This window comes from Corapipo altera, unplaced genomic scaffold (assembly GCF_003945725.1).
Source record: "Corapipo altera isolate COAL_440 unplaced genomic scaffold, ASM394572v1 2b, whole genome shotgun sequence".
NCBI lineage: Eukaryota > Metazoa > Chordata > Aves > Passeriformes > Pipridae > Corapipo > Corapipo altera.
The window spans coordinates 34,718,932-35,007,289 of NW_020884874.1; the positions used below are offsets into that span (position 1 = coordinate 34,718,932).

The following is a 288,358-nucleotide window of genomic DNA, read 5'->3' on the forward strand; positions in this document are numbered from 1 at the left end:
TAACCTAAGCTTTTGCACTGCATTATGCAAAATTACAGCTCCGATACTTCTGCTTTAGAAACACATCCACACTTGGGAAGCCATGAGAAAGGTTACTTTAGTTATTTCAATCTTATCCATGAATTTGTAACTTTCAATAGTGTGCTGACTTACAACAGTGTGGCACTATATATCAGATGCATGCTGCCTCAGAAAATTAATGCTGCATTCTGGCAACCATATGGGCAGCTGGCGAGCGGCCAGGAGACCAGCAGAGCGCGACACTACCTTCACACAAACCTTCCCTATGCAAGAGAGCTGTTTGCATGAACTGCACCAGCCAAGGAGCAGAAATAAAGGGATCCTGTACGTTGTTGTTGCTCATAACCATCAGATCCCCCAGGGACAGATGTATGCCACTGTGATTAATGACAGAAGCTGCACAGACAGCAGACAGACTCTTGCGGCAGGTAACCACATGGGCACCACACTTCTTGATGTCTCAGGGAATGGGGAGAATTGCAAAGGCCTCCTTGTATATCTATGTTTCTTCTTTATGGTTCTCTCTTCTTCTTGGTGCTCTCACCTCTGACAAAATTTAGCTTGCAAGCCCTACAGGGAAAGGCGTTTATCTTATTTGTTCTGTAAAATGCATATTTTACATTGAGTGCTGAACAAACAATCAGAATAATGGCTTATAGTAGCTTAGTTATCTTTAGCACCTCAAAAAAGAAAAGAGCACTGTTCAGTAAGGAAAGAAATAAAAAAAATATTATCACTAGCAAGAAAAGCAGTTTTTGTTTCCTGTTCTTTTGCTTTGCTTACCCTACTATTTTTTATCAAGTATGCAATCTTTTAAAGACTTAAATCTAACTCTTCCAACAGCTTCAGTTGGAGTACCCACAGGAATGACAGCCTGAATTGGAAACTCCTCAGTCACTACGTAAATGATAAAAATCTCGGAAAGAATATACAGGAAAATTTATTTTATTGGTTTCAAGTAACTTTATGCAATATCTTAAATGGAAGATGCCTTGATGATAGCTCAAACACACAATCCTGTTTATAATGTGTTTTATGCGTATAATGCTTTCCATTCATAAATATCTCTAAATTTTTTTTTTACAACTGTTCACAGGAATCATATCACTCTCCAGGCTCTACAGCAGCTGTTTTACTTCTCATTGCACTAGCCCTATGAAAAAAATAGGGATTGCAAGTGAAATAGCAGACATTTTCCACTGTAAACTAGCTGGTTCACTATAATTTCATGCTTTAATTGCCTGCACACTAGCTTTTCCAAGGAAATCAGAGCTCATGCGTTATCTCCCACAGTACAATCTCCATAAGCATACTGTCCTACTGGTTCACTTGGACAGCTAAATTCTTGTCTACAGTATAATTTTTCTTAAATCCTGATTCTGTACTAAAGTTGCTGTCATTTGACTGTTGATGGCAACAACTTGTTCAGCAGGTACAAGAGGACCTAATCAACAGTGTAGTTGCTGCTGGTATCTGACCATCAGTAGCATTTCCATTGGTCCTGCCACACAGAAATACATTATAGTCACTTGGTATTTCTGAGAAAAGATATCTAAACATTATTAGCCTACTTCAATTCTGCTCAGTTTGAGGGATCTGTTTGTATCCAGTCTGGAGTCTACCTATGGTTTAAAAATTCTGACTAGATGCAGCTAAATTAGAAATAAATAAATTTACAGCTGATTATATACACCATGTGGGTCCAGAACAGTGATAATTTTATTCCTAGTGCTCCTTGGCATTTGAAAACCCAGGCATGCCAGCAACGCTAAATGAACTACTTTCAGTAGCCAGTTTTCCCAGAGCAAGCACCTCTTTTCCCCAGGAAAACCAGTTTTATCTATGGAGCTTGTAACAGCAAAATGGTGTTACAATCTGTGCACACCCTTTACCTAAAAGCCTCCTTTCTAATCCTGAAGTAAACCATTCACTGTTTCTCACCCTGTGAATTGAAAGCTCCCATTTCACCAATGTCCAGACAGAGCCAAGCATCCAAATCAACACCACTCCACAAATGTCATCTGTGACAGGGCACACAGCTATCTGCCTGGGTTGTGGACTATCACATCACAGATTTTACATGGTTTTGGCAGGCACTGCAGAACATCCAAAGCTATCTGGTAACATATTTTCTAAATACGGAAAAAAAATCAGCATACTTCCCCCCATCTTTTAATGTAAAAGAGTTATGTTTGTTTCTTTCCTTTTATCTACACTTCTAAAAGGAATATAGTACAGGTTTAGTATGATGGTATTACAAGAACTTGAGGTTTTGTGTCCCCCACCTCCAAGTTCTTCAAAGCCTCTCAGAAGAGCTTTCAACACCTCTCAAAGTTTGGGATCCAAAAAATAGGATCCCTTCCATCCTTAGAACTGTAGAGCCTGAATATGGCACAGTTACATATGTAGGGCAAAAGTGTAACTGACCTTCAGCTGTAAAACCAGAACTGCTGGTAGGTAGTTATACAGGAGCAACACTGCTGGATAAAAACAATAATTTAATTGCTTAATGTAGACAAGGCCTCTGAGGAATCTCCTTCTTCCCATAAGCCAGTCAAATCAAAACTTCATCAGAAAAACCCACTCCTGTGAACTCCCTCTGCAAAGAGGAACTTCAAATATTTTGCCAGGTACGCTAAAAGGAAACAGTATTTACCCTCTTTAACCACCTGAAGAAACCAAAAAAGATACACACTTGGGCAACCGAGTTCAGATAGGATTGTCCAAGAACAAAGTTTCAGAGGATGCCCAACAAGTGCACACAAATACGACCGCTGAAGTATTGGGATGCATTATTTACTTCAGCGGCTTGAAAAACAAAGCCAAACCCCCAGAGCTAGACTGGATTCCAGCGTCTACACAATGGGCGATACCTCTTACAGCCAACTGACACGTTTTGTGAGAAACCACAGACAAAGTACGTATCCAAAATCCATTAAAACGTATAACTTTTAACGTATAACGTATAACGATGGTTTAACTTCAGGTTAATCTCGAACTGTGGACATTTGTGTCAATACAGCCTTTTCAGACAATTCCTTTCGCGCGGCGCTCCCAAAGCACTCCACAGACATGATCGAACGCGGCAGCCCCTGGGGCAGCAGCGGAGCGTCGCTCCTGTGGCTGTGCCGGGAGACACCGCGGCGACCTGGCGGGCTGGGGCCGCGGGGCGAGCGGCCGGCCTTGACCCAGGCCCCCCCCCGGGCGTGCACCCTGACCTCCGCCTGCGGGCAGGGAGGGCTGGGAAGCGGCGACATTCCCGCCCGCCCGCCTTAGCGCGGGGAGGCCACGGCGGGGCCGCGCCGGGATCCGCCCGCGGGGTCTTTGTTCCCGCGGCCGCAGCGGCCCTTTGTTGGTGCCAGCGCCCGGCCGCGGGCCCCGCGCGGCCGCAGCCGGGGCTCCCGCCGCCGCCGCCGCTCCCGAGGGGCCTCCTGCCGGCGTCCCGCATCCCGCTCCCCGCCGCACCAACACCGCCACGTGTCCCCGGCCTCCGTGCGGGGGCTCCTGCCGCACCTGGCCGCGCCCTGCCCCGGCCGCCCCCGGGCCCGGCCGCCTCCCCGCGCCGGCGGGAGCGGGGGAGCAGGACGGGAGGTCGGGACGGGAGGGCGGGACACCGGGGGCGCCCTCCGGAGTCGCGCGGCCGCCGCCGGCGGGAGGTGACGGCCAGCGGGAGCGCGCGCAGGCGCGCACACGCCCCGGGAGGGGGGGGGGAGGAGGAGGGCGGGCGGCCGGGCGGGGGCGCGCACGGCCGGTGTGTGAGGGAGGGAGCGAGCGCAGGGAGGGCGATACCCGGGGCGGAGAAAGGCGGCGGCAGCAGCGGCGGCTTCGCTCGGCTCAGGGCAGGCGAGCGACCACAGACACTGCCGAGCGGGGAGACACAGCGGCCGCTGCCGACTCGGGGCATCCTTCCTCCTCATCCCCGCCCCCTGCCCGCCCTTCCCCCTTCTCTTTCTCTCGTTCCTCGCTGTCCGCCGGGGCCGATCGCTGTCGGCGGCGCGATACCGGGGCGTTTCCGCGGCGCCCGTGCCGGCAGCTGCCGCGAGGAGAGCCGGCCCCTCCCGTGCCCGGCCAGGACCGAGGGATCCCCGCTCCGTCCGGGGCCCGGCGGAGAGGGCCCGGCCCCGGCCCCGGCTCGGCTCCCCGGCGGCGGCGGGCTCAGCGAGGATGTCGGGCGGCGGCGGTGGCGGCGGCAGCCGGGAGGAGGAGCGGCGCAAACTCGCCGACATCATCAACCACTGGAACGCGAACCGGCTGGACCTGTTCGAGATCAGCGACCCCACAGAGGTAAGCGACCCCGCCGGGCCCCCCCCCCCCCCCCGGCCGGCCCGGTGAGACACCGCGCCCGGGCCAGGCCGCGCCCCGCGGGCAGCCGGGCCCCCCCCGCCGCCCCTCGGGCACGGCCGGGGAAGGGGCTCCGCTCCTCGGCGGGGAGCGAGGGTCGGGCCCCTCGCCCTGCCCGGGTGAAGGCAGGTTGCAGAGGACGGGCAGAGGAAGGGAGCGCAGGGCCGGAGCCCTCCCCTCCTCCCGCAGGCACATGCCGGCCCGACCCTGCGGGACGGGCGGCTCCGGGGCAGGCGAGAAACCCGCCGGGAGCTGGAGGTGGCGAAAGGGGGCGGGCAAGGGCGAAAATACAGGAGCAGACCCCCTGCCCAGCCCGAAACCAGGTGCCTTCGTGGGCTTTTTTTTTGTGTCTGTCTGTGACTTTAACAGAGCCGGCTGGCGGCTGGTGGAGGAGGAGGACTGAGATTCCCGGCGCTGGGCGCTTTTTTTGTTGGCTGGCTTGTTTGTTTCTTTAAATATTCGGCTCCGTGCAGAAGGCGCCTCTTACAAAGCAACCTGCCGTAGTCCGGCGGCTCTCCGGGCCGCTGGTGCAATCCCCGGGGTGGCTTTCCCAGGGCGTGACGGACGGAGCGCTTTGGCTCTCCGAGCCTGCAGGCTGCCAGCCCGCCGCCTAAAGTAAATACCAGGAGCAGGTTCGTAGTCCCGAGTTCACATGTTGTACTGGAAAAACACAGCGGGTAATTTCTTCCTAATGAAATGGGTGTTTCTGATGGCTGAGAGAGGCTGAGTTTTGTTCTTTTTAAAAAAAAAAAAAAAAAAAGTAATAATCAAACCACACCCTCCCGCTGCCCCTTGTCATGTTCCCTTTGGCTGGTTTGTGCTGTGCGTCTGGTTTGAAAGCGGCGGGGGGGGAGGGCTGGGGAGGCAGGTTGCAGCCCTGTTTGTGTGTGACAGCGGGCTCCCTGCTCAGAGGGTGGAGGCTGATCATGTGAGTGTTCCCGGGGAAAAGGAGGAAATTCACACTTGCTCTTGGCCTGGCCCTGCTCCTGGTTGTTTATTAACAGGAGCCTTTGAGAAATCACGTTGGCTCGTTCTTGGGGCTTGCTCCTGTTTCTGCACCCAGGTGCTGACTGTTAGCAGAGCCACAAAAGGGTCTTGAAAGCAGTTTTAAAAATATTAACCCCAGTAGCTTGAACAGAATTACCTTGTGTGTTTTCAGTTCTGCTCGTTGCAGACTGTTTCTTGAACACCAAATGAGGGTTTCCTGTGATTATTTCCTACGTCTTGCAATATTTATCATAATTAGAGTTCCTTGTGTGCATTGCTTAGGTTTTATCAGCATCACTGTTGGCTGACAGTCGCTCCTTCAAAAAAGTGGGCTGAAGCTGGTGTGAAGGAACCTTCATGACTGTGTTTGAGAACATAGCACAACCTTTCTGGAACTGCAGGTTGACTGCTAACTGCCTGTGGCTTTTTATCCTATTCATGGGTTAGTCCATTCCCAGTACATTATAACTCCAGCCTGTTTTCTTTGTTTGTGGCAGATTGTGGTGCTGTAGTTTTGTTAGTAAGTAGTTTAACAAATCTTACAGTTTTTTAGGTCAGCTGTGCACGTTTTTCATAGTTAACTAGACTTTGCACAAAAATTATGAGCTTCGTTATAGTTATTCTGAAAAGAAAAAATAATTTTACTTGGATTTGCTCTACACTTCTGCAGTTAAGTCTCTGAACCTGTATAGGAGCCTACTTACCACTGTTGGTGGTGACATTTCACTTGAACTGTTGGCAGTAAAAAATTAAGTGCATGCATACTTCCTTGAATGCATGAACTTTTTAACTTGCTAGTTTTGAAAGTGTTTGATAAGACTGCAGGTGCATTTACATCAAACTGGCAGCAGGTAACAGTTTATAGGTAAAGTATATTTTCTTTCCATATAATTACGCTTACAAATGTTCACATTTATTTTCACCTTTTCCCTGAGCTGACCCATATTTGGCCATATTTTCAACCCAGATGATGGTGTGATTCACATGTGTACTATTTATCAGCTTGAATGAAAGCCCTTTTACTAGACTGCTTGAAAAGTGACAATCCTCTGTTGTTTTCCCTGTTTTTCCAGGCTCAGCTTTACCATAAGGCACATCTTGCTTATTGTAGGGACTGCAGCAAACGTGGCATCTGTGCAGATGCAGTAACCTGGATAGGATTTTTGGTTGTATGTGCCTGAGCTGGATCAAACTGAATAATTTTAAACTGTCCTGATATGGTTGTTGGCCTGCTGGGTTAACTTTGCAGCTGGCACGTGCCCATGCTGCAGACTGTCATCCAGGAGCTGCTGGCTGTGTTTATCAGTAGACTTGATGCCTTGTAGTGATTCTCCAGGAATTTCTTCAGTGAAAACAGTCTGATTTAAATGACTTGTAACTTTCCTATATATAGAGAGTAGGATTTTCCAGAGGTGGTAATCACTTCCTTAATAGCAGAGATTCAGGGAGATTTATGTTTTTTGTAAAGAAAAGGAAAAGTGAAATCTAATGTAAATTGACAGGAGTTCTGACTGCTTAAGCAGTGACAGTACATGTGCACATGCAGTACTTGCATGTGACCAACTGATGTTCTTTGGTATTAGTTTGAAAGGTGAGACACAGTTGCTCCAAATCCATTGTGTCCTCATCACTTCACTGCAGAGTGTAAAATGTGGCTTTGTTTTGAAGGTACAGTAGTATTTTGGAAGTAGTTTAAATGTATGGGGTTTTTTTCAGGAAAGTGGTTCATGAAATGAATCCATTTGAATTCCTGTTAATATTTTATTGGGTAGACTAGTCCTAAGGGATTAGAGATCTACTTGTTTACTTGAGTCTTTTGAGAGTTAGAAACAAATTATTTCCTAAGGTGTGTTGCCTATAAGACATTGGAAAGAAACTGCCTTGGATAGGACATATTGAGTTCTGTTACTGTTTCTTACCTTGTTTTGTGACATTAGCAGTTAACTAAGTCATTCAAGGCTGCTTTTCCTCGGCAAAACAGGAATTAAAACTTTGTTGCATGCTCAGAGTTGAGTGTTCCTCTGTATCCCTTGTGAGGAAGACTGAAGACTTCTTGGGAGTGAGGATTTCAAATCTTCATTTATACTTTCACTGAAGCCATTTGTGGACTCGTACTTGAGAGCAAAGTGGTAATTTTAACTTTGTTAAGTGCTTACTTTCTCTAACAGTTGTTGCTGTTCTGAGAAATCTGTTAATTTGCATTATTTTGATTCTGACAGGGTTTTTAAAATTATTTTTTATTCAGAAAGTAGCTGAGAGAAGCTCTGTGGCTTGAGAAGCTTATAAATGAACAAAACCAAAACTCTGTTTTTAAAGTTCTAGCAGCAGTTTAAACTCTAATATTGTCAGGAGTGCTGCAAGGTGCAGACCTTTGCTAAAGATGTCTGTAATACTGGTCATGATTTAAACTTGATTAAGCTTTACTGTGTCTATTTTAACTGGTGAGGCAGCTATTTAATTTGACAAGTCTGAAAAAAATACAGAAGTTTTTGGGTAAATGTGGGGTCAGTCATTATTTTATTTGTAGATAAATTAATGGTCATATTCAGAATGAAGCAGTATGTTAACCCTTTTCTTTAATTGTTTCCCCTTGCCTTTGTTCCAAGTATTACCAATTTTTTTGAATGCTTTGGATATTTGGCTTGTTTTTTCCCTTGGTTTGTTTTTTTTTTTTGTCGAGGATAGAAATGCAGTAAAATGACTTAGACCTTTTCCAGTAGGAGATAAATTGACCTTTTTATCTTGATTTAAGTCTTGAGAGATTATAGCACCCAAAGTTTTCAAACAGGATTAAGTTTGAATTAATGATTTTGTAACAACTGCATAGAGTTGTTCAGAAACTTGTAGAAAGGAAATGATTTGCATTTATACAGTTTAACATTTTTTTATTTTCTCCTTTAATAAAAGTGCTTACTTGAGTTAAGTGATTGATTATATAAAATAACTGCATATGGATGTTTCAGGGAAGAGCAAGGAATGAAAAAGTTCTGTAACTAGTGCATTTATCATTATTGGATAGAATACAATAGTAGTTCCCTGAAATTCCCCTGAAGGTATTTTAGGCTTGTTGGTTTAACATGCTATACCTGAACTATTTATAATTATTGTTAGTCTTGATGGCAAAATAAGGTTTCATCTTTAATGTGTGCTGTGATAACTGTATGTGAGAGGAGGAGGAGTGCTGTGTTTTTCCTAAACATGGTTTTTGGGTTAATGAATGTGAATTGCATTTAATTTTTTGGAGACAGACACTTTTTAGAACAAGTGTGGGTTTTTTTAGAACAGTTGCCCAAGAACTGGGGGATGGTTGTCAGAAACATTGATCCATTGTAGTTTTGTTTCCAGATGGAGAATGCTGTTCTAAACTGATCCAATATACCTATTTATTAGCAAAAGTAGAAAGGTCTATGTAAAAAGCTTAGAGAAATAACATGCCTTGCATTACCAATAACTCCTGGTAGAGTTTAAATTTTAAATGGCCATTAAAAAAAAGAAGGAGTTAGAAAGGTCTTTATGGCTATTTGATTTTTTTTTTGTCTGAAAAAGCTTGTGTAGGCTCAGCAACGAGGTGTTAGACATAACCCTTCAGAATGAGGGTGAAGTTTTTTTGTTTGGTTTGTTAGTTTTTTTGTTGTTGTTGGGGTTTTTTGTTATATTGACCTGTGTGTTCTGGTGTTACATATGTTTGGTCATGTCAACATGTTTTAAATATTTTTCTTTGGCTTTAAATACAAATAAGCAATCTATTCACAGAAAATGTTGTACAGTACAGTGGATGGCAGGATCTTTTAGGGTTGATGCAATTTTTGTCTTTTTGGGTTCAGATCTGATTCTGGTTCATTAAGTGTTACAGGGAAGACTGATATGACGTACACTTATAGACTTTTCATGGTAGTTATACAAGCTTGTTATTTAAATCTAGTTAAAGCAGTAAGAAATGAGAATTTTTAGGTTTTAACCCCCTGCAGATTCTTAATTTGCATGGTTGCTAACCCATAAGTGTTTAAGAATCTGTCTCTAAGACTTTTTTAAGAAGACTTGTGTTTTAAGATTGGGAATCTATTGTGTTACTGGTGATACTAGTAGTGGAAGTGCAAGTCTGGAGGTAAGAAAATGTCATCTTAATGGTAGAAATACTTGTGCCTTCTCCACGTGTTGGATTCTACAGCTTTCAGTAGTTTTAGCAAGTGCAACTCTTCATGTTGTATAGACCTCAAGAAGCTTGATAATATATCTGAAAATACTGTCATTTTAAGTTTGCTGAACCTATGATATGGAAAATAAATTCTCTTGGCAACGAATGTTTAATGTTTAGTCAGTCTGGAAAGGTGATTGGAATCCTGAGGACTGGTGCTTGTGCTTTTTAGTGAATAGAATATTTTTCAATAATTGTTACCAATAAAAAGACACAGTTCAAGAGATAAAAACACTGGAGCACTAGCTAGAGGTTTAGGCTTAAAAATTGCAGCTTACCAAGTATGTTGAGCTCTAGTTCTGCATTGAAATGGTTGGAGAAAAGAAGTCAGGGAGGCAGGTCTGCTCATTTGCATCAAAAGGACTATTTGCAGACCACTTTTCCTTTAGCTGAGTAAAAGTGAGTAGTTGGAGTTCACAAATGAAATCTAACTCCTCTCTAGATAGTAATAATTATGAGTTTGAATTAAGATGTTGATCACAGTCTACAGACAACATAATGTCATGAAAATAATTCTAGGGAGAAGTTTTATGCCATGCTTTTAATATTCCTTATGTAAGTTATTTCTTAAGTTAGTGGCTAATTAAGTCCATACAATTCAGACATATTGGCTTTAGGAATTCCCTCTGGATGTGAGAGTCTGTTTTCTGACTAAAATGCCATTGACAAGCATTGCTTTTCAGTTGAAAAAAAATCCCCCTAGTCCTCTGGACATGTTAGGGATTTGCTTTGTTTGTGCAATTGTGTTTTTTCTGCAGAACAATTTCTCTTTCAAAGAGGTTAAAACAATGTGAGTGGAACACACTTTTATGATTTTTGAGGAAAACCTAGCTTTATAGTTCATGAAATTTTGTCCTTGTCTCTAAACGTTTTTGTCATCTAAAGGGGGTAACAAAAACTAAAACTTAGCTGGAAGGTGTTAAAAGTTGAAATGAACTGTGTTTTGTGGTAAGGATGTGGATCATAAGAAACCGCTCTGAATTCATCTTTGTGTTAATATCTGTTTGAGCAGTTGCTTTGTTATAAATATAGCAATGCAAAATTCAGAATGTGCATAAAGAAAAACTTCTTGTTTTGACCAGTGGTTCTGATGAAGGTGGAATTTAAAATCACACTACGAAGTAATAAACTAAATGTTATGATAAACTTAAGAGAAGTCTAATTTAGCAGATATTCCATGTGATTGGTTGTCTTCAGTTATCAAATTCCAATTCTGCCTTTCATTACGGTCTAGTTTGGTTTTCTAGTAAGACTAAAAAAATCTGCTTTGACATGAAGTCCAATCTTTGTTGCTTATATTTTTTTAGCACTTGCTTAGTTTGCTCATATGTTCTTATTCTAAGTGGCTTTTATGTTTCCTTGTGTTAGGTATGTGTAACTCAGTAAAACTATTTTGTGTAATGCTTCAGGATTATGGTCATTGACTTCTGTTACAGGCATTAGCCTCAAGGTTATCAACAGATTGTTATTATAGGTTGTATTTAATTACATTTTCTAGGGCTGTTTTCTTCCCTTGTGTGCTCACCTGTTAGTTAGACCCTTTGCTCAGCTCCTCTTCAGACCATCTTTTACCATAGATATTCTTACCAAGGAGCCATTTCTCTGATTCTACCTTCATTCTTGTCTCCTGTGAAGATGCCCTCTGTCTACGTATTGCTTTCTTAATTTCTCTTCACACTGAGCAGAAGAGGGCTCTTTATTGCCCTGGTCTGTCTTGGACGATTTTGGTGTAGATTAAAGATATTTCCAAAAGTAATGAGTAGAGTCTGAATCCTGAAAGAATGGGAAAAAGTCATAGGACTAGAGTTGTCATCTAGAAGATCAGTGTTAGTTTTAAGTGCAAATGGAATACTAGGAAATGTAAATTAAACTCCAGTACATATTTGTAATCTGTCTTTGAATTTTATAACATAAATAGAAGAGACTGTTAGTATGAGTTTTTATGATTGTACTGATGAAACTGTGTACACTTCAGTAAGTTTGTTCATGTCGCCTCTTCCAGTGAAGAGCAGAAATCACACATCGTCAACCTTGGAAGTTTTAAGCTTTTATTAAATGGTTTTTGGTGTATCTTAAAAATAGTTATAAATGGTTTTCTAAATTTACTCATGTATTCCAAGAGTATAAAATACATTTGACTCACTGTAGTGATTCACTGTATATATCCCTGTAGCGATTCAAATGTAAGGACATTAGAAAACCTTCTAATTTGTGATGGAACTGGAAATTGAGTATCTGTTTGACTATGACTCCTAATACCAGACCAATTTTGGGTAAATATTTTGCAATAGGTTTTGTGCAATACAGTACTAGTTTCTATAGAATGGTGGCAAACTGAAACAATGGCTTCAGTGTGGGGTTTTTCGTTTTATTTGTTCACCAGTTTTATTGCTACTTTGATAACTTGTACTCTGTTGTAACTAGAACTCAGGAATGTGAAAGCTCTCACAACAACTCACTACCCAGTACTAGATTATAGGTCCTTGATGAACTGTTTTAAGGCTTCCCCTTGGTGAACTGTGTTCCAGGGCATGGCCTCAATATCTGATTTTACTGTGTAGTGAGAACACGTTTATAGTGTGAAAAAGTGAAAGAATGAGTTGTCTGGCAACAGTATTTACTTGGCCAACAAAGTATGTTGCCCACAGCAGTGTCTATCAACTAACGTTTCAGTGCCTAGATTTTTCAAGCACCCCATGATGTGTTTAGTAGAGCTTTCTCTTTGTTGGTGGAGTTGTCTTGTCAGTCCACACACCTGTATTTTCTTACAGGCAAGATACACAAGATACACAAAAGTGTTGCACTTTTACGTGTATATTGTATTGCTCACAAAACCCAATGGAAGATCAGAATTCCGCTTCTTAATGAAGATTAGTGGCTGTTGGATAACCTAGGGTTGGGCAAGAGTGCAAAGAACAAAGAAATCCTCCCCAGTGAGTAAAACAAGGCCTCCCAGAAGGTGCTCTACTTTGAGCAATACATCAGCTTGAAATTGAAAAGGACCCTTTAAACATTTTGTTGTTGTTTTCAATTTTAGTAAAAAACAGTTGTACCATGTTGTTAATTTAAAAAATATCAGGATAATGCTCTCTGTGATGTAGTGTCCTCCTGAACGAGAAAATGTCTACCTGGAAACAAACCAAATTGTACCAGGTTGTGTTTTAGAAAGCTTTGCGTTGATTAAATGGTCTTCATAATATCACTTGTTTTATGTTGAAATCTGGTTTGTATTCACCTTTCATGTATAGTTTGATAATATTTACTACATTCGGATCATATCCAAGCATTGCATATATCTTGTAGAATGCTGGGTGCATTATTAGGAAACATGTGAGTTGTTTCCACTTAAAGTGATAGTCTTACTGAACATGATTATTACTTGTTTTCAGTGTAGGCAGAATGGAGGTTTGAAGAGTTCTTTAACACTCATATGTATGTATTCTGGCTATTGAAAGACTGGGCTAATTTGTTTTCTTATCAGGAGAAGGAAAATACTCTCAGAATTGTGATGGAAAGACAGTGTTTACTAATGAAAACATTACTCAATCCTGCTGATTGGTTTTGATGGATTTGCCTATTAGTTCTAGTGTTTGCTGTATAGTGAAGAAACTCAAAAGTGAAATTACTTAAGATTACTGCGTTTTGCGATCTAATCCTTCAGCTTTGTTGAAGCCTTTTAAAATAATAAAAGGCCAAATAACTGTTTCCTTCTTTGAAAATCAGTGAAATGCTCTAACAAGGCCCTTCTTTGTTTTGTGTAAGAGATGTATTGTAATACTTTCGATAAAGTCTCCAGCAATACTGAAACTGTATCTAGTATTACATGAGAGTTTTAGTTGTTGCCATAGCACAGCAATGACTATTTCAATAAGTTGTTATGCCTGTAGCAAACTGAACTGTTTTCAGATAGATTGATATATCAAAAAAAAAAAAGAGAAAAATAAAGTAATTTTATGCACTGACTGCTGATGTATCCACTGAAACCATCTACCAGCATCTGAAGACCCAACCGTCCCAAAGTGATGAAATTATTACAATTCTGGGAAGTTATCAATACTTGAGCTGCATTTGAAGTCTCTCTCAGGTGTTGAAAACATTTAAGGGGAGAAAAAAAGGTCAAAGAAGAGAGGAATTGTCTCTCTCCTAGAGCCTTTACAGTAAAAAAATCTAGTTTTCTATCACCTTCTGATTTCTGACAGTCTTTATGTAGCTTTTGACTAAAGTTGACCTGTAAGGTAGGATCTGACATGACCTTACAGTATTTGAATTTGACAGTGGTCAAAATTCTAGCAGAGTTTTCTGAAGCAGTAATCATCAAAATCTCTTAACATTCTGATACTTGTTCAGTATCTTAAGTATTAGTAGTTCTGAAGGAGTTACTAATTCTTACTGTTGAAATTAAATTGTTTGTGGTTTACTACAGCTCCACTATACTTTTGTTTCATGCTTTGCTTTCTCACCTGCATTAAGATTAAGCTTGAACTGAGAAAATGAGTGCATCAGATTTGTGAGAGATTATCCAAATTCGAAGACTTTGCCTTCTCAAAGTAGTTATTCGTCTTGGGTGGTGTCAAGTGGCAGCACAATAGTTGGTACCATTGTACCAATGTGAGACAGTCATGTGCTGAAGCAAAAGTATTGTACAGCATTCTGATACTGGTGGTTTGTAAAAACCTAGTGAAACTCAGCACTTACCTCAACTGTCTGTCTTACCTTCAATGTTTCACATTTTTCTCCAGGTTTTTGAACATCCATGTGTGCATGGATGCTCATAAATATCTGTATATATCATTATAAATGCACTGATGTAGCTCTCAGTAAACCTACCTGTGTTTAAACCTTTTCTCCTACACTCCCTGTTCCCCCCCCCCCCAAAAAAAAATCTCACATCCACAACCTTAAAACAACATTTCAGTCTTCTACTTTAGGGGGAAAATGCCAATTATAGAAGTCTTCAAATACGTTCATCCTGCTACATTTGCTTCAGAAGGACCCTGGGAGCAGCTTTATGATTATCTGACTTTTTCAGAAGCTTCCTATGAGGTTATAGATCAGCCAGCCAGTCCTCTACACCTGCCATGTGGACTTTGGAGTTTGGAGTGCCTACTCTTGCAGTTGGACCTGTTCATAACCATTTAGTCCCTGTGCTGATGGTGGCTGTGGCAGTGGGGTTTTCTTCTAAGGCAGTGCTTTCTTGCTTGCTGTACTATTATAACTGTAGATACTTTTTCCTTATTTTTGAGGAGATTTCTTCTTCTGATCTGCTTTCAGCTTGTATCATCTCTTCTGGGTACCTGCTAGGTAGAGACTGAGTTTTTTGGATTAACCTTGCACTGCGTCCCTTAGCTGCTGAGAAGGAAATCTTACATAAAGAGGAAAAATTCCTTCCTTAACCACCTCAAAGGATGGTACTCAGCAGGTGGAGCTAAATTTATCCAAATCCTGAGGATGAACAATGTTTCTTTATGGTGCAAAATGTCCAGGACAATTTCTCTGATCCTTGATACACATGACTGTTTCCTAGTGTCAACTGTCTTCAATACCGTGGCATTAGCAGCAGTAGTAGAAGTCTGCAAGCAGGGTGAGATACTGTCATTTCTGATACCTTTATATTCTTAATTTATGAAGTGAAATGTTGAAGAGCACTGTTCTTTGGTGTGACTGATAGATGCCTAGGTAGTCTGAAGCCTTTTCCATCTCAGCATCTGTGAGAGGATGAATACTTTCACATGTATGCAGGTACTCTGTTGTCAGCCACTTCTTCACTTCACCTTTCAGCACTTCCAAAAGAAAGCAAGTAGGTAGTGTTGACCCTCTTTCTTGCATTGCTGCAGTCTGATTGCCATCGTGGGGTTCTGTCTTCTGCCACACAGAATTGTCGATCTTTGATTGTCTTCCAACTCTGTGGTATTGATGATAGTGACTTGTACAGCAACCACAAGTACTGAATGGTAGCAGTTAAATTTGTGTGTTGTTTTTTACTGTGGCTTTCAGAAACTTTGATCAGCCCTTCCTCTGCCTTATTCCCTACTCTCAATGCCCATCTGACTTAAATGACATTGAATGTTGACAACATTTTAATTGGTGCTTATTTTATTTCAGAAATTTCTTTCCATATTTACATTTGTAAAATCTTGGTCAGATGAAAAAAAGACAAGTTGAAGTTTTTCTAAAGCTTACCGCATGTGTTGGGAAAAGCTGCTTACTTGCTATACACAAGTGGATGTTCCTCTGTAATTACTGAGCTTTTCTGTTTATATATACCAGTACAAAATAATGTGGTAGTCTGAGTTTTTCCTTACATTGACTATCTATCTAAACCAGTTTAGTAGGTAGAACATTTATGATAATTTTTTTTATGTAATGAGCAATTTTGCGTCTCAATTCTTGAAAGCGGACAATTGTCAATCAACTATGTTTGGAACCGAGTTATATTACTTGATTTTTATTTGTTTATTTGTTTGTTTATAGTGCTTTTGCAGGTTATTAAACAAAATTGGGGGTTGGGACTAGATGATCTTTAAGGTCCCTTCCAGCACAAGCCATTCAGTGATTCTTAAGATGACATTATTTAGATCGTACTTAACTTGCACTTGTGTGTAGTTGTATCCTCTTTTTAAACTGTCTTGTGTTTGTATAAAAGATATCTAGAATTCTCACTTGTTTTAATGTCTCCAGGACAGAGGGATGGGAAAACAGTGACGTAGATACATGAAGTAATGTGTTTGAAAACCGCATTGTAAATTAAGTTACTACAGAGCCAGAAAGAGCTTTTAATACATGTATACAGTTTACTCTTTGCTGGGTCATGCTAATTTGAGATTTCACCTTATAAAATATGGTGAGGAGGAACTTAATCACACTTAGGATGTCATATACCAGCACCCTCACACCACCCCCGGTTTAAATCTTAAGGTGAGTTGTATGGGATAGCAGAGAATGTCCTTTTTCCATCTTTGGTAGCTGCATATGATGGGAAGTAGCTTTCGTATCTTCATAGAAAACTTGAATCATTTTCATCTTTGGTTTTATTTTTCTGTTTCAGAAATACTTATATATCAAAGGTACATCAGACTGCCTCATTTCAGTAAATAGGTAACTTAAGTTCCAAATTTAGAATCACAGAATATTAAGGGATTGGAAGGGACCTTTCAGATCACCTAGTTCCAACTCCCCTCTCCATGGGAGGGACACCACCTGCTAGACCAGGTTGCTCAAGGCCTTATCCAACCTGGCCTTGAACACTGCCAGGGTTGGGGCATCCACAACCTCCCTGGGCAACCTGTACCAATGTCTCAACACCATCACAGTAAAAAATTTCTTCCTAATATTTGACCTAAATTACCCCTCTTTCAATTTTTTACCCATTACTTCTTGTCCTGTCACTACAGTTCCTGATAAAGAGTCCCTCTCTAGCTTCTCTGTAGGTCCTCTTCAGATACTGGAAGGTTGCTATGAGGTCTCCATGCAACCTTCTCTTCTCCAAGCTGAATAGCCTCAACTTTCCCCAGTGATTTCCTTTCATCACTTTCTGGTATTCAGAGTGCTAGGAAGCTTGTAAGCTGTCAATTAAGACAAGTATATATGTTTTATTTACATTTTTGAAGTGAATACTGAGTACAAAGAAATTCAAAATCCCCAAGTGCTTTGCAATAATAATTAAAAAAAAAATAATTTTCTTAATGAGTTACTCTAAGTACCTAATCCTAAGGAAAGCTTGCTTCTCATTGTGGATAGTAATGAAAAATACACAGCACACATAATATGGTGTTAACTACGTGTATATGTAATGTGCATGTGTTTTTGTTTGTTTGGGGTTTGTTCTTTGTTTCATTTCTTTCTATATCTATACAAATAAAATACATTTGTAGGAATAAGCCTTGAAAAGTTTACTGTCCTCAGTAGCAGAGAAACAAAACATTAGCGTACATACTACACTGGGAGATACTGTTGGTTGTTAATTAAGAGGAAAAGAAGCTAGAGACTCCTTAGATTTTTAAATTCCTTCCCACTTCTGCGTACCATTGTCTTTGCTTCCTGACAGAATCTTCTCATGTTCCTGTGACACACTCCCGCACTAATGATAGACCTGTCTTTGGTGTCACTTTTCAGCTACGCTAATCCTGATGTGCTGCAAAGATTCTTTGGGTAACAGCAGCAGTTAAAGCCTGAATTGTTTCACCTCGAGTCAGAGTGTACTTGAAATCTTGCATGGTAGTATCACTTATGCTTTCACTAGCTATGTTTTAATATCTGAGTAAGCCAAACCAAGTTACTAAATGCTTTTGTAATCTGAGCTTGTTTAAACTCGAAATAGTCCTGTTAATCATCTGCATTAATGTTTGTATTGTAACTTGTCCTTGGTCTGTGTGCCACTGAAATGACGGCCCCTTGATAAGGATAAAATTAAGGGTGTTTGATAGAATTGTATTTCAGAGGAAGAAACTGCCTGAAAGTAAGCAACCAATTCATTTTTGTGGTAGTTTTTTTGCAAAGTAGGGACGATAAATCTAAGGTTGGAATTTTTTAAATGGAGTTAGCTAAACATACAAACCATGTCACTGGCTGCAAAAGTAACTACTGGGCAGAAGTGCAGAACTTCTTGAAAATAAGAAATCCTGCAGAGTACACTGGCAAACACATTCTTTTGGCAACTTCTGATTAACACAGCTATAGAGACCAGTTTTGTTAAACAGTACTACATATTAAACCAGTCATTTGTTGTCTTCTAAAAGATATCCTTAAAATAGAGCTGGTAGCACTTTTAAAAGCATAGCTCTTTGGTAACCAAATCTTACCATTTGAAGGTAAAATGAGCATGTTCATGAGTGGGTTCCTTAGAGCAAAGCTACTTTCCTGACAGGGGAAGTACTTGTGACTTTGTTATTCTACATGAAAAAAGAAGTATATATTGTCTGTATATCTGAGGCAGATTATAGAAAACTTCAATGCTGCAAGTTGCAGAATGAAATTTACTTTGATATATTGAAAGGCTTAAATTGTATTTTCAGAATAAAAAGCATTTTGATCATTCTTTTCATAAAGCTGAAATATATTCCAGAGAGTTTGAATATTAAGTAGTGAACAAATTTTAGTTAACCAGAAAAAAAAATTGCCTTGCTTTAATAAAAATACATCTGACCTAGGCTTGGTTATTGTCAAAATCTGCTCCTGGAGATGACTTTTTTCTTGAAAAAAGCATGAAAATTTTCATTGCTTTTCATAGCTGTGTAAATCTGACTGATAATGAAGAGTGGGTAGCCTGTGGCACAGGGAGGAGTTGCATGTATAAGGTCAGTAGTTCTTGATCACAGCTTAAAAATGAATGGATACTGGAATTGCCATTTCTGACTGATGTTGCAAATAAGTCCATCTTTCTTTATTAGTATGGGTCTGTTCAAACAGAACAGCATACAGAATGGGCGCCTATATCCTTGTAGAGAAAATTATACCTCTTTGTTGTTCAGTAGAACCTCTGAAAAATTTGGCTTTGGGGAAAAAGATGTTCTGTTTCTGTTTGTTTGTTTACTTTTAGCAATTTGAGACATATAGCTTGAAGTTTTAGGCTGAGGACCTTGTGGAGGTGATACCATTAATAATAAACTTCTTGAGAGGGAAGAGTGTTTTTGGTTGGTCAAGACATATGTATAGTGGTGTCACATGTGTCAGTTGCAAAGGCACAAATTTTATTTTTTTTTTTTTTTAACTGTGTGGCAGTTTGATTTCAAGACAAATGACTAAAAATGTGATTCCAGTCTTCTACAGTAAGTCAGACTAATTGATCAATTTACTTATTCCTAATTTCTGTTGTATGTAATTTTAAATAAAAAAAAATTTTCTGGACTGTAGCATTTGGGGGCTGAAACGTGTGGTCTCTTGGATATGTGTTTGAAAGGTACAAATCAAAAGTAAAAACAACTGTTCTTCTCTGTGTGATGTAAAAACCCACAAGAGCTCATTCTCCTAGTTCTTCAGTGCTCAGGTAGCTCACTTAGTATTAAGGAAAAGATTATTCAGTTATTGCATTAAATAATCTGAAAAGAAACTGATACAAATGGCACATGGGCAACTATCAAAGCATTCTATATTAAGAATTTCTAGACTTCTGATGACAAGGACCATGTTTTTACAGTTATGAAATGGAGAGACTCATCCGTGTGATTTTTTTGGACATACATATCTTTCAGATAGTTAGTGATTACCTGACAACTACTAAATATTAAGTTCCTCCTAAAAGGTGACAAAGCATTCACATGTTAAAAGTACTGTCAGTGATATGACTGACCCTGCTGTCTGTGGAGGACAAATCATCTTGACTGCTCTGGATATCCAGATTACAGTTTGGAAGCAACTCATTACTGACAGACGTAAGACCATGTAGGTTTTGCAATGAATTATTGTTAGTCAGGTATTCTCAGCGAGGGTGGATACTTACTTCAGAATTTTTGATCCATGATATTATTGACAATGATTAGAAAAAAAAAAAATCTTCATTTTCAGTGTGGTTGTTTTCTGGAACCAGTGTTGCAACAAATTCACATGATGGAGATCCTGGACCTGTACCATATAAACAGTATCTCCATTGTCATACAGCCATAACTACACAGTGACATGTGCAAAATAAGTCTCTGACATTTTTCTGTTGTTACATACAACTTATTAGCTACATATTGATGTCCTAGCTAAATAAAGATCAGAAGATAAGGTCTTTTAACTGCAAATTGAGGTTTAGGAAAGATTTATGTTGAACCGGGTGCCTAGAATTTAGAAACTGATGAGTCACAAGCTCATTTTTTTTTCTTTAGAATAAGACTGTTAATTTATTTTCTGTTTATTTATTTAAGTGCAGGAGGAAGGCTGATCCTCTAACTGTTTTAGCAGATTTGGGGCTTTTGATTTCCTCTTGTGGGTTTTTTTTGTTCATGAACAAACACTAAACAAAGAGGCTTCTCTTACTATCTTAAACTCATACACTGTTGGGGTCTCTTTGCCAGCTCCTGCCCCCCATGTTTACTTTTATGATGTGAACAACTAAGAAGCTTGAAACTTGGCTGTTAATGTAACTAGGCCAGCGTTTCTTCATTAACTGAGTTGAAGAATGGTTTGAATTGGAAGGGACCTTAAAGATCACCTAGTTCCAACCCCCCTGCCTTGGACAAGGACACCTCCCACTAGACCAGGTTGCTCAGAGTGCCATCCAACCTGGCCTTGGACTCCTTCAGGGATGGGGCATCCACAGTGTCTCTGGGCAGTCTATTGCAGTGCCTCACCACCCTCACAGTAAAGAATTTCTTCCTAATATCTCATCTAAACCTGCTCTCAGTTTAAAACCATTCCCCCTTGTCCTGTCACTACATGCCCTTGTAAAAAGTCCCTCTCCAGCTCTCTTTAGGTACTCTTTCTTTAACCTCCTTTGGGTACTGGAAGACTGCTATCAGTTCTCCCCGAAGCCTTCACTTCTCCAGCTGAACAACCCCAACTCTCTCAACCTGTAGTAGGAGAGGTGCTCCAGCCCTCTGATAATTGCTCTCTTGATCTCTCTCTTGTTTTGGTCTACCCCACTTTCATTCCTGCTTTCTGAGTTTGTTTTCTTCGCATGTTCTGTTACTTTGTGGTGTTCTCAAAATCAAGTTGTGTTGCTGTGGTTAGCATGTGATTATTATTATTAATAATATTTCCACCCACTCCTGCCCTCCTGTGTCCCACATACCCTGTAGCAACTAGAGGATAGCAACAAATTGGTATTGATGGTAGTGAATCATTCCCCTTTTTCCACTTAGATGCTTGTTTGGAACTTTAGAACTGAACTGTGTTCAAAAGTAGCATATACAGCCTGTGGAAATCTCACCAGTTAGAGGATATAGGGAGGGTGGATAATATTGAATTTTTTTTTTTTTTTGGAAGCCGCTTCTTCTGAGTATTTTCCTTAAATTTCTGTGTTTCTTTTCCATTTTCTACTCTTCCATTGCTTTTTCATTGTATAATCTTTCTTGAAGAATGAACATCTATGTTAAAAGAATTATCCTGAAAATTCCTGATAACTTATTATAAAATAACCTATGTTATAAAATACCAGAGCAAAATCCTAAGCTTATTTTAGAGCCACTATACAGTGGTTTACCTGATACTATTTGAAAAAATGTTTTCAGGCTTACAGTTCACAGTATCTGTATTAAAAGTGAAGTCATTTTACTGTCACTAACTACAAATGTGTTCTGCAAAATAAAGCTTTTCAGATGCCAGTGAGTAGTCAAGTAGTGGAACAGGTTGCACAGGGAGGTTGTGCAGTTTCTGTCCGTGGAGGTTTTTAAGGCCAGGCTGGATAAAGCTGCAAAACAGCCTGGTCTGACCTCAGAGATGACCTTTCTTTACCAGGAGGTTGGATTGGAAACTCATGAGGTTCTTTTTACCCTGAATTATCCTATGGGTGGATCCATGGTGTGTGTACCCATTCTAGTTCATTTCCATCTGGGATGGATTGCATTGCATTTATTAATGTCTCTTATGTGTAGTAGAACCACTAATATAGGCTTTACTGTCTGTAATCTCTACCAGTTGGACTTGTACCTAAAGAGAAATGTTATGGTGCTACTTAAACTATTTTATTTAGTATTTTTCATCCCTTCTTTTCTCATAGCCCTTCTCGAGACACGTCGGGACATCTCGGTATTGGAGCTCTTCTGTTGGTCTCAGTCTCTATTATGTGTGCTTGGAGATTAACTTGTCTAAACTGAGGATATCTGGCTGGTGTAATAATTGGTGTTTTCTATAGGAGAGCACTCTTGGAAAATCAATTAGCTTGTCCTCCATAGATATTTAAATAAATACTTTGGTTTGGAAGAGACTTCAGGAGGTTTCTAGTCCAACCTTCTGTTCAAAGCAAGGTCAGTCCTGAGGCTTTATCCATAAAGTCTTGAAAACCCCTAAGCACCAGTTACTACACAGCCTCTCTGGACACCTTCCTTACTGCTTGACTGTCCTAATGGTGAAAAAAGTTTTCTGTATATTCAGTTTAAAGGCTGCTTTTGTTTCAACTTATGTCCAATGTCTTTTGTCCTCCCACTGTGCCCTGTTGTGAAGATCACTGCAGCATCTTCTTGATGGCCTTTTGCAGATACTGTGAACTACTTTGTAGATCTCCCCAAAGCTGTCTCTTCTCCAGAGGGAACAAACCCGGTTCCTTCTCTCTCACCTCCTAAGACAGTTCTCCAGTCTCCTGATCATCTTGTAGCCCTCTGCCAAACTTCAGCTTATCTCTGTCCTTCCTGTATTGGCAGCCCAAAGCCAGACTGATGGGTAGAGCAGTGTAATTGTTTTACGTGATCTAAAGCCTGTATTCCTCCTGTTAATGCAACCAAGGATGATGTTGATGTTCTTTGCTGCCAGGGCTTGCATCTGAATCATCTTTAGCTTGCTGTCCACCAAGATCCCCAGGTCCTCTTTAGCAGAACTTCTCCCCAACCAGCCGTTCTTGAGCTTGTTTTGTTGCAAGATATTTTTCCTTTCAGGGTCAGGACTTTGCATTTGCCCTTGTTGAATTCCATTGAATTAAAAAGCTGCTCAAAACCCCAAACAAAAACCAAAGCAAAAAAACCCCACCAAACCTCACTTAGTAGAACTTCCTCTGGCAAAACATTTAGGCATGTACTTGAGTGCTTTCAATATTGAAATGCTTAGATTCTTCTTGAAATTGAGCACAGCATTCTTCTACCCCTGTGTCTTAGCCAACCTTTATGACTGAAAGTACCTTAATGTTTCAGGATTGCTTTGTGTCCTTTGATTTAGGCATACATTGACAAAACATAGTTTGCTTACGTGAGATTGCCCAGGGGAGAAAGGATGAGGTCCTAATGCTGCAGGACAAGAAGTGATTGTAAGTTGTGTAAATTGCACACAGTTTTGCTCCCATTTTGTGCTTCCTCCTTATCCAGATCCCGTGCTTGTATCAGTCACTTGCAGTGAATGAGTTGTGCTGGATTGTTTTTGTTGATACGTGTTTATTGGGAAGAATATTTGCTTTTACTCCTGATTACTGTTAGCTCTATAATACTCTATTTGTGCAGTACAGTCTGTTGACCAGTTAAATTATTCATATTGGGCCTCACATTCTTCTTGTTTCGAATTCTGCTATTGTGAGATGGGTCTCTGTGGGATGCCTAAAAAAAAAGGTATTACAAAACACGCATTGCTTGGGGCAAGTGGAGGCTACTAAACATATCTTGCATTTGTGTAGAAACAAAAAGGTTTATATACGAAACGTTAATTTCAACCACAGAAAGGTCTATTTTTCCCATGGTATCAGAACTTCAAAACATCTGGTATAGTTGGTTAGCAATGGAGATCATATCAATAGCATGGAAATATGGCTGTGTTGATAGTGCACCATTTATGATAGAAGAAATGCTGAAATGCTAGTTTGAAAGTTGACTATAATCTCATCTGGCTAAGGATGTTTAATATGACTATTTGTTACTTCAGTGGGGCATTTTTACAGTTAAAATTTAAATTACTACTTTGAAACTTGGGTAACATAATCTGTTAATTCCGCGAATGTTCTTAGGCCAGTATTAACATAGCAGGAATTCCAAACTGAAATAAACCAAGTAAGAAAAATCTCAGAAACTCGACATTATTTTTTTTATGTTGATATTAAATTTAAAGAAGCTATAAATGGCCTTTCTTGCATGTTATGTTCGAGTCTGTTTTGCTGTAAACTTGGTACCCATTCTTAAGTAGCTAAACTACCACTTTAGCTGATAATCCCCAGGTCCAGATGCTTGTTCTTGGATTTCCTTTGAAAAACACATGGTTAAAAATGTTTATTGTGCGCTCTGGAAAGTCGTTAGGTTGGGACTGGTTTGTCCCAGAAGTTCAGAGATCAGAATCTGGAGTTCCTCAAGAAAAACAACCTTCCAGAAGTCTCCTTTCATAAATAGAAGCTATTCAGCTAAGACAGCCACAGCAGTGAGTGGTGGGAAGAGATTGCCTATATTATGATAATATGAAGCCTTAATGTTGAGTGAAGGAACTCTTGAAAGAGCTGTTGAGTTGTATTCTGTAAGATCTGTAACCATCTGCTCTCTCAGTTCTAGGAATGGAGTTGCTGCCTAGGCTAAGCAATGTATAAAACCAGAAATGCACTGTTTATTTTTAAGAGCATTATTCCAGACCAGGGGTGGATAGGATGGGTGAGGAAGAAAGTAGTAATGTGAAGGATGCCTGTGTGATGATTAAGCATTCAGCTTTTCGGTTGTCTTTATGTTGTTCCTGTCTCCTCCCAGCCCCACACACCCAGTCTTGCAACTGGTGATCTGCCCTCTGAAACTTCCTCACTCTTCCTAAAGCAGCTGGTGGCAACCCTTTGTGAAACAAAGAGCAAGGCACTACAAAATGATGGGGAAGTATTAGTTTGGTTGCTGATCTGTTGGAGTACGTTTGTTCTGATGCTTATATAAGAAGTGAGCAAGTGACTCTGGCTACTTGAAATTTTGAGCACTTAATTGACTGAATCAATCCCGTACTTGTCTTTTAACCCCTCATCATGTCTAAAAGCCAGATCCTTATATTACCTTGTATTGCAACCAAATGATAATTCAAAATGCCTTATATAATTTTAAAGAAGTAATGATATATCAGTGTTTACGAGTCGGAAAAGAGCTGCCTTGCTACTGTTTGGAAGTAATAATTTTTCATAAAATGTGAGTAGTCTTGCACAGAACACTTAATCTAATTAGAGGCTCAATCCCAAAATATTTGGGAGGTTATGATCAGCAATTATAAAATAGTAACTCAGACTTTTTTTTTTATCTGGGGCTTATATTTCCCTACTCCGTTGTTTGAAAAATTAATGGTGATGTCTGACTGGATTCCTTCTGACAAAAAGTTGCTAGAATTGATCATTATGCCTGTACCACATGATACCTTTCTCTAGATTATTTGTGCTATTATGAAGAGAACTGCAAAGGAAATGAGGAGCTTCCTATGTAATCAACTGGTCAACTGCTGTTTCCCCTATCGGGAATAGTGTTGGCTGTTACTCACAGTTGCTGCATTTGCATTGTTGTCCTGAAAGTGGAATAAGGATCTCTGAAGTAGTAGGACGGAAAGGGAAAATACGCTGGCCATGACTGAAATACTGCAGTTACAGAGAGAGTGTGGCTTTTTATCCACATAGTTCAGCTTTCGAGTGCTTCTTTGTTTTAATGATTCTTTGGTGGCACAATGAAATTGTTACCTTGTGCAGATATAATTGAACTTTTTTAAACATGCGTAACCCACCCTTTCTCTGGTCTGACTTTCTTAATTGTGACTGCTTCTTCAAATCTTGTTTTCTTTTAATAAGTTTACTTACTTTCCTCCCCTGACTTGTTTTGTTGAAGTGGTGTTGCTGTGGTCTCTGCAGGACTTCAGAGACTTGAGGCTGTAAAACTGTCAGTATTTGTGTGTGGACAACATCTGAGAAAACATTTGATGTAGTGTTTTGTGGGTCTCTTTGCACCACTAAGTAATTCCTCCACCATTTGTGTCATTTCTGCTTTAGCTGAACCCTTGTCTTCTTGTGCCCAGAACATCAAAAATAATTCGGAGGCTAGTATTAGCAGCTGGTGGTTGTAGCTCTAATGTGCTCTGGACTCAATGGCTCCTGACCTTTTGGAGAAAAACGTTATTTACAACAGAAAATAACATCACCTTGGTATTTGATAACTTTAGTTATTTATTTTATTACTTTTAGTTGAAACAATAGAAAGCAGTGTTTATTTGTTGGAAGTGCTACTTGTTTGCTATGTCCTCCAGTACCAAAGCAAAAATATGACTTAAGTTCTCCTCAGTGAAATTATTTCAGTAGTTGAATTGCAGTCTGGTTTTATTTTAATAGCCTTTCTTAGGCCTTTTATACTTTCAAATACTGTATTACTTTCATAATGTTTTGTTTGCTCATCCCTAGGCAAATGAAATAGATGTTTAGACAGGGTGATGAAATTCCTGCATTCCCATAGATAACCAGCTTATTCCTACTAGAAGCTGTGTAAGCCAGCCTCTAACATACTGCGGGTTAGTTTGGGTTCTGGATCTGCATAGGTGTTCCTTGCTTCTGTAAACTATTGTTATTCGTTTTATTTTGGGTGCCAATAACTACACAAGGGAAAAGCGTGAGGGTGAGAGTTCATATTTATAGCTTAAGCTGGTAAAATGGCTTTCCAGCAGCAAGAGAGTGCTCCCTTCATCCCTTCTTCAATTGACCAGGTTTGTTGTTTTTTTTTTTTTTTTTTTTTTTTTTTTTAATCCCTCCTTTATGCTGGCATTGGGTTTTATGTGACTCCATGGTGAAGTTCTTAGGAAAGCTGGGGGACTGGGGTTAATTCTTCTTGGGCTTTTCTCTCTGAACTAGCTCATTAGAGTTGGCTTGTGTTGAAGCAGTTGAAGTGACACACGGCTGGAGTGGGGGTAGATAGGGAAAAGGAAGGCCTTTTCAAATGTAGCTGTTAGTAGCCATTGGATTAGTTTAATCTCATACTCTCCCGTGCTGCCACAAGGACACATGGAGTAACTTTTCTCCTGAGGTTATCTTCCAGTAATCAACAATTAGGGACTTTTTGGGGAATTGGTTTCTAGGTCTGTGTGAATAGTACATTCTGTGTTCTATTCTAATAATAATTATTAACGTGGAGGATACAAAAAGAAGAAAGTAGAGATTTTCTTGTTAGGTGAACCTGTTTAGAGAGCAGGACGTTTTAGCCAACGAACCTGCTTCCAGTCTGGCAAAATAGGCACTATTGTAGGTGGGAGCAAGTGTGGAATCCTATCGGAGAAAAAGAAGCTGGTGGGTAATTGGAAAGTAAAATGCCTCTCCACGAGAAGGGTGCCAGCTCAAATTCGGAGCATTGAAGTGTATTGTTATGTTAATAGCTACGTGGTATCCTCTCTTTCAAATCTGAAAGTAAACAGAGTAGCAAGGTAGTAAAAGCAGCAGCAAAGCAATGTTTTGGTTGTGCAGGTAATTTAGGAAGAAATATGTTTATATGCTTAGGACTGGTTTGAGCTTATGTGTGTTAGAATGGAGGAATTTGTGGTATGAGAATAGTCAAAAGGAAACGTCACAAAACAGGGAGTGCGAAACCACTATCAGCGTGAAGATACTGTATATGGTGTTACTGCAGAGAAAGACCCTTTTTAACTTGTCAGCAGTTGTTTTTAAATGCAGCTAACTGAAGCTGAATGTCATTCACCAGGCACAGCGCTTGATGAAATTGCTGCCAAAGATTATACAACAGGATTAAGTAGGATTTGCAAAGAGAAGGCTATCAACAGATAAATTTTACCAAACTATTAGAACTAATATAAAGATTTTTCCCAAGTTATTCTGGCCTTGGTAGTCCTGTGAACCAACATTAACATAACTAGTGGCATTAATAAGCTGCTTCATAGCTTTTAAGAATCAACCCGATTCCTTTAAATGTAAAAATAAACAGGTCATTAAAAACGAGAATTCCTGAAGGAGTTTTTGAGTGACTTAAAAACAAATAAAGAACACAACTCTTTGAGATGCTCTCCTGTTTGGAAGTTGTAATGTGGACCCTATATTTCTTTTAAATGTTCGAAAAGGTTGCAGTTAATGCTTCTAATGTCTAAAACGGTGTGGCGGTTTCATGTGTAAATTTGGCTACCTGTTTGGTTATATCTGTAGTGAGCAAATGTCCTGTTTTTCTGAATGTGTGGTAGAAGTAACTAGATGGATGTCTTAGCTCGCGTGTGTGTTCACTCTAGATGAAGCCACATATAAGCACTGTGGTTGTGTGTCTTTGACTATGACAGAGGTCTTCTTGTTAAATTCCATTCCACAGTGCAGATTTTCAGTTTGGTTTTTGTTTCAGAACTATTATTGTAGATGTTGATTATTCCATAGACTGAAGTGTGGTTGTTTTGTGCTTGAAAAGGAAAGGGGAAGGTATGTATTTCAGGTAGGGAGGAGAATAATAGTTCAAAACGAAGTCCTTCGCCCTACTTCCATAGAATTTGTTAGAGCAAAATTGCATTTAGGGATACATTTTGAAATTATATTATTACTTCAAACCTGCTAGACTAACCTAACTTACTTAGAAAAAAACTTTTTGAAATCCAGTAAAAAGTTGGATTTGGATCAGAATGTATGGATTTGGTCAATAATGTATTAATTTAATATTAATAGACTGAATTCCAGGACAGTTCAACAGTAATTGTGCAACTGAACGAATTTAAATGTTGCACATAAGTGTCTTTTGATGTAGTAAAATAGGTAAGGTTAATGAAACTGGCAACAGCCCAATCAATTCCTGTGTTATCACAGTGCTTTTTGGCAAGATCTTGACCTGCTGTAAAACTTTTAGCAGTGTCGATTTTGCAGTGAGCTCTTGCCAAGTGCTGTAAATAAAAGAACGCAAATTGAGAGGGGTTGTTGGTTTGGGGCCCCTTTCTTCCTGAATTTACATGCACAGTAATCCCTTGTCAGCCTGCCCATTTCTGCCACAGCATCCTCTTACATTTTGTTTGGTTGTATAATTCTTCATATCCATAGCTACCCTAAGGTCTCCCAGAAAAGAGTAAATACTTTGCTCCTTTTAAAATGTTTTTAAAGTGGGTCCACCCTGCCTCAGAGGATAGAGCAGACCATTTGGGAACTGGGTGTAGTCAAGAGTAGGTTTTGTGTTAATTTGAGGTCTAAGTACATTTTGGTCTTGTACTGGTTTTTGATTTTTCTTTTTTTTCCCCTCGTTGTTGTTGTTTAGCTTTGAGGTATTTCTTTTTTGTAAAGTCTTCAGGTTTTTTTCATGCAGGTTCCGGGCTGCAGCTTGTCTACTCCAGGAGAATCAGGTGCTTGTTTCCTGTTAGGCTTGTTAGCATTCCTACTGTAAACTCCTGACTAATTAGCCTGGTTGCCAAAGCTCCTGCATGCAGAGTATCAGATATCACTCGAGTTTTTCTAGTTCAGTCCGTGTAGCTGGGTGTCTTAACCCTGTATGGTGCAGAGTCCAGCTCATCCCACAGGAGTGAGAAATAATTGTAGCACAATCAAGTTTATAATTGGAGAGTAGAAGTTGGCTCAGTCTCTTCTGGCTGTGTCAGCATAAATATATGACATGACCCCTTGTTGCATTATGTAAAAATGACCCTGTTTTTTCTGGTTTCTTTTGGCACCCTGTTACATCCAGACTGAAGCCTGATACTGAAATAGCAAAATACTGAAAGCAAATGAAGATGAATACTTTTTCAAGTGAATGTCAGGTGGTTGAAGTGGAGTTGGTTTCTGAGCTGCTCTGTGTAGTCACTGGTGTCAGCCTATTACTGGGTACCAACTTGTCAAATTTGGGTTTTAATTGATCTCTTGATTCTTCGAGTGAACCTTCAGCCCATGTTGGGAATGTGAAGTTGTGGTCAGTAAGTGGTCAGAGATAAGGCATTGGATTTAGTTTGTACAATGTAGTGCATGTACTTCTGGACACTGGAGAATTCATGTGGGAGGGAAATGTTAGGAATAATTTTATTTATGCCACCTATAATAAAACTGCCATCAGCTTTGGGAAGACAGCCACAAGAAAATAGGCTTCACGAGTTTGTTTGCTGGTGAAAATGATTTTTTTGGTAATGCAGCTTTCTGCTGTAAGCAGATTTACAGTTGTTAGTTTTCACTCAAGAAGATACCTCTTTCAACTTTTAGTAGTTTCACATATTAATTTGAAAACTAGTGGTATCATTATTTTTTATGGATTTAAGATTATTTCTAAGAAGTTCCTCTATCAGAGTTTTATTATAGGGTAAAAAATACAATCGTTTTAAGTTGTAGAGAAATTATCATGTAACTCCAGAATCCAACTCCTGCAGGATTTCTGTTATAGAAATGCCCTTAAGATTACAGTATTCTAAACTTTCATTTTGTGGCTGTAAAAAAATTACTTTTTCTAAGTGCCATATGTTTTGGAATAAGTCTTTAAAATATTTGAGAGATTTGCCATTCCTGTAACAAGCTACAATTACCACTTGGCTCATCAGGACTGTCGGTCTCTGCTAGGCTGCTACATTTCTGCTGCCTTCTTTGGTCTGGCTCTTGTCTGACCTGTGCAAAGACTTCACAGCATACCAAGTTAACACAGCCTAAGACAAAAAAAAAAAAAGTGCCTGCTGGCTTACAGTGCTGGAGTCAGGTATGTGCTGATGCTAGTGCAGAAGTGGGAATAAAGGGTCTAGTTTGACAGATGGTTGTTTCATGGTTCCTTCAGGTTAATACAAGGTGCTAGCAGAAGGACAGTTTCCTCCAATTGACAGTTTCCTCCACACTGAATGAAGGGAGGGGAAATATCTTCTGAGTTAACCTGATTCACATGGCTGTACAGCTGCAGGATGCTGGTGCCTGGCATAAGAGAGGAGATGGGAATGAGTATGTCAGTATGAGGAAGTGCTTTCTGCAGCACTAGTTTCTCTTGCTTTAAAGGGACTGTGTGTCTACACTTTAAATGTTAAAATGCGTAAGAGCGTTTTGTGGCCTGATTGATGCCTGAAGATGCTTTAAATACAGGGATTGCAGCTCTGCAGGTTGGCGAGTAACAATGCCAATGAAAAGTCAGACTTTCAGTCTCTGAACTTTCATTCTCTCCCTTCAGTTTTCCTGTTGTATTTTGGTTTGAGGTGGATGTAGTAACCTGTTTCTTTTCCTCCAAATGGGACTGCTCAGAAGGAACAGTCTTTAACACAGTAAATAGTATGGAGAACTTTAATTTATTTCAGTGATTTTTTTAATACATATTCAAAAATTGCTATAGGGGATCATCTGTACTTCTAATTCTTCTCCTCTTCTGGAATTGCTCAGAAGCATTTGGCTCTTAGTTCCGCAACAGTGACAGGTTGTAGATTAATAGTAAAAAGGTAAGCAATACTTTATTGAGGCCCATTACTATTTGTTGTTCTTCCTCTTGCTTTTAAATATGTTGTGACTAATTCAAAGGAGGCTTTGTTTTGGTTTCAGCTGGCTCCTTACCTAGTTTCAAATATGATTGAACTCTGCCTGTACCTCTGTTTTGTTGTTGGAGACTTTCAGAGTATTTTGATATACCAAATGTGTGTCAATTACTTTTCCCTTGGGTTTTTGTCATGTCACCTCCTTCAAACAATTTTCCCAGTAATAACAACTTTGTTAACAAACATTTTTGGGGTATATTTTCTTTTGGAGTATTAGTTGTCAGTATCTACTGCCAGATCCTCAGTATTAGGGTCACTAATGATACCAACATCGCTGGAGTTTATAAAGGGTGGTGTGCTTTAACCTTGGGGCATGATTTAACCTCCTGTAGCTTTATTTGTTGTATTTTGAATTTAATCAGTCTAATGAATGATTACAAAGTTACGGAAGTGTAGGTAGTGCTTATTCTTTAAAACATTTTTGGTTTGATTTTTTTCAGTTAACTGCAGTAGGTTTTGCTTTGCACAAAGAACAAATCTATGTGGTCTCTGGTTGGTTGTGTAAATGATGCTGTCCGCTGCAGCTTAACAAAGCACACCCTGCAGGTGGCAGGCAGCAGCTGTGTGTTGCAAGTGCTGTGCAGATTTTGCTGATCACTCACTGTAGGTTTGAAAATTCGAGTTAGAAATGAATGGCTGTAATGCTTTTGAGGAATGCCCTTGGTGGATTTTTTTTTTTTTAATTTTTAATGGTAGCTGCTTCTGGAGTCATAAATCTTGTGTGAAGACACTTCATGTTGCTTGTATAACAATGTCTTTTGTAGAAGCTTATGAAAATTTCGGTGTGTTCAATGGCTGTACCATAGAGCCAGGTGGCTTTGGTAAAAGACTATTCTGAAAACAACTTTTTTGTTTTATTTTAAAGTTGGAAGGAAATGCTTTGCTTCATCTATCTGATGCAGATGGGTCTCTTGTGAAATTTCATTTTTTGTTCTATGAGGTATAAATCAGCAGGAAATATTCAGGATTACAGATTCAAGATTACATATGTTTCATCCCAAGAATTATTATATTTATCAGTCTTGCTCTTGAGAGCAGATAGGTGATGGGCAGAAGGGACAATGCATATAAAGTATACAGTAAAATATTTATATGTGATAATTTGACATTCACATGGGCATTCAAGCTGTATTTATGAAAGTTAATCCTTTTTTAGAGTATGTGTTAGTTCTAGACTTGAATTTTGGCCTTAGGTTTAAGATTTTGTATAGTATTTGCCATATACTGCAGCGGGTTTTGCATTGACTTTCCTTCATTACATTTATATTGTGAAAATGTTTGTAGTACCTTTTGGTTTTTGATCTGGAGGTTTTGTTTTGTATTGCAGTGAGGCTGGTTCCTAAGATGTAGTTTTCCTTAGGAGAATAAAGAGGGAGTTTCACTCAGTTACAATCTTTGTGTTGTGGGTTATTGGTAATTTTCTCTGACAGAAAGCTCAGCTGTTGGTCCTGCTTCTGCGAAGATTAGTGTCTGTAAATTGTTGTGGCAGAATGAGTCATTCTGTAGTGGAAAGTCTTTGTTGATCCAAGTGTCAAAGGTTTGAAAGGGGAAATAAAGCTGATGAAAATTATTTTTTTTTATAGGAGCTGTTTTTTCATCTGTATTGTTTTTCCTCTCTTCTTTTATAACCATTTAAGGTAGTCTATCTTTAATCATGAAGCTGCACTTTTTGAAGGTATCTGGAGAAGGGTAGCTTAGCAAGAATGCTGCTTTTCTTTGCGACATTAGAAAACAGGTTATAAAATATAAACAGTTACCAGGATTTTTTGAAAACTCTTTGGAATTCATTTTTAATAGGATTGCCTATCCTTTAGTTTCAAGTTGAGGATTCTTTTCTGGAAATGAATGTTAGAAACCTGACCATCATGTAATTTCAGTGTTTACTCCCTTGGTGATTTAAGTGGGTTTTAAAATCTTATAGGATTTTTTTTTTTTTGATATCCTTGTATTCATTATAATTCCACAGATTTGTTGCATACATGTGGCTTTTGGAGTGGCAAAGGAAGCAATTCCATTTTACTGTGTCGACTGACAACAGGTCAGATACAAAGGCATTATATGAATGTTTCAGAATATCCTGCAGTGATTATACTGTTGCTGTGCTGACCTGTTATATCAATTTTGTGACCTGAATTCATTTGAAAGCAACTGGTATGGGCTTTAGTTCTAATATTTGCGCTGTGGATTGGTTTTATTGTTATTTATATTCTATTAACAAAACTCCTGAGTAACAAGTACGTGTACCTGAATAGTAATTGCAGCTTAGTTAGAAGTTAGTTGTCTTTAGATTTTTGCCTGGAGAATTTGAATGTGGCAGGAAGAAAGATGTGACGTTCTTAATGCTGGGTTTTGGTATTTTCTAGATGCAGTCATGCGGAATGCGCTTGCAAGGCAACCAGTGTTATCAATGCAGCTATGAGAGATCAGAGATAGGCTCTTGGAGGGGGTACACTTGAGGATTTCTGAAAAGAAACTTGTATATTCCCTACTGCTCCAGAGACTGAATAGTTTACAGAATGGATACTGTGTAATATGCTTAAGTATTGAAGTATATAGTGCTTTGTGATTGATACAGGTGGGATAGCAATTTAAAAGCCTATGAGTAGTCTTTTCTTGGCTTGTGGGAATAGTAATCTTCATCTCATTCACTGCTGTGCCTTACATATTGTGATAATACTCTCCCATTATCTCCTCTGACATTTTAAAGGAGGTGTTTCCTTTCTCCTATGTGAGCAGGGCTATGGATTGTGGCTCCTGGATATTACTGCTTTGTTTGCAGAAGCTTCTCTGATTTTTCAGGAAGTCCAGGTTTCCCTGCTACAAATCCCATTGTGTCACATTGCAGGCTTTTTCCAAACTTCCTTTACAGCACAGTCTTTTTACCTCCTTCTACTTGTTTTTCATATTCTTTCTTGACTATGATATTCTTTTGCGTTAAGAGTGAGATGATTGGCAGAAAGAGAGGTTTGGAAAAGATTGTGTTTTATTGGGATTTTTAAATAACCAAAATATTGAACACTTTTGTCTTCCGTAATTATGAACAGTTTTTGTATGTGTATGTAACCAGTCTTCATAATTGGAGAGGGGAGCTTGAGTCGCTATTCTCTGCATCTTTTACTTATTTGCACTTCTCTATAACATAGCTTCACATGAACAACCTTGATTATTACTGATTACTGCTCTAAAGTGCTTGAGAGTAACAGGAGCTGGATTTAAAGATCAAACAATTGGTTTGAACCAATTGGTTTTGAAGCAGTTAATGCCCGCTGACTTTATGCAAAAACTGGTAACTAGGTATTTGAACTGCTTTTGTAAACTCTTTTTCTTTGTGCCTAATAAAAAAGGGTGCAGCTTACTTTTGTTTGTAAACCCAAGAAACAATGCTTAACTGGCAATTATTATATAAGTTGAAACCTTCTTTTTGATAGGATATACTTTGGAAACTACTGTAAGTTGTTTTCTTTTGATAGTGATTAAAATGAATAATTGGGCTTTGTATTTAAGGAAAATGGCCTTTAGGATTTTAAAGGCCTAAAAAACTGACTTTTGTTAGGTGCTCTTTAAAATACATTTTGCAGTCTAGATGATCAGAATTAAAATTTTGTGAAAATTAACTGTATTTGTGTAGCTGAAGACTGATCTATATCCTCACATAAGCAGCTATGAACTTGCACACCTAAAATACCTAATGTGTGGTCAGATGAGAGAGCTAAAATAGCTTATGATGCATTTAAACTCCTGAGAGCAATTTGAGTGTTCATACACTTCAGTAATTAGTCACTCTTGAAATCCAGAAAACATTTTAATTTCTTTTTGATAACTTATAAATGGCAGTTCTTATCTTTAGAGAAAGATGGTTTTAAGAGATTTGTAAATGTTTTGAGGATATTTCTTTGCTTACAAGAATGTGTTAGGCAATAATAGATACTTCTGTATCTATTTGGTTTAGGAGAATTGATTTTTATTATTTTGCCTCTTCTCTTGACACAAGTTCATGTTATCAACTACAGTGAACCTACCTAGTAGCACTCTTGACAAAGACATTCAGGAGTAAATGAATTTGAGGATCAAATATACCTCTGAAAAATAAACACTTTAATTCAGAATTAGAGTGGAGAGTGCTGTGGTGCCTACCTTGTTGTCTGGGTGTGAGTGGTGGCATTGGTTTCTGGTGGTTGGTGTTCATCTGCTAAGTACATGGTCAGAAAGTTAAATGTGGCTTGAACTGCAGCTATACAAACACACACACACGAGATGTCTAATAATAATAATGAAGACTAAAAGGTGTGGGTTTTTCTTGTTTTTGTAGTCTCCTACTTCCCTGATTTTTCTGAAATGTGAAACCAGTTACTTCCTTGTCACTAAACACTGTTATTTAAATACTGTGATATTCTAGCAGTGCCCAAAGGTACAGTTTGGAACGTAATGGAAATGAAACGTGAAACTAAAGAGAGTTTTATATGGGGAAGTGGTAGAACATTCTGATGCAGTTGTGCAGTCTTTTTTTTTTTTTTTTTTTTTTGTAATAGGAAACTTTGGGAAAAGTAGGGCGGGGGGGGAAGAAAAGCAGGACATGGGCTGTGGGGAAACAACTTGAGAAGCTACCATAGAAAAAGGTGTGGAGAAAGGGACAGTGGTCAATGCATTCAGTTGTTTTCATACCTAGATTGTCAAAACAATGGAACAAAACTCAAATGCTGATTCTTCAGAACACAGTACTTCTTTTAGAAAAGGAAAACAAAACTTCCTTTATACAAACATTGTATCTTGAGAATTTAAAATGCAGTTTTGTCTCCTCTGCCTTGTTAGTGTCCAGAAGAAGAAATAAGTTGTAACAGTAAAACATTGAAGAATAATAATAATTAAAACTCCTATGGTAGTTTAGGAAGCTTCTTGAATTGCTTTCTACATCTTCTTTAAAAGAATCTATGTTCCCTTGCTCTTCAATCTCTGCTGTGTTGTTAAAACAACTGTAGGATTAAAAGCATGCCTCATGGGCAGTGGAATGTGTTCTCAGCAAAATAATCTCCTCTCCTTAAAAAAATAAATTGGAAAAATCAAATGGAATCTTATCCTTCAGCACTACCTTGAGGTGATGGTGGAGAAAACCTTGTGTAAAGGGAAATAAATGTTATAAAATGGAATATGATTGTGCTTCATGATACTTTTGTAGAAACCAAATGTGTTGTTGTCTTTCACAGTAATCGAACATGTGGATCAAAACCTTAAGTTTGTTATAAAAATACGTTGGCTGTTGTGTGAAGCGTCGTGGTTAAGGAGCTTTAACAGAAGAGGCAACCCTCTAACTCAGTCTGAAAAAGTGTGTGGGATGTGGCTCAGAACGTTCCCTGCTAGAATGCTCTCTGTACTAGAGATCATGACATGCTTAGATTCATTTTTCTTGCAGGAACTACAATTTTCCAACCCAGTGGGAAATGCAGGATATCCTGCCCTGGGAAAGCCTGTCAAAGCTAAAGGGGCAAGTAGTAGCAAAGTACTTACTGGCAGCTGAGAATTAAGACGCTGTGCTGGAGGTACAGACCAAAAGCATGCCAGCTATCAAGGGAAGTGTGAAAGGAAGTTACTGTGGCTGAACATCGGGCAAAGATAGGTACTCGAAAGCTGAAGTAGTACCCATGTGAGGAAAATTGTCAGGATATAAAGTCTGACAAGTAAAACATAAAAGCATAAGATAGAACAAAAGAATTTGAGCAATGCTTTCAGCATTTGTGGAGAGTTTAGAGAACAAATGGATAACATGAAAAAAAGTTGCTAGAACCAGACGGTGTTCATCAATAACTATAGGAAGCGAAGATGAAGTAATTTTACTAAGTGGTATGTAATGATTCTGTTAGCTGGACACCTTCAGGTGGCTGGATGTAAGTGCAGTGTGAGACCAATATTAAAAAGGATGTTTACTTGGGATGTTGTCTGTGTGAGTAGAAGCCACATTAACTTGCAGAATTCACGGACACACGTGTAGAATTCATGGACATGTAGTAATTTTAATAGGTTGTGGAAAGGTGACTGAACTTTGAAAGGAAGTTGTGCCTCAGACCTTTTGGAACTCACTGGAGGAGTTAGCAAGAATACATGTAAGGAAGCTCCAATTTGTTATTGTAGGTAAGATTTCCAGAAGTCGTATAATAGCCTTGTGCTTGAGAGGGGTAATTCCCTGTATGGATGATTAGTTAATAATTAGATATAGATAATTAAAGGCAAGAAATGAAGTGGATAGGATGCTTTTCAGAGGTGAGTAGTAGCTATTACAAAAATGTTTAGGGTTGAATTGAGACCCACCTTTGTATAATTGCTGTTAAGTTCAGAGCGTATGTGGGGGTGGGAATTAGCTGAAGTGAGAAGTGTGGAAACTGTAACTCCTTGCAGGAAGGAACACTAGTTTGGGAGTACAATAGATAGTTCTGTGGGAACACACCAGTGCAGGCTCCAAAAGATTAATTCTGTAAGTTTTGAGGATAACAGAATGAAACACAATCAGCCATTGTCTAGGTCTGTGGTGCATTTGCACTGGACTCTACTGTATTGGTGTAGACTTGGGAGTATCCTGGGAAGAACAGTGCTTACTTCTGCATGTATCTAGGAGAAACAGGTCTTTGTCTTAGTATAGATTGTAACTCTTTGACTTTTTAATTTTTTTTTTAAATATTCTTTTCCTTTTCTTCTCATGAATGTTTTCTGAATGAGAGAGTAGCTCCAATAAATATTTTGGGTTCTTTGCTGTTCAAAGAAATGTTGTGATGTGTGTTGGGATCAAATGTAGTGCTGGAAAGGCCTGTGCTTAGCATGAAATCTGTCACTGTGCTGGACACCTGAGGATTTGTCCATTTCAAAGCCTTTGAAAGGCTTTACTTCCAACTACCTGAGGGTGTCCCACTAATGGAGTCATTACATTTCAAAGCTTTTGAAATTTATCTATTTAAAGGGGAAGACAGAAGCAATTATTATTAAATTGTAGAGTAAGCTTGGCAAAGTCAACTAGAGAGTTGAATATCCTTGATTCCCCTTGAGTGCAGGGCCCCATGAGTACTGGGATTTATGCAAGGGGCGAGAGTTGGCCAGGTGGTATTTGAATGTCTTAAATTTTTATAATATTTTTGGAACTAGTAAATAATAAAAGAACTCTGAACCTTATAATTGCTAGCCAGCACTCAGATTCTGTATTTTTATTTCTTTACAGGATCTGGAGTTTCATGGAGTAATGAGATTCTACTTTCAAGACAAAGCAGCTGGAAATTTTGCAACAAAATGTATCCGTGTCTCTAGTACTGCCACAACTCAAGATGTGATAGAAACTCTTGCAGAGAAGTTTCGACCAGACATGCGAATGTTGTCGTCTCCTAAATATTCGCTTTACGAAGTGCATGTCAGCGGCGGTTAGTATTTATTCATGGAGTCCTTCCTGCATCCTCACCACCGTCCTGTCTACCCCTAGCCAGAATATCTTTAGGTTTGCCCCCAGCTTCTGAACCACATAAGACTTGAGTGTTTTGTCCTTAAGTACGTTGCTACTAATTGTTTTTTGAAGGGGTGGTATTTAAAAACGTAATTATGCATATCAGGCCTGCAGTTTATGTAAATTTTGATTATGACCTATTAAATGCTGTGCATGACATCCTGTTTGTTTGTTGACATTTGTGAGAGAGTTGCTATTTTTAGGACTAGTATGTAAAGACTAAATTTATATTAAGGGACTAGGAATGTTAAATTGGAGCAGTTAAGAGTATATCCTCTGTTCTTTGAAGTTGTGGGCCTTTGATAGGTAGCCTTATAATGCATATTCTTTTACTGCTAAATTGAGGGAAGTTCAACTTAGTAGAAGTTAAAACTTAGTTTGAAGCTGCTGTGTTTCTTAAACAGATCCTTTAATGTTACCTGTGAAGAACTTGGATATCAAAATAGCTTTTGGTACTGCTACCATTTGTCTCCTTCGGGCTGGAAGGTGATAGTGTGTGTGGTGGAGACAGAAATAGGAGAAAACAGCTTTTATTTGTACTTTTTCCTTTTTGTACTTCAGAAGCTTACACAAATGATTGAATTACCTTAAATTCTCCATTTGAAAGACTGGAAATAATTTAAGATCCAGAAGGGAAATTTATTGGGATACATTTAAGTTTTAATGATCTATGGATGATGACTTGGTGTGAATTATATGGGATTAGGGAAAAGTTCCTGTGTCATCGCTGGTTTAAACAATGATTAGTATGTGGGTTTTTTCTGCTTTAGGTTTCTTTAAAAATCTGTTAACACTGTACCTGTAGTCAAAATGAAATGGTTTGCTTAGCAGAGCAAGTTCCTGATGTTTAAAACATGATTGAGGCATGAGAGGTGCCTCAATCAATAGGAGTGTTTCTTACTAAATAAAAGTAACTGCAAAGGCATCATTGTTTTGCTATGCCTAAGTACATTCTCAAAGGTAGATCAAATGGCAAAACCTGGTTAAGTTTTTAACCACTCTTTCAGATTTTTTCCATATACCTTAAATAGATGTAATACACTAAGCAAAATTTTGTTTTGTATATGTGCATAATGTGGTTTGTTTTTTTTTTTTGGGGTGGGGAGGTTTTTTGTTTGTTTTTAATTTTCTAATCTCATTTATTTTTTTGCAGTCTTTAGAATATTATTTCTCAGACCCCAATCAGACTGCAGTCTAATTTAAGTAAATTTAAAATAACGAAAATTAGTATTTGGAAGTCTCATGAAGTTCTAAAGTTTGAAACATTGTAACTCTAGATCTAACTTCTCTTCCTGAGTGATAATCCTTTTCCCAGACTTAGTGCTGACAAAGGAGTTATGCAAGACTACTTTATGGGGACTGTTAGCTTATGCACATAGACAGAATACACTTAGGCTGGTTGCTAGAAAGGGGACATGTATTTCTACCTTCCCAGGCTTTCTTTCTGTCCCTGTACTTAGCAAAATAACATCCACTGATGTGTACTGTGAAGTAAAGCTTTTGGGTTTTTAAGAGCTTAACTTATTTCTAAATATCTTTGCTCTTGAGATACCAAGTAACTGCTACTGCTTTTTGGTTTTTTTTGAAGAAGAAAGAAGATTAGATGTAGATGAGAAGCCTCTTGTTGTACAATTAAACTGGAACAAAGACGATCGAGAGGGAAGGTTTGTCCTCAAGAACGAAAACGATACACTTCCTCCAAAGGTGAGTCTTTACGGAGCATGCTAGTAGTAACAGCAGTTTTGAAATGTGTGGGGCTTGCTTATATAGCAAAACATAATTTCTACTTTTTAATTCCTGAAAACAACTGCTGCTGACAACCTTTAGTATGAGGAGTAAATATTTTTAAATACTTAAAATGCATCTTTGCAACACAGCATTTTTGTGATCTTTCAGATGGCTTGTGGTGCTGTGATCCATGTATTGGAGCATGTAATGCCCAGAGAACTTAGACACTTAAACTTTAAAATTTTCTCAAATAGGATATGATGCCTATCCTGCCTCTTGCGAAGCCTTTAAAGGGGGAGGCCAGAGGGAGTTAAATAACTGAAAATTGTTACCTCCCTAGGTAACAATCTGTTTCTTGAAAAAACTGATGGGAGACTGTTTCCTTTTGTGGAGGATTTTGTTGTTGTTGTTTGTAGGGAGGATTTTTGTTTGTTGGATTTTTTTTTTTCTCTTCCAAATGGAAAATGAAAGACCTGCCAACATCAGCCATACAAAAGTTTCCTTTGATATTAGTAATTTAAACAATAAATTAGATCAGACTTTGGCTTCTGAAGTCATGTAATTATATATATTTTAGGTAGCTTGAATGGTTATAGCTATGGAAAACATACTGTTCAGCGTGGGCTATCTTAAGGCGAGTTTTTCATCTTGGGCTGAGCACTAAATCTGTTGCTCTTGGAATTAGAGCTTGTTAATTTTAAAAGTGCTTTGGGTACTGAGCTTGTACTACATTTTTGGCTACAGGATACGTTCATGTTACAAGTGGGGAGTTAATGATGTCTTGCACGTACCAATGTTACTATTCCTATTCATTGAATTAAATGATCTTCAGTCTCCCTTCTCTGTGTTCTTCACTTCCTGATAGAAGCAGGAAAATTTACGTCTTCTTTCTCTCGTGCTCTTTAATGTACTCTGTCTACAAAAGGCAAATGAGCCTAGGATTACAGGTATCCTGTGTGTGCAAGGAGCAGGAATTAGAGAACACTGGAAAGACAACTCAGAAAAACGTACCATAGGGGAAAAGTCCTCTGTAATATTTTTCCTTCTGCAGTTTATTCTGATGTAACATTCCAACACAGGTGTCTTGAAAGCAGATTAAGCACAGTGTTGTTATGAAGTATTTTTACCGGGAGGCAGAAATATGTTTTACAACCTTCAGTGAGTCTTTTGAGGCCAAGTAGATAGCAGGCATTATTCAGGTAAAATTCTGCTGCTGCTTTACTTTCTTGAGTAGAATCAGTTCATACCTGCTTTGGAACACGATGTTGTATTTGCCTTCTCTATGTTATTCTCAAGAATATTAGTCCCATCACTGTGTAATGGAGTACTGTTGCCTGGGGTATTGTTTCTGTGTTTGTGATAATATGTCTTAATCAGATTCTTCTGGGAAGTTAAAACCAATACTAACTTTTCATTGGACTAAAATTGATGAAAGTTGTCTTAAACTCATTTATTTCAGAAAGCTCAGAGTAATGGCCCTGAAAAACAAGAAAAAGAGGGAGTAATTCAGAATTTCAAGCGAACTCTTTCAAAAAAGGAAAAAAAAGAGAAAAAGAGGCGTGAAAAAGAGGCATTGAGACAAGCATCAGATAAAGATGATAGACTTCTTCATGGGGATGATATGTAAGTGGTTTAAACTTATATTTCTAAAATTAAATTGTAGTTGTATTTAAGTGCATTAGCAAAAGAAAAAGCACAAGTTGCAAGCACATGCTAACTCAGCTTCCACATGCTTTGCAGTATTGTAAATCATAATAAGGTTGGGGTAAAATGTAAAGTTTCTTTAATGCCTTTCTCCCCGCCCCCATCTTTAAGAGGTAGAAGGCCTCTTCTTTCTTTGAAAACTAGCAACTATCAATATTTAAATTGGTTATTTATTTCAGGTGAACATGGGTGCCTGAACAGTGTTAACCCTAGCAAAAGTGAAATTCACATAGAAACCATCTTCCGATAACTGAGGCTCCTATGTGTATGCATCCTACTGGCCTTCTATCCTTTGTGAAGTAATGAGAATATATGTGTTTTAAGCTGTTAATGACAACTTTTAATTTTTATCTAAACTAACTTGGCAGTGAGAATTTTCGCCTTGCAGCTGAGGTTTACAAAGATATGCCTGAAACCAGCTTCACTCGCACAATATCCAATCCTGAGGTGGTTATGAAACGGCGGCGACAGCAAAAACTAGAGAAGAGAATGCAGGAATTTCGCAGTTCTGATGGCAGACCAGACTCAGGTACTTGGATTTCTTCTGGTTAAGTTATAAACAGTAAACTGTTTACCGAGAGAATATTCTGAAGGCCAGCAACCCCTGTAAATTTGACTTAACTTTTGCTTTCTCCAACATTTTTTGTACATGGCTGATTTATCAGTGGTGTAACTGAATGCAGGATTTGTAAAGGTAGGATTCCGCAGGAGTGTGTTTTGTGATGAATGCCGGTCAAAGCTTTCAGTCATGGGCAAATTGGTGGGAGAGAGTATACTCATTGATCTTGCTAGCAGTGCTGAACTGGGAAAGAAGGAAGGATGGACTTTGAGAAACAGAGGAGACCTTCTGAAATAATTGTCTTTTATTGTACTAACAACAAGTTGAATGACCTGAAAGTGAAAATGCAATCAGTAGCACAAATAAAGGGTGTAAAGGACTGATTGTTTGGGTCTGCACAAAGGATTCTGGTAGATCTTGTGAATAACAGTGATTAAGTATTTCACATTCATGGGGTGGGGATACAACAGCAGTGGTTGTATAAACATCATTAGAAAGGAACAAATTAAGTAGTGTTAGTACTGATAGAACCTCAAATGCTGTATTCTGTCCATGGAAGGGTAGTGAAGAAAGAGTTAGGGGTGTAGAAAACATCATCTGGGGGAAATCTTAAATGAGCTTTTTAAAGAGACAGGAGATTTTCGAAGGTCACAACAAACTTCCTGTCAAGATGGGAAAGGTCTGTTCTTCAACCATTGTCACCATTTCATTTTAACTTCAGGTAATACTAAGCATGGTGAAACACTGGGAAGAAGACTTGATTACATAAATTAGGAAAGTATCACTGGAGTTTTTTACCAGTGGCAGTGATAAATTTATTTTGAGGATGTTATGTAACTTTTCTTGTATTAGTGGATTGACAAAATGATTTCTGAAGGGGTTCGTTCTTACATTCTGTTAGAAATATAATGAATGACTGCATGTCTGTCTTTTTATTCTCTGGTAACATTGTTAATTCCATTTTGTTTCCAAGGTGGAACACTGAGAATTTATGCAGACAGTTTAAAACCAAATATACCATACAAGACAATTCTGCTGTCCACTACAGATACTGCAGACTTTGCAGTTATTGAAGCACTGGAAAAATATGGTCTGGAAAAAGAAAATCCCAAGGATTATTGTATTGCTCGTGTAAGTGAACGTACTAAGACACAGTCTTCTCATGTTTCATATCTGTTTGGGGTTTTTTTCCTTCAGTAGCTTCCAAATTAAATGGAATTACTCTGTTAGTTCAGTGACTAACTTTTTTTTTTTTTTTTTTTTTTTTTAAGTCTAACAGCCTCAGGAATTCTCAGGTGACCTTTCAGGTTTTTTTGGTTTTAAAACCTAAATCTTCCAATCTTACTAAATTATTCCTTGCTATATAGATAAATGTTAATGCTGAAAGTAACATATTTCTGCACTTGGCACTGCGGTTTTATACCACTAGGTGTGCTTATCATTCACACATGTATAAACTAATAGTTGGTCCTGTGGATACATAAAATTTGTACATAAAACTATTTCCCTGAACTAAGAGTGAGCATCCATTCAGTAGCAGAATTGCTGAGGCGAACTCCACTGTAAAAGGTGTATATTGTATGCTGTTGCCTTATAGCTTTCAGCAGCTTACCATCATTACAAATCAGAAAAGATTAAACGTTTAAGTGAAACTTATGCTTGTTTTCAGAATTTTAATTATTTTAGAAGTCCCAAATAGAATTGTTGTTTCTTAGAGATATGGCTTTAATCAAAAAGTCCCACGGGCAGTACTGATTAAAGGTTACAAATTTCTGACCATGTCATCTTCTCAAGGAGAACAGTGAGACTTGAAAACATTTGATCCTTGTTTGAGTCCAATCTTGATTACATTTTTGGCTATGACTTGTCTAATAAATGTGTATTTATTGCTCCTTAATATGATGAAAGAATGTGAAAAAAGTTTGTCTCTCATCATATTGTGCTCTCTTTCCCTGCCCCTCCTCCAGTGCTTAAAGTGCCGCTGGTAAGCAGTAAGAAAGCAGTAAGTGCTATTCTCTGCACTTTGTAGCTGCTCTAAAGGATGTGGATAGATGTTTGATCTAAAAGTTCCTTTCTGATTTGCTTTTTATGGTATCTTTGAGTAACTGTAGTGTCTGCTGTGCTTCCAGTCTGTAGTGGTATAATTAACTGGGAATTGACATGTTGCTCTAATATTAGGAATAAGGAAACTGTGATAGTAGTGATTTTATAGTTTTGTAGCAGTGAACTAATGTTAGTTTTCATTTTTTCAACTGTTTTATCTTCATTCTAGGCATAGTTTTAATGAAGTTCTGGACATTTTATCCTTGTCTTCACTATCCTGTAGTGAGGGTTCCAACTGTGAAAGTTCATTTTACTTACAGTAAAAGTTTACATAGGTTCTTATTTTAGAGGGAAATACTTTTGTAAGTAATAGATTCTTTTAATGACACAGTATATTAAAAATTGATTCTCAGTTTTGACTGCAGAGTATGTGTAGTTTTAATTATGACAATTATCTTCATACTGTGGGATCCATAAATGCAATTCATGATTCTCAGTCATTGATCTTATTAAACAGGTGGCTGAATTGACATTCCAGTTTTTCTGCTGGTTTGAAAGAATCACAGCAGAGACACTGTGACTGAATTTGGAAGATAGCTTTGCTTCAGTCTGTTTAGTTCAGAGTTAGAGGACATCATGATATATTACAAAATATTTGTGTATGAGGGAATTTATTGAACTGATTGCACGCTTACCCAGGAAACTATTGCAAGTTACTCTTGCTGTAGTGGTGGTGTTCCCTATTACCTCCTCTTACCTTCCGATCTTTTGTGGGGATGTTTAATATAGAAAATAGTCTGGAGAATGTTGTTTTAATCTTGGGATAGGTTAACAGTGTCTTAGCTGTGAAACAAAGTGATTTTTTTGGAAAGCTCTTCTGGAAAATATTTTGTCTTTTCTGAGCAATGCATCTTATTCACACAGTAAGTTTCAGTACTGACGTAAGTTGTGCACTTACATTTACATTTGGAATATGAATAGTCTTCACTGAGTAATAGCAGATTTTTTTTATTACTCTAAGTGTAGGAAACCTTTGTTTTGCTCACCATAAGTCATTGGAGTTGGTAAAATCTGCTTGGCCTTTCTCAGTGCTCTGCTGATAAAGTCTTGGGTTTTAATATGTTAATCCTTCCTTTATGAATACAGTATTTTAAATCTAACTTTTAAAATCTACTTTGTTTCCAAATATTTTATGAAGTTACTTTCCTTGCTTGAAACTTTAAAATACCCTTGCATTAGTTTGATGTGTCTTTTATCACTGTTCTCTCTTTTTGGAAACTCATGAATACACTGCTAAATTGGTCCAATGGCCATTGGTACTCCTTTTATATGGAAGTCTCATAGCTGTTCTTTACCCTTGGTAGGGCTTTTCCCCTTGTTCTTCTGGATGTTACAGTTTTCTGTGGAAGTCAAATCCTATACATGCTCCTATTCTTTACATATGTTGAGTTTAACTATGTATAGTGGAACATATAACTTCAATTTCTTACTGTTTGGGATTTTTAAATGTTTTGTTTTCTTTGAGTGGCAGATAAAGTGTCTTCAAAGAAGACTTTAACTGTTGACATTTACTTAACTATTAAGATGGATTTTAAGTTATAGGATAAGACCACTATAAGGTTGCATAAGTACCTGTAACAAAGTTCACTCACTCCTGAAGTTTCAGGAAAGATGAACATTGTAAGAATTTTTTGTAACACCATTGACAACTTCTGTTGTAAATGTCATTCTCCTGTCAGTTGCTTGCTTTCATATGCCAGTTTGCTGTGTATTGGGCTGTACCTCTGTCCCTGTTTCTGAAGTGCTTTTCCATGTCAGCAAGTAAACACGCATTTGTTCCAGTGTGTGTTTTACTTGTTTCAGTTTGCTTGGTTGGAGTTTCCCTGAGTAATACGGGGTTCACTGCACATCTCTGAAGATGTCAAATTAATTAGACAGTCTTCCAAGCTACCTGTGCATATTCACTTAGGGCATAAGACTTCAGGCGTGCAACAAACTAGTTAACTTATAAAAGTAGAGTCTGGATTAGATTTCTGGTTTAGCATGCACTTATTTTTTTTACTTGAGGGTAAGACATAAATAACTTTTTGTAATGTCAAGCAAAAAGATGCAGTTCATGGTGAGTAGGTTTTTTTTCTTTTTTTTTTTTTAAGAAATAGTCATTACAGACATAAGGCATTAAATATTTTAGCAAGATACATTGAGAGTTTTTTTGCGGGTTTTTTATGTTTTGCTTTGGGTTTTGTTTTTTTTCCACTAGGGGCATGTGCAGAGCCTGTGTTCCCAACTTGTAAGGAAAATTGAGGATTAATTATTTATAATAAGCAGATATATTCAAATATACTGTAGATATGAGGTTTTTACTTAAAAAACATTAAAATTACAGAAGAGCTTATTAAAGACCTATTATAGCATGGGATTTTCTTGTGTGAGACTTTTGCTAAGGACAGATCTGATAACTTGATCTGTATATATTGCTTAACCACAGTAAGTATTTGAGAATTATCTTCTCTTTTTTATTCCAACAAATGCTTTGGAAATTAAGTCTGAAGTTGCTATGATCTTCATTTACATTTCTTAGCTTGTATTTTCTGCATGTTTCACTACATTTTAAATTAATAGATGCAGAACTGAATGACTTTATGATAATTTATATATGCTCATGAATGCACTTACGACAAAGCAGTGTATTCTTCCTAATTCCCTCTTTCGCATTTGTTTCAGTTCATAGGTTGTCAGCTGACAACCTGCTTCCAAGAGATATGATCTTAAGCTGGTTTTACCCATCTGTATTTCCTGTGCAGTTGCAGAAGTCAGGGAAGTGTCTGTGCCTCATCTCAGCAGTCTATATGGATGCAAATTTATGAAAGGATATTTAAGTGCATCTGTTTTTAAAATTAAAGCAAATCTCTACCCGTGAGCCAAAACTCAGTCATAATATAGACTTATTCCTATGTTTTTCCGTTATTCTAAAATGTAGGAATTTCAGCTTTGTGGTGACAGCATTCACCTAAAACACAGATGTTTTCGGAAAAGGCATCGTAACAATCAGAAATGGCCTAGCCTTAATGAGCTCAGATGTGGTGTTTTGTATCTTTCTTCAGGTTAGGTCACGTGCTTTTTAAAGTGAGATATGTCTGCGTTTTCAGCTCTTCCTGAGAGAGGAGAGGAATGGTAACTGGCTGGGAGGATGAGGGGATCAGTGCTTTTGTGACCCCTCTTCTCTAGCTTGTCTAATTTACCATTGCTGCCCTGAAGCCCAACACCAAGAACAGATGCTTATCCAAGTTCCACTGCAGCAGTAATATCAGGTTAAATTAGTAGCACCTGTGCATTGATATCTTCTCTGTTCCTCTGATTTCACTGCATTTGGGTTTTCCTTGGTTTGCTCCTTAGTCCAGTATTGGTCAGCCCCTGGTACACATGCTGCAACATGTCTTTCTTGTTTTTTAACTAGTTACATTCTGGCTCAAGGGCTTTGGAATTTAAAAATTGTGGCTTGTTGAATAAGGCTTTAAATACAATGTTACCTTAATTAGCTAATCAAAATTATCCTGTAGGTATAATTGATTTTAAAATATGAGATGTGAAATAGAGCGGTTTAACAAGATAAGATTTGAATGTAGATGTGTTTCTGTTTCCCTCTGGTTTATACATTTTAATGTTTTCCTCCCTTTATAATATCTTATCTATTTGAAAATCTAATTAAAGATAATTTAATTAGTCCTATGTTTAACCAGGTTTTGCATAGAAAATGTTTTAGGGATTACATACTTTTGATCTTAAATGTACTTGTTTCCTGCTTGGAAGAAGATGAAAGGATGTTTGAGGTGGATCTGTGAGAACTTGGTTAACGCAGAAATGGGTGTGGAGAAGAGGCAACAAATGAGTGGAAAGCCTCTTGAGGGCTGCAGCGTGGTAGGGTGCTGTAGCCAATAGCTGCATCACTTCCGAAGGTGTTACCTTGGTCATAGTTCAGAGAGGGGAATAATTTAAAGCAGTTTGTTTAAAATAGAATTGTCTATGAATTTAAATAACATTGTTAGGATTACAAATGAGGGAGTAAAATACATTTTATTTTTTGATTCAGCTTTGAAAGATCTAACTTAGAAGGTACTCATGCACTGTAATACTTCCTGTCATTGTTATTTGTGCTTGATCGCTGTGGGGAGCAGTAATGCATGAAATCTCCTTCAGAGTCAGACTTCATGAATCAAGGTTTCCTCCTTCCTCTGCTTTGCAAGGGTATAGCTGTAAAAGGTCTGAATAGTCCATAGTTCTGTTCCAAAATTATATTTAGTTTTGTTTCTTCCTTAGAGCTAGACAGCATGAAGCACTTGCGTAAAATGCTCCAGTTGTACCCTTAGTCTCTGTGTAGACCAGGTAAATTTTGAGTAAGACAAGAAGTCAGGCAATATGACACTGTCTTTGCCAACTTGTGGTGTCATTTCTGAAGATACTTGTGTTGCACTAGCAGAATGGCATTAGCAAAATGCAGGGCTGATTCCAGTGTGTGAAATAATAAAGGAAACTTCAGTTTCATAACTGTCATCTCCACAGATTTTTATTTTTTTTTTACCTTGGCTGTTGAGTTATTGGAGTAATACTTTTTTACTAGAAGAAAGATCTTATCTGCCTTAAGTGTAACTTACTTTTCTTTGCTTTTTAAATATATCTGGTGTTCTGGGAAGTGTGATTTAGCTGTAGCAGGAGGCCAGAAAGGATAGTTAGAAAGAGTCTTGGAAAGCAAAATACATTTCAAGTTACTGAGTTCTTTGGCCTTCTCTCTCACATGCAAAAAAAAGTAATCAGAGGATATACCCCTGAATACTCCGTTCTAATTATCCACTAACAGCTATAAAAACTGACAATTCTTTTCTAGGTCATGCTGCCTCCTGGTGCTCAGCACTCTGACGATAAAGGTGCTAAAGAAAGTATTCTTGATGATGATGAGTGTCCACTGCAGATATTCAGGGAGTGGCCTAGTGATAAAGGTATGTCCAAAAAGCTTAAAGAGACTTCTGTGCTTTGGGTCCGTGCTGTGGACCCCCTGTAAAGTAAGAAATTCTAACATATATTTTAGTATGTTTTGCTTTTGGGCACCTTTAATGTTAGGGAGCATTAGAGTTATTTACTATTTGATTATGCACTGTTTGTAGTATTACGTCTTTAGGTAGGAGAAAGGTTTTACATTTTATCCTGAAGTTTCTACAAAGGTGTACTTATTTCTAAGTTAAAACTATTTTGAAGAAGTGTCAGGAATTTAGTAAGCTAAAAGTAATCCTGTGGAACACTTGAAAATTAATAGATATTGGTTGTGTGTTTGTTCACTGATAGTGTGACTCAAAGGATGTATAATACTGTGTTTTAGGACTACTAGTCTTTCAGTTGAAAAGGCGGCCTCCTGATTATGTCCCAAAGAAAACCAGGAAAATAACTGAAGGAAAGCCATTAAAGGGGAAGGAAAGAGTTGACGGGTCTGGCTATGGCTCTTGTCTTCCTCCTGAGAAACTACCATACCTGGTAGAATTAAGCCCAGGTAAGAATTCTGATTGTCTAACAGTCTAAATTACATTATTACATGGTCATTTGGATTTTCCAAAAGTAAGACTTTCATTGTAAGCACAAGGAAGTCTGTGGGCAGCGTAGGTGAATGCCACATGAGTTGTTCTTCTGATGCCAGACCCTGAATTGGAGCTGTCTAAAGGTAGAACTGAATATTTCTGTAATATCAAAATTTTAGCAGCAAATGTTTGGAGTGCAAGAAGAGGAGAAATTATTTCATAAGACTTTGTCTCTATTAGTATGATTGCAAGTATGAAGCTTTCAGTGTTTTGAAAACAAAATAAAAAAATCATTCAATCTTCAGCTTTCTTTGGATTTTGGGCTTTAAAACTTGATAATAAGTAAAATAGTTTAACATGTCATATTATGGGAAACCAGAAAAGCACTGCTCAAATCTGATTTGTTTTACATTCACAAGTACACTGTAGCATACCTGGAATTTGACAGTACTCTGCATGGAAAATAACATTTTTTTAACAGGACAAGAACATGAATTTTTAAATCAAACTTAAATGTTAAACATTTTTCAGTCTATATGGAACCTTCAAATCACTGGCAAGGCTGAGTTTTATTTTGGCTTTGTTACAACTCTCTGGACTGCGTTGTAATTTACAGTTAATTTTATGATTTAGGAACAGCCAGGAGAGATACAACATACACAATGTGCTCTTAATTGATATTGTCTTCGTGTTTAAAGATTTGGATATGGACTTTCATTTTTGATGTTCTAGTTATATGCAGCTCTTTTTCCTATTAGATGTCACTTGGGTACACTCAGATATTCGAGCAAATGTTACAGTTTGAAGTGTGGTTGTTTACCTTTTGAGAAGCAAGTTTGGAAATTGGTGCTAAAACCTTTGATCAGAACTGCAAACAAAAGGTTAAATTCATAGCCAAATAGTGTGGGATTTTTTGGGTTTTTTTGGTTTGGTTGGGTTTTTTAATCCAGATGAAATTAGCGGTGCACAGAATATATTAAATTTATTATTCTCTTCTATATGGTGAGGTTTGGTTTGCATATTAATATTTTGGATTCTTTTAATAGTACTTTTGATTTCTTGTACTCTGAACTCTTACTCTTCATGCAATGTAGTATTAAAATGTTGTGCTTGGGCAGTGGAGCAAGACATCCATTAACTGAGGGAGGAAAAACAGTCTGAAATGCCATAGGTGTCAGCGCTGTGTACTAAGCCTTCACACTTTGCCTCTGGGACTGACCTATTGTTCATGGTTTTCTTCTAACTGCTTGTTGTCCCTTTTCTAAACAATAAGAATTGTTTCATTCAGTAGCTTTGTAGTACTGATGTCTTTATGTTCTGCCCAGTTTCTGAGGTTGAAAGAGTTTAATGCACTTCATCCTTATAAAGTGAATAACTGTTGTCTGGCTACGGTTTCACCCTTTCCTGTCTTTTCTTTTCTTGCCCTCCTCCGCATGTTCTGCATGGTATCTGTCCTGCTGGTGCTGCCTTCACCTGGGTCCTCTGCATGTGTTTCTAACCCCAGGGAGAAGGAATCACTTTGCCTACTACAACTATCACGCTTACGAAGGTAACGCTGTATTTAATACTGTTCTCTCATTAGTCACTAAATACTTCGCTGGCTGTAAATCTTGTGTTTCTTTTTGACAAATGAAAGGCTATCTTGTTTATCTTTGGGTTTTTTTTTTTTCCAATGGACTCCTTTGGTGAAGTAGCTACCTGTCTTGTCAGCTACCATTTAATTGTTTGGTCTGTGAACAAACATCAAATTTATCATGAATGTGCTATCATCCAAAGAGTTCAACATTCTATCTACGATTAACAGCTAAGTTTCATAGGGTGGTTTAAAAGCAAGCAGTTTTATGGTAGAAATAAAAAGTTCTTTGATCCATCTGCCTGCAGAATTCATAGTTAAAAAGTGTACTGGGTAAATGGCATAGAACTTAACCATGCTTTCCACTGTTTGACTGCATTGATGCAGTGGATGTAATCTGTGATTTTTGTGTGAAATAGTTTGGACCACTGGTAAAGTGACCTTACTTTTTACTCTGTGCTGTTCCATAGCATCTTTTGGTATTTCTATTGCCTGGTTTGTGTTGTTGCCTAACGTAAGTAGTGTGTATCAAAGATTTAGCCATGTTAGACTGTAGAGTCCTGTTCAGTTTTATCTGTAGTATTTGAAATTGATAACCTAACCTACAAATCATTATGCATCCTTGATTCTCTGTAGAGTTTAGAGTAATGTGCTGATACATCCTGGTTTGGCCAAACAGACGAGAATACAAAGCAACTTTCTTCATTGTGAAATGTCTTACCAAAATACCTTTTCCTTTTCTTACTTTTTTTATTCCCGGTTTCCTCATTTTGTTTTCTAGACTGCTGTAAAAGTACTACATGTAGTAGCCCATGTTGCTCACCCTTTCTTTCATGGTTGTGGAGTACAATACTGGGGTTTAAAGAACTCTATTCAAGCCTATGCCTCCAGTGCTCAATTCTTTGAATTGAATCCAGACTTTCATTTCATTAACATCATTATTCCAGAGAGTAGAAGAGTTTTGTAGAGTGTGCTGAACTAAAAAGTGTGGATGGGCTCTGTAGGAACACTTGAACATTAAGTAGAAAGCTTGACATTTGATTGTGTCTCACTGGAAAAAAAAAAGACGGTTTCTTAAATCTTAGAGTGTGAAAAAGAGATCTTCGTATTCTAGAGTCCAGTGTGTCTCTTTGGAACAAAACACTTCAGGATATTTGTATTTATTATAGAAATAACTCCTGTAGAAATGTCCTCCTGTCAAAATGTTGACTGTTTATATTCTTGCAGAAGAACCTAGCAGACTCATGCTTTGTGCAGTTGTGCAATTGTACAAATTCAGTAAGTTTGCTACTGAAGTTTGTCCAGTTTTTCCACTTCTCCACAGCTGCTGATGTTGCTGGTTGTATGACTGTTTCATTGACTGAAGATTGGATTCTGGATGCTAGAAGATGCACTTCAGTAGCTTGTGGCTCTAAATGTGGCACTGAGCAATTGTCTCTGTACCCAAGTCATGAAATGAACCAATAAACTCAGATGAATCCGATAGTAATAGAAAAAGACTGGATAGACTGAAGTGAGATTCAGCAGCACTTTGAATAGCTGATACTGTCTATGTTATCTGTGAATATGGTTGCTGATGAGTTCAGGGATGTTATTAACTTCAGTTATTCAATCCTAATATTTAAAGGCTGAGGAAAATGACAAAACCACATTTTTTCAGGATGTGAGTCTCTGAGATCTTACAAGCCTGACATCAAAATTACAAAGCGTTAAAAAAAAAAAGGCAAAGCCGTAAGGCTTTTCTCTGTTCTTCATCACAAAAAGTGCAGCCTGGGCTGTAAAATACATAGCAATGGAAGATGCGGAGGACATGCAGGTATAACAACTCAGAAAGAAGAATTGCAGGAGGTTGGAAAGGTTTGAAAGTCTTGGCTTTCAGCCAACCTTCTTTCTGAGAACAGAACTGCAGTATATATGTAACACTTTAACAATTAGTGTGAAAGAATTTTGTTGTCTATTAGAAGAACAGTTTACGAAAAGGTTTTCCATTGGCTTTTTCTGCTGGAAGTGCACATCTTGTTGGAAATTTAATAGCAGAATTATCTCCTGAATTTCACATGGCGTTTCAAATCTGCCCAACCATCTCCTGAACTTATTAGGGTTTAAACTCTTAATACTGAGGAACTTGTGCAGGAAATATGCTTTTCAAATGTAGGTTTAACTAATTTAAACTCGGTAGGTGAAGTCCATTGTGTGACCATTTTTGTTCATCTTTGGACTTACTTGTTTTCTATGATCTGATCTTCATCATTTGGTTTGGTCTGGTTTTAAGTCTGTACTATTTCCTGGCATTGTTTCAGGCATTAGATTAGTGAAATCAGTTGAAATTATAATTTCCAGAGTAGTGTAGGGCTCACCTTTTAGTGGCGAAGTAACATGTTTAAAATATATATCCATGAAGGTCAGCCTTAGTTTTTTCTGTTATTTAAAAAATATACATTTGTGTTTTGAATCACTGAGTTGATGTGCTTACAGTGACTATTCACTTCACTACAGAGTTTTTTTGTAACACTACTATTTGAAGTATGAATGTTGACTCGTAAGTGCATAAACCAAGTCATGAAATCTATCATACTTAGCTAAGAACTGCCTTAGTGGACTGTCATGTTTTGGGGGTAGGGTCTTTGCCTTAGGTGTGGCAGAATCTGTGTCCTGCTGCAGTGAGTTGTGAGGGATACATTCCAAACAACATTTAGGCGAGCTTTCAGGGAATAAAACACTTTACACTGTAGTATAATGCAAGCTTCCTTCCCTTCTGCATCTCTCCCCTAGAACAAAAAGACCTTTCATCCTTTTATAGAATTTATAAGAATTATCTTCAAGATTAAGAGACCTTTTACTGTAGAAATTGGCTTTTACTGGGTGGAGTGTTACATGTGTGTTCTAAATAACTTTTGAGTAACTCCTTAAATCTTTATAATTTTTGTGGGAATTAAAAATAGCATTTGTACCTAGTGCTGTTCTAAAACAAGTTTTTTTCATGTTACAATGGATACTGCATCGAAACAAAAGAGTCTTAATATACCTCAGCAGAAACACTGTGATACTAAAATATATTTCATATGTGAAAGCACATTTTTTGTGATCTACATCTATATTGAGGATATACAGTGGTGTGATGTAAACGTTAGTAGAACTTGATACTGATTGATTAATCACAAGTGCTGAACTCGGGAACGAGATCAAGAAGTTCTCTTAAATAAACACTTGAAAACAATATTTTGTAATGTATCTTGCAGAAATATATAGGAATATTTTAAAGGTGGTGTTTTTTTCTTTTTAAGGTGTCAAAAATGAAAAAGTAGGGGGCTGTGGGAAGTATGTTTAGTATAGGGGTGAAATCACTAGTCTGTAAAGCCTATTCTCTAATCTGTATATAAAGAGCTTAGGAGAAAGTGCCATAAGAAATTAAGTACAAAAGCCCTAGATAACTAGCCCTTACTTTTATGCCATTGACTTTTTTGAAATTCCAGTATTTTTGCTTGTTGAATAAAGGTCCCTTCCACCCTTCTTTTGGGTACCAGATTTACCAAACTAGGATGTGGGTAGGAGGAGGAAATGCTTGATTTTTGGAATCATAAATAAGTGAAAGAAGCTACTTTAAGTTTTGGGGTGTAAGCTTTGAGGAGACATAATAAAAATTCATGGAATTTGGTATAAGCAACCAAATGTATTCAGTAACCTATTACATGTCTGCTTTTGGTGACATTGAAGATGCAACCATATAATTTCTGATTTAACATTGTTAAGTATTAAAAACTGCACACAATTCAAATTGCTGAAGTACAGTGATATTAAATGTATGCCTCTCTAGACTCAAATACAAGGTTTTAATAAAAGGCTTATCCCTGTACCTGAAAAATGTTTAGAAGAGGGAGTACTCTTATGATTAATACTTCTTTTGTGATGGGTGACATACTAATGTGATGGCAGTGATTCTGTGTTCAGTAACTGGATATTACTGTAGTATCAGCACTTCACTTTCGTATTTACAGTACCAGTCTATGGACTGTCTGTGCCTGGTGTCTTTATGGCCTAATAGCATCCCAGCAACCCCAGAGGAAGCTTACTGCTACCATTTTACAGTTAAATGACTTGCATTCTGATTTTAATAAACAGATCCTGGTAGTAAAGCTGGGATTCTGCTGCTGGATTTATGGAGGTTTTGTTTATATTGACTTTCATTTAAAGACTTGAAGATGACTAGTATCCTACCGCAGGCAGTGTCACTGTATGTGCCATGGCTTTAATAATATTCTCTAATGCTTTTTGGGGGATGACTTGAAGTCATTGTTCATATCCACAGGTAAGACATTTTTTGCCTTGCAGCCTCCCTTTTTTACATCTTTGCTTTGGAGAAGAGATTGGAGAGAAGTCAGAAGTGACAGTATTACTTCAATAGCTGATAGTATTTAAAGTTGTAGGATTTTCTGGGAAGCAGGGAGCATTTATACGTACGCCAAAACCCATTGTATTAGCCTGTGAAGGCACCAACTAAAATCATGTACACTTTATGTCCAGTGTATCTTGTGAAATTTTATTCTACTTGGACAGTATGTACTTCTGGGGGGAGTAGGAAGATGAACTTTATTGTTTACCTCATTTTCTGTGAGATGAAAATATAGGTCAATGGGACTACAAAGATAAGGCCAGAAGTGCTCAAGTCCTGTATATTAAGACTAAAGCTGTTGTAAGTAAACATTATGTAAGATTCTCTTTTAATATTGGTCTAGTTCAGTATCTGATGAATTGGAAAGAGTTTGTTATGTGGACCACTTGACAGTAGATATTGCTGATAATCTGTACTTCAGTAAGGTCAATAAATTCTATTATTATAGAGATCTGCAGGTAATTTATTTTCCTAATCTTTAAACCCATTCTGGTATACCCATATAAAACTTTAGAGTTTAACAAAAATTGTATTGTTCAAACTACTAGGACATAGAGAAGGTTTTTGAAAGTATGTTCAGAATAGTAGTTCTTGATCACTTTGTTCTTTGCATTTGTAGAAAACAGCTGCTCCAAGCAGGCTCTGTCTACCTTCAGTGTTCTTGCATTATGATGAACAACTAAGTTCCCAGCAAATCTTGAAAGGATGTCACTCAGTGTTTTTGTGAACGTTGCTATTCTAAATTAAATTGCAAAAATGTAGAAATATTGTGTGAATATTTGAACTTTAATAACTTGCAAATTAATATTTATTACTTGCTGTATAGATGGTTCTGACTCCAGAGATAAGCCAAAGCTCTATCGTCTACAATTAAGTGTCACTGAAGTTGGAACTGAAAAATTTGATGACAATTCCATTCAGGTATGGAAAAAAGCAGATGACAGTACTGATCTGACCTCTGGTGTGTTATGTGTAATTGTGGGAACTAGTAAAATATGCTATAAATACTCTTCAAAGCTAGAATGGTAAAATATTGCTGCAATTTCATATGAATTCATTATATTAGTCATATTAATGGTCATAACTATCTGAATTTATTTCCTTTCTTGTGTTAAGAGAAGGGTTTTATTATTTTAAGTAGGGTAAGTAAGGTCTTTATAATTTAAGGATTGTATTATTCAAAATGGGGGTTTCTGTTTTGTAACTGGGTCAAATGGTGCATATCAGTGTTATTGTAATTGCTTAATGGCTTTCAAGTCCTAGTCTCAATCCCTTTGAGGTAGAATTTCTTAAGTGTATAGAATAGGCATATTTATGTGAAACTCATGACAGGGAGTCTCTTATAGCACCCTAGGTCCATGTCAGTGCAGTTAATTGACTTGTAATTACTTGCATTGTGAGATTTCACATCAAAACAGCAAGTGGAAGAAAACAGTCTGAACAGTGTATGACCAAAAAAGTGAAAAACTTTTTAAGGGATTTCTGCTCCACATGTTAGTTAAATACGTGTTTTATTATTCTTCTTGCAATGAAAAATGAAGTGAAACTCACTGATGATAGTACCACTCATCTGTGTGAAAAATTCGTAAGCAAGCAAAGTTAAATTACTAGTCTGTAAATAGGGTAAGCTGCACCTCAGTCTCTTTATTTTAGTTTCTACTGCAGTATAATTTAATTTATTCTATGTTAATTAATTCTGTTCCCAGTTATTTGGTCCAGGAATTCAACCTCATCATTGTGACCTCACTAATATGGATGGAGTTGTTACTGTAACCCCAAGAAGCATTGATGCTGAAACCTATGTGGAAGGTCAGCGTATTTCAGAAACCACCATGCTGCAAAGTGGAATGAAGGTTCAGTTTGGGTCATCTCATGTATTTAAGTTTGTGGATCCTACTCAGGACCATATTATTTCCAAAAGACCTACTGATGCAAGTCTTATGGTCAAAGGCCCAAGACACAAAACTGGGTGAGTAAAATTGATTTTCTTCCCACTGAGGTGAGGAGGTGAGCCTTGGAAAAAAAACAGAGAATGAATGCATTATAAATGGCCTGTGACTAGAGTATGACTTAAAAGCAACTACTTAGAACTCATTTAAAGTGTTAAATATGTAATTTGAATACTTGAGCTCCACCTTGTGATTTTATTTAGGATTAGCAAGTGTCTTTTCATTATGGAGTATTCGAACAAGTTTTTCTCATGCTCACTCCTCTTTCTCATGTTAAATACTTTAATGTATTTCAAAATTCATCCAACCTTTGGGATAAGTAAAGAATTTGCTGAATGTTTTGAGAGAACCTGGTTTTTGTTTTTTTCTCAGATAACTTTTAAAATTCTACTAGAAGGAAATGAAGTAATCACGAAATGAAACTGTTAAGATAGGGAACTAAATGTCTCAATATAGCAACCTCTTTTTACAGTGTGATTACTTATGTTCTAGTTCCTGTGTCACAAGGACTAACAGTCCAGAAGTCCACCCTGTTGTTTTTCTGTATATTCATATTTTTGATATGTGCATAATAAAAATACTGATTGTAGATTTAGTGACTTGTAGGGGTTCAGGTGTTTTCTTCAATGGCTATGGAAATAATCAGAAGAAACAATCTTAAAATCATTTTGTATAGCGGGGGGAAAAAATAACATAGCTCCCATCTTCTCTGGGTCCAAATGAGGCTACTATTGCTGCTATAGACATTATTGTATGTGGTTTTGAAAAGAAACAGATTGACTTGGAGATGAGTGAGAGAAAAATATCTAGGAAAAGAAGCTTATCTACTGAGTTAATATAGGTGTTTGTTTTAACCATTATTATTTTTTCTCCACTTTATTTTCATGTGGAAGGATACTGTATGCTTGCTGTAGGACCTGTCTGCAGGAAGACCTCCAGCCATTTAGCTATGCTGTAATATTCCTCCTTAAATCCTGAGTTCATTCTGCATTTAGCCTGCAGATCAATAAATAAATGCTCTTGCAGGTTTACATAGTCAACTGCAAAGCACTGTGTTACTGCAGAGCTTTATCTGGACAGTAAAATCTATGGCAAAAGGCTATTGCAGCTTGAACAACTAAATACTTTTAAAAATCTTTAGAATAAACATAATAACATGCATTAGTATGATTTATGAATTATTTACATTATCTAGAATGTTGTACATTTAGTACTGAAGAACTGTTGCAAGTCTACTGTAGGGAATACAAGACCATGAACATATTTTATATGTATTTGTTTATGTGCATTTGTATTTTCTCACTTGATACTCTCAAGACACATGGTGTGACTCTTGGGGATGGTCCTGTGCAGGGCCAGGGGTTGGAATCAATGGTCCTTGTGGGTCCCTTTCAACTCAACATATTCTGTGATTTTGTGAAATTAGCTAAGAATCTGGTTTTCCAAATTAAATGATCTGTGTAAATATTTTTAGGTTCTATTAATATAAAGAATTGATACAGTATTAAAAAAAGTTAATATTAACTGGACTCATGGTTGAATTTTAATTTACTAATTTTAGCTACTCTGTTCCTTGTTTGTTAAGTGTTGAACAGTATAATTTCTAAAGTGTACTTTAAATGTTATCTTACTTTTAGAGCTGTACAGGAAACCACATTTGATCTGGAGGGAGATGTTCACAGTGGAACAGCACTACCAGCAAGCAAGGTATTCCATGATGACTAAATAATAAAATATGTAGGTTAAATCAAAATTACAACATCAGTAGTAACACACTTTGGGAAGTGTGGCCAATTCATCAGTCTCCCCAGCCGTTTTCTGTTGTGGATGGGCTCAGGTATCATGTGCATTATTTTTTTTTGTTTGAGACTTTTTTTCCACAAAACACTTTTGTTTAAATTTGTATTGGCATTTGACATGCATTCTCTGTCAAGAGTAGTAACATTTTTTAGAAAGGGAAATTCCTTGAGCCTGAAGTAGTTTCTCCCCAAACTGACACGTGCAGGTAGAGATTTGCATTAAAACTGATACATCATTACTTTTTGTGTGTAGCATATGGCTATTGTCATCTGTGATCGAGTAAATAAATGTTTTATATAAAATGTGAAAGGGTGTTAAATTTTACTTTAACTAGGCTTTTAAAATTTAATGGATGTGACATTAGGCTTCATTAGAGCTCCTGTACACCCATTGCCTAAACAAACTGTCTCTGCAGTCATAATTATAAACATTTTATGAGGTGGTAATCGTTTCTGCCTTGCTTTCTGCACTGTCTGTTATTAAATTTTGTGTCAGAATTGCGTTTTACAAGAGCACAGTAAAATGACACAATGGTTAATGCCTTACTTGGCTATGATCACATGCCTCAGATGAAATGAGTGTGAATTATTTCAGCAGTATGAAATGTACTAATCCTCCCAGAAATGCATTTCCTTTGATGTTTTATTACTACTATCATAAAATTGAAATACTTGTAAATATTTAGCAATATTAATGTGTCAGTGTAGGTATTAAAAATACTCTGATAGCTTTTGAATATCTTTGTCAGTCTTTTTTTTTTTTTTTGCCTTGCCACAGTCTTGATTCAGTTTCTCTAATTTCTTTGTAGCTTTGTGATAGTGCTTTCTTTTGTGTGTGTTCTTTACCTAACCAGAAATACCTACCAGAAATTTGTAAACTAATAAAATGCCTTAAAACTCAGAGTAAGAGTTTCTGATACGACTTCATATCCTTTTCACACTCATTAGAAAAATACTAGTGGACCTAGGGATTATTGGGAAAATTTATTTTATTTTCTAGTCATACTGTTTGAGAATGTATATGACATCTTGTTAACTCACTGATGAATCACTCATTTTCTAACAGTTGCTCTCTTCTAAGTTTGCTTTTCCATTTGGAAAATGGGTAACAGTAACTTTCATTAAAGTTCTTTGAGATATGGTGATGAAAAGTGGTTCTGTGATTGGCATGTCAGTACTGAAAAAAATATTTTGCTAAAACAATTGTTTTGAGATGCACTTTTTGGTAGGTTTTCTTATGTCAAAGCAAATTATTTAGTCTTAGAAACTTCTTATGAAGTGTTGAAACACTTCATATTTTACTGATGTCTTGTTTTCAACTCTATACTGAAAATAATTGCTATGTGTTTTGCTGCTAAAAGCAGCGTTTGTCCCCTTCCTGGTAGAGTTTGATGTAATTGGAAATTAAAAATTAAAAGCTTCCTATTTGGGATTTTGGGACACTGAAAGAAAATAAATTAAATGATACATAAAAAATAGTTTGAATTACCACTTCTTGTCTTGGAAAACTGTGTACTGTCCAGCAGATCAGAGTTTCCTTAAGATCAGGATAAATTATGTTATGGATCAGTAGTGTAAGCACTTGGAACTATTGCAGAATCAGGGTAGGGGAGCATGGACAGTTTTAAATCAGTAAATATGTTTAACTTTGTCTTTTACCTAAAGTTTTCATTACCAACTCATTCTTAGTTTGTATTGATAGCTTTGCAACTTTTAAAGACATTTGAAAGTTTCATTATAAGTTCTTACAGTGCATTAACAAAGAGCTGCTTCTCTCTGGCCATTGTGGTCTGTTGAATTGCAAGCAGTGCTTCATTGTGGTGGAAACACCTGCTGAGCTGCTGGTCGCTGTGCCATACCCCTCTCTTCTGTTCTCCCATCTCTTTTCAAGCCTCAAATTGACACTTCATTTTAGTAATGCCAAGCTAATCCAGTGTTTGCATGCTAAGCACCTGTCCTGCTGTTTTGAATTAGAGCACCAGCAGGCTTGATGGTGACAGGACATCATCAGCATCCAGCACAGCTGAACGAGGAATGGTGAAGCCGATGATTAGAATAGAACAGCAAGATTACCGCAGACAGGAAAGCAGGTAGGAGACATGTAACCCATTACTTCTCATAATGGAAAAAAATGGATAAGTTGTTCCAGTAGCTCAAGCATCATAATAGTAGGGGTGCGTTAAAGTATTTTAAACAGTCTGGTTTTTCCCATGGAGAATGAGGTTTTCTTTGAGATCTTGTTCCAAATAAACCTCAGAATTAACAAGCAAAGCAAAAAACTTCAAAATATTTAACAGAATACTGAAGCAAAGGATTACTTTATTTTTTTTTTTTATTTGCAGTTCTCTTTGTGAAGTCAGGCTGACAGTTGTCACATCATTGTTGATTTGTGGTTAGGCATGTCATATGAAATGTCTTCAGTAACAAAGGTACAATTATTTGAAATTTTCATTTGCCAGTGGCAAGAAGTTGTGATTTCCTCTGGAGAGTGAAATAACCAGGTCATTGCTATTTCTACTATAGTGTTGTCAGCAGGTGTGGACTCTGTCCTTTAAGATACTTAAAACCTGAGGGGACAGGGTAGTGAGCACCTCGCTCTAGTTGACCCCATTTTGAGCAGGGAATTTGGACCAAACGATCTCTAGAGTTCCTATCACACCTCAGTGAATCAGTGAATATGTGAACAGAATTTTTTTCAAATCTTTAGAAAAATACAGGATTGTATTGCTGTCTACATAAATCAGCTTTTAAATTTAGATGAACAGCTATGATAAATGGATGAAAGGTAAGGTAAGTGTGCTGCAGGGATAAAACGTGCAGTGATTCAAGTTGTAATGCTTGTAGTATGAAGCTTTTAGTACCCTTAGATGGATTTATTATTCACTAGACAGAAAACAGAGTTCAGAGATGTGAGTGGTAGAAAAAAATACAATCAAAAAAGAGCAGAAAATTGTGCTTCTGCCTGAACTTGAATGTTCAAGTGTTTTGTAGTAAAGAAAATCTTTTAAACACTTTCAGTGAAGTTGCAGTAGAATATAACTCTGCTCTACTCTGCAGTCTCTTGGTAGAGTATCTGGGCATTTTGAGATTCTTTTTCAGAACTGCTTTTATTAAGGTTACTGAAGATTTAACTCCTCCTTATTGAATTACTAGTATTTTTAACTGTAATTTTCCTCTTTCATAAAAGATGACCAAAACCTCTTTCCGAACTTTTTGTAGCCTTTCAGAAGTTCTTGAGACTGCTGCTGTTAGTATTTCTTGATCTGTATATGTGTGTGAAGATTATTAAATTTTTATGAAGAGGATTATCTTATGCTATAGTTCTTTATTTCAAAAACACAGAACCATCTGTGAGCTGCATTTTGGCTTTATTTTGTTGTATTTTTTAAAACTTTTTAAATTCTTTCTAAACAGAGTACTCATTGCTAGTCTTTACAGGTTTTTTCACCTTGGTTCCTTTGTGCATGAAGTATTTTTACAGAGGCACACCTAAATTTGTGATAAGTACAACCACAGAAATCTTTATCACCAGCGCTGGCATTGATACTTTATTTCTGTATATATCTTACATGTCTATAGTGTGTTGTGTGTAATCCCAGTGTTATTTATCTAAATTCAGCATTTCTATCATGTGCTCTTTCTCTGATGAATTCTCTGTGTTGAGGTTAACAAATTAGCAAAGTCAGAGTGTCAAATTAGGGCTTGGCAAATTAGGCAGTGTGTTGCTCAAGTACACTGAATTATTCCCTTTTGTGGGTGTATTTTGTGGATCTTTAATTAGGTTTCCTCTAGGATACTCTGGTCTCATTTTGTGAACTGTGAGGTAGTAATCATGAACTGCTATATTAGTTTGAAAAACAAAAAAAATCTTCGCTGAGCAGTTGCATGTTCTTGTTGCTGTACAACTAATCCACCCCATATTACACCATGTGTCTACTTTTTGTGTATTCATCACTACTGTTCAAAGGTGAATAATAAGACAAATAAGACTTTTTTTTTCCTACAACTTCACTGAATGGGTTGAAGACCAAAGATTAGAACTTGTCTGCCATGTTTTTTCATTTCTAGAAAGAAAAATAATTGAGAACTGAGACCGTAACTCCAGTTTACTTATTGGGTATAGTTGTTCTGATTGCAATGTGATTCTTGGAAATAAAATATAATGACTGTTTAGTTAAAGATTGCAGTCATACATACTCATTAGATAACTGATACAGTTAATATGGGCAAGCATATAATAAAAATCAGAAAAGATCATTTTTACCTTGGATACCTTTCAAGAGTTCTTAAAGATGTGATTGGTTGGAAATAAGAATAGTGATAGAAAAGTGGTGTTAACTAAATGCAGACACTCACCCAATTCCTAATTTTAACATGCTTTACAAAATTTATACATACCTAGTAGGCTGGCTAAAACAATCACACAAGGATATTTTCATTTTTATGCAGTTTAGCAGAGACAATCTAGGAGAATACAGAAATACCTAGAGAATGTACTAATGTTTTTAATGCAATTTTAAAGTGTAGTATTACCTGATACTGTACTAAGAGAGAAGGCAACCCCTAATCAATATTTTATGGCCCTCCCAGACATAACCTAACTAGACTTTCAGACTGGTTTAGCTCAAAGAATTTCATCACCATAGAGAGGCTTTATCTATAAAAGAATAGCACGTAGAGAATATGTACTTAAAATGTATCCAGTAACAAAGCAGGTTGGGCAGCTGCTATCATATCAGAAGCATAGAGAATTATTTTAACTTAGATTTCTAATTTGCAAAGCTTAATTGGCATTTCTTTTATGTATGCTTAGGCGAAGGCAGAAGATGGTACGGGGGGTTGGAACTAGATGATCTTCAAGGTCCCCTTCCAACACAAACTATTTTATGATTCTGTGATTAGTTGAAGGAAACTCCTATTTAAAGTAGTTAAATAATCGAGTTACTGCATCTGTTCCTAGATAACTAATTTACAGGTAAAACTAAATTAACATTTCTTAAAGAGTACTTCATATTAACTTGTCTCTGAAAGCCGATTTCCAAATTTCTGTAAGCAATCCTTAACTAATCATATCAGCTCTCATCACTCGACACGTTGTCTCCCATTGGCTGTGAATCCTGTTCCTTCATTTGTGCTGAAAGAGATCAATATAATTTTTTTCTAAATAAAATAAATCCTTCAGCTGCAATCTGTTACTGGTTTACTAGCCAGTTTGTTAAAATATTTCTATGCCTTTAATGACAGATTAGAAATTTCTCTGGAGTTGTCACTATAGTTCTACTTTATAATGCTGTGTATTAGTTAGTATTTTATAGAACTAATTAAGTTTTCATTGAAGATGATGCACTCTTAACAGTGTGGAGATAGTTAGAAATTAGTTCATTTTAGATTTATAGCAATAAAAAGAGATTAAATACTACAATTTACACACCAGATGAGTGCTTTTCATAAAGAGAGCATGTTGTCATGTTTGAAATGTAACTGAACTGGCAGAAATTTGTGTACATATTGCCCTGCTGTGACTGCTGTTCCTTAACTTTCAGCTCCTCAGAACTTGGATTTGCTTAATATAGGCATTATCTAGATGGCATAACTGAGTTCTCTCTGCTGATTTAAAGTTTTGCAAGTTTAAAAAAGAAAGGCAAGCAACCAAACAAAACTCCCACAAAACCCTAACTTTTTGGTTCAATATGCTAAAGTTTAATTTTAGATCTTTTAATATCAGCCTTCAAAGTTTTTTGGTTTTGTTTTTTTGTTTGATTTGGTTTGGTTTGGTTTGGTTTTACTACAGGAGATAGCTGAATAAAGGCTTTCAATGTCCTATCTCTGCTTTGTGGCATAACTAATAATACTCAGGAGAATGAGGTTTATATAATTATATTACATTAATTTCTTTATCAGAGTTGCTGGGGAAAGTATTTGAAAGCTACCTGTGTTACATGTGCTTAAAAATGGTTATTGCATGAAGATAATGTTAAGCTGCTTTTACTTATTTCCAAAAAATAGGTACTCAGCTGCAGAGAACAACTCATTTAATGCTTTTATGTTAGGGAGGAATGATAGGTTAGATATGAGGAACAGGTTCTTCACCCAGAGAGGGATTGAGCGCTGGAACGGGCTCCCCTGGGAAGTGGTCACAGCACCAAGCCTGACAGAGTTCAAGAAGCATTTAGATGATACTCTCAGGCACATGATGTGACTCTTGGGGTTGTCCTGTGCAGGGCCAGGAGTTGGTCTTCAATGATCCTTGTGAGTTCCCTTCCAGCTCAGGATATTTGATGATTCTACGAAATACATGATTCTATGAAAAGTGCTTCACCTTTTGCAGACACCAGAAAAATCAAATTTTGTTCAGTTTTCTACTTTGTGATTTCTCTAATGAGTAGTGGTAAGAACTAACCCTTCAGTCAGTTACAGCGAGGGTGTAATTCTGGGGCTCATGCGATGACTGCTGTTTCTTAATGCAGTGTAGCAACAGCCAGGTGAGGCTAGGGGCTAGATTTGACCTTCTTTTCCTCCTTACCAGAAAAAAATACAAATAGGTTCACTGAGTCCTCATCAGTTTTGAGGGCATTAAAGGCGGCAAACTACATTTGTTGTAACCAAGCTGATGTTCCAGGCAAAGCTTCATTCACTTTCTTTCATGTGTCCATGAATAATTTGTTATTTGAATCCTGTCAATAGCAGATGGCAAACTGATCCTGTAAGTCTGCTGTGCAGTGCAGAAGAGGGTGTTCATTAATATCACAGACTCGACAGTTAAAGTCTGTATTTTGATCTATTGTATTGCTGTCAAACACAGCTTGAATGATTCTGGAGGAAAGGTAAAAATAGGATCATTTTGTGGAAGGATGTTGTGTCAACATTTAGAAACAGTGTATTTGGAGAAATCTGTCATTTTACAGTGGAATTCATATCATCTATGTGGGTTGTTTGTTTTCATTGTTCTCATCTTTCTTTAGATCTCAGGATACCCATGGACCAGAACTGATACTGCCTGCCAGTATTGAATTCAGGGAAAGCTGTGAGTAAATTGTGAAGTTACAATACTACCATGTTGACACCTTTTTCTCTACTGTAATATTTCAGTGAGTTTGAAACCTTACAGGTAATTTAAGTAAACATTGAAAAAATTAATGTCTGTACAGGTGACAGACAATCTACATAGACAACTAGATCAAACAATCTAATTTGTTTTATTGGGAGGGTGAACAGATACGCATGAACCTGCCTCAATATCTGAAGTATCTAATTCTAATTGCATTTCAACTCTTTATCTTCAGATACTGAAATAAAATGTGAAAAAAATTCTAATCCCATCTCCTCAACAGTATTCATTTTCTTCTATACAGTTCTCTATGCCTTGAATAATAGATTATGTCTTGGTCAAAATCCATTTTATATTAAATTTGATTAGGTTAACATTGTCATTTAGAATTTCATTTTTATTATCTTACTCCCCAGGTTTTTAAGGCCTCAGATCTGGTAGAAAAATATCATACCAGAAATTGTCCAGACTCCAAATATTTGAAACTAAATAGATCTGTAAGCAAGCAAATACTGATTTTTTTTTTTTTTTTATTTTTGTATGGAAGCTTTGTAGGAATAAAATGTACAAGAGAAATCTTACATTTTCCTGTTCCCTTGAAGGTACAAATTCTCAGCAAAGAGATAGAAAATAGTACAGAAATTTTTCCAATGATCAGATTTTCTCTCTTTCTGTAGAAGTGTGTTGTTAATATGCCTGAGTAACTGTAGGACATAATAGACAAATAAGAGTTCAAATTCCTGTGTCTCCCCTCTCCCTCCCACCAGAGAAATCATCTATGCCTCAAGTTATGTAAATTTTTTTTCTGTCTTTGGCTTTATATATTTTTTTTTTCCTCTTTTTCTACAGCTGAAGATGCCTTCTTATCTGCCATTATAAATTACACAAATAGCTCGACAGTTCATTTTAAACTGTCACCTACGTATGTGTTGTATATGACATGTCGGTATGTATTGTCCAGCCAGTACAGACCTGACATCACTCCTGCTGAGCGTACTCACAAAGTCATTGCAATAGTCAACAAGATGGTGAACATGATGGAAGGAGTGATACAGGTGAGTTACTCTGCAAAAATATGTCAAGGGAATTACATACGTGTTTTCGGTAATCTAGCGAACTACTTAGTCTTTTGCATAGTCTGACCCTTAACAACAGTGGGTTAAACTGTAATACCTACGTTGATTGCCCATAAGGAGGTTTGCTTTTATGTCAGTGAGTAATGTCAGTGGTAAGAAACTCTCTCCTGAGCAATGTGTGAAGTTAGGGAGTGGCTGTTGCTCTGAAGATACGTTCCCTGACGAGGTCAATTTTCTCTAGAAGGTAAGATCTTTGCAAACATTTCTGGCTCTGAACACTTGTAGAACCAGTTGGATGGGCCTATTAAAGAATACCGTATAGGTAGCAGTTGTTTGCACTGATTGATGCTTGAAGTGAACATGTTAAAAAGATTCATGACTCTTTAGTTTTGATCTTGTTACTTTCACAACTTTTGTAACCACAAAACTGGCAATAAAAACTTGGACTCTTTGAACCAAGCTGACACAATTGGTTTATAAATAGAAATACAAGTTCTCAAATGTTCCAACATTTTATATGTAGTCTAACGCTATTGCTGCTGTATGTGCAAGGTTTCTACAGAAGCACTGGGTGAGTTCTCTTTAGTGTAGGAATGCAGGATAAGATCCATTGGGTTGTCTGTGAAGTTAGACAATACCTTGCATTGTGTGACTTGATAAAATGGTCATATCCTCAAAAAGGAGTTAGTTTGGGTATCTCTAATAATTAATTATTGCAACTTCTTTGTCTGCAGGTTTTTCTCAGAGGAGAAATTGAAATATGTTTCTGTATTTATTCAAGCAGGTGTATTTGTTGCAAATAGTGCTGCCCAGAGTAGCTTATATAGAGCAAGGACGCTGCTGCACTAAGCACTATAAGAGCATAACTAATGCGTCAGTCCTGCCTTAGAGAATTTACAATGCAAGTGTTACAAAACAGGTTGATTAAGGAAGAATAGGAAAGTAAACAACAGAAGTGGCATGAAAGTCACAGCAAACCAAAACTTGTTCAGCTTTTTTTCTCATTTTGTAAAGATTGAGTGGAGTTTTCAGCATGGGGAATGTCATCATTAGACAGGTCTGTAAACTTATACAACAGACCCCCAAGAAAGAATGGGAGAAAATGTCAGTGTGGAGGACATTTTGCAATAAGAAAATAAAGATTAGTCTTCTGTGTATGTTCCAAAGCTGATCTGAAGGTGGAGGGCAGTTGGAATCTGAAGTGAAGAACTAGTACATCACTTTGAATCTTGATGTCACAGCGGATAATAGATAAAATTGAAATGGTATCAAAAATTAAATATTCAGGTTCTTTTATGGAAAAAAAACAAGGAAAATCTCGTTGTGGAAGAGGGGAGACTGGCTGTAGTGGAGAAAATGAGCTAGAAAGAAGCTGCACGTAAGCAACTCAGCTGGGAGAATGGAAACAGAGAAAGGGTAGGCTTCAAATATAAACTGGAAGTTACAGTTCTTATTCAAAAAAAGTCAGTTTATACTACTATCAATGACCCAAAAAAGACTTTGAATGACAGAGGTTGGTACAGTGGGAAAGCAGAAATAATGTTCTCCATTTTTTATGTTGAACAACTAACCATGTAGCTGCAGGAATATACTAGAGGGCTGGACTCAAATATCAGTTCAGTTTGAAAACAAATCAAAGCTAGAAAGTAGATTATCCTCTGAAAATGTTCATTTACAGCACTGAGAAGGGCTTCCCAAATCATGTGCAGCCTTGTGGTTGTTTTTCAAGCAATTGTATTTTCTATAATACTGATAATACTATTACAAAACTGTTAAAACCAAGTGTTTGTCTGGACTGTCCTTTGTGAAAGGTTATTTCTACAGCTTTGTAACTCCACAGTTGCAATCTAATATCCAACCTAAATTTTAAGGAACACATCAACAAGGAAGTGTATTTGTGGTTTGTGAAAGATGTTACCTAGTTGCAAGAAATAAACCAAAAAGAGTCAGAGGTTGCATAAAAATTAGGAGGATGTTCTTTCAAATGTCATGCTGAAGAAGCTGGAGGAAAGAGGGAAAATCACATGAGGGACAAAAAAGTAAAACTTCAGTGAATTTCAAGGTTAATGGGCTGGAGGCAAAGAAATGCATTGCTTATAATGAGCAGTAAAATGTCTTTAGCTTGGACCTGTCTTAGTGAAGTATAAACAGTAGGAGCTAAGCTAGGTCAAATTGCTTCATCTAAGGTGTAAAATAAGTTATACTGATGGCTGTCACAGTTAAATTACCACGTAATAAGTCGTATCACAATACCTTTTTTGTATGTCTGACTATAAAGCATTCCTGCACTAAAAATGATATGAGGGTGTGAGAGAGAAAACAAATGAGAGGCAAGGGGAGAGAGGCACCCTGAACAGAAGTAGTGAGAAGGTGTACAAATCCTGTGCTGTACTATGGCAGTAAAATAAATGTTTTAGATCCTAATTTTGCCTGCCTAGATCAGTAAGTCTCTTTACAAAGTTACTCAGGAAGTACTTGCTAAGAAATTAAATCTGTGACTTTCTGTAGTCTCTTCATTAGTGTGTGCAAATATTATAGATGATTTAATATAAGATAGGAATAAAATTGGAGAGATCTATGAGAAGGCTCAGGGCTTTCAATAAGAAACTAGGAATAGATACTTTATATAAAAAAGCCATTTTTTGTATCCTGATGTTTTTTTTTTTCCCCCAATCATCCTGTGGCATTTTTCATCCTTTTTAAATTTTAACATTCATTTGTAGAAGGAACATCTCCTTTTGTTCTGTGCCAACACATCTTCAATCAGTTCAGAGTGCTTTGGTTGGAAAGGGAAAAGAAACAGAAATTTGGGGGTTGGAGTTCTAACTAAAATTAATGGCAAATATTGTCTCAAATATTTGCATCTAAACTCACTGTGTTGCAGGGGGAGTGATCTGAATAGAAAGCCAAAAATAATCAAGAGCTCAGTTTTAAATAATCAGACAAACATATCTGTTGGGTTCTTTTTTTTTTCCCCTCTTAAGTCTATGTACCTTTATATGTACCAGCATTAAGAAACTTAGCGTGGTATTTCATTTGAATCTTTTGTTGTTTAAAATGGTCTTTTTGTTCTTTAATTGAAAAGCCATGTATTAAATCTATCCTAGATGTTTTATGTATTTTGTTTACTTTTGAGTGTTGTTGGTTGGGGTTTTTGTTTTGTTTTGTTTTGTTTTTTAAATAGATGTTTTCTGTCTCTCTTTGTATATGTTTGTATATTGTCCCCATTGCAGCAGTGTGGGCAAAATAGCTCCCTGGATCTGTTACTCAGATGGCTAGTTTCCCCATTGCCTGCAAAAAGTTCTAGGGGGTTTCTGTGGCACACTGAGCATGGAATAACCAACTAGTTTGGGATGTCAGCTACTATAAAGCATTCCTTGGATGAATTGTGACATGTGGGCACTTCAGTTTGTAGCTGTTGTGCTACTAGTCCTATTAAAATAATTAAGTTTTTCAAAGGAGCTCAGTTGCATTGCAGCTACTGATTAATGCATCTGTGTATAACTCTGAACATGTGTTGTACCTTCATATTTAGTGTTTGATTTCTAAAGCTTTCATGATTGTTCACAAGTTTCTTTCTTCTATTCTGTTTGATTTCCTTCGTCCGTTTTTCTCCAGGAGGTAGACCAGGTTGATCAGGTAGGATATATTGCTGGGAACTGATCCTAGCTATGTTGGCTTAGCTCAGTTTCTCATGCTGCTTTCATATCAAAATACAATACTCAAACAACTGGACTTGAACAGTTCATAACACTCATTCAGCAACTGGAACATGCAGTACTAAAATCCTTTTTTGACTTTGCAACTTTTACGGCATTCCATAATTTCTGCTTAACGCACTTCAATGTGGATATGAAATGACCAAAGTTCTTTTTCTTCCCTTTATTTTCTTTTTTTGTTGTTTGTGGTTCCTATTCTTTGGATTTCATCTGAGGTTGCCTGGCCTGGCATTTGTGGTCGGGAGATGGTGAGATAGATCAGTACTTGATACTGAATCACCTGGTATCACAGCCAGTGAGCGCAGTATCAGCGTGGCAGTGGGCAGTAGTGAATATGCGCTTAAAAGTGCACAGATTACCAGATACTGCGTTCTGATAAGCTCTTAGCACTAGATGCTTACGTTGTGGCTTTATTGATATGGCTATTGGCATTCTATCAGATGTTCGTGTGTTCAGTGAACATGTTAAAATTGAACTCACTAGTTACAGCACTTGCAATATTACATGCAAACATTTTGCAAATATCTGGTATCTGAGAGATGTATGGTGAAATGGGAAGAGGTACTGGTCTATCTTTTGGAGTCTTTTTAAGCTGCCATGCTTTATTTGAAAACTATTTCCCTGTATTATTTCTTGCTTCTTTACACTTACAGAAACAGAAGAATATTGCTGGGGCGCTTGCCTTTTGGATGGCAAATGCATCCGAATTACTGAATTTCATAAAGCAAGACAGAGATCTTAGCCGAATTACTGTGGATGCACAAGATGTTTTGGCACACTTGGTTCAAATGGCATTCAAGTAAGGCTTTCAAACTTAATGTTTTACTTACCGTATTCCGTGTTTCTGTGGTTTTTAGAAAAACTTCACATTTTTGTCAAATTGTAGGTATAGCAATAATGTCTTTTGTGTATTGGTAAATATCTGAGAACTTATAAGAAAGGCTAGAGTTACTTCTTCAGACAGATGCCTTGTTTTGTGAATATGGATCACTGAGTTATGCAATGAGTTTTGTCTGTTAGCTGTTCTTGTGAAAGTTGAGGCTGCCAATGAAAATGTTAAGGAAATGTTATTTAAATTTAGTTTGTGTTGATTGCTCTCTCTTAATGTAATGTGAGGAAAGGTTATTTTTGCTGTTAATATACAAATACATAGGATTAAATATTTACAGTCTTTAAAGTAATGAATCTTGTGCTCTTTAAGGACTTCTAATTATAATCTACTTTCATAATTCTCATAAATAGCGATTTGCTCAGTGGTTTTTTTGCACAGTTTTTTTTTTTCTTAAAAGTAGAAGACATGTTTTGGCTTGGGGTAAAAATCAAATTATGGTTGTCTGCTCAGGGAATTACAATACTGATTAAAAGAAAATTTGAAAGAAGTACCCAAAGGGAAGGGAAACCCTCAGAGGAAAGGATCCTTGAACAAAGACAGCAACATTGACTGAGCACAGCACTAATCAACAAGAAAGGCTTAATTTTTGTTCATATTTAGATTTTGAGCCACTACTAAACAAGTATTTCTCAGCAAATTTGTGTATCAGAAGCTAATGTTTAGAGAAGCCCCAGTGTACCTTGGGTGACTTAGACCCAGCCTTCCTTCACTAGTAGGTTGCCTATTTTAAATATATTTCCATTTTTCTGTAATATGAAATATTATATTCTGTGCTCTTTTTATACTGTGACAGGATGGAAGACCTAACCATGGTTTAACCATTTAGCTTTAAAAGTGGCTGTTTTCTCTGAAGAGCAATATGTGTAGTACGTAAAATCTGATCATTGCTTTCTGAACTTATAAAAGGTTTCAGAGGAGCACCAGACCCCTTTGTATGGGCTCTCACAAATTTATTTTTTTTCTCTTGGTAAATTATGGGCAAATAGGGTATAGCAAGTAGGTATTTTGACAAAGTCTTTCAATTTTTATAGCATCTCTAAATTACCGACTGTTAATGAAGCTCTGCCTTTTTGCTACAGCTCAGTGTTTTGCATTGGTGTTTTGAAACAACTCATTGCTACTTCAATTTTCTAGGTAGTCATTGAAGGCAGAATATTGTTCTGGCTAGGAAGGAATGGTGCTGCTGTGTTTTTCTTTGTGCATTATGAATAGACTGGATGCAAAAATATTTCTGAATTTTAGTTGTGTGAATTCTCACTACGTACACTGTAAAGGGCAGATTCTAAATGCGTGTATTAAACGTTTGGAGAACTGTGGAATATATACTTGAGGCAAATAAAAAAACACAATTGAAGCATGGAAAGCAAGAAATCTGCCTTGAAAATGTTATTTGATGGTAACAGGCAGAAATCTGCTGTGAAAATGTTACTTGATGGTGACTGGCATATGCCAGGACTGGTTGAAATTGCGATGGCTTTTATTTTCCAGCAACTGGGGGTATTTCATTAGGAATGTTACTAGTGAAACAGAAGGGCAAGTTTTAGAAAGCCATGACATATTTTCCTTTATACACGTGTTTACAATTTGATTCCCTTTTAGTTTCAATTCTTAACAGAAAGTGTATAAATGAATTCACAAAAACAGTATAAAAGAAAAAATTTAATTATAGCAGAGAAAGAATACTAAAAAAGACTTTTCATTTCAGTGTAAAGTTAAGAGAAATACAAGAATCGAAAAATTCCTCACACAAAACACTAGGGCCGTTTCAGGATTTTTTTATGCTGAGTCAGAATAGGATTTTTTTTTTTTTTAATACTACTCTTGGTAGATTTTAAAACAGAGACAAGTGTGTTTCTGTTCAGAAAAAATAATTTTTGCAAACTTACAGAACCCAAGTTTGGCCTGACAGCATCTCTTTGTGTAGCATGTGACCTTTGCTTACAAGTGTGGTGGTGATGCTGCATTTAAATGACTGTGCTTGTTCCCAGACAACTGAATCCTTTTTGCAACATTTCTAGGAAAAGTATGGGAAAGTTGGTCTCTCTGACCTTTTAAAAAGTATTATTTGGTTTCCTACAGTCACAGTCATAACACTGTGATTTCAATAATCTTGTTATTTGATAGATCTCTTTTCTTTAAAACCATTTGTAATGAGCACATATAGGATTTAATTATTTTTTTCCCCATTCCCTTCCAGGTACCTGGTTCATTGTCTGCAGTCAGAGCTTAATAACTACATGCCAGCATTCCTTGATGATCCAGAGGAAAATAATCCTCAGAGGCCTAAAATAGGTTAGATTACTTTTGTCTTCCAAACATACCATTAATTGTTGACAGAAGTTCTGTTTATTACTAGTGATATGACATCCATGAGTTGCCCTAACCCTTGAAAATTGTTTGGATCAATTTTGTATGGATGATAAGAAAGGACAGTAGGGACATTCAGGTGATCTATACTGGGTTTAAAAATCATGCAATAATTTAATCTGGAGGGCAACCTCTGGGTTTCATCTAACTGAGTGTCTTGCTCAAGGCAGGTGAAACTGGATCAGGTTTTCAGAGTTTTAAATGTCCACTGAGGGATGGGTATCCATAACACCTCTGAGTAATCTGTTCTGATGTTTGACTGCCCTTATGGTGAAAATACTTTTCCTGTATCTTATTGGAATTTCCCATGTTGCAGTTTTTGTGTTGGTTTTTCTGTTGTTCTGTGCTATCACTGTGCACCTTTTGGGAGGGATCTTGTTCTGAACCCTCCCATTAGGTAGAGGAGGACATCAATAAGCTGTGCCCTTAGCCTTCTCGTTCACAAGGATGAAGCAAATCCAGTTCTCTTTCCCTCGTATGCCCTTTTCTCCAGGCTGCCAATCATCTTGGTGTGTCTCTGCTGAATTTGGTCCCATAAATCTGTATCCTCCTTGTGCTGGGGAGTCTAGAACTGAATGCAGTCTCACAAATGCTGAATTCATAGGAAGGATTTCTTCCCTCTCTCCGTTCTGCTAGCTGCGCTGCTGCTAACTTAACAGCTTAGTGTGCAACTGGCTACCTTTCAAGCAAAGACACACTAGGATCTCTATATAATTTTCACCAGGGCTGCTTTCTATCCAGATGACACCTGTCCTGTGCTGTTGCATAGACTTACTCCTTCCCAGATGCAGGACTTAACAGTTGCCTTTGAGCTTCTTGAAATCTCCATCAGCCCGTTTTCCAGCCTACTGAGGACCTTCTGAAAAATACTGCTACCCTTCAGCATATCAGTATTTCCCCCCATCTTGGCATCATCTGTGAATTTGGTGAAAATTTACTCCGTCCAGTCTCTCAGGTCATTAATAGTCATTAAACAGGATCAGTCTCAGCCTCAATCCTTGAGGGAAGCCACTAATAGCTGATTGCCAACTGGACTTTGTATCCACAAATCCACCAAGTCCAGTGGTCCAACCAGTTCTCTCCATATATTACCATCAGCTTATCCAGTCCTTACCTCAGCAGTTTCACTGTAGAGATGTTATGGGAGGATCTGATCAAGTACATCCTAGGTACTAAGGTTAAGCTGACTGGTCTTGTAAATTCCTACCAAGGTTCCCTGCCTTGATACTTGATACATGATGCTTGCTTTGGAGCATTGAAACCTTCCTGGGCTGTTCCTGTCCCAAAAGAGCACCCTGCTCATGTGTGCTATCCCACTGTGTATGTAATCCTGCTCAGTGACTGTGCTCAGACTTCTAATGCCTCAATAATTGAAGTAAAGATGATCTGCAGTGTGATTAAGTACAGTCATTTTGAGGAACTATGAAGGGTATTTATGTAAAATTCATAGATACTTTCTGGTCCTTTGCATATTAAGCTTTTTGTGTTTGCTTTTTTCCTGCATTGAACGTTGGAGGAAGACTACAAAGATGCAGTGTTGGGTTTTTAGTGCCCTGTACCGTGAGAGAGAGTACTTTCAGGCACAAAAACCGTGAAAAAGTAGCAAACTCATACTGGAATAATAAAGGGAGATACTGTTATTATTTGTTATTTTGAGCTGCTTTATAGGTTTCTGTCTATTAACCTATAGATAATTTTTTCAGGCACAGTCCTGTGTCTCAGTTCTAAAAACAATTAATGTGATGGTTTTTTCAATAGAGATTTCAGATTAAAAGTGTTGCCTTAAAAGAAGACTCAGAGATAGAAGTGCTACTTGTATAAATACGTTCTACCAGGGAGGACGTTTTCTCTTGGTGATGCTAATGGGAAGCCTCTATTGCTTGTTAGATAATATTGCAGTGCAGTAATTGGCAAAAGGAAATTTAAGCAATGCTTTAAAAAATCAATGTATAAACAGAAGGTGCGTTCTGCTGGTTTTTAAGTGCATCATGCAGTGTAAATAGTTTCTGCTGAAATTTCTGAGTACAGTTTGATACTTAACTTCAAGAAGCTATGGAATAATTGCAATATGCATTTGAAACAGTAGAATATGAAGTTTTTAACTTGTTATAAAAAATGATAGAAAAATCAGTTTACGGAAAGGAGGATGTGATTTAAGACTTTCTGCTGTGCCTTTTGCAACCGGACGAGCCTGTCTCGTATTGACCTTTTTAGCCACCAGCGCACTTGTGACAAATATGGGTAGAGCCCTCCCCAAATCTTCCTTCACGAAGCCCGGCCATGATAGCCAGTTATGTACTTGGATGCTAAAGATTTTCTCCCAAGCGTTTATTTTCATTTCAGGAGTTAAACGCATTCCAGGTATCAATTTAATGGTGCTCCCTCTTGAAAACCATGGAGCAGTAAATTTTTTCCTGGAAGTCTGTGTAACTTAAATACATGTAGATTCCAGCTAGCATTCACCAGACTGACTTAAGTGTCTCTGTATTATATTTTTATTGCCTAAACCAGGTGTACACTAGAGTATGTGAATGTGATTTACTTTTTATCTCTGTAGATGATGTGCTGCATACATTGACTGGAGCTATGTCCCTGTTGCGACGATGTAGAGTGAATGCTGCTCTGACTATACAGCTCTTCTCCCAGCTGTTTCACTTTATCAACATGTGGCTTTTTAACAGATTAGTTACAGCCCCAGATTCAGGGTTATGTTCACATTACTGGGGAGCTATTGTTCGCCAACAGTTGGGCCACATTGAAGCCTGGGCAGAAAAACAAGGTTTAGAATTGGCTGCTGATTGTCACCTGAGCAGAATAGTACAGGTGAGTGTGTGTATTTGTGATTAACACTTCTCACATGCTTAAATATTCAAAGAGAATGCCTATTCTGTGTTCCTAGAGAATAGCATGTGGACAAGTGTAGTTTGTGTGAATCAGTCCTGGAACACTGAGGGTAGCGAGAAAAGACACAAAATGTGTTTTCAACATGATTAATATTTAAGTTGCAAGTGAAATTAATAATTAGTGAACATGCTATTCCATTTCTGTTTATAAAACTGAGCTATAACTATGCTGAACAGAGACAAAAACAGCTGAAAAACTGATATGCCTCATCTATGATAGTTTTACCATGCTATTAATTCATCTTATAGATACATTATGTATATTCAGTGGTTGTTTTGGGGTTATTTGTGTTGTTTCTGTCACAAATCTGCTTCTTGCTTTGTCTTTTTCTCTCTCTTGTCTAAAGAACACTCAGAAACAATGCTTAAGGTTCATTATCGTTTGAATTTGTCATCTGTGACTTTTTCCCCCCCTCTCCAGGCAACCACATTGCTTACCATGGACAAATATTCACATGCAGATGTTCCACATATTAACAGTACTTGCTTTAAGCTGAATTCTCTGCAGCTACAAGCTTTGTTGCAGAATTATCACTGTGCTCCAGATGAACCACTCATCCCAACAGTAAGTCTCTTCTATCCCTCACCATGCAGTTTTAACATAAATGAGAAGAAAAGCAGTGGCTGTAAATAGCTACTTTATCTTTGGTGGGTGTACTTCACTGATTCGAACAGGATATACAAAAGAATCTCTCTTACATGGAGTTAGAAAGTAAGGTACTGCTCCACATTGCACATGCTCAGGGAGATGTCACTGCACCTTATACTGTTGGTGGATGAAATACAGAAAGGTGGTAGAAGAGAGAACAGAGCACCCCCAAAAGCTGGTTGTGTGTAACCAGAAGGAACAAATGTTGGTAATTTGTAGAAATCAAAGAAAAGCAGCAGGAACACTAAGCTTTTTCTCATGAAGAATGTAAAAATCCATGAATCCTGAATCCCTTCATACAGGTAGTAGACAGGTTGTCCTTTGGACAGATTGATACCTGGAACTGATGTAGATGTATGTATAATGTTGATTTTGGAACTGGTTTATATCTTGATATTTAACATAACTGGCAATTCTAAGTTTTATCCATGGGAAAAGTCAAAAGAGAATGTGTTCCTGGCAGAATTGTAAAAAACACTCTTAAGGTAAACTCTGATAGCTCACTGATCTCAAAAAAAAAAAGGCAAAGACGGTCTAATATTTATATAGCTGAATGCATTGTCTACAAATTCCTTTCTTTGTTAACTTTGGATACATGTTTACTAAATCAAAGGTACAAGTACAACCATTGTAAAGGTGTTGATGAGGACAGGACTTGGAGATATTTTTGTTTATTGACTACCAAACTAGAAAGTCTTGCTGAAGAACATAGCCTGTATTTCCTGTTTACACATAGGTGGAATTCCATTGGTTTGGGTTTTATTATTATTATTAATCAATTAAAAACATGTCCCACAAGTTTGGAAACAGTGAAGTAAGAATAAGTGCTTCTGTTACATTTGCTAACACAATTATCTATGAGATTTCATAAGATAAAACAATGCAGTGTACTGACTGTACGTAGAGGAGCAAATGAAGTCTTATATCTGGTAATTTATTTTCCAAATTTCTTTTTATTGCAGTTTTAATATCTTCTTAGACTTAGGTTTTTTTCCTTAATGAAATTATTCCTTTTCAGTAACAATGTCTTTCTGCCTTCTGTCCAGGAATTGATAGAGAATGTAGTAACTGTTGCAGAGAATACGGCTGATGAACTTGCTCGCAGCGATGGCCGAGAAGTGCAGCTGGAAGAGGATCCTGACTTACAGCTACCTTTTCTTTTACCAGAAGATGGCTATTCCTGCGACGTTGTCAGAAATGTTCCAAGTGGTTTACAAGAATTTTTAGATCCACTCTGTCAAAGAGGTTAGTGCTTCTGTTGTTTTACAATTATCCTTTTTAGTGTAATGCACACAGAATGCAAAATATATTTTAGATAAATGTGAAACACTTTTTCCTTATGTATGTTTCAGTCTTCTTATACTATGTTCTTCAAGTGTTTACTTTCGCTACCCATTAAAACTGTTAAGGCTTTTTTAATCCTTACCCTTTCTCCCTGTCCCTTTCGTTCATTTTCAAAGTTCTAAGTAAGCAGTGCTGAGTTACTAGTGCATGCTGAAACTTTGTTTTACCTTTGCTCCAGAACCTTTTTTTTATTTTTAAAACCAATGTGAATTAAATAGTTGTCACTTTTTTTTTTTTGCTCATCAACTCCTTTCTTATAACATTAAAAAAACCACATGAGCTAAAAATAGTTCTTTCAGTGTCGATCAGTGTAAGAATGTATGATTTGGGCATCTGTAGTCAAACAAAATTTCAGATGACAAGTAGATTGCTCTTATGTTTGGATGAAAGTGACTTAAATTTGAGAAAGTAAAGCAGGGGGTCTGTCAGAGCATTTACATTAAATTAACAAGTTATAATCTTTATCTGGTGCTACTCAATTTGATTAGAATTTCTTTTATTATAATTAGAATTTCTTAATTTTCTGTTTAAAAACAATTGTTTAAAAAATTTGTACAGGAATGTACAAGGCTGTAGCAAAGGAGACTACCAACAAAGCAGACTTGCCCTATACTACAGTAAAGTTTTGCAGTGGTTGGTTCCAACTTAATTTATAGAAAAGCTATATTCTTGCATTTAAAAAGAAAAGTAGGAAACTGACTGTTTTGAAAGTACAGTATGTTACAGAGGATGTAGTCTGGAGACTAAAGGAGACTGGTGGAATAAATTCTTTAATTAGTAAGTATAATTCAGTTGCCATAAAAATGGCCGTATATTTATTGTAAGTAAGGCCTTTTTAATGCATACATTCAAAATTTTACATTTTAGGCCTCCCTTAAATTATACTGAGGGACTTTTTGCAGTAAATGAGTATAAACTGAATTGCTGGAAAATGGTCTTTGTGAGGAGGAGAATATCATATATGTGGAAAATACCATATATTTGGATGGAGTGATTCATAATTTGCCTGTGATGTAGATTCTTGTTGTTCCTGATTTAGGAAACAATGTTGGATACCTCTGAGCTGCTGTTGCTTCTTTTTCAAAATTCTAGGAATTGCTCAAATAACAAAGTAAATCAAACTAAATGTCTCTTTTAATTGAAGAGTTACATTTAAAAAGGTAATGAGTCCAGGCAAAGCTTCACCTCTGCCCAATTTGTGCTGAGATGGGTTAGTCCCTCTGCAAAGCAGAAGATTTCTGTGGCTCTGTCTTAATCAGAGTTCTGGTGGTTTGTATTTTAAAAGATGATTTGATGTTTCATGTCTCTTTTGAAAGTGGTTGGTAAAAACAGTATTTTGCAGCCCCAGAGTTTTCTGGGAGCTTGTAGTGTTTTTAAATACATATGTTTCTCAGAAACAGCAGATGTAGAACTATAGATTTTGTAGATAGCATGAAATTGCAGTGAAGCCCATAATGGCACCTGAGATGTAAGATTCAACACATTCACGAATATAAAAAGATAAATACTACTATTTTGTTTCATAGAATCATAGAATAATAGAATCAGCTGGGTTGGAAGGGACCTTCGAGATCATCAAGTCCAACCCTTGATCCAACTGTGGTTACCAGACCATGGCACTAAGTGCCACATCCAGTCTCTCTTTAAAAATCTCCAGGGACGGAGAATGCACTACTTCCCTGGGCAGCCCATTCCAATGTCTGACCACCCTCTCTGTAAAGAATTTCTTTCTAATATCTAACCTAAACCTCCCCTGGCACAGCTGAAGACCTTGCCCTCTTGTCTTGCTGATAGCTTCCTGGGAGAAGAGACCAACCCCTACCCAGCTACAACCTCCTCTCAGGTAGTTGTAGAGAGTGATGAGGTCTCCCCTGAACCTCCTCTTCTCCAGGCTGAACAACCCCAGCTCCCTCAGCCTTTCCTCATAGGACTTATGTTCAAGTCCCTTCACCAGCCTTGTTGCTCTTCTCTGGACCTGCTCCAGCACCTCAATATCCTTCCTGAACTGAGGGGCCCAGAACTGGACACAGTACTCCAGGTGTGGCCTCACCAGTGCTGAGTCCAGGGGCAGAATCACTTCCCTGGACCTGTTGGCCACACTGTTCCTGATACCGGCCAGGATGCCACTGGCCTTCTTGGCCACCTGGGCACACTGCTGGCTCATGTTCAGCTTCCTGTCAATCCAAACTCCCAGGTCCATTTCCACCTGGCTGCTCTCCAGCCACGCTTGTCCCCAGCCTGTAGCGCTGCATGGTGTCATCTGCAAATTTGCTAATGGTACACTTGATCTCCTCATCCAGATCATCAATAAAGATATTAAACAGAACTGATCCCAACACTGATCCCTAGGGGACACCACTAGTGGATGCAGCAACTGGATGCAGCACTGTTCACCACCACTCTCTGGGCCCGGCCCTCCAGCCAGTTCCTAATCCAGCAAGAGTGCCCCTGTCCAAGCTGTGGACTGCTAGATTTTCAGGAGAATGTTATGGGAGATGGTGTCAAAGGCTTTGCTGAAGTCCAGGTAGACCACATCCGCAGCCTTCCCCTCATCCACCAGGCGGGTCACCTGATCATAAAAGGAGATTATGTTGGTCAGATAGGACCTGCCCTTCCTAAACCCGTGCTGGCTGGGTCTGGTATGGTTTCTGTTAATCTGTTGAGAAAATACCGTGACTATGTGGATGTTACTTTTTCTTTCAGGTTTTTGTAGACTAACACCTCATCCACGGTCACCAGGCACATGGACAATATACTTTGAAGGGGCAGACTATGAAAGTCACCTGTCACATGAGAATGCTGAACTCGTAAGTGTTGATTCAGTGAATAATTGCCAAAAGTGCTATCTTGGCAAGCCATTGAGTTTTATGTGATCAGTTTTAGTCCTTGTTAGGAAGAACAGGCTGCTTTGTTAAACATGTAGTTCATCAATGATTTGGTGAATTTAAGGAACTATTTGCAGAATTTTTTAAGTCACTGTTTTTCTAGGCTGTAACATGGTATAATTTTCACATAAGCAAACTCTGTCTATCATGTTCCACTGCTCTGAGAGTAACCAGTGAAGAAATTTCTGTTAAACACAGGCAAAAATATATATATCTGTAAATAATTGTAAATACTGTAAATAAATTATAAAGTCAATGGAGCTGCAGGTTGCTTTTATTTATAAATTGTCAACTACCAAATAAATATTTAGTATTAAGTTCTAATCTGATACTTTCTCCTGAAAACCTAGTAGGAAAAAATACTTTAGTTTTCCCTTTCATTATACTTATCAAAGAAGGGTTTCACTTCAGTGCAAGGTAGCTTTTTTTCTTTTCTGCTATAGGTTTTTTTTGTTTGTTTGTTCTGTGAGGTTTTTCTCTGTCTGTTTGAATATCAAAGTTACAGAACAACTTGTTTTTGGAAAGATGGTGGCTTTGTGTGAAATAATTTTTAAAGCAACTAAACAGAAAAGGCTTCATAGTTATAATTAGTATTCCCATCTTAAAAACTACTTGCTTTTCTAGTACTTGAGCTTAATAAAAAGTGTTAATATTTTTTAAAAATAATTCCCTTGGCTTTTATTTTTACTTTGTCATGGGTCTTATGGAACTTTCAGTTAGCTTGTATTCCTGTTAAACCTAAGATGCTCTAATTTATGTACTTCAACTATGAAGACTGTGATGACAACTTTGTGTTGAGGAACTAGCCCTGTTAAAAGATACAACCCCCCAAAAAATTACTGAACTTTTTTGGGTACTCGAACTGTATTCGAGAGTTTTCAGAAGTGAAAATTTTTGTAACTTTATTTCAAGGCTTTAACTCTGCCTTTTAAATTAATTGGTCTCTTGATATGTTTGGAGGATTATCTTCCAGATGCAGGGCTAAAAACTGAGCTCCATGTAGATGACCCTCACCTTTGTATAGGGGCCTTCAGAGTCCAAACTTCAGTTTTCTTTAAAAGTTACTACAATTTTATAGACCTGTTATATTTCAAATTGTAACTCATTAATAATCTCTTTACTGAGTTAGAGGAGTAGGAACAAAGGGGAAACTTCAAAGTTTCAGCAGTGTTTACAACACAGGTGTAGTACTTAATAATATGAATCCATAGTAATCAAATATTAGATATTCTACCTTTAAAATGGAGTACCAGCTGTATTATTTAGGATGCAAGATCTGCTGCTCTAACAATTTAAGAGTTTCTTGTAACAAACTATTTTGCGCAGTAACTTTCCTAGCCTGGCAATAAATATGCACGTCTGAATTTTTTCTTCTTTCCCCTTTCCTGTTTGATAGGCTCAGCCTTTGAGGAAAGAACCTGAAATTATCACTGTAACACTAAAAAAACAGAACGGAATGGGACTGAGCATTGTTGCTGCCAAGGTACAGAAGTCAGTTTGTTTAAGTCTTATTGAAAAAAACTTCTATTTTTGTCAGCCTACTGTGGAAAATGTTAATGAAAAAATCTATTTCCCTTTAGTTTATTGTACACATGGTGTTGACCATGTTTTTATTCTGACTGGGGAATGTTTCTGTAAAATACACAGATGTGGACAATATAAAAGGAAACATACTATGGATTTAGTTATTCTGACATTTAACTTCAAATCTCTGCTACAGGTTTATTAATTTTTTCAGAGATAAAAATTGGCATTGTAATTAAATGGAATTAATAAACAGGCTTATTTAGAACTATTGCTGAAAGAAAAGCAGTAAATACAAAGAATAGAATGTGTGGGGGTTTTTTTAATTGATGATAAATAAAATAATTCAGTTGTATACATTAAAGTTTATATACTTTCTGATATGAAGACACCTTTTCTTTTGCACAGTGTACAGGTGCAAGTATGGTTTCAGTTTTGCTTCTTTATATTAGAGAGCTACAGCTGTAATAGCTGGGTGGAGGAGGGTGTACCTCTTGCCCTGACTTGCCAAAATTGGGGGTGTGTGCTGTTCTTAGTTGCACTAGATAGTAATATATAGAATGCAGATACAGCTCCAGCCACCAGATGGAAGACTTCACTAGTTGGTTGGTTTTGCTTTATTAACTGGATCAAATAGTAGACACAAGCTTTTGAGTTTAAAACTTGTTATAAATTACACAACAGCGATACCCAAAAGTCTGTGTTGTAGTTACGTGGCGTACAACAAATAGAACAAGTCTTTTCTAATGTCTGTTCACTGTGTAATACATGAAGCTTCAGGATACTGTGGTCCTCCTTGGCACTTTAGTGCATGAGCTGAAAAGATAATTGTTTTACTGCTTTTAAGTTATCTCACGTAGCTAATTGCTTCTAAACAGCACTATTTTTTTCCCTACAACTTCGCTCATTTCATAGTCTGTTCTTGAAATGGTAATCTTGCATGATATCAGCTTTAAAGAGTTATTTCTGACATCTGTAAGGGAATACCTGGTGTCAAATGTATGGTGCTAACAATCAGCAGTTATTGAGTAAACAATTCAGACTCTAAAAAAATTAACTCAATATTCTGCTCTTATTTGGTTGAGTGAGTTAATAATTTGAGAAGCAAATACTAGATGTTGACACCAAATTAAATATGTATCAGACTTCTGACTGCCATCAGCATTTCTGTTGAATGTTTCAAAATGTGCAGTGGAAACTACTTTTTTCTTCACATTAATCTTGAAATCTGATTTTTCATCTAGAGTGAAATAGGATATTGCAGGGGGAAAAGTCCTTTTTCACTGAAACTGGCTGGCCTCTAGATTTCATTTTAGCAACTGACATTTAACTTCCATTAGCAGCATTAGCAGTGCTACTGGTCAGTGTGTAAGCTTGATTTGAAGGTTTTTTTACAATTATTTAACAAATTTCATGGTTTCTTTATCATGGTCAGTCATGGAAGCAACACTGGTTTAGGCAGTGATTGCATTTCATCTTACTACTGTGTGCCTGTCATAATATTGGAATTATGATTTAAAAACAGTTATGTTTTAAATCTCGGTCTGAAATAAGCAAGAAGCAGACTGGTTTAGTTTCCGTGTATGTAGAATACAAACTTTTGCTTAATTTGAATTCATCAGAATGTTCATTGGATAAAAATGATCGTATGCATTGTGTTTAAACAAGTTGCTATAGTAGTTAAATAGGATTATTTTCAGGAGGTTCAAAGTTGCATATTGTAAGTAATTATTAGTATGTTTTTCCTGTAATAGGCTTCATAAAACAAAAAAAGAGTAAGGAAGAACACACAGGCATTCATTTTCTCAGTTTGGTCAGAGCAGAACAGCTTAGAGAACTGAGTGAACATGACTGAGAAGCTAGCAATAATGAGTGGACTTTTTCTTTCTATTCCTATCTTGTTGACTTTGACTGGTATTTTTTTCTACGTGTCTCAAGTCATGAATCTTTTACCTGCATAAAAATTAAAATTCTCATTTTTAACTTTGGCTTAGGAAAATGGATGAAGAACTCCAGTAGACAATTCGTTAAAATTTTCTTAACATTAACTAAATAGAATATCTGAAATGAGAGGGAGAGGCAATTGTGAGCATAGATTTAGATTTTTTTCTAACTTTTTAATAGTAAAGGTTGGCTATCAAGTGCTCATATAATTGATGAAATGAAAGCTCATACTTAGTTTCAGAAATACATAATTGCTGCTTCCCTTCATAGTTTGATTGCTGACCCAATTACGTTTATTGAACTATTGGTTTCTAGAGTGCTTCAAAAGTGCTGTAGTAATAGAAAATTCGGTGCCTGGTCAACAGGTGGTCCTGTACCAACCAATGAAGCATTGGTTCTGTTTAGCTTTTGTTAGGAAAACAGTTGTTTTTATCCTGTGATGTGAGAAAACAGTTGCTTTCAGTAATGTGCTGTGAGAATACATTTGCATGTCAATGTTGACCTACCTTTCTTGTTATGTCTTGTGGGCTCCTCATACTTGTCACTGGCTTTTGATGAAGTTTATAGTTTGGTGAATATTCTAGAGATGGATGAAATGGGCAGATTCTTGAGATTATAAAGAAAAATAATTCCAATGGACTGGTTTTCTTCCTTCTACCATTGCAGAAAAATGTACACTTTCCTAGTAACCTGTGCTCATCTCTGAGGAAACATCTAACAAATTTATCATCTAATTACTTGAGTTTTTATTATTTTTTATTTTATTTGCAGGATTTTGTAGATGAAAGTTTCTAATGGGGAAATAAGATACAATACCTTATATATGCCTTTACACCAGATGTTCTTAATCATCAAATGATTGCCACACCTTCTCTGCTGCAGTTGGAAAACAGAGAATTGAAGTTGGAGCTAAGGTTATACAAGCAGAGAAGGGGTGCAACTTTCATTGAAATGCTGTGCACCTGCTTGTTCTTATGATGGAAATATCACCATGGGATACTAGGTGATTGCAAGCATGTGTACGCGAATGTAAAAACAAAAGATAAAGAGATGAGTCAAGTAGTAGATGACAGTGTTAGGTCCCTGTGGAACCCTGTATTGGATCCTCTTCCCACCTAGTGATAGGTAGAATGTTGAAGTGTGTTACTTCTACGTCACAGCTACTCATATTTTGTTTAGTTAGAAGTTTTAAAGGCCTGCCAGGACTGCCAGAGAGAGCAGAACTACAGTGCATCACCTAGTTCACCTCACTTTGCTGTAAGGGTGTTTTCTGAGGCAGGGCAGCCCCTTTGAGCAAATACGTAGGAAGTGTGTACACTATATGCAAACATAGCAGAGAAAACAAGTTTAGTTGTGAAACAACTGTTAGCTGACAGAGCAGTGTAAACAGTGTTGTATTGGTTTGCATTTTGTTTCAGTTTTTTGTAAATTGGGAAAATACCCAACAACATTTCTTAAACTGAATGCTTTAAACCAATTTTTATTTTTATTTAAAATTAAACTGTATAGCTTCATATGTGATCCAAAAAGGTAACTTGTTGTTCTACCCTTTTGTAGGTATTGCATGTTTTCTTACAGTAATACTCCTGTAGCTTTATTAGCAATAGCTTTTGTAACAGGTAAATGGAAATGTAGTTGGTAGGAGTGGTCGGGCATTGGGAACAGGGAACAGTATTGCTTTTTGAGGTGGTGTGCAGACTTTGGTTGCTCTAACCCTGAAAGATGTTTTGATGTTAAAAGCTGCCAGACTCCCAACCACATTGTGGTTAAGTTTTTATGAAATCCAGATGATTTGGAAGCAGTGTGTGCATGGAGTTTACTTTAAAAATATATCACTTTTTTGGGGACTTTCACATGTGACTTAGCCATCTGTGGGCCAGCACATTACTTCCTGTTTAATTTGGAGGTTTTTTTGTCTTTAGTACAAAAGGGCTCCCTTTTTGTTTTTTCTAGCAGTTTTCAGAGTTTAATAAAGCCTCTAAAGTAGATGGGAGTCAGAACAGCATAACTGATTACGTAAGAGTCTGAATATTGTATTGGTTATAGCTGGTGTTGATAAACGCTACACTGTGTCATAGCATCCAGCTCCGAGTTATCTTGATGAGTATCTTGGAAAATCCAGCAGACTAGAGCCGTGGTTGCTGTTGAGGGCTGGAAGAGAAGTGGAGAATTGTTTTTTTTCTTTCAAGGATCTGTAGTCCCGGAGATCAAAATGTGGTTTTCTGTTGTTGGAAGAACAGAATCCATGGTAAGTCTGTTCAGGTTTCTGTTGGGACTGTTTTTCTCTGAAGTTTTACTATCCCTGTACTTTTCCCTTCTCTCTTGCTTGTTTAAACCTGCCAGTAGCTATTTGTTCATGTAGCAACTATGTAATACAGCATGCAGTTAAATATAGTCAGATGTTAGTAGCTAACTTTCTAAAATCTAGAAAGAAAAAACTAATTTTTTAGCTTGTTCTTCATATGCACTTCTCAAATTTGTGGAAGTGACTATTAATATTTAAAGTTTCAGGTGTGGTAACTACTGTTTTACTGTGCCAGAGCATGAGTAGCATGACCTGTGATCTGTTTACTTGTAATATAGTTGGCTTTAATCCAGGTTCCTCTAAAAGTCTGTTTTCCCCTTAGAAAATCTTAGTAGAATAATTAAAATTGACATCCCAAACAGTATAACATTTTTAATACTCTAGTCTCTTCTGAACAGCAGATAGGTTGCAACTAGGGTATCTTATTTGACACATTCACAGAGATGAGGCATTTAAATTCTGTTTCGGTTGTTACTGCACAAAAGAAAGGATTCCCATGTTCTACAAGAACGATAGAGCAGGTTTTGTTGATTAATCTTTGCATGCTGGTTAGTACTGTATGGTTTAGTTCTTTAAAGTATGGCACACTTCTGCTTCTTGCTCAATCGTCTTCTAATAGTATAACAGAAAAAGTTAAAAATATATACAAACACCTTAAACTACATATGCATAAGCCCCTACTGGCACATAAATCAGAGCGTATTTTTAACAGGTGGTCAGATTAAGTAATTTCGTAGCACTTATTAAAATAGGATGAGATGTGCTGAGGTGTTTCTTTTTTAATAGAAACATTTCAAACACTGAGTGTGACAGTTCAGCAGTAAATATTCTGAGGAACGGACTTAGTGTTCTAAAAGCAAGTGTGTGGCATCTTAACGATAAATAACTTGTATTATTTGGCAACCTTGTTTGTTCTTAAGGGTTAGTTAAATCATTCTAAGTTGCATTAATTTCTAAACCGTTGGTTGTCATTTTATATTTAGTTGTCAATTTCAGGTGTTAAATTTAAGGAGGGTTTGAGACTACCAGGAATATAAATTCTGATGTAAAATTTTTCTGAAAGTGTTTTCCACAAATATTTTGTAGGTGATCCATGTAGAAGGAGTGGGTTTAAACATTCATTTAATTTTTTTTCCCCAAATTGAAAATTATGCTTATAGGTAATACTGGTAACAACATACAAATTTGGTTCTCTCTAATCTGTGTTTGCAAATATAGACAGTCAATACAATTTTTTTTTAACTGTTTGTTGGCTCTTTACATGTTTTCTGAGTTTAAAGATTTCATATCAGTATCTGAAATCTTCTTGTGTCTGTGCTTTCTGAGTATTAAAGGAAATCTTTTGGCCTTTCCTCCCAGCTTGAATTAATTGAAATGTTTCAATGATAAGTTATTTTGTGAGGGGGTTGGATTTTTATTTTAATGCTCAATACTAATTCACCTCAGCAGTCTGAACTACTGATGTTGCTTTAACAGGCTTCTTAGGAGGACCTTAGTGAAAATTCAGTATATAATTGTCATTTCCAGGACAGATTTTTCAGTCTCACAAAAATAAAATAGTATGTAAATTACCAGTTTAGTCTTCATCATGAGCAAATAAGTAGCTCTGTGTTAGCAATTTGCTGGTTTTTGTTGTTTCATAAGTTCCGGCAGGGTTTTTGCTTAAATTTTGGTGCCCTGTAGATGTTGTATAAAATTTGTTAATGCTTTTACCTGATGTGTAAAACCTGAAGCTTACACCATCACAGCATGATTTTTCTTCTCAGTAGCTGTGAGAACTCAGCTCTGCTCAAATAGAGTGGTTTTTCTTATTTATTCGCTTATATTTAGATTGATACTGTAAGAGGGTGATCCAGACATTTGTATTTAAGGCTTTCCGGAACAAAGTGAGTTTTAAAATTCGTGTGGCATTTCCTCATGGCACTAATACTCTGTATGCAGGCCCTTGCTAGCAAGCCTGAAAAAGTTACACTGCACATATGCTTTAGCTAGAATTCCTCTACTAGACTTAATCAGTCCTAGCATTCTAATAACTTTCAAAATTCCCTTCAGATACATATTAATACAGCATTTTAATTTTAATTTTTTTACTTCCGTTAATGAAGACAACTTTCAGAAGTTAACAAATTCTGTGTGGACTTTTCCCTATATGAGTAATACTTTCAGTTGGACTAGAAATTTAAGTGGTTAATAGTATGTGACAGTGTATGTACTGATCCTGGATTAAGCAGTATCCATCTGAAACTGCAGAGCAGCGTTATGTGGAAGTTTTTGCTATAGGGTTTTTTGGATTATAATTTATCCTTAGCTATAGAGCCAAGTGCCATTTCTTCAAAGAAGTGTAGAGATACAGAGTGGTTTTTTTCCATAATAAATTACTCAGTATGTCTTGCCTGTAAAGCCCGATGCACAGACATAATTAAGCTGAGATATGAAAACGGAGTTGCCTTACCAGGGAAGAGCATCACAGAACCTGCAGTACAACTTGTAGATTTGTACATAACTCTGAATAGCCTGTAGTGTGTCACTGCTCATGGAGTATTTATAGCAAACATGCATTAAGAAGTTAACCCTTGTTTGGGGAAATAGAGCTCAAGCAGTGCATTTTCCTTGAGCTCAATGGAAGATTTTTCCTTTGAGCCTTCAGGCCAATTGCTTTTGCTAGTTCATGTAGTTGCTTTGGTTTTCATCAAAGATTTATATTTTAGAAGAACTCAATTTCCAGAGTGCGAGAGAAAACACATTGTTATAAATGTGTATACTTATGTTTAGTGCAGAAGACACTACAGGTACTTGTGTCAGTGTACCTGCTTTCCGTACTGAATACTGTTAAAATTCCCAAACAACTACATATGCACAAGAGCACAGTAGTGCATATTTTATTAATGCCATTTCAGGGGGTCCACTGCAGAATGTCCTGGCTTCTCCTGTGAGAAGCACACTTTGGGAAGATAGAGAGTATATTCACCTGCTTGCTTTGTGTGCAGGTCAATCTTGATTGCAGACATTCTTTTATAAAAAAGTAATGTAATCTGTATTCCATTAAAGAGAACAACAAAACTCTTCAATCCTTTTGCTTTACACCTTTTCAGGCTACTTGTAAATAGTGCTTCTGGATACACCGAACTGCTGCCAATCTAGCTTTTTTAAATCTGAGTAGTAAGACACTTATTTTTCATCTGTTTTCCCACCCAGTACTACTTAAAGCTGCAGTGGAATTGGTCATAGCAGTCAAATGCTTGATGTTTTTTTATCTGTTGCATAATGATGATTGTCACCAAAGTTGGAATTTCCACTGCTTGTTTTATTTAATTGGGAATGTATTTTGTCTAGTGCCAGAGATGGTTTTTTTGTCCCCAGTATGTAGGAGTATTTGAGAGGGGAAAGCAGAAGTTTATGCATGTAGAGAATGGGTCAGTTTTAAATTCTTTTTAAGTCAGGATACAGCGTGATGCAGAGCAGCTGTAGCCACAACTAACAGACCAGTTTTACATATAGTAGGTTGGTTCACCTCATTTATATTTGAAAAGTATTTTGTCTAACGATGACAGATTTCCAAAGTGTCTGCATTGGTCTTGAGGCGGCACAGGCCTTTGCTTTCTCTGACAAAGTGGGATTTCTTCTGATCCTCAAGTCCAGAAAAGTTTGCCTTCACTGGAGGGGGAACCAGTAGCTACAAAGTTGGTCTTTCTCCTGCCTGTGGGCTGACACCAAGTAGTTCAACGAGTCTTAGACTATGTTTGGTACCTAAAGGAGAGAAATATGTACTCATCCAGATGCAATCTACAAAATGCATGCAGCTTTATGGAATGTGAGTGTTTGGGTGGTCAGAAACCTTTGCTGTTGCCTCCTAGAGAGTAAATTTGTAAACTGGCTGCATAGTTTAGTAAACTGGTATTTTTTAAAATGCTTACAAACTTGGGTTATTTAATTGCTTCTAGACTAATTACTTGCCTGGGCAGTCAGAGTGAGACTTGATTCTGTTCCGTAAACTTGCCTTTAAGGATGTTTATTAAAACTTAGAGATCTTCTATGTGAACTTAAGAGTCTGGAATCAGAGATTTAGCTGTGATAAAAATCAGTGAAATCTACTCTGGGCGTAGGCAGATAAAAGATTTCAGGCTGATGGCTGGTATCAGGCTTGATAAGCTACATTTCTGTCCTGTTTTCTTTAAAGACATTTCAGTTGCAGTTTATTCATCCTGCATTTAATAAAAACTGCATTTTATAAAATACTACAGAAGCTTAACAAAAAAGACTGACTTGGGGAAACAGTGTCATCCTTAAAGCATTATGAAGCATACCAGATCCTGATATTTCAGCAAGGTATATTTATGTATGTACACACACATAAGTGATATCTACACTATTAAAATAAAATCTTATTTAATGTTTGCATAATTATGGAAAATCCAATAAAATCTTGAAAATTGTTTATTTTTAAAAATCTTCTGTGATTTTTGTGAACCTCTGGAGTGATTTGACCTGTAGGCTTTGTAACTGAAGCCACTTGGAATATGACTTTGAAAAGGTTGGTGACTGTATCACACTTTTTTTTGTGAATTCAGTCAAAGTGCAGTTGAAAAGTAAAATACTGTCACTTTGGGACTATTTTTTCATATTAATATACATGTCAAGCATGAAACCATTTACATATATATGTATTTAGGACAGAAATGTTCAAATCAGTGTTGAAAGATCGTTAGGAAGACTTTCTGGCATTTTATGGAATAAAAGTAGACTTTTAATACAACATTTTTAAGGAACTTGTTGTGGAAGGGTATTTTTTTCTTTAACCAAATATGATTCTACCAGTCTTTATTCGAAACTGTTCATCACTCCGGTTTATAGGAGTGATAAACAAAGTATATGAAGCTAAAAGGGTGTGAGCAAATGAGGGTTTAGAACAAGTAATGACAAGACCTTCCTGTTAATTGTTTGCAGCAGTACCAGTTTGGTTAGGTGCTGTACCTGCAGATATGCTTTGCAGATTCAAAGTTTTTCCTTAATTACTTAATATAATTTTACTGTCATTCCTAACAACTGGAAAAGTGTTCTTATAGTAGTTTCTGTAGTTTTAATTTTCATTATAGGTATTGAAATAACTAGGTCATCCTACAGATCTACTAAAACTGCAAGAATCTTGCTAATCTCACAGAAAGTACAGCTAGTCTGGGATCCACCAAAGTTAGGTGGGGCATGATGTTTGGGGATGGGAGTAGTTGATCTCTTAAGAGATTAGCACCTGGTCGACAGTTGGACCTTCATTCCCAGTCCTAGTTTAGCCTGGGATACTGGTGGGGCTGTGTGGCTCAGCACCTCCAACGCATCATGCTGCTGGTGGCAGGTCACTGTGTGGCACGTCCTGGCATGGGTGGCTCGCCCAGGAACAAAGCTGTGTGTTGACTCTCACTAGAAGGAGCTGCCTGTTGTTTTCACTGTGCCGTTACAGCTGCTTCTGCTGGCGAATACAAATGGGAGGGAGGACCTGGCAGGATTTCTTCTTCCATTGGGACTGACTCACCAGCTCGTGGATAGCTGGGATGCTGCCATTATGAACTCTGTATCTGATGTTCCTGTTACTCAAACTACAACTTTGTACACACTTGCACTAGTTCTGATTTTATGGCTGCTGTAATGTATGTGAGCCAAAGTTTCCTGAGTTTGTTACTGATAAGGAAGTTTTATAAAACTCATCTTGTGACAACATAGCAACACTAGCAATAAAATCTGTTCTCCTTAAATACTTTTATTAAATCTGTCATGTTTATTAATTCATTACTAGGTTAGTTTTGTACATCCTCAGTTTTACATCTGTCTGTTGTAGGAGTAGTTGTTTCTTTTTTCAGATCACGGTAGTTTATCTCAGTCTTTTCCTCACTGTTCTGAACACTCTGTAGAAGTAGTTGCAATTGTTTTTTAAATGCTGCCTCTTCTATTTCTAGAGTTTTTGTAGTGATTTTTTTAAGCAAATGCAGTATTTTGGGCACAATCCTGTTAAAACAAGGAGGAGCTTGCAAAATAATACGAATTATGCAAACAAGTATGGACTACTGTATACTGGTGTGTTGCTGGATAGATGGTCCAGATTATAAATGGATGTGATGGAAAAAGAGTTGTTTCTTGTTAGGCTGTCTCAAAAACCAAGGTTAGATTACAGTATCCAAATTTGGTCCTTTGGCTTAATGTGACAGAATTTTTGTACTCAATCAGAAAATCATACCAGCCTTAAAAGGGGCAAATAGCCATTTGGACAACAGGTATGAAATCTTTGCATACCATTGTCTCAACTGAGCGTATTTTTGTATTATTTTTTTCTTTTGATGCTTTAAGTGTGTGATTGACTTGGCTCTGTTGAATCAACTTTGTTTTCCTTCCATCTTTCTGCTCCCAGCAATTTTCTAGATTTTTTTTTTTTTTTAGGTCTGTGACTTGAAGAATGAAAATCCTGTAAACAAACCTAATATTGTGGGGAGGTTATTTTCTTCACCTTCCAGATTCTCTTTTAATTAGCCACTGCAGTGTTTGTTTCCTCCTCTGCCCTCTGTCTTAAAGTCAGAGTCTTAAAGATATTGTATCAGCCATGAGTCTTAAAGATATTGTATCAGCGTTCTAGAGGCTGAGCAGAGGTGCCAAAATTTGCTCTTTGACTTCTATGGATTGCCATTATTGCATGAGTTTGCAGAATTCTTCTGTTCTTTCGGGTCCTACAGGAAAGTCATTGAGTCAATTAATTTGTTTATTCAGTAAATTCTTTACTAAATTCCCTTATAAGAAGTGATATGTTGTGGTATGCTAGCTCAGGTTTCCTAGTTGTCCTACTGCTTAGTTAGAAGACATTTATAAATGAAAGTTTATGAAGTCTTTGTTACTTCTTAATTTTCCAAATGTGAATACTTAACAAACCCTTTTTATGAACTAGTAGAGAAGAATATGTATGTATCTGTTTATAAAAGAATATTATATCAGTATATACCAATGTTATATATGTTAAAAAAAGAGTTATCTCTCAGGTGAGATTTTAATGTTGGCTTTAATTGTCGGATTTTAATGGGGTTTGTTGTTGGCTCCAGCCTGTCTGAATTCATTAATCTTCAAGATAAATAGTTGTGGTTTTTTGAAAGAACTAAAAGCTCTTGCTGAAGTTCCAGCTGGTTAACTGTTCTCTGCTCTTCAGTCTTTGGTTGTGTTTTCAGGTGAGGTTCTGTTTATGTTGTCAGTGTACTGGGGTTTTGCTTTTTAAGGCTGATTCTCTCCCCCCCCATTAAGCATGATAGAGGAATGGTAAAATATCCTGTTAAACCAATCAAATGGTAGCTACTGGTAATTTTTCTCTCTTCCATGTGTAATCTTCTTTCTTGTTCATGATATCCTGTCACTCTATGGCTTGGAAATGTAGTCTGCAATTTTAGTTTCTTCTTCTAACAGGTCAGGAGTTTTTGCTTTGAAAAGAATTGATTTAGGAAGTTTTGTAGTATTTTGTAAAATACTTAATTTAGATACCAGAAGGGGCAGATCACCTTTTTTTTTTCTGATCAGTTGATAATGTTTTGGAGTTTAATTACAATACAATTTTACAGTATTTGGGAGTTGATTTTCAATATTTATTGCATGCGTAGACTTCAGATGCAGATGCTTCAGTGTCAGTTCATGTGTAGGGTCTACTCAGTTATTTCAGAAGGTCTCTTATCAATTCAGCTACAAACCACCAGAAAAATAATGTTACAATTAAGTTCTCCTGATGTGCATTAGACAGATTGGAATGTTAACTAGACATCGCTGAACAATGCTCACACTGAACTAGAGCCTAATTAATACCACTTCAATAATTTGAAGTTTTCATTTAATTTGAAATGAAGACTTAGATTTGCACGGACTCTGCAACACATGACGAGTGAATAGTACTGATGTGAAATTCAACAATTCTCATCATCCAAATGTCTAAACAACTCTCTCTGTGTTTTATTTCATTGCTTGTCTTTATAACCTTAGGTTGTAATTTTAGATTCCATCTTGTAAGATTTTTCTAAACATGTGTTTGTTCCGTGATAAGAACTGCTTCAAACTAGACTGTGTTGTCAAAAATAAAGCTAGTCCTCTTTTCTGAAAGCTTACCTATCTTCAATCCCACTTTTAATATTTTCAAACCATGTATGTGGCCCACACAGGTGCAATAAAGCCAGATCTAAGGGAAGTAAAACTTAGGTGAGTTTTAATTGCTGGATTTATTGATAATTTCATTCCTCAGTTTTTTGCTTACCCTCTTGACTTGTAGCTCCTTTTATTCTAGTTCTCAGTGGGGGAGGACTCATTGTTTATTTACTTTTTACAAGGTAGTTTGGTCACTTAAACATTTTCCCATACATTCTTTTCTTCATTTAGATTTAGGATAAAGACCCGAGTTGCCATTCTAAGCAGACTTCTATAAGCAGAACTGTCCTGTGTTTGTCTTTCCCCCTAAATAGGATTAGAAGATGTATTAAAATTCCATCTAAATGTGAAAGTTGCTCATAGTCATACAATTCCTTCAGCAACGTGCAAGTCACAGCAAATTTAGGATTAATTATTCTCACAGTCTGACTGAAATACATGACAAACTTGCAAGTGGAATATGTTAACATCTTTCTGCTTGTGCTGTTTTTAAAGCATTTAATTACTTCTTAAGATAAGTGTGATAAAAAAACCTTTATACAGGTCATGCAGATGTGAGCCATTCTGGGTACTGGATCTAATAGTTTTCCTCATTTTTCCTCATGCATTGGCTATGTACATCTTAAAGATGAATAAGCCCAAGCATGGAAAAGATTATTTTCAAGAATCTTTCTGTGTTTTTACTCAGAGGCCTAATAAGGCTTTCTGGAAAAAAAGGGGGGACCTCTTTATCCCACTGTGCAATTACATAAGTTAAAGTGCATTGTGTTTTTTAGCAGGATGCACTTCCTTCAGTTCTACTGTTGTCATTCATCTCCATCCCTTGCTAAATAAAGTTAGGATTTTTTTGCATTTAGAAGGGGAATGGGTAGGACGTGACCAAGCTGGAAAGTGTCGTTTTGTTTGACACGCAAGCTGTCAAAAGCTTAAAACAAAGACATTTTTCCACTGTGTCATTTGCTTCTCTGTGTGGGAATCTGCATGTATGTTGCTGGTTGGTTGGTTTGCAATTGTTCTGGGGCTTAGCTTCCACTAGAATACTGTTATTTCGCAGACACTACCCAGAGCTGCTTGAAAAGTCAATGGATGACCTGTAGTAGGATTATGAATTTCAAACGGTTTAAATTGTTGGGTTAAAAAAAATCACATTATTTACCAAATAGTGGAGTCAAACCCTCTTAATGATCCTAGCCCCTCCTAGCAACCCATTTCCTGTAACGTTATTAACAGTCGTGATGTGCTGTAAACAAGTCAAGGAAGCTGATTTAGTTGAAAACAAAGATTGTATTGGCAGGTGGGAACTGGAGCTGGGGATCAGCTTAGCCTCTAGCCAGGTCTGTCACGGGACCTGCCACAACACAGTAGTGCCTGCTCAGCTCCAAGTGTGAGACAGCATGTGAGCAGACAGGTGGGTTTCTTCCTGACATTCTGTATGAGTGCACTGCTACTGTAATTGCAATTCATTTAACATAACATTATTTTAAAAATACTGAAATGTGTAAATAGTGATCCACTGCTAGCCTCCAGACTGGTTCTCTGAGCTTTATATGGTTTTATCTGGGTTGGTTTTTTGTACTGATTCTTTAACTATATTGTAAAAGCACAGAATGGAGATGTTTCTCATTTTGAAGCTTAGATCTGATGTATATGAGATATCAGAATTTTTAAGTACCATGTTCTCTTCTTCAGTCCACAGTTCACTATTTGTCGAATTCTGTTCAGCTAATACCGTCCTTATAGAACTTTTTTTCAGTAAGGTTTGTTTTGGCTATGATACCATTTAGATATTATTTAGAGCTGAACAAAGGAGGTCTTCAGAATAGGGTGTTATACTCAGGCAGTTAGTTCAGGAATATTGTCACCCAGGTGAACTGAAGTAGCTATAGTAGGTTTGTGGGTTTTTTCCAGTTACACATCTATAAAAGTTTCCTTAAATTATTACTTAACGGGAAGGATTTCCCAAATTTTTCCTCAAAAGGGTATATTGTTTCACTTTCTGCAAGGATTGTGGGAAAAAGTTGCATCAAATTGTGAAAGAAAACAGACAGATTGGTAAAAAAGTTTACTACTGTGGATGAAGCCTTTTTTTTAATCTAGAATACTACATTATTTTTTGAAAAATACATGTAAAGGTTTTGGGCATTTTATATTTTTTTATGTATATTTGATAAAATATGCTGTAGATTTCACTATGTTAATCGTGGGGGGAGAGAATAAGCCATCTTTTTAAGCTTACTAGAGTCTTGCTTTTCACAGTCATCTAACTTCAGTTATGTTCTTCTGTTTGGACTAACAGCTTCATGGATGCACATGCTTTTGGTATTCAGAATTGGAGAAAATACAGTGAAGTGCAAAGAATGTTTATCATATTATTGTTACTGATATACACATGTCATTTCTCTGTTTTGTTTGTGGGGGAATAGTTTTAATTATTTTGACCTTCACATTCCTTTGACAGAAAAGCAGGTTAATAAGTAGTTTATAAAAAAACTGTTTTATTTTAACATCAGTAAATGAGAATAGAAAAATTCATATGGCATGTATGAGAATTTTATTCACTTTGGAGTTTAGTATGTGTGACTAACTATATATCAACAACCTTTTTGTGCCCCTAATAATTATATAGTTCCTTCTAATACAGTCTCCTGGAAGGTGTAACCAAAGCAAAATAGGGTCTGTTTCAACAGCAATTAAGAATTTGGATTCAAATTACTATAAAGGTTAAGGTAAAAGTTGAAGGAAGATGATGAGTTAATTTTAAGGATACTCAGTGAGAAGTCTTCCCAAGCATGTGAAAGCACATGCACGTTGGTAGAAACATATCAAGTGACATGTGAATTAGACAGAGAAAAAATTCATTGGTCCTAATAATATGTAAGTAGATGTGGTAGCTGATTAAGAATTTTTTTTAATGTAATCTGACCAAAAATGGTTTTTAAAAATAATTTTTATGCATTCAAAATTCATTAGTTTTGTATTTGTGAGATGATTTGGAGCTAACACATCTGCTCATAACTTCCCTTAAAAGAACAGGAAAAGATTGACAAACTGCATAGACTTCATGAAAATATGGAAAAAAAAGGAAGGAGAAGTAAAACGTCAATTCCAAATCATAATGAAGAATTACTGTCAGGCTTAGAGTATAGGAGCAGTTAGAGCAAAAGTCTGAGTGATGGTATCTTCCAGCTGTGGGATATTTAGACAAAGAACATAACAAGTGTAAGATGTACTTCTCCTATGAGGAAAGGCTGAGAGAATTGGGATTGTTCACCCAGAAGAGAGAGTCCCGAGCTGACATAATTGTGGCCTTCCAGTACGTAAAGGGGGCCTACCAGAGGGCTGCTGAGGGCTGCAGAAGGACATGTAGTGATAGGACAACAGGGAGTGGGTTTAAACTGAAAGTAAATTTTGATTAGTTATTAGGAAGAAATTCTTTTGAGGGTGATGACGAACTGGAACTGGTTACTCAGATGGTAGATGCCCCATCCCTGGAAGTGTTCAAGGCCAGGTTGGATGGGGCTTTCAGCAACCTGGTCTAGTAAAAGGTATCCCTGCCCATGGCAAAGGGATTGGAACTAGATGATCTTTAAGGTCCCTTCCAACCCAAGCCATTCTATGATTCTGTGGTTCCTCCTGGTTTCTAGCTTTCTGTAATTTCAGAATTTCTTTGAGATTGCATTATAATCTATTTTGGAGAGTTTATGTTGTTTGGATGTTTTTCCAAAGGCCTCAGAGAGCCCTACCATGAATCTGTGTTTCTGTTTACACTTTGACATCTACAGCAGTCTTGTTTCTGGATGTTTCCAATTTAATTATGAAATCCTATGGAAAATGTTTTGGGTGGAGTTTTTTTTGTTGTGTTTTATTTGGTTTTGGGTTTGTGTTTTACTATTTAAAATATGCTAGACATGATAACAGAAGTAAGAAAGCATTTTTTTGTTGGCTGATTAGAGATTATAAATAATCCTGTCACTGCAACACATAATCCTGTTGGCCTTCACTTCCTTGATTTTTGCTGAGCTGAGGAGTCCATGTCTGTTTAGTTGATTCTCCCAAGAAAGCTATCCCGTGTTTCTGATCATCCTTGTTATCCTCTGAACCTCATGGTTCTGTTGGTGTTGTTTTGTAAGGAAGGAACCAGAATTCCAAACAGTTTTGTAAATGGGACCCTTTTAGATTTTTCCTGACCATGATGGTTTCTGATTTGTCTGTTCTGTTCTATTAGTTCTCTTGGCTTCCAGATTTTTGAGCTGATGTAAGATGGCTCTGAAAATAGTCATTAGAAGGTTCTTTCTCAAGGAGATAAATCCAGTTAGGAAACTACTATATGGATATTTGTGCAATTGAAAATGTTTATATCATCACTATCTGCAAACCAATGCACATATCTTGGGCTTATAGAGAAGTTTTCAGCTTCATTTAATGTGCACTAACAGCCATAATCAAGCATGAGAAAGGTGATATGTATGGATGGAAATAGCATCTAATGTAATACCCGAATACCGGAGTCAGAACCCCAGAGTTGCTTGATTAATACGTGTGCTGTTGTAAGTGGCAATGCTCTTTCAAAGGCTTGCTTGTTTTTACCTAATCTGTATATTAGGCAGATTTTTGTCTGAATTTCTGGACCCAAGGGGATAAGATTCTTGCTAGCATCTTTTGAAGTTAGGAAGGAATAAAAGTGCTGTCAATCCCAGATGTCTTCAGAGGTGTCTGGTTACTCATGGTCAGTCTGGCCTCCAGGAAAAGCTGCCATTTGGTCCCTGCAATGACAGGAGGTTGTTACTACAAGGATGGGTGGGTGGGCGAGTTGCTATTGACTGTTTTGCCCCTTGGAAGTCAAGGAGCTTGCCTTTAGGTGTTTTTAGTTGTTGGAGGCAGAGGAAGGAGCATAAAACCCCCATAATTTAATTTTCAGTTCCCAACAAGGGAAGTTGCTGACTGATTCTGCCGACAGTGCCTTGATGGGGACCAGTACCTTAGAAAGTCGGAGCATTACTTCATATTTGGAGCAGTGAAATACATTTTCACCCTATTATGGCTTCAGCATTCAGCATCATGTGATCCTTCTCCAACTCTTGGTTTTGACTTACTTGATCAAAGTTATATTTGATACATTATTTCTTGCCTTTTTTCTGGAAAGCATGGTGAACAGCACAGTCAATTTAGGGCTTCTCTGAAAACTTCCATTCCTTGTGAAAACTAACAACTTTCTATCCGTTGTCAAACCAGTTACTAAAATACAAGGACAAGTTCCTTCTTGCATGTCACCTTAAAGTCTTGAAGAAATTCTGGTAAGACATCTTGCAATGTCCATCTTGGAAGTCTAGTTGTTCTGTCAACCAGATCATCTTTCCCTATGTGTGTCTTGGTTGCTTGGGGGGGGGAAGTATTTGTGAAGCATAATTTAATTTTTCATTACAGTTATTTAGCTGTCTTCTGACTTGTTTCTCATAACTTAAACCAATTTTTCTGGTATAAAGTTAAAAATATTCTGCAGCTACTGTGATATTTCTTTAGAGCCCTTTAGAAAAAAACAAACAAAAAGTAACTAAGTTATTTTGTTTGCCTTTGTATTCTTTCTAGACAAAGGAAGTGCCTTTATTTCAGTTACTTTTTGCATTTTTTCCCTTTTTATCCATAAGTATGACTTAAGCAATTATGAAATATTTGGGCACGTAGAATGTTAATCTGGAATCACGAGACTTGAAGGAATTCCTTTTCTCTGGCTTTTGTGTAAACATTTGGGATTAACTCAGGATTTAAGGAATAAAAATAGGTCTTTCACTTGCTTAGAAAACTGTATGTATAACACTAGCTTTTGAGTAATCTTCATCTTGATTCTTATTTTGCTTCATTATAACAGTGGGAGTAATGAATGCTTTTGCTGCCAAAAGGAAAGAGTTGGAAAAGCAGGGGGGAAAGAAAAGAGGAAGCTGTATATTCAATATCAAAGCAACTTGAGGGATTATTCTAGAAAAATGTTACAATTAAGACTGCTCTTTTGAAAATGTACTTAGCACTCTTCTAAGTGACTTGCAGAGTAAAACGGCATCGTTTGCTATAGTAGATAATGAACACACAAATGATAGTCTTACAATGTAAGTGACAAAGGTTTGTGATACTAACAGTTAGACTGATTTGTGTGGTGTCTTGTACATTGGAGCATGTGGATGACGCAACAGCATGGCTTGAATAGATGCTTATGTTCTTGTGTCTTGAATCTGTTGGTTGTCTTGCAATAAGTTCACTGTTAACAGTCCTTTCAAAATTTAGCAGAATACTTATGAGGAAGGTGTTTTATGAGCAAAGTCGCATGGTTTTGCAGTAGACTTAAATATTGGCTCTGTCAATTCTAAAATACTTATTATGTCTGCTTTACTTGTTTATGTAAAGCTAGAGGCACTCTTTGTTCCTTTACACTAGCTCCTTTACAGTCCTACTGAACGTAAAAAACATTTCTATTCCTTTTTCTTGTAATCTGCAATTTACCGTGTTTCATTGGGTTATTAGCAAGAGAAACAGTGCACTCTTTTGAAACATAATACAAAGAGATATAAATAATAACATGCATGTAAAAGTGCAAATAAGTTTTTCTTATTAGAAGGGGATTAGAACAAACTTTTTAAGTATAAGTTTTAGCTGAGGTATTTTTTTCTTATTTAAACTTGCATTAAGACCAAGTATTCTTTGTTTCTAACAAAGCTTACCATTTTAATAGGCCTAATATTAAATTTTTCTTATGACTTTAAATGAATGTAACTCTTCTGTGTATAGCTGGGATTTTTTTCCAGTTTGGAAATATATAAAAGTAGTGAGAAGGTAGAGGTTTACTTAGATATGTAAAATTTCTGAGTAGCACTTGTGGAATGCTTAAGAAATCAAGTACAAATTAAATTAATTAATGCTTCTTTCTCTGTAGGGTGCTGGTCAAGACAAACTTGGAATATATGTCAAGTCTGTTGTGAAAGGAGGTGCTGCAGATGTGGTTAGTAATACTCTTAAACGTCAGATGTTCAAAGGTAGAAAGATCCTTTGGAAATGCTTTGAAATCCTTTGTTTACTAGTATGTGTGAATAATTGTTTTAATTTCAACCATGTTAGCATTGGTGTATGAATTTTCTTCTCTTGAATGTGTATTTAGGATGGTCGTCTGGCTGCAGGGGATCAGTTGCTTAGTGTGGATGGTCGAAGTTTGGTGGGCCTGTCCCAGGAAAGGTACAGAATGCTTTCTTTGGTTGTCTTTACATGAAGAAAATGTTAGATTAATAACTTACTGGAATAGGCAGAAGCTCATTTTTTTTACATTTTAGGCTTCACCTTGGCTTTTGATAACTGCCTGTGAATAATCTTAGTAACAAGTTCAACTGTTTGTGTACTATTTTCTGTATATGATACGGGTTATCTGTATAGATTGAACAATCGTATTTAACTCTAATTTTAAATATTTCAGCTTCTGACCTTTAATGCAGAAACTGAATAAATAGTACTTGCCAGTAGGTGTTGTCTCTGTGCATATCTTCTAGTCATCATTTTCTAGTTTTTTTCAAAGTGATTTTAAGTATTAATCACAAAAGAGTGCTTTGTCAAACTAAAGATTACTAGAATAAAGGTGAGAAATGATGACATAGAAACTGATAATAAGGTGAACTAAGTAATACAGTGCCTAATTTTATTTTTTTTTCTTTGCTTTGACTTTTATTGCAGGGCAGCAGAACTTATGACAAGGACAGGTTCTGTAGTTACACTAGAAGTAGCAAAACAAGGAGCAATTTACCATGGTCTGGCAACCCTGCTTAATCAGCCATCCCCAATGATGCAAAGAGGTAAATATAATAATTTTATTTGTGTTAATAACAACTTTGTAAGTCTACTTTCTGCATTTGTAAGAATGCAGAAAATATAATAATTTACAGTATCTTATCAAGTATTACCATAATACTAAATCAGAAAAGAAATATAATTGCACAGAAAAAAACACATTTCCTCTTATCACAACTTCATCTGATTTTAAATATTGTTTGAAATTATGCTAGTCTAATTGTTAATAAATGCTTTGCACATGTACCTTTTAAAACTTAATTATGCATTTAAACACATTTCTGATTTGAATTAATTTTTACTTTACAAAGGGAATATAATGAATGCAAAGGACATTAAACTTCATGGCTTTTTTTGCCCCTTTCATAAGAGCTTCTCTCCTCCTCTCAGCATATGACTTCCTTGTAACCACGGAGTGCAGTGTAATTACTTAAGAGAGAGACAGAAGCCCCTGGAATGTATTTTGCCATTTCAGATTTATTTTTTAATTCTTTTTTAAGCTAGAAATGTTGAAACTTAAGGAGATAAGATTCTGTGTCTGATCATAAGAAGTTCTTGGATGTTTCTCCCATGTTATCATCCTACTTCAGGGAGCTAACAAAAGACATAAAATAATGTTCTGAAGGAAATAATTTTGTCAAGGAAGACCTTTTCTACATATAGGGTAGTACTACAGTATAGAAAAGAATGGGTTAAAAGAACAAATCCTTATTATCACAGTTTACATATGGCATCCCAGATGCCATATGCCTCAGTCAGAAAGAGACCTTTCAGCGTAGCACATTTGGCTTTTACAAATGTTGTAATACCTTTTCAAAAGTTCTTTGGAAGAATAAAAATCAAAGAAATCCTCTCATGGTACTTGATACAAGATTGGGATTGCATATTTGAAGAAGTACAAATTTTAAAATCTAGCATTCACTTTACTGTGAACAAATTTTTAAATATAAACACAAGGTAGCTCTGGTTTGAAAAAGAATGTGCTAGACAGTAGTTAATATAAGTGAAAGGGAGAAAATACATATCCAACTGTTACAGTTTCTGACCGCCGTGGCTCAGGTAAACCCCGACCAAAGAGTGAAGGATTTGAGCTGTATAACAACTCCACTCAAAATGGATCACCTGAGAGTCCTCAGCTGCCGTGGACAGAGTACAGCGAACCAAAGAAGCTGCCAGGGGATGACAGATTGATGAAGAACAGAGCTGATCATCGATCCAGTCCCAATGTAGCAAGTAAGAAAGATTATCATTCTTTTAGGGGTAGATGCCACTACTAGTAATTTCAGAGGTTGTTGTATTCAAAATGGGGTTGATTGTTTTTAAAAGTGGATTAAGTTTAAAATACCAGTGTAGTAGTAACATTTGGAGCAAGCTTCTTGTTAGAACTATTTAAAGGAAAAATCATAGTTATTTTGTGAATACTGTTATTTTATTAAGTTCTGTAAATTATTATTAACAGTCACGTAAATGCTTCCTTTAACTTTCCAACAGATCAGCCTCCAAGCCCTGGGGGAAAGAATGCTTATGCATCTGGAACTACCACCAAAATAACCTCAGTCTCTACTGGAAATCTTTGTACAGAGGTCAGAAGTGGAAAGCAAAATGCTGGCTATTAAACTTTCTTTAGCTATCAATAGTGTCAGTGTGCTTGAGTCAAACCAGTGTCTTAACTATCGTGGTGCTAGTGACTGGGTGGGGGTTTTGCTTATTACAGCTAATGAAAGGTTGGGACAGCTTTCAGTGATTTCATTAAATTTTGTTCTTGAACTTGTCCTTGTGATTTCCTGGGTTTGTACAATACTGCATACTCGCTTTGAGACCATAAAAACATAAGTCATAACCATAGTTACATTTGATACGAGACAACCTCTTTATCTTCTGTCCCAGATGAGTAATGGTCTTATGAACCAAAAGAAAACATTTGGGAAATGCATGTTTGGAACAATCTTACATATGGATCTATGTGATAAGAAAATTCTGCCTTACATTCTTTCTCCCTTTTTCAGGAACAGACTCTGCCACCACGACCTGAGGCTTATCCCATTCCAACGCAGACCTATACTAGAGAATATTTCACATTCCCAGCTTCCAAGTCCCAGGATCGAATGGGTCCAGCTCAGAGTCAGTGGCCCAATTATGAAGAAAAACCACAGATCCAGGCAGAGAGCAATCATTCTATCAACACTACCATGCAGGTGAGAAGTAATTTTTTTCAGTATAAAGAAACAAACCAGAAAAAACCTGCTTGTTTTCACTCCCAGACTACTAGAGACATTTTTTCAGAATAGACAGTTCTCTATGATCTCTGAGTTGCTGAGGAGAAACTATACTACAAGAGGGGAACAACTATGCTTTTGCCAGGATGGGCTTGGGTTCAGGAAGCCTATGCTGCCTTTTTCTGTTGTTTGTTTTTTCCTTCTCATTTTGCTTTTTTTTAATTTTTTCTTCCTTTCATAGAATTTATGTTAACATGTTCTGCAGACCTGTTATCTGGGAAGTTTTAATCCCCCGGTAGAGGTAATGGGGTGCAAGTGGTAGTATGGTTTGTCTTGTAAAATGTTTTATGGTTTTCTGAAAAACAACCTAAATCTTCCATTCTTCCAAGAAGTTTTATGTGGAAAAATCTCTTTGCCTGAAGGGTGCGTTGATTAAGTGACAAAGGCAAGTATTAAAATTGAAATAAAACAGTACTTTGAGACCTGTCTAAAGTCTTCACTGAAACACATTCCCTGCTCTCAGTTAAAAAAAGAAGTATATCATTTCAATTGTATCTATTATCAAAGTGCAGATGCATCTTGACGTGAAATTGATTTACCCCATCTGTACCTTTAAAAATTCAAAAATAATGTTGTTCTGCTCTTTGTAAATGAGAACTTCACTCAAATCATACAGGAAATTAAACCTAGATTTACTAAATCCCAGTTACTGGATGATCTTTTTCTCTAATCCATGAGACTTAAAAATACAGAGAAAAAGCTTTTTTTTTTTTCTTTTTTCCCCTACTATTTCTTCATTTATAATAAAAGCACACCCTTACACCAGGCTCATTATGTTTTACTCTTGAAAAAGCAGTCTCTTGTAAACTACCTTGAGATTGCAAGTATGTAAGCAAAGTAGGGGTTGCTTATTGATTAGTCATAGATGTATGGGCGAGTGAATTCAGTAAAAAGTCAATTGAATAAAAAGCTAGTGCTTTTGTTTGTTTGTTTAGTATTACAGATATCAAATCATAATTATTTGGACTGTTAAGAAAATAGATGTATAGATGTTATAGCCAAAGTAGGATGGTAATTTTGAAGGAGAATGCTGTGTATTAAATGACTGTGGTGAATAGATTCTTAAATATTTTGATGAACTTCCATGCTTAACTCTTTTAGTTTTCATGATTTCATCTCACCTAATCTTACCTGCGTAGTTAATGTCCAGGTGCTCTCTGTCAATGGTGTGAGAGGGGGAGGCTCCTACCTCCAGAGAATGGTTCCTACCCATTTGTCTTAACCAGATTCTATGATAATTGCTGCCTGGACATGCGTCTCTCCCCTGCTTAAGACAAGCTTAAGTGAATAGCTTAGATGAGGAGGTTAAAACTGGTGAGATGAAGCCCATCTGTTAAAGTTGTTGACTCATACTGAATTGGAGCTATGGTCTTAAGGCTGAATGCAGTGCAGAAAAGCATTTTCATAAGGCAAATGGCTAGAAGCTTTATCTCCTTACAAGCATTGAAAGCGTTCACAGTTTTTACCTGCCATACAATAGTTCTTTTAAGTTGAAAATTAGTGGAAAATAGACTTTTAAAAAAAGTTACACTTTAAATATTTGCAGTGAGAACTGGGCTTGTAAAAAAAGCTGCTAAATGCCTGTTTTCTGCTCTGAAGGCATTAGCAAACTGTTTGGCTAGGTGCATCTTTACAGCAAATATAAAACAAATAGCTGTTGTTCAGCTCTATTGGACTAATAGAGCATAAAAAATACACTTGTTCCTCTCAAAGAAGGCATTCTTTAGAGGTCATGGTTAAGGTCATTGATGGAGGAAAAAGAAAAGGAGTTTGCTTTGTTAGTCTTCTCTCAGTTGTTGATAATTGGTGCATTATGTGTTCAGTGCTTAGTAGTTCCTAACATTCAAACTAGGAATATTTGCTGCAAGAAAATCATTAACAGATTTGATAAGCCTAATTTACGGTCCAGTGTTCCTTTTCAGGTGGTTGTAGAGTGCAGTGAGACCCCGAGTTTGTATAGAAAAAGACTTGGTGTTTGACGCACTAAAAAAGCAACAAAATGTCAGACCAATACACCCATGCCTCAGGAGCAGGTAGAATCAGACCTGCCTGCCCAGATTCCATACCCTGAATGGTGCTGTAGTAATGAGAGTTTCCTGCGGGTCATCTCACCTCTTAATGGAGGAGGGTGGGCAGAGGCTCCCTTTCTCTCTCTCAGCAGCCTCTCTTGTTTGCCTTCCCAATAGGAAAGATGTTCAGTCAAGCCAGCTGAAGCCTGAATGGCAGAGCTGGTATGCCTGAGCCGCTGCCAGGACTCTTGTACTCACGTGTGGGGGAGGGGATGTCAGGGATAGTCCTGAGAAATTGTGTGAGCTGGGGAGGTTTTCAGCTTAAACTCCATTTTGCATTCATCCTTCCTCCTAGTCCAGTTCCCAGGCATTTTGGAGCTCGTTAAGTCTTCCATCACACAAATGAGTTAGGAAGACTGAGAAGAGTATTTTATTGTTGGTTTTGGGAAACTTACTGGGCATGGAAATGCGGAAAAGTAATTACCTCCAGTAATAAGAATGTGTTTTGTAAGCCATTTTCAAATACATTTTAATATAGATGGACTATGATATACATGCCTTGTTTAAATTTTTTTCAGCGTGTAGCTCGTTCCCAGGAAGAGCTCAGAGATAAAGTTTTCCAGCCAGAGAGGAGTCGTTTGGAAGTTGTTATACGGAAGGATGTGGAGTATATTGATCGGAAATCAGACAGCGATCAGTGGATGAATTCATCTGTGGATTCCAGCACATCTAGCCAGGAACATCTGAACCATTCCTCCAAACCAGTCTCACCTGGTTCTTGTTTAGCTAAAAGTGGACCTGGCCGTTGGAAAACTCCAGCTGCTAGCCAGCCGACTCCAGTGGCCATTTCCCAGCCCATCAGAACAGATCTTCCCCCTCCACCACCGCCTCCTCCAGTGCATTATGCAGCCGAATTTGATGAACTACAAATGGATTTGCCTCTGCCTCCCCCTCCTCCTCCAAACCAAATAGGAGCACAAGCATCCTCTCAGGTAGCTGCTGCTGAGCGTAAAAAAAGAGAAGAGCATCAGAGGTGGTATGAAAAAGAAAAGGCACGTTTGGAAGAAGAACGAGAAAGGAAACGTCGTGAGCAGGAGAGAAAACTGGGCCAAATGCGTTCTCAGCCACTAATTCCTGCTCAGCCTGTGGTTCCTCCTGTTCCCCTTCAGCAAGTGAAATCAGAAAAACCTTCAACTTTGCAGAGGTCTCAAGAAACAGTTATTCGAGAGCTGCAGCCCCAGCAGCAGCCTCGGACTATTGAGCGGAGAGATCTGCAGTACATTACTATCAGCAAGGAAGAACTGTCCTCTAGTGACAGCCTCTCTCCAGATCCCTGGAAACGGGATGCTAAGGAGAAACTGGAGAAGCAGCAACAGATGCACATTGTGGACATGCTGAGTAAAGAGATTCAGGAACTTCAGAACAAGCCTGATCGTACAGCGGAAGAAAATGACCGCCTCCGTAAACTCATGCTTGAGTGGCAGTTCCAAAAGCGACTTCAAGAATCGAAGCAAAAAGATGAAGATGATGATGAAGAGGAGGATGATGATGTGGATACTATGCTCATCATGCAGCGACTGGAGGCAGAAAGAAGAGCAAGGGTAAAAGGGGATAATCCTTTCTAGTCAAAAGTGTTGAAAATATCTAGCTTGGTGGGTTTTCATGCTTTGGCTTAGTATTTTGATGTTCTTAAAGGGTAAAGGAGGATAAAGCTTTCTTAAATATCTTGAATTTTAAAATTGATAACTTAGAGTGGCTTCACCAGTTAAATGATGTGTTATAAAAGTATCAAAGCTACCTTTTATAGATTTAGCAATTGAATATTTAGCAATTGAATTTCCTTTTCTGGTTTTGGGGAAAGAAATTCCCTTTGAATAAAGGGATTTTGCCATGTACCTGTAGTATGATTAAAAGGTAAAATATGGCAGAAATTTGCTTACAGAAAGGTATGCAAAAACATTTGAAATTTTGAAAGTCTGTAGGAGAATGAGGAACAAAAATAATGTGATTTCTCCCTCCCTCCCCCCACCTCCAGTATATTTACTCCCAAGAGTTTTTCTTTATAGTCTTGAACATGAGTACATGACATGAGTGCTTTCAGGGAATTGTGAACTGAATGGTGATTCCAAGTTGCTGGTCTGCTCCAAGTAAAGGAAGCTGTTACCTCTACCTTTACCACCACCTCAGTGCTGACCCCGGCAGTGGGAAGCTATTGGGTTGAACCATGTGGTTTTGAGTGTTGTAACAACTTATACACTCTGCCTAGGGCTCCAACTCATACATACCTGGATTTTGCATGGTGTCTTGTTTGATCAGCATCTGACAAGGTTTGCTTACTTTAGCTTCAGTTCTGTGGAAGCTCATATATAAAAAGATAATACAAATGAATAGTATGATGAAGTTTTTAATCACTCTGCTGGTGGCTGTTGTCTCTCAGGATCTGCTAAATCTACTACTGTTAATAAGAAAAAGTTTCTGTCGGAAAATCTGTTCTTTTCTGAATAATAGCATGGATACTCAAGTTACATACCAATAGCTATGCTTTGCCAGGTTTAAAAACTAGCTCTGTAATATGTTGAGTGTCTTCTGTGTGTTTGTCTTGAAAAGTTGACTTAACTCTGTGATAAGCAATGTTTAATTCTTGAGAAATGTTTGGACATGCTTGTTTTTACATTCAGAAATAGCTAGCGGCTTGAGTAGTATTTGAGTTCAGGATTGTTTTGGCAGCTTGATTTCCTAAACTTACTCTTCTCATATTCGCTGCAGTCTGCACTGCTTTCCTTTTTTCTTGTGGCTAACTTTACTATTGTGTAAAACAATAGATACCTCAAACTTGGAAACTGAAGAAAGGAAAAGTGAAATCTATATTTGGCAAACTGGTTGCGTTAAAGCCCAGCATCACTAACATGTAATTTGTAGCACACAGGCAGTTACCTATGCACAGAAAAAATTCAAGCTGAACTGCCATTTTAACAAACTGTCTTTAAAATTTTACTGTAGCAAGGCTAAGAAAGCCATGTGTCATTAAAAGAAAGCCAGTTGTACTGCATAACTTGCTATCAGTCCTCTCTATAAGTGCTGGATTTAAAACACTATTTTTGCATAAAGTTCTTCCAGCTTTTTGGAACGTTTTGAAACTAAAAAATAACAGTTGTCTTGAACTGAATTAATGTTTGATTTTGGTTACATTTCACTACTAGAGATGCAATATGTAGCATCTCTGGGGAACTACTGAGGTGTTGAATGAGTCAAAGCAATACTAATAAAAATTTGGGATTATTTGTTTTCATTTCTGTATTTCAGGATTACGTCAATTCAGTTCCTTGTTCTAAAGCAGCTGACTAAACAAATAAAAGAAAATGCTTGTGAAATAGTGCAAGTGGAACCTATCTTTATTTTCACTGTGCATCTTTCTTTTTTTCCCCCTTTCTTACTACCTGCAGCAGACTGCAGTGCCAGCAATCTCTGTTCTAGATTTGGTATGTTTGTTTCTTTCTCTTCAATATCTCTTTGCCATTTCAATTCCTTATATTGTTAATAAACACTCTATGTGCTTTGGATGATGATTTGGCATCTTTGGGTGTTCAAAAATCATTGTGATACAGTAAGCAGTAAGTTAACTGCAAGCATGCATTTGAATGTTTTCAGATGTGGTGACTCCTTTCCCTGTGTTTCCTTCCTTTTAGATGTTGTGCTCTGCTTGCAAACTTGATTTGTTTGTTGTAGCAGTGGTCTAATATAAAACTATGTATCTGCTGTTTTGTGCAATCGTGTTTATAAAATCTTACTAATAAGTTTGAATGAACAGGCTGTGAGGTAAGATTTCTTGCTTTCCCTTTACCACCCATGAAGGTTTTAGAGGAGCTCTAGGAACACCATTCCTTTCCAATTTGAAGTGAAATTGTCCCGAGAGCCTAAAACTACAGCATACTGCTTCAGCACATGCTGAAATGCTTACAGGTGTTACAGTTTTGTCATTAACATAAAAATTATTTGTAAACTCAGAAATTACTTCTGAACTAATATTTCCAAGTAGGTTATATAAACATGCAGTTAATCAGTAATGATATCATTTCAGTTTAAATTGGTTACTACTATTTTCTTGCATCTAAAACATAACTGGCTTTCAAACTGGAGAAGTAATTGCTATGACTCCAGCTAGTTCTGTATTTTTTTGCTCTCATTGGACATGGGTACATGGAAAAGAAGTTCTGTAGTCTTCTAGAGAAGTACATGCCTTTCAAAGTCTATTTCTATATAATTAGTGTACCTGTTTGAAAGAAAGGTGATGTGTGCACCTCTTGTTAGTATAATTACTTTGTGCTGCTTGAAAAAACTGTAAATGTGTTGGTTCAAAACACAGATTTGCATATTTGGCACTGCTTTATGAAAAACAAAATCACCTTTTAAAATGCATACTTCAGGTAACTTATAAATCTATACACTTTTAAATCTAAGGTGTTCAGTTTTGTATCTGAGGTTTGTGAGCATTAAGCAGTTTACAGCAATGAAAAAGGTGAAATACACCAACTTTCTGAATTAGTGGACAAGCCAGGAGTCATGTTTTTTTCAGACTTAGTATCTATCAGTATTTTTTCTTATTTCTACTCCTGTATTTTTTTGCTGAAACCTTGGTCCCTGGAGCTGCAACTGTATAAATAAAGCATTTTGCCAAGCAGACTGTAAACTTTTGGATCTGTCTGTGAAAGGAGGTTGTGAAGGCAGACAGCATCATCAGCTTTAAAAATGGATTAGACAAATTCATAGACATCGTGCCTGTAAACAGCTACTTCAAGGATTACACAAGGCTGTACCAGCTGACATCTCTGGTACTGTGCTGAATGCTAGGGAGATACTAAAAGAAGTGGGCAGGCTCATGTACAGCTCTTCTTGCCATGGTCAGAGACAGAATACTGTGCTAGATGGATCCATGGCCTGAATCAGTCAATAATTTACTATGTTCATTGGATTTAGCTTTAAAAATTCAGCTTTAAAAAAAGACTGCAAGCTAATTCTGAAATAGATGATGTTAAATGCTACACCCAGCAAATACTGCTTTTTCCTATTTTCACCTTTTTCATACTATTCATATGACTTTCCAGACATAAATGCATTTCAACTATGCCACTTCATGTACCCAAGTAATTACTACTTTGTTTCTTAAAAAAAAAAAAAAGCTTTCCCATGCTCGATGCTTTTTATGTATGTCTAATGTGAGCATTGGTGTTGGCTGTTCTGCTAATTACAGGGCTGATGAAAGGTTCATGCATGAATTGATGAATTGTCAGCTTGGCCTAGTGTTTGTTTTTTAAATTCCCTAGGCCACTATCAGATCTGACCCAGCTTTAGTTGTCATAAATAAATAGGTATAAATTTAAAGTTCTTCTGGAACATCTTTCAGAGTGTTCTAAGCAGTGCTTGGAGAAATGAACTTTATCTGAAATCTGAGACTTCCTGGATGCCAGCTAGCCCTGTGAATATCTTAACATTCCTGATAGGGATCAGCCCACTGGCCCTTTTACAAGGAGCAATAGCTCAGGGGAAAGGTGGTCATCTTTGCCCTTCTAGGTAGGAAAAGTGCTTCGAGCATATGTTGGCAATAGGGGGACAGTTGCGCAGCTGAGGGAACTGTTGGCACTTTGCTGGGACAAAGCAGGGGAAAAGAATTGGTGCTTTGTACTCAACTGCTTTGCTCAGTTACAGCTGGCAGAACACTCTTCTCCTTCACTCTGGCGCTACAGATCACTTGTTACCTGTTAAAATATAAGCATGTGCAGCTTTGGAGAAAATCCAAAATCAGTAAATCACATGAAAACACGACTTTTAAATGAGAATAACTAATCGGGATAAAGAAGCACGAAATCTAAATACTCAACCTGGGACTCTAATAGTCCTCTTACTAGAAGCGGGAAACAAAGCTTCATGTCTTGAAAATTTGGGATGAAGTTAGAATTGGGTACTGTGGTATGCACACAATGACAGACAGGAATGCCTGCAAGTGCTCTGGCATGCCTATCGTCCCACTGCTCCCTGCTTTGGTCTGAGAATGCCCCAAAGTAGAAACTAGTTACTGATCATAAAGAAATGAAATGTCATCTCTTGATAGTTGCTGTATTCTTGCTTGTGCCTTACATAGAGCTTTTAGTTATTTTACTAGGTATTATGTTTAGAATAGCCTCCAATCTGGATACAGTTGTCTTTGCAGTTATTATGAGTCAGATGTTGACAACAGTTCCCAGGTGGGCAGCCTGCCCAAGCTGCCTTATTTCTTCAGTTAAGGTCACAAGACAATTAAACAAACCAGTCCTACTTTCCCTTTAATTTACTTGGAAATATTTTCTTGCTTAAGAGCATATGAATAGGAATATTTGCTACTAAGCAAAAAGGCATGCATGCAATAACCTGGGAGCAATAACTGCCATTTTCATGGTATTTTCTAAATGCAGTTGGGATAGGGTCAAGGAATTTTCCTGTGTTTTCTCATCATGCAGTTTTTACTTGCCCTTTTTTATTTTAAGAGGAAATTACTCATCTTGTATAAACTCTTGTGAATTATTAGCTGTCTTTCCTTTTGACAGCAATATTATCTCCTTTGCTAAAATAATGTCTTTTTAATAACCAAGACAAGGAGAAGTCTTAATCCAAGCAGGAGTCAGTTAACTACTATGTTCCCTGCTCTGCAGTACAAATTGATCTTGATCTCTATCTGTATGTGTTTTTAGTTAGGAATGACAGTTTTAGCCCTAAATAAGTGAAATTTACTTGGAGGTGGCATCCTCTAGTATACATTCACCAAATAACTGCCTAAATGAAACTAATTCATTTTGTTCATTAGCTTTCATGCTCAAAAATGAGCAGTGGGGGAAAATAATTGCAAGAAAATTAGTAAAAAAAATTTAGAATTGATTGGAAAATTGATTAAAAATTATTCTGCTTTAAAGCACATTTCCCATTAGTTAATTTGGGGGGATACTTACATGAAGGTTGTCCTCACAAAGTCTATTAAAACTAAATTAATTTTACTATATCATTATTGCTTTGTATCTTAAGGGTCTTTCTTTGTAAGTGAAGCTGGACTGTAAAAACAAATCCAGGAGTAGAAAAGTACCCTTGTTATATGCAGGTTTTAGCAAGATCCAGTGATTTACTGATTTATACCAATCAGTATAAAAAAATCTTGTGTGGGAGAAAAAAAAATCGCTTTAAAACATAGCACCAGTAAGAAATAACACAACATTTTTTAGTTAACATCCAGTTAGTTTAACATCCAGTTAATTTCTACTTGTGAGTATTGTGCCAGTGAATATTCCTGTACATGAAGGGCTTAGATACTGTTAGCTTTAAAGAATCATGCAGAGTTTGGATTGTTGCTCAGTTTTCTTGTCAGTTCAGTATCATAAGCATATATAAACTAGTATTGTCTGTTGGACATCAGTTGTCCATGTGAGCTGTTTAATCTCAGTAGTCAAAGTTTTCTTTCCCTTGTTCTCTGCTTTTTCCAAAACACATCTGCTGCAGATACAGTGGGAGATTTTATTTATCTCCTGAGACTATTTGCAGACTTGTTGAATGAGCCTGTTACTTTAAATGGATTGATCCTTTGACTAATGAGTCATGATTTTCCGGTGCTTAAATACTAATCCAGAATGAAAAAAACAATTGACTGCTGGAGCTGTGGACTGTTGGTTCCAAGTATTTAATTTCACTTTACTGTACCTATGAGACTATGGTTGCTGAAGCTGTCTGGAACGTGAGTCACCTCAGTCTTCTGCTAGGGGTCCATATATATAAATGTCTCCCTGTGTACTTTGTGCTTTTATGTATTTACTTCTGTGTACCTCTGTCTTTTTTCTTTTTCCTTAGGGATTTTAGGAAAATGAATGTAACAAAGCATACTCTTAACAGCTGGAAATCTGTAGTATAACACTTTCTAGTGAATGAGTTATTTTTAGATGCCAGTACTTGGTTACATTTTTTTGACTCATCTTGCCCACATGAGTGGCAAAAAATTAAAGATGTGTCTCTGTTAGTTACAGGATGAAGAACGCAGACGGCAGCAGCAATTGGAAGAAATGAGGAAACGAGAAGCAGAAGACAGGGCCAGGCAGGAAGAAGAGCGACGACAGCAAGAGGAGGAGCGGACCAGGAGAGAGGCTGAAGAAAAGGTTGTGGTGTATTCCAAGTGCTGCAGGGATTCTTGCAGGCCTTTTCTCTTCCTAGCCAGGGACAGCTCAGTGTTGGGTCAGCAGGGGTTAAACACAGTAGCCCTTGTGATAAAGGCCATGGCCCAAGGCTTCCTTTTTTCCAGTATAAACCAAGTAATTAAATTAATAGTCTGTTCCTGCTGGCTGGAGTTGACTGGTATTGCGGTAGTAGGCTTATCGTCCGAAGGATTTTAGCAGTGGCAAGGACTTGCCTTCAGAGCTTTTCTGAAAGTTATGGAAGAAGTCAGTTCCCTCCTGTTTTCCTTCAGTCCCCCAGCATGACTTGTGTACCTTCTTTAATATGATGGATGAGTTAGTGGTATTGGGTTTTGCTGTATCTCAGAGATGGCACTTAAATAGTTTTTCAGTATTTTTAAAATACAAAGAGAAATATGAAATACAGTGGAGTGGTAATGAGTATTCCAAATTGTTTTTATGTTTGGACTATTGGAGGAAGAGAATTAATTTCTAGAAAGCAAATAAATAATTTCAGCAGATAAGTCACTATGCAGTCAAACAGATTGTAAAAGTTCAGGATTGTCGGCTTCTTCAGAACATTATACATGAGAAGCTTTATTGATCAAAACTAGAAGACAAAGCAGTTCATTTGGCTTTTAGCGTGTTTAAGATCCTCTTGTTCCTATAGAATGAGCAGTTACTTCTCTTCAGATTGCCTGTTAGTAACACTGACTTCAGAAAGAAGAAAGAAAGCTATCTTGTAGTGTTGGTGGTCATCTTGGAAGATTGAGCAAACATATTTTAAAAAAAACCCAGTGACCAACCTTACATGTATTAACTTTATTAATTTTTTTTGTTACATTATTTTCATGCTTTGTTAAATTGTTTCTCATAAGCAGCATGGGTTGATGAGTAGAAGAGAGCTAAGCTTTGGTTGCAAATGGATGAGAAGTGAGGAAGGTGCTTCTGAACTGAGAAAAGTATTTAAAAGTATACTGTAGGAAGCTTAAAAAAAAAAAAGGCAACCAAGAAAAAACAACCAAGGTTTTCTTAATTTCTGATGATAATGCAAGCAAATGACATGTGGATCACACACTTGAAAGGGTTTTCACTGGCAGATCTTGACTGAGATATTTGGACATTTACAAACTTGGAACTTGGTACCATTAGTACAATGGTTTTAGAGAATAGTACAAGAGAATGACTTTCATTCTTTACTCTACATGAACAAGACCAGATTTATGATCTTTTTCAGGATAACTGACTCAGTAGTGGACAGATAAGCAGATAAGGTGGATTTCTGTAAACATGTGGATTAAAAATATGGTGGTTGTTCAAAATGTCATATATTCCCAGCAGAAGCTTACTATGCTTATACACAAGGGGTTTGGTAACATACAGTTCCCAAATACACATTTTCATTCGTTACTGAACTACTGAATAAACTCTTGTATTAATTTACAATGTGCCTTAGACAAGAGCTGAATAAAGTTAAATGTTAATTAGTTAAAGAATAAACTTTTAAAGTAAAAAAATACATAAAAGATATTTCATGGCCTTTTAAATGGTCAGTAGCCTTTTATAAAGATCATTAGCATAGTTTCTGTTACAAACGTTTTTTTTTAAATATTCATTTGATGTCTGTTTTGGAAAAGTTCTTTGTAATTTGATTTCTGCATGAAAGTAGTTTTCCTGGTATTTATACCAGAAGTGTTGTCAGGAGTTGTTTAACTTACGTTGTATAAGCATGAAGCAAAATTACAAAGTTCCTTTTTTAAGCTGGTAGTTAATTTTAGTTATTTTCCTCTCCCACAGATTCTTTACAGCTTTAGTAAATCTGCACCTTATTATCTGTAGTTACATTTTGAGTAATAAATGCTGTAATTGCCCTTAGTTCACACAGGCAGTTGCCTTAGTGACCACAGGCATGAGTGCCAGTTTTTTTCATAGTAGTAATATGAATCCACATAGATGTCCTTCTTTGTTCACTGCCAGAAAAGGAGACAAAAAAAAAAAAAATAAAATATTTACATGAGATGTTTGTAGTTCAGTGATGGAAAGCCTAAATCTCTCTTAGACTGAAATGTCTGACCAGTGTGTTTCTGTTTCCTCTGGGCTTACAGAGGCGACAGGAAGAGGAATATTACAGTCGCTTAGAGGCTGAAAGGCGCAGGCAGCATGATGAAGCTGAACGAAGATTGCTGGAACCTGATGAGCCTGGTCTGTACAGACCTCCACTTCCACGGGAATATGAACTCCCATCCCCAACCCCTTCATCTAACGCTCCTCCTCCCCCACCTCAGCGAAACACCTCTTACCTCAAAACACAGGTCCTCTCCCCTGACACGATTTATACTGCCAAGTTTGTTGCATACAATGATGATGATGAGGAGGAGGAGGATTCCAGTCTAGCAGGTCAGGATAAGTACTCCAGCACAAGAAAATCTTATGGTGACTTTCCTCCTGCCACCCTTAAGCAACAGCAGCCCTCCCGCCAGCCTCGCCCAGTTTCAGATGGCATCTTTCTTTCCAACTCATTCCAGTCATCTCCAGTCAATGCCAACAGTACTACTGCCAAAAAAACCCAGCCCCCACCCCCATCAAACAAACCGAGTTTCATCCATTCCAGCAGCTCTAAAGGTAGACACAATGAAATCAATCGTCTCTACAGAACTGTCCTTGTGTTTTCAACTCTGGTGCTCTAGATTGAATCGCTTATTTTGTGATTTCCCCTCCCCCCCCACTTAATCACTGTTTTCACACTGGTGATCTAACTTAAATCCTGGTATTAATATGAATCCTCCAATTTTTAATTATTTTGATCTCTCAAATTTTCTTCCTCTTTACCCAAACTTTTCAAAAACAAAAATTCCATCTTTCATACAATGAATCAGAAATTATTTTAACTGCTACTCAACCAATTCAAAGTACTGTTGGTCTTGGCTTTCACTCTGTATCTTTCAGTGATTTGTTTTGTATGAATGACCACTGTTTACTCAGGGCATCTGGAAGTGCACCTTTCTTGAACACAGGAAACCTCTCCTAATGGGTTCATGGACAGAGCTTATCCTCTGCTTCGTTGTTGGTACCAGGGTACTCTCTTTTAATCGTGTGTGCAAATGGCTTTAAAAATTACCTTTGTAGATGTAGTTCTGAAACACACAAGCACGAAGAGACATAAAGGACATGCAGTTAGTTTCATGTATTAGGCACCATTCCTGTAGTTCTGTTTTTTTAAGTGCAGTTCCTTGCAGAGAGGCAAAGATCTAAGTTTCATCTTAGCACTTGTTGCTTTACTCCTTCCCATCCCTTCTTCACCTCTGTGTTTGTCTCCTCATCTTGTTTCTTTTGTAACTCCAAGTGGCCAACCATAATGGAGTTTAATTTCAAGAAGAGCTCTAGTTGCTAGTAACTCAGCACCATATTTTATCTGCAGAGTACTAGTTTAGCTACACTGATGAAGTCAAAGCTAATCCAGTCCAAAGTTCCATGCTAAATTTTTTTAAACTGCTGCTGTATAGGAGGAATCTTAATATACTTGACTCTTTGAGTATATCTGACTCTAATAAACTTGCAGCTTATTGATACGATACTTCGTCTTTAAACAGCAGCATCTGCTGGCAGCTTTTCCTACATTTATTTTCTTCTATTCCCCTAGTTCATTCTTTTTACTTATGCTGGAAGTAAACAAGTGCCTGACAACCAACTCCAGCTGTGCAAGTCATTTTTCTAAAATGAAAAGAGTACCAAGTCACGTGAGATCTCAGGGGAAAATGTTTAGGCTGGCTTCTAGCAGAATGGATAACTTTTTTGCTGGATTCAAGTCTCAGTTACACAGGTGAAAGCCTCCAATATGGTTATATCCCTCATCACTTTTTTGACTACCTAATGAATTAGCAAAATCACTTACTTGCTTTATTCAGAGGTGTGTCCTGGTCACAGGGAGAATATGAGCCTCTGAATTGCTTCCATCTCTCAGAAGCACTTCCAATCCAGCTGCAGTAGTATACGAATCTGATTTAGGATATGTATGAAGCCACTGAGCTTCCTGTCTGCCTCATTTTCAGTTGAGGGTCAAGCCATGATTTTCCAGCAAGACATCCTTTCCTTTGCAGGGCAAATTGGCTTCTGGTACATTTGGACTGCTTCCAAAGGGAAGTGTCGAAGAGAAGCTCTGAACAGTATTGTGTAGTTTTAGTATTGCTGAAGTGTCATGAGTTTAGCTCACTTGAAAGTACTGTCCCACTGATGTACTTGATGCTTAGCAGTTTCACTATTTGGAGTCAGTACAGCACCCAAGTTGTGTAAAAAAAAGTATCCACACTAATTCTCATTTAAAGGTAGAAAAAAAACCCCTTGTTATTTACCCTGGTGTTGCCTGTGAGTTCTCAAGATGTAGTGATGTCTATGGGTCTTGCAAGCCCATCTATCACTCCTGTCTGGCTCTGTCATAGGTTCCAAATCTTAAAGGAAGATGAGGGAAGGTTTTAGCTTTTCAGTGTGTTTTTGTTAGACTGTGGAGTATAAGCAGACACACTGGACACTACCTGCTATGTGCTACAATTATAATGCAAGTAGTTCCATTATACCTACCCTGCACATGAAGCCACTGAAAAACCCACAGCCAGTTTTGTGTCAGAAGGACTCTAGCTATGGAACACTGGATATCACAGAGAATTAGTGAGCTAAAATAAGATTAAAGACAGGGAATAGTGGAAAAAATTATCTTCAGTCACTATAACTATCTGTGTTGTCAACTTGCTCTTAGGAATATTCTGAAATGGCGAGCTTCTAACATGAAACTTTGGTCCTGTATATCTGTACTGAATTTTTGTTCTTTCAAAGGACTTTCTTTTTGTTTTAGAAGATCTTACTTGAAAATAATTATAGTAGAGTAAAATATGCCTTCCATCACAACACATAGGCTTCCAAAGGGCCTTACTTCCCTTCCTTATTTGGCACTTTGAAGACATGTAACGAATTAAGCAACCCTAGAACCATTAGTCACTAGTTGTCACCACCACTTTCCTTGCCTCCCATCATCCACAACCCAGAGTACCATTTCATATATAATTGCATTTCCCAGTGCTGCTCTCTGTTAATTTTAATTGAAAAATGAATCTCATGAAAGTGAAATGTTCAGTGGTATTGTGTGTGCACATTTGTTTTTCCTGGAAAACAATCGAAAGGACAATCCACAAAGATTTGGTTAGGGTTTTGGTAACAATTAAGGAATATTGTAATATGATGCTTCGCCTTTAATAGCCTAATTCATAAACCATACAACTAATTCTGAATACTCTTATTTCATAATTTTTAAAATAGCCATGAGAACAGGTTAACTTCACCTGATTGCTCAAGCTTCTATGAAGACTGCCTGCGTAACGTACAAAGCCGTTTGCACAAAATGCAGAATTCACTGTGCAGTTTACCATCTCCCATCTTGCTGACTCTTGTTACATTCCTGTCCTTTACAGCTCTTTCCTGTTCTGAGTGTTAACTCTAGTAAACCACGCTTCTGCAAATTTTGCTCTCTTGCCTTCTTCCACTGGGTTTCTTAAGACCATTGGGTCCATTAACTAATCAAGGAAAAAGCCAACACTCAGGTGAAAACTATTATCCTAATGCAAATGAAACTCTGAACCACAGCATGTGGATCCAGACTTTCTAAAGCAGGGAAGAGTAGTACTTACATCAATGTAAGAGAGCTCAATGTGAGAGCAAAAAAAAAAAAAATCTTCATATGACTGACATACCTAGTGTGATTTGATCTGCTACAAATTTTTGGTGGAAAAAATTTAGCCTAGAGAACACTAACTAAATTTGCCTGTGTGTTCCACTATCATATGTCTCTTACTGAATACTTATAAGAAGTTGTATATACCAGTGGAAGAACCAAACATTTCCTTTTGTACCAAAGAAGGTTCACAAGACATAACATGTACAATATTGAGACCAGAACTATCTAAAGACAAATCTGAGTTGTGTGCTGACACTCATTTTTACTCTTTCCTTGACAGTTATTAAGAGAATATGGTCTTAAATACAAATTAAATTATTGAAATTTTTGATTGGAAATAAAAGGTTTTGTCTTGTGGCCTTTAGAAAGAATTAATAAAATGTATAAAACCTGTTGTGTTATATCAACCTAAAGGTGCAGTGCTGCAAGATAGTTGCTTGAAATTTAAGTGCAGGGGAGAGGGGGCATTTTCTGAGTAGTACAGTTCACTTAGACTAAACTGAAAATAAAATTCTGACTACTGAACTGCAAACATGATATATACTAATCTTTCAGCTTTTGAAAGAGAGCAGCTGCAGCTAACTTATTTCCTGTGGAGCTTGTCATAGGATAACTGTGTTGCTCTTTCCATCGATCTCCTTGAACAGCTTCTAATGTCTGTCTTACAGATAAGCCATAATAAGATGAAGACCATGATTTGGTGTGTGCTGGATAATCTAAACAAAATGGGTTCTGACTCAAAATTAGGAATAAAAAATTAAGCAGTTTTGAGGGGGATGGAATTTGGTAGTACTGGTTTTAAATATTCTAGACGTCAGATGACCCTCTAAATTTATTTCTGATTCTAGTTTGAGATTATTTCTTGAAAGAAGCACTGCACCTTTTGAAGAATGCAGTATAAAACTTTTATGTTGTAACTGCAATCCTTCAACATACTTTTTCTTTTGCATAAGGAGTAAATTCATACACTGGATCTACAGGAGCAGCTGCTGGGGAAGGTTATCGGGATCCAAGAGACAAAAGATCTAAAAGGTGACATACAGGACTCCATGAACTTTTATACAGCTGACTTGGCTAAATTCTGCAGTATTTTCTGTTGCTGCTGTTGTATCTCTGTGGGCTAATCATTAGGTCTGCAGTTGTCTCTATCATGGGTTACTATAAACCACAGCTAAGTTCTCCACAAGTCCCCAGGTGATCTGAAGCACTGCTGAACAGCAGCAAATTTTGGTACTACAACTAAGTAAACCAAATGGTCTATGTAAACTAACAGCAGCAACTGTTTTATGTGTATTTATGACTCTGAACAGAACCTCTCAAGTGGGATTCTTACCAAACTTGCAAGAAGTGTCAATAATGCAAGCTGTATATATGTCTCATACAAGCTTTACCATACAGCGTACTGAAGATATGCTTTGTCTTCCAGTGCTTTTTCTTAGACCTATGCCACCATAGAAAAGCTTGCTAATTTAGCCAGAGCAGCAATGCTGTGCTAATATAGACAGAACCTTAGTTTATACCTGCCCTTCACTTTGAAAATTGGCAGGCATTTCCATTAATTTTAAGATGCAAGAAATGGTCACAAGCCATAAATTTGTCTTAAGTGATAGCGCAATTAAAGGTATGTGTGGGGAACAAAACCTTGCAGAACACAGAGTGGAGACTCTTGCTGTAGTCAATACATGTAATTAAGAATTATTATGTTTAAGGGTATTGGAGATCAGAATTTAAAAAAGTATTTTTTTTTTTCCTTTCCAGTCAAGATGCAGATTTACCTGGAGCACCAGAAAACTTGACGTTCAGGGAACGCCAGCGACTTTTTTCACAGGGTCAGGATGTATCTAATAAAGTAAAAGCTTCTAGGAAACTAATGGAACTGGAAAATGAGTTGAACACAAAATAAGATTAAAGCACCTTATCAGATGTAATGGAAGATCTCCAAATTGAGGGATTGAGATGGGGGGCACACTACTAATGAACAGAAAATGAATGTTTTCTGAAAGGAGTGACTATGATTCCTCTATATCTAAGACTGTTAATTAAGATTTAGAGATGTTGCAATAGCAAGAAAACTGATTACTTTGCCAGGAGCTTGTGGTTTATACAATGAAAGCACTGTAAAATTTTGAAGATATGAATCACGTGAAGGTAACTTTTTCTTTTCTGTTTTGAGGGTTAAGTTCTTGTGCACCAGACCAAGTAGCACTTGTCAAGTTCTGTTTCCTGGTGTTTTACAGACACACTTTTGTTTTAGCTGCTGAGCAGAGAGAGTGAGAATAGCTTGAACTGCCTAAACTAAGCTGTGCACTAGAAAATTAGTATTTTAGGTTGTTTGATAAGAAGCCAATATTTGGGCCACCTTAAATTTGAGACTTCATATGCAAGTTTGACATACTGTATGGTGTTTATAGAATGATCATATCAATACAGATCTTACCATTACTTAGTACTGGAATAACACACATTCTGTAGGTAGAACCTTGGAATAAAAACATTTCTATTCCTACATATTTGTTGGGTCTAAAATGGTTGCCTGTGAGTTTATCTGTAGTTATGGAAAAGTCTGTATGTTGATGCATCCTCACTATATGTGCTTCAGACTTTCAAAAATGGGAAGATAAAAACCTTTGGTTAACTGTTTCATCAAAAATTACATAAGCAATAGATAGTAGCCTACACTAGTGGCCCTCCATCAGCTAGGACCAAAATGTTAGTAATATATTAAAGGTGAGGAGTAATGATTCCAGTTTCAAGGTGAGCAGAACGGATACATCTGTTTTCTGACAAAGGCAGATTTAGAAGTTATTAGGTAATTAGGCATGGAACCGTATTGATAAGTCTGTTACCAGTTCAGCAATAGATTTTTTTTGTTCTATGGAGATGTGAACTGGCATATTAAAGAAAAAGACTGAAGTATGAAGCATCAAATAGAATACGGCAGTTAGGGAGTGGGAATGTTAGTAAGGTCATTAACAGAGCTGGTGTGCTGGCAAGGAACCATCACCTGCTTATGCCGAGGAAGCAGTGCTAGTGAGCTCTTCTTCAGTCTAGCTGGCTTTACTGACATCCTGTTACTGTTGTACTGAAAACATTTTTGGCAGTTCAAGCTATTTTTTCACACTGTAATAGCCTTATTTAATTTTAAATTGTTAATCTTTTTCCTCCCACTGTTTCTTCAGCTATGCTTATGTGGCTGATGATGTTGGGAATAAGGACCTCATCAAAGTTTTTCTCATTGTGTGATGTTAAGACAATATATATTGTGATTCCAAATAAATTTTCTATTTGACAAAGCCCTTTACTGGCTTTAGATGATTTTTTTTTTCCTGTATCATATTGTTCTCTTATAAATATATATTTAGGGAATTGTGCACACTTCCAGATACAAAGGGGTAGACTTTCACTGCCTTAGGAAAGAAATCACTTTTAATAAGAGTTGTATGATAAATAAATGCAAGTTAATGAAAATTGGAGTGTAAATATTTTTTACGTATTTCAGGTTTCTTATTTGAAAGTGTGCTTTTACCGTTTCACCTGTTAAATATGAAGTAGAAGATTAAACTGGTTCAAAGTGTTAATGAAGGATCTGCATGCTTGCTATGTCTGTTCATCAGGAAAAGCAAGCCTCTCCCAATTTATCTTGAGAACACTAGCAACCTTACAGTGACAAGCTTTCCTTAAGGAAAAAACTTATGCTGTTGCTGAATTACTGTTGCTGCTGGATTCTGAAAAAGGCTTAGCAAAAAAATACCTATAACCTTCAGTTGAGTGGATTTGGCCGCTATTGGGCATTCGGGTCAAGTGTGAATATGTGTAAAAGTGCTTTTCATATTTGTCTGTGCATTATTATGAAAAACATCAAAACTGCTGTAGTTTCCCATTTCTACTGTATTTCACTTGCAACCTATTTTTAATAAAGTTTGTATTGTATTTAACTTTGCATTAAATGTTTTTTCTACTGTTTGTTATTTAATTCTGCGTTCCTAACAACATTATCATAAAACAAAGGGGCTCTTTGTATGTTTTGCCTTACCTGTCCTCTTAAAATAAATTTACAAGCAAAGTTTGTGTGTCTCATAGTAAGTAGATGAAAACTACAAATTAATTTTACATGGAGAATCAATGAAGGAGGCTGATCTTCATGGATCAGAAAGGAGAATTTCTTGGCCTAGTGTTGTTTGATACTGTGGCACTGACATAAAAGAAGTGATTTCTACAGCTTAACCAACAACGTATGAAGTAGTAAATACCCGTGGGGCTCAATTTTGCAGGCTAGTTGTACTGTATTTGTATACTGAAGTTGTTTTTCTAACAACAAAGAGGAACCTGGAACATGGCTTCTTTTGGAAAAGTAAATAGTATTGCATGCAGTCTCCACTGTGATTGTTGTGGTTAATGGGAGTGAGCAGTTTAAGCACTGCCTGGGGAGGGAGCCAGACTTCAGTGAAGTTCTGTACATGCCTTCTGCTGTAGATATATGGCCACTGGAGATGGGATTGAGAGCCACCTATGCCTCCTCCCAGGTGAGTACCTTAATCTCTTGAGTTGTGGGGTCTAACATTCTTGAATTTTCAAAATCACTATTGAGGACAGTCTGGATTTTAGTTTGAGATACGCGTATAAAGGCAGGGAAGGAGACAAAGGAACTTCACAAAGCTGGAAGTGTTGTTCAGTATGTTGCAAGTATGATTGCCAGGACCTCAAGCCATGGCTGAAGGAAATCTTTTATCCATGTTTTGAGTCTGTAGCTTTTGACTGTAAGAATAGCCTAAGAAAAAAGAACTTACTTGAATGTAGAATGTCTAGCCTAGAAGAAAAAGGAAAAGATCCATTGCTCTTCTCTATGGGAGTCCCTCAGTCTAAGCAAGAACAAAGAACCTGGTACAAGCAAAAGTGGTGTATTTGGTGAGACTATAGTTATTGCAGCTGTGAACTGTGTCATAGAAACGTTGATTTCCAGACCAAAGTAGTCCAGAGGCTGTGGGGGAAGAACTGTGTGTGATGTGCAGCACATGCGTTATCAGTGGGGAAAAAGTTTTAGACTGTGCCTTGCCCAGTTCAGGTCGAGTTTGCTCAGTGAGCACACTGGTGTGATGACTTTGAACAGTGCAGAACAGCATCTGCTTTGCATTAGGAATATGAGTTGTCAGCCTTGGCAGCGTCAGCCTTGGCAGCATAGCTCTTGGTATTTTAATTGATGATGGCCCGTACAGTGATAACTGTGTAAGATCATTCTTTACCTCCTAATTCAATTAGATAACAAATAATCAAAAACTACAGTGATAAAAAATGAGTTTCATTAAAAATAGTCTTAAAACACACATAGTAATTCATGTATGTGATGATAAGAATGGAAAAACATTGGTTCTTCCTCCTGTTTTTTCAACTGATGCTGCTGTCTCAGGTGGTCAGGTAGTGGCTATGTGGCCCAGAAGGCAAAGCCTCACAGATTAAAAACTTGGAGTTGGGTGACTTATTTCCCAACTATAATGGCAAGTAAACATTTTAGGGACACCACAGTGCAATACACCTGCTCAGAGAATCTCAGTTTATTCTTGGTAACAGATGCACAGGACTGACCTACAGTTGCCGAAAATGCCGTCTTACTAAAAATGTGGAATGAAGTATTTACAGCTTCACTAAATAATGTTTTAGGAGGTTCAAATGAACCTCCTAAAGGCTGTGTGCAATACAGCAATCTCAAGTTACTGTCTGCTGAGCGTGGCAAATGCCGCCTCATACAGGCGGTAGAAAACCGAAAGGCAGACCATCTCCATGTTTGGCACAAGAGGGTAGCAGCCTTCTCTCTTGGTACTTTTCCCAAGTGTTTTTCTACTCATTTTGTTTCTTGTTACTGTATTTGGGAATGCTGTAATGGATGACTTGTTATCCGAATGCTGAAGCTGAGACCTCATATGCACTGAAGTATTCAAGACAATGCTTAGTAGTACCTAAGATTTATAATACACTGATGGATTTTATAATCTGTGGGTGGTATTTCACCGATGCTAAAATTAGTAGTTAAATGTGGACTTAGAGACAATTTCATTGAATTTCTGGCCCTCCAGTTCCACAGAAGGTTCTGTAATAAGGCAGGGCTCTGCATTTGCAGGAGAAAGATGGGATCAAGTTGGTAAAAGTTTGGGGGAAAAACCAAGATTTCTTCAAAGCAGAGAACTGATGTAGAAAGTTGTGCTAGAGTACAGCCTGGTAGCATTTCCAGAAGATAGCTGGATTTCATGTTTGTTTCTTGCCTAGATCTCACTGACAGATTTATGTTCCTTGCCCACCAAGCAGCTTCTCCTAAAATCTGGAAATAGAAGGAAAATCCCTAAAAATAATTACTGCTGTTATGACGAGTCACAGATCATACTGTGATTTTATTTTTATTTTTTTATACAGATGGGACAATTTTCAGTACCATCCAACCTTCCAGAAGTGCACAGAGAAATGACTAAATAAGAGTAGTTTATGGATGCTCAGTTTTAGGTTACTAGTTCAGAGTGATAATAAATTAAGTCTTGTCTGTTACAACCTACAGAAACAAGATCCTTAATCTCATTAATAGTGGATGAAACCCGCAATAAGGAAGAGACTAACCATTACACTTCTGAGATGAAGCTGAGTTTTGTTGGAAAATAACATTGTTCTGACTTGATTGCTGCTGCAGGATGATAAGCATTACAAATAAAAATCATAGCTCTCTGTTAAGAATTGTGAGTCACACCCCCCAAGCTACTAAATTATTCTCCCCAAAATAGCTGATGTTGATAAAATCCTGTCTGCCTTACTTAGCGCCAACATCTTGTAACATCCACAGCATTGCAGCACTTCTGAACTCTTTTTTTATCCTTTATCCATTTGTTAGTTCTCATTTTTCCACCAACACAGAACTAGTTGCAAGGACAAACTACTGAGTTACACTTTTGCATCCCAAACCCAACTGCAACCAGCCAGCTGGGTCTTTTTTTAAACTGAGGCTACAGGTCACAGCAACTTGTTGAAGTTGCAGCATCACAGAAGACAGTGGAATGAGATGCACAGGGGTGTTTGGTTTGGTCTGTGATAGATGGCTTGCATCTGGGTTCTGCTGTAAAGGATTGCTATCCCTTTGTGCCAAACATGGAGAGATTCGCTACTGTGTCTTTGGATTTTCTGCTGCCTGTATGAGAGCACATTTGCCATGTTCAGCAGACAGTAACTTGAGACCTCTATTTTGCAGAACTGGATTCTTCTGTAATTATCATGTTGGTTTTGGTTTAAACCCCCCCAAGCAACTGTAGTGCAAAAATAGTGCTATTTCCCACTCCCAAGAAGCTGACATGTTTGTCTCTGGCATACTCTCATATTTTATAGTCAAATGGTATTATGACTGCTTTCAAGATCATGTTAATCTTTCAGTGCAATACAGCAGAGCACTGAGGAATATTGCTACTGCATGTCATGTATTCACCTCACCATGTTAGACCCCCAGCCACAGCCTGGATGAATAGCTCCTGTGTTGGGCAGCCTCTCAGGACTCCCACACCAGCTGAACCCACAGGCTTTGTCCTTGTCCTAAGTCCAGCCCTTACACTGGTTGTGTTCACAGTTAATAAACAGACCTCTGTGGTGCATCATCCCACCAAGTGTCAAAGTCAGGTCAGCTACAGCTGCTTGCCCAGAGCTGGGTCTAACTGGAGTTTGAGTAGCTCCAAGGGTGGAGACTCCATAACCTCTTTGGCCAGCCTGTGCTAGTGTTTGACCACCCTCACACTACCCTTACACTCCTGTCCTGTGGTGCAGTGGTGTTCGTGCTCTCCCATCAGGTATTGACTGGATCCTCCTCAGCTTTCCCATCCTCCAGGCTGCACAATTCCCAGCACACTCTGTGTAACAGATGTTCATATCCTTTAATCTTCTTTGTGGCCTTTGCAGCCTTAGCCCATAGCACACAGCACCAACTGCTCACGGGGAGAAATCCTGTAGCCAGTATCAGAGCTCTCAGCTCTGTCCTCCTCCTCCTCGCCCTTTTTGGTGGTGTGAGGTTTGCACCCCTGGGCCCAGGAACCGGGGAGCCTCACACCAGCCTTGGGAGCACCAGGCTTCCCTTCTGTTTCTGCACTCCCTGCCCTAATTCTCTGCCTTGGCCTCAGAGGTCCCTTATCCCAAGAGCTGGTTCAGGTGGTGGGATCCCCCCAGCCTCTCTGGATGATGGATATGGATCTCTGAGCTCACTCATTCCAAGTGACGCAGCAGGCGGTCAGAAGTATCCCCCCCAGCCTCTGGGGATAATGGATATGGACCTCTGATGTCACTTATCCCATGGGACACTGTAGGGGAGTGCCCAGGGACAGCAGCCCGCTCCCCATTCAGCCAGGCCTGGTACGAGGGTAGCACCACCCCCGTCCTGCTGCCCCCGGCGCTGCCCCGCCCCCTCCTGCTCGAGGATTGGTGGAATGCCCTGCCACTCACGGACGGGGAGGTGCTGAGGGCGGTGCTGACGCTCGCCCAGCCAATAGCAGCGCGGGAAGGGGGCGGGCCCGTCACCATGGCAGCCGCCTGGCCGCCGCGGCCGCGTCCCGGGTTAAATCCCCGCTGGAGCCGGAGCGGGGGAAGCTCCTGCTCCGCCTGGGCGCGGGAGCGGGGAGGACGATGCGGCCGCGGCGTGGGCTCGACCCGGGCTCCGTGTGGGCGCAGCGCCTGCGGCAGCTGGAGCAGCAGTTGCGCGTGAGGAGCGAGGGCGGGGCTGGGGCGTTGGGGGGCGGGGCCTGCAGTCCCGCACGTGCCGCGCGGTCCCGGTCGGCGTTCCCCGATGCTGCCCATTCCCGGTAAAAGTGGGCTCCAGGCGAGGAGCCTGAGTCTGGCAGCGTGGGGAGGGCTTGTCGGGCCGCCTCGTATGGGAGAGAGGCTGCTCCTGCTGGGGCTGGGATAGAAACGGGGTGCCAGAGCAGTGAGCGGCTCTCCCGCCTTCCCTCAAGCGCAGCGCTTGTGGGAGATGGCACCTGTGCTCAGGAATAGTTCGGCCGCCACACCATGGGAGGCCTCTAGCGGTGCTACCTTTGGAAATGGAAACTTACGTGGTTATGTGTAAATAAATAAAATTGCGCTTCTCTGAGAACCGGTGGTTTCATAAAGCAAGAGGGGTTTAAATTGTGTACCTGTTCATTCCCACACAAGCAGGCAAAAGGACAGAAAGTATAGAAATAAAGGACTATTTACCTTGACTTTTACAAGCTTGTATACAAATATTATTGTGATTAGGAGATTGGGAGTAGGTAGTCCTTTGATCCCAGAAGTTTGAGAAGCGCTGGAATGTAAAAATGAAAGCTATCATAATGAAATAATGTTAATCAGAGTGAATGAGTCTGATTGCCATTTAATTATCATCTCAATTAAATAAGTCTGATTAATTCTTACTATTGTGGGGTTCTGGGTGTGTTTTCTTCCTTAGGCCAAAGAAGAAAGAATAGTTGTCCTGGAAACTGAAAATGCTGCTCTTCATCTAAAACTTGCAGAGGTGACTATTAGTTATTTTCTTTCAAAAAGAGTTCTTAGGAAATTTAAAAAAAAAAAAAAGACCCTGAAATCTGCCTTCCCATTTTTGGATTTTGCACTCTTTACCAGTTAGGGAAATCTATGAAGGGATTAAGGCTCAGCATTTCTGTTCTTTTCAAAATCATAGTATTAGACTGTTTAAGTAACTAGAAGTTGTCTTAAAGTTAAATATTTGCTATTGTTTTGAATGTATAAAACTGAACTGAAGGAATGACTCTGCAAGCATTTAATATGGAATATTGCTTTCTTCTTACAGGGAACATGTTTGTCTAAAACACAGTAGTAGATTTTTCAGGAACACTTTTTAGATGCAATTAGGATGATGCTTTGAAGAGGACTGTTCATAGAGTGCAGGAAAGACATTTCATTATGAGTAGGCTTACCAGAGATGCTAGATTGCGTGTCTTCACAGCACTAATGTTATACTTGTCTGGAAAAGATGAGGTAGTGTTGCTCATGTACCGAGTCACAGAGCACACAGCAACAACTGGATGCCCTCATTTCCTTATATCCTTCTACAGAAGCTTAGGTTGTTTGCCTAGACCATTATTGAAATAAGGAGCTGCCTGTGATGACGTTTGGGGCCTTCAAGGGTAAGATTTCAGAGATGTAAAGAATCTATGCTGCTAGAGCAGAGCCAGCTGCGAGTATTAGAGGTGATACAGACTGTTGGCCTAGAGTTTCTAATCTGGGCTGAAACATTAACTGGTTTTGTGACCTCAGGAAAGCCATTTACCCTCCCTGTGGGTTTGTTAACACCCATGGATAAAAGTGGGTTTAACATTTTTCAGAGTCTGACTGGAAGCAGATGGTACATCTGAAATGAAATTTGCTAGGTGTACAGAAGAACACTGTAATTTATTTTGTGAAAATGTTTTTATTGTTTTTGTTCTGCCTTCTAATATTCACTGAAAGCCTTAAGTATTTTAGCTGATTGTTTTTTACCCTCACAAACACAAGAAATAAATTATTCTAGTCAGTAAGGTACTTCAGATGTAGGAAGAAGTTGCCTGTGTATTAGATAATGAAGCCTTCTTTTTCAAATAGAGCACTGCTTCATTTTATTGAAAAATGTGGTAAAGATATGAACACCTACAGACACATGAGGACCAGTCAGAAACAATATCAAATGATTTCTGGAAATACTTTGCAATTAACCTTGCACTGATGTTTCTATTCAGGCAGTTATTTAAAAATACTTAAGAGTCACTTCTTCCTGGTTAATTTGCCCCAGCAATCTGAAAACGTGAGCTAAACTGACATCTATGAAATAATTTTACCCTAATTGAAGACTATGTAAAACAATACTAATTGAAATTAGTATTATTTAAGGTCGTGCAATGTTGCACAATATCTCCCAGTATTTCACCAGCTATGCTGGTGAGAAAAGTTACTGCCCTTGGCTGTCAGTCCGTGACCCTTCAGATCTGCTGGTGGTGGAGCTCCCCAAGAGATTGAGCTGTAACAAGTTCAGTCACAGTGACCAGGGTTAAGAGAGGTCTCATTCTTAACTTGTAAAAGCTAATTGGATTCGTTTTGGATGAAGTGAGTTAGGGATCCCTGGAGACAAACTTATGAGGATCGCCATAAATTAGGATTTGCAGTGTAGATGTTTGTCTGTAGGCTGCATCAGTTATCTCCTGCTATAGACCTTCCCTTATATCCTTGAAACAGTGATGAATTACAGCACTTCCACTTTGTTCTGCAGCCCAGTATATTTTTATCCTAGCAGCATATTGTAGGGGTTGTTACTGAACATAGGAAATCAGATTCTTTCTTGGTAGGCTTCCTTTTGTCTATTTGGAAATGTGTTTATCTACCTGCATGCCCCTTGCTTTTGTTAGCTGTCCTTGAGGTCCTGATCCCGCAGCCTTCCTTACATAAAGCCAAGTCTGCTAGAACGGATCCAATTGCAAAACTGAGATTTCACTTTGGAGAACACTATTATGTAGTTCAGTTTCACTTCTGTTTATAATAAAGCTGACTATAAAAAGTTTTACAGTCAATTTTTTGCTTCTGTGCACGAGCACAGATTTGCAGGTTCTGGCCTGTGAACAGCTCTGATGAATGCTAAAACTATTTTAATGGAGAAAACTTCTAAACCAAGGCAACATTTGCAATAAAGATAAACTTGATAGAGGAAGCAATGAGAGGGTGACTGCAATGACCAGCAGTCAACCATACTGGTTTTATTGTTAGTGTTAGGAAATATGGAGGGTCAAGGGGAATCTGTGCAGATGGTGCAGATTAGATGTTAAAAGTAGGTTTTAACTATCTTAAGCTTATTTAGTAATGATGCTTGAGTACTGCAATTGCTTATAAATGTGCTTAACTTTTCATGTGTGATTAGAGATACTAATTCTGGTGTGCTACTTGGGTCCATTTTTGTCAAACTATTTGTAAATATTGCATCTGAGTAACATGAGTCTTGAAAATCCTCAGAGTAAAAGAATGTATAAACACTGTATAGAATTAGTCTCAATTTCTGGGAGCTTAAAGCCTGTAACAAAAAGAAAATTATAATTTTTTAAAAATAATCTCTTCCTGCTATTTCTTTTTCATTTAAGAACTTCATATATTAGTACTAAGGTGCTGCATAGTTGTACAGAGTCTCCACTTGCATTTGTAAATGGAGGATATGTGCTTTGTGAAGGTGAAAAAGCCATGTGGAAACATTGGTTTAGATAAGTGAAGTACTTTTTTTGAAAATATAATCTTTTTTTGTCCTTACAGCACCAAAACATCGTGTTGTTGTTTTTGCCAATATCATCTGTAGTTAACCTGCAATTAAATGTTTAATTTTTACCTAATGTTATCAGATTATTGGAATTAAATCAAACCCATTATGTGAGTAGGTTTAGCTCTTTCATGTCTTCTGTTGTACTCTTCTATGCTTTGCTAATTTGAATAATGGGAAACTACAGTTGCAGAATGTATGGTGTGAACAAAGTAGGAAATAAGTCCATGCAAGAGACAAGTGCATTTCAAAAATAAAGGAAGAGGCAATTAGTACTGGGGAAAGTGGGTGAAGAAGTTGCAGCTCATTTTAAGTACCAGCACTGTCAGTAAGTGACAATTGCTTTGGTTGCTTTGATCTCTGAAGACCCAGTGTAGGGCTTTATTGGCACAGTTTTGCACCATTACAACCCTACAGAGTGTAATGGAGTCGGTGTTGTCAGGCGGCTGGAGCAATGGACACTAAGTTGGGGGCTGTGTATTAACAGCTCCTTCAGGACTTCAGCAGTTAACACGTGTACGTGTGTCTTTGTTCTGTTTCATGTCCTTCCAGAGTGCTTTCTGAGTTAAATCTAGTTTCCAGGAGACACTTAATAATCCACCTATGTAACCAGCCCTTTTCCCTAAGTGAAGACACAATTTTAACCCTTTAGATCCACCTCAAGCGTAAGTAAGAGGATTTAGGTACAGCAAAGGCATTTTAGAAGTCTAGTGCTCAGGTTTACCACACTAAGGAAGTAGAACTGTGTGATGTTAGCCAGCTACCATGAGGTGATTCTTCACATGACTCAGAAAAAGGTAAAAGCAAAGAAATTATGTCTTTGTTCGCGAAGCCCAGCCATGATGATGATGATGCATTGACAATATCCCATGTAATCAGATAGTTGAGTTACAAGTGTTTATAGAGACAAAGGGGACAGAATGCAACAGGAAACATGAGTGTTTTAAGGTGATTTTTTGGTGATTTTTTTTTAAAATAGCATCAAGGGTTGGCCGGAAGAAGCACTAATGAAGTATTGCAGCTCTACGCTGCTCGTGGCGGGCAGCAGAAATTGCAGAGGAGTTCTCTTGTAACCCAGCTGCACAGAGCAATAAAGGTAAAGACATTTAGTAATAACGTAGGCATAATCTATGCCCTAAACATTTACATGCTTATCAAATACAGTAAAACACAGAAAATGGTTAGATATGAACCTGATCTGTGGCTTTATTCTATTCACAGCAGAGCTTGCAGTGAGGTGTAGCCATTGTTCAGTGGTTTTGCTGCAATAGGCTGCAAAGTCACCTGAGTCACCTGAGAGACTGCTAAAAGTGGCTGCTCCTGAGCTCCAGGATTTTACATACAGGCTGCTGTCAATACCCAAGCTAGATATTTTTGTAATCAAAGCATTTCAATTCCTGATTTGATTATCATGTTGACATCCCCTAAAAACAATAATTGTGATATACTTTAACCAGATAGGCCGATCCTTTAAAAACACATTGGAGAGTTCCATTGATTACTAAGAGTTCTGATCTGGCAGACTTCACAAGAGGTCTCACAAGAGACACTCTCCCACAAGAGTTTGCTGTATGCTTACTCAGGTTTTCCTAATTTTGCATCAAAGAGGCTGAAACTGTTCTCCAATGCCAGTGCTGTAATATTTTCCTTTATTGAAGTACTTATTCATTATGTTACTGCATAGAATAGTGAGTTCCTTTTAGAGACACAAACAAATGTCAGCTTTTCTCAGGGCAGCACTGATTGGCTGCATAAAATGACTGAAAAGTCTCTCAGGAAAAAATCTGATTCTTAACAGGCAGAAGGATGCAGCTTAATTGTATCATAGTTGGGTTAGGTGATCATTGTAGGTCCCTTCCAACTGAACTATTCTGTTCTGTTCTAAATACAGTGATTCTGCTCAGTAAATTTTGTGGTGGTGTTTTACATTTTAGGTTAGTTAGAACTACCTGTGATGCAATACCAATGGATTGCGATGGTTTGCTATTAGACATCAGTGAATGCTAGGAAAGAGCAAAGCTCTCCAGATAAAAGTCTAGATGAATGTTAATCCTATACCTGTAATAACAAAAAAATACTTATTCCCAGTTACATTCTGTGGCATTTGAGAGTAAGAAATACAGTGATTTTGTCCCTTAAGATTGCTTTTTTATCATTGAAACTAGTTGATTAATTCGAGGTCAGTACCATAGCTGGAAAAATAAAATGTCACAGAATATGTGATACTTTGTACCAGGCTGACTAATGAAAGATCACAGTGCTTCTGTTGGATAAGGTATTGTTAAGTTCATCTTACAAATGGTTTTACATGTTGGTTTCAAGACTTAGATGTCAAGAAGTCTACTAATCCTAAAATCAGGTCAATTTGTTTTTATTTATTTGGACTTGTAAGTGAATATAAGACCATCTTATAAACATTTAAAAGTCTTATAATGTATCTTATGCTGAGTTATGTCCATAGTACAAATAATTTTCTCAACAATAAAGGTTTCTGATCTTTTCAAAATACACCTATTCTCATAAGAAGGCAAAGAACTAGCTTACTTAAGAAATTACTTAGACTGAATCTTAGCAACTATCTCCTGATCAAAGTGTGGAAAACGAATGCAGGAAGGGATATACAGATCACAACTTTTCATTGCTAATTCTGAATACGTCCTATAAGTGAACAGAACACCCACTCACACACACTTATTTTTGTCTGATGAAATAAGAAAGAGATTTGGTGTACACCTGAAACTGAGTAACAGTCAGAATATGTAGGATAAGATCCATATAGTCTTGCTGAAATTTTTTAGGAAATTACATTGCTAAATGTCTTGCAGGATCCTTCTCTAAACATGCTGAAAGACATACTCCTGAAGACTTCCTTTCGTCAAGTAGAGGGTTCTTCCTGCCTGTGATATCTCACCCTAATTATTTGTGTTGTTATATTGATTCTTCTTAACTGCTGTTTTTGTGTCTTTATAACATATTTTTCTTCTTGCTGAGAAGAGGCTTAAACAAGACCTGAAGAGCCTCCATTCATTTGCTCTTGAGCTTTCAAAAGAGTTTCGGCGTCAAAGCAAGACTTGTCTTTACCAAGTTTTGGCAGCAGTCCAAGGGGTACAGCTGCAAAATGAAGCAATGCAAAGTAAGGCTCATTGCACTTACATTTTGAACATGTAACATCAACAATATAATTGCTAAATGTTACTAATATTAAAAGGTTGAGTTTGATCTTTTGAAATGTGTCACTGAAATTGTAGCACTTGTTTCTTGTTTGACATTAGATTGTCAAGGAGTTCTGTCGAGTTAGAAGGAGTGCAAATACTCTGCAGAGATTTAGCTTTTTTTAGGATTGCAGCTGCTATTAGACTGTTGCTGAGTTGGCTCAGCTGTAACATTTTTAAACTGCAGTTCTTAATGCATGATATCTCGACTACTTTAGAATAGTCAAATAAAGAATGTGTTGCTTTATAAAGCTGAAATTTGTCTCCTTTTGACTGTAACAGAAGAGGACTTAGGTGATTTCAGAGATTTCTGAAAACACTGCCTGAAATTAGGATAGACTGGATTTTTAATATTTCTGTGTATTTACAGGAAAAAAAATTACTTCCAAATAAACCCCAATTCCACTTGCTAGACTGTAGGTAATAACACCACATGGACTACTGTTTCAGAATTCAGGTGCTTCTTTGTTCTTGGAGGAGACGCAACAGGCACTGGTGCTCTCTGCCCTCCTCGCTGAGGGCTACATGCATTGGTCCGACACCTGGATCTCATGATATGGATCTCTGCACTTGCTTTCATATCCTTGATTCTGGTGGAACTCCTACCAGGGCTGAGAAGCACATGACACATGCAGAGCTTATATTGAAGCTTAGCAGCCTGATAAACTGAGAACAATATAATCAGAGACCCTATGTGATACTCTGATATCCATGTGTTGCCATTTAAAAGATTTGGTTTTTTCCTGCTTTACTTTTTGGTTGAAACACTTCATTTTTGGACTGATTTGATTCTCATGGGACTCCTCAAGTCAATATCAACAAGCAGCATTCTTGGTGATAGATGCTTACAGAACTTGGCCCCGTAGTGTACTAAGTTATGAATAAAATTGATTTGTTTAATGTATTATCCGTGTACAGAAAATGCTCCATCAAGGCATCTTTAAAACAGAAAAAAAACAAAGAGGAAAATGAACTCTATCTAAAGGTGAATGTTTCCCTTATTGAAGCAGGAGGCTAAATGAACAGATAGCAGATTGGATTTGGCACTTCAGCTGTTGTGGTATAAATAACTAGTAATTCCTGTTGACTGTTCTCAATTTGCACTTCATGATGCATTGTTCTATGGAATCATAAGCAGGAGAAGCTTCCCTGCCTGTTACAAAATAGTGTGTTGGTACTTCGGTGGATGACTTTTGGTTTGAATTTCACTGGTTTTCAGTTCTCTGTCAAATGTTTAAGATGGAGATTCTGTTGTTAAGGTTAAATATGACAGTTGGAATTGCCATCCTTTAATTACATAGAATCTTTTGTAGACAGAAACCCTAAGTATATATTCTGGAGATCATATATATTACTAGTTTAATCTTAAAATAGAGATTGAAAATGAGGGGGGAGAATTATAGAAGAAACATTTGAATAGGTTAATTCCAAGGCTGTAGTTGACATGCAGCAAACTAGAAAACTTCCCTATAATAACTGAGTAGTCCCTTACCTAGAAATATTTATTCACAATTTGAAAACCAGGCTACTGCCACCTTTCCCACTGAAATTTAAATAGTAGCAATTAATAGGAGAGAGAAATGCCTATTATTTTATTGTTATAGGCCTGTTTCCTTCATAAACAAGGCTGCTATCACTTTCGCCAAAAATACTGGCCCCCCAACTCAAATGATACTACTAAGACAGATGCAGTAATTCAGCAGATTTTTGGAAGAGTAGGTATTTATAAAAATTTAAGATTACTTTTTAGATTGCTTCACCATGCAGATATTGTCAGAAAGAGGAAATTACAGTATCTGTGCTGCTGCAGCCCAGTGACTTAGATATACTTTGCAATTCCAGGACACTTTCTGTCTGGGCTGGAGAAGAGGGCAAATTGGGTAAGGAACTTATTTCCCACTTTACCCATATCCTAGCACCTATGTGCTTTGCTACTGTTGGAGAAGGCTGAGCTCTGCACTGTGCAGATGTGTTTGTGGAACGTGAACTAGCAGCATCTTTTATTCTCAACTCAGTGGGCGAGTCTCAAACAGCTCAACTGCCTGTTGAAAGCATTTTCTTCTTAGTGTGGAGTATCTGAGGAGGGGAGGGACCTTGGATCCAGTGACAGAAATATTGTAGAAGCCCAAAGAATAATCACAGAATCATAGAATGGTTTGGGTTGGAAGGGACCTTGAAAGGTCATCTAGTTCCAGCCCCCCGGCAGTGAGCAGAGACGTCTTCAACTAGACCAAGTTCTCAGAGCCCCATCCAATCTGACCTTGAAAGTTTCTATGGATGGGGAATGCACTACCTCTCTGGGCAGCCTGTTCCAGTGTTTGACCTTGTTGTAAAAACCGCCTTTTTTATATCTAATCTAAATCAACCGTTTTTTAGTTATAAGACCATTACCCCTTGTTTTTGCAGTAGGTCCAGATGAAAATAATGTTATAGCCCAGGATATAAAACAGCTGAATTCAAAAGAAGTTTTGGAATTAAGTCTATTACATCATAGCTGCTTATCCTAGAAGACGTGATCAGATTGGTCTCCTTTTTAAACTGGAATCTAGTATGGCAAGAAACATTAAAAACCTCAGGGAGCTATGGGGACAGCCACACATCCATATCTCAGTTGTGGCTGTGCTGTTATGCTGCTCCAGTTTTTCATATCCCTTTGATGGAACTTTCTATTATGCTTGTGTAACTGTTTGTGTAACCACATGCAAAACAGATCAGGGAGCTGATCCAGGACAGAAACTGCTCAGAAAGATGGATTGCTTTTAGACCTCCATGAAACTGTGGAAACAGGTGTGCAAGCACGTTAAAAGATCTGGTGCTGCACTGAATGGGAGGGAATGAAAAACTTCCTAACCAGGACTCTCAGTTAAAGGAACATTACAATCCTGAATATGCTTGCAAGACATCACAACTGTTAGTCTGATTATTAATGAAGATTCTAACTATGATCAGTAATGTTTAAACAAAAAAATCAGCATTCCCAGCTCCCAGAGAATTTCCGTATAGGTCAATGAGATGGGCAAAGCATGGAGGACAGCGCTGCAGGCATGTAGTAACTACTTGCTTAATGAGGATTAAGTAAAATTAGTATTTTCAAACAGGTGTACCCAATGGCTGCCCCTAGGTTAAGGATGAAAATGTAACTCCTAAATAGCTTGCAGCTAATGCCAAGCAGACAACTAGGAAAGTGTTAAATAAGTGTTTGTAACTATATGGCTCTACTTTCAGAAAAAAAATAAAAGTTCAGAAATAAATTATACATTAGGAAACTTGCTCTGTGAAGCTTCAAGAAGTTTTTTTGTGCTGCATATAAAGCTTTACAGAAAATGGACATTAAAACTGATGGATCAGTCTTACAAATATCGAGGTACCAACTGCTAAATGCAACAACTTGACTCATATTCTAGAGAATGTTGCTCAAAAGCCCTAGTGTCAAATTAGGAAACCCCAGGGTTGATTTCTGTTTTCAGTTATATTCACCACAGAAGGGGTGGTCAGAAAAAGATAAAAAAAAAGAGTAATTAGGGCGTAAGTTAACTGAAACTGGATCTATAATGTCCAATTGGCTTCTCAAAATCCTCAAGAAGAGACCACTTAAATATTGAAAAAAATTAGTAATTTTTTTTTCCTTTCAAAACTGGAATAATGGAAGACTATCCTTAGCACCTGTTGCTTTGCCTTACTGCTTAGTCAAGAGACTTGGGGAACTCAAAGTGTGTACAAAAATTTGTTAATAAAGATAGTTATTATGGAGATTACTTAAATAATCAATGAATTCTAACCTTGTGTTTTGAAAAATACAGTATGATTAGGGGTCAGTGACTATAAGAGGCCCTTTTGGCAATTTATGGTAACATACTTGCATGGGATTCTCCAAACAAAAACATGCTAGTATTATCACTCCACATGCAGGACGCAAGAAAAGGATTTTTTATAGTGAAACTCTCATACTTGGTTTCCCCAGCTATTGACATCATGGTTTCCCTGCATGCATGCACTTGTGGAAGAACATTATGAACTAGAGGTGAACAGCATGGGTATTAGCAAAAACCTGACACATATGAACTGCCTTTAACTATTTTGTATTTTTAGTTGTTTTTCAAGTCTTTGTATGTATAGTTGTGGTAATTATCTGTAGCTTCACAAAGCAAGAGCTATCATGGGATTTTTCAGAGGTGTCTAGTAAATCAAGAACTAACCCTCCTAATTGAAATTTGGTTGAAAAAGTTCATGCTTGTATTTCATGAGGTGCTGCTAGTCACAGAGTTTATTTGTTTGAAACTGCTTTCTTCTAGTGTTTCAGATAAAAGCTTTTGATCTTGAGCAGTCTCTACAAGAAGTGACAGAGAGATATGAGAAAGAAAAGCAGAAGAGGAGGGCTCTACATAACAGCTTGGTTGTAAGTATATTTAATGACAGAACATTTTCTTATTTTGTTGAAATTATTCGCATAATTTCCTCTTTGCCTGTATATATCACCTTCCCCAATTGTCAGTATATGACACGTCTATTTGCTGAGACACATTTGTCTTACAGTAAACCCCACCACCCCTTTCTTTCTACACAAGGATCTTTCAAATGCACTCATGCAACTTAATGCTCTGAGTACCATCCATTTTGAATAGTGGACAAAACTTGAGTTTTTTCATCCTCTTCTCTAAATTTGAAGCTCCTGAAATAGTTTTTAAAATTCTGAAAATATTAACTTGAAGTTGCAAAATAGTTGTGTTTTATTTTTACAAATATGTCTAGATGTATCCTGCTCAGCCATTAGTGATGGTTCATTTGGGATTAATTTTTTCCTTTATGAACTTTAACTTTACTCTTCCTCCCCACCCCCACAAATGACTAGTTTTGGGTTGCCTGATTCAGGACCTGATTTTTAGAAACACAAGCCACCTTCAAACAAAATTCTCTAAAGACTTTCTATCTGGGAAAATGAAGCTCTTTGTTAAAAAGTGCTTACCTTCCAGACTCTGCCTTATGTTGCAGTTTATTGAAAGGATATTCCTCAGGGCAGTGGGGCATTAATGACAGTGGTCACTAGTCATCACAAGGCTAGCTGTTTTCAGGCATACAAAACAGGAAGAAATGACCACCAGCAAAAAGGAAGAGATAAACTGAAGTCTAAAACAGCCTGCAGAGAAAAATCAGCTGCTGGCTTTTTAATCATGTAGGAACACACAGTGGAGAGGAAAATGTACAACACGGTTTATATTCCACATCTTGCTCAGGACTGGAGGAAGAGAAATGGAGTGTGTAATCTTGTCTGTTGAGTTAACATAGGTATCTGAAGAAGCTCAGGTAAGGAGGAAGGAGAAAAAGGAAGGGAAGGGAAGGGAAGAATGTCTTAGAGTGAAAGCCTTTTTTTTTCCATATAAACTGAAGAGGACTGCACAGTTCCAGATCTCTGAAGTGCTCGTACTTCCTCAAGTACTTTTTCCTACCTTACCAAGACAAATTATATTGATTCTATTTTTCTTCCCACAGTGTCTAGGGCTATGATGTTGTAAACACTTGCTTTCTTAAACATGTTCATGTCTGTTTGGCAAATTCTAGTGTATTTGCCCTCTATAGCAGCTTGTGTTAAATACAGCTCAATACTCTAACCCTAGGAATTGAGAGGAAATATCAGAGTCCACTGCAGGATTCGACCATTACTGCCTTTTGATGATGCTGCTGGACATTTGATATCACAAGATAGGTAATTTATTTTGGTTGGTTTAGATCTTATGTGACTCATAATTAATATACAGTGAAAATGATACTTATAATTATGTGAAAACAACTGTATCCTTGATTTTTCTGTTTTTATGTGTGTGTGGAGACAATATAGTATCATAAAAACTAATTGCTGTTTTCTTTCTCTTGCTAAATTGGCTTTAGCCAATCTCAGCCTCCTGTCTAAAAGTATATCCACCTCAGTAGAAAACCGTAGCTGTTCTGCCATACCAGGATTATCCCTGTCTTGGCAGAAGAAACACAGCTGCAGTCAGTTTAGAGTGTATTCTCTATCCTATACAAATTCTGGGATGCAGTAATGTAATAGCTGCCAGAAACTGTGGATAGAGAAACACACTCAGCATTACAGTTGGTTTGTAATGCTGTAGAACACACTGGCTGTTAGCACACACACTGGTAATTCTATTTCAGTATAATTTGGCTCTGCATCCCTAATTTATGATATGTTTACTGTAACCAAAGTGTCAAAACATTCCAAGATCCAAAAGGCAAAGAGAGATTAGATGAGCTTAACAAGCCAAATTCTCCATAGATGACTAACGTGAAAGAAAATAGAGATTGAAACATACACAAAGAAAGAAAGGAGAAAACTTGGTGGGTGGCTAGAAACCAGTAACATTATAATTTGCTCTGTCAGTAAATAACTGATTTGGAGCTTTATTTTACTCTTACTGTGTGGTAATTCTAAAAAAAATACATTCAGTGTTTTAAAGCTTATTAATTTTTGGCAAATCTTAAAAAAAATAGAACTGTCTTAATTAAAATAATGTCAAAAATTACAGACAGAATATTTCAAGAAACCTGAAGGAGAAACTTGCATTAACTTGTGCTTGATATAGCTGGGAAGGAACCCACTCGCTGTTTTCATTGCAGTGTGGTATATTGCAATCAAGTGATGACTTGTAGTGTAAAACAGGATGGATTGGGCCAAAAAAAATTGTTAAGAGTAACTTTTCTTAATGTATCAAAAGTAATTTAAATAAAACTTTTTAAAATAAAACTGTAAAACTGGGGACTGACTCTCCAAACACTTACACAAATGAATACATTTATACACCTCAGCATTCCCAGTCAGTGTTTAGACTAGTAATGGATACAAGATTAGGGACGAATACCTAAAAAGAGGGTATTTTTCACTTTAATGTTCTAAAGTGAAAGCCTCTTGTTACAAGCTCACGTTACAATCTAAAAATAATAGAATAGCTTGCATGTGAATTAGTGTTAATTTGGTTTGTTCTAAATGTCTTTTCTAAAGCAGATTATTTTGCTTGGTTGCACTTTAATTTCTTTTTTATTCATGATTAACTGTGGTGTTACTAGGTTCATGGGATACTTGGCAATTCTGAAAGGTACTCTTCAGGGACTTTGAACATGGGCTTTCCTCAGCTGCGTGGAACACTTATTGTTTGAATGGTACCTTTTTTTTTCCCCATTGGCTTTTTTTTTCTCGTTACAGGCAAAGAAGCTTTTCAGAAAAAGTGGCATATGCAGCTGATGATGTAAGTATTTGATGGTGAAATTCAAAAGTAGATTCATGGATACTAGAAGAAGAAACAAGAGGGACATGTGAACCATGAATTAAAAAAAATATATAGGTACTTTCTTGTCAATTGGAGCCCAGCTTTGATCACCCATGGGTGATTTGTGCTATTTTCATCCTGACTGTAGTGGTAATAGGTTGGAGCTTCTGCTGGTGCAGCCATCCATTAAACAGAGATTGTATGTTTGCAGTAGTCCTGCAGTCAGTCCCTTTGCAGACTTTCTGCAGTCAGTCCCTTTGAGCCACTTGTATTTGCTGTAACTATTTCTAAAATTATGTCAGGCTTTTTTCAATTTTATTATTGCAACACACCTAATGCACTAGGAGAGAAATATGATCCCACGTGAAACACAGCAGCCTAGGTGGTACTGCAGTCAAGCATGTTAGATTGTCCTGGCTTAGATCATTGGAGGAAGGAGAATGAGTTGAGGCTGCAAATCTAAATGACATTCAAACATTAATTGAGGCCATTACCAAGATAAAAAAATTTAAAAAGGCTCAGTAGTGTGAGCTAAGGTTAAAGTATTAACTTGGGGCTTAATTTGCTTAGCTGCCATGGTTCTTAGTTGGCTGCTCACTGTTACTTACATGGTGATTAGCCAAATTCTCTTTTACAGTGTAGTGCTTAAAATATTGCTGAAGTGACCTACAGTGAGTTATGCATTTAAATCTCCAAAATTATAGCTTCATTAGGCAGATCTCCCTTGCATAATGTGGATAATTATATATATATGTATATATGCAATTAGATAACTAATGGAGCACATGAAGAGACTAAGAAAGAGTAAATATATCAGGAGATAAAAAGCAGGGACCTGTAATGGTAGACATAGTGTTCTGGATGCCACAACCCATTCACTGTACTATAAAATACCACAACCATCTCTGACCTGTTAAATTTTATTGCATTAAGATGAAATTAGACAATATTTAGGTTTTGGATTATTTAATATAGATACCTGATTTATTAAATATCTGTATGTTTACAGGCAAAGCAATATCTGCTTACTTATGTAAGCTTATGAATTTTAGTTTGTATGAGACTCACCCGGTAACCTTCAATATGCTAACCTTATTGAATATTTCAGGAATATATATATAAGCATAGACTTGATTGTCAAATGCAATTTGCAAAGTATTAACTTCCTAGGTTTGGAAAACACAACATAGACTTCAAATGTTTTATTGGTTTGCCTTGACATTTATTTGGTTAAAGTACTTTCCAGTTTTGATCAAACACCTTAAGTCTTTGTATTAGTTTCTTAACACAAATTTATCTTTTTTTTTAAAAAAAGACTTTGTTGTAAGAATCCTTCTTACAAAAATCTGTCAATTTAGACTAATTTAACAAAAATAGAGGAAAATAATGTTTATTTTCTGTTTATTTTGATTTCAACAACTGAAGGTGTTATGTTTGTGGCTAGGATAAATACGCAGTTTTCAGATTAAATTATGGGGCTTTATTTGTTATTGAGCTTTTAGTTGCAACACAGGCAAAGTTTGTATTTTGTTTGTATTTCTAGAAACAAGTTAACCATTTTGCAGACAAATACTTATGATTTAAAGGAATTTTTAGATCAAGGTGAAGGAGGTTTCTCAGTGATAGAGGTGCTGAGTTTATTAGTTTTGCTTTTTAGATCATACCTGTCTTTCCGGGTTTTTTCCTGAAAATACTCTTATGTGTCTAACATAACCAGGCAGTTATCTGCCATGATCATTTTAGAGCTAGTGTGTGTTAGAAAACAGAGCCACATTTTAGAATCAGATTCACAACGCAGTCCAGCATACATATCGGAAACTACGCTTGGATCTTTTGGACAAGCTTCAACTTGACATTGTTCCTGCATTGGACCGCAGCTCTAGTAATATGCTAATCTGTGTCATCTATGCTCCAGCTTTGTCTTGTAACTAGAATAGGGAAGACCATGACAGAAGTTGCAGTATGACTTAGCTGTGCTTCTCTTCTGCCAGGAGCTGTGGTAAGACTTCCTTCAAACTGTCTGTAGACAGGCAGAATTGACACTTGGACAGAATGGTTGTGTATCTTTTTGTGAGACTGAGATTACATAAATTCCATCTAATCTTTGATTGTTTTGTCTTTTGTTTATTTAGATATTTGTATCATTCTTCAAAAGACGCATGCAGTCTTTTCTATAATCTTGCTCGTCTTGTTTAGAGAAAAATTCCCATTCTAAGTCTAAAAAAAAGCTTAGGATTTTATTGGATGTACAGAAGAATACTTCATTTCAGTTTTTGAGCTACTTGAAGATTTTTGAAGTTTTCTTTTTGCTTTCCTGTGTGTGCCCAGCTCCTCAACATAACCTCAACAACTGTCTGAAACTTGTTGTGCGATAATGGTGGAGGGTGAGTACATGCCACGCATCAGGTTGAGCTCCTCCACACAGATGAGGACACTGAGCAGTGGTGATATTGTCACTACCTGAGAAAATGAGCAGATGAGGTACTGAATGCACAGGGTCTTCTTGGTGTTGACAGCACAAGGGGGAATGGGAACAATCTGAAATATGGGAAATTCAGCTTAAACATGAGAAGCTGTGAGGGTAGTCGAACACTGGCACAAGTCTCCCAGAGGGTGTGTGGGCTCTCCATCTTTAGATATGCTTAAAACCTGACTGGACACGGTCCTGGGCAGCCTCTGTAGGTCACTCTGCTCTGAGCAGGGGTTGGTCTCAATGATCTCTGTAAGTCCCTTCCCATCTCAAACATTCTGTAATTCTGATCCAGGATTCTGCCTTCTTTTTTTCTGTAGTTCTGTCAGTCTCTGGAGGTTGTGCTGTGTGCACTAGTGAACACAGGTGCCATGTTTGAATGAGTAGCTCTGAATTCACCTGGATTCACAGCACTAAATGTAGACACTTAAATGAGATGCCTAATTGCTGAAGTGATGTTGGAATTCAACTTCCTTTGGCAGAGAAAAGAAGGTGTCTGCCTCTACCTTACAGAATCACAGAATCACCTAGGTTGGAAAAGACCTCTGAGATCAAATCCAACCTATGGCTGAATGCCACCAGGTCAACTAGATCAGGGCACTAAGTGCCACATCCAGTCTTTCCTTAAATAGCTCCAGGCACAGTGACTCCACCGCCTTCCTGGGCAGCCCATTCCAGTATCTAGTAATCCTAAAATCCTCCCCGGCACAGCTTAAGACTGTGTCCTCTCATCCTGTTGCTTCTCACCTGGGAGAAAAGGCTGACCCTCACCTGGCTACAACCTCCTTTCAGGTAGTTATAGAGATCAATAAGGTCACCCTGGAGCCTTCTCCAGACTAAACATCCGTGGTTCCCTCAGGTACTCCTCACAGGACTTGTGCTCTGGACTCTTCACCAGCTCCATTGCTGCCCTTCTCTGGACCCCTGATTAATTCCTTTCAAATGGACAGCTAAGAGGCTGCTCTGAGTATCAAGGAAGGCACAAAATTCTGCTGTTTATTAAAGATAGGACTGTGGAAACATGAATTAACACAGCCAAGACCCTTCTTTCCTTGGGAGATAGTTTGTAATAGATCAGATGGATGGAGCAGTTATTATGATTCCCCAGTTGCTTATCACTATCCCCAGCTAGAATTTTCTTCCTGTGGTGCTTCCCCAGTATGGGGAATGCTTTAAGCTGTCCATGTCAGCCTTAGTTGCTCTGAAGTTGACAGTGACACATGAGGAGCAGTCACAGACTCCCTTACATTGTCTGTGCTGTGGAACAGCAGTCATGGAACAGGGGGTGCAGCATTCAGCAGATACAGAGTAACAAGTGATGAGAAATTATAATTACCCCAACTAGATTCTGTGATCATGTCTATATCTGGTATTCCATATAACTAACTTGAAATTATTTCTCTGCCTTACTTAATTTCACTTACTGATCTGTTCACCAGGCTTGAGGAGTCATTCTTGGGTGTCAGGACAAATAGTGAATATTTATGATTGTGGATATTTCTGAAGTATCCTTTTGTCATTTTCATGATCTTTATGGCACTGGAAGAACTCAGACTGGGAGTATTCTGTAACTCTGGGGTGCCAAAAAAGCTTCTTTGGTGTTCATGTGAGACAGCAGTATGGATTTCACAAACTCTATTGACAGGGAAACTTGATGAGATTCTGTAGGCCTGCAGCTGTGGTGCATATGTTAGGCCATACTGAGCTCCTGAGAAAGGAAGGTCATTACAAATGCTCATATGAAACTTCTGCCTATTAACAGTTAATTCTTTTGTTTCTGTGTTACGCAAAATAGAGTTTTTTTCTGTCTCATTTTTCACCTTAGAGAAAGCTGCTCTGCAAGTAAATTTGATATCTGAATCAGAAATATCTTCCATAACTCTATATGCTTTTCAGTTTGTTTTTTTTTTTTCCTTTTTCCCTTCCCCTCTAACCTTTTGGTTGCTGATCCTATTAGAATTTCTGTGTCAGGCCATTTTGTAGCAAAGTGTTTTACTGAGATCTGTACTCTGCTAATTTTGGCACTACTGGGGGAGTTAACATACCTCATTATGTAGAGTAAGTGTTTCTGTCATCATTACTTTGATAATGATAGATTTTCTTTCTCCAAAGAGGAAGAAATACTTGTAAACTCAAAGCAAGAAATTTGATGTTTATTAGCCATTTGCCTGCTGGACATACTGCTATGCAATCATTATTTGCTCAGCTCTTTACGACTTCAGTCTGTGTCACTACTCATTTGAAGGCCACTAATTCAGCATTCCAAGCTACTTGCCTGAAGCACATTATGAATTTCAGCACTCCCATCAAATGCAGTTCTGTAACCACAGGTTAGTAAGGTAGGAAACCTCCTTGAATGGGATGAAGTATTTTGTGTGCTAGCGAGCTTCCATCCAAATTGTTGTAAACCCCCACATAATTTTTCTTTGCTTTTTGCAGCAGTTAGGCAACTTCAGCCATGAGGGGCAGAAGGGCACAGAATTTGCTACATAAGGCATGTCAGGCTGCTGTGATTGTACTCCACTAATAGTTTAAAGAGCTGCCTACATCTTTGCTGGACTTACAAAGCTACTGTATAATTCATCTGGAAAGTGGATTCCACTAAAACCTCACGGAATTCTACAATTGTACTAGTGCAACTCTTTCTTACAGTTGTGAACTACCTTGTTATTTAATGAAATGTGCATCTTGTGCTTAGTTCTAGACATAACTATATATGAAATCAGTCTAAAAAGGCACTGTGAAAATTTGGCAAATAAGAAAAAAGAGCTCTTTTTGCCATTTTTTCTACCTGTGGTGGCAGTTAGGAAGGTTGGTTTTACTTGCCTGTGACTTTCTAGATACAAAAGAAGTTCACGTAAGGGTTTGTATCTTTCTGTCGAACTTAAGTGTATGCTTTGTGTTGGCTGTTATTTAATAACCTCAGTGGGATTTGAAATCCTTTCTTATGGTCTTGCTAGTTCACTGCAGTGTACAGGCTCTAAAGCCTTGTGTGTTGGTGGCTGAAGGGCCTTGGACTTCCTGATCCTTAATTACTGCTGTCACCTGGAACATTAGAATTGATACATATTTCTTGTTGTGTGTGTGCCTGTCTTATTAACTATAAATATTTTGGGGTTTTTTTCTCTTAGGAAACTGTCCTTGTCAAGTGTAGCCGTCCTGGTCATGCATCAATAAACAAGACTTTTCAGTTTGAAAGGTGGGTAGTCCTCTGCAGCAATCTGGAAATCTGGATTGATGGAATATTTTTAGTAGGCATTGGCTAGAAGGTAATGTGGGTTTTTTTTGGTTGGGATTTTGGGTGAGGTGGCTGGGGGGTTAGGAGAGGGAGGTTGTTGGGGTTTTTTTAGTGTGATATATATGTTCTTCCCAGGGCAGAATAGTGCACTTTGGGGTATAGATGACAGTGCTCCCTCTCAAGAAAGACTGCTGATATGCCTAAATTTGAAACCTGTATAGACTTATTTGACTCTTTTCACAATCTGAGTAGCTGTCATGATCCTTGCAACATGTTGTGAGGTAGCAAAATATTTTAAAGGTAAGGAAAGGACGTTTGTCTCTCAATACTTAAAGAGGGCCCATAAGAAAATGGGGCCAAACTTTTTAGCAGGGCCTGTTGCAATCGGAAGAGGGGTAATAGTTTTAAACTAAAAGAAGGTCGATTGAGAATAGATATAAGGAAGAATTTTTTTACAATGAAAGTAATGAAATACTGGAACAGGTTACCCAGAGAGGGAATAGATGCCACATCCCTGGAGACATCCAAGGTCGGGTGGAATGGGGTTCTAAGCAACCCGATCTAGTTGAAGATGTCCCTGCTCAGTGCAGCGGGGTTATACTAGGTGACCTTTAAAGGTTCCTTCAAACTAAAACCATTCAATGATTCTATGAATTGAGGTGGATTGCATGACTTCAGCATTAGACATACAGCATGACTGAGCCAGAAACTGGACTGAGCACTTGTAAGAGTTGATGTCCAAACAGCCTGAACACAGACAGCAGGGTAGAGTAGTGGCATGTAAATCAGTGCTCTCCAAGGGAAAGGCTATAGTGTGACTACTTTCCATGTTAGGTGCTCAAAAATCCGCACAGATGAGTGTGATTTGGAATGTACCAGTTGTGATAAGGGTTTTGGTGGCACCTGAGTCAGTCTGAGACAGAAAAATGCAGGGAATCAGGCTTGAAGGGTGCCTTCTGTTCTTTCAGAATGGTGCTGACCTGAATCTCTGAAAACAGGAATGAAGAGTTAAATTAATACAAATGAGATTTCTGTAAACGAAAAAAAATACAAAATTTTACCCCAGTGCCTTTTTTCTAATACAAACTTTGTATCTATATATTGCAATGACTCAGTAGGCTCTCAACCTCCAACCATGTTTCAAAACCTTCTGGAAACAGAACATATGAGGACAGTTTCATGCTTCCTTGCTTGAAGGCAAAGCCTTATTTAAAGTCAAATGTATGGAAAATGAATTATCTTTCCTGGTTTAAACTTAAGATTTAGCCTGAATAGCCATAGGTTTGCTAAAGATTGCTAGTCATTCACCCTTTCCTCGAGGTTCCTTCTAAAATGCTGCCTTTTTCTATTTACAGAGACTGTCCTGTAGGCCACCAATCACTTGAAAATTCCTGAGATAATGCAAATCCTGGGGAAGCTTTACTGACTCCCTAGGTTATAGGACTCCTTTGATTCAAGGCATATGAGATCTCTTAGGGTACATGGCCCCCTCACATGTCTGCTAAGCTACTCAAAGTAAATCCTTTCACCTTTCAGCTGTACCTAACACAGCCATGCTAGTTGAAATAAATACAGAATAATACTGGAATTCAACTCTGTAGAGCAATACAGTTAATGATATTGACACAGGACTCCAGAGTGCTGTGACTCTGGAAATGTGGTGTAGATCCTGATAATCAGGAAGAGGGTTAAAAAAATGTAAATCCCCCAAAGAATGCAGTTCTTGGGGAATGTTTTTTTAATGTCCCAGCACAACTCTTTTTTATAAACAGAGGAGCATATGGTTCTTATGAACTCAAAAATGTTTATTTTTTTAGCAACATTTTATGGAACTAATAAATGTCAAAATATTTGATTTCAGCTCAGGAAGAAAATTCCAGCTTTCAGCATGTTATGCTTTTACGATTTTATTGGCAAATCAGTTAGGAAAATAAAAAAGAAGCTCAGAATTTTCAAGGTGAAATTAACATTAATCAGTATACAGGGGCGAATCTATCATCATTCTGGTAAAAATACATGGGGTTAAAGAAAGAGAGTCTTTGGATTTGCAGCATCTTTCATGGTTTCAGATAGTTAGTGAAGTGGGTGTCCATACTTCAGCTGGTGCTGTGGTTATAGTGTAGCATAAACTAGTTCAAGATTACTTTATAAACTATTTTATTTGGGTAGGAGTAGCATTTGAACCACAGCAGCTAAGTAGTGGCAGTAAAACTCCTTTAGGAAGTTGAGTAAATATTTGGAGTAGTTACTGTAACATGGAGCCCTGTGCCTTTCCTCTGATCGGCTACCAGAGCCTGACCCTGACATAGCTGTCTGAGGCTGTACTACTTGGAGGTAATGGCCTCAAACTGCACTACACTCAATTTCTTCACAGAAAGGGTGGTTAAGCATTGGAATGGGCTGCCTAGGGAGGTGGTGGAGTCACCATCCCTGGAAGTGTTCAAGAAACGACTCGACGTGGCATTTAGTGCTATGGTTTAGTTGACAAGGTGTTTGGTCAAAGGTTGGACTTGATGATCTTGGAGGTCTTTTCCAACCTTAATGATTCTGTGATTCTAATTTGCAGTGCAAATGAACTGCTAAGACTGGCTGACTCTAGCCTGGGTTGTGGCCGCTAGCAATCTGTTTGCTGTCTTAGTCCACAAAAGTCATCAATGGCATCTGAAGACATGGTGAATGTTTTAGTCTTTAAAATACTTTTCTAAATTTATTTTTTCTTTTTTCTTTTCCCTTTTTAAATTTACGTATTAACTCTGAGATGTTTTGATATGTTAAGAAAAAATATTTCAACACATACTGAGTTAGAAGCCTAGTTGGTTAAGATGGAGGTGCTAATGAATATTTCATCAAGTGCAGATAATAGATGAAGCAGAGAAAAGTGTTTGGAAGTGCTTTTGCACTCTTGTATTGGCCTTGCAGATTTGATGTGCAAAGTTAACTGAAGCATATGCTCATATGCATGCAAAACAAGGATGGAGTATTGCTACTCAGTGTCTGTGTCTTCCTGGTACAAACTATGCCACATCTCTGCATATTTGTTGGTTTCTCTGTGTACTATAAGGGCACATCAGAGAAATGGCAGTACAACCAGTATGTGTCCTTCAAACCAGACAAGTGCTCCTTTCCTGATTAAAGAGAGTACATTTTCATGGAACTTACAATTAGTCTGTGGAACATGTTGCCACAGGATGTTACTTCAAGCCAAGAATTCAGCAAGATGCAAAAAGAAACTGAATGCTAATTCTAATAATATTTTTTTTGAAACAGAGATTCAACTCATATTTCAATTTTGAGGCCAGTTTACAGCTTTCAAGGATTAGGATGAGGCACAGAGATGAATTATTGTGTCTCCAGCCACCATAGTGTTTCTTGCTCCTTCCTCTGTCTATTGTCAGGAAAAATGCAGAACTCAGTGTATTGGCTCCAGTTCTGTATCTGTTTATCAGTGATCCCTCTGCACAGTCTTATTTATGGAGAACATGAATACGAAAACTATATTTGTGGAGTCTATAGACTGTAGCAGACAGATCATAGTCAGATATACAAAGAGGGTTGAGTAAATGCTGAAGAGCACACTTTGTCTTCATTCAGTTAAACCTGTAGTATCATACACAAGCTGTGACATACTGCTAGGTGAAGTATCTACTAGTGCACTGTGTACACAGCGAAATGCTTATGTTTTGTAATGTTTGCTGCTACCAAAATTCCTGTTTCTAATTAGCCATTTTGCTGTGAGCTATAAGGAACATGTATCACTGGAAAACAGAGCTAGCTAAACAAAAAAATAAAAAAAAAATCACCACAGAAAGATACCAGAACGGGAGCTTTTGACAAAAATAGGCATTCATACCTCAAATATTTAAGTGTGGCTAATGACATTCATGTTTTAGATTATGTTCATCTTGTATAAACAACGCGCGCTGCAGGCTGTAATCTTGGGGAGGATACATTTTTGGTGCACTAGAGAAGAAATGAATGAGTTAGCATGTCCACATTTTGTGATCAGAATTTCTTCTCTCTGATGATTTCCTATTTTCAAGTCTTGAGTTTATGTTGTTACAAACTTGAAAGGAGGAAAGATTTCTTTGAATATCCCGTGTTTGGTTTTTTACTCCTTGCATTTGAAAAAGTATTGGGATTGTTTCAAACATCATAGTTTTGGCCTAAGGATTGAACTGTCATTGCTCTTTTCTAAGAGGCGGAATAACTCATTAAATTTAATTGTCTTTCATTCTCTTTGAAAATTAATCTGCAATCCATGTTACAATGTAATAGAAAGTCTTCCCTTGAGTGAGAAGTGTTGATTTCAGAGTAGATAGTTCATGGGGGTGAGGATGGAAATACCTTAGGCTGATACTGCCCACAAAGACAGTGCATCTTTAAACATGACCCTCAGGTGCATTCTGATTTCTGCTCTGCCACTGAGTCTTCTGAGGCAAATCCCCAGGCAAGTTTGCAGCCTGTGTACCTCTTACAAGTGTACACCTCTGGCTCGTTCCCTCCAGCACACACAACAGCTGCTCCCAAAAAGTGAGAACCTTGGAGTTCTAATTTTCAGTTCCCTGACATAAAAATGTCAGCAGGCTCCATGTTTTATGTCACTGGCCTACATTTTCCATAGTTTGCATTCTTGTATTGTGACAACATATTTATATTTTTAATTTGGTTAATCATTGCACTTTTTTCCTCAGAGTTTACAATGATTCAGAGTCTCAAGATGCAGTGTTTGCAGATGTGGCCCCTTTGCTAACATCTCTTCTGGATGGGTAAGTTAAAAGGTGGGAGTAAGAAAGCTAAAGCACAATAATCTACTGAAATCCATAAATTAAAAAAGAAAATTACTTAATAGTGGTGATCCAGTCAAATTTTGTGGCTTTGCAGTTCCATTTTCTTGTTTTCTTTCTACTCAACACCAAGTGAATGTTGTTTCCCTGTATAAACAGTGAAAACGCTTTACAAAATTTAGCAGAGCAGATGAATTTGTAAAAATAAAAAAAGTTTTTTCCTCTGGTCTGCTTCTGGCAAACTGAAGAATCGCTTCTAATGGGGGATTTGTAGGTTATGTTTCATAACCATTTTCCAGTTGCAGAAATGGTGTGATACATCTTGTCCAACAATTCACATATGAAAGGCCTGCCAGGGCCACTCTCACTTCTAGTTATGCACGAGCACAGGCCACTGCATGTGGTGTGATCGATTCCTGGTTGAACCAGAATGGAGCATCCTCAGTCACAGTTCTACTGCTTCTTCAGGCACAGGGGTAAAACAGCATTCTGATTTGAATACAAGACTGATCAGTAACAAGCACCAGCGAGTATATGAAATTACTTCTAGCCGCTTAAGTTTATAAAGTGATTTCTCATTTATACTAGAGCCAACTTAAGCTATTCTTGCAAAGAAGCCTTAAAGTGCATACTGTTATAAACCTTCAGGCTTGAACTGAGATTTGTACATAACTTCTTTTCTGCTCCTTTTTCATCCCTGCTCCAATGTCACTTGATTATATGGTAAAGCTGTCATGTAGCTTTCCCTCCCTGTAGAGGAAAAGACAGTTCCTTTCCCTCCGCGGTGGCAGAGTTGAACTGTCACAGTCCTTGTTCCTGGCAGTCTGTGCACTGAAGTTTCCAAGTCTCCATTTCTTAAAAGCAGCCTAAAAGAGGTATATCAGGATACTGTGGATATGGGGAAATCCCAGACATCCCTTTGCATATGCCACAGAGGGGACCCCAAGGGCTACCTGGGCCGAGGGAAGTCATATATCACATTATTCTTGTTTACCAGTGATAAGTAACCACAGCTTCTGTAGCTAAGCAACCTAGGGACCACTAGGTTGGAGGAGTTTAAAGAAGTCTTAAAACTACTGTTTTCTCCCCCTGCTTTTCCTTTTGCAATGAACATAATTTTGCTTTGGCTCAGTATGTCACTTAAGTGTCTTCAGATATACCCTGTTTGTACCTTGATCTGCTGTACTTCCCACTTTCTAATTTTCACACTGGGAGAATCCTGTCCTAGAATCCAGCATTTTTGTTTTCAGTTAGGAAATGTTATTAAAAACAAAAGACCTGTCTTGTTCTTCCAGAAGTGCTGTTTAAACAGGAGCAGATTTTCAGGGAAGGTAAGTCTGTGCATATGAGCACAGCAGCCTTCCTATTGTAAATGGGAAACAGACATACTTAGTCTGAGCATTGAACCTCTTTGCTGCTCCTGATTGTTTTAGTCTGGGTTCCAAAGTGGTCTGTAACAACTTTTAGGTTAAGTGGAAAGGAGTGTTCTGCTCCTTTTCCTTATTTTTTTCTTTATTTTTCTTTCTTAATGAATTGTTTCATTTTTCAGTATAAATATACAGGAAGAAAAGATTTTTCCATATGCAAAACAGACAAAGTACAGCAGGCTTCAAAGTTTACAGTGAGTCATACAGGACCAGCAAGGGAGTAAAATAGCATTTCTTTACAGCATTGAAGAATCAAACTTTTTTGTTTATTTTAAAGAGGAAAATACATTTCTCCTCCTTTTGATTTTCTTAAACAGTGTTTCTCCTAGTCATAACTTTGCTATAGTGAACACCCACACTCTTTTCAGGAGAGTGCTACAAAACTACTGGTATTCTAGCTTGACAGTAAGAATTTTCTAAACAAGAATATAACTGTCATATATAGTAAGAAGCAGAGGAGAAGGAAAAATATCTGGTGAATCATAGTAAAAAAATTTTAGACTTCTCTATTTGAAACCTTTATGTTGGAACAAGAACACCAATAAAGTAAACTATTATACAGGTAAATATATAGTAATCTGGTGCTTGTTGAATCCCCCAACAATTCATTCTCTCCTGTGCCTACTTAGATATAATACTGCTTTGGCCAGTTTTAGCTCAGTTGGGCTTACTGAAAAACTGTTTTGGCTTTGGCAGAGAAATTTTCACTGATTGATACCCAATTTGCATCTGTCTCTTCAGTGTTCCAATCACCTGTCTACATAGCTTCTAATAATAAAATTTATATCCTATCAGAAGTATTTTGTCCATGATGTTTACTGTCTTCTAACAAGCAACAATTAAGGAACATTTGATTAGCTGGACTATGGGAAGGTCTGACAGACTTCTAAGAAGACTTTAATTCTCTTTTTCCTGAGGAAAACTACAACCTGCAAATTTTTGGCTCCCATTTTGGTTCCAAAGATCTCTTTGATATTGAAGCAGAGCTAGAAATCTCAATAAGCTACAGGTGGCCAGGCAGTGTGCATGAGGGGTGGAATTGGGAAAATTGCTCATTATTAGTCTAGCTGAAAACTACTAAAGTTAGCATGATGTTTTCTACTGACATAAATACAAGTAGAGGTGAATACTTCAAGAAGTCCTCGTTTCAGATTTACAGCCCTAATATCCATCACATTTAATTTTGCTGCAGTGCTATTTGTTTTCAGTTACAGTTATCTCATCTCCTTTACTTCATCGAATCTGTTATTAGACTCCTATTTTATACTCTGTATCCTAAAATCTGGAGGGACCTTACTATAAGTTTACTGACTGCAACTTTGATTTCACATCCCCAGAAAGGTCACCCAGGTATTTGCTGTGTGGCTTATCAGCCCACATTTCTTTCTAGCAAGAGAAAGCTTTCTAAATAACCCTCCCAAAATAATTGCTTCTAGGCATGTTTAATATGCAAAAGATTGCTGCAGTGGCCATGTAAATATTTCATGACTTGAAGCCATACATTTAAAACAGTTAGATGAGGGGTGTTCATTGAAATATGGCATGTGCTTGAAACAACATTTTTGATATGAGGAAAAGCATTGCATAACCAGAAGCAGCTGTTTCAGGTCTGCCCACAGAGGAGGTAGCTTAGGCAGTGAAATTTTACTCCCTGGCAGAACAGGAGCAAGTCCATTCTTGAGACTCTCTAATAGAGCAGAAATTTCAGCAGACGGCAAAGTGCTCCTCGTGTATGGAGATTCTGCTAATCTTGTGTCTCTGAACAAACAAGATAGTCCAGGGAGGGAGTGGTCCTATCAGCATAACTACATGTCTTCCAGGGGTTTTGCTGGCACAGTTCTATGGTCAACACCAAGATGCTGGCAGGTGCTGCAGAGCAGATGCAGCCAAGGAGTACAATCCAGTATCAGTCCTCCCTACAAAGCAGTACTGTGGCTGGATGCATCTGTGCCCTCCCACTTGTTTTGTTTAAGGTGTTGACTTTGATCTGATTATGTTAGAAACACACTTTCTAGATAGGAATCATACCTCTAAGTTCAGATCCCTGAACAGCACAGACATCCACAACTGAGCTCACAACTGTGGACTATTTTTTTTATTATTTTCAGTGCAGTGAAAAAGGCAGTTTCAGAGCTCTCTGTCCATTAGATGTATTTACTTGTCTACTTCAGAAGATGGTGAATTGTGTTTCATAGATGCCTGTACCTCTGCACTAATGTTGTACACTTTTCATTTTCGAGTTGTCCATATCAGAGCAGTTCCTACCACCTTTATTCCAGAGTAGTCATTGTGTGCATGCTCATACTGAACTAATGCTTTTGGTATAAAATTTGCGCCTCTTATTAGGGCTGTCTTCTCTGACTGAGGGCTATGACTGATGAGCCTGCCTGAAAAAGGCTATGAGAGATGAAGAGTTCCCAGCTGTTAAGACACTAGTGCAGTGGTTTGCAGCACAGCACTGTAAGACAAATCAAACCCACTGATGGTTTACTTTAAAATGCTGTCCGGTAAACTGCAGTGCTTCACAAACTGATTTACAAGCAGCTCAGTAGTGCACTTACTGGAAGTTGGGCAGACAGGACATCTAACCTCATCAGTCATTCCAAGCTAAGCATCCCTGAAACTACTTCTTAAAAGCATCCCTTCAACTCTGCTTAAAAAATAAAATCTGTTTAGGTGATTTTATGGGCAATACTTTAGTTACTTTCAGATTTTGAGATCTCCAGAAAGAAATGAGGGGCAGTGTATTTATTTTTTTGTTTCAGTTTGTGTTCCCAAATTGTTTGGGTTTTGACTTGCCACCTAACAAACACATTTGGTCACAGTAAAATAAAGGAAAGCCCTTTTAATTTTCAGGTACAATGTGTGTATCATGGCTTACGGGCAAACTGGAAGTGGGAAGACATACACAATGTTGGGACCACAGGTAGAGGGGAACTTTGCATTCACTACAGAAGATGAATCAGAACTTGGAATTATTCCTCGAGCTACCCAAGAAGTGTTCAGGTAAAAACTAAGTAAAGGCTTGTTGTCAGTGGTAGTCACCTTAAATTTTATAGAAAGAATGAAATAATGTTTGTAATGTATTTATCATTACAGATTTCAGCTTCAGAATGATTAATATTTATATCTTCTCTGACTGCCATTTGATTTTTTAGTTTTTATATGGATTTCTAGTCTCTCTCCTGCTTAATCTGATTTTCTAAGACAATAAGATTATGCAGTCTTGCTGTGTGTTATCTGTCCATCTGTCTTTCAGACTCCTAATTAGCTTTTGAAAATGTTTCAACCATAGTTGTGGAGTCCAAAAGATAATTAAGTTCTTACAAGTTTAGTGAAAATTGACAATTGAATAGATGAAGAGGATCCAGATTAGATCTAAGTCCCAAAGGATAGCGGAATTTTTAACCACAATCTGCTTCTGCTTTGAGAATTTTTTTACTTGAACCTAATACAAGATCGAACTGATGTGCTGCTATGTTATAACAGAAGAGCCATTAGAGGTTTTTCCAGCTAAGCCTGTTTCTTTTGGAGAAGTGTATAAGCTAAATTAAAGATCCAGTTTTGTATGAGAATATCTGTTTAACTGTAAATACTCTCCTGAATAGACAAGCCCTTAATTTATTAATTTTCCCAGGCTGTGGACAGATAACTTCTTACAGATCTAGTTTGCCATCTCTGTCTGTTCATTGCTTGCACTCTGCCAGATTTTATACCCTGAGCTCTGAATGCAATAACAACCAGCAGAGAAATGATATAAAAAAAATCTTGAGGCAGGAGGCTAGCGGAGAAAACCAATTTAAGTCAGTACAGCTGTTTGGAAAGTTAAATTTTATATATTGCTTCATATATAACTTAACTGTATATTCTGATTCTTCAGTTTAACATTATCATATGGATGAGACAAAGCCACAGCTGCAGATAAGCACTTTTATCAGATTATAATTAGATTACAATTAAAGAATAAATCTTTATTTACACGTTGCTTACTTGGGATTTGACTTGAACATTTTTTGGCTTTTTTCTTCTTTTTTTTTTTCCCTTATTTTTATTTTCCAGGCTTATTTCAGAAAAGCCACCAGGAAGTTACTGGGTTGAGGTTTCTGTTGTAGAAGTGTATAATAATGAAATTTTTGATCTTCTGGCCAAAGACAGTTATGGAAAAGTATTTAGCATCAAGCGTGACGTTGTCACAACCAGAGAAGGAAAGAGTGATGTTCCATTGCTTACACATGAGTAAGTACATGACTTGATCCTTGCCATCCAAACATGATCTGGTGTTAATGCAATGTATAACTGTCACAAAATTGCATTATAGGCACGAGATTGCTTCTAAACAATGAGTCCTTATCATGTGCAAAAGAACAGTTCTGTTTCTGTTGGCTCAGTCTATTAGACTACAGTTCACTGCAAATGTCAAAATACTTCCAGAAATAACTGTACAATTAGTTTGAGTTATACTCCTGTGTTAAGTACCTTCTACTCAGAATGCCTGAAGATTGCTGCATATTTTCTTGTTGCTGGGTCTATGACTCTTCTTGTCAGCTGTAGAATAAGAGTCACAAAGCACTTTCCATTTAGTCTTACTAAATGATAAAATTTACACATTATAATAGAAATTGATGTACTCTTTGTAAATTTTTAAGCATCTGTAGAATGTTAGCCTTCCGTACATGCGTTGGAGTTAAAAAAATGTAAAAATAATTAGATTTTAAGTGATCTTTAATACAAATATCCATTTTACTACTGCTTAGTGTTCTGTTTCCATAACTGGAGGTGTTAAAGTTGGAATTGGTACGTTGGCGTGTTAGCAAACCATTGATATGGTTTGAACCCATAGTTCTTGAAAATGGAGGTTCTTCAAACTAAAAGCTAAGAAGCAGCTAAGCTTCTAACCATTCACTTTTAAGATGTATACTTTCCCACCATCAGTGTATGGTAAGTTGGATTCTTATTTACACAATTTGACACTGTAGGAAGAGTTAGGGTATTTAGGGCTACAGCTGTACTTACTGTAATGCCTTCTTTTACTTACTAAGCGTTACAAAGACTTGTTCTAGTACTCATGTATGTGTGCTATACAAAGCAAATGTATAGTACTTTCTTGTTATATGTAAGACACCTTGGGTAATTAGACATTCAAAATCATGTATCCATAAAAATTCCTCTATTAACAAGAGGGAATCTGTTTCAGATGCTTCATTTTACTAGTGTTTATCATAGAATGTCCTGAGTTGGAATGGACCCACAAGATCATTGAGTCCAACCCCAGGCCCTGCACAGGACAGCCCCAAGAATCGCTATTGCAGGGTCCGACCACCTCCTGGGTGAAGAACCTTTTCCCAATATCCAATGTAAACTCCTCTGACACAGCTTTATGCTCTTCTCTCGTGTCCTGTCACTGATCACCAGAGGGAAGAGTTTGGTTCCTGCCCCTCTCCTTCCCCTCATGAAGAAGTTGTAAGCTGCAATGAGGTCTCCCCTCAGTCTCTTTCTCCAGGCTGAACAGACCAAGTGACCTCAGCTGCTCCTCGTGCGGCTTCCCCTCAAACCCCTTCACCACTTTTGTGGCCCTCCTTTGGGCCTTATGGTAGTAGTATCAACATCAGAAAGAAAAAAATCAGGACTAAAGTACTAGTGGCACCAAAGAGGTGATGGTACCCACTGGAATTAAACTACTGGACATCTCTCTGTGAGCACCTAGCATGAGAACAGTTTCCAAAGGGAAACATTTCTGCTTGTGTGTTACAGAGATGTCTAGAAACATAAAAAAATGTCCTGCTTCTTGAGCAAATAATCTTTGTGAAAAGAAACATCTTGCTCTATTGAAATGTTTAGAGCAGCATTATAGTTTTCTAGGTTTCTGGGGGAAACATGATGTTTTTCTTCACTTCTCTGTAATAACTCTTTGTCCTGGTCCGATCCCTTCTTTTCCAAGGGAGGTTAGCAGTCATATTTGAAATGCATCCCTCCTCCATGCCAATTAAAATAAAATGCACCCTCAGTGGAAATAATTTTGTCTTGTGGGACTTAGTCGCATAAGCAGACCAGTAGTTGTTTGTTTATATGGGTTTATGCTATTGCCAGAAAACCTTGATAAAAATACAAGAATGTACTGGAGGATTGAGCAAACATACTTTTATTCTACCTAGTGAGACACATTTATTGACTTATGTTTTCTACCCATTTAATTGCTCATGGAAAAGTGGGACCCCAGAGAAATTGTCAGGTGGCTTTCTTTCCTATGGGAGCTATAGAACTCTTCTTTCTTTCTATGAAACAATAAGCACTGTAATATTCTAGGAAGGATTAACCTTTGTGTCCAGGGTATGCCTGCTCTTTGGTCTTGAGGTTAAATACGATTTCCAGAGAAATTCTGCATGCTTCATTGCACTCTGCATGCTCCATAAGAGCATGGAATGAGTGAAAAGTGACCAGAGTTTGAAGTGATGAATCCTTTTGCCTTTTCTGTCTGTATTACACTGACTGGTGGATTTTTGTTTGTCCCTGTTCTTGGATTTCCCCAGCTGTGACTCTACTCCAACCTTTAGCATCTTCTTAAGGCTGTGCTGTTAAGGGAATGAAAAACTCCAGAAGAGGCTGGGAGCAGAGCCTAACCTGTGTGTGCTGAATCTTTCTTGGAGGAGCTAATCTTTTTCCTTTGACTAGAGAGGAAAAGAACCGTATGACATAAGAAATGAAGATGGGTGCATGTAGTGTGGGCATGAGGGGAGTTGAATTTTCCTGTTTCATCAGAACTTTTAAGTAATTTTTAATTATGGTACTTCAGTAACTAGGATGTTGGCCTGGCTTCAGTTCATTCCTGGAAAGTGCCTACTCCACTTCCCAAGGGAGCTTTGTATAGTTAGTGGGTGACTCATACCTTTTTGTAGGTTTTGGAGAGGGGAGAGGGGAGATGCAGTGGGACTTGTGCCACAGAGAAAAGAAGTAGAAGCTACAATAAGGTTTCATTTGTCCTTCTAGTTAATAAAATGGCTGCTCTGTTTATTTCTGTAAATTTTAATTTATGTTAAAGGAACCTGGCACCTTGAATTAAACCTCTTAAAAACCACTTATCTCAATCAGTTAATACTAAATTCTAATGCAAACATAAATAAAAATATGGACTTGTACTTCAATTACAATGCAAGCAGTGAAAAAATTCCAATTCATAAACAGGTTATATTAATAATTACACAGAAAGGTTAATAAGAAAAAGCAAACCCAAACAAAGTAAGGGAACCATTGAATGAGGCCACCCAGCTGCCCAAAATCTAAAGTAAACAGCTGGTGCTTTGAATAAAAACACATCCTCATTTATGATATTATTTCATCTAGAATATATTGGCCTGCTGAGTCTCACTGGCTTCTCCATATATCCATTAAAGTACAGTAGTCTCTTTCCTGCTAACATGTTCATCCTAGTGAATCACAAAAACCTCAAGTCTTTTTCTTCTTTTATAGTTTGGTTGACTTTGGAGAACATTCAGCATCAAATTCATAACCTAACCACAACAGGGCTTCTCTTTGTAGAATCTGGTCCTGGAACGTGCGGCATATAGAGCATCATAAAGTCGTAGAGATTATACTTAAATATTATTTCTGTCAGTCCTGCTGAGGAGCTGCTGTGCCAAGCTCATCACACTGGGGATGCTGCTTCCCTCCAAAGCCAGCTGCAGCTGTCCAGGAGGTGACAAACACTGACAGCACACCCTGAGGCCTGTCTTCTGCAAATGCTTACTGTAGGGTGGCAGCTCATGGCACTGACCCCTTTGATAGGGCACAGCAGCACCTTGCAGAACCCAACAGTCTGGCGCTGCATCCCAGCCAAGGCTGCTTCCCTTTCAAGGCATCCAGTCCTGGCTGACCAGCCACTGGAAGATGCAGTTCAAGACTTGGGAAGGCAGGATGTGTGCCTCCTTTGACTGGAGGCAATACTCAGATCACCCCAGTATGAGGCTCTGACTGTAGGAACTAGAGCCACTGCTTCCCTGCTGTTGCCAGGTCAACCAGCCAGGGAGACATCACCAGTTGTACCTCTACCAAGAGGTGTTACGAGGGAGGCCAACATGTGTGGCTCAGGATTGACAGGAGAAGTCTGTAGCGATTATTTACTTCATGCAGCCCTGGATACACAAAGAACTGCTTTTAGGTGGCCGCTTCTCTTAAGTGCCTATAAATATGGCGTGGCCAAGTGCTTTTCTGTTCTTCAGGTGCCCTTGCTTTATTTTCTGAGGAAATTGCTTTAGTTGGGCATAGTTTGTTTTCTTTTGCTCTTCTGTCTCTAAACTCTTCAAGTAGGGCTCTTAACATAAAATAAGTTTGTGCCCGGTGTGACCTTTAATGAAATCAGCCAAATCTAAATAATGAAGACCTTGCCTTTTATAACATGCTTGCTTTTGCTGACTGCAGCATTGTGGTACCAAGCCTGTGGCCTGTCAGGAGTGTTATGATTCTGCTATTACAGGGCATTCAGTCACCAGGCAGTCCTAATTTGTACCCCCACCTGAAAACTATTGTTTAGGTGTTGTATCTTGAATGATTATTGAAGAAGGCAATGCGGTGGAAGGAAAGGGTAGGCAATCTTTCCTCATTTGTTTTAAACATTGCAAACCTAGGGAAAATCATAGTGATTTTCTTCTTTAGCTAATCAGTTTATTTCACTTCCTGTATTAATTTCACTTTCTGTATTAATTTCACTTTCTGTGTTAGGTCTTTGCCCTTTGACTGATAATATTTGCAGTACTTCCTTTAACTGGAAAAGTAAACAGATAGTACAGGATAAAATGGTCTATAGGAACTTATGCCTATCTATTCTGACATTGAACAGTGGAATTGAACTTTTTTCCAGGGATTCTGGTTTTCATTCCAAATGTGAAATATGATTTCCAGAGGCCCAGAGAAATTTTGGGGGGTTTTGCCTAATACTACCTAAGAAAAGGAGCTACCTCAACATAAACTGGACAAATCCACCTCTGTAAGACCAGAGATTCCAGCAATGTCTAATCCTATGTCTTCTCTTCCAAAGTGTGGAGATGTAGAAATTTCAGTTTCTTCAAGAGCTGAGCTACAGTAACTATGGACCTGCAAGGCTAACAGGCCACTTCTGCAGCACTTTCAGGACTACATCACAGCTTTTGTCTTGAATTTTCATCTTGGACTACATCCCACCTGGAAAAATCTATATACAGTTGTTTGTGCAGCTCAAAACTGAGATCAGTATAAGGAGAAGAGCAGAGATGTGGAAATGCTGAGATTCTCACCTAAATTGTCAGCTTTCTCATGTGATTTTTCCTGTGTGTCAGTTAAATATCCTTCTTGTTTCTTAGGACCGTTGAAAATGCATCCGAGTTTTTACATCTAGTCAAGAAAGGCCTACAGCTGAGAGTCAGGCACCCAACACTGGTGCATGCTCACTCCTCTCGTTCTCATCTGGTAGTGACATTGACCATAACCACAATTGTCTTTGGAGATAACTTTGGTAAGTAGGATGTTACTAAAATGCATCTAGAGCCAGTTGTTTTTAGAAAAACAGTCTGTGGACTGTGAGATTTTCATATTGTTTTTTCTTCCTTTTTCAATGTTTGATACATTCCCTCAGTTCTTTTCCATTTTTCTAACTTCTACATACCTTCTTAAATAACAGACCACTTGGATGTTTGAATGCTACTGAAACTTTGAGTTTCATAAAAACTTACCACTTTTCTTTACATGTCTTGACTTACAGAGTTCTTGGAGTTTTATAGCATGGAGCAACTAATGAATAAATGTTATCAGTAAGTCATAAGAGAGTTAAGATCTCAGTAAGATAGATAAAGTAGTTAAATCACTTAGAATGAATAATTACATGTCATACAAAGTTTGTGGTAAAGCTAACCATGCATTATAGGGATTGGATACACTTTTGGGTGAGAAATAATCAAATTGTTTTACCTCCTACCTTGCAAAAAAGTCCGTTAAATTGTTAGTAATAGGTCACTGCATGAAAAGTTGTCTTATATACGGTGGCAACATCTCTATTTCTACTTTTCATTACCACACCAAGACTTACCAGTTTATTGCTTTTGGGATTTTTGGAGTTAACTTTATTTTCTTTTGCTTATGTTATAATTAGGCTCTCTGTTTCCAGTGCTCTGGTCCATCTCCTTCATACTCTGCAACAACAGTATGATTTTAGAAAGTGGGAAATATTTCACATTTTTTCCCTTAGATTGCTATCAGAAATTAAACCACCAGTATCAGCAAAGCAGAACAAACAGTGCCCTTACTTACCTACAGGCCTTGCCAAAAGACACAGTTACTTCAGAAGTTGCAGCTCCAGTGTTTCAGATGTTAGCTCTAGGCAGCTCCAGATTCTTGTCAGTCAGACAGATGTTACAATTTTCAAAACTCAGTGTTGCACTGTTAGGTACCAGCCATCTTGTCTAGTCCAGAATTCTCTTTACCACTTCTAATTGCAGTCACTCCACTGTGACATGTTGTCTGGCAGCAAAGCTCTGTAGAAATGTGTAATTGTTGAATGCAGACTCAGGCTTTCAGCTCACAGCGCATGGATGAAGATGTGCCCTGTAGGGGGACGGAGCAACACTGCAACACTGCTCTGCAACAGTGTGACAACATGTGTGATAGCACATTCTGTCTTGTTTAAAAGGAGAAGATCCTGATTTAAAAGCCAGGTGCAATTGTCAAATACCACACCACCAGATATCTGTCACTAAATAAAAGGTTGTAAAATCTGTGGTGAGTTCAGCACCTAAAGCCAGGGTTGACAAGCCAGCACTTTTTCAGGTTTGATTAAGGTGTTTTAGCATGTATTATCTGTCTTTTGAGGAAAGCTGTTTCTTAATTTTGTTGTCTAAAACTAAAGAAGAGACCACTTAGTTGACACTGTATGGCCTGAAGCCATTTATTCTGTGTAAACCAACACAGCTGCTCTGTCTACACTGTGAACATCCAGCTTGAGTTTTAGCAGCAGCCTACTTGGAGAAGTACAGAGCTCTGCAACACAAGTCATCTGCTCTTTACTCAAGTTTTGCAGCTGGAAACTTTGTACTATTCCAACTAGACTCTTTAAACACCCAAGAAAGTCTGTTGTCTCTATGACCTGTAGCAGAGTATGTGTCTTTTATTCCTTTATGTCTTTCAGAGGGAGAAAGAGAGAGATGGATGAAAACCAAAACACTAATTAAAAAACAAAACTGCATTGGGAATTCCCTTTTAAATATATTCCTGCTAAGCTGATGTGAAAGCAGATTTCCCAGAGAATCTGTCTTTGTCTTCCTTCTCAGCAGAGAGTGAAAGCCAGATGCTGCTGCTGAGGAAGACGAAGGATAGTAGTAGGTAACCAACCTGGACAAATGGGAGTAATACTATTTAGGCTAATAGCTTATCATGTGTAGATCCAGCAGTGGGATACGAGGGCTGAAGGAAGTCCAGGGGGAACAGCAGGAAAGGACAAAATAGAAAAGGCAGGATGAGGATTTTTTTTTTTTTTTGCCAGAGCACCAGCAAGTTATGTTTCTAATACATAGAACCAGACTTCAGAGTCTACTGCTCCCAAAGATCCAAAATCTCACTTTGGTTACAGTCAGTCTAAAACTTGAAAAAAATACCTCTTTAAAGGCCTTACTGAACTCCTCTTTCTTGCTTTCCACATTGTATACAACACAACCAACACCAGAACTTGTTACCAGTTGGTACAATCAGTTTGATAAGTAAAACCTTAAATAAGATAGAAAAAGTGATTCAGCCTGCCTTGCCATGGATTCTGACTTGTATATTGCTTCTGTTAGAATAGTCTTAAACAGCAGATACTGTACATCCCCTATTCATGTCCCATTTTCCCCCATCTCAATTACCAGTGTCAGTGAGAAGCTCTCCTTGTTTGCTTTTTCCATTAAACAGGTACTTCATGGGAAGATGAACAAGCCAGTCAGAGACTAAATAAAGAAGTTTCCTGCACCTTTCCACAAAAAACGAGAGATAGTAAATCTACCTCTTCCTCTGGAACCTCTTCACCAGTGCAAGTAGAAGCAACTGAGAAAATTAAGCAAGTCAAAACTAGACTGCAGCTGGTGGACCTTGCTGGTAGTGAGTGTGTCGGTAAGGAATGTGCCTGTTTGTGGGCATGGATTGTCCTAGATCTAGGTTACAACAGTTGCCTTTAGTTCTTTATGGAGGGGTACATGCTACCCTGCTCACATACCAGGCTCATTTAAACCCACAGATCCTGCCAAAAAAAAATTTTTGAGGGCTGATTGTTCCAGTTTTACACTGGTACAGTATAACTGAAAATCTGACTGCATAAGCTTAAAATAAGCCCAGGGTGTTTACCCATATCTTAAGTATATTATTTGTTCAAACTGGTTTTATTAGGCCTGTTTTTCTGCTCTGGAAAGTAGCATGTTTTTGTACAGAAATGTTTCAAGTGCATAAATTATTTAAGTATTACAAATATCTGTAATAATTGATATCACCATGTGTAGGGTTTTCTGCCTTTTTGTGGAAATTAGTGTTGAAAAGATAATATTGTTTTTGTTGTTTCTTCAAAGCATTTTCCTCCTCCTGCCTCGTCTATGCACACAATAATTTAAAAAACTTGATTATTTCCTAAAGGACAAGCTTTCTTACCAAGAAAAACCATGCAGCCAAATGTACCATTCCAGAAATAATGTTTTGAAAACTGAACCAGTATTATGAAAGAGTCTTTTACTTTACTGCCAAGAATTCTTGCTGTTGCTCACTGTTAAACTTTTGTTCTACAGAGAAACCTAATATAATACATTATTTTTTTCATTTGCTCTAAATGCTGAAAACATGTAATTTTGCAACAGGGTGTGTGTTTGTTCTCTCAGTTAAACCAGGACAAACATTTCCTTGGGTTGGGGCTCGGCAGGCCAGATCCTCCAGTGAAGCCAGAAGAGCTGTGCTAACATCAGTGTTAGATGTGGCCCAGCACACACAGCAGACTGCCCTCTGCCATCAGCTGCGCCGGTGAATTTACCCTGGTAAAAGTGAGGGCAGCTGTTAACTCATAACTGTTTTAAAATGTCAGCAAATCTAAGGGAGCAGCAATACATCAGGCTTCTCACACACTTCAGCACCCTGCCTTGTTAGCTCTACAGCCATCCCGAGCCATTTACAGGCCAAGTGGTGCCTTTCTGGCAAACTAGGTTTCAGTTTGAAAACTCAGCTACATGCTTTCGTGGAAGTTCATCTAACCAAATGCAGATAAGGAGCAGTTTAAACAATTACCCCCTCACCTATTTGCAGTTTTCTGCTTTAGAGTGATGTCCGTTGTCTCAGGAGTCCACCTTTCCTTGAATAAAAGAAGTCTGGGGATGTTTGTATACACAATGGCCCCAGTAATGTTAGCCTGAGATTCATCCTATCACAGATTGTTGTCCACCCTTTGGCAAGTCTTCCAAACTCTTTTGCTCCATGTCTCTCTGACAAGAGACTCTACCACTCTAACCTCATCCTCTCCCACAGTCGCATTTCTCCTCATTGTCCAGACTTCTGGGGCTTTTGCTATTACTGTGCCTTTTCACATTTGCCTCCTGAACTCCTCGTTTGCCTCTTGAACTCCAGTTTGGAAAATGCTGCCCTATGGGAAAGACAGGATCTCTAGCAGCTCCCTGTACCTGTCTAGAGGTGGAAGAGTAGGCAGAAGAGGAAACTGTTAGCCCTATCTGATCAGCCCACTACTGTGAGCTCTGCCTAACATGGATCATGTGCTCTGGGTAAGGAGAAGTGATTGCAGATCACTTCTGTACCTCATCCACTGTCCTGAACAAAGCTCAAATTTGAATAATGTGATACTAAACGCTAATAGCAAATTTCTCTTCCTCAAATGGGCAGGAGGAATTAATTACTCTTAACTGTACACTCATCCAGACTGATCAGAGTTGAGCTTGGCGCACCTCTGAGTTGGTGCAATGTGTTGCATAGACCAAACCTTTCCAGTGTTGCTCAGGGGCAGCATAGCTACACACCACCATGCTGGTTGAGTGGTAGAAGGGCATAATTTTCCTTTATCCATTTCCTTATAGCAAATCATGCCATAAACCACCACCTCACAGCCTTGGGTGAACACAAACCCCTCATGCTTGTGTCTGCTATACAGTTTTGCTTCTGCAGCTTGTGCCATCAGTGCCTCCCCTCTTTTTCCTAAGGGATACAGGTGGGGCAGTTACCTATTATAAAAAATGGTGAAACAAAACAGACTTCTTTCTGGGGACATTGTGGACTGGTGTTTTGTCTTGTCTGATCTTAAGGTGTTCCTACATTCTCGATTCCTTGTTCTTAATACATATGAAGTGCATTGTACAGATGAAGAGATCAACTTCAACATGAGATGCTTCAGACCATCTGTAGACACTGAACCTTCTTTAAGAAGGTTCTTCAAAAGAGTGTGTAGAGTATTAAACAATTTATTGGCATTCCAGACTGAAAAACCACTGCATCTTGCTTTTGTCATGGGTGGGCTGGAAGTCGTCGTTCAGAATTTGTGTTTAAAAATGCTGAGTCAAAAGTAGACGATACAGCAACAGAATTTTCCCCTCATTACAGTTTGAAGCAGCTTTGCTTAGTGTTACCATTGCCTTTGTCTACACTGTACCAGGTATGTCTGGAGTGACAGGGGCCGCACTGAGAGAGACATCGTTTATTAACCGCAGCTTGTCCGCCCTGGCCGACGTTCTTGGAGCAATAGCAGAGCAACGGTCTCATGTCCCATATCGGAACAGCAAACTTACCCATCTGCTTCAGGACTCCGTAGGTGAGGGATTATTCTGATTTCTGTTTAACTATAGATTTCTCCTCCTAGTTTTCACCTTCTTTTGTTGTGTAAAACTAGAGGATGATCTTGTACTCCTTGCTTGTATGTGGCCTCTGTTCAAAGACTCTGGTCCTGGAGCCAGTGTGAGTGTGAGTACACAGTGAGGGTTCTGAACTCCTCCTGAATTTGGCTAAACCTTGCTGTTTCCAAGGTTCATTTGAGGAACATCTCAATAGGGTCATGTAAAGGTTAAAAATTGCATTTCACTGGTGTTTCATGTCAGGTACAGTTGACAAGTTAAACTTCAGTCTTTATTACTACAGGGTATAATCAAGTAATTGCACATTCCTTAATATTGTGCCCTGTAGCAGTGAGACAAAGGAGAAAGACAGGACATGGTACTGTGCTACAACTTCTTTCTGTGTTTGGGACACTTCCTCTTCTTTGGCTCCTCATCTGTGCAGAAGCAGTTTTAAAGCAAGTGTTATTCCTGCAGTAATGTCAGATTTGTGTCCATTTTTATAGTATATTAGTCCATTTTTCTTCAGCCAGAAAATATTAGCCCTCGTGCTTTTAATCTCCAAGGCACTGACAGTGAATGAGGTAATAGTTCTTCAGAGCTTCTGAAATACTATTAATTTTTGCTTAAACTTTGAATTTCACCTACTGCTGGAGTCTCTACTGTGAAAAGGGAAAGCCAAAAAGAGAAGTGAGTTTAGAGGCTATATGTAGGCTCTGAGCTTGGTTTTAACCACGCCTGGTGTATGACTTTGGTGACACTGTTTATGTCAAATGTTGAAAATGGCAATTTCCTCCTTTGTTAGATGATTCTTGGTAAACTTCTGAGTCTGTTTTGTTTTATTGTCACACAAATAAGCCATTTTGCCATTGCCCCAAATTTACAAACGTTTGGCAAAACTTAATGAAGTGCCCAGGCCCATAACATACGTGCTGATTAACTGATGAAGTTATAAGGAGAAAAAAATCTAAGTTACAAACTGTAAAACACTTGGGGGTAAATATCATACTGTTAGATATAGACTCCCCTTGAAGGGGCTGTCTGTTTTCAACAGCTTTCTTCACGAGCAGTCTTCTGCTTCATAAAAGCAATGGTAACCTATGCTTACTGTTGTGTAGATCAATACGTTACCAGTGTATAACTTACTGAAAATGAGGTAAATAAGTATGTTTTGCCTTTTCCCTGCTTTTAGGAGGCGATGCTAAACTGTTGGTTATGCTGTGCATCTCTCCTGGCCAGAAGTACTTAACAGAATCAATGCAGTCTCTGGGATTTGGGACTCGTGCTCGGCAAGTTCAGAGAGGACAAGCCAAGAAAAAAAATTTCCCAATGCCTAGTAAAGCAAAATAAAACTTAAGACTCCTGTGGATTAAAGTATTATTAATGAGTTCCTCAGACTGAAATGTATATCGTTGTCCTAAAGCCATTCTTTTAGATATCATCTGCCAGATAAAATAAACAATCCTCAACATGGCATTAGTAAGCAATAAACCTGCTGATACTGTTCTTTCTTCTAACATAATAGTAAGTATTGACAAGAGCTACCAACCATGGTGGAATGGCAGAGAAATAAATTGGACTTTCAGACATGGCTTTGCCTGTGTGTTACCTTTGGGCAAGTAGAACTGAGTCAACAGAGCTCTGATTTAGGATGGTTCACTTCTGTAAGGCCAAGGGTGCATTCTGTTTTCTCGGTAGAAGACAAGAGTCTAAAGCACTCCAGTGTTTCAAAACAGCAAGTGAAATACTTCCTCCCAGCTTGGATTAAGATGAGAAGTCATTTTGGATTGCTCTTCTATCTAGCACGGATGGGGTCATTCCTAATGCACTATCAACAGGCAGGAGTGTAAAGCAGTCTGTGAGCTGTATTGAATGGAGTTCTGTTCTCTGGTTTTAGGTGGGAAATAATGGCATTAGTGAGCTGGAGAAAAATGAGTAAGGCTATATCTGTTATCCCTCTGGAATGTAGTTTAGGAAGCAAATGAGGGATTACACAACTTTCTGAAAACACACTTAGGTTAAATGGTTGGAACAAATCCCAGCTCTGCTGAGTTCACTAAAACCACAGCTTTGCCTAGTTTGGGGGTATTTTTGCTTCATGAGTGCTGAGAAGCCCTGAACTAAAGATCCTAATGGGACCCACCTTGTACAACTGTTTTAGTAGTACTCTGGCCTCTTGTTTCTCTTGCATTTCTCAAGCAAGTTAAACACATCACAACCTTTAAACTGTGCCTGCAGATTAGAAGAGGATAACTGTCCATCACACAAATAAAACACCAAGTAGCAGCTTGTCATATGCTATTTGTAATCCACAAGTGGCTTTCACCCTCTTATACCAGTGCTGAGACAACATCATGCAGGGTTTGTGAATGAAGTTACACTGGAAGAAGTTTCAAGGAAGTTTAAAGTGTTAGAGATGAGAAGTGGTTCTGAGATGAGCAGTTGGGTTCAAATAACATCTGATGTGTTTTACCCACTACATTATTGCTCAGCAGAGGCCTCAAGATCCAATCCTAATTTTTTCCACCAGCAGTTACTCTGCCCCTAGACTGGGAGAGAGGTCATTGTTAGGTCACTGCAAGAAGGCTTAAATTGCAGTGGCCTACCCAGAAGTCCGGAGTTTATAGTACTCCAAGTCATTTAACCTTCACAAACATAAATATTTATCCAGAGATTATGTAGCATACTATTATTGGAATTTCATCCTTGAATATGTAACAGCTGCTGTGTTGCATGCAGTGCTCTGGTGCTCAGAAATTACTATCCAACCAAGTAGTAACACTTGCTTTCCTAAATAATGTCATGAGGGTAAAAAATGCTTTAACTTTACCTGATTCCAACAGTAACAGGTGGTTACAAAAAGAATTTGGCCACTGGAACTTATGAAGCTGAGTGGTGGCAAAGCAATCTCAGGTGAGAAAGTGTCAGAGCGTAGAGTGTTAGCCTGGTAAGTGAAATGCAGGAGCAGCCAACTTCAAGCTCATTGTAGTCTCTGGACAGCTAGGCTACTAAAGCAGCCTGGATTCCAGCTCAAAGAGAGGTTGAGTGACAAGGGCTAGCCGATTCCACCAGCATCTGTAAGTAAGTTCCTCAAGTACTTTAGGGATTTGACATTTTTAAGTGTTACACAGAAATGCAACTTGTCACGAGCTGCACTTTTCTCCAGAAAAACTGCTCTTCAAAACTTTGTATTTGTTTACAATCTGTATGGTAGGGAAAAAGCAGCAATACTTATTGTTAGAGCAGAGAAATAAACCCCTCAAATATGAGCAAGTACCAAAAGGTTAAGTTTGTACATTGACATTAACTCTGCCAAATTCTGAGTATGCAACATTCCCTATTCCTGTTTTCCTTGTCAGTGTAGCCTATTGCTCAGTGTATGACCTGCACAACAGAGCATACAGGATATGCAGGGCAGGAAGGTTAACATTTTGTTCTAAGAACTTTCAGGTTTGGAATTTCCTGGGTTACAGAGATGTGATTGCTCAATCCCAGTGTCAGATGCAATGCACTGAAGGGAAGAAGGGTAAAGGTTGTAAGGGTACACAAGCAAGTAAGAGTGAAAGCTACCTAAGTCAGGAGAAGTTACTTTCAATGAAGTCCATGAGTGCATGGTGCAGCATTCAGATGGTGTCTCGGTGTACTGAAACAAGAGCACTCCCAACTACCTTCTGCCTGCTCAAGCTGGTCACTGGGTCACTGTTTTGGAGGCAGTGCTGCTCCATATAAGGAGGTGCTCTCTCCTGTCCATGATCCTTGGTGCATGGACCTTGGTGACAGTCAACACATTAACCTTCCACTGCTGGGCTCTCATGCTCCTCCCCTAGACTCCAACTATCTCCTGTGGCCATTCAGTCAGTGCTCAGCTATATCACCTTCCTCTGCACCCTAGCTGGCCGTAGGAAGCTCCACACAGTGATGTAAGGCATCACAAACCCCAGCTACCCATGGGACTGGCCTTCAGCGCCCCTCTCAAGTTTATGCTGCTGCCTTCATTGCTCCGCAGAGCAGCTGAACAGACCATTTTACCAACAGTAGCCAGAAGCCTCCACCTCTTCCTCAAAAAGCCTACCTATTATAGAAGCCAGCAAATACTAGAGAATTTGCTCTTGTGAATAGTTCAGTATTCAGCATCCTGGTTTAGTGAACAGCTAGTCAAGGAGTCAATGGCATGAAGCTTGACCAGCACGGCAGCTGCCTGAGAGGCCTAGGGTCTCATACTCCTGCCAGTGTACCCCGAACATGTTATGTAAAGCTGGAGGCAGCTTTCAAACTCCATGCACCCCTTGCCCCTGCCACCCTACTCACACATCCTCTAACCTACAGGCCAAGCACACTCTGAGAAAGCAGAAAATTTGGATTCAGTTTGACGACGAATGTTTGAGCTCCTGTCTCTCCCAGTACATGTGAATGCTCTGGCTTTTCACGACATCCAGCAGGTCTGGAGATAGGTCAGGTAAAATGGGACTCTGTCAGACCAATCCCCAAGTCCTAATAGCAGCAAGTGCTTATCTAAGGTAAAATACACACATACATGTACACACAGACTACACAAAGGTAGCAGAAGCCTAGACTTCTCTAGAATCACAAAAACCTTCAAAGTACCAGTCCAAAATTTAGCCCAAAAGTACAGTTTGGTGCCCACATTTCACTGTCAGTTTATCATTACAGATGGAATTTATCAACTGTGGTTGGTGGTTCCCTTGCAGCCAAAGAAAAGGGATGAACAGGATAGATCCACTTTCAGCAATGCCTCTGCCTCCCTAGTCTAGCAAGGGAGTCCAGGCAAAGGGTTTAGAGCCCCAACTCTGTTTGCCACAGCCAGGGGAACTGATTGCTCAAGGACCTGATTTTGAAGAACATACAGCTGCTGTGGAGGTTCTTCACTCATTTTTTTCAACCTCAATCCCTACCATACCTGCCCAGCTGTAACCTTAAGCTCTGTGGTACTAGTCCAACCCGTGTCTTTCAGCATTTGCAAATCTGTCCCCAATTCACTTGCAGCATCCAGCTTTTTGAACAGGGGAAGGCAGCATGCAGTGAGGCAGAACAGACATATGGCATAGGAGCAGCTCCCCATCAGTTCCCTGCGGAAAAAAGTCCTTACACTGCACCATTTGCAGTGAATGAATTCAAATGGGACAGACTTTTGTCTTGGCAGAACTCGCTCGTAACTTTATTACCCCATATCTATCTACACCAACTCCGGGTCCAAGCTCTCCAGCCAGCCAGATGCTTCTTATCCACCCACACACCACACACCCCCACGTGACTGCTTCCAGAGAACAGCCATGCTTCAAGCGGCTTTCCAGCTTGACCTTGTGATTCTTTTCACGCATACACTAATCTTAGCTCTGGCTAGCTCAGGACCACAACATCCTTGCTTCAGTATTTTCTTCTTCTTCTTTTATCATCCAGGTGGCTGGTGTTGTCCGTCCAGCCGCTCCTACAGTTCCCTCAGAATGTTCTACTCAGTGTCCACAGAGAACACCTCTGCTCTGAGTGGTAACACTGCAGTTCACAGCACTCTGGACCCCCTCCAGACAAGCCTCTAATCTTCCTCATCACCCGAGAACACTCTTATCAGCTGAGCCCAAGGAAGCGATGTGATTCGCAACTGCTTAGGAGTGCTGTATCTCATCATGGGGTTAAAAAAAGAAGTAATTAAACCACCCAGTGCCTTTTGCCCACTCTTAAACAAAGCCTTGACCTATGCTGACATTTGAAAACTATATATTTAATTTCCACGTGGCTTCATGTCTCAGCAGCAGCCACACCACAAAGGGAGGCTGCTCTTGGTTTTAGCCAGGCTAGAAAAACCATAATCAGCATTGGAAGGTTCACAAAAATGTTTAATTTGTTATTAAATTGCTGATTCCATTTTATGAAGCACTTTTCCAAACCTTTGCAAAACGCAAGGAACAGGCCGAATGAAGTGGTTACTGGAAAGGGCTTTTGGCTCCTGCTATGGAGAAGCAGTTGCAAGCTGATGGGCTTGCAAGTCCCTTCCAACTAGACAAAGAAGCAGCAGCATCTGCTCATGGAGGAGCAAACATGCCCAGAGTGCAGAAATGCCAAAGGTTCTGCAGCCTTTCACAAAACCAACTTGGCATTTGAGCACTCCTCTCTGCCTGTGTTCTTACCCAAGATCTCAGATGGAAAAAAACCACAGTTGAGCTCTCTTCTCCATACCCAAGAGTTTGACATTGATAAAACAAAGCATTTTGAAGAGGAGTCCAAAACTCAGTACTAGATTAAGATGATGCAATACTCAAAATTCACCTGGTTTGTTCAGTACATGACACATCTCTAACGATTTGGAGATCAGTCTTAGAAAACCTGCTGAAATGCTAGTCAAGTGACCAGCCACATTCAGATGTTGCAGTTCAAACACCAGGACCTAAATTCAGCAACAAAGAAGAGACAGCTGCTACTCCAGCTATCTGGACCAAATATTTAGCATCAGCTTTGATGGAAACAACATGGGGGAAAAAAATCCATAGTTGTCAAACTCCAGGAGCATGTGACTGGCATAAAGCTGTATTTCTGCTCATTTTCCTGGGGAACCACAGTTAAGTCAAATTATAATCCCTTTTTCTCCCAGCTCCTCTGGCTTCATCCTTGCAAGTATCCCCTCTGACACATGTTCTCTCTTGCCCTTCTTCAGGTACATGAAATTACTATCCTGGCTGGGATGAGTCAGTGCCCAGTAGTTTTAAAGGCAAGCACCAGAAGGAGTGGTTTTTTCTCCCATTTTCCTCTGGACTTTACTAATCAGTTCCTTCCCTCTAAATTTAGAAAAAAAGCCAAAAGACAAAAAACCACAAAAAACCCACACCAAACACACCAGACCAAACCAAATAAACCAAAAACACTACAACCAAAAAAGAAAAAAAAATCAAAAAACAAAAGCCACTAAAAAAAAATCCTCCACCCCATTACTGTAAGAAGTTTTGGAAGCCACACCAGAAGCTTTGAAGTTCCAAAGACAGAAGATGATAGCTCCTCCCTCACTTCAGATGTCTGGGCTTCTGCAGCATGAGCCTACTCCACCTCCTTCTGAGCACATACACATGCACACAGACTCTGCCCACTACATGTTCTGGTCTGGCATTTTGAATTACACAAGCTCCAGGATAAACACACAACCCAATTCAGAAATGGGAGCATTTTGCAGGCAGTCGACACACTAGGGAGCAGTCCTCCTCTATGCCTTACCTGTGGGCCTCCAATACTTCCAGCTCTATGTGCTTTGGCCAGGCAGCACCAATGTTCCCAGCATAATATGCATTACACGTGCTCTGACAAGTGTTTGCATTTGAGGTCCAGGTGTCCAGGCTCCTGTTCTCCTGACCCATGTCCCAAGCCCTCCCAGAGGGGCATGGCTCAGCATGGGTGGATGTATGCACACATTCAGGGGCTACTTCAAAAGGAGCTGGGGGAGGAGCCCATGCAGCTTCTGCTGGGTTTGCTGCCAAGGCTGAATCCATAAAGAATGGCTAGCTGGTGTTTAACATGCCTCCTAACACAACCAAGCTTATGCAGTCAGACCTGACAAGTTATTTCATGGTGTCTGGTTTGCACAAAGCACTTCCCAACAGAGACAGGACAAAGTTCACAACAGGCAATTCAATACTGCAGTGTCCAAACAGGGACATCTCATGGAGATGGCACACGGCTCAACACAGAGGGATGACAAACTGGGTTTTGGGAAGGTGTCAGGCAGCGCAACAGCCACTGCCGGGCTACCTCCAGCGAGGGCATCCGTAAAGGGCATCGCACCTGTGGACAGCCCCTACTGATGCTGCCTTATGGAGAAACATGTGCCCAGTCCACTGCTCTCCCAGTTTCCATCCAGAAGATAGACTTTATGCCTCTTTGTGCAAAGCTGTTGTAGATTCACCATGGGCACGTGCCAGCTGGAAATTACAGCAGCGTCTTTTGCTGCTGCTGGCTCCCTGATTCCATTAGACCCCAGAAAGACCTTGTGGTAGCAAGCCCATTACATCAGCCAAAACACTACAGCGACATACTTCTTGAACTCTTTAACTCCCCCCTTGGTTTATCTGCTAAATTCAGCATAACATTTGCAACAGCAGTGGGCAGGATGTGACTGTGATGCCAGAACACATGTACGTGCACATTCACCAGCATTAGCTCTTTTGTTTGCCCATGTGAAGGAGAGAGGACTTAGAATGGACACACTGATGTAGGCAGCATGTGATTGAAACCAACTCGCAACAGCCACTTTCAGGCTGCAAGAAACAGGCCAACAGTTTTTCAGCACAGGTAGGTCTAAGTTAAACTGTTCTACCTTAGTCCCGTGAAATCATCCTTTGCAATCCCAGCTGCAAGTCATTAGCTCAGCTCCTGTGGCATACAGACAAAAAGCGGAAGAATTGGTGAATAACAAAAACGTAGAAATGTGCAGTTGCATGGGGACAAGGAGCAGAGAAAGATAAGAAAACTATCTGCACAGTCACTGTGCAGGTCCTGGGAGGGGTCCTGAAATCCAGATAAAAACCTTCTCTGGTCAAGTTACATAGCAGGGAAATGCAACACCTGGAGAAGCTGGGAACACAGGTACTGCCTCCTGACTGTATCACCAGGACTGTATCCAGTCTGGCTGTGGAGCTTGCATGAGCAGCACCAACTGCCTTCAGCCAGGTCACCTTTTTGGGGAGGCCAGCCAAGCACTCAGGATACCAACACCCCCAAGTGCTCTGTGAGAGCCAGAGAGGGTTACACACTACCAGGCAGGCCCCACTAGGACCTGTGTACGTGGCCAGGCATGGATGCCTGCAGCCAGCTGTGCTCTGGGCCACACACAACGTCACAGTCACAGGACAGTGTGGTGATGGGAAGCCTGAAGGCAAGGAGACATGCCACCACAGGCACAAGAAAGCAAAAGAATCCAGCCTCCAAGAAGGCCAGTGACTTTTGGACACCATCTACCTCCCAGAAGGGGTGGAAAGAGAAAAAGAGAAAAGGGCACAGAGTCTTGAGGGAGCTCTGATAAAGGTCTGACAAGCACAGAGATAGTGGAGATGTGGTGACACTGACTCATACAATGTTAACTCATTGAAGCCCTGGAAACAACCCTGGGAGTTCAGATTTCATTGGCACTTTGCGCGAGGCAGCTCAAGTCTCATTTTTAGCGCTAGATTTTGCCAGACCATGGCAAGAGTTTCAGCTGAGGCACCTGTTTTTGACAGAGCAGGTCTGAGAGTCTCCTGGGGAAGTCCTGTGGTGTCTCCCACTCGCACTCACCAAGTGGCACTGCCACTAGGTCAGTCCCTGCAGATGTCCCACTGCCACATCCCGAGCTGCCACCTTCACTCTGCTGCTCACACTGCCAGGCATCTGGGGCCCACAGCCAGACGTCACTGCTCCCAGGAGGTCAGACTAGCAATCACAGCACATGTACCCCTGGAGAGGATACTGTTGGACAACTGACACGTGTGAAGCCAAGATATTCTCCAGCTTGAGAGACCAGGAGTGCAGAGCTGTTCTCCCAGGAGAATACCAAGCTCCAGGTAAGATGAGGGACACAGATGAAATAAAATTAGGGCAGTCAGAGATAGAATAAGCCCTGTCCTAATGATGCAGTAAGAACAGAAGACTTAACAAGGTCCTGATGAGTTACTGCTGCCCTTACCCATGTCATTGCTACCTGCAGTCCTTGCAAGTTATTCCTTACACCAGCACATTACAGGGAAAAGACAGCAGCTTCACCATTAGGATGCACCAGACAGGAGGAAGGTAGAAGCAATTTCCATCCCAGCAACTTGTAGGTTATGGCTCCTACAGTGAACATTTGGGAAAGACTGAGAGGCAAACAAGCCCTACCCCATTACCCCAGCAAGGCTTTCCTTAATTCTCTCCTGGGTAGCTCATCCACAGGATGACATCCAAGCCTTCTGGTAACTTCTTCCAGAGCATCTGTTGAGACCTTCTCCTCAGAAGAGAACTGATTTCCTATACTTTGATTGCCCTCCTCTGTAGCACTCCCCACATGGACCTGCTACCAGCTGCAGCAAGGTAAACACCTGATCCACCCTTTAAGGGCCCTGCCCTGAGGCAGAGGAGACCAGCTTAGGGACACCATAAACCACCTCATGCTCCTCCACACCTAAGATGTCACCACTGAAGCAGCTGTCCCTGCTGTCACTGACTTGTGGGGCTCTCCATTTTATCCATTCATCCTCAAATGGTAAGAAATTGTACTTGGAGCTTTGCAGGCACTTGCCTGGAGTTAGAGAGGCAACTCTGGGCCTCAGTACTGCCTTGATGAAGCAGACCCAGATTCAGGCAGTAGCAGTCTGGAGTAGCAGCTTTGAGGAGTCTTTAAAGGTTGTTAATCTTAAAGATTCTCAGTTGTCTCAAAGCTCAGCTACTGCCTGGGCAGTGTCCTTGAGAAAAGCAGCCTGCAAGGGCTCCTACCCGCCTGCGTTCATTCTGAAAACAGGATAAAAACAGCATTGTGGCTGTGGCAACATGCTTGCCCTATATTTTTCAGCAGCAATTCTCAAAATGTTTGATCTCAATTTGGTTTGTGTTGAAGCAGATTGGAAAGCAACGGTTTGTACCCTCTCTGTTATTTGCAGAGCACATGTTAAGCAAAACCATACCAAGTTGCTCCCACAGCAAACCCTGCCACTCATCCTCTTGCAAGACGTGGCCAGCTGAATGCCAGTGCTGGCAGCCAGGCTGGGCTGGGACTGGCTGGGGCACAGCTTCTCCAGAGGTGGTGTCCACACTCTCAGCCTCAAGGCATTGCATAAGCATGAGTTTGGATCTAGATGTTTAAAAACTCACCTGTACTTGGGGCTCTCTATTGCTCTTCTGGCCTGGGCCCTTTGAGCACTCCTACTGCCAAATTTTCCCTTCATCAGGTATGCTAAGAAGCTTTATCTGTTTTTCTTATTACAAGGTGTGAGCCTTATGCTAAAGCATGACTCGGGAAGCTGGGCTTTACAAAGAAAACCTAGAACACTGCAACACCTGCAAGAAATGCAGTCAAACTTGGCAATACTAACATTATCACCCTGCCCCCAGGTGCTTCACCTGCCTTAATACCCATTCTGGTGACTGGCATGTCCTTCCTGACCATCCCAAGAACAGGAGCTCCCAAAAATGCATTGCATAATCCATTAGCACTTTAACATAGGAATTATGGGAGTCCTCTGTTCATGTCTGATTAAAAAGACAACAGGCAGAAAGTTTGCATTAGCCACAGAAAGACCATATGGGCTGAAAACCCTCCCTGATTGCAGCAGCAGTGAACTGTGTGTGCCAGAGAAGAGGAGCAAGACACTGCTGGTTTTGCTGGTCCTGCAAACACAGAAAGCTAAGGATCCACTTCAGGGGACAATATAGATAAAACCCAGGCTAGCTTCCCATGCTTCCTCCACACACAGTGAGTCATTTAACCCAAAATATAGGAGCACAGCTTACAAGCCAGGCAAGAAAGATTTCAATACCACTGCCAGGAACAAAAATATACTGTAGCACAGACCTTATTTCCTGTGGTGGGTACCCCAGAACAGGGCAAAAAGCCTCCTCGCTCTCATCCCCTGAAGTTACACAGGGAGCAGAGAGAAGTACCAGCTTTGTACAGCACATGATTTTGCTCAGGAATCTGCATCCCAATAGCCAGAGCTCTTTTGAATGCACTTGTGTCTGAGAGGGTGCAGAAGGGAGGGTAACCTCAGAGCCTGTATCCAGCAGAAGAGCAAGTCTTCCAGCCTGAAAGCCTTTGATTAGAGAGCGAGCCACAGTCAAGGCTTCATTCTCTATTAGGGAATGTGGATGTGGGAATCATTATTCTCTGTTGCCATGATTTCAACCAGCTCAGGGTATTTGTTAGCTGGTTGCAGAAAAGGGGTTGAGTACTTTCTGTGGCTAATGCAAAGTAATTTTTCCTACACTGAATATTCTACTTTTTCTAAAGTGGTATTTTCCACATGGTGGCTTGAGATTGAAGGCTTCTAGCATATGCCATATTCAATTATCTCATTACATATTGAGAACATAAGTGACTGGAGAAAGAAAAATAAAGATTGGTATAGACATATTTATGAGATTTAAAATAAAAATGTGAGGTTTCTATTTCCAGGAATAAAAATAAAGCAGAATTTTAAAATACCACAGCTATGCTCTTCAATGGCCCATACTCAGCTGCTCCTGCAGTCTACCAGAAAGGATAAATATGATTTTTGATCATTACATGTCTGTGGTAGAACAACAGACTTTTCATGCAGGGTTGCTACATGGATCTTACTCTAACAACTACAATCTCCTCCTTGCAGAGCCAAATTCAGGGTTCAGAAGGAAAGATACAGCCAGTGTCTGGCTGACCAGGAGCATGAAAATGCAGCATGGCTATGGGCTGGAGTGTGCCCCTAAAAAACAAGCTTGAGGAACATGCCAGCAAAGGAAGGATGGGAACTACTCTGAAGTGGGTTTACTCTATAAAATGTTTGCATGAGAGAACTGAAATCATATCATCCATGGGGAAGGAAAATCCTTCACATACATTTCTCCATCATCCCATCACTTCCTCCAGTCCATCCCTGCTGACCAAAGGCACCTTGCTGAAACCAGATTCACCCTTTCCTCTGTTTCCCTCCTGGTGAAGCCCAGCACCAGCCACGGCTACCACAGAATGTGCCATGCCAGGAATGTGCTGTGCAAGAGGTACCCAGTACCTGTGCAGTGCCTTGCCAAGCTGTGGGCTCAGCCACTCTGGCAGCTGCCCCAGCTGCAACTGGGCTGAAGGCAAGGACAAAAGGGCCCAATTGTGACAAGACAGCAGCCCAAAACTAATATTCAGCTCCCCAAGGAGGTCGTGGAAGTGGAGCTGGGCAGTGGGCAAGTGGTTGCAAACATGCTCAGATGTCATTAAAAATTCAGCACAGAATTAAAAATTCAGTACATCTAACTTCTCGGGTGCAGCTAGGGGAAATACCCAGTGATGCTGCTCTGACACTGCAGAGGTTCTGCAGAAAAGATGCTCACCCTGAGCACAGGTAGCTCGATGAGGAAAGAAAAACTGCCTCACTGAGTAGTACCCAAGGCTCGTCTACCCCTGTCCTGCCTCCAGCGATGGCCCCACGCATGACACTGAAGGCAGCTACAGCCACAGACCTGGCACAACACACACAGAGCCATGCTGCCTCAGCTATCACCTCTCAGGCTACAACTGCCCCAGCCTCTGGGACTTACCATCCCATTGAATGAGCGTGTCTTCCATAAACCAAGTTGCCTGGGGTGGTTCTGCACTTACATCGACATTTCACAGCTGGAGCATCCCATGCCAAGGATTACCAGAGGCTTTCTCCCCAGTGCAGTTTAGGCATACTGCCCTGCACGCAGGAGCTGGACGACATGCTGCACCCGTGACCTGGAACCACTTCATACACTTTTTGTGCGGGACTCAGGCACACCTGCTGGCCACCGCCAGCTTTGGACTCTGCTAGCCCGAAACCCGCTCCCCCGGTGCCCCCCGTCCCACAGCCGGCCCATGCCCGTGTCCCGGGGGCGGCAGGCAGTCTGGGCCCGCAGTGTGTTGGCAGAGGCTGCCCGAGGGGTGTCCCCCGGCTGCTCAAGGCAGGCGCACCCCGGCACCCCTCGGCCGCCCGGAGACCCGGCGGGCAGCGCCGCCCCGGGGCCGCCGCGCTCCTCGGGCGCCGCCCCGCGGCCGGGCCCGGCAGTGCCGCCACACGGCGCGGGCACCTTGTCGTGCCCCATTTCACCCCGCTGCCGCCAAGGGAAACCTCAAGGGGGCTATATCGGCCTTCAGTGTCTCAGGCCCCACTGCCAAGAACTCCACTGAGGAACTGCTCTCACTTCACCCGGAATACCTGGGTTGTCTTACCCGTCAGCTTTCGCACCGTGCCCCCATGCAGTTCCCACACCTGGCATTCCTCACAGATCCAGCGCAGTAACCACACCGCCCCCCTCCCACGCCGTACCGCTTTACTGAACCCAAACAAGATTTGTCGGTACCATGAGAAGCCTCACCTTCAGAAACAGAGTCATTCCATTAATTCTGGTCAGCAGCGTTCCGCCTAGTGGGCAAGAAAGTACTATAACTTGCCAAGCAAAGAAACAAAGAGAAGTGACAAAGCCCTTCAAATTCAGGTGACTTAATATTTGCCTGTTATTTTTACCTCCACAGAAAGCTCCATGAGTTATCAAACCACCTCCTTCCAGCATCCCCAAACCAAAGATGGATGAGTCTCTAGTCCTTGAAAATCTATTTACTGGAAACATAGCAGGTGCTGGAGAGAAATATGAAGTACAAGAAGGGATGTCATAAGAATAAGGGCAACATAATAACAAAGTCTATAAAAAGCAATTTTTTTTTCAGAATGCTAGCTTTGATGGTCCATAACATATTCAGAGGAAAGTAAGAAAACAAACAACAAACAAGTGTCCCCCCAGCCATCAAGCTTCTTCAAGAAGAGATCCAAATAGTCATACTATGGCACTCGTTCATAGATTTACAACCCAAGAAAAGAAAACTTTCCTTTATCCATGCCAGACTCCAGACCAGCAGGTTAGGTAACTTTGGCAGAGTGCTGCTTTTCAGCAGCACTTCGAATCATGTGGGCTAGTGTGCCTGTCCTTGGAGGCAGCCCACAGATGATGCTGACAGGATCTCTCTACACCCTTGAGAGTTCACACGCTTGGTTTTCTTGAATAACCACCACAAGCAGCTTAACTTGTCTCTTCAGTTAGATTCAGCTCCCATTAGTGTCCCGCTGACTCCAACCTGCTCAACTGGGTTCTTAATACCTGACAGAGGCCCCTTTGGCACTGTACTACTGAGAATGGCAGGGAGGAACAGGAGTTCTGACTCCAGTGCCTCTGGGTTTGTCATCACAAGTAAAGCTCATATGGATTACAGTCTGGCAGCAAATTAATTTCTACAACCTATCTCAAATTGAAGACATCATTGGACACCACCCTCCTAGGACGCAAAAAAAAAAAAAAAAGCTACACAACCACCTTTTTCTATCCATACTTTATTGCAGGTGTACATATAATTATTTTTATTTTAAACAAGAAATTCCTTTCATGGAAAGGAGAAACTTTTACCATTAAAATAGAGTGATTATAACACAAGTATTTTACAAATATGTACAAATATTGGCAGCTAGTTTCTAACTGATAAATGTTTACACACTAATGTCTACCAAACTATCAAACCCAAAAATAAAAAGAGACCTTCTAAATCCAAATACAAACAAACAAACAAAATCTACTACTAGCAGAAACAGGTGTGGGGTTTTTTTGATATGAATACAAAAAATTGCATAATAGATATTCACAGTGCTTGGAAGATATTCATTCTCAGTCTACACACAAAAGCGTCTGGTCTCCCCTTCATATGCATATATCACTTATAGTAGTGGAGGAGTCTGCACACACCACAGAGAGAAGATGGCCAGACCTGTAGAATTTGCCTTCCCCACCAGCCATGAATAAATACAGGTACATACAAGGCAGTGGATGCTCATGCAAGTCAATTACACTGTTTTCAGGCATTGGTGTATTTTGTAACCAGTGGCAGCAGCATTACAGCACTTCACCAAATCCTTTGGAAGCCTGGTAACTGTAAAATGAGAATACCAAGCTGCCTGGTGACAATAAACACTTCAGTGGTTAGGTTGAAGGAGGTGTGGGCGTGATTGTCTTTGAGACAAGCGTGCACACGGTGCACATGCATTTTATGACAGTTTTCCAAACAACTACGCGCACTGATTTTTGACCTTTTTGTCTTGTGATCGACCACTGCTAGAACCACAAGTAACCATAGGAGAGTTTAGCACAGCTGTTGCTCCAGACCCCACCCCCCCACTGTTTCCACAGACAGATGGGCATTGCTGCAGTAAGACCCATGGCTCCAGCTCTGCAGCGGCTGCAAAAGCAAGGCTCTTGCACTGCTGCAAGGCTGCTCCCTGCAGTGCAGCCACTGGCCTCCTGGACCCTGGCTGTGCCCATCCCCCATGGCTTATAGCCAAACAGGACCCAGGTAACAGGGAGCAACAGACAGCGGGAGGCTTGACTGGACTGCTCAAGAGCAGACAGCCAGATTTACTTTATCCATTTAGATCCATTTAGGAGAGTTTATTTTGGATGCAGTAAGCATACCTCAAGTACTTTGTAAAGGCATTTTGGCTTTGTTTGGAAGAAAGGAAAAGAGGCTACAGTGAACACACAGTTCCTAATTGTTCATTACAAAAAGAAAGAACAGCATGATCAAAGAGGGCACAGTCAATTAAGTCATGGCTGCAGTGAGTCTGTGTCCACCGTTCATTCCTCAAGCGCACAGCTAGGGTTTAGTGCTGGATTCATCTCAGAAGAAGTACAGCCCTTGATGCCACTTCAGCAAATGCAGAGGCACCTGTGTGCTCTGTCTCTACACCACACTTGCATAGAAATAGTAAGATGATGACAGCTTATGGGAATGCAATCTACCATACAACTACTAAGTTTGCAAGCCCGCCATCAAAGCAGCAGCTCAAACCTTCCTCATCGTGGTCTGGCTTTCCTATCCCTCCTCTGCACAACACACACTTCCTCAACCAGCAGAATAGCATCCCTTGGCTTTTAGAATTTGCCAAAACACATCTGCAAGGTTGTCAAAAGCTGGGCAGAGGTTACACATACCTTCAAGTACAAGCTTCTGAAATGCTGTGAATTGATGAGGGGAGGAGGTACTGGGGAAAGATAGGGGAGGAAATCAAACATATGTTTATTTGTATCTAACAAGGTAGCAGGATATTTTCCACACCAAATGCCTGAATCAAGCGTCATTATTATTATTTTCCTAGTGAGAGCCAGCACAGCCAGCTCCACCACTCTCAAGATCACCAAACAAGTACCCTTAGTCTGGCACACAAACAGCCTACACTTCCACCATCATCAGCCCTGCAGCACCACACACACATATTTGCATGACCTATCCATGACTAAGTGGGACACAGTCACTCTGTCTGTCCTTACAAAGAAACTTTCTCCAGTCCATACTTGTCTTCTAAGCAGAGGAAAAAATTCTAAGGAACAGATTTATTAAAAACAACAACAAAACAAGAATCACATAAAAGTATGAATCAAAGTAAGGAGTGATCATGTCCGGACAAATTCTCCAGTCACACTCCTGTCTTCAAAAGCCAGTCAATTAACACTCTTAACTTGTCTTCTGTACTCTCAGAAGCAGCCAAGTCATTTGTTTTATCCTCTCCCCATCTCCCCAAGGATATAAGCATTTATTTATCAATCTGCATCACAGCAATACTAGACAGCTGAGAGACAGTTCCATTTGTTGCAGTAAATTTAAAAAAAAAAGGCCGCACATTGTATTTGGCTGGATGCTTACAACAAAACAAAACAACAACAACAAAGAAAAGAGGAATAAACTCCTGGCAGAGCAGGTCTTGCTCCCAGTGAAGCAAATAGGCAACTTGCACTCATTATAACAGAAACAGGCCAGACACTTCCATACACAGCCCTCCAAATGTGCTCAGAGTATATCCTGGCCTGACAGCTGTTGGCAGTGTTGCAGCACCACAGACTCAAGACAGCCAAACTATCTGTACACTAGCATTAACAGACATGGACCACAAGAGAAAGGCAGGAAGATAAACTGACATAGACTTTAAATTTCTTTCTGATTAATCCATTTAGACAGAGTTTGCTTTACTAAGCTCAGCATCAGTTTTGGTCCACTGTTTTTTGGTTTTTATGTTGGTTGTGTCACTGCTAATAGTGCAAACCACTTCCATTTTCTGCTCAGACAGACACTTCCAATGTCAACGTTAAGTGCTACACTCGTTGATTTGCCCTGTAGTCAGGTCTGCAGAAGTGATGTCACTTCCTGATACGAAGCTGAATAACAAAACCGTTCACAATCTTCTGCAAGAACCAGAGTGACATCATGCGTGTTAATGAGGTATATATTTCCATAATGAGCTGTTTCCTGGTATGGAAGAGCTCCAATCTCATTATACCACAAACTCCTCTGGGAGCTGATCCTCTCCCAGAAGATCTAAGGAGAGGCAGTTCATGGACCGCTTCCCATAAAGGGCAGACTTGGTTTTGCAGTCTGCTGTGGAATAAACACAGCCATAGATAGACAGCTTATCCTCCAGGCTGCAGCCAAACGTGTAGCTGTGGGACGTGTCTGAAGACAGTGTGGCACTTAGTGGCGGGTGCTGGTGCTTGTAAAGGCGGATGTCATCCAAACTCTGGCTGTGCTGGTCCATGCAGCTCCTGATTTTGGGCGATCTGACCTGCCAGTTCAGCAAGACATACACGAGTAAAAACAATGAACTCATAAACAGACTAAGGATTCTATGCATGCTACAAATTTTCCAAAATTGTTCTTCCATTCTTTCAAAAGAGCCCCACCAGCCTTCTGAAGGATGTTGGCTTAATGAAGAAACTGTGAACCATTAAAAATTTACAAGTGCATTAAGCTGCCTTATCATGTTGAGCCAGATTCTGATCTGTTTGCACTGTGTTTTCAGTGTCCAATACAATGGATGAAACACTTGACAGATACTGACACCTGAATGACCTGACACTTCTTGGCAGATCCATGCAGTCATCCTCAAATGGACAAACTGCATTTAAAACAAAACTACCCCAAGTGCTTGAACACACTGAGTTAAGTCTATTGACCTGAAAGGAAGGTTCAAAAGGCAACCATACAAACCAATGGGTTACCTTGTCCAGTAATTGCAACAGAGTTTCACTACATAACATCATTCTCCAAACAGGAGCAACAAATCAGCAGGAATTCCTAGAGGCAGCATCTTGCTATACAAGCTGCAATGAGTCAGACTCTGTGAAGGAATTATTGACCATTTGAGACATTTCCAACTTCACCACTTGTTTCTTGTCTTGCTCTGCCTCTTTAATAGTCACCTCCTAAATGCTGATAATAAGGCTGATTTCAGGAGTATCATTTTGAAACCAAGACACTTCTTTTGCACCACAGAAAACTTCCTCCCAGTATCACTTCTCTCACCACAATAGGAAGGCCATTAAAAAACCACCCCGAAGGAAACCCTGTGCTGGCTCAGCTGTACTCCCAGAAACAGGATTATGTTGCATGGTTCTGTTAATGCTAAGGAAACCCTGCAGCATTTAGTTACATGGCCTTGTAAGAAAGGTTTTGGTGGTTTTGTAAGGAGGCACCTAATATTTGATGCATAAAAGTGGCAGCCAGGTCTTTGCAATTGTATAAAAGTGTTGATCAGAAACATTTTTATAAAACAGGTGCCTCCCAGTCAAGTAACAGAGTAAGCATGTGTTGGTAACAGCAGTAACTTTAAAAATATTATCTTAAGCAAGATGCCTACTTCCAGCCTTGAGCTCTTAAGCCGTCAACTCAAATATAGGCATAAGTTCACTATGATTTGTACTGCATGGTCTTTAGCTTTGGAAAAAATAACCAAGATTTTATTCAAATCTACTATAGCACTTTACAGACTATTTTGCTGATAAGTGAAAATTTCTTATTACTTTTGACTGGGTCCAGGAAGAAACATGAAATAATACTAAAAAAAAAAAAAAGTCCTAAGAAGTGATTGAAATCCTTGTTCAGATATTTACAATTCTTTCAACAGATAATGCCAGTTTGGATTCAGAGAGAAAAGAAAATGTGGAGGCTTTTTTTTCTGTTTGTTTTCCAAAACTCCACAACATTTCTACCCCAGTGGATGCAGCTATACTTTGAAAAGAGGCCTTCAAAAGACATTTTAATAAGACTTTTCCAAACAAAACTTATTAAACTATGTACTTTACTATATATAATTGCCCTTTCTCAAATGTTTGATGGAAAGAAAACTTCGACAACAAAGACTTCAGCACACACAGAGTATAATCACACAAATGATATAATAATTAGAGCCTGAACATCTAGTTTTGCCCCAATGTGATTTACTTCTGGCTTCAGGAGCAGGAAGATGATTAAGTTTGCAACCCACACCCAAACTGCATGGATGGTCTTTGCTCTGTAATCCACTGAAAATCTGGAAGTGGTTGATTTTCCATTTCCCATCCAGAAACCTAAGGTAGACAATAACTGGCTTGCAAGATTTCCTCACTGATTGTTCCAAACCTCTCTATAGTATTCTGAACCCAATGCTGCTCTCATCCTATTCCTGAGAGGAGCAGCAGGCCAACAGCTGGTTTTGATTACACCACTTAAAAATGAGTCAAATCCAGACCAATTCAGGTCACCTGATTTACAGCTGTCTCCATTACACTAGACCTTGGTTCAATGCCCACGCACATGCCAGACTCTCCTGCTGAGCACCCCCCTCCCTTACCTGGTGAAGGGATTCCACGCTTTGGCCTCTCATTTTGATTAGCGTGACTTGCACCACAGACAGCGATCCATGATTTATAGCTGTAAAGAAGAAGGAGAAAGGGAAAAGCAATGCAAGTTTGAGGTTTTGTGGGCTGCAGAAAAGGGAAGTTGTTCTCACAGGCCACATTCAATCCCTGCTATCCTCTAAATATAAATATGCATCAGTAAGCACCCTCAGTGCTCCAGGAATTTTGCTCACAAGTGCTCCTTTTCACCTCTAAAGATCAGTATTTAAAAACTTTCAAGAAAACAGTTTCTCACCAACATGTCCCATTTTCACCCATCTTGCTTTACTATAAAGGCTGTACATCTTAAGGCCAGACAGCTCCTGTGTGATCCTGTATCACAAGCCACAAAACTTTACCTATGAATTCCTGTAACTAGCCCATTTTTCTGTGGTTGAACCCCTTGGCTGTTTTGTGGTAATCAAAATTTTAAAGCAAATTACTTCACTAAAAAAGATTTACCTCAGTTATCTTTTGGTCACTAACTGAATATAAACTTGGCACATTTGGAGAAGGGAGACTTTGAGGAGCACAAAGAAGAGCAGCACTGTACAACACGGAATGCTGCCCTTTAACCTCTAGATGAGCTGACTGCAAATCCTGTTGAAGAAGGCAGTAAGTAGCACTGGCAGTTGTTTGGAAGAAGGTAACGGTTTTCTTAGGTCCCTCAGATTATGCCTGTTGCTAGAGCCTTAAAGAACAGCACTGAGCAGTACCAGAACGCCATCTCACCTTGGCAGCTAGCAGTATCTAGAGGCAGAGATTCAACAGATTCTCCCACAGTGGCCTCCTCTAACTGGTCTCCCTCTAAAGGCTCATCTACAGGCATCTCCTCTGGCTCATCTACTGCCAGCTCAAGCTCTAGGAGAAAGAGAGCAGCAGGAGAATGGTTAGCATTACACTTGTGCTCCAAGCTGCTGTACAGACTCTTTACTTTCCATTCTCCTGCAGGAGAAGACAAAAGTGGGCTTAGAAGTCACTCCACGTCTCCAAATTCTTTACCATCATCCCGAGTGTCATCATCAGCCCGCTGTTTGCTGCCAATGTCAATGCCAGAGCTACCATAGCTGATGGTTGAGCTGCAAGATTTCTCTTTCCTATGCACCCGGTCAATGCTGAAGGGCTCATCCACCGACATTTCCACTGACACCCGGTGCCTGGAGTCAGCCTCGATGCCCGATGTGTGAGAGCTGCCATGGCTTCCTGTGGACTGGCGTGAGAGACGGTTATCCCTCTGGCTGCCCCCGCTGCTCCCGCTACCACGGGAGTTCTTGTCACATGGGTCCAGGTCCATGTCTAGTGTGTCACTGATGTACGACTCTCGGTAGCGCTTCTTCTCTGGGGAAGAAAGAAGAGAGAAACCAGTGGGAACTTTATGCAAGACCAAAGGAAGGGCAGCAAAAATATTCAGTAAGTTCTGGGACTGGCACAACCTCATAACTAAGGAACAACTCCTGCAGCTACTGAACAAACAGAGGGACAGTTTTGTATTTTGTTTGCTCAGCAGATACTGGGATGCCCAGCTGGTTGTAAAAGAATTAGTCATATTCGCAGTAAACCAGCAAGTTCTGAATTAGAACAGGCAGGTAGAGCCAGTTATGATACAGAAAACAGCAGGTTCCACAGTGAAGAAAAGGTCAACTAAAAATAAACAAACAAACAAAAAAGAAAGTGGCTTACTTAGCTAACTTAAGTGCTCAATCTTTAAAACCAGATGCATTGGTTGACTCTTGAAATGGTCACCAACATGTGGAATCAGCGAAGAACAGAATCCCCATAGTTGGTGTTAATTAATGATTTATTATTTCTCCCATGGTTTATATGTGCTGACGGTGGTCAAAAAGTCCATGAGACCCTAAGAGACACAAAACCACCTAGGGCCTTTTGCCCACAGGCACACATGATCAATGAGCCTTTCTACAGGTGACTTGCACATGCCACTGTTTCCGCCTGCACAGCTCAAGACTACTGTTGTTACCCCACTGAAGGGAAAAAGAAAGAACCAAGCTAGATGAGACCAAGGGCTGCCTTGCCCTGTACACTGATTCCATACAACTAGAGATCACCATTTCAGAGATTGATGTAAGCTCCTTAGAATTAGTTGAGATGAGCAAGAACCAGAAAAGTTTCTTCCCGAGATCTACCTGGAAGGAGTCAGCCTATGTCCTTGGACAAGAGGACCAGCTACTCTTTGACTGCTACTGACCTTGAAGGCAACAATACAAGGTTTACAATTCAGAGAAGACAAAGTATCAGTGGACAATACCAGGAACAGCAGTCAGGAAAGAAATAGGAGAAAAAAGCATTCAGGTGAAGGGTAGAGGGAAGAGGACACAATCGTATGAAAGAAGGGCTATGTAATGCATTTAAAACAGCCACCAGGAAGAGAGAGGTAGGCTGAGAAGTTGTAGGAAAGCCAGCTTGCAGAGCTGGAAAATGAAAGGGGGTGAGCTGGGAGGTGATGAGGTGAATGAAGTTTGTCTGCAAGGATACTAGGGAGTATTCTTTCGTGTCAAATCACCATTCCTACACTTACCCTACAGGGACCCCATCAGAAAAGACAAATTCTGGGAACCCTGATCTGCTCTCAGGCTGTTTCTGGCACCTGCAACTCCTAACTTTTAACTGGATGACACTACAGACTAAATTGTGTGCAGTGTTTAGTAAAGGGCTCTAAAAAAATTAAGACACAGGCTTCTGCTTGAACACAAGATGATTTCATTCCAATGGAAAGCTTTTTATTTAAAATTATTTCCACTCAGAAGCATGCATCATATCCACAAATTGGAAACACAGAGAGTTAAAAGGAGATATTCCCCCTCTACTACTCTCACACACTCATGCTTTGTGATCACAGTCTACAACGTGGGAGCCATAAACATTTCTCAGGAACAGACTTGAAACATATCTAACACCTCCGTTTCTCTCACTGGGTCCCTGATAAGTCAGAAACACCATTAATTAGATACAGAGCAGCCACTGTGAAGCAACAGCAGAGCCTAATATGCTCTTCCTCTTACCAAAGTCACCTGGCTGTTCCTTAACATACCTTCAGCCTCCTCCAGTTTTTGGATTTGCTTCAACACTGGCTGAATATTCAGAAAGAGCCGGTGACTGTTGCTGAGCAGCTGCAGCAAATGCCGTGACCTGAAGGGGCAGCCTGTGTAGTAAACCAGTTTCCTTGCAGAGGGCAAGCCATCTGGTTGGATCTCAAATTTTTTCCCCTGCATATAGAGGAGAGATGCCAGAGAAATGAGCAAAAGCATGTTTCCAGCCACACAGCTACCAGAGATAGCTGTGGTTTTGTGCATGCAAGTGACAGGATTTGACATGGCAGTGCAGGCAGGCTGACAGCTTTGCCACATCCCAGGTTGACAGCCACTGCCAGATGGCCTCCATTCCGTCATACTCACCAGAAAGGCCAGCTTCCCAATGTGCGACCAGGGAAAGTCATAGAGGAGCTGGCGAACGTGATTCACCTCCTGCAACACATCAAACTCAGAGTGACACAGGGACTGGCAGGTACAGGGTGGAGTCAGCGATGTGCAAAGAATTTGCAAACAACCAAGAATTTGAGATATGTGGAGCCTGGTGTTCACAGGGGAGGCAGAGGAGCCACAGTGAGGGGGGAGGACAGAGAACTGGGCAGTTAATGCTACACCAGAAGGCTTTCACAGCAGTCTGTTACCTGATAGATGTGCATTCCTCTCAGGGTCAGGCCCAGGATAACTGTTGGTCGATCCTCCTTCTTATCCTAAAAGAATAGAAGAGCCTGGAGTCAAAGGTTAATCTACAAAGACCATGCCCCTGTTCTGGCACCTACTGCAGGAGAGGTGGCAAGACTCCTCATCAGGCAGATGCCATCAGCTCATTTGGTTTTTATTATGTTTGTAAAGAGCACCTTGCCTTGTTGACCCCTGAAATATCTATACCTAAAATCCTCTTGTGCTGGGAGACTCAGGCATTTCACCAGCCCATGTCCTAGCTGCCCTGGACAGGGAATCCCTGATTTGAGGGCATGGACAATTACTGCTCTCAGAGGTACCTTGTAACCTCTTATACTGCCATGTGCTGCCTCTGCTATCCCCACAAACATGCACCATTCTCACTCTCCAGGTAACAGAGAGCCCAAAACAAAGGGACACCCATCCCCCTCTCCTTGCCATGGCACTGCTGTTCCCATCTAGGAACTTCGTAGATCTTAGGTGTCCGTTGGCTGGGTGTGGGGGGGCTAATCAATACTCAGAGTTATGGGACTTTCCTTCTAGCCTTTTGATCTGGGTTTTGAGAGCAGCTGGTTTTACATGTTTGCATCTGGGCTGGAATTCTGCCTTGCTTTTAGCTCATGCTGTATCTTGCTATGACATACTTTGTCTCTGATAAGATTCCTCTGCTTGAAGACCAAAAAAAATATCATTAACTAATTCTTTCAGCCTCTCCTAGCACAGCAAAGTTAGGGAAAGGAAGACATGTTTTTGTTAGGAGGAGAGGAGGAAGAAAAATTTAGGGTAAAAATTTATGGGCTCACAGAGCTCAAACTTTGCATCACAACCATTTCTCCTTATCTGTCTTGCAAGATGCAAGCCTTGTGACATTACATTGCCTAATACTAGGCACAAGGAAAAATCCGGGAATCCAAAACTGACATATAAGTGAAAAAACACCAACTAGTCTGACACGGTTGGAGAAGGAAGGGGATAAGGAAGTCGGAATGACTCAGTGTCACCTTCAGTTATTACATGACATTTGTGTGAAAGCTGGCTGACCTCTTGTCATTATTTCAATGAACTTCAACAAGAAAAAAAAAGGCTTCTCTGATTTTCCTGGTGCAATTCTACCAACAGGCATGGACAAAAATTAAGTTTTGCCATTCCTGTGGCCAGTTTCTTGGCCAAGAAACAAAACTAAATTCCAGCTATATCTGTATATTGGCAACGGATTTGTTTGTGGGGACAGGCCTCATTGGCTGAGCATTTTAGATTTGTTTGGCCTCTCTGAATCAGAGGCAACCATCCCTCAAAAAAACAGAAAGAGAAAAATGCAATGGTGTACTCAATTAATGATGCGAGAGAAGTTCAAAATAAGAAGCTCTTTGTTTAACCTTCTGCAGCCTGTAGAAGTGGACTGGCACATCTTCCAGTAGGCAAGACTCCTTAATGAACTTCAGAACTGCTTCCTTAGTGCTCAGCCCTTGCTGTTCTCGGTGCATCTCTGGGGCATGTTTCAAGATGTAGTCACTCCCCCTCTTCGCAATTATCTAAACCAGAAAGAAAACAAACAGGTCAGCAACTCTTCAGCGATCCACATGGGAGGCAGTTGTGATCAACAGCAAAGCAGAGACTGGAGGTGGAGGAGGCTCATATATTCCCTCAAGATGTTAGCCCATGTTCACTTCTACCTCCCTGGAGGATAAGCATTTAAACCAGTCCAGATGACACCGAAGTCTCCAAACAGATCCTAGATGGCAAAATTGTAACAGACGAAGCCCACAGAGGTCAGGTCAGCTCTTCTCACTTTCAAGTATTGGAATTAGTTTTCCTAACTCTTGGCATCCATAAATGTTTATGGGCAGATAACAAATACTGCTCTGCATGCCAACACAATCAGCAGCAACATCTCCAAACAGGGCAGAAATACTAGGTTTTCCTTTTAAGACCTGAAACTACACATTAGGCTTATTTAGCATTTCCATTCTCAACGGGATAGATTAAAAAAAAAATACCTTGAGATAGTGTTATCTGTTGGGAGTGGTTGGCAGCCACGTGGCTCTACTAGGCAATACAAAAATCTGCACTGGGCCTTTTGCTCCTGTGGGTGCCCAGTTCCCCTGCTTGCACACATGCTCTCTCCATGCAAGCCTACAGGGTGGCCCTGACCCCTCCCATGCCTGACTGGCCCCTTTCAGGCTGTAAGCAGCAGTGATGGATAATTCACAACATACCTGACCACTGGGGACATTTAAAACTAGATTGCACCAGGTACCTGAGAATATCCTGCTAGAAACAACCTGTCCTGGCTCAAAACAACCAGACTTCATCACCACCCAGTTCCCACTTCCATTTTATATTAAAACCCTTGTTTACTCTGTTCAGTAACACCTTTGCCCTCCTCTGCATGCCTTGACAGATTAGTTGCCCTCCCACGAGGAAGGCTGGCCCCGATGGCAGCATTGCCATCAGCTGTAAACGTCAGCAGAAAGAGACGTGCCAGCTCCACAGTTCAAAGCTGGGTGGGTCAGCCCAGGGCAGCACTGCCTCTCCTCACTTGCACGAGACTTGGGGCAGCCCTTGGCCAAATGATATGAAGCACGTGTTGGAGGAAGAGATTGCGTTGGAGGAGGAGATCTCTCACTATCTCCCCATGGGAGCCCAGAGGCAGGGAGAGAAGCGTCCCCACGCCTGCCAGATCTCAGTGTTTATAATGATGTAATAAATCACCCACGTACTCGCTTGGGGTTGTGGCTCAGCACAGGTGAGCCAGGCTTTGCCCAGGCCTTTGCAGTGTTTGCCAAATGAGCAACAGTCTGTGATAAGCCCTTTAACTGCCTCAGAAACAGCACACAAGAGACCCACCTTTTCCAGCACTTCATTAGCTACCTCCTGACAGGCGACCATTAACAAAGAATGGCATGGGATGAGGGCCTGTTGTCTAGGACAAAGGGGCATTTCTACACAGCAAGGTAGGCAAGCCAGGATTTGTGCATAAAGGAGACTATCAGCCTTGCTTCCCCAAGACAATCCCTGTCACTGTTCTAAACCTTCTTCCCAAAGCAGGTGACAGTGTCGTCTTTCAGGGGAGATGCAGCTTGCACTAATAGAGCCTTAGCTAGTTTGCCTTCATTTGACAACTAAATCAGCTCTTGGCTTGAAGGGCACAAGTCATGTGCACATGCTTATAAACAAACATGCAAACCCGTTTCCAGGCCTTTCCCTTTCCTCTTACTGCAGTTGAGCCAGAGATTAATGACAAAGCAAGCACAAGAGGCACTGCACAGCAGTACTACCCCTTAGGGTTTGGATTTATTCATCCCTGAGGCGAGTATTACAGAGATGGGAACAAAGGACAATGGACTTGGCTTCCAGGGCCGGAGGTTTTCTGGAGAGCTTAGGTTGTGCAGATCTTGCTGATGTACCACTACAAACACATAACCCTTTAAGCCATAGAAGAATTAATCAAAGACAGCTGCACTGTCAGAGTTATTCATGTAACACCAGTACATTCCCTCACCAAGGAAGGATGTAGCACCCGCCTCACTGATGAATGAGTCCAGGAAGAACAGGCACTTACCTCCAGTGGACAGACAGGAGATACCTCCTGAGGGAAACTCAGGATGATACTCTACCCCTGTGCCTGATCATTGCAGTGGGAGTTGGGGAAGTTGCATGGCTGCATTAGGTACTACCCTGACACAGCTCCTGATGTGTGTACAATCTGTTGACAGAAATATTCCCCCCAAACTTACCCATTGTGGGAAATAAGCCTGAGGTTCAAAATATTTGCCAGCATGGACCTTCTCTCTGTAGTTGCCCAAGTCTGCCTGTAAGCTGTAGGCAGCCAGCAAGAAGTAGATTTCTTCTTTGTGATTGCAATGAGACATAAGTACTTGCTCTTTGAGATGGTAGTAGTAGAGCTGCCGAGCCACCTTATCGCTGCAAAACACAAAGGCAAATTTACCTGAAGAAGAAAGGTCAGATAAGTTCCCTCAAAAACATCATCCTACTGAGAAGAGGGATTAAACTTCGACATGTCTGGTGTGTGCCAATGCCACCCTGATACCAGTTATGTGTATGTAGGGAGCACCAAACCAAGATCAAGGTCTTCTCCCACTAACTGTTGTACAAACATGGGAAATGGTAGCTTCTACCTTGAGAAGCATGAGATCTAAGAAGTTAGTGCAGAAGGTAGATGAAAGAAAAATCACGCCACACCTGTTTTGGAGACTGACTACAATCAAGCACTTCTGTTTCTCTGAAAAGCCTGTAGGAGCCAGGAGAGTCAACTCCCTTGAATTCCCAGTCCTGTTGCTTGCACACCTGTCCTCCTTTCCCCTCTAAACTTGGCACTGCTTTATTATTTCACCTTGCCTTAGGCTCAAGATACTTTTCAGCAGCTAATTCCCTGCAAGGTAGATCAGAAGGTACAGGAGCCTTGGGTTTATTTTTGTCTTCTTCCTCAAACTGCTAAATCGGGATGGTCTGATAAGGCATAATAACTGTAGTGCAGCATTGATAACCCACACATCCCCTGCTCTTAGAGCTCATGGAAAGCAGGCTGCTGACATGTACATATAGGTGAGGTGCTGGGCACTACAGACTGCTTGTAAAAGTGTGTGTGCATAGTTTGAAGGGGCCAGGTAACTACCTCTGCACGGCTCCACACACCTCTCCAATTAAACTACTAGTGCAAGAGAAAGTTGCTTGTCATGCTGAAGGACACGTACATCAGGAGCGGCAGAATAATATGTAATCTCCCTTTATACATAAGAGCAAAATGAAATGAGAAGCACTTATCAGCCAAACAGAGTCCAGAAGAAAGACTCCCCTGTATCCAAGAAAGAAAGACTATGGAGAGAGAAAACATAGAAAACCGCAAGCTTTGTTCAAGATGAGAACAAATGCCAAAAATTTGGTAAAGATTTTAATCCACCTAAATGATCCCAACTCTTGGCTTGCCCCAGGGTCAGAACCACACCAGAAGTGCTGATGCAAATTAACTCTGTCAGTTGTTCATTTTTAACTACCTCATCCTTTGTTCTGTACTGTGGGTGACGGTGGTGCTGTTTTGAGTGCAGCCCATATTCCATGTGAATGGACTCCAAATGCAAAACTCTCTAACTTATGAAGTAATTTCTTTTGTCCATTTACAAAGGTCCATTTCCAGGAGCAGACTGAACAGAGAACTGCTCAGATGCAAAAAGCAGATCCAAAATTGTTAGCAAGTGCTTTAGAGTATAAGTAACTATTTTTGGTATATCCATCTGATGCTTTTCATACAACCAAAAGACACAAGCAAAAGAGTTCTAATCGTGTTTTGATAATGTCGTCATTCAACCTGCTCTCTAAACAAAGATGGAAATGCAATCACAATTTTCCTAGGGATATGGAGTATGCTTCAGGCAGAAAACACTCATAGCTGGGTGAGGAAGTCTGTGAAGGTCTTAAAAAAAAATTCTTAAACAGATTTTTTAAGGTTATTTTTGTGAGCTCACAGAGATGAGCTTAACAAAGAAACTTTATTTTTCTTGCCTTTTAAGAACACAATGACTAATTCAAAACACAGTAGCTACTGCAGAAGGGAACTTACCCTATTACTCTTCCATTTTCTACGTAGTATTGTACTCTAAAGAACGCAACGAAAGGAGGGCTGAATTTCTCTGTTCCCTGGAGCAAAGACAGAAGACAAGTTAAATTATGAACAGCATCCAAAATTCCTGTTCCCCTGTCTGGTAATGTTCTCTTCTCCCAGGCTCACTACCCACACTGCTTTTTGTTTTCAACTCTTCGCTCTTGGCAAGTTCTAGGGGGGAATTTGACTGTCTTGGAGGCTCACAACGAGGCATCACAAAACATTCAGACAGGCTGAATCACAAAATATCCTATGAAGAGAAGATGATTTTTGGATAGGAGGGATGAGTCCCAGTGTAGCCTGGGGACACCCAGCCTGGCTCAGAGTAACCTAGCTCAGCACCTGGCAGCACCAGACGCATTAGTGCTGAACACAGCAAGTCTAAATCGGCCTCCCTCAAAGCACCAGGCAAGGCAGCAGGGCAGCATGCCATGCTGGCATGGCTGTGGCGTTTACAGGGCACACCTAGGAGTAACCAGCCATCCCTGTGCTGCACCACATCACTTATCGAGGACACATGTGCTGCCGTGTTCAGCATTTACTGCCCGAGGCTGAGGCACCAGCCTGATATCAACTCTGAACCTTTCGTTTGGCAGGGCTTGTGTTTAGTTATTCACATGTTCCTGCAGCCACAGACCAGAAGGCAATGCTGATGTCTGCTTCACTCTGGGGATGTCTGTTAGAAGAAAGCCAGCATGAGTTCTGATGTTTTAACTACAGCCTATCTTTCAGACTTACAGCCTTGTTTAAAAAGGAGGAAAAAAAAAGAAGAAAAAGGGGAAAATAAAAAAGGAACATCTTACTACCTCATTCTTTCATCTTTCCTACTTTGCCATTTGACTGCTCACACACGTAACTTTGCTCCTACAGGCAGATCCAAGGTTTTGCTGGTCGGACCCATTTCACTGGGACAAGTTACGTGGCATGCTCGGCACATCTGATGCAGACAGCTTCTTGATCATCATGCAAATATTTCCATTTTATTTCTCGAACTTTTTTATTGTCACCCTATTTTATCAGCTGGACTTTCAGCTTTCCACCTGAAACCTCTTCATAGGAATTAATTCCTTGTCAACTAACCCAGTCTGATAGGCTAACTCCTCTCAGACTGCAGTAATGCCAACGGCAAGTCGTTCAGTCTTTTATGATTCACATCACACCAGAGGTTCAACACTTATCCTGACTTGGAAAGTGTTGCAAGAATCCAACCACAAAGCAATCGCAAAGCATACCCCATCCCGAGGTGACCAAAAACACCTGCCTCTGCTGAAAGGATGGGCCTCTGCATGACTGCAGTTGTCTTTGAAGTAATTCTCACTCATTTGGGAAAAGAGAGATCTCCAACCTCACTAGTCATCTACAAATTTCTCTGAGCAGCAAAAATGGCAAGCGTGCCTACTCTGCAAAAGAAAACTCTTATGGAAGATGGAAAAAGTCATAATGAGCCAATTAAGATATCTGAATCCAATTGCTTGTTATACTTTGTTCTAGACTATGGCTCCTCTAATAATGACATACACAAACAGGCATTAATGATGTCTTAATGACCAGCGTTAAACAATTACATAGGCTTGTCTTTATTTCATGTAGCTTTTCCCTCCCTTGACAGGGCTGGCTAGCATTAAAGAACTAGGACTCTTCTCAAACAAAATATCCTTCTTCTTCCTCCACTGTCCTTTTGCATGTACTCTGGAAGAGTCACAGCTCCAGTCATCTCCCTTTTGTCAAGTTCAAGTCACAAAAAGTCATTTTAGGCAGTTTTGCTTAAGGATCACAATGAGGTCTCAAGACTAAGTTCTAGACTAAGTTCAAATGGAAAACTGACCCACTGACCTTCTCCACTTCTGTAGCAGCTAAGCCGCAACCATGTGGTTACTATTGCTCAGGTAAAGTTGTTTAAGGGGCTGTTTCAACTCTTTTAATTAATTTTACAGCTGTGCACAAGTCACTGCATATTGCTACTGAAAAGTATTCTGCAGACCATCTTCAAGATGGTTTATGGACCTTAGTTTAAGAGTTTTCATTTCACTGTTAAGTTCAATAAAAAAGCAGCAGCCTCCAAAATAAAACACCCTTCTTACTTTGGTGGTCTCTTTCTTCCACTCCTTTGAAAAGTATTTGCTAAGCTTCTGCTCCAGGTCTATAAAAACATATTCATTATCTGAAAGATAGGAGGAAAGGGATTTCATGTTAAATAATTAGAGATTTTTATTCATTAAATATTTAGATGACTCTACAAGTTATTTCCAAACAAGACATTTTAAAACATAGCTGACCAGGGACTAGACAGGGCAGGAAAAAGAGAGTATTCTTAAGTATATACACTACTCCAGACAGTATGGAAGGAAGGTCAGTCATGCCTTGATTCAAGAGATACTGAGCTAAAGTTTCCCAAACATCTTGGCCAGAAATATAAAATTCTTACTTTATAATCCAGAAACCATTTACAAAAGGGAAACATCTTAGTAAGCTACTTGTGCTGTCAGTTTAGCAGATTCAGTTTTTTATTATTATTAAACAAGCAAATCCTACCCAAACTTCCTATTCTGCCATCATGTAGCATCATGCTCCAACATGGCATAAGTAATTGCACAGAGTGGGGTTTGACAGGTTTCATCATCTATGTGTGAATTGGATCCTCTGAGAGAGTGAGAAATAGGAGGACCAAAGGGAAATGCCCTCCTCAGAAGGTCTTGTTTCTTCTGCTCACACCCAACTTCTTTCATACCGAAAAAAGAGGAAGAAAAGGAAGAGAAACCTGGCTTCTCTCAAAAGACCAAAGGACCAGGGCTTGCTCTCCACCACAGTGAGGGTGAACAAGATGGTGTGCCTGAATGGCACATCATCTTGAAAAAGCTTTGTGCTGCTTTCAAAGCTAAAATTTTGTAACACTGTTTCCCAATTATCAAATATAAACAACTCAGCCAGTGAACAATTTTTTCCCGGGTCTTCAAGTCTCTTAAAAAAAGAAAAAAAAAGAAAAGACTTGATGGGTGTTTTAAGCTTCAGCAGCAATGCCAGCTGAGCACATTCACCTGACAAGTCCCTCTACTCTTTGATCTTGCCCAGGACAGCATTTTCACAGGTAACATAAGTGCCAAGATGAAGAGCTTGTTCCTTAGACATGAAAGGTGCAGGGGAAAAAAAAAAAAAAGAAAGAAGACCCCTTCACAAAACAATCTGCCCATGAAGACCAGCTCGGACTTCCAAACTTTGGTTTTTGCTTTCTGATGTCAAACAAAAAAAGAAAATAAAAAGAAAAAAAGAAAAAAAAAGAAAATATGAGACTAGAGGTAAAAATTTTCAAAATTTTCTAATGGAGATTTACAACTGAATGAGAGCCTGCACTTGTGCCTGTATGGCAGATGCAGGACTGGCAGCAGCCAGTGTCATAACAGGTGTTGAAGGGGGCTCTGAGCTACCTTGCAGCCATCCTCCCAAAGCATTACAGGAGCAGATATAGCAAATACGTTCTTTGCTAGCTTTCAAAAAACAAGCAAGCAAACCAACCCCCTATTGCCAACCCCTTCAGCTCCCACCTCAAAGGAAAGAAACCACGCCCGGTACTATCTCAAACTGGTCCGCATCCCACCCTAATAGGAAACCTTGTGTAAAATACAGTAACACTGGACATGAAGAAGACAATCCCCAAAAGTCCTCTTTCCATTTTTATCCTCTTTCCTGCATTGTACTGATTGAAGCTATAATTTTAATACAATTACATTTCTGTTACAGAAACAGCACAGTATTTAACAGCACTATTGAAACTGTATAGAGTTTCTGAAAGTGTTGGTGGTGGGAATTTAAGTGCTGTAGCATACAAGATGATATAAAAGTTGTTTGGCTATTTGGAAAAGGAAAGGAAGAAATTTTATCATCACAGACATTGCATCTTGTACCTGCCTCTTCACTTATGCCTGTAAGATAGGGCGGCAGGGTGGCTATGCCAGCCCCAGCCCTTACTTCTCTAAGTCCATTAAGATCAGATAATGTGCCTTGAAGAGGCTGGTAAAAGTCCTAGTCAGTGAAAGAGAAGGGTTTGTTCATCTGTTAGACTTGCCTCTGTCCCTTAGCTGCCAAGCTGGTAAGCATCTCTCTGTAAAGCTTTTATTAAAAAGTAAGTTAAACTCGTTTAGGAAGCAATTGCACAGCAAGTGGCAGGAGTGGGATAACATAGGCATGGCACCCCATCCCTCCCTGGGCTTTCGCAGTCCCAGGGCAGGGCACTTACTCCACTACAGTCTCCCACATCAGGCCCAGCGCTGCTCCTGATGGCACAGCACTGCCAGGTAAAGCCTGTATCGGCTCTCCCAGCACCGTGGTGTTTAGCTACCATTCGTAAAGAGGGTAGGGAACCCGCACAGCTGTAGCAAGTTGAGGGGTCAGTTTTCCTTTCTCACTCAGGAATGATCCCATGCACAGAGGTGTTTAGAGAAACAGGTGAATTACTCCTCAGCCCGAAGGGAAAGACAGCAATAGCAAGAGCAGTGGCATACCCTGAACCACCCCATCACAGCTGAATACAAGGTCAGAAAGGAAAAGTATGACAGAACAGTTACACTGTAATAAAGTAATCTGTTGTCAAAGTTACCCACACCCCACAGCCCTATTTATCTGTCACATTACACAGGTTAGAGAGATCACTCTGTGAGGGCCCAGATGCCAAGCCTGAGGACTCCAGGTTATTATTAGGCTTACTGAGAGGTGTCCACAGACCCCAAGAATAAGCCAGGCTGCAGGAGGACACCCCAATGTATCAGCTCTCCCTGGGGGTCCCACTCCTCCCCAGCCCAGTCCAGCATCCTCCCTCCCATCCAAGAATGCAGCAATGCATTCCTGTCTTAATGAAGTTAATATTGCTGGAATGTCAACCTGCAGTGTAAGCCTCCATCTACAAAACCAAAGAGGTATTCCCCTCTGCAGCCCTACTGGTTTGTGATTGTTTTGGGGTTTTTTTTCCCCTTAAACTGGATTAGTGATGAAACTTAAGAGATCTTTTGACAGATGCCAAAACTGTGTCTGGTTTGAAAACAAGTATCTCTAACAGATATTAGGGCACCAAACTGCAGCACCTCTGAGCAGTGCTGTAAAGGACAGTATAGAAATGCACAGATGGCCATCTTTCCAGGGAAGAATACGTTTGATCTGTCGATCCAAACAGGGCTGGATACTCAGCAGGTGCAAACTGCCATTGCTTCACTGGCCTCAGCTGAAGGACAACTGAAAGGTACTTAAAAGCATGCACACATGAAAGGTACTTAGAACCATGCACACATGCAAATACATACTCATCCATCTGCAGACACTGAGTTTATGAATTTCGTCTCAGCGCTGTCAGTGACCTTATGAAATACCTCAGCTTCTCTTAAAAGGTTCCCTCATGTATGTGTGTACAGATACCAGACCTGGCACAACACACCAGTGCACTGCACTGGGACCCCAAGAAATGCCTCTGGACAGCCAGCTAGTTAACAGTAATGCAATTTAAACGTTTCTCCCAATTTCAACTTTTAAGAGCTCTCAAATGAAATTGAAAGTTTATGCTGTAAAAATCACATTTCAAATTAAGGAGTTACCAGAAATGCAAACATTCACCACTCCTACTCTGCAAAATTAGCTTAGCACATTTACATATTTGAGAAAATGTAGGACGCGCGTTGTTGCAAGAAAATAATGGGCCAGGTCTCCAGTCAGAAAAAAAAGTGACACAGTTCCAGTGAGTGATGTACGTTTACAATAGGCACTATTTACACTGCAGGAAAAATGGGAATATGATGAAAATGAAGGCTGTAATATAGGGTCAAATCAGTTGAGTCATTGTTACTCTAAAAGCCATTATTTTGCATTAACCAGTTCCTCCTCATCTCATTTTTTATGAAAGGTTAGTTCTCTGCATAAAAGCTAAGTAATGGTGAATAACAAAAAACCTGTTCTCCTGTGCCCATTTTGGCTAGAAGCACTGAGAAATTCCACAGAGGTGTTCTACCAAGAGAAACGCTTAGGCCCCGTAGGCAGCCAGGAACATCCCATTAACTAACTTGGTTATATTTTAGTAATAGAGCCAGACACTCCCAAAGAATAGGATTCAAATAAAATATAATTTAGTGCAAAGCCAAACTTCCACATAGCATGCATTTTCTGCCTTAAAGAGAAGGGAAAAAATTATCCTTAAGTTCTCCCAGACGCTGCAAAAAGCCTCATAGTAACACCTTTATGTCCCTTGAGGCGCAACATGAAGGAGCAGAAGCAGGACAGAAGGATGCTGGGGTTAGGGGAGAGCTAAAGCTTAAACACTCCCCCTCCACCTCAAAAAAAATACCTCACAACACATACTGTAGAGCTCACATAACCTGTTTAGCTTCCCTGAATACCAGCATGGATTTTTTTTTTTTTTAATTGAAGAGCTGGCTACACACTCCTTTTGCATGTAGAGCTCCCCAGGCTTTCAAGTGCTAGTGGTCTCAGAACATCACTACCCAAATGGCATCCGCTCCCATCACCTCTACACAACTTCTCGATCCTCCTGGTGTTACCTTTCAAGCCAACAGAAAGAAACATTGTCTACTCTCCAGTACCTGGCTGATTAGTTTACAAAGGGGTCTAAAAGAACTTGGCTCAGGATAACCTTGTGGGTTTAGCTTTAGTTGGAAATACATGTAAAACAAGTGAAGAAGGGAAGAATCTCAACAGAGGCTGGGAGTAAAGCAAGAGAGGTCCTGGTTGAGGTCTCTTTACCTGGGATGGACACAAGGCACATGGAGGTTATTATGAAAGGAAACAATATCAAGAAGCCTGAGGTGCTGCGGCTGCTAGGAACTGCAGAGGTCTGAACATAGACTGAGATAAAGGCTCAGTCATTCCTGGTAATGAAAAGGCACCACAGGAATTTTATGTTGGCATCTTACAGTTAGTAACAAGGCAAGCCCAGGCACAGATTTTCAGACTTTGGCAGTGTCATGAGTGATTCTTCCGCACAAGAAGAGCTGCTGAACCATTTCTAGTACTGCTCATCCAGGAGCAAACTCCTTGCAGTTCTCAGGCAGGAGAGCCCTTGGCTGGATGCTGTACTGATGCTGAAGGAGAAACAATTTACAGCAGGTACAGGCAAAAAAAATGTCTTCACAGAAAGAGACTGCATAAGTACTTTAAAGAAGTACTATATACTCTCTGAACAACTGAACTCCCGCAATTCCCTCTAGGTGGTACATTTCTGTACATGTTTTTCTTATCTTGCACTTATCTCATTTGAGGTATCAAAGTCACCGTAATAGAGTTGTACCTTAGGTTAGAATACAGACGAAATTCATAAAGGAGATGCAACTATCCAAGCAGATTTAAAAGGACAGGCAGAAGCAGGGAGAGTGGGGAAGGACTGGGGTGTAGAAATCATCAGAAGGTATTTTGGAGAATTTCTTTTGTCATCTGTCTCTTAAGAGACCCTTTGTTGTAAGAGACATCCACATAATATAAAGATTATATGGTGGCATATTCTGTCCATGAACTTCGGTTCTCGAGGATATACAGATGCAGAAGAATTAACTGGAGACAGAGTGGTCTTGGCAGAGTTAATCACTGAGCTCCTTGCTAAGTGTGTGCTGGGAAGCATGGGCCTAGCAAGGTGAACAGCCATAGCTGTAATAACCAAAGGATGATCCTCGAGGCAGGGGAGCTGAAGCAAAGGGATTTTGTTTTGTTAGAAAGCCAGCGTGACAAATCGGTAAGAGGGCATGGAGAGACAGCAGCAGGGTATAGGAGCTGCAGTCTTGCTCCTTCCCAGTCGAAGGTTTCCATCTGCTTGGGTCAAGCAAAGTTTGCTCCTAGAAAGGAAAAGCCTAAGACTCAGGATCGAGGGATCTGTGTTATAACCACAAAGGAGGCCCGGCTGTTCTCTGTCTGCTGACAATCAGTTTTGTTTTGGAAGACTGAATGTGTCGCTGCACACACCTTCCGATAACAAGAGAGAAACCTCCCACAGGGTACTAGATAAGGTTGACCCCTCAGGAGGATTTGCCACATAAGACCCAGTTGCTGATGCCTGTGGAGCCAGACTGAGCCTGGCAGGGTGGCAGGGTCTTTTACTGAGTAAACTACAAGGAAAAAATGCACTTTAGCAGCAGCAGCAGCACACAAGGTATAGCCTGCCTGACAATCCGTGATGAAACTAGAAGAGCAACATGTCCCAGGGTTTGTGCTGGTGTGGCCTCTTATTAATGTACACTCCTGAACTTTATATTCAAAGTGATTAGCTTCTTATAGACAGAAGTTTTTTTCCCACCGAATATATTTGGTTGAAGTGGTTTTTCTCTTGAGAATAAAAGTTTAAGAGCAGAAGAGGCTAAAAATTCTGTCCTGCCACCAATACTGCGTCCTTTAATCCTGAACCTTCCCTCAGCATCTGCAACAGTCAGAAGAGAAGGCAACAAATTTAGGCAATGAATGCTGGAAAACATGCTCCATGACCTAGAACTCAGATCTTACAGCATTCATGCTTTGCAGTTTGCATGGTGCTTTGTGGTGCTGTTTTCATTTTTGCCACACTTACGGGTTAAACTTCTGTTCATGATTAAGGACCCCAACCTCTCCCCCTCACACACATACTTACTATGAGACCAAGTGAGTATTAGTGTATCTGTACGTCTGCAGGTCAAATGGGCTCCTAATCCAGATAATCCGTGCAGTGTGATTGGCTACAGTGCTGTAGAAATCCTTTAATTTTCATTCTCTTGCTACTGCTGACAGTCAGGGTTTTGTTGATAAATTAGCAGGAAAGTAATGGATGCAGGTGGATTAGAATACCTAGTTTTGTATGTGGCAGCATCAGATTCTCAAAAATAAATACACATTAAGAAAGCAGGAAATATATAATTATTAAAACAGGGTAGCTGTTTTTTAAAAAAATGGTGTCTTAGAGCTGCAGCATAGAGGCGAAAGCATGATACAGAAGAGGAATACTTTGTTCTTAAATGTGGATGATTCCTCTCCATTTTTTGGACATCTAACCCAGCCTTTCCTCACAGACCAGCCCCATGCCTCCCCTTCATAGCCTCTGTGGGATGTACACTGACTTGCTCCCCAGCCGAGGCAGTTGACTTAAGTAACCTCAAGACAACCCTGGGCAATGCAAAACTTACACAAGGCCTCCCCACAACCTGACCTGAGCGCTTCCCTTTCTTGAGGTGATAGCTTGTTATGAAGCCAAAAATCCCTGAAAAGCAGGTAATGCCCTAAAGGCTACTTCCAAATGTCAGATTCAGAGTGCTACCTTTGCTATAGAAACAAGACCTCAGCCACCATGAGTAGCAAGGGAGATAATCGCCAGTCTGTAGGCCAAAACAAGATGGGGGGAGGAAATCAAGTTGTAGAACAGAAAAAGTATTTCCTCTGTAGAGCTACAGCTCTACAGTAATAAACCTAGAGCTATTTTAAAAACAAAATAAAGGAAACCTTAAACTCCGCCCCCCACCAGACTCCAGGCTACAACTTATTGGACTTTGACAGACTAAAGTTGCGGACCAGAGAAAGCAATAAACTGAGCAGGTTTGCTCCCTCTCTCAAGAGCTTGCTGCAGCCTTTCTGATGGCTATGCCCATTCAGGCTGAGAAACTCACTGCTGACACTCATCTGTCATCTGGCCCCAACAGTTTCTTAAACAGGGGCATAAATAAAACCAAAATCTTGTATCCAAAATTCTGGCACCTGCCTGGGTGGCAGAGGGAGATGGTTGTCAGGAGGATCCAGGCTAAGCATGAGAAGCCTTCAATTAAGCAGCTTTACAAACTGAGCTACAGCAAGCAGGAATGAGGAACAGCGAGGAAAGCAAAACCAAAAAAAAAGGTTAATTCAGCCTCATGGACTCCTGCAACTCTTTTCCTTTACTTCTGTGTAGTGAGAAGATAGTTTCCATTTAAAGCTGTGGACAGTATACTTTAAGGTCTAGTCAACACAGCTTTATTATGCTCTTTGGGATGGGGTGGTTACACAGCATTTCCAACAGACTGAAAGAGATCTGCCATAATAGGGTATTTTGGGGTCAGACCCCCTGTGTTTCACCACATGACAGTTGGGAGGGAAGGAAAAAGCAGAGTACAGAAAATATGAAGCAAAAAACATGTGAAGGGAAGGGAAAAGTGAAAAAAATACAGGAAGAACCGGAGAAGAGTACCTAATTCAAAGAAAATAGGAATGAAATTGCCCTGTCTTACAGGGGAGGACAGGAGTTCCAATTTCAGCTAAGATGTCCTCCAGCTGGAATAGGCAAAAACTGGTGTTAAAAAAATGATGCAAAGGGGAGGACTCAGAGACATAGTTGTTTGTGAAAAAAGTTAAAAGCATTCAGGTGTTCCTCACATTAAAAAAAAATGAATTGGTTTAAAAACACAGGTATATTTGTTAGCTACTCGTTTAGTTATTTTGATGGAATCTCTTGGAGACTCTACAAACCTTATGGAGATAAAAAGCTTATGTTGGTCTCGATTTGACTGCTATATTCAAAAAAAAGTAAAAATTCTTAAGAGAATGAGAGCAAAAAGGAAATGAGACAATTAAACTTAAAAAGACTCTATTTTATCCCACATATTTGTAAGGGGGCAAAAGAAACCTTATTTAGAAGGATTCATAAAAGACTACTCTAATTTCAATGAAATATCTCGAATTACAGTAGTAAATAACATACTTGAGAAAATTTTTGGAGGAGAGAAAAGTCTTTCAGTGCTTTTGAAAATGTGGGGAGGCAGGTTAAGCAGGACAACAGATCCATTTCTAATTACTAAGAGTTGGAGGGGGGCCAATGCTCACAGCATCCTAGAAATGTAATCTCTCATATCAGTTTGCTTCTTTAAGGCATCATCTTAACACAATTTCCTGGGCAATACTAAGCTGCAGGACCAGTAGACTCGCCTTTAACCTACAGACTAAAAAGTTTTGTATTTCTCATGTGGTATTCTCATGTGCATTCAGTCCCCTAAAATAATTTGAGTTTCCTCCCCAGTGCTACATTCTTCACGTGTGGCTTCAGAAGACAAGTAACACTTTCAGTCTCAAAGTCCTTTTTAAAATTCACCTCTTGTTCAATACTTACAGCATTATATATAGTGAAAAATATGTTGATTAGCAACTCGTGCTACAGGAGAGAAAGCCCCTAAAGAGGTGGAACCTTAGAACAAAGGTGGAGAACAAAAGCCCCCCCTTCTCCCAATTTGTCTGCCCACATACCAAAGATCAAAAGAGCTCTGGGAAGCTTGTGCATAATCTACATACTTTGTGACCTTATTACAATCAAATTCCCCCTGCAGGCATGGCCGCTGTGTATATATGCACACACTGTAAATACACAAGTGAGTCTGTGGATGTTTGCCAAGTCACTTGCTCGTGCACTGAGTTTGCTTACTTTTAACAATGCTGAGGCCAAAGAAGTGAGGCTCTTTAATCTTCACTAAATCACAAACTTGCTGAAAGAGCTCCTGTCCAGTGGCTTTGACCTGAAAGACACAACAAATCCAACATTACAGATGGCTCATGCACCTGGATAGAGCAACTCTTCTTTACGTTGGCCAATACATTTTTGGGTACCCTAGCAAAAAACCCAAATACAACCACCCCACAGAACATGCTTTGTTTTCAGTATTATTACAGAATAATAATCAGTAATAACTACAGAAATGAAAATACTGCTTTCTTGCAGATTTTGTTTTGAGAGGTTAAGAGAAAAAACATTAAAAATTTTCATTCAGATCTAGAAACAAAAGTACACAAAGAAACACAATACTGTGGTTTGAGATGAAATAGCTCGTAGGTTAGAGATGAGGTTGCTCTGTAACCCACACAGAAGAGCTTGTTCTGTCTCCTGCTGACTTCTGGTTACACAGTCATTAACATCTTCATCTTCTGCTGCTGTCACAAACAGCCTTTAAGCCCTTGCCCATTTCCATGCACATTGAGACTTTCCAATACCCCTGCCTCCCATAATGCTGTGCATGCACTGAGGAAGTGCTGGGAAAACAGAGTTGCCAGCACATGCTCCTGCAGGGGACCAGAGGCTGGGCAGTACTTGTAACCATGGCACAGGCCATGGGAGCATCATGGCACTGCAGCATGGCTCCTGAGTAAATCTGCTAGCTGGGCTGCTTGGAGCACAGGTTCCCCCAGAAAGAGTGAGATTCTGGCTAACTGCATGTGCAGACCTGGATATGTACTATGATTGGAAGGTTCCCCCACTAAACATCCCCTCATCTATAGCCTCATTTCTCCCTGCCCCACTGCATCAACCCAGAAGCACTGACAAACCAGAGGCACAAACAAAAACCCCCCAACCCACAGAGGCCTAGGGGAAGGAGGTCTGAGCAACACTGACAGACAACCTCAGCTAAGGCCACTGTGCAGCCAGTTGCAAAATGGGCTGGGCCCTCAATTTCATTATCCACTGTTCGATCATGCTGATCAGCAGCAGCAGAGCAGCCATCCTGAGGGGTATTGTGCAGGGCTACCTTCAGAGAAACAAAGATGACAGGGCAGAAGTTGACTGCTTAACTCTCCTGCAAACCAAATACCATCCTAATTCTTCAAACTCTTTTAGGGTAGGTGTGCCACACTCCGAAGAAACTGGCTTGCACTCCCCTCCCTGCCCCAGGATGTACCATGTCACTAGACAAGGACAATGGGAAACAGGAGGTCATTTAAGTACTCATTTTCTTCTACTTGACAAGGCATCACTAGCCAGACACTCACTACTGTTTCATCAGGAGCTTTGAAGCCTGCACTACACCAATGCAAACACGTGTGTGCTTTGTGAAGGGAGGAGGTAGGGCACAGTTCCAATAAGACCCAAAACCACATCTGGGTCTTATCACAACTCTCCACATGAGACTGTACCCTTACAGTCTCACTCCTAAATGCAGTATTTGCTCAGCTGCCAAGTACACACATTTGGAAGGGAAAGTTAGGCACAGATCAGTCTCCTTTCCCAAGAAAGCAAGCTCTGAGCACGTTGTTCAACCTGGGAAGGACTTGCTAAGAAAGACCTACCTCTAGCCAGAATACTTAATGGGCATACAAGAGTCACTGGCAGCACAGGACTGTCTCTCTAAATGCTATATGATGAGATGAATTTTCTAAGTGGTATGCTTTCACACTTAAGGAAAGAAAAACCTGCTTTATGATACTTAGTTCTAGGGAATAAGCACTTCAACGTTTTGTGACATTCAGCTCTAAACAGTGATTTAAGCAGATTTCTTGAACAACAGGTATGTGACTACCACCTTGTCCGTTCTCCTCTTAGCACTTGCTTTCTGTATCAAGTTTTACTCCCAGCCTTCAAGGCTATGCAATACCAATTACATTTGAAATTGTTGTTCCCTCCTCCTGCTTTTCCCTCTGCTCAAAGCAACTAATATTTCCCTTTGCATTTTTCATCTGGACGCTTCTCTTTGGACTTTCCTAATTTGCATGGGATTCCTGTGCCAGCCTCCATCCCAGAAATGCCATGAATCATTCCTTCCACTGATACTCAGCTTTGCCCCATGTCAAACTCAGGGTTTCTTTTCACATGAAATTTAGTCCAAAGTGAAGTCAAGTGCAAGTTTACAGAAGGCAACTGCTACTCCAAGGTCCTTCTGTGTACACTCATATGCATTAGTTATCTATCTCTATTCTTGGTCCATATGCTTTGAAACATCAGCTCTTCTGCTCACAGAACCACTGAAAGACTTCAGAGCTATGCTTGCCATTTACCAACATACAGGACCTCACCAGACTTCCTCCCCTCCAAAAATTTGTTCATGCTCCCACCGTTACTCTGTCAGCTAGGCAAGGTACAGCGTCTGCTGTGGCTGCTCCTGAACTACCCAAACACAAGTGGAGTGGTTGCCTGCCCTGCTCCCCTCACTGGCAGCTGAACCTTTGCTAGCATACATCTCTCCTTCCTTCAGCTGCTACCATCCCAAAAAATTTTAAGGAATCTACTCAATATTGATCATAAAAACTAGTTGATATTGACCAACAGGTTCAAAAGTGTCGATGAGATAAGCCACAGTGCTGTCAAGACAAACAAAACTGAACAAATTGGATACCAGTACAAGATCTTTGGTACAACTCATACGACTTTTGGTTGCACCATTCTCACTCACAGCCTGCTCAAGCTCCCTGGTGCTCACATGTCATGTCCCCACTGGGGCTGCCTGGAACAAGGCAGACTGCTTTGCTCTGTGCTCTGATGTCTATTCTCCTAAGCAGAAATCTCTCACTTTGCCTTGTCATCCTCAGGGCAGCTGGTCAGCTGCAGCACTCAGTAGTGGGTGCCCACTAGAGGCACTGCTCTGCCTCTCCTCATGTTCACAGTTGGCCCCAGGAAAACCCTCCTCACCATCCCCTCAAATTCATTGTGCTTTCAGAAAGGTGGATGCCAAAGTTAATTAAGAGATACTTGATTTAGAAGGAAGAGAATTTAAAATGGCTCCTGCTCTTCTCTCTTCAACAACACTATCTCTGAAGGGTGTAAGACAAATTCATTTTAAAGAGCAGGCTTCAGTCTGTATGTGACCACATAAAACACATAGGTAAACTCTTATCTGGAAGGGTGGAATTTATATGGCAGATGGGAGAGAGGAATTACCTGCATAAACACTGTGCTTATCAGGGGAAGGATCTATAATTTATTCTGCTGGAAGGATAACCATTCCTACCTACCTCACTGAGCTGCAAGCTTGTTTAGTATTTGCATTCCACTCTGAAGAGGTTAAAAGGCTTTGGAAATCTTTAGTAGTGTCATTATTATTCCAATAAATGCACAAAGTATCATCTGTGGTTGTGCTAATTAAATTTGGGTTCTACCAACATCACTAGAAAATTGCTTTGATGTTTCTTTAAAAAAGAAAGATCTCTCCAGCTGTGAAATCTTAATTTTTGTTGTTGTTTTGAAGGGGTGTTGTGGTAAAGTCAGAAGCCAAATGAAAAGCTGTTTTTGGTGACTTGCCCAGCTGTAACAGGTCATGTTTCACTCTCTATGCAATTAGGACACAACTGTGTGTTGAGGTATCATGTTTTGGCCCAGGCAGCTACTCCCTCTCACATGCAGGCATCTCCAAGTACACACTTTCCCAACTTCCCAGCCACAAAAGAAAAGGGTACCATGATGGTGCATGTCTTTAAAAAGGAATACAAAGGAGTGCTGTGGCAGGGATGCCTCTGTGGGACAAAATGGTGATGCTCAACGTGCTCTAGCTCTTTGTAGGGGCAGGCACTCAATGCAACACACCATTTCTTATGCTTATTAAATAACCTGGGGGTATTAAAAAAGACATGCAGATGTAGCATTTAGGGACCTGGTTTAGTGGTGGACTTCGCAGTGCCATGTTTATGGTCAGACTCGATCTTAAGGGCCTTTCTCACTCCAAATTGATTTGATGATAAACTGCAGGTATTTGGGGTTTACCAGAGCACAAGCCAGTGGTGAAGGAACAGCTGCATGCTCAATCTGGGCACAGGCACAGAGAGAAGCAGTGACAATATCAGCCCTGCTGGCACACTGCCCTCCTGCATGCCAGTCTGCAGCTTCCCCACAGCAAGACAGCTCCACTATCTCACATCTTCAGCCTCCCTGATAAAAGCTGTTAGAAAGTGAGATTTAGGGTCAGCTGCAACAGACCATTACCCAGGCCTGTGCACCTGCCACCAGGAACTTAATTAAATCATCATTTTGTGGCTTGCACAAAAGCCAGCAGATTGCAAAAGCCTTCTGGGACAGTGGATGGGCTGGATTTGAACCAGTAACCTAGAAGCAGAGTGTCCCAGATTTTGCTGTTAAAGCTTTATTCCATCCAGCCCTTGAGGCTGTTTCAGTTAAGGACGCTACACTTACACACAGCAGGTAGGAAAATTCCGACACGGATTTTGAAGATTGGCATGCATAATTTCAAAAGCTGCTGTTTCAATCAAGTGCTTAAAATAACAGTTCACCTCAACTGTCTTCTCCCCCTCCTCATCTCGGGGGAGGGGGGGGAAACCTACCCAAAACAAAGCAAAATCTCCCCAGCTCACACACAAGTGCAAGCACACGCTCACAAGAGAGCACTTATCTTTGAGGCTACCTTGTCCTCTGAACGTGAAGTGCCTCTTGTCAGCTCAGTTTCTCACAAGTTCAAGGAGCAGCCGGCAGTGCACAAAGAGGCACCGTGCTGTGGCAGGCACCATGCCACCCTGGGCTGCCAGCTGATCCACCTCTGCTATCATTTGTGCACACTCTGAGACATTCCAAGCAGCAATCAAAGAAGTGAAGAAACTTACCTCTAGTTTTTTGTGTGCACAGTACTCAAAGAAGGTAAAAAAAGCCCACCTTCAGTGGCTGTTTACTCTGCCTTGGAGGCTTTGAAGGGATCTGTGGGCTATCAAAACCAGTGATAGCTAAAATACCAGAGTAAACAGTCATGTGTTGGGCACACTTGCCAAGTCATCAAGGCATTTCGGGTTCAATTTTTCAAAAACTGCTGGAGTATTATGAGTGGCAAAAACACTTAGAGATAATAAAAAGTAAATAACAACAGAAAAAGAGCAGAGGGGACCCCCCATCCTGTAACACAGTTGTGACTTTTAAGGAGTTCTGCAAATAAGTTGAAGCTGCCCAATTAGAAAATGGAGCACCAATTACCCTAAGCAGGCTAATAGCCTTTCGGTCAGCAGACCAGCACCAAGCTTTTGGGAGAACAATGGGAGCTAACAAAACTGAACCGTGGCCACAATGCAGTGACCTCCCAGTCTCCCTCCTGGCCACTCACCCCGACGGCTAGGCTGAGCTGCTCACGGGTGGGTAGGAAGACGCAGACACTCCGGATCTCTGGCTGCATCCTGCCTGTCAGCAATGCCCTGCTCATGGTGGGCAACTCCACAGGGACCAGGGTCTCCTCTCCAGATGGGTCTCAGGCTCCCTTCATCCCATGCACCTGTTGAAAAGGCGAGAGCATCAGTGCCGTGCTTCTGTCGGCACTGGAAGCAGCTCACAGCATGCATGTGATGGGATGTTTTTCTTCTTGCTGTTTAAAAACAAACAAACAAAACAACAGTCATCCATTTTCCAGGGCCAGCCCACATTTCCACCAGCATCATAGCACAGACCAGGCAGCATCAACCTTTAAATAGCTTGAAAGTCCCAGGAGAGTGCCATAAAGCAATGAGGTCTCTCTGGAATAACAAACCAGACTCAAGGTTTCCAGACGCATGAAAATGATAAGGCAGGTGACTGCTTCCTGAAAACACCCATGACATGGGGGAGCATCATGTTCTTTGACCAGGTACCTCACTCTCAGCCAAAGCAGAGATTTCAATGGGCTATCAGCAGGCATGCATCAGTGCAGAAGACTTCATCTGATCTGTCTTCCCCATCACTCCATCCCTAGTCCCTGGGAAACCACTGTCTCAAATCCTCTATACCTCAACTCAGAAGAGGAGGTAGAACAGAAACTCCTAAGGCTGAGTCACTGTTAAACACTTTCTGTGAGATAAGCACTACCAACCTCCTCTTGAGGGCTGAGCCCAGACTGCACTGAGTATCTTAGAGCTGAAATGAAGATACTAACAGAAATAAGAGATGGAAGTTCTGTTAGCAGCCCTAAGTACGTAGCCAACGTCATCTTCTCCTTACAGCTAGGTTCGACACAGTCTTCTCAGCAATTTGTGACATTTTATGTACAGTCCTCTCCTCTCATATGCTCTCCAGCATTCCACTTGAGGAAGTATCCTGTGGTACCTGACAAATTCATCGGGAAAGGGAGAGGCTCCTCGAGAGTGGGTTAGGTATGAATGGCAGCAGAGACCTGAGCCAGCAAGATATCAACCATGGAGCCCACTCCATTGCTGTGCAAGATTTGATGCAAGTCAAACCCCAACCACCTTGAACAAAGCCACCCCAGCATGATTCCCTTTCAATACCTGGACACTTATCACCACCACAGCAGAGGTGCTGCTGGCTGACATCTGCCCACAAATCCCCCTGCATCCAGGGACAGGCACTGACCCCGGAAAGGGCAGCCAAACTCACTGGCAGTGCCACCCTCTCCCACAACCCACAGCACAGCCCACCGTCAGGGGACAGGCTGTGAAGGGAGGCATGGGCTTTTCCTCCACTCTCCACAATGGATTCAAAGATGAGGGATCATAAGCAGCAAGGAAGCAGGTAATATTATGCTAACACACAACATACATACACATACATGTACATGCACGTACGCATTACACATAAGTTTTAAAATCATTTTGTATTTAAAATCATGTTTGTCCTGGTTCAGAAGGAAAACACGGCAGAAGCAAATTCTTGTATGGGAGGTGGGGAAAGCAAACTGTCATGGGTAAACAAAGTACAGTACAGAAAACAGAACTTGGTTTTATCCCTTTCCCTTCAACTTCATGCTCAAGCCTTCTTTTTTTTTAAAATCAAATACAGGAAAGATCTACAAGTGTCCTTTCACAAGTATAGAAGCTGTTCCATGCACCTCCTTCCCTGAGCCAGCATATATAATGCTTCTTAGTACAGCAATTTTTGATTCAATTTATGTAGAGCATTCCTTATGAGACAGAAGTACACAAAAAAATTGCAGAAGAGGGGATTATTAAAGGTTATAATTATTACTTTTTTCAAAACTGGTATTTAGTTAAACAAGAACTAGGAGTTTTAAAAAGATTTCTCTAAATTATAAGCAAGTGACAAAAATACATTTGACTTTCTGGGACAGGTGACAGCTGTTATTAAATGAAATATTAAGAGAAAAACTCTGATTGATCTTCTCTTATTGATATAATTATACTGGTATGCTCTCTTAGGCTCTGGACTACGCATTATTAATGGTTGTATATAAAGTACAGATGTCTACAGAATAACTTGAGGGCAACCAGTCATCATTATTATTGCCAACTGATGTCATACATGCCATAAACTTTATCAACAGCATAAAGACCTCAGAAAATGAACTCAAGCTTTTCAACATAAGGAGGTTTACCTTATTTGTCAAACTGCTGCACTGGCCAGTACACATTCCCACTTGCAAGGGGAAATCACGGCCAGACACTCATGGGGCTCATACCAGAACTGAAAACAGGACCACAACAGTGACCATGGAAAACATATGCACACAGTTACCCGGGGACAACTGAAGAAACTGAATCCCACTTCCCCATAACCTCTATAAAACAAAGCTTCTGGAAAACTTGTTCTCTCGTCTCATACCTGCTTTGTCCACTTCAATTTTCAAGAGGCCAGCTGTGGACCCTCAGAACAGGGAAGTGAGAAAAGCAAGAGAGAAGGTGTTTTTCTTCTTTTGTTTTAAAACAAATGAGCTTGTGGACCCTGCCATAACAGGTAAGAGGTTAAAAAAGAAATGTCTTTAATCTGAAGGGGGAGGACAAACACAAACTCAGCTCAACCTCTTCCTAGAGGTATGTTAGAGTGTGATAAAACACAATGAATCATTAACTTGCTATTATTGTGTGTTTACACCTTTAAAAAAAAAAAAAAAAGTTGTGAGTCAAGAGAAACTGCCCAATGAAAACAATTGGCCAGAAGGAATGCTCTTACTTAAACATACACAATTTCAGACTGCCCATATGCCATTCTTTTGTTTACCACTGATTCTAACCTCTTAACCTCAATTAAACCCTAAAAGCTCCAGCAAATGCACTGCAGATGAATTAATAAAAGCTGAAGTCAATCACCGGCCTCTGGGACACCCCACAGGTGGTTTGGTTTTGTTGTGTTTTTTTTTTTTTTTTCCAAACTAGCATCACTTCATGTTTTAGCTCCTGCAGAAGTGCATTTCGAGAGGTAATTGCTTGCTCAAAGGCCCAGCAAGTCTATCAATTACAACAGTCAAAAGCAGTATTTATTTGTATTCTTCTGGTATCAGACAGGGGGCTTATTAATGCCCAAAGTGGTGGCACAGCTTATTTAGCAGTGTTTATTTTACCTAAACACACATGCAGCGGAGCTTTGGAAAACATGCCTGTCATTAATTTCAAGCCTTCTCTTGCTAAGCAGTTGAAACACAGCCATAAAAACTCAATTAAATCTTCCTCTCTTCTCTCCACAGACCCTCAAGTTGTCCCCCCCGCACAGAGCCAGAACCTCAGCATTCACCGGGTCAAAGCAAGACTGGATGAGGTTTCCTCCAGCAAGCCAGATAAGAGCAGCAAAGTCCTCCACCGGAGGAAGAAGAGGAGGAGAACAAGGAGTAAGGAACCTTTTTGCTTTGGATATCAGCAAGATGGCTCACAAAACCACTTCATACCCCCTATATACACAATGACACAAGGATAGCCTGCCATCACTGAATTTGGGGCCACACCACAGCCGACCTCTCTGGAAGGTCTCATCCAGACAGCATGTGGGTTCATGTAACCTTATGAACGTCACTGTATTTTACACATTATTTCATGGGACCACAGCTAATTGGGTCCTAATTCTGATTTCAGCCTTTAGGTACTGACACAGCCACATCTCAAGGGGATAAAGGGAACAGATGAACGAGTCATCATATTGCTCAGAATAGCAAAACAAGAAAAAACAACAGATAACTCCATGCTTCTCTCACAAACACCTTGAAATATGCTTTATAAGGTTTATTATAGTAAAATACCTGCTTTTCCTAGAGTGGATAGAGAATGAGCACTGAGCATCTTCCTGATGAAACCTTACCACAGGGACCCTACAGCACCCCACCAAAAACTGTCCAGAAACATTAAGATTCTTCTTAACATTTTCCTGCCATTATCCAGAGATGTCTTAGGCTTCTAAGACAACTAGACTCCCAGGCTGCAGTTTCACAATCAGCTTAGGCAGCTTTAATCAAGGCAGTCCTGCAGCAAGACAGACAGACAACTGCCTGGAAACAAATCTGCCCATGGCAGCAACCCACACATGGGCTACTTTGTACTCATAATGAAACACAGATTTAACACCAAGAAGCCCCCTCACCTTCCAGGTATTTTGTCCCCTCAGACACACACTGAAGGGCACCAGTACTATCTGCAAAACAGAGTAATAAAGAGCCTGAGTAAACAAAAGATGTCATGATGGCATATATTAGCCTTTTCCCAGCAACTTTAAGACCTCACCCACCTCTTTTGACTACCCCGTGCAATGATGAAAGTTTCTCTGGGAAGATGCATCAGTCAGGAGGGAGGGGGGAAAAAAAGTTGCTTGTCAGGGCAGAAAACAAGACTGAAGCTAAACAGCTTTACATCATCACTGCAGATGATGTGACAAGTGACCAAGAGTCAGGACAACTAGGTCACATCCTGCAGCATATTCCCAGAAACACACTGACTTTTCAAATGCATCTGTCTCAGCATCATTCCAGGACTAGCATAACACATCCAAGGGCAAAGATGCCACAAGGAGGTAAGGTACCAAATTTGGTATCCACAAACCACTTGGGACACACACCTGCCTTCAAACACTGAGAGCTACTTAGTAGGAAGCCCCTATTCAAGCCACTGAAGAAGGCACCTCCCAGTCACTTGAGTGCTCTGAAGGACTGGATCCCAGAACTGATGCACTTGCCTATGGACAGATGCAACACTGGCAGCAGGGACAACCGGCTTCAGCCTCCTAATGTGGGAGATACAATTGCAGCAAGGCTTCTGCATCTGCTAACCACAAGTAGGTTAGGTCTGAGCATGGTCCTCTTGCAGGGATGGGATATGGGCCTGGCTCCCACCTTTCCTTCAGGATTTTCAAGAAGTGCAATGCAAGATGGCTTCAAAAACTTCAGGGCTGTGAACCTAAGCAGGTGGGACAGATGGGAAAATCGCTGAGCATTGGTCTTAGGTACCAACCAACCTATTTTTTTCTTTCTTCCTATACAAGCAGTACTCCCTGGCGACATTGAGCTTTAACAATAGCAAGGCAAATGCTTTCTCGTTAGTCTTCTTTGCAGGATTAGACACAGCTCTTAGTTAGGCATGACTGCTCACACTCCCCAACTTTGTGCTATGAAGTTTTCCTGCCTCACATCAAGCAGCGCATGCGAGTGCTAGAACACGAAACATGCTCTTGAGCTCGTAACTCTTCTGCTCTGCATCCCCCACAATGTGGCCGTTGGAAAGAAGGGATCTCCCAAAATCCCTGGACACCCATTCCTGGGATGATGCTGCTATGCTACTCTGTAGGCTGCCCTAGTCCTTAAGCTCAATGACAGGGACAATTCTCCTTACGTAGGGATGGTAGCATTCTCTGGTAGCCAAGTAAAAGTGACTCATGTTTTTGGGCACACTAACTAACTAGTCCTCAAGGAGAGGAAAAATGCTTACCAGAGGACAGAGCACCAAAGGAGGTGCTCCTGCAGAGCATGGAAGTGCAAGGGCAGGGCAGCACTGGCAGGACCACAGTGGGTGGCTGCCATGCTTCCATCCAGCTCTCCCATGGGATGAAAAAAAGCTCCTCAGCAGTTTGCTCCCTTTGAGGACAGCCTAGCATGACTCACCTGAACTTAATATTTTCCTGAAACCAAAACTGAATTCAGGAATCCTTTGAGAGAAATAGACAAATGAGTATTAAAGACTCTAGGCAAAAAAGGACAAATTAGGATCTCACAGAGATTATGTTTTTCCATCACTTCTAAGTGATGGAAAGTGGCTTTGAATTTTTGTACACAAAAACAGGCAGCCTTTTAAAATATATTATTTTATCAGAAGCATATGCAGAACTTAGCAATGTACATGTTTCAAAGAATGCCCAAATAGTAAAGTCTGCAGCTAGAGCATGCAATTCAGGTAAAAGTAGTAGTATGTATCCTATTGCATCTGACTACTGACATGTAGTTTCTCATAATCATGAATCTCTTTACTTCTGCATAACCTATTAATGGACTTGTCTATTGAATACCAATCACTTATAAGACTTCCTCATACTTCATAAATCAAGCATAGTAATTGAAATTTAAGAGTAAGTAGCACTTTGAGGTATCGACTGGCCCAGGGAAATGCAGAAGCATAAGAAAAAACAGCAAAAATACAGGATAGGGTGTGAGCCAGCCTCAGTATCCATTACACCTCACATGGAGCAGCTGCAGAGGAAGCCTGCTCAAAAGTGCCAAGCTCCATTTTCTCAGCTGGATCACCAACACAGCATCACATGAGATCTTGCAAAGGTTAAGGGAAGTGAATTGCTTGAATAGCCATTCCGGAACAGCAAGCTTGCCTCGTTTCAGACACACAGACATGTCTCTTTTGAGATGGAGCCTTAGGGAAATCTCATTTAAGTGCACACATATGCAGATCCAGGAGTGCAGTAAAGACAATGGCAGTCCGGTACAGTACGAAGAACACAAACAGAAGATACTTCGTTTTAGCACTCCAGTTCTTGGCAATTCTGCCATGTAGTGCAATCTTTAGTACAGAACATTCATCTTTTCTATCTATGGGAAACAGGAAAGCAAAAGTACAGACACAGTGCTGCTCCAAGTTCTTTAAAATAAGGGAAAGTGAGGTTTCCTTCACAGCCACTGCAACTGTTGGGAAGCTTAGGAAGAGCAGCGAGAGCAGCAGCAAGACCTGTCTCTCTACTGGCAACTCAGAAGAGAAGCAGCTTTCTATATCATGCAAATTGCAAATGCACGAGGTCTCCTGACCTAAAAGCCTATCAGTTAATTCTCCAGCTGGAAACATACTCCTTTTTTTTTTTTTTTTTTTTAGTCTACCAAGGCTATAAACAGGGTATCTCCCAAGGGGTTCTAATATACTCTTGCCCCAAGCACAACAGCTGAGAGATAATCTTCTAAAAGCCTGTCTTTGCACAAGTTATTTCCTAGCGACAGTATTTTTTTATACTTGACCTAGGCTGGACCGATTTGGAATGGATCTCCAAGACTCCAGAAGTATTTTGCAGAGCCATCTAAAAAAGTATAAATAAACTCTTCCTTCATTTTCTGTTCTCACCAAGATCTTGTAATAGTTCTACAAGTAAGCAGACTATGAAGCCTTTATTTAAAAAAAAAAAGAAAAAAAGTAATACCTTGAGTTACAGGACCAATAAAGACAGACATGCTTTTTTTATCAAAATATATCACATAACAAACTCTTCTGAGCAGGAATAGCTTTACTACCAGCAATAACCAGTAAAAAAAAACTGGCTTACTTCCCCAGAGGAAGGAGAAAGTCCACTGGTGATTTCATGGCTTTTGAATCACCACCTAAATATTCAGACCAACTAGGCAGCTTCTGTATCAGTTTGCTTCTAACTTTTTCCCCCTAAAGTGCACAGCTAGTCTTGAACATATTCAGAGCAGAGAGGAATACTGATTTACGTAAAGTGGACAAAAAGAATAGACAAAACTCCACCTGGAACACAGCTTGCCTCTATTACAAGTGTTAAAATGCCAATCTGCCAATACCTTGATAAAATTAACAGCAGGGTCTTTACGATTAGATGCAGTTTCAGAGACTGCACACAGCACTGCCAGACATCAACTTCACCAAAGCAATGGGGAAATGGGAAGACACAGACCAAAAAGAAACAGAACAAAACCACCTTTACAGAGAGTGCTGCGTTTTTGAAGTGATACAGAATTGTGAAAAAGAGGAAATAGAGGGGGGAAAAAAAGAAAAAGCAAGCATAAGAAATGGTTTAATAAGAAGCAAATTATCTCCTCCTGCAATTCTCCAGGGAGCAGGTCCTCCTTGTCAGAGGATTTTGTTTGGGCCAAGCCTACCGTCTGTCCATGCTCAGGTACTAGCCACACACAAAGAATTAAGGTATCACTGCTAAACACCAACAAGATAATCAAGGAGCAGTGCAGTATTACAGGGCTTTCTGCAAGAAAAGAAGTGTAACCCTGGAGCACAGTAAGCATGCAAGTCATTTACATTGTCTTGTGTTGGAGGAACAGTAGGGCAACGACTTTACTACAAAAGCTATCTGATACAGAGCTAACCACTGGATTCATCTGCTTTTTACCTGCAGCGTTGGGAACAGTAAAGAGTGCTGTAGCCTGAAGGCACTATCAACTTTCCTTTTTATAAAAAAACCCAACCAAACAAAAAAACTAACAAAAAACCCCACAAAAAAAATCACCCACAAAACCCCTAATGACATGGACCTTACCTGATATCTAAAAACTTCTCCGATTAAAAAAAGACTTAGAACGGAAAACCACATGTAAATATAAATGGTGTTTTGTGTCACTGGTGTCTACCCCAGTTTATCATGCTCATATAAACAACAATAATGAAAATTCTAAGGGAAAAAAACCTCTCCAAAGAGCACAGACAGTATTTTTTGGTAAATCACTGAAAAGAATCACTACAACTAATGTTCTTCAATAGCATGGTTTGGACTTTGCTTATATTTGTCTTACTCTTTTTTGTTTTATTCCCTTTCTTTTCCTTAAGGTGATCTCTGCAAGAAAACTTCTCCTGTTCTTCCCCCCCCCTTTAGATTCCAGTTTCTTCTGATGTGGCATTCCTCATCCGAAGCCAAATCACTGACTACTACACAGACTGTCAACATTACCAGTGCTGAAAAGAGAACACTTTGATAAAGAATGTACAACAACTAAATGGAAGGAACAAACAACAGTGAGGCCCGGACACTGTTGTCATTCCAAGTTTACCACGAACAAAATAAAAATTAAAGAAGTTAAATAAATGAATGGGACACCAATGTCCGAACAGTTGTGGTTTGTTGCTTTGGGTTGGGGTTTTTTTAGCATTTTTGAAGTATTTATTGTCAGGGTCTGGGCATCATGGCAGTACTCTGAAGAAGGGACAAGGTTCAGAAAACACTTTAGTTTCCTGGTGTGGTGGAAAACCACAGATGTGCATTTTAAATGCCACAGGGGAGTTAACCGGAAAGCCTGTCGCTGCCGAACAGCAGGAGAAACATCTCTTGGTGCACATGATGACGATTTCTCAGCAGAGGAAACCCAGAGCCTTTCCCTGTAAATCGTTACCAAAAATTCCAAAAGGTGCAGAAACAAAAACGTATGGAGACTTTTTCACTTCTGACGCCCACTCACTTCTGCGCGCACACACCTGCTGGGACACTCATCTCCTCCCCTGTCCCGCCCAGAGCGGGCAGACCAAAGTCCTTGGCGGCTGTCAGACCACTCAGACCAGCCCCACGAGATGCCTCCAGCCCCTCGCCCCCGAGGCTGCCCCCGCGGAGGTGCCGGCCCAGAGCTGGACTCACGCGGCTCACCTGCCCCAGGTGCTGCAGCACGGGGGGACCCGCGGGGCCGTGGCCCTGTTACTCTCCCGCACCTGCGAGGCAGGTGGTAGCCATCCGAGCGCCAGCTGGGACGCGTCCCACACTCGTGCCATCGCGTGGCCCACGGGAGCTCCCTGGGGCCGCAGCCGGCCCCGGGTGCCTCCCGTCGCGCAGCCGGTGTACTGCTGGTCCCGCTCAAGCATCACCGCACCACCTAGCACCGGCGAGACCCACCGGCGGCGCCCAGTCCACGACACAGAGGGACTGATGAGTTGTCACGACTCCAAACTCCTCCAGAGCTCCGTCCCCTCCTGTCTTCAGTCTGTGCCTGCCCGCCCCCGCTGCCTCCGTTCGGGAGCCGCAGCCACCATCGCAAAGGGACACCCACGGCGGCGGCTCTGACGGGAAAATCCCCTGATAACGTAACACAACTGGAGACCACTCCGGCCGCAGCTCGCACCACCCTTCAGCCGCAAAGTTGTAAATACACTTTCGCAGCCGCTGCCGCGCGTTGGGACCGACTGCCGCCCGGCGGAGCACGGAGCCTCTCCCGGCTCGGCGGGCAGCGCACATCCGTCCGAGCGCCCTCGCCCGCACCATCCCCTCGCCCCGGGCGGCGGGCGCAGCCAGGCGCTCCGCGGGTCCCGCAGCCGCACCGCGCCCACGGGCTCCACCGGGACCGCTCCCCGCACCCGGGACCCATCTCCGCCTCCTTTGTCCCCCGGCAGCTCACCGGGACGGCGCCCGCCTCCCTGCTGCCGCAGGGACCTCGGAGGGACACGGGCGCCCCAGGACCCCTCTGCGCCGCTGTCCCGATGGCGGAGCCCGTGCACTTCCCGTGGGGTGGCCCCGGCCGCGGAGCTCCGCCGTCCCCTCCGATGCAGCATCCAGCGCACGCCGGAGCCCTGGAGGAGGACCGGCGGTGGGGCGGACCCAGGCGGGGCGGGACACGGGGAGGGGAAAAGAGAGGGCGGGACGGGCGGTGTGTTTGTGTGTAGGGGCAGCCACGGGGTTAGCCAGCGTGTGGGCTGGTGACGGGAAGATGCTGATGGGGCAGGCGCGGGGTTTGGAGGCGATGTTCTCGGCGGGTAATCAGTGCACCGCACTGACAGCGATGAAGTCTGCGTAGAGGAAATTGTAATTAAGAGTGATCACAGCAAGTCGCTGGAACTCGGTCCGGACGGCTCTGCCGCGGGCAGGTTGGCTGGGTGGTGCTGGCAGGGGGAGATGGCACAAAGCGTAAGATACAATCGAAGACTTAGGATCAGATCTGGGAAAGTGAGGCGCCCTGAGGGGCATGGGAGTCACCGTGCTCGGGAAGGAGGTGCTTGTGCTGCACACATAGCATAAACCCTCTTGCTTCCCTTGCTTCCCTCCCTCTTCTGTGATATAATTTGGTTTTTTTTAATGTAGTAATTTTCTGAAAGAAGGCTGACATCATCTCAAGTTCTGTAGTGTTGCTCCCTGTTCCTCACGAATAGGCCATAGCTCAATTTCCCCACATATCCACTTGCATGTGAGAGTGCAGCTGGCATGGGAACTGGGGTGGCAGGGGTCTGTAAGGGGAGCAGGTGGGAAGGCTTTCACACGGTGTTGCACTACTCTGTAGGAAAAGAGTTGAGATTTGCCCATGAGGGACGGCAAGAGCAAGCCTGACTTGCTGGAGTGATGTGGCCACCTGACAGAGTGAGGGGAAGCAGGGCACCAGATCACTTGTATTTGCTCCCAGTTTTAATTTTGCATTTTAAATTAGACACGAGACTGGCTAAAATCTCAGCCTTGCTGGTGTGGCTGACAGGAACAACAACTTACCTTTGCCTTCTTTGCCTCTTCCCAGCTGGACTGTAGCAGTGAGGCTGCTCTGTGAGCATGGGGGGAAGGGGGGCACATCTCGTCACCAAGCCTTCTCTTCTCCCAAGACTCTTCTGGGAGAAAATACTAGTGTCTTAGTCATTATCTGAGCAAATAGGTAGGCACCTCCTGTCAGGAATGGTTCCAGAGCTGTAGGTCCTAGATGAAGAGTTGACTCCCAGTGGCCAAAGTTAAATCTTTCGTGGTTTGTCCTTTTGTTAAGCCCAGCCTGATTTATGCAGTTACCCTGTCAGCATGCCAGTGGTTTCTAATGCTATTCTGAGCTGCCTAACACACGGTTTCATGGGCAGCTGCGCTGTCATGACAGCTTCCCTCTGTCCATAGAAAGATGTCTCACTGTCCTCTTGTTTTTATTTCTTGCTGTCTTTTGTCTCCTTCACTCCCTTTGCTCATGGCTGTAGCACCTTCTTTGAGCCAGCGCTGGAGCATTTCAGACTGCTAAACTGGTCAGTCTCACTAAATGGACTGAAAATTCCAGATTTTTTTGCTGGAAGAGTGGTCTGTCATATTGGTGAATTAGATTGTCTTATGGAGTGGTCCAGCCAGTGCTGGAGTTAGCATCTTGTAATAGCACCTACATTTCCTCACTTACTTTCTGGCATGGATTGCAGGATTAAATGCAAGGGCATAGAATCTAGTGCCCAAGTGTAGGCTCTGTTGTTGAACATGTTCTTGTTTAACCTGCCCAGTACCATGCATAAAGCCTCCAGCAGAGCCAGCATAGTACTCTGGTCACAGCAGGACTTTCTGTCATGCTGTGACAGCTAGTGGAGAACTCGAAATGTTAGCAAACAGCTCTGAACAGTTGCTGCGTGCTTCTGGGTTTTGATCATTTGAAAAAGAAAATGTTAGAGTAGCTTAAAAACTCATGGCTCGAGTTTCTGTGATAGGGTCCTTTAGCTATGACAAGAGGAAAGCACCATATCTAGGCTGCTAAGACAGGGGTGTGCTTCGCGGCATGCCACATTTACCGTCTGTCCTCATCATTTGCACCAGAAACCTTAGGGCTGTTACCTTAGGGCTATTTCCTTCCCACAGAACCTGAGTTGGAGAGTGAGAAAAGTGTGGGTCATGCGCAGGTGATGCTCCCAGTGCAGACATGATCAGAAGGGAATATAATACAGAATGTCAGGTCTGATTACCTTAATTGGAAGTATAGTAATTATCCTGCATAGCTGGTCTCGTAGGATTGACAGACCTTGTGTGTCACCTTGGAGAAAACAAACTGCATTTTGAGAAACATCAGAACTGCAGGAAAATGGAGATAATGTCAGCCTGTTTGTTTTGGAAGAAGACATCAAAGTGTTGGAGACTGAAGATATCTGTTTTCCAAGGAAATACCGCTGCAAGTTTTCAAAGGGTCAGCTTCAGCTCTCCTTCTTGCAGTGCAGATAAGCAGTTTCATCCAGCTTGCTCTGTAAAGTGGAAGCTGGAGAGGAGGATTTGTGAAATAGTTCTTATAAACCAGGTGTCTTTAGAAAATAGAGCCCCTTTTGTAAACTCTCATGCAGAGTTATGCTGGAGTCAGAGGGACCCCATGCAAAAATAAAAGTTTCCATAAGCAGATGTCTTTTCTCATGGTCTTGTCTGCATTGCACATAGACATAAAGATTTTCTAGTGCAAAAGGGAAAGCTAGGGTTTGCCTTCTCTGCTTAGAAAAAGTATCCCTTTCCTTTTCTTACAATAAGTATCGCAATGTGTATAGGAGATAATTTTGTTGCTAGTATTTATTGTCTAGTTCACAGGCAGCACCTAAGCTTGGAGAGAAATGGGTTGTTTATAGAGTTTGCAAACAAAAGGAGTTTTCACTAATGATGTCGGGGAGCTGAAGCTGGCTTCAAGCTGTTCAAGTCATGAGAGGATGACTCAGAAGTCAGAAATTTGAGGCATTCCTATGTCTAGCGTTTAATCAACAGGCAAAGCGTTGGGAGGTAAGCAGAAGAAATCAATGGCAAATCAAAGAAGAATAGGTCAGCTATTCATTAGAGAAAGGATTGATCTCAGGGATATTAACAGAAAGAAGGGCATGAAATGAATCCTAAAGAAAGTTTGAACTAACTGTGGCTCCCATAAGTTGGCAGTCAGGGAGCCTTAAAAAAATTACTTGACTATCTTGCATAAAAGGCTATTTGCAGAACTCTGCATTCTCAAAGTGAGATTTAACCAGCTGCACATGCTACAGAGACCTTCCAACCATAATGCAGCTCTTGCAGGAGTAATAATTATTTGTGTATATTTGTCATTGTTTATACAGTCATCAGAGGTATTACACATGAAATGATAATAATCTGCTTTCTGTTAGCATACATGCTGAAGCAAAATCTTATTTGGTGATGTTTTCAGTGCATGTTAGAGCTTGATTTTGCTGGCTCTTGCCTTGTTCCTAGAAAATCATTGATAGCCTCAGTGGGACTATTCATCATCCTAGGGCTTTCATGTTTATAGCATGTTGCAAAAGCGGGTTTAATTTTGAGCTCTAGGGTAGTGATTTTTTTAAAAAATCTTTAAAATATCAAACTTATCTAAAATAGCCTGCAAACAATAAAAAATACTTATAAAGTTGTAGGGTGGCTTACATGCTATTAACAGTATTGGTTACATTATTGGTAATAATTAGCCATTATTATACCAAAAGCCATATACAAGGTATAGATATAATTGGTGAGGTTTAAGACCCCAGTTTACATTAAATAGAAATCAAATGTTTGTTGTGCTGATCGTTGACCACCTTACACTGCAAGTGAGGCCAAGGTACAGATCTGAAGCCATAAAGTGCTTGTGGGCACTTGAGTGATGGCTCCTCTGCCAAGGATGTGCCAGGTACTGCAAAGATGTGGAAGACTTGACTTTATACCCTATTTTCTCTGGTGCCATATATGTCACTGTGTATTATATCTTTCATTCCAGAGGATCCTGGTGTGCTTCTTTGATAAGTTTTTTCATTTCACATTAAAACAGAGACACCTTCAGGTAGTAAGGGAACAGCTGCATAATGCTCCATCAGCAACCTTTGGAAACCAAGTGGGGAATCTGGGTAGGGAAAATGTGTTCATAAATCAAATTTGGCCCTAGAGCACAGAGGCTGTAATTTGTACCCTTGGCAGAGTTTCTGTGGGACTGCATTTACTAAAATGGTCACAAGCTTCATTTTACTTCTAAAGAGAAACAGAAAAACTCTCAGTAACACTAAACCATTTAGCATCATTATAGGCTCATGATTTTATTCTAACTCTGACCAAGTTCCTGAGGCCCTTGGTTTCAAAATTTCCTAGCCCAAGCTCTAGTCAAGCCCAAACCTGCATTCATTACAGAGCCTCCTGAGACCCCAGCTAGTGGTGGCACAGTGCTGGCTACGAGTTTAAGTCACGTTCTCTCTGACAGGACCCATTTGACATATGTTTGCCTATACAAGTGCTCTGGCAGCTTGGTATCTGTAGCTAAGTACACAAAGTGCATAAGGTGCTGGTATGTCCCTTTCTGGGGACAGGAGTTGTGTGCTTGTTTCACCATACACTGCAGTTCAAACCGTGAAGGTTTGGTTACTTTCAGACAATTTTGAAACCATGCCAGAGCTGTTAAATCCCTGCCCAGGGTTTCTCAGTGCTTATCATGTCTGTGCTAGGCTTCGATCACAATACTAAAATAATGTAATGTCCTCTGCATGGCAAACATATTCATTCAAACATTGTCATTCACTGCTTAATAAAGAATTCTCTCCGGCTGTCTGTTCCCTGCAAGTTTTCCTCTCTCAGCCCCTAAGGACAACAGTCCTGCCAAAGCAGTAACTTGCAAAGGAGTAAATGGCCTCTGCTGTCTCTGAAGATGGGTTTCACAAGGGCTTTTCACTTCGTTTTACTTCCTTTCAGCTGTGTGTTTATTTTTGCTCTGATTAGAATTACTGTCTGTAACATAACTTTCCTATTTTTAACTTTTTCTCTCTAGCTGACTTACACATAATCTAAAATGAAGAATAACAGCAATAGGTGATGGGGAAGGGTAGGTTTTGGTTACAAAAACTAATCAGTTTTGGAAATATTTGGAACAATATTCCATGGTTAAGATTTTTTTTTTAAATATCGAATGCAGATTTTCTTTTTCCCTTTTTTTTTTTTTTAAATCTGCATTTTTGTGTTCTTCCCTAGATCTTGTAACAGAAATGTCTGCAATTACAACATGTTAGAGTATTAGTAAAAAGGCAGTAGAGTCAGGAAAGATTCATCTACAAAGGCAGTAGAGCCAGGAAAGATTCTTCTATAAAACCATAGATTTTTTTTCATGCCAAAAGCATTGCCCTTTCCTGTTTTTTGAAAATCCTGTGTTCCCTCTGATTCCCACCCCCCAGCAAACTGGGAGTGAAAGAAATGTAATCTTGGCTGCTGGGGTCCTGCCTGCAGCCTCCTGTCTGGGGAGCACCTTGCCCTGCCACACAAAGGAGAGCTGGTGTTTCTGGTGGGGGAATGTGAAGGGGGGCTGGAGTGCATGGGGAGGGAAACGTGCCTGGGAGCAGCTCCACCAGCTCCAAAATCCTACGTGTGGGAAACAATTGGCTGAACAGAGGCCACTGCTTCCAAATGCCCCGGCCCTTTCTCTATCTCCTGCTACCAGGCAGCATTGCAGATTTCCCCACCTTGAGAAATCTTATGCCTAGATTAGAAAACACTGGAAAAAAATGGGGAGAAAGCCAAAAATGAGGATACAATACAAGTTTAAGGGAAGAGAATGGATACCATTATGGGCTGTGTCTTCCTGCTTATTAAATGAGAAATGGAGGATGAAAGGAGAAAAAAAAGGTGTATTTAGGCTGAACATTTCCATGAAGTAATGGCACTAAGATGATTTGAATTACCCAGAGGATGAATTTATCCTGATGTGTAAAATCTATTTCTACCATTATCACCACTAACCTAAGCCTATTCACAGATAATTACAGTCAAGTGCTTACTCTGCTCTTACTCATCTGTTTTTCCCTCCTGCCCATTTAGTAAGTGCATCAGTTATGTATTAACACTGGTATGCTGTGTCAAAGCAGCAAGAGCTTTGAAATTAGGCAGCAGGAGCAGAATGTAATATGACAAGAAAGAACCACGGAAATCTGTAAACAAAGGGCTGTAAAAATAGTAATTAGAAGTAGTTATGTTCTAGCAATTTAAGATCTTAGAGTGAAATAATTTGAAATTACAACAATGTGAATACAAATGAAGATCAAATGTGGTAACTTTGGCTAATGCATGTTTCTAATTTTTGTGTTGCTTGGAGGAAAACTGATCTGAACATGAAGAAAAGGCATTGCCTGTACCTGACTTAAGATGCTATTGAAATTTACAGAAAGTTACCTTCTGCTGTACTGTGTGCACCTCCTGCACAGACACATTCCATAAATATTCTTCTCTCAAGCATGTTCTGGATAAAATTACTAATATGTAGGTCCCATATGCTTCCTTCCTCATCACATTACCTGGACACTGAGCAAGGGGTTCAGATGAATTCTCAGCTTCTGTGCAAAGCCAAGAGAGATAACTGGGAAGAATGCTATGATATCTGTCCAAACAGATATCTCTTGCCTCTGACAATGGGGTTCAGGTTTAAAAGTGCTCCACGAGTTCCACCACAGCCTCCCTCTTTCTTACAGACAGGGCTCTGCCCCTACCCTTCTGAGTAGCACCACTGCACCCGAGTAGCACCTTTGGCTGTCACAATAGCTCTTGCCTATTTGTGGTTTTGTCTTGTCTCTGGAGGGGGTGGTTATTCTTCCAGTACCTGAACAAAACAATGTACTCAGAATTGAGTGTTTCAATCTGTCATTCTTCAGGAAGAAAAAAACATCTTGTTCCTGAAAATAAACAGAGATAATGTGAAAGCTTATATCAAGAAATAATAATCACATTTCACCAAACTGCAGTAGTTCTAGAGGCTACCTGGAGATGTTAAAATGTCTGCTGTAACTCTCCTCGCTGAACTGTTTCTGAATTGAAAGCTTTTTCATCACATTATAAACATTTCATCAAGTCATAAAAACAACTGAGGTATCTCATAAGTGTAAAAAGTCTTGAATACTGAAACCCCCTTGTAAATAAAGAATGGGACTGTGAAATATAATCCTTGGTGGGATTGGTTTCTCTCTTTTAGAAAGGACATTACTTCGAGACTGGCAAAAACAAAGTCAAAGCTGGAGATGAAGGGTGGTAAGCGGAGAAAAGACGAAAGTAATAAAAAATGTATACACAGGGGTTACTAATCTGCAATGACTGCAAGCATGTCTCACTGACTTCAGTTCTGAATTAATCATGCTATCTATACCAAGGTTATCTCCTTTTGTCATCACACATCAAGTAAAGATGAGAAACACAAGTCAACCTGGTTCACCTAAAGTTGCTTCCAAATGTATTTAAAAATCTTTAAAAGGTAGGAAGTGTTCTCTAATTCTTTGTATTTATCAGTTATGTCCCATAAAAAAAGTTACTGCTATTGATTTTTTAATCCTCTAATTCAAAGTTGAGGATTGAGTTTTGGGGTTTTGTATGTTTGTTTTTCCCATGGGGAAGATGTCCACAGCCTCTTGGAAATGATCCCATAAAGAACTGAGTGCTACTTTTTAAAAATAGCTGGTTCTATTCCTTCCATTAAAATGACAGAAGAAATACTCATCTTGTAACAGTGAAAGCAATTTTTAGAGTTATCCTTTGCCATCTCCAGTGGTAAAGCTGAGCTCTAGCAGAGGGAAGTCCTGCTAGCACAGAAGAGAGTTCTTTTAGGGGTGGGTCTCATACTCAGGGTGTGCAGTGGGCTCTGGACACTGCCCCAAACATAGCACTTGGTCATGTAGATATGAGCAAGTAAGCAAGCTGCTGAAAGAGGTTATTTCTGCAGTGGTCAAAGCACATTCAACTAGGCATTTTATGCTGCAGGTTCTTCATTTTCAGGGCATGGAGCAATTTCATATTAAGGTACATAACACATTATAATGCCCATCCCATGTTTCTTTCAGTTGACTTGCTTTTAGACAAATACTTTTTTATCAGTTTTTGTGTTGAATTAGAAATTAGAAATAAGTAGTAGTTTCCAATCACTATACGTATGCCAGTTGTGTGGCCATCTATGCTTATCAGATATTTTATTTACTTTATTGCAACTCTGAAGGGTAAAAATAAGTAGGGTGCGTACTTTTAAGTAGTTAGAGGTACCTTTGTCACGTTTACAGTCATGTGTCAGGTGTAGAAAGCCAGTCCAGAGTCCCTGGACTAACAGATATAAAGTTGTTTCATATATCAACAGCATTTTTGTTACCTAGCTGTTTAGCTCTCCCCCCTGCAAGCTCACCTCTCTGAAACAAAACATAGTATTTCCAGTATGATTTGGACTTATCACCTCATTTTACTTCATCCATAAATATCGATGTATGTGCCTCCAGGCCTATCATACATTGCAAGGGAGGGGAGCATCACTGGCACTGGTATACTGGGGATGCGCATGGTAAAGATTGCTCTTCTGTGTGCCCACACAGAACCTGAGAGCAGGGATGTCATGACCTGCTGAGGAGGCAAACAGATAGCATGGCTCATGGCTGACTGTGTCACTGCCATGTGCTCCTGGCTGGCAAAGAGCAAATTCCTGCTATTTGTGTTTAAGTAACCTAATTTATGGTATGGTTTCAGGTTACAGCTAAAACTGGTCCAGCCAAAAGGAATGTTCTGCTCCTTTTCTTCTCTCTGCCTTCTGCTGCTGCTTCTTTGGGGTGCAGCCTAGTGATGGTACAGCTACAGGGTGAATTGGTCCATTTGGCTCACCCCAGAAGACTAATCTAGTGGAAAAATTGATCTAGGTTTATAACTCTGGGACAGCTGAATGGAACCATCTTGCTCCAGCAAGATACAGGGGGGAATGGCAGGGACACTGCACTCGGAGATGCTGCAGTGGCAAACAACCTTTCCAGCAGAAACCTGCTGTTTAATAGGGTTTACTAAAATGTCAAGTGGCACCTAACCCACAGAAAGAAAAGGCCTAAATCTTAAAATTTCATACTTGTTTGATCTGATGGGAATCAGGAGACTGGGAGTGGATATCTAGGGTAGTTGCAACTGGGAGATAGTCTATCTGTGTTTCTAACAGAGATACTACTTAGCAGAGGGGATTCTCAAACTTCCCATACCATGCTTCTCTTCTAGAAGAGTTTTGAGGCTTCATATGTACCTGCCTTTTCCAGTGTACCTTCTCTTCCCCTCTCCCCTGGACAGGGCACATCAGCCAGTTTAAGAAAGAAACAAAAAAACCTACTTCTGACTAGCCCTGGGAGACCTCTCTCCCTTCTGTGACTGTACAGGTTGTCTCATCTAAAATTAGGCAGCCTAATTAGCTTTCGATAGTCCAGGTCTGCCTTACTGTGTAGGCACCTGACTTCAATGATTTGAATTAATTTGGGCATATAAATAAGACCTCAGTGATCTAGGCCGTATTTGATTGCACTGCTAGGAAAGAAAATTTGGAGTTTCTTGGTTAATTGTAGGTAGAATGAGACAGAGGTATGGATATGGAACACTGTCTGTGACACCTTCAATTTGAGGGACAAGAAGCTTGCCTGAGTCCAAGAAGCCATGTCTACATTTGGGTAAGACTTGGGGCTGTAGGTAGCACTTGTGGATGTTTGCAAGGATTTGATCTACGGAATTTCCCCTGCCTGGGACATAAGTTTTCATGAGGACAGATATATTTCCTTGCTGAAATTGTCAGTAACTGATTATTCATGCTAATTTACAGAAGATGAGTGTTGTACTGTCACTATAGGTGCTCAAGCAAAGTGCAACCTCTTCTTTGTTGAGACAAAAGCTAAATAGTGTTATCCATCCTGTATTAACCTACCCTTAGTCTTACATGGGATAAACTGATGAATGAAGCCAAATACAATGAGATAGCAAACAAAAAACAATGTCAGAATTTTTTTGCATTTAGTCAGTAGCCCAGGAATGAGAGCTGTGGTGGTTGTGGTGATGAGCCGGAGGAATGCTGCTGGTATTAAAAGCACTTTTCTGTGTCACACATTCCTGTATTTTGCAGGATCTGAAGGAATTAGCCTCAGGAAAGCTGAGAGTTTATTTCAGGTGGGTAAACTCTGTTTTCTGGTCTTTTGGTCTGTGGTGGGAAACACTCATAGCAATTGAAGGAAAGATCAATGAGCTAGATAAGAATTTGTTATCTTCCAGATGGCAGGTTATGGAAGCAGAGAAGAGGGCTGCGCCTGTCAGGTGTAGGCTAGGAATGACAAAGAAATTTAACTCCATTCCAAAAATGTTAACCATATTGTTCACGCTCAGCAGTAAGAGGGCCTGTGACTGCTGTGAGATTAACCTTGTGACCCTGACAAGAGTTTAGACCAGCCTGTCAAAAGCATTATGCTTGAAGACAGTAATCGTTCTTTATTAGAACAGTTACTTTGCCTGGTTTCTACTGCCCACCTATGAATTGCATTTTGACTGCAGCACCACCTTTAGGAAATGGTGTGTAGTTTAATTATTAACCACAGCAGATTCCTAAAGGCTGTGCACAGCCTCTTCGGTGTGGTTTAATTTGCTCTTAAGAAGTAGCTTGAGTAAAAATGTCCTTATCTGGTAAAGCAGTGATTTTCCAGAGGGCTGTTATGGGGTTGGTAGTAGACTGTAAATTATTTCAGAGTTTTACTTGTCATAGCTAAGTTTTTAGAATGGCTGTGCTTCTATTCATGGCCATCAGTTTCAGATCAGGCTGTTGGTACGTCCCATGAAAGACACTGGTTTGAAGAGCTGCAGCACTGAAACCATTGCTACCTCGGTGGTCCGGAGAGGGGCTATTAGGTGGCAGTAAGAGCTCATACAGTTGTAAAAAGTGGGTGAATTTTTGGGCCCACAGGCTCTTCAGGAGGTTTGCAGAGTCATAAGCTGCTCCAGAGTGCTCAGCTTCCATAGCTGGATGGAGCTGTGGCTTCTCTGCCAAGTATACAGCAAAAGTTACAGTAGTAATTGTTTCCCATTGTTTTGGGGTTTTTTCACATTTTCTGTTGACAAATTCTCTCAAAGATAAAGTGTGAAGTGATTTAGTATTTCATTCAATAGGCTGATTCACTAGAGTATTGTCTCACAATCATATTACAGCATGTACTTGTAATGAATATGCACTGAACACTGAACAAGAAAATAATTTAGGCCATAGGATTTATTCATTGTGGTCATAAAAAACAATATCAAAATATATGAAAAGCATTTTTAAACAAGAAATGCTTATTTAATAATATCATTTCATATAGAAACTGATGCAGAATCCTTACAGCCGCATCAGACCACTTATATAGTTTCCTGCTATAAGTAAGCAGTATACAATAAGTAATGGATCCTTATTGCATCCACTTATGTAACTTTTAATCTTTCTGACTGCTCAGGCTATGTGGATACTGAGAGTTACGTTTGGCAACATCGTGACTGAACACACCTCCTGCTTCTTTTTTTTACCTTTATAACATACAGGAGAAATACAAAGGACGTAATTTCTACTTCTCATGAGCACTGTGGTTGTTCATTCTCGTAAAGCAGTCTGCTTTACCACTGCTAAAACAGTGGTATTCCTCTAAGTTACTCTTTCCTGGTTACCATGCCATCCACTTTGAGGTGTTTGATTTATCCCCATGTTTATTTTGATGGGGATGCTGTCGCCTGCTTTTTGCAATCAATAGGTGCTGCCAGCATGATGGTAATAGGGCATGTTCAGCTGCAGTCTCCCTTGGGACTGGCAAGTATCTCTCTCCTAGCTTTTCCGTACAAAAAGCTGCAGCAAAGCCATTCATCTCAGGGTACAGGCATTACACCACAGGGGGAGGTGCGGAGTTTTTAATGCATGAAGTCACTGCCATTCACAATGAACTAATGAAAACACTGTCTTTAGCTATATTTAAAATCCCTTGGATGCCTGTGTGTGTGCGTGCGCGCTGAGAGACAGATAATTGATACTGTGAGGTCTTTGATACCTTTTTTCAATGAGGCTAATTGTCTCTGCATAATTTTTGGACAGGCCTGCAATAGCGATATTTGGTTGCTGCCCAGGATTAGCATGTTTAGCAATAGGAGAAGGAGAAAAAGAGAGAGATGGCATCCAGTACCTAGGTGATGGGCCCAGCTCAGTGACATGCATCTGAATAAGACATGCCTATTTAACCCTAGAATCATTTTTCTAGCTAATCATGGAATGTGCATGACATTTGTTATTACTGACATTATAATGCATCTATTCACACTACGAGAACTGCTAAGCTGTTCCCACTGAAAGTAATGGAAGCTTTGTATAAGCTGAAGAGAAGCAGAGTTGGGTCGCACTAGAGCAGGTCAGGAAGTTTCTCTACTCAGCTTCATTTTTAGAGAGCTGGATAACTGAAGCAGAAGCCATTCCGATGCAGTTTTGGTAGGGACATGTTGGGCAGACTTAAAGTTATATGCTTTATATTCATCTCTATTTCCATATTATAAGGTTGCTTTAAGAGTATTTTGAATTTCTTGGCTTTCGATAATGTAGTTTTATTTGATTTTGCTTTAATTTTATTATGGAGAACACTGTAATTCAGTTTTCATTCCCATCAGAAGCACTGTGTAATCACAAAATCACCTCAGTGCATGGCAGGTAAGCTAGAAGGCTGAGGGAGCAACATTGTCCCTCATCCTCTTGGAATTAAGAAGAGTTCTTCCATCTGCATCCGTAAGCTTCTTGTCCCAGTTTTGTCACCGACAGTGACCAAAGTGCTAGCCATTTAGCTTACTGATTTTGCACTAGGTAAAAAACATCTTTGGTGCACTTGACTCGCCTGCCTCTTAGAAGTGCTACAGAAATGCCTGAGATAATTTGACAAGGTCCCAGTACTGAAAGACACAAATGGGAAGACACATGGTCCAAAACATTAGACACTTAACTCACTGATGCATATATGCATGTTCTGGCACCCTTTATGTATTTGAAAAACTGGGCCAAAATGTGCTAGGACAAGATGTCAGTATTAAAGCACTCTGTAGTTTGCAAATAGGTGTGGAACTGGGATGCCTTTGGTTCCCAGGCAGGAGTTTTCTCAGTCCTAGTTGGAGTTACATATTAGTTTGCTGTTGTACAACCAAAGAGCACTGTAAAGATTGTTTTGAACACTTCATATTTTCCACTTGCCTTTTTTTTAAATATTCTTTGAAATACCTCCATCAGTTTCTTGTTGAGAACAGAAACTAGACACACAGAACAGGCACATTTCTGTTGTTTCTCAATCAATCTGGCACATGAATGATCTGATGCTGAAATTTTCATTAAATTCAAGGTGATGTTAAGGAATTGATTAGTCCCTTCAATGCCCTGATGAGTTCTATTTCTGCGCATTATGTAACTCAATTTAGACATCCATCTAATAAATGGATTTTAAATGTAGCAATAACATTGCCATCTCTTGTTTTTATCTGGTGGCAACCCTCCAATTCCTCTCTCAATATTCATTACCTGTAGAATACAGCAAAGCTCTGGGGACAAGAATAATGTTTCTTAACATTTACACAGTGTTAGGTTTATATCAACTCATGACTCCCTGGAGCCTAAGCCTCTAATCAATATGAACTCATATCTCTCAGTTCTACAGTGTGGTAGAATTAGTTGAATTATTGAAGACAGTGGGTAAGAGTTCAGATGTGTGCATAGCTGGGATATCGATCTGAGAGTTCTTCTTTCATACTGTGCAGCACTCTTTTCAGTCCCATACTCAAGCATCAAGAAATAAAAATATTCTGAATAAAGCCTCTTGACTGTATGCCAGAGGTCCATGTGAGTAAGGCTGACAAACTGATAGGAACACCTGAGTCCTGTCCACTGAAGAGCTCCTGCCACACTTCAGGCAGGGCTGTCGTAGAACAGAATAGTTTGGGTTGGAAAGAACCTTAAAGGTCATCTAGTCCAACCTCCCTGCAATGAGCAGGGACATTTTCAACTAGATCAGGTTGCACAGAACCCCATCCAATCTGACCTTGGATGTTTCCAGGGATGGGGCATCTGCCACCTCTCTTGACAACCTGTTCCAGTTTCTCACCACTTGTACTGTAAAAAAAAATCTTCCTTAGATCTTACCTGAACCTACCCTCTTTCAGCTTAAAGCCATTCTCCCTTGTCCTATCACTAATGCCCTTGTGAAAAGTCCCTCTTCAGTGTTCATATAATCCCCTTTAGGTACTGGAAGGTTGCTATAAGGTCTCCCTGGAGCCTTCTCTTCTCCATACTGAACAACTCCATCTCTTTCAGCCTGTCTTCACAGGGAAAGTGCTCCAGTCCTATGATCAACTTAGTGGCCATTCTCTGGGCTTGCTTCAACAGGTCCATGTCCTTTTTGTGTTGGGGGCCCCAGAGCTGGATGCGGTACTCCAGGTGGGCTCTCAGCAGAGTGGAGCAGACAGAGAGAATCATCTCCCTCAATCTGCTGGTCACACTTCTTTTCGTAGAACTATTAAGGATGGAAAAGATATCCTAGATCATCAAGTCCAACCTTCCACCAAATACCACCATGCCCACTAAACCATGTCACGAAGTATATGATGCAGCCCAGGATACTGTCTCTGGAGTAGTAGCATCAGGGAAGGAGAGGAGGTGAAATATGGCAGTGGAGGTGCAGGCCAGAGTGAGGCAGCCTTTGTAGGGGCCAGGCAGCCCGCCCTTTGAAGTCATGGAACAGTTTCCAAATGGCATTTGTGCCCCTGGCTTGGTTTGCATACACATGGCATTACCTCATCCAACAAAGCCGCCGTCAGCCAGGGCTGCACAATGGTGGGGGCTGGCTGTGCCCCATGGGGGGCTCCCAGTTGCCCTGGGAACGCCGCATTCCAGTATCAGCTGCTAATGTGCAAAGCATGCTGCTGGGGGCTGGCCCAGGCAGAGCATGGGAACATTCTTGCATACTTTATGAGACAGAAACAAACCGACTTTCAACAGAACAACAGCCAGGCATAATCCCCCCACCCCTCACCCCACTGCCTTCGCCCACCCCTTTGAAACCAAAGCACTCTGAACCTTTGTGTGAGAACTAGGAGGTTCATTTCCAGGGTGTTTTGCCAATAAAACAAACCAAAGATATGTTCTGATCCAAGAGTGAAATTTCCATTTCTCTGGAGATGAATGGTCTTAGCGTTGAATGTCTAAAGTGTCATTTCCTACAGTCTTTTAAGCCAGGGCACCCAGGCATCCTTGGCCAGACCCTCCTATGGAAAGTTAACACCTGGGACAATTGGAACACTGTCTGACCTAACTCCATGAATCAGCTTTCTGCCTTTCTGAAGCCCCTTTCTATTTCTCTGCAAGGACAGCTTGCCACAGGGAAAAATAGCATCAAAACATGACTCAGTTGTCCCCAGAGCCCCTATCCACGTTGAAGCAACCTGCTTATTTATCACAAGAAAGTACTTCTGGATATCACCACAAAGCTTTTGTGGGGGAAAAATAAGTGAGATCACGGAAGGCAAAATGGCACTGAGGACAACTTCTCACTGCAGGGTTCACTAAGTGTAAGTGCATCAGTATGTGCGTGTGTGGGGTTCTCACCTTACCCCCCACTTATGGGCAGAGCTGGCTTCAGCAGAGGCAAAAGTGGTTCATCTTTGTTTAAGAAGATGCTAAACAGTAACTTTATTAAGTAATTCAAGGCACAACCTCCATGTCTCTCTAGCACACTGATGTAACAGAAGGAACACTGATGTGGAGATCTTGTTAGCAGAATGCATTAGAGAGCCCAGTTTTTATGCTGCTCATGATCCTCTAACTATTGAAAGTGTCCACGTGCAGCAGAGTTACTTGTGGTTTTTTTCTTCTACATGCAGAAAAACATACAATAACACCTGTGTAAGGCAAGCTGCAGATGCCCAACACAGCTCGCATCCTTTCACACTGAATTACTTCAGATCCCCACTGTCCTTGCTTCAAAAACCATGTTTAGGAGAAGTGATGGGCAGGGTCTGTACAGCTGGTTTGTAGTTGATGGCCATTGGGGATGCAGGTTCAGTCCACCACTGACAGGTTCTCAGATGCTGCAAATCAATGCTTGTTGATGTGACTACTGGAAATAAATTTAGTGGCAGGCTTTTACCTGCTGGTAATCCAGTAAATAGTGTTTGTTCCTAAACCAGGATTTTAAGAGACAGCTAATTCTGCAGCAGTACATGGCAAGCTCTTTAAAGGAACATCAGTTTCAAATCTTTCTGTCTCATCTATGCTGCGCTGGTGCTAATAGCTGCATGCTGTACACAAGGCTCTTTTAACTAAGGATTTGAGAGAAGGTTTGCTTTTGTCTCCCCAGTTTGTTTACTTTGTAAACATGGTGTTATGCACTATCAGTTCAGCTATTTCCCCCCCTGCAGTCTTCTTCTGGAGATTCTTTATATCTTGCTTTCACATGGCATCTGAGGAGAGAAACTGCTGTGCCGTATTTCTGTAAAACTACTGTTACAGTAGGCGGGATAGTGGATAGAGCACTTACTGCTACTTCACTTTTTTAAAAAGAAAAAACCTATGTGGTGTGAAGGTGCAGTATTTTTGATCTTAAGAGCTCTAAAGCTGGATTTACAACATCATCAAGCTATGGCCTGGATTCTTCTTAGGGCCCTGAAGAATCTGGGGACACGTATAGTAAATCTCTTCCATCTCTAGTTCAGTGCTTTCAAACCATGTTGGTCATGACTGAATACTGCTATTGTTCTTCGCCTTCTGACACGTCTTCATCCAGTTGATCCTCATTTGAGTAGTTGCACATGTCTTTGCAGGCTGCCTTCCCCATGATGGAAGGATTCCTGAGCTGTGAGAGACCAAGCCTGGCCATTTGTAGCAGTAGACAGATGTCCTATAACGAGTCTGGAAGCAGTCCAGCGATGTTTATACTGAACTGAATTTGAGTTGGCAGTTTCAGATGTCCTTGCATCATGTTCCTCATCGTGTCTGATTCTGTTCCCACGGGTGAAGGCAGACCCAAAATTTATCTTGCAGTGTTCACAACACTCCCCAAAGAAAAAGGACAAGTAGCACGCAAGCTGAGCAAGTCCACCAGGATGTCTGCCCCCAAGCACATTCAGCCTCAAGAATTTATCCTGTTCAAAGTACAAAGAGTGACCAAAGTCTCCATCTGCCAGTCCCACTCCCTGACTTCACAGGGATATCTCCATACCCATCACCTAAGACACAATCAACAAAAACATGGTGTCTTTCAAAGAACGAGTGTATGTTTGCATTAAGAAAAAGGAAATGCCTGGAGACATCTCCCTGATTCTTACCATCAGGCAAAATCTGTTCCTAGGCCAAAAAGAGGGAAACATACTGAAGAACACATTTTCTTCACAAAGCGTCTTTATGATAAGCATCCCTTGCACACTGACTGTGGGAAAGCACACTGGGGTTTTCAGCTTGAAGCCCTTCTGTTCACCATGACTTTTTGTCTGTCCATTGCTGCAGGAACAGCTACTACTATTCAGAGCTGACCAACCTGTGCAGCCCACCCCAGAGCTGGAGCTGCTGGCTGTGGCAGCTGTTGCATTTGTGAAGTCCAGCTTTGACTAAAGTGCTGCAAGGGGTAATGACAGATAGCCCAGAGAAAGCCCACCAAAATTTAGAAGCTGGTTTCCTTAACCATGTGTGTAAATGTCACAGCATTTCTCTGCATGGAGAGATTGGGCTGGGCCATTGCTGAGCTCTTTACTTTATGGCAAAGTTATTACTAAAGGGCTTGGCACTGGGCTGAAGGACTCAGTAAAGGAGGCAATCCCACCAATTCTGGGAAAAGCACCACTCCACAGGTGAGGGTAAAAGCACTGTTGCTGAAAGCATTGCACAAGCACATCTCTTCTTGGCAAATAAAAGTCCATGTTTATCACACTCTCTGGAATTTTGTAATATTTAAATCTCCAGTTCATGTAGCAGGGTCTCTGATATTCCTGAGCTGCTGACTAAAGTAAATCCCAAACAGATTTTGTTTGGCTTTCCCATGGCTCAGTAGTCCCCAAAAGGTGTTTTTATTATTTTAAGTATTAGGCATGTGCATGGGAAAGAATTTTGTTAGTTTAGCTCGACCACTCCCTAGGAGTTTTCTTGTCTCTCTCAGCGTCTCCTTACCCTCAGGCTGCTCACATCTTTCAGCAGATCTCACTACTGGACTCAGCAGCTCTGCTCTTCATTCCCTAGCTTTCCATGCAAATCCTGACAGGGCTAGGCACCCACCACTCTCACCAGGCAGGGGGAACCCATGGCCTTTCAAAGGGAAGGGGTTGCTCTTTTCAAGGGCAGAGACTGTAAAGGTGAAACTCATGGTCAAACGTAAAAGCCAGTACAAAGTTGTACACTACCTGGATGCCAAACAGATTTCAGACTCTATCGCAACTAGCATGTATTTAATATATAAGACTTATGCTGGCCTTCTGCATAGTAGTGAAATCCATTGCTTGTCCTTCATTCCAATCCACTGCTTCTTGCTTGTTCTGTCTGAATAACAACAGTGCAGTGTAGTGCTTTTCTCTGTCTAAACAGCAGGAAGACCATGGTGTAACCATGCAAAATTTTTCCCCAGTTTCTGAACAGAGTGGGAGGTGAGCTGCAATGAAAGGAGCAATCAGACCAATTCAAACTGGAAATAAGGAGCATGTTTGAACATTCAAGCACATTCAGGGTAAAGCTGTCAAATACTTCTGCAGCAGAAAATGTTGTTCAGGAGTTCCTTAAGGTCTGCAGGAGTCTAATATACTGAAATTGTTTGTGAATAATGTAAGAAGAGATGACATAGGCAAACGGAATATTGCAAACAAATTCCTTCCTGTTTGCATTTAATACTGTTTGTATTACTTGAAAGTTATACCTCAATTCAGCAGAAGGCATCCTGCTGATTTTCTCCTGGGCTTCAATAGCTTGTCAGTAATTACACAGGAAGCCAGAAGCTGCCCTCAGTCCCACTGTCCTTTGTTGGAGCTGGCCAGGTTCACAAGATGGGCACAAAGATGAGGCTACTGTCTTTTGTTGAGTATGTCCAGGTGCTCTTTTCTCACCAGACTACTGCTGTGACTTTGTCTTCTGTTAGCTGGAAGTGCAGGCTCTCACAAGGCTGAACTGATCAGGTCAGGCAGAACAAAGAGTAAATGTGGGTGAAGTGATTAGATGTAAGAGACAGCAGAAAAGAGGTAGATCTGTGGAAACACTGGTCCTCAAGTGTCACTAGTCAGTGTTTGCAAGATTATTTGCAAAAGGTGAAAGAGGCAAAGAAAGAAAATGCCACTTGTATGGTATTACTGGCAAAACAGCCTCAGATCAGGGAATTTCTACTTACTTTAGTTTATTGCCAATTAACAGAAGCTTCTAATCATTGATACGGATACTGAGAATAAGAAACCATGAATAATTAAGCAAACACTTGGGTAAGTAGCTTTTTTGACTCTTTCCCAGGCACAGCTTCAGCTAAACACCTTTTCTCTCTCCTTCCTAGTCTCACCTCCCCTTGTTTTTGATGTTGATTACACTGTGTAATCCCAGAGGTTGGGGCTGTACACGTACTGGTTTTAGTCTGCTGCTTTACCATGCTTCTCACTGGTATTCCATCTGTCATTTTTACTGGTTTACCACTCTTCTTCATGCTTCTTACTGTTTTGCCTGATGGCCACAGTCCCTCAGACTTGTCCTTTCCCTGGTGTTGATCAGCCATAGACACAGTCCCACATGGGTCTCCCTGCCCACTCTGGGTTGCCCGTGGTCTACAGGGTGCTTCCTTTTAACATGGAGCTCCTTCTTCCAAGAGTGTATCCCCAGCTCCATGTCTCCACAATTATCTCTCTCTTCATTTGTCTCCCTAAAAATGTTCTCTGCATAACTCCCACTGCAATGGCTGCTGGTCTTCCTGAAATACATCTGAGCTGGGATACTGTGGAATCCCCTGCCTCCCTGGCTGCAGCTCTGCTGTGTAGTGGCCACCCATACTAGTTTCAGAAGTGGCTGGACCCAGTTGTGACTGTCACTGGGCAGCTCATGGCTTTTCTCCACATGGGTCCCCACCACAGCCCTGCTGCTGAAACCCAGCCATGCATGCTTCATGCATGGGGAAACATATCTTCAGTGAGACTGAGAGATAAACTACTTTTTTTTCCCAGGGAATGGACAGTCAGTGGAAAAGGAATGCAGCATGCAAAGAAGGCATGCAATGAGTGAAGGTATAGTTGAAATTAATCTCTCCTTGTATATATAAACATTTACTCCTCCTTGTATAATATAGTAATATTCAGTAAAATGGAAAAGTAGCACTTTGAAAAGGCTACCTCAGAATTCTTGCTGTAAAGTATAAGGCTTATATGGTATTAGGGAACAATAAAAGAACAGGAAGTAGATCTCTTCCTTCCAGTGGTGGTCCCTCTTTCTCCTGCCAATTTTTATTTTCCATGCATTTTCTATACTGATTCAAACACCAAAGATCGTACTGCAAATGATTCTAATGTCATGTGCCATTTATGTTTGCCTCCTGACAGGGATGCAAAGGCAAAGAACACCTTGGGCCTGCTGCAGGAATCCCAGATATCCCTGCTCTGGTCTCCACCTTTTGCAGAGGGATTGCCAAGGTTTCTCATGGTCCTGAGGGGAAGGAGAGGGAGGATCCATCACAGGCTTGATCCAGACTTTTAATTCCTCACCTGAGTGAACAAGTTTGACCTGTCTTCCTAGCAAATTTCCTACGTGAATGATAGTTTTTGTGACTATTGCCAAAGTCCTAATTTTGCAGTGCAGAATTGCTTTCTAGGACTAAAAGACCTGTAGGGATTGTTAGCACAGGATCAGTACCCTCCTGGAATAGGAGCATCTGACCAGATTCCTCAAAATAGCTCTAAAAAGTGATTTTGTTCTTACAAATCATCATCCATGCATAAAGAGCCACATCATCAAAGCCAGAATATCGTCAATGAAGTGGCTGCAGAAATCCCAGCTGCTATGGTAGAGGGCTTTTGCAATAAGACTTGCAGTAATCTCTGTCACATTTCTCCCATTTCACTGTTCTCATACTAGCTTGTGAAAAACAGTCCACGTCAGCTTAAAAGCCTTTCCTACATCACAGGATTGCTTTTCCAATTCTTTTTTTAAGGATTAATTTAAGAAGTTGTCTATGATTGCCATAAAAATAATGGAATGAGAGAAAGGTGTTGTTACCTTGGCTGTAAATCATCCCAGGGATGCTGATGTAATCACCTGCCTTTTAGACTTTTCTTCCAGGGTTTGTGATACAATCAGAGGGTCTGGACTTGCTCAATCCCCACCTGGTACAACCTAACTATGCTTGTGACTGGGTTAGTTCACCACAGAGCAAAGCTGCAAATCATAGATCCAAACTGCCATTGCATTCTCTGTTGGGAAAATAGAACATAAAGCCCCAGAGAGTATGGAGCAGCCCTGGGATGGGCTTTCAGTGAGCTCTGCAGACCTCTCTGATGCAGAGATCAGAAATGTCCAAGGAAGCTGGGTGCTTATCTTGGGCTGCAAATTTTATTGCAAGTTGAGCTTCTCATGAAAGTCAAGGCTGTTTTTTATTCACTCTTGGCTCAGGAAGGACAGCATCAAACAAATTTATTCTTGCAATTTTGCTTTTTTTTTTTTTTTTATTATACCTCAGAGTTTTAATCTGTCCCTTTATAGGGATCCTTCTCTGCATCTTCCCTCAGGTAACAAAATATGTGATCAAGGGTAAGTGTTACTTAGCTTTAGCCCTCTAAAATTTAAGCACTTAATCTGTGCTACTTATCTGCATTTTTAATCAATGAAGACAAAAACCTCCTCCAAAGAGCAACAGATCCTATGCTAAAATAGCATGTCTAACATATGTGGGAAGAACCATCCTTTTGAGATGCCTTTAATGTTGTATCCACTGACTGTAGATGAAGCTCAGATAACTAGATTAACTGGAGAGTAAGATGTGTGGAGCAATTGTTGCTGGCCTGAAGCTGAAGGATGCCTAGGGATACAGCAGCACTTTAAGTCAAGGATTTCACCTTATATAAAACATCATAATAAATCATTACTTTCAAGCCTTGTGCTTAGTATTTATGAAAACTTAATCATTTTATGAAGCTTAAAAACTAGTATCACTCAGTTACTTTTTAAAGATTTTTGTATAAAATTTAGATTTTGCAGAGGTGGAAGAAAACATTTATTTTTATAGTTGCAGACCTGAAAAAAAGCCAGGTAGGTATTTCTTCCTGCTTCATTATGATTCATACTTTATCAGTGGAGCTGAAGAGAGTCACAACTGTTCCTGACTGGAGAGAACATCTGTTGCTCAAAGCCCACAGTATGGTCTGTATATTATTTATGTATTCACATACTTAAGTAGAGTTGTAAGTTTTAATGAATTAAAGAAATACCTGTGGTATGACCACTGGGAACATGGCCAATATCTATACAAATCACTGCTGTCCCTAAACCCTCTTTGCATTCAATGTACAAGTTAACCTTTTCTTGCCTCACAAGGAGAGATAAGTCTTAAGCTACATATCCTGTTTAATGGAGAAGTTTCAAGACTTTCTGTTCCCCTGTCTTTTGTTTGTTCTTCAAAGCCTAAGATGAAAGCCTCTAGCACAAGTTGCCTGCTGTGCTTGGCCCAGTACCTGTTCAGTGAGGTCAGGGCTACGTGTGGTCGGGAGCAGCACTGCTGGGCACTGGCATCCTGCCAGCAGAAAACAGATGCATCCCAAGTAAGCTGAGTGTGAGAGGCTTTGTCACAGCTGTGGGATGTCCCCTGGGTGAAATCCTGCCTTGCTCAGATTGGAAAATCTTGCTGATGGCAGATGGGCCAATGAGGCCTCGAGGGCTATAGCTTTTCTTGCAAATTAAGGATGTCCAGGGCTGTCTTCTGCCCCTGGAACTGACTGGCACAGTCTGGAGATGCCCAAACTGCTCAGCTCCTTGCATGCTAGACTCAGAAGTTGCCTAGGAGAGTGCTTATAAATCCACAGTGCCGGCAGCAGAGCTGCAGCTCTGAGCCTTGCACCAGTGTTGGTAGCCTGACTGAAGCTGAAATTCAAAAATAATAAGGAAGTAGACAAAAAGACATGTAATAAAAACACCCCATCAACTTTCTGATTTTCTTTGGAGATGATCAGATAATAGACAAGACGACTAAGTTGTGATACTGAAGTTTTGGTTGCCTTTGTTGAGAATTGACATCCTTCATTATCTGTAGTGCTTCAAAAGAGCCTCCATGATTCCCAGGTCTACACGTGTGTTGAAGCACACAATTTTCAAGCTTCTGAGTATTTATATCTAAATCCTTAGAGCCTCACTGGATTTATGCATTGGCTAATATGACAATTATTTGGATTGGGGTTATCTCAGCTGCTTGTCATCTGGGAGGTGTGAAAGCTCCTGTTACTAACATTACGATAACTTTTCAGATACCAAGCAGTATAAAAATACTGAGGCTGTAGTCAGAACAGTTGCTGAGCAAGTTATATTCAAGGGCTGGTGCATAATGTCCTGTGAATCCAGCATTTGAGATGGTGCAGATGCTCAATCAGAAGGAGGAGGAAGATGAGAGCAGCATCTGAATGTGCTGGTCAGGGGAAGCCAAATGAGGTGTGAAACTTGGCTTTGAGCTTTTACTGTCTCGTTATATTTGGGAATGGGCTGAGGTCCATGGCCAGGCAGGGTAGGACTAAGAGGAGCTGGAGACTAGTCCTGCTGCAGGAACTGAGAGCCCTTGAGGGGACTGACATGGGGTCCTGGGCCACGGACAGGGTGGGGAAGCCCTGGGAGGGCTGAAATGAGATCTGGATGTGTGTTGTGGTTTAACCCCAGCCAGCAATCAAGCACCACACAGCTGCTTGCTCACTCGCCCACCAGCAGGATCAGGGAAAGAATAGAAAGGGTAAAAGGTAGAGAAGTCATGGGTTGAGATAAAGACAGTTTAATAGGGAAAGCAAAACCCATGCACGCAAGCAAAGCAAACCAAGAAATTAATCCACTGCTTCCCAAAGGCAGGCAGGTTTCAGCCATCTCCAGGAGAGCAGGGCCCCATGATGTGTAACTGTTACTTGGGAAGTCAAATGCCATCACTGCAAACATCCCTCCCTTCCTCCTTCTTCCCCACACTTCATATACTGAGCTTGATGTCATATGGTATGGGATATCCCTTTGGTCAGTTTGGTTCACCTGTCCCACCTCTGTCTGCTCCCAAACTCCTATGCAGCCCCAACTTCCTTGCCAGTGTGACAGTATGAAAAACAGAAGAGGTCTTGGCTCTGTGTAAGCCCTGCTCAGCAATAACAAAAACATCTCTATATTATCAACCCTGTGTTCCTCACAAACCCGAACACATCTCCATACTAGCCACTGTGAAGAAAGTTAACACTACCCCAGCCAAACCCAGCACACTGGGATAAGTAGAACTGGCAGTGCCCCAGCTCTACATCCCTGAAACCAGCACTCCCTCAGTCCCTCATGACAGATGGCGAAGAAAACACTAAAAAGCCATTGCAATGGTCATTGCAGGTGCTGCAGGTTACACCTTACAGCAGGTCCTTGGCATATACAGTTCTCCCACCTGGTTGTATGCTGTGTAGGTATAAATAAATTCTCTCTATATATTAAATTTCCTATAAATTCTCTCCTTGGTTACACATGGCCTCTTCACAGATGCAGCTACAGGACCATAACTGACAAAGAAATAACTAAAAAAATATTGTGTTTAAATATGTTAGAAAAGTCACACAATTTCGAAGCCAGAGATAGAGTCTCTTTAATTTTTGTCTACTGAGGAAATTGCACTGCTAAATTCCTCTGGGAGTGTTACAGGTGTAAGACCCACAGACTTCAACTCTAGTCTAAGGAGTTCAGAAAGATGTGTAAGAAGTCTGAGCAAGAAGCTCAGACCTGAATTTTGTCACAATTGTAGTCTTCTTCTCCTCCCGCCCCCTTTTTTTACAGCACAGCTGAAGATACAAATATTTTTCCAGTGCCTTCAATGAAGGCTTTTCTGTTCCACTTCTCCCCACAGACATCTGTGATTTGTGCCTGGCACAGGGCTGACGCATTTCACAGTGAACAACACTCTCTGAGGTTGCAGTGGAAGAGAAGGAGAGAAAAAAAAGTAGCTTCTGTGGAATGAAGAGAGATTGCTGACAGCTGGTGAGATCTGTGTGAGCAAGGATTGGGATTTGTAAACCTGTGAGCCAGCCAGTCACCCCGATGTGCCTGTGCATGCTGTCAAGGAGGAGGATGTATCGACTCAGAAGTACATGCTGTCTTTGGTGCCATCCTAGTCTCTCAACACAGGTCTCCTCTATCTTCATTCCCACAGATGTCTACACAGAATAGCACAAAGGCTTTCTCTTCAAAGGCTCACAGGGAGAGGTAGGGGAGCTGAGCATCCCACCTTCTCCACACACCCAACCCCAGGCTTGCTGTAGCAGTCAACAGCATCATGCCAGGACCAACGCCATGCTCTGATGGCACTACACTGGGGTGACAGCCTCCTAAGCTCTCCTGGCAAATCTAGTCAAAAGACCAGTACTTTAAAGCACTAATACACATCCAATTTAGTCAGAAACTCTGTTGTTATAATTAGAGAGAGAGAGTGCAGATTCCATGATACAGCCATGCCCGCATAGGAGTTCTTGGCCAGCACAGTTGTGTCTGTCAGGGAAAACTGTTCTTCACACCTTTGACAGATGTATCACTGCCAAGCAGAAGTCTGTTTTGTAGACCTGGCCTTGCTGTGTCCTTCATGTTTGAAATGTGCTCTGAGAACCACAGGTATTTTTCACACAAGATAAGAAAGCAGAGGAGGAGGCTGAAACAATGGCCGGTTGTTTTCCACTCAGGACAGTATTGTTCAGCGGGTTTATCTTATTGGTATTTTTATCACATCACCTCTCAAATGTATCTGTACTACTTGCAATATCTCAGGAAAAAATAGAAGAGGCGAACTTGAAAAAAAGAAGGTCGAAGTCAATTAACCCATTCATCTATGGGACTGGGTGGCCTAGCTCCTGCTCCAGCAACTCTGTTCTCAATGATAAACTTCCCAGCATTGAATGAATGATGGGCAGATGAGCTGTGCTGCAGTGCTGGTGTTGGCAGAGAGTGTCCCAAAGCAGTGCTCCAGCCTTGGCAATGACAAGTACACAATTGGTGTTCTGTGAGGATGAGCACTGAAGCAAACTTGCCTCTCACTGGCACTCTGACTGCTGTTCCATCTTTAAATAACTGGTGGACCAACAAGAGGAAACAAATCCCAATTATTCTGCATTGCCTCTGCTGTTTGTGCTATGCCTGATATCCATTTCAGCTATTGGAGGTGGAGGGAAGGAAGAAGATAACAAGGAATAAAGAAGTGTAATAAAATGCCAAACAGGCACATTACAGAAAGAGAACAGGGAAAGCATAGCCACCTTGGGTACAATAAATCTTATCTTTAAATACTTTAAGCAGCTTTCTCACAATGATGGATTCCTTGGAGAGACTTAAACTAGAATAGATAGTTAGGGAACTACAATCCTAATTTTAAATGAGCTCTTAAAAGCAGACTAAAGCCCTATCTGTAACAAAATTCAAACTGAACCTGGGAAGGCAATGATATATGTCTCTAGGGTGACTTGGTAACCATACATTTCCAACAATACTGTAAGCAGCAGAAGGTTAGAATGAAGTAGCCTCTGATGGTGTTGGCATGCTGGCAACAGGTAGAATTATAGGAAATCTGATGCCAACACTTGTCAGTCTTTGGAAGCAAAATATATGTATTACTTCAAGACAAAAAAATACAAAAAGGAGACATTTAATAGACACAGTCCCATACTTCCCTGAGGTGAATTCTGATACAGAATACATTCTCTATCTTACATATACACAATCATAATGCTCAAATCATGTCTGTGTCTGATTGTATGTTGTGACTTTTCCTATTCCAGTAACAAACTTAAAGGAAAGCGATGAAAAACATTAGACAGGTGAGCCAGCACACTGCTGTGCTAGGAGAAACCATCTCTGCTGCAATCATACAGAGCTAAAAGTTCCTTCTGTGAGATCTGGGCTGGGTCTGACCTTGGGAGCCCAAATTCATCACTCCCATCAGCACTGGCAGTGGCACCTGTTACAGCTGTTCCTAGCTTCAGCTGCCTGCTCCCACTTTTACTGGGAAACATCCCTTCCTCTAGGGCAGTGGCAGGACAGATACTGTGCTGGTTCCTCAGCTGGCACTGCTCAATCTCTTTTAATAATGATTGACTGAATTTTGATTGGTGAACAGGGTAGTTCAGCAGAGGACAGGCTACCTGTTCTGCCAGCTCTCCTTCTATGGGAACTTTGATCATCAAGAGATTGGGACAGGCTCTGACAGCTTTTATCGTCATATCTAACAACAATGTTATGAATGAGAGGTCAAACTCTCTGATTAGGCCACTATGAAGGGTATTGAACTTTACATGTGATCGCAGCAGTGGGGCCGGAAAACAGCTACAGGTGGTTACATCTTGAACTATAGCAGTTTTATCTGACAATGGGTGCAAATCTGAGCTATAAGTCCCACTCCAGATAATGCATTTTTTGTTATAGGTTTTAACTGAAATATGGATAAAACTCATGAGGTGCGACTTTTGAATGCTTCAAAAGATTTTCCTTCTCAAACTACAAAAACAAACAAACAAACAAACAAAAAATCCTGTGTGCTTAGGGCTACTTTTTTTATGAGATCTGCAGATCTGCATCAGATGTCACAGGTGCCAGCTTGTATGGGGTCTTTAGTTGATTCACAGTTCAAAGACATATAGTTCTCTTTCACAGCTATGTAAGAAGTTTGTGAAATTTCTATTTGGGGCTCAGAAGGAGGTTTTGCCACAATATGGGCAACTTGTGGGCAACTTTTCCAGCACTCTTCACACTTGCATAGTCACTGCCAGTACATCTGTTCCATCCTCAACAAAGGCGTGTTGGGGGGCAAGGGGGAATGGTTTTAAACTGAAAGAGAGCAGGTTTAGATTAGATATTATGAAGAAATTCTTTACTGTGAGGGCAGTGAGGCACTGAAACAGGTTGCCCAGAGAAGTTGTGGATGTTCAAGGCCAGGTTGGATGGAGCTCTGAGCAACCTGTCTACTGGAAGGTGTCCCTGCCCACGGCAGGGGAGTTGGAACTAGATTATCTTTAAGGTCCCTTCAAACCCAGGCCATTCTATGATTCTATGACCTGTGAGGAAATTCTCCCCATCAAATGTAATGTGTCCGGAGATTAATGAATTACAGTAGCACATCCTTTGAGGCACAAAATTCCTGCTGAAATGATACTTGCACTCATATCTCTAATTCACCTACCTGATTATTTTTGTACTACCTCTCAACATGGCACATGCATGTGCAGCTATATATTCTGCAAATGACATGTCTGGCTTGGTAAAACAAATAAGGCAGCTCTTTTCTATATCTTAGTGGAGTTATATTTTGCTAATATTTTTTATGTCTTAAGAAAAACATCTCTGATTCATTATGGAGCAAGATTAACCAGGAACATTAAAACACTACCTCCCACTGACATGACTGAAGCTGAATGACTAAAAGTAGGTATGTTGAAAGAGAAACTTTGTGGGAGAAAAAGAGAGTTGTTATTGGCCTCCAGAACTCAAAAGCAAATGTTCTTTATTTTGTTGCAACAGCAAAATGTAAATGGTGTGCCTTCCAGTGCCATGTGGCAACTGCCCGGAGGGCTCTACTCATGGATTCCAGCTGCATGGTGTGAAAAGTAGCTCACCCAGATTTAAAACCAGCAGATTTGTTCAAAGGTTACAACTTTGCACACAGAACAGTGTGAGGCTTTTTTCCCCAAAGAGGGCTGGAACTCAAAGTTTAAAGCAAAAAACATGCAAGGGCAGCTTAGTTTGAGTGTGCTTGATCTGTTTTTTGCCCTTCCTCAGGCAAGATGAGTTAGTTCAGAAGCAAACTTCATTATTATCACAAGCTGGTGGTGAAATGCGCTATTTGTTAAATAAATGCAGGCAGTATGCTTCACTGCTTCACCACACCCACATGAAGCTCTGAATAATTACAGGCTTGTTGCCAGACAAGCTAGGGTTGTTGGATTTTTTGGTTGTTTTTTGCAAACAGAGTTCTTATTCATAAGTCATAAATAACTGGCTTTGATGGAGAAGATAAATTCTCACAGAAATGCTTAATGATTATTTTAAGTAGACTTCTGCAACCAAAAGAGGGGTTGCATTTAGTTATTGCTAATAGTCATTCCATGTTAAACATCAAAAGATAAGTTTTCTACCAGATATAAACCAGACTGAGATAGTAGAGCATTATGTAGAATAGGAATTCTCTTTCCAAGCACCAGTTGTTTCCAAGCATCAAGCACAACATGTTAAGAAAAATTGGCTTTAGTAATTTTAAAATGGCTATTGTAGGTGCAAAGCTTATATACTCTTCAGTGTGTCTACCTCCTATCTCAGAAACACTCAGAATTTTGTCTTGGAGTGCATGTTGTGCCATCTAGGATTGTATCAGTCCAACATTATTTAATTGTATCACTCTGGTGGAGTTCTGGCTCTGGGTATCTTCATGTTCTGGTGGCTATCAGCAGTCTGATTTTTCTTGCTTCCTTGCCCATTTTCTGGGCCTGCAAAGGGCAGTGTGAATATCAGGCTTTGCTGCTGACTGCATCCATTCCTTATAAACGTCCAAGTGGATGAGTGTGAGTCATTGCTCTTTAAACCTGGTCACTTTGTGGCATAGAGGGAGAATATTATGGGGAGTCATATCTCCACAGCTTTCCAGTTGGCATCTTTCATCACATTTACACAAAAACTAAAGGAGAGGGAGGGATTGCTTGCTCTAGATATCCTTTCCTGATTAATGTTCTTAGTCACATCTTAAGCTGTCCTTAGTGGCTAGTCAGCAGTAAGAGACTCAACTACTAGCAGAGCTCCAAACATCATGTGGTCATGCTGCTGTGGTAATTACAACATAGCTAGTGGCCAGGAAAGTGGTATCGTATACAACTAGTTGACACCTTCAGTTTGCTTACCTTCTACTTCCAACAAATCTGCAGGAATGTGGCCTTGAGGCAGGAGTGGGAGAAGGAGCATGTTGTACACTGGGAGGACACATGGTGGGCATCCACTGCTGATCAGGTGCCCTCTGTGCTGTGGGACTGCAAGTGAGAACCACAGCCATACCCCCCCAGTTCTGCTGTCTTATGCTCTCTTTTCACCTGTCATTGCTCTCGTTTAGAATTTAGGCAAGTAACAAAAGTCTTGGCAATTCTCTGTGAATGCCACGAGGTCTGTGGAGGTCTGCCCACATATTGGTAGTGCTGGTGGGAATAACTATGGCTAACAGGCCTTGAGTATAAAAGCAGCTGATAAACAGTGGGGCAGAGTACTTGTCTCTCAGATTTTTCTCCCTTTGATAAATTGCCCCTTTGGGAATCAAAGGGGTCATTTACTATTTCTTAATCTCCTTTTCTCTCCCATACCACCTTTGCTTGTTCTCCTATTAATCTTTTCCCCTATCTTAATAAAAAAGGCATATAAATATGTCAAAACATTCCAAAGTATTAATACACTTTCTACACAAATTTTCTACACTTTTTCCTACAACTCTGCTAAGGATGGATACACTGTGCAGTGAGTCTGAGTCTCATAAACATTCACTTCTGACTCCATGTCTGGATTCTCTTGTTTTAGAAGCTTTCCAGGCTATTTGATTGGGATTTATTCCTCCCATAGTTTCCTTATTCTCAGTCTACTCTCTCTGACATTTCATTATGGTAAATAAGAAAAGGCTGTCACTACTGTACAATGACTATTGTTTCAAGCACCCATTATCTCTGGCTGATTTATATTTCTAAAAGTCGGGGCGGGGAGAATGGTTGCAACAATGTGTGAGGAACAATGGCACCCTCTGTCTTACACAGAGAGGCCGGAACACAGTCAAGAGAGTTGGAGGTAAGCCACTCAGTAGATTAGAACTGCAAAGTCTACAGTAGGTTGAATGGGAGAGGTGGAGGGGAAGCTGTGAAGAAATCTTTTTCGAAACCTTTAATGCGTGGCATTTTTGTGGCTTTCCCTCTCCAGGAGCTGATATTGCTAATCCCTTTCTAAATGGTGTTTGAACACTGCTGTCCTCAGGGGTCCACCCATCTCTCAGCTCCACCTCCTTATTCCCTGCTCCTTTGTTTATGCATCCTGGTCTAAATCCTCATGGGATTGATAAGGAAAATAACTGCCTTGGCATTGCACACTGCAGGACCAGAATGCTTGCTGAAGTTGATTAACAGCAGTCAAAGAACATTTAGGTTGACTACTTGCCTGGCTCTGGAAGTGATGGAGAGGAAGCTTGCATAAGAAATTAAGGTATTCCTTTTCAATCGCTTGAGAAACTGGTCCAAGGAAGCTTTATAGAGAGAGACGCTGGAAAAGAGTACAAAATACAGTGCTTGTCATAGCAGCATTGTCAATTATTCCCAGATTAGTGAGGGCCCCTACCATCTATAACGCTGCGGATGCCTTTGAGAACACACGCAGGATCACTCTCGAGGAGAAAAGGCAATGCAGAAAGAACTGTGTCTTGCGGAATACACCATCTAAGGAGTCTTTCTGTTGTGCCTTCTGCAATGGGATATGTCTGTCACGTATTGGCCTCATAAGTCACCAACGTGCCTGTAACAAACATGGATAAAGCCTTCTCAAATCTTCGTTCGCGAAGCCCAGCCACGATGATGATAAGTGAGGGCCCATCATTTTGGAGGAATAATTGGGGAAGATTGACCATAACCCATGGTTATATCTAGCTGTTGGAGATTAGTGATTTGCAGCCTGATATAACTGTTCTATTTCTGGAAGTGACCTTTTGTCCAAGAGGACAGAGGTTCCTTTTTGCTCAAGTTATTGGAGTTGACCCCAGCTGAAGGTGTGACTTAAATGCTATGGTCTCAAAATCTATCTTGACTTTTTCCTGTTGCTTTTTATTTACTAGTAGAAAATCAATCCTCAATAGGATATAAACACTCTGCTGATATAATTCACCCTGAAATTTCAATGGGATGTGATGTTCCCCCTCTCTTTCTTGTTATCTGTCCTATTGTGTACCCTAGTTACATTTGAGAGATTATTAACCAAATACACATTGTCCACCCTCAGTAGAGAATAGTCACAAATAAATAAATAGATTACTAATTATTGGCTTTTTATTATCATCTTGCTACTCTTACAAGTTTTGTTTACTAAGTGGAAACATGCTAAGAAGATACAGAAGTGTGATGGAAATCAGACAAGTCAGATAATAAATATGTTTGCTTTGTGATAACCAGTGGGAGAATATTGTGTAGACAAGAAGAGTGCTCTTCAAAACAGGATATGGGCATCTCCAGAGATTTACAAAAGGAGTGGTCAGATGCTGGACCACCGTCTTTAGCTGTAAAGATGGTTAAAGGCATACATTCATTTTAGTTTCCTTTTATTTTATAGCATCACTAAAGCAAATGAGAAGAGAAAAATAGCAAAGTCAGTCAATAAAGCTAATTGTACCTGACAATCTGGTTAAAAGCATCATTAACCAGTTGTCAGGACTACTCCTGCTCCAGTCAACAGACAACCACTAGATATATCACACTTGGACATTTCTAAAGTTTAGGGATAGCTCTGGTCCTTCAAACCAAAGCTGCAGACCTCTTTCAAATGAACTAAAGCAGGTTGGCCTGTGCTGTTTGCAGATGTGTGCTCTGCAGGGACAGGCACCCTTGTTCAAACTAATGACAGTAAGAATAGTGATGTCAGTAATAACAGTACTAACATACTGAAATGTGAAATAACAGGGCCCTAAGCAAAAAGTTACACTAGTCAGATAAGTCTAATGGATGTGGGTTTGTTTGCCAGATCCAGACATTGCTAAACATTTTTTAAATAGTCCTCACTGGAGGTAAGCTGTCATTTCTGTCTCATTAAGGCCTGTGTGAAATGGAGGGACTGATTGTGGATAATAATATTATTGAGGGTTATAGTTATTGATAATACTACCATGAAGGAGGCACTGGAATAAATTGCAACACGGTGTGGATGTCCAATCCCTGGAAGTGTTCAGGGTCAGGTTGGATGGGGCTTTGCACAACCTAGTCTAGTGGAAGGTGTCCCTGCCCATGGCAGAGGGGTTGGAACTAGAAGATCTTATAAGGTCACACCCAAACCATTCTATGATTCTGTGAGTCTGTGGTTCTATGATTCTGTGATAAGGAGTGTTTTAGAAGAGATATGGCAAAAGAGATATATCTTCAGGGGATGCCATTTTTTCAGCCAGAGGTTGGATGGGGAATAGAGGGCAGTGTGTCTGCTTACTGAGGTCTCCCACACACTTCTTTGGGATGTCTTCTTCTGGGTCTTCTCTGAGATGCCACTGAACACTGCATCTGCATCTTGACATAGTCAATCAGTCCCTACTTAACAGTAGTTTATTACCAGTAAATTGCTGAAGCTGTTTCCTTCAGGCTTGGCTTTAACCCCATAATCTGTTTAAAGAGTTGAAGGGGAGAGACGACAGAGAAGTAGAGCAGCACTAAACTGGAGATGCTATCAACAGCACCAAATAAAGTCATCGCCTGCACTGGGAGGCAGCACAACTGCATAGTTTCATATTCAGGCTAGTCTGGAGGGGGTCTCCTGCTGCCACTTTTCCTTTGCAGGCAAATCCTGTCCCCTTTGCTTTCTGAGGTCTACTGAAGTACTCAGAAATGATCCAGCTGTGCGATAATGTAATGAGAGCTGCTGCTCTGGCTGTCAGCTCTTGTGGCTAGGGATACAGGAGTGACATGCAGTCTGCTGGCATGCAGCCAGGCAGCTGGGGCTGCTACTAGTTTTGTCTTGAAGACCAAAGGAAATTTTAAATAAATATTCTCTTCAGGAAGGCAAATGCCAAGGCTTGGATTTAATGGAAATATTATTCCCAGAGGGAAGTGTACATCATGTGGGGCTCTCACAATGAGATGCAGACTTCTGAAGATATTTCTTGATGACATTATTTATGTTTATTTTTCAGTGCTGTGGTAGGTCCCAGGAGCTATGAACCAAGTGCCTCTTAACCTTGGGACTTTATAAACACAGGCTGAAAGGGTGATCTTGTTCAGGAAAGCTTTCTCTCTTTGGCAAGCTGACATTTGAGCTGATACTGTTTTACTTAAATCAAGCTAAGAAAATGAGTGCCTGTTTTTCCAGCTGGGTGCTTACCTGTTTCTCTCTCTCTCTCCCTGTCCTTTGCTTGGCCATGTCTCTCACCTTTATGCACTGTGGCAATTCCTTGTGCGGCTTCATCATTTCCATTTTCAAGTGTGCGTTCTGATTCAGTCATTTGTAATAATCACTTGGGATACTGTAAATAATTTACAAAGGAAAAAAAATTCTTCCTCCCCCCCAGTTTTCCTGATTTGATTTCATCATGTTAGGAGCTTTCTGATAGGGATAATGATGATCTGTGAAGGAAGGTATAAAGCATTACTCTGAGCCCTGTTCAGCCCAATCCCCGCCCTAACTTGAAATAGGGGAAAAATGAGGAGCTTATAGAGCATCTTATTTTGACTGGACACATCTTGCTTTGTATGATGGGCAACTGGCAGGTTCCAATCTGCTTTCCACATTGTTTATCACTCATTTTCCCTGTTGCACACACTCAAAGATATGAACATTTAAGAGGAAACTTCTGCTTTGGTCAAAGTTACATCTAAGTGTAATTTAATATTCCTTAGGGAAATAAGAAGCCACAAAATTCTGATGAAATTAGGTTCCTTCTCTGTATAAATTAGGTCCAAACTAATTCTTATATGGTGGCTGGAAGCACCATTGTCACTAATAGAGACATAGAGAAAAGGTATTTAATTTATCTCAGTTTATTATGTATGCAATTGCTATAGCCTAGTTTGCCTTGTTAAAGTTAACCTGGAATTAGTACTTTAGATGTTAGGCTCTAAATTAGTGGTTTCAGACAGCTGTTCCATGAGTGTCTGAGCAGTGCTTGTGGCCCAGCTGATGATTTTAAAAGCAGAGCTGGGCTTGAGCATTAAAGGCAGGAACTGTTTCAGCCATTCTCACCAAGGCAGACCCTTCTGGTTGCATAAGGGACTCCCACCAGCAGATCTGTGAGGACCACTGTTCTCACATGCACTATTCTGCCATGCACCTCCATGCATCTCTGCCCTCCTGACTGGTGCTTCTCTGCCCTCTTAGTGGCTTAGCTTGGAAACTTGAACAGGCTAAAAAATAACGCACAAATAAAAGCAAATAGTCTGCAGTTGGTTAAGATCCCTGAGCAGATGGCAACAGACGGCGTGGCCTCGTGATGAGGAAACAGCAAAAGAAAGGCAGTGACAGAGTGAGGGATTACATCAGGGCAGACTTGGATCAGCCGCAGGTGCTGCGGAACAGCACCCTTGGAGATCCAGGGATGAGAAATATGGAGAAGAAAGACAGTATTGCACCCACCATGAGTTGGAAATGTGAATCATAATTTAACTACATGTGGAATGGGAATTCACCTGAGTCTTGGACATACTGATCAGTAATACTTACCATGCATTCAGCTCTTCACAAATCTCATGGGCTATTAAAAAAAGATGATCAAGAAGGAAATACAACAAAAACGTAAAGTGCCATGAGAGGTATACAGAAGAGAACAATTATGTTCCTACTAATTACATTAGGCACTAAGAGGCACCCACTGAAATGATCAGTGAATTAAAAAGAAATGGAAGGAAATGCTTTTTCTCACTATGCAGAACAAAGCTGGTTGGCGAGGGGCCATGGAACCCAAATGTCCAGAGTCATGGAGTGTTGCTCCATACACCAAACTACACTGCTCAAGCCCAAAGGACACTCATCAGCAAAAACAGTAAGAAAAATCTTTATATATCATAACATACTTTGGCTTGGAGAGGGTCTCAGAGGTCACCTGGTCCAAGCCCTACTCAAAGCAGGACTAATGGTGATGATAAGTTACATTGTTACATGATCAAGTATAATCAAAATGTCCACGTTGTATTGGTCTAGATGTGTATAGACCACTTTTGATCCCACCTTTCCAACTTTTGAGTGCTTTTTGCAGTGCACTAGAGAATTTCCTGGTGGTAGACTTGGAGAGGCAGTTGGGTAGTTTGCTGTGTAAGAGCTGCGACTTGTCTTAGCAATTATAAACCCCACCTGCAATTATTTTTAGGCATAAAAGAGTAAGCTAGCTTTAAAAAGCATGTCTCAAGAACTGTATGAATGTAGCAAAATTGCAACACTGCCATGAAGAAATGTGCTGAGGCATGTGAGCCTTCAGCAGATTTAGTCTGCTGACAAGCTGGATCTTGAGTGGCACCATCTTGGTGAACCAATTAAATAACGGGTGCTAGTTTCTTAAGAGTATGACCTGAGGGAATTTTGCATTGTTCAGCTGAAAGTTGGAATTAGTGAGTCAAAGTCTTCCCTGAATTAGACTAGTTAAATAGTGACCTCAGCTTTGTTACCCCAGATTTCCATTCGATAAGCACAAGGTCTTATACCGCAAATGTACTGCAAAAGTAGAAGACATTAAATTTCCATCCAGTTTTGGAATTAAATCTTTCTCATTTTCTCTGAAATGAAGTAGCTACATTGTGCTTTCAGTATATGATAAGAAAAAAGTTTGGCTTAATCAGGAATAAAAAGGAAAAATTATGGGATAGGATAGCCTGCATGAAGGAATGCTTCATGCAGGTCATGAAATTAAAAACTTAGGAAAGTTTGAAATTATGGATTCATGAATAAGCAGGAAATTAAATTAGGACATAAGCTTACATTTCAGTCTCTGATCTAGCTTCAGATGTAAAGGACAAGGGATGTGGTTGCATGTAAAAGGCTACATCCCATCGGTCAGTGGAACTGACTGAAATGGTGGCTGATGCCTTCACAGTCGTATGACAGGTAGCCCACATTCATCTAGGAGCTCTGGGAGCTCCAGAGCACTTCTACCTCAACTGTCTGTGCATGCACTGGGACTCTGAGGTCTTTGCAAGGCAGCCTACTACAGCATGAAAAAAAGATAGTTTGGGGAAGGACTGCAACAAGCACATCCAAGCAGTAGAGAACAAATGAATGGGATCAAACTAAAGAAGCCATGAGGCAGAAGAGAGGTGGATCAACAGAAATCGACTGTAGAAAACCATGCTTGCATATACAATATATAAGCTGTGAAAATCAGTTCAGTAACAAAGTGTAAACAGTGAAATGAAACTTTACAACTTCGTACAGAGTAAAATAAACCAATGCCATCTTAATGGCAAAACCATCATGGTCATAGTTCGTCTCTAGGAAGGCAGTTCTCTGGTGGGTACTCACTGAAAAGCTGTGATCAGGAAGCAGAAATTCTGCTTTGTAGTATCTGGGGGAGCTTATGGGCTACATCAAGGTCACAAACCACCTATGAATTGATATGATTCAACAGTAAATTGCATGAAGGAAAGATGCTTCCCCATGAGGACTCCCAAAGCAATGAGGAGTGCAGGTAAGAAAGGGTTTCACAGCAAAAGCAAAGCAGGGGTATTTTCCTGCCAGTGTTACTCCATTCCTGTTGGCTACATGTAATCTACTATCTTCTTGCGATGTGCTAGGCTTTGATGGGTGGCCAAGACGTTGTTTTCTCAATGAATTTGCCTACTGCAGCCTTCAAGGGCATGACATCGCACAGGACACAGAAGCCAAGAGATTATCAGTCTTTGGCCAGGCAGTAAAAAGGTAAATGGGAGCAAAGAAAATGAAGAATAGAGCCTGTAGACCCATGGGGAGGTCAGAGTCCCATTGATTTACAATCCAGTGAGGCAATGACAAAGGCAGGAGCCCTGGTAAAGCACAGGTCATGCGAGACGAGACGGCAAGGGACTGGGAACAATGGTGACAAGATCAGTAACACAGTGGTGTCTGCTAGCCAGAAACTTGGGAAAGGTCCAGAACGTGCAGAACTTCAAGCCATCTGCTGATGGGGAAGAGCCACAAGCAAGGTAGACGGGTAACCAAAAGGGACAGCCAGACCCTGCCCCGCAGAAGGAAAGCAGCATGAAGATGAAGCAACAAAATACGAGGTGGATTCAATGGGCATCCCAGGGCTTTGAGGTGCATCTTTCTGCAGTGGGAGTTCACTGAAAGACGTCCTCAGAAAGATTTACATTCCAGTAAAATCCTGCCACAGTGAGTCAGAAAATTCTTAAGTAATATGCAGAAAATAAGACTTGGATAAAGTCCTCCAGAGGCTGGAGAAGAAGGAATTTGCATGCAGCAGCACAATGCTTGTTTTTCCACATCATTTTACAGGCTACAAGGATAAAATGCCTGTAGGGAGTTACTGAGCTACTCAGGTTTCACTACCTGGAAACCTTTGCATCAATGTCCAGCATCCAGTAGGTCAAACAGCAGCACCCTGCCACAGAAGCTGATGCTGGTTTTGGAGCTGGTGCTGACCTGATCAGCGACCTTCTGTATTCCTGCTTTTGCCACAAGTAGGAAAAAAAATGTCTAACCAGTCTAAATTATTTACCCAAAACTTTTGGGTTTTACCTCGTGCCTGTGCTAGAAAAAAACCCAACCAACCAATCAACCAACTGAAAAAACTAGAAACAAAACAAAAACCAACAGAAAGTGTTTGTTATCATTTTACAATGGGCTTCATTCGCTTTGACATCAGCAGCGAAAGGACTGCCCTTGTGCTGGCGTACCTCAGAGCAGGGCTCCGCAAGCTGCCCGGGAATGTCAGAGCGCGGCTGGGTGATCTCCCTCTCCCGGGGAAGCGGCTTCGTTCGGTGCCCAAGGCACCGCGCCCGGGTCGTCGATCTGGGAGCGCGGAGCTGGAGCGCGGAGCCGCAGCACCACCTCTCGGCAGACTCCGGATCATGGTTTCAGCTGGGATAGAGTTGATTTTCTTCCGGGTAGCTGGTGGAGTGCTGTGTTTTGGATTCAGTATGGGAATAATGTTGATAACACAGTGATGTTTTAGTTGTTGCTAAGTAGCGCTTGCCCCAAGTCAAGGACCTTAGAGTTTCCCATGCTCTGCCAAAGAGCAGGTGCACAAGAAGCTGGGAGGGAGAATGGCCAGGATAGCTAACTGGCCACAGGGACATTCCCCAATGAAGAACATAATGTCCAGTATATAAACAGGAGTAGCTGGCTGGGAGGGGCTAATTGCTGCTTGGGGACAGGTTGGGCATCAGTCAGTGGGTGGTGAACAACTGTATTGTGCATAATTTCTCTCTGTTGTGTTTTGATCATCTCTGTCCTTTTCATCACCATTGTTGTTGTTGTTATTATTCATTTATTTATTTATTTTTGTTTCAATTATTAAACCATTAAACCATCTCAATGCATGAATTTTGCTTTTTTTTCCAATTCTTGTCCCCTCAGGGAAAGGGGTGGAGGGCGAGCAAGCAGCTGTGTGGTGCTTAGCTGCTGTCAGGGCTTAAATCACGACATACCATGTACATTTTTCCCCTTGAAATTCTGTTGCTGCTGAGGTCTTGACAGCACACATCTTTGGAGGAAATGTATTTTGTTTTCTGTCATAGAACTCACAGAAATACCATGTGAATTTGGTTTGTAGATTAAGAGGAGATGGGCTGTGTGACAAATTTCTCCAAGACCTACCCTTTTTGTTTGCTGAATTTCATCTAGCTGTGGTAGTTCCCTGCTAGCCCTGGGTTTGGACACAGTTGTTTTTCTGTCTTTTAGGTCCAATGAGATCCTACTAAGAGAGAAGAAGCTTGTCACCCATAAGTTAGTAATTTCATAATCCTAATGTTCCAGAGTGTTTCATGAATTATGTTAATGTGCTGGATGCGGATTTTTTTTTTTTAAATCCTGCTTTGAGTAATTGCCCCATTTCATAATTTATAGACGTAGATGTCAGTCCACCTGGGAAAGAGCTTCTGGGCACTACCTCATTCCCTGCTCAAACACATTAATTCCAGCCTTGCTTGTTACTGGGACGGGCCTTCTGTGGTTACAGGTCTGATCTCCTGCAGTGGCAGGCAACCGTGACTGTGTAATTGCTTTCCTTTGCCCATGTGGTCAGAGAAGTCTGGAAAATCAATGATGGGGTAAATGCCCCAGAGAAAGCAATACTTCAAAGCCTGAGTAAACCAATGAACTGGGAAATTTATTTGCCCAGAGTTGTTAGTTTTGATTTATTTGCCTCTACTGAACATACTGACCACCACTGAATGATTTTCTCAAATAATTTCAACAATGCTGAATAGCAGTTGAGCAAAAGACATACACATACTCTCCCAGCTGGTTAGAGAAATACATGATTTGGAGTCTCACCCATCCTCAGGATTTGCTCTGCATTGTTCAGACTTTACCACACTAGATTATATGGACAACATCATTTATATGCTCTAAATTGCTCTATATTACCACGTTGTCTCCTCTTTTTCATTTATAATGCATCCACAGTGAAAGAGCACTGGAAATGGACACTGATTTCTTTCATCACTAGCTCTTTCTAGGAAGCACAGTCTGGATCTCTTGGGCCTCTGGTTTGATTGCCACCTGTAGACATGTGTGTTGCAATGGCTTGTGCAGGATGCTTTGATATCTGTCCTCAACTAGGCTGAGAATTCAAACCCAAAATCTTTCATGAGTTTCTGGATAAAACCTTCCAAAAGGGAGGTATTTAATATGAAATCAGTTTAGATGATAACTCTGCTTAGAATAACTCAGACTTTGCACTAGATTTGCAGACATTTGACTTTCTGCAAGCCTCTTGGTGGCACCTGAGCCAGTCTTTACATTTTTCTGACTGCAAGTTTTAGTGGCTAATATCTTTTTAATGTCACTTTTATATGTACTATAAAGGCCTTGCCATAGACCACTCTTACTGAAACAAATAAAAATAGAAGTCCAAGTGCTACGTGGAGTTCAGATTCTGAATGCTTCACAGAAATGTTGATAATTGCTACTCCCTTTTCCTGAAGCTACCCGAGCAAAATCATTTTCTGTGTCATTGGTGTTTCTAGAAACTCACATCACAACACGTGAAAATTATTTGAATGCAATAGCTATACCCATGTGTATAAAATGTATATGTACATGTATGTATACACATACACACACAAACACATACTTACCAGTCAGGAGGAGGGGACAGGTGGTATACTCCTCTGAGAACAGACTTTCTGATGATTCATGTCTCACCATGTCAGTATTTTTGATTAATAAAAGCCAGTCTCAGTGGAATTTCCACCCACTGTATTTTGTTTGATCCACATCTCAGAGCTTGACTAGTAACAGATATTGTGGTTAGAGGTCTAATTGCTCAAATAAACCCAAAAGGTGTACATAGGTGAAAGCCCAAGTCTGAGCTCTGTCTGTGTGTGTGTTGCAGCCCCACTGGTGGGTGTGCAAGGGAAAACCGGACCACTTTATAAGTGTAAGTGTAGTTAGATAAACATCAACAATGGTCAAAATGGTGCATTAAGGTTCAGTAAAGTGTGCAAATAGGAAACAAAAGTCAATATTGTGCCAAAACTGGCCACACTTTTTGCTACCTATGTTAGATAAATGGCCCTAGTAGTTGCTTAGTGTGTTAGGATATCCCAGGCTATGTTCTGCAAGGTGGAGGGAGTACTTGCACATCTGCTGCCATCTCCTTCCCAAGCTGGTTGTGGGTAGTTGGACAGGAGCCTGATCTTTGCAGCCAGAGTTTCCAAAATTTAGCATGTTGATGAGGAGTTTTTGGTGAAGTTTCTGTTCGGTGACTGGAGTTCATGTTTTGTTTGTTGGAACATGTTACTCTTTGAGAGCCTCACTTGGGGTTCTGCTGCATGCTGGAGGTAGTCATTGATAAGGGGGATTTAAAAATGGTTAAATGATAAAAAGCCATTCACTGTAAAATACTCTTAGTGTACTTTCTGCCACTTCAGGCATCAGTGCATACAGGTCAAACAAGGCAAGAGGTGGTGAAGTGTATGGATTTTACTGATGTGCACATACAATAACTGAAGTTGCTCAGTTGAGATTTCTGTGCTTGTGACACTTCACAGAGATATTGCTAAGCCTAAAATGACCATCAACAGCAAGTCTGAAGAAAGAAAAAGAATGGCTTAGGTATGAAAGGAAAAAATAATTCCAGAGAAATGAAACAAATGAAGGGATAAGGTGGATGGGTTTTGGTGGAGGAGGGGGAAATTGGCAGAAGCAATATTTGTTTTGAGATAAAAAGTAAAATGGAGCTAGAAAGCTCTTAGCAAATGGTTGATGTTGCTGATTTAATCCACTGTGACACACAGATCCATGTATTCATGTAGGAGTTTTATTAAATAAAAAAAAAAGCCCTAGAGTTTAAATGCTGTGCTTTTGGTAATGAGCTGTTCTATCATATGACTGATTTAGACAAACAAATTACAGTTCCTTTAATGCCAATTTTATAATGGCAACTAACTGGTTACATTGAAGACTTCTAAACTGTGACTGCTTGGCTGAGATGACCACTCAAAGTCTATGAAGCTCAGAGCTGCTAATCTGAGTCATGTCTTGAAGTTGCTATCAGTCATCCACATCATTCAGGCTTCTTCAGGTCATTTGCCTTAGACCCACACACATCGTATGGCATGCTCATTTGTATGCAGTGGGGCAGATGTATCAAGGCTCCTGCAGGAAAAGTGAGCTTAAATGATGTTGCATTCACAGGTCTTCCTTCTTTGCTCAGAATGAAATTCAGTCCTTCCCATTAAGATTTAACTTTGGCTCTGAGTCAGTTCCTCAAGCATTTCCTAGGAAAGTGTTGCTATATGAAGCATGGACAGAAGTGTCAGCTGAGCCTTTTTTAACAGAAGGTGACCACCTTCACATGTAGTTGTCCCTGCTCAAAGGACGTGCTGTATAGAAAGTAAATCTTCCGTCTAGTTAAGTCTTTTCCAGACTTAATCTTGCAGGAGTGCAGCAGAAGACACTAGAAAGATGTCAAGACAGAAGGAGTTTGCCTCCTACACAGCCAACCTACAATACTACTCTTTTAGTTAGAGATACCATCAGGTGCAAGTAGAGCTAAGTTGCTAACTAGTTACTTTAATGCTCAGTGCTAAGGACAGACGTTCTTGCAAATCTCATGGAAGTCAAAAGAATCTGCACAGGGTGAATGGAGGCTACAGCAGCTGTGCTGTGTATTAAGCCACTAAACTTGTATTGTGTGCATACTACATTACAGATGGAATGAAGACAGTAGTGCAAATCTCCCACTTGGGCCTGCCCATGGTAGGTAGGAAACACCAAGAGAATGGAGATATTCCAGTTCACCAATTTTCACCAGTTTAGAGGTTTCTGATCTGCCTTTTGGCACTCTCAGCGACTGAACTGGTTCAGCAAGCAAGATGTCATCTGAGTTCAGAGAATCTAATAAAAAAAGTCATACCTGTCAAGGTCTTTTTTTTCCGAAAGGCTGCTCTGAATCAATACACTAGAGATAACAGCCTTGAACAAGACTAGCTGGAGCAAGGGTTGTTTTGACAGTTATGAATTCATGAACTTCTCCCTCAGCAACACTGTGACTTGAAGCTGAAATATTCTTAGTGACTGGAACACTAAATCTCAGAAATGGGGAGGGAGGGAGGGAGGGAGGGAGTCACAGAGGGGAGGGAGCAGATGAAAGGCCATGGGTTACAGCAGGGAGTGCACAGTGCCAGCAGGATTAAATTTCCCTAGACCTGTTGTAGCCACTTTCCATGATCCTATGGGATCCTTTGTTGATCATATAGCAGAGCACAGCTGTTATTTTTTACTGTGGCCAAGTAAAACCCAACTATCTCTCCCTACCAGAATGGGTCACCACACCTTTTTTTTCAGCTTTTTTTCCCTTCTCCTCATATGTGTTTCAGGCTGAGAACCCCACTGAGTAAAAGCATGAAAAAGTCATCAGTATGAAAAAGTCATCAGAAGAGAAGTGTGATTATTTTCTAAGCATGATAAGTGGAGGATGAAATTGTCTTAAAATAGCAAGTCTTGACTAGATCTTCCTTGTGAATTACCTTATTACTTAAAATTTATTACTCAGGAAACGGAACCATTTCTATCTAAGAAGGACTTCACTACAAAGAGAACTACAGATGATAAACACATAACAGGTTGTCAAGACCTCAGCAGCTGAGAAGACAGATAACAGGCTGGATAACTTGTCTCTCCAAGGTTGCTGGTTCCAATCCAGATGTTGGCATAGCTGAGTCTCCCAAATGTAGACGAGCACTTTTTCCTGAGGACTTTTCATTTGCCTCTATTCTGGGATGTGAGGGTTTTGATCCAGTCTCTGGATGACCTCCTAGATATGGAATAGAGGCTTTTTCTGTGGCTGAATTAGCACAGAAAATGGCAGCTGGGACAATCAATGACTTTCAGCCATTGTACATTTCCCATGAGTCAGCATAGCAGCTGAGACAGAAGTTGCCAGTACTGTTTCAAAGTGCTTTGGAAAGAGATGTGATTATTTATTTGAAACCTTCTACAAGTCCCAAAGAAATAAAAAGGGAGGAAAACTAGAGAGGTAGCTGCTACTTATAGCAAAGAGGTCATTCTGATGTAACAAGGATTTGGGTAGAGTTGGTTCTTCAGGCTGACACAACAAAAGGAAGGATGCGCATGCAACTGATGGCTTTTTCTCTGGCTGAATTATTTCCTATGAGTTAATCCTGAGAGTTCTTGACAATGTCATCATTTTCACTGTTTCTCAGACGAGAAAGAAAAATGTGATAAACAGTATAAAAGTTCCAAGTATAGAAGATCATGTCATGCTAGCAGATCAATCTAGCTTTTCCTTTCTCCAAAAGTGCTCTGGAAGACGTACAGCAGCCTTTAATTCTAGCACTTTTATATCTGCATTTTCAAGCAATTGTATTCTAATGGTTCTTTAACTTGTTGGTTTTTTTTTTTCCACCCTGGTTAAACTCATGATATTGCTGGATATATGCTTAATTGACCCTTCAGGGCATTAAACTGTCTAAACATTTAGGAAAAGCAGCCAAGTCTGACATTGTGTCATAAAATAAAGGAGCTTGCCAGACCCTGGACATAGAAGCCTTGTGCATGAGAGCTTGACCAAAGGACAAGCAGAAATCTGATAGCTGAAGAAATACCCTGTAGTTAACGGGCATGTAAACCAAAGAACCACTGTGAGATTAAGTATCAGGTACTATTACACTCTGGTGCACTAGGACATCTTTTTGACTCAAAGACCTATTTATACTAGAGCCCTTTACGGAGTCTGAGCTGAGTGTATAAATGCAGACCCTCTCTATGCATAAGGAGGCCTTTATTTTCTAGTAGTGAAACAGAGGTTCAGCTGTGACCCTTGCTAGTCCTGGCTCCCACCTCTTCCCAGGACTCTCATCAAGAAACTACGTGACTGTTTGAAGTTTGGCAGACCAGCAACAAGGGGAAGTTGTATTTGGTTCCACTGAGTCTTAATGAGACCTTTATTATAGCTTGTCACTGCCTCTACTGATGCTGGAGCTTAGGGAGTTTTTTAAACAGATCAAGACACACTTTAAACTCCTACCCCAAGGCAAATTGGCCACTTTGTCTGATCACAGCCTCGAAGCTGATATAAAGGTCCATCAGTGAGATTGCACAGACAGCTCTAGTAAAAGCCCCACTCACCTTGATATATGCTTCAAATGTTATGTACTTAGTACCAGTCAATAGCTTCTCAGCTGCTAGAGTTTTCTTAGGGCTGTGTGTTTGTGTGTGTTTTTATCACCATAAGGGCAATATGTATTCTTTGAAACAGCTAAGTAGCTTTTAGCGAGATATTGGAAAGGTGAGGTGGTAATACTTGCAGAGTGGCAATTTGTTAGTCAAAGTACTGTTGGAAGGATCTTGGCATTTTACACCATACAACTGCTGTGTTTGGAATAGGAGGGCTTAGAAACCTTAAGGTGCTATGTCTGCAGTAAAGCTGTACAGATAAGTGATTTGCAGTTTACCATCTGTGCTAAAAAAAACAAACAAACAAACAAAAAAACCAATTTAAATTGACTTGGCTTTAAAAAAATTTGAAAACAAACAAATATTTTTGTATAGTTTTCAAGACTGTTTTTATCTTTATCAAGCAAGAAAGCATTTTAGATGCATTTTGTAACAAGCTGGTTTAAAATAAAAAACAAAATAATGGTTTGAAAAGTCAGTTCACAATTATAGGAGCTAAGACTATTGGGCATTTGTAGTTGTGTAACAATAAATGCAATAGCATGTGTTTGTATATCACTTCTCATCTTCCAGTGGATGAATCAGTATTTACTAGAATCTTGTTTAATAACATTTAAAAATGTTCTGATCATGGTTCATTGCTTTGGGAGAAATGCTTTTTGGTTTCCATTTTAAATTCTTTTTCACTCAGATGTGTTTAAAAGTCCTTAGTACGCTGAGGTTGCACGTTTTCACAGAGCTAGGTACATCACTTGCTTTTGTATACTCTACCAACTTCCATATTCTATATCTTGTGGTGCTTAACTAAGGTTTTAAGTCACATATTCAAAACATAGCATCTAGGAGCCCCTATATTTTGAATCAAATGAAGTCTCCAAGTCATTCAGAAGCACTGATTTTTCCTCAACACATCTGATTATAGAAGGAAAAATTAAATTGTAAAATACTCTTTGCACATCAAAAACTGAAATAATGGAATAAAACCTCAAATCACAGGAAATACAAAATAACCCCATTCGTGGAGGCACTGTGAGTTAGCAAGATAGTAGGGAATAGCTCTGATACACATCTATTGTGTATTTTAATATCTTTTCTTGATGCTTCAATTCTGCTTTTGACAATAACTTCACACATTTGTAAAATGTTTTGAGCTTTAGCTGTAAGCATATAATATAGGGCTATAACATCTTGTCATTCCCACCAGCATTACTGTAAGTGACACATACTTCTGCTATTTTAGAGCCTAAACATCTTGTATCACTTGTATCACTTGCCTTCACTGAGCATGGAAATTGCTTCTTCCTCCTGGAAAGACTTTGCTGTGAGGACAACTAAATACCGGCTGAAGCTTGTGCATTGCAGGCACACCACACATTTTAACTTTCTGTAGCTGTTGGCATTTAGCTGCCCCTCAGAGTAAAATGCACACACCAATGTATATAAAAACAAAGGGGCAGCTGCATTCTGTTCTTAGACTGAGTTCTGAGTTTTAAAAACTGCTGTAGCATTTTAACATTGTAAATGAAAGCAAATCACAGTCCAAGCTGCTGCTTCTTGTAGTTCAATCTCCGGCTTGTTGCTGTAGTTTTTTTTTTCATGAGAGGGCTCCCATTACAGTAGGACATCTGTCCAGCTAGAGCTGCCCTTAACAGCTTGAAACATTTAGGGGTTTGGACCTTTACAGATGGGGTAGATTAAAACTGGATTGTGGATCAAAAACAGTTGCTGTGTTGTCCTGTGATCTCAGTGACCCTTGGCTGGGATCTTACATCCTCAGGAAGGGGCACCACTATCGCTGTCATTAGGTGGAATCATATATTTTGTTAGTTTCAAGAAGCCTGATTTCAAATAGCAAACAGCACATAAAAAAGTGAGTAAATCGATATAAAATATTCACACCTTATTTTTATTTTAAACCAAACTATTTCTTCAATTTGTCTGTCGTCTAAGCAGCGTTATGTGTCTCTACACAAGGTATAACAGCACAGCAGATGTTGTCATCAGGAAGCAATTTCCCCTCTAGCTATGAGGGCAAGGTCCCTCACCCCTACTGGGGTGACGAGCAGCCAGTGAAGGAGAGTGAATTTTTCTTTCTTTATCAAACAAGCCTAATGAATACTGTATATTTATAAAATTGTAATATAAAAATATAGTTAAAAATATAAAGATTATATATATATATCAGATAGAATTTCAACTGCATTGCTTAGTGGGCACTGTTATGTGGGATAGGTCTTCAAAGGTGTAAAAGTGTTGGAAGATGTGAGATTTGTATGAGCTTGTAAGTAGATTTTGTTCTTCACTTTCATTGCCTGCTTTAGGAGATTTTGAAAGTCTTGATGGGCACCTCTTGCAGCTCCCAGGCAGCTAAATAACTTTGAAAACCTTCTCCCTGATGACTGGAAGAGGCTGAGAGTACATGGAAGACTAGCAGTGAATTGTAGCCTTCACCTTTTTCTCCAATAGTGTGGCCAGCAAAATGGGGTGGGCAGACTGCCGTCAAGAAAGGAACAGGTTTTTGTGCACTCTCCCCACCACGCAGGCTGAACACTCCATCTAACTAATCTTGTATCAGCCCCTTTGTGAGGCAAATCTGACATGAGAAATCAGAACTGATGAGAATACCAGCTTGTTAGTTTTACCCTGAAAGCCTGCTGCTAAGGGATTGATGTTCTGTCCTGTCCCATGGGGTGCTGCTCTCCTGCTTGGCAGTGTGTTAGCAGTTTTTCCTGGGGAACAGCTGGCTGTTCAGCATGAATGAGAACAACAGAATTAGGCCTTACATTTTCCCTCGATCCTATTTCAAGCTAAACTAAGAGCCCTCTTCCTAATGAGGGTGGTAAGGACCTCAGAATTCAGCCTATAATTAGGTCTGCTGTAGATCAGAGGGTGTCAGAGCAGATGGTTTTGTTCCCCCACAGTGGCTGATAGAAAAAGATGGTCCAGGCTTATACAATATGGGGGAAACTGCTTTGCTAGGGCTGTCTCAAGAAAACATGGCAAACACCCCAACTTATTTCCCTCCATATTTGCATGATTTTCCTGGTAATGTCTGTTTTATTATTCCAAGTATAGGGCTATTCCACTGAAGTTGCAGACAGTGAATTGAAAGTCTCTTAGGTGATTAGAAACTTGGAGGAGTTAGGCTGGGTCACGGGGACAGGGAAAAGACATTTGCTTTTCAGTGAGGAGTGGTGTCATGGCTCATCCTGATGGTGTCTGGGTCCTCTGATGCAGTAGGACTTGCTGCAGCTTCTATGAGGGAACATCTCTTCTCAAGGTATGTGCTGCTGTCAAAGTATAACACCTATTTCCTGCTCTGGGGCACACGGGGTGATCATCTGCACTGGCACACAGGTGCTGCAGTGGGGCAGGCACTGATACTGCTCTGCAAAGCAGAGGAGAGCTGCCCTGCAGGGAGGCAACAAGAGGGGAAGAGACTAACTCAGGGTCTTGCACTCAGAGCTGACATAACAGATATGGACTTCCCCATGGAAAGGTATCGAGATCTCTGCAGCTTGGGGATAGCATTAGGATACTTTCTCACTCAGCTTGCCAGTCACAGCTGGTAACTGAGGATGGCAACACATGAGAGTGACAGGTCCATTTCCCATTTGCAGTATAGCTCCTGGCAAGGGAATCTCTAAAGTCCTGGCTGAAACAGGATTTTGTTAAAAAATCAAAAAGTCTCAGCAATGGGTTTATTGGTATTTTCAACAGTAACTAATGTGCACATAGGTGACTCAGGTGAATTTGATGCCCCAGCTAAAAATCTGATTGAAGGCTGAAATAACCATTAAGTTATTCTTTTATTTCTGTTCATGGTGAGACAACAAATAGATCTGGAGTTCTTCCAGTCTGTTTCTGATTCAGAATTATTCTTTGGATTTCTTCAAGTAATTGACTTTGCAAATTTTTGCATGTTCACAATAACACAGTTGCATATCACAATTCATGCTGTGATAGTTAATAGATATAAAGCTCTGATCCTACTAAGTATGAAATCCCGGCATTAGTAAAAGCAAACAGGAGTTTTAACATTAAATTGAGACTAGGATTGAATCCTGATGCAGTCCTACCAAAGATTTCTTTACACTTTCTTATTCATAACAGAGATGAAGTTTAAATGCATATGTTGACTGCGTAACACTTGCAGCCAGATCAGTTTGAAAGAGAAGTCAAACATCTGCGCCACATCAGTTGATTAGTGAATTCTAAGAACTCATACATGAATCAGCAAATTAGAAGATAAGGCCTCCTTTCCTGCTAACAGGTAATTGCTGGCATTTTCCCTGAACTGCATGTTGCTGACAAGGTTTGGAAGATGGTGAATTGTTTTGTTTTTCATGAATATTTTTCAATGGCTGATTGACACCTGACAGGCACTTTTTCTTTAGACAATAAAAAACCAATTTTCCCCATCATTGTGTATGTGAAAGGATTGCTCTGCTCATTTCCAAATGTGACGTGGGTTTATATGGTTGTATGGGAACCTCACAATCACACACTCGTGAGACTATGCAGGGCCGGGGCACCGTGCCCAACATCCCAGGACTTGGGGCTGCCGGAAGCTACCGCAGGAGGAATAACCAGCAAGGAAAATGCAGGTAACTGTTGGTATTTTTCCTATTTACACAGGCCAGGACTGATGTTATTGGGCTTCGTACCAGGAGATGGCAGGGTCGTGCTGTCCATGCAGCGTTTACCCAGCACTAGTTACCCTTTCCATGCCTTTCTAGTACGGGATTTTAGAGCTCTCCCATGAGCTACTTTATTTTGTTTAAAAAATATCAAGCCTGTGACCCGTATTCATGGAATATATACTGTCTGTGGTCAGCAGTATAATTAAAGTCTTGAGACTGACCTGAGTTAAACGCACCACATTCAGACAACCACAAGCTTTGTGAGACTGCAGATGAAGGACAGAAATTTCGATTCAGGTTATTTCTCTAGACACTTCTGTTTCACTAGCTGTTCTTCAGACACCTAGAAAACTGTGCAATGAGTAATGCAAACCCAACTTTTATCCTGACCTTTTATGCTGCCTCCTCCCTTCCTGTCAGTTCTCTTTTATTAAGGGTACTCTGAAAGTGAATTTGATTTTGGTGTTGGGTTTTTTTCTTCCTTTTTTGTTTCATTTTTTCTTTTTTTTTTTTCTGTTATGGTCATCTTCAGCACAGTTTCTGTTTTTCAGGCTCTGAAAGCTAGAAGAATGATTGTTTCATGCATAGTGTATGGGGGTAATTCTTAACTTGTTCTACTCACTAAGCTCATCTTCTCATTCAGCAGTCACAAAATATTGCTGCCTGTTGCCATTAAGGGAAGTGCTTATTTTGGCTTGGGGTAAAAGACAAAACAAGATAATTTTCACTGATCTCTTGGTTAATATAATAGCTTTCCACTGCTAAATTTTATAGCCACAGACTAGGTGTGAATTTTGTGGTAGGGAATTTTTGGACTTGTTTTATGTAGTGGTTGAGGTCATGCAAGCTGCCTGGAAAGCTGCCTTTTTGCTATGTATGTTATCTGTTATGTATGCATAAGAGGCTTGCAATAAAATTGGAATTGTGTTTTGCAGTTCATTAATCATATAGCAATGGCAGTGATTAATTGATCAGACAGGAAGCATGTGCTTGATCCATGACATTCACTGGAAACGTGGTCTGACTTTTTAGTCAATGACAACTTGTTGCTTTAAGCCTGGGAGACTCAGTCTTTGCCACCTCTGCGATCAGTGGCCAGGTCAGCACAAATATCTGCAGACCCCATCCATCTTTCAGTGCTAACTCATTTCTGACTGCCTTCAGCTGTGTCTGTGGGGTATTTCAGCATAAGAAAACTCCAGTTCACCAGCTAACCCATCTCACCACCAGCCCTCATGGCCTGGTGCTATAGGTGCTCTTGTTGGCTGCCTGCACTGTTTCAGGCAGCCCATGGGGAAAGGTTAGTGGCATCTATGCTGTCCCAAAATATGCCTGGGCATTGCTTGGAGAGAGCCAAACCCACACCAGAAACTAGGCTGACTCTGTCACGTTATAGAGGGCCATGGCCAGTGCATGAAGCCATGCTTGGGGAGTGCTGTGCATTGCTGGTGGGGAAGTGTGATGTGCCTGTGGCTGATGGCCTGGCAGGACATGCAAAAGTTTGAAGGATCTGCTGGGTGACTAGCTGAGGAGTGTAGGAGATTTGGCTAGAGGCCAAATTGCTGCTGCATGCAGGAGAGCCAGCGAGGCTTGTGCCAGATGTGACCCCTTGCTAAACCCACATGTAGGCAGGGCAGCTGGCTCACCACCCAGTGACCAGTGCCCAGCCTGCCCCTGAGGAGTGATCAGCCTCCCATGTTCAAGTCCCTCTAGTTTATATACTGGGCATTACATTCTGTGGCAAGGAACATCCTTTTGGTCAATTTGGATCAGCTGTCCTGGCTGTGCTCCCTCTCAGCTTTTTGTATACCTGCTCTTTGGAAACTGAAAAGTTCTTTTCTTGGGGTAAGCACTACTGAGCAACAACTAACACATCAGTGTGTTATCAACATTATTCTCATACTGAATCCAGAACAAAGCACTCTACCAGCTACGGGGAAGAAAATTATTCTTTCACAGCTGAAACCAGGACACAGGGCAGGTTTTCTCACCTCTCCCTCCTCCATGGTGCCAAAGGGCTTTAATGGTGATGGCTGTCTCATAGTTTGCCTGTGTGGACAACATAACACTGTCAGGACAGGAACAACAAGTAGACAGTGTTAAGTCTCTCTTTGTCAAGCACTCTGGGTTGTTATTACAGTACATGCTCTGACTCTGACATGGGTCATCAGGCACAAGCAGGACTTTAGTCCTGGGCAGCATGCATGATTTACAGCTGTCACCTTTATATTATCCTCCTGCCAGAGCCTCAGCACCCCATGCTGTTCCAGGCTGTATTATGGTAGCATTGATTGTGGCAAATGAAACACAGGGCACAGCTGAACTGCTCTGCAGTATGACAGACACCAGGGAAAGAGATGTGTGTCAATGCTGAAAGCAAGTGGGTTTCCTAGTTTAAAGGTTGTTCTGAAAAAACCTGACCAGACAGGTTTAGTCTGGTACCACTAGAAGCATCACTCAAGGGAGGCAATTCACAGCATTGGGGAAAAAAAATGCATTCAAGCAAATTTTCCCTTCTCAAATATCCTCATTGAAAGCTCCCATGTAAAATAGTGCTTTGGTACCATAAGACTCAGGCAAATCAGCCACAGTTATGACCATCTTGCTTCCAAGTTACTGTCTGAGACATTTTGAAATCCCTCTAATTCACTGCTATTTGTACTCAGACTACTTCAGGAAGAGGATGAGGTTGGTGTCCATTGCATGAGTTATTTGTCCTGACACAAGAAAAAGGGGCCCGTATTCCACACCAGGCCTGGAAATCAGTTCATTAACGTTATCTCAGCTGCCATTTCTTTTGTTCTGGTGTAGATCCCTTTTTCTCAGCTTGTTCCCATGTAATTCAGAGGACTAGCTGGTGCCTGCACTTCTGAAAAGGGCCTTGCAGTGTCCTCCAGTAATTGCCTTGCATGCCCTTGCATACAGCTGGGGGAAGGCGTTGCTCCAGTCATTGGTAAGACATATTTGTGTTTTTTACAAACTCAGGGGAAGTTTCAGACAGCCTGCAGAGGCATCCCACTTTTATTTGGTTGCCTGATCATTTTATAAATGCTTTCAGCCAAATGATAAGTAGGAGGAAGTCTTTGGGTGTGGAAGTTGAATAGGCAAAGGCAGCTAAACAGGGGATTGCACTCTTGGTCCACCGTGTGCGTTTAGCAGCCACCACTCCTGCAGCCCAGGTATGTTCACAGTAGGTGGTTTATCAGTGCAGGCTCACCTGGCTATGGCCTGGGTCAGGCACACTAAATGGCACCATGTGGGATGGAGTGTCTACAGAATTACCCTGTAGACTTACTTAAGCATCATATTTTTTCAAGCAACTTCTCAAGTCTTTTTAGTTTGTTTTCTCCTCTTAAAACCTTATAGTTTCTTTTTTTTCCTGAGGTTTTAAAGACTGGGTCTTCACTGTTCCATATATCTGTATGAAACCTGGAGTGACTGTTCTAGAGAAAATACCACATATCCTGGCTATGCTTTCTATGTAGAATATAGATATGGATCAGAAAGACTAGGTCAGCTTGGGGACTGGCAGTGCAAAAAACTGAGCATCATGAGCACTACAGAGCATCCCTGTGGTATGGGACTAGCAGTGGTGGATCAGCTAGTGGCATCAGGAAGAAAAGCACCCAGTCGTAGCCCTATAAGGTCATGTTCAAGTACTTCCTAAATATTGTAGGATTTAAAAGGGCATTTATTACCGGACAAAATCTGAGCAAAGGATTTTTGGAGAAATTTCAGGTAAGGACTGTCCCTTTGCCCCTCTTGAAACTCTTGGACACCAAAATACTTTAAAAAGTCAGACCTAATTCCCTTTCAAAGCAGAAAGCTTATACCAAGCCCTTTTCCTTTGAATTTCTGGTGACTAACCTAAGAAACCCTTAGCATAGCAACTACTGTGAGTTGAATTAGGTGCCTGAAGTATCCATGAGCCTAAATCCAAAACTTGCCACTTGGTTTCCTTTGTGCATTGCACCCTAAGTGCTACCCCCTGCAATTGCCTGGCTATCTCCAGAGTTGCTGCCAGGGGGTGCTTGTTCAAAGCCTGCTCCCTTGTTCCTTGGGCCCAGGGTTCAGGAGAGACCTGGGGAGGAAAAAAGTGTGTTCAACAAACAATTTCAGTGCTGTCATGTTCAAGTTTTGCTTTCATTTTGAAATCCAGCCAGGATGTTTGAAGTCCCCTGTGTGCAGGGATGATGCCCTGGCCTTGCCAGAGCCTTGAGGGGTGATTGCATCAGAGTTGAAGACCCCAGGGATCTCAGGGAGCAGGGACACCACATGACAGCATGCCACATGTGAGCCTGGTATGGGGCATACCCACGGGGGGCTGAGACAGTGTGCCCCAGTGGGACTCTGCCAGTGTGGGACTGTCTACATGAAACTTCTCTGCTTCAGTGTCTTTGCTGACATCCTGGTAAAGCAAGAAGAGATCATTTTGGACTACACCTGTAAGGCAGGTCTGGGAAGCTGCTGAAATCCTTCTGGCTGCATAAGGGAACTTTAGTGCTAATTTGGCAACATTCCATTTCTAGAGGCTCTTCTCTCATAAACACCTGTCCTTCATGTCCTCCTTGGCTAATTTCCTCTGTTCCCCACTGCAGCCAAGGTGTCATTTACTTTTGAAATATTAGGAGCTGCCACTTCCAAGCAATATCTGGAAGAAATTACTTCAGCAGCAAAAGATCTTCAGAGTTGCTGGAAAAATTACCTCAGAGCAACCTGAGAAACAACTTGACATGGCAGAGGTGCCCACAGTGCAGCCTGAAGGTGGAATACACCCTGTAATATCCTGGTGCATGGGCCAGGGCTGCCTTCCTACTGTCTGGAGTCAGGGTAGGGTTCGGTGCCAAGTTCCTAAATTTTTTTTTCACTTTGAAATCCTCTTTTTCACCAGATAACCATCGCTTCAAAACCAGATCTTTATATTTCCTGAAATGGGACCACAGCTTGGCCCATTTTTTTGATCACTTTCCTTGGACCACTATATAGATTCAATTTTGGAAACTGCCGTTCATGACAGTATTTGAATATGTGGGGTGAGATTTTTCAAACCACCTTCAGGACACAGGGACACAGGGACACAGCTGTGCCTCAGTTACCAGTTTTCTCATGAAACACATGCTGAAGTCTCATCCTCTCTGCATGATAACAGCAGAGAAATTATCAGTATGGCTAATCTCTGCCAGATTCAAAAGGAGGTACTGAATCTACTTCTACCCCAGATGTTAAACCATTGATTACAAAATGAAGCATCAAGAAGAAGTCAATAGATGTGAAGGACCAAGGGTACTGAGAAGACTTTCTTGACAGAGAGTACAAGATAGTTACTATTCGTAGAAGAACAGATGGAGACACCAGGAAAAGACAGAGGAATAGAAAGGAGAAACAACAAAGTTAGACTATGAAAGGTTATGTCAAGTCCCACACAAGAAGAGAAAACACATGCTTTAGTGTTGTCTTGGATGGGGCCCAAAATGTCAAACAAACATGTAACTAACATAGAATTCAAGTTCTGTTCTGCTTTAATTTTGGTATATCATGTTTAAATTAGTGTGCTAGCTCACGTCAAGTACATGCTTTGTAATTAAATTTTGAAATGACATTTTCCTTTCTGAGAATAATTTTAAAAATGAATTTGTTATACTTCAACTTTGTTGACAAAGATGGTTTCAGTTAATGAAAGATGAAACTGGATGCATTAAGAATTAAAGGAATATAAACCATATGCTGTTATATTTGATGCACTCAAAATGGTTCTTCTTTCTACTCAGTTCCCTGGGGCTGTTTTCAGACTGGTGGTAATATGTGTATTTCATTTTGTGCTTTAGCACTAGATAACCAAAAGAGGTACAAGTTGGAAGAATTGAATGTTCTTAGTCCACTTGGAAGTGTCTTTCTGCTAAAAAATTGAGAGGACTAAGTCTGAATGTCTCATTCTTCACAAGTCAAATCCTAGAACTAGTATAGTTTATTTTCGAGGTTGAAACTTGCTCTGTCTTGCTGGTTTTCTGTATTTTCTCTGAAATTTATGGAATGTATCAAGCCCAGAGTGCATTCTTTTTGAATAAAGAACATCTTGTACTTTACACTGAAGACCTTGGTATTCTTTCCATGGAAAGCTGCAAACCACTCTTTGGAAGGAGAGTTTATATTGTTTTCAACAGTTGCCTATTAACAAGAAGTTGAAGACATTCAACAAACTGCATGAACATGTCTCTTATAACCAATTTTAATACTTTCATTTTAGCATATTTCATTTTAAAAACAAATGTTGGCCTTGGCTTCAAGAACCACCAGTCCTTGAAAGCTAAATTATTATCTGCAGGGAGTACATATGGTTACAATAAAAAGAAACATGCACAAAGTTTATTGTAAGGAAAAGCATACCATTCAGTCTGATGTTATTCTTATCCTAGTTTTATGAGATTCTGGACAAGTGATGGGTAGTTGTGAATATGTTTATGAATCCCAATTCTATTTTCTTAGAAAAAACTCCTTTGTTCTGTTTGTATTCAAAACGCATTATGTGTCCTCCAATTCTGGAAAGGCTTTGAGCAATTGCACTGGCAAGATAGCTGTCTTCTGTTTAATACATTCTTGATTGACTGTTAAAATCAACATTGTAGTTCTTGTAAAGCTTGCAATAGGTACAATCCTGGTTTTGTTTGAGATAGTGGGAGTATTTTAATCAACTTCAATGAGAATTTTTATGTGTATTAATAGAACAGATGAATTCCCTTTGTCACAGGTAACGAGTGCGCCCACTTCCACCCAGTGAAGCACCTTATTTAGCATCTCAGCATCCAGGTTGTCCTGGTGAGGTCTGCAGGCTCAGTCTTGCATGTCTGTAAAGAATGGTGGGGCATCAAATAGGGAAATGAAAAGCCTCACCGCTATGAGAAAGCATACCTATATGAAAAGTTGATAAAATCTGTTGCCCAGAACAGAAATGGAGAATGCTGTTTACCTACAGCTGTACCACTGCTTTTGGATGAATCCCTTCTGCTTTGTCAAACACTGCTTGGGAAACAAGAAAGTTTGCATAGTTCTGGGCAGTCACAAACGCCCTTGTTTATCCAGATCTGTCCTACTTTCCTTTTCTACCACGTCTGATGCATTGGCAGAACCCCACTGGGGCACACTGCCTCAGCCCCCCGTGGGTATGCCCCATACCAGGCTCACATGTGGCCTGCTGTCATGTGGTGTTCCTGCTCCCTGAGATCTCTGGGGTCTTTAACTCTGATGCAATCACCCGTCAAGGCCCTGGCAAGGCTAGGGCATCATCCCTGCACACAAGGGACTTCAAATAGAGAAAGGTATGGTGTGTTGATAGAGACATCTTGAGTCTTGGGTATTCTGAAATTAACTTTGAAATCCCTGCTGTTGTGTTTGTCTACTAGCCTTTTGCTGCTGTTGTATTTGATGATCTTTGGGATTTTTGTTGTTGTGTGATACTTTTCACTCTTCTGATTTGTAGATCACTGGTTGTATCTGCAACAGGGCCATCACGTGGACATGAGTACTGGTTTCTGATGACTCTCCCAAGCAACAGCAAGCTCCTTTAGGGAGGTGTCTGTGTTTATTTCAGTGGGAAACTGGGGCACAAGGAATACTGGAGAAGACCTCTTGTAGGTTAGTGTTTTGTCTGCTCTATAAAGTGAGGTATATAATGACTTCTCGTTGCTCTTTGTTGAAGATTTGATCTCCCTTCTCTGAGTCAGTGTGAACTCTGTCTTAGCTGGGTAGTTTTTGGCTTCTCTGCTAGACTTTCAAATATATTCCTTAGCACTGCAGTTTAGCATTGTCAGCTCAGATTTCAGACTCTTGACCTTACTCGGGATTCCTTTGTGAATCAGGGTGTTACACCTGCTTGTATCATCATCTCGTCAATGTCTTTAATCTTCTGAAATGAATTCAATATGAAAGCACACTGTACAAGTGGAGACTGCCTTTTGTATTCCTTAAGAAGCAAAACAAAAGCCCAGTAACATCAAATAAGTGGAGCTTGTGCTGTTCATCCTGTGGTGTCCACACATCCACTTTCTAAGCCTCTGTGAAATTTTACAAAAAGGATAGAACACTTTTCTTCCATGCTTCCCTGCTTTCTCACTTTCTCTCTCTCTATAGGCAATGACATATATCTAAGAAACATTTCCCTAGAGCTTGTTGTGTATACAAAGAACAGTCTTCATATAAGTGAGCGGAGAACAGAGCCTGAGTCTTAAGTTTCCACAGAAAACCTTTTTGTCAACTATAAAATCTATTTCACTCTATCACTGACACGATGCCAACAGCTGAACAAGGTGTTTACACCTGCTCACATCCATGTGTATACATATATAGATATATGTGTGTGTGTGTACACCATATATGTTTACATCTGTGTATGGTATATGTGTACAACTCAAAGGCATTTATCTTCCAGAGCTCCCAGTAAACTCAGCAGATGTTGCTTTTAGAGAGAAATGGACCTTTTCATTTTTCCTTCACAAAGGTTTTTTCTTATAAGCCACAGTGATGAAGAACAGACAAATGCATTAAACATTATCCACTGTTTTAAAATAAACTATCATTGTTGAGAGCACTGCTCTGTTACACTTACGAACCCCAAATATCTACATATGAAAAGATATTTTCAGAGTGGTTAA

At 40.0% G+C, this 288,358-nt stretch overlaps 3 protein-coding genes and 1 long non-coding RNA gene across 25 annotated transcripts; 2 read left to right on the forward strand and 2 right to left on the reverse strand.

Annotated features, from left to right (window-relative positions):
- The first annotated feature begins 4,155 nt into the window (after positions 1-4,155).
- Positions 4,156-127,069, forward strand: AFDN (afadin, adherens junction formation factor). 22 transcript variants are annotated; one of them, XR_003526073.1, is made up of 35 exons: positions 4,156-4,305; positions 38,730-38,925; positions 40,594-40,709; positions 42,193-42,356; positions 42,806-42,966; positions 43,970-44,127; positions 49,922-50,033; positions 50,411-50,578; positions 52,108-52,152; positions 57,393-57,487; positions 58,273-58,535; positions 60,153-60,222; positions 62,289-62,404; positions 67,277-67,338; positions 68,212-68,417; positions 72,057-72,077; positions 72,811-72,956; positions 75,247-75,341; positions 77,974-78,239; positions 78,741-78,884; positions 80,015-80,213; positions 83,016-83,119; positions 84,594-84,680; positions 104,044-104,109; positions 104,266-104,339; positions 104,829-104,947; positions 105,981-106,175; positions 106,434-106,525; positions 106,949-107,137; positions 109,806-110,828; positions 112,671-112,706; positions 117,258-117,392; positions 119,513-119,609; positions 119,720-119,804; positions 124,083-124,161. XR_003526073.1 is itself a non-coding variant. In XM_027633951.1 (35 exons), exons 1-35 carry the CDS (start codon positions 4,186-4,188, stop codon positions 125,030-125,032), a joined length of 5,784 nt encoding a protein of 1,927 aa, XP_027489752.1. In that variant the 5' UTR covers positions 4,156-4,185; the 3' UTR covers positions 125,033-127,069. The 22 variants fall into 22 exon arrangements, 21 of the variants coding, with proteins under 21 accessions (XP_027489752.1, XP_027489763.1, XP_027489769.1 ...); XM_027633951.1 differs by adding an exon at positions 124,888-127,069 and having other exon boundaries at positions 119,513-120,029; XM_027633962.1 differs by adding an exon at positions 124,888-127,069 and having other exon boundaries at positions 119,513-119,804.
- Positions 127,070-131,589: 4,520 nt separating this feature from the next.
- On the forward strand, positions 131,590-173,979 carry KIF25 (kinesin family member 25). Its single transcript, XM_027633974.1, has 15 exons — positions 131,590-131,838; positions 132,563-132,628; positions 136,383-136,499; positions 138,398-138,536; positions 142,908-143,011; positions 144,228-144,316; positions 145,811-145,853; positions 151,476-151,543; positions 156,274-156,348; positions 160,650-160,799; positions 161,853-162,029; positions 167,123-167,274; positions 169,698-169,895; positions 172,417-172,572; positions 173,784-173,979. Exons 1-15 carry the CDS (start codon positions 131,764-131,766, stop codon positions 173,939-173,941), a joined length of 1,767 nt encoding a protein of 588 aa, XP_027489775.1. The 5' UTR covers positions 131,590-131,763; the 3' UTR covers positions 173,942-173,979.
- LOC113942835 lies at positions 162,047-168,373 on the reverse strand. Its single transcript, XR_003526074.1, has 3 exons — positions 168,066-168,373; positions 167,845-167,947; positions 162,047-162,338 (listed from the first exon to the last, which is right to left on the reverse strand). It is a non-coding gene; the product is annotated as an uncharacterized LOC113942835 (long non-coding RNA).
- A 13,503-nt stretch (positions 173,980-187,482) lies between the features above and the next one.
- Positions 187,483-219,310, reverse strand: FRMD1 (FERM domain containing 1). Its single transcript, XM_027634188.1, has 13 exons — positions 219,094-219,310; positions 213,717-213,807; positions 204,412-204,491; positions 202,289-202,365; positions 200,448-200,634; positions 198,087-198,242; positions 196,674-196,739; positions 196,399-196,467; positions 196,035-196,209; positions 193,988-194,323; positions 193,718-193,846; positions 192,940-193,019; positions 187,483-190,893 (listed from the first exon to the last, which is right to left on the reverse strand). Exons 1-13 carry the CDS (start codon positions 219,187-219,189, stop codon positions 190,606-190,608), a joined length of 1,830 nt encoding a protein of 609 aa, XP_027489989.1. The 5' UTR covers positions 219,190-219,310; the 3' UTR covers positions 187,483-190,605.
- Positions 219,311-288,358: the final 69,048 nt, after the last annotated feature.

Bases quoted from the DNA above. Each gene is read 5' to 3' on its own strand.
- AFDN (XM_027633951.1), top strand. From the start codon at position 4,186: ATGTCGGGCGGCGGCGGTGGCGGCGGCAGCCGGGAGGAGGAGCGGCGC. The intron at 72,957-75,246 runs GTAAGGCTTTCA...ATTCCCTTCCAG, and splicing joins TTGGTTCAAATGGCATTCAA to GTACCTGGTTCATTGTCTGC. The intron at 124,162-124,887 runs GTGACATACAGG...TTTCCTTTCCAG, and splicing joins AGAGACAAAAGATCTAAAAG to TCAAGATGCAGATTTACCTG.
- FRMD1 (XM_027634188.1), bottom strand. From the start codon at position 219,189: ATGAGCAGGGCATTGCTGACAGGCAGGATGCAGCCAGAGATCCGGAGT. The intron at 198,243-200,447 runs GTAAGTTTGGGG...TTTCTGGTTTAG, and splicing joins AGGCTTATTTCCCACAATGG to ATAATTGCGAAGAGGGGGAG. The intron at 193,020-193,717 runs GTGAGATGGCGT...TCTTCTTTACAG, and splicing joins AGATACTGCTAGCTGCCAAG to CTATAAATCATGGATCGCTG.
- KIF25 (XM_027633974.1), top strand. From the start codon at position 131,764: ATGCGGCCGCGGCGTGGGCTCGACCCGGGCTCCGTGTGGGCGCAGCGC. The intron at 138,537-142,907 runs GTAAGGCTCATT...GCTTTCTTCTAG, and splicing joins GCAAAATGAAGCAATGCAAA to TGTTTCAGATAAAAGCTTTT. The intron at 162,030-167,122 runs GTAAGTACATGA...CTTGTTTCTTAG, and splicing joins GTTCCATTGCTTACACATGA to GACCGTTGAAAATGCATCCG.